Source organism: Chiloscyllium punctatum, chromosome 6 (genome assembly GCF_047496795.1).
Source record: "Chiloscyllium punctatum isolate Juve2018m chromosome 6, sChiPun1.3, whole genome shotgun sequence".
NCBI lineage: Eukaryota > Metazoa > Chordata > Chondrichthyes > Orectolobiformes > Hemiscylliidae > Chiloscyllium > Chiloscyllium punctatum.
Genome location: NC_092744.1, coordinates 13187376 through 13475733, shown reverse-complemented (window position 1 = coordinate 13475733; position 288358 = coordinate 13187376). Strand labels below are relative to the sequence as shown.

General features: G+C 43.6%; 2 protein-coding genes across 3 annotated transcripts in view; one reads left to right on the top strand and one right to left on the bottom strand.

Annotated features, from left to right (window-relative positions):
- The first annotated feature begins 63533 nt into the window (after window positions 1-63533).
- LOC140478725 (WW domain-containing transcription regulator protein 1-like) lies at window positions 63534-235532 on the top strand. 2 transcript variants are annotated; one of them, XM_072572029.1, is made up of 7 exons: window positions 63534-64029; window positions 193728-193852; window positions 213183-213296; window positions 225945-226141; window positions 230615-230760; window positions 230926-231023; window positions 232020-235532. In XM_072572029.1, the coding sequence occupies exons 1-7, from the start codon at window positions 63620-63622 to the stop codon at window positions 232223-232225; spliced, it is 1296 nt and encodes a 431-aa protein (XP_072428130.1). In that variant the 5' UTR covers window positions 63534-63619; the 3' UTR covers window positions 232226-235532. The 2 variants fall into 2 exon arrangements, with proteins under 2 accessions (XP_072428130.1, XP_072428131.1); XM_072572030.1 differs by lacking the exon at window positions 213183-213296 and having other exon boundaries at window positions 63536-64029.
- A 34347-nt stretch (window positions 235533-269879) lies between these two features.
- Window positions 269880-288358, bottom strand: part of tm4sf4 (transmembrane 4 L six family member 4) — a 21558-nt gene continuing 3079 nt past the window's right edge. The window contains exons 3-5 of the mRNA XM_072572028.1: window positions 283847-283986; window positions 276486-276670; window positions 269880-272585 (exon numbers count right to left, since the gene is read on the bottom strand). Coding sequence (XP_072428129.1) covers window positions 272581-272585; window positions 276486-276670; window positions 283847-283986 — 330 coding nt within the window. The 3' untranslated portion in view covers window positions 269880-272580. The remainder of the gene's footprint in view (window positions 272586-276485; window positions 276671-283846; window positions 283987-288358) is intronic.

Genomic DNA, 288358 nt, shown 5'->3' with positions numbered 1-288358 from the left:
CTGGTACAATTGCAACATTTAAGAGGCATTTGGATGGGTATATGAATAGGAAGGGTTTGGAGGGATATGGGCTGGGTGCAGGCAGGTGGGACTAGATTGGGTCGGGATATCTGGTCAGCATGGACGGGTTGGACCGAAGGGTCTGTTTCCATGCTGTACATCTCGATGACTCTATGACTTTGTCTATTTATCACATCCATGCTTCTCATGATTTTATAAACCTCTATAAGGTCACCCCTCAACCTCCGACACTCCAGGGAAAACGGCCCCAGCCTGTTCAGCCTCTCCCTATAGCTCAAATGCTCCAACATCCTTGTCAATCTTTTCTGAACCCTTTCAAGTTTCACAACATCTTTCCAATAGGAAGGAGACCAGAATTGCACGCAATATTCCAACAGTGACTTAACCAACCCACACCTCAGGCCTAGCCAGCTTCTGGACAAGTCAGCTCATGACTATTGTTAACGTGAGGTTTATTACAAATACTGATTGCAATAGAAAGATTAATAAAAGTCAAAGAAAGGTCTCAAGATTAACACTTTGAGTTGAAAGCATATCTTGTACCTCAATGAGTATTTATCCTCCGTCATGGAGGCAGCTTTGGCTTCGGGCTGCAACTGCTGTTGGCTCCTGAAAGCAGACACAGGATTTTGATTTGGCTGCAAGTCAGTTGTGTGAAACCTATAGCCCAGCTTGTCTTTGAGTTGGAAACATTAGACGCACTGATGCTGCTGCTGTCACCAACAATCTCCCACAGACAACAGCAATTGCACTTGTTGGCAGAAATCTCATTGCCCAAGACCTCAATCACATTCCTTTCTCGAGACATTGCAGCAAGCTAAAGGCGATGAAGACCAAAATCGAGTCACTGTTAATTCTGAAGTCAAAACTAAGGCTGGATTGGAATAAATAAAATAGGAAAGACCGCATTAACTCAGCAAACAGGACTTAGCTATATCACCCACTTAGAAGTATGGGATTGCCAACTCTTATGTTACTGGGGAGATCATGGCCTAGTGGTATTATCACTGGACTGTTAATGCAGAGACAAGCGTGTGTTGCTGGAAAAGTACAGCAGGTCAGGCAGCATCCGAGGAGCAGGAAAAGTAATGTTTCTGACATTTGGAATTCCTGATGAAGGCCTTTTGCCCGAAACGTCAACTCTCCTGCTCCTCGGATGTTGCCTGACCTCCTGTGCTTTTCCAGCACCACACTCTCGACTCTGATCTCCAGCATCTGCAGCCCTCACTTTCTCCTTGTTAATACAGAGGCCCAGGTAATGTTCTGGGGACCTGGGTTCAAATCCAGTCATGATAGATGGTGGAATTTTAACTGAATAAAAAAAAATCTGGAATTAAGAGTCTAATGATGACCCCATTGATTGTCAGGCAAAAACCCTTCTGGTTCACTAATATCCTTTAGGGAAGGAAACTGCTGTCCTTACCTGGTCTGGCCTACATATGACTGCAGACCCACTGCAACATGGTTGACTCTTAACTGCCTGCTAGATAAATAGGGATGGGAAATAAATGCTGGCCTAGCCAGTGACACTCATCCCATGCCTGAACTAAAAATAAAATAACCTATGGTGCCAGTTTTGATGTAGATGATCAGTAGCACCCTACATCCACTACCATACTGCCCCTCCCCTTGAACTATAACATAAATACTATAACATAACTCCACATTTCACTTCAGCTCTGATGAAGAGACATTTAGACTCAAAATGTTAGCTTGTTCTCTCTTCATGGATGCTGTCTGACCTGCTGTGATCTCCAGCATTCAGCACAGATTCCAGCATCTGCAGTAATTTGTTCCCATGAATTAATCCTCCCTTACAGACTCCCACCTTCACTCCTCACACAGCCAGCCTTGTCTCAGCCTCTCCCATTAGCTCTTACAGTTATTACTCAGAGCTGCTAAAAAAGCAATGATTAGAGTTGTTCTAAAAAAAAAATGGACACCAGGTACGCACATCTGCAAGACTGGGGTGAAAAAGAATTGAGGTAAGACGGGATTGCAAGTAAAATGGGACATCCTTGAAATAGTCTGCTCTCCTTCCTGCCTGCTGCCGCTGTGTTCCATGAACCCCATATTTGGGTTTATTGGTAAGTGCTGCAGCACCATCAAACACACAGCAAAACAAATTCCAAACATCTGTTCTTCGTAATAAATCCTTTCCCACCCAAGTACTTCGTAGAGAAGCTTATTTTGCTCTGGGAATTTTTCCAAAAGAGTGAGAGAACGATAATCACTGTAGTCTATGGGTGAAATGTAACTGATCCAAAATATTATTTATTGCTTCACTTAGACCTGTACAACTAAGTAAGTTAATCATTTGGGGGTTTTTTGTGGTAGTAAAGCCAGAATGTTTTGTAAAATGGTGAGAAAGAGCACTGTTTCAAACATGGTAAAAACAACGAGGTAAAAGCAATGACTGCAGATGCTGGAAACCAGATTCTGGATTAGTGGTGCTGGAAGAGCACAGCAGTTCAGGCAGCATCCGAGGAGCAGCGAAATCGACGTTTCGGGCAAAAGCCCTTCATTAGAACAACTTTATTCCTGATGAAGGGCTTTTGCCCGAAACATCAATTTTGAAGCTCCTTGGATGCTGTCTGAACTGCTGTCCTGTTTCAAACATTCCCATTTAAGTTGTGTGTTATGTGCATTTTATTTGTTCTCGTTCTGTTGAAAGTAATACGTTGTTTGTTAATCCAGCCCATGCAGGCAGTTACCTCCCTCAAAAGGACACTGTTGTCAAGGAAATCCAACTTTTTTTTATCCATGGGAGTCACTGTTCTGGCCAGCATTTATTACCCATCTCTTAACAATTACGGATGGCAATAAATACTGGCCTAACCAGGGATGCCCTCATCCTGTGAATGAATTTTAAAGAAAGACGTTCCTGATGAAGGGCTTATGCCCGAAACGTTGATTCTCCTGCTCCTCGGATGCTGCCTGACCTGCTGTGCTTTTCCAGCCCCACACTCTTGACTCTGATCTCCAGCATCTGCAGCCCACACTTTCTCCCAGTTATTGAATTGAATTTATTGTCATGTGTGCCGAGGCACAGTGAAAAGCTTTGTCTTGCGAGCAATACAGGCAGATCACAGAGTTAAGTAGCATAGATAGCAAATAATAGGTAAACAGCAGCAAAACAGAAACACAGGTACAGGCAAATGTTAAGAATTTGTGAGTCCATTCAGTATTCGAACAACTGTAGGGTAGAAACTGTTGCAAAAGTGGCTTGTGTGTGTGTGTTCAGGCTTCTGTACCTTCTCCCCAATAGTAGAGGTTGTAGAAAAACGTTGCCAGGGTGGCTTGGATTTTTGAGAATGTTGGCGGCTTTTCCTTGACAGCAGTAGATGGGAGGTTGGCCTTCATGATTGTCCAGGCCGAGTTCACCACTCTCTGTAACTGTCTCCAATCTTGAATTGGTACAGTTGCCATACCAGGTAGTGATACATCCAGACAGAATGCTCTCGATGGCGCACCTATAAAAGTTGGCAAGGGTATTCGTCATCATGTCAAATTTCCTCAGCTGCTTGAGGAAGAAGAGATGTTGGGCCTTTGTAAACAGTGCGTCCACATGAAGAGTCCAAGAAAGCTTGTTGTGGATGACCACTCCCAGGAGCTTAACACTCTCCACTCGTTCCACTTCTGTGCTGTTAATGTGTAGGGGGGGCATGAGTAACATCCTGCCGTAAGTCAATAATAAGTTCCTTGGTTTTGCCGGCATTGAGAGCTAGGTTGTTCTCAGTGCACCATTTTTCCATGTCTTTCACCTTCTGCCTGTGGTCTGTTTTGTTGCCATCTGAGATTCGACCGATTATGGTGGTGTTGTTTGCGAACTTGTAAATGATATTAGTCTGGTATTTGGCGACGCAGTCAAGAGTCAAACACACTGCTGTGGGTCAGGAGTCACGTGTAGGCCAGACCAGGTGTGGATGGCAGTTTCCTTCCCTGAAGGAGATTCATGAACCAGGTGGGTTTTCCCTGCCAGTTGACAATGCATTCACGGCCAGCAGTAGATTCTGAATTCTAGATTTTGTTTTAATATTGAATTCAAATTCCACCATCGGCCTTGGCAGATTCTAACCCAGGTCCCCATTTCCTCTATTTCTGGATTATTAGTCCAGTGATAATACCACTAGGCCACCACCTTCCTGTGTAACTGTGCAGCTGTGCCAATACAGCCTTCTGTAAAATACAGCAACAAGAATTTGACAAGCCAACAAAATTGTAGTGTGCGGAAGAGTTGTCATCTCGGCACTCCCAGTCAGATCTCGACTTGGTATGAAAGGCACATCCCAGGGCTAAGGAAATTCTATTGGTGGTACCTCCGCCACATCCTCTGAATTGAATAGAAGGACCCATGAACAAATGCTATTGTCCTTTTTCAGGCACAACTCCTGCAAAATCAACTGTAATGGGCTAGATACTGTGCCCGTGGATGGCTGAAAGCCATCTCTTTCATCAGGACCTGCTTTCTCAATTCTCAAACGACCAATGTTCCAGGAATGACAAAGAATACTCTATGGAGACAGCCTGAATGTTTCCCTTTAATGTAGCAGCATTGACTGGGATGAGCTGGCTACCAACCGTTCAATGCAGTATAACGTGTTGAACTTTGTGTTTCAAGTTACAGCATCATAACGAAGCAGAAGGGCAGTAAAGAAAAGGAAAGAAAAGTACACAAATCCTGCATTCCGGATCCCACCATTTCATGGGACTTGCTACCCCATGTGCTGAAAGACTCTTGGGTTGAGAATCAATCTATTCAATCACACAAAGATCTAATGCTAAAATTTGTGACCCTAAGTAGACATCGAGGGACAGTTGATATTGATGATGACAACTCATCAATATTGGACAAGAGGACTGGACAGGAAAGACATCCAGAATGACAGGGAACCCAGAACCAGGGCTCACAGACCAAGGATATGGGGTAAAACATTTTTGGACTGAGATGAGAAGATATTTCTTCACCCAGAGAGTGGTGAGCCTGTGGAATTTGGTACCACAGAAGGCAGGCAATGCTAAAACATTGCATAATCTCAAGAAGGAATTGGCTGATGGTAAATGGATCAAAGGACATAGTGGGAAAGCAGGAACAGGCTATTCAGTTGTATGGCAACAGTTGTAGGCTTGAAGAGCCAAATGCTTTATTCCTGTTCCTATTTTCTATGTTTCTATGTGTTTAGCTAAAGTGAAAATGGGTGTCAAAAGACATGTTGCACCTCCGTGGATAGTACTCTTGACTCTGAGTCAGAAAGTTTTTGGTTTGAGCCTCGTTCCAAAGACTTGAACCTAAATCTAAGCTGAACTTAAGACCATAAGAGGTAGAAGCTGAATCAAATTAGGCCATTTGGCCCATCAAGCCTGTTCTACCATTCAATCATAACTAATATGTTTCTGAACCCCCATTCTCCTGCCTTCCCCCGATAACTTTGATTCCTTTACTAATCAAGAATCTGTTTATCTCTGTCTTAAAGACACTCAACGACTTGGCCTCCACAGTCTTCTGTGGTAATGAGTTGCATAAATTAACCACTGACTCAGTTCTGAAGGGCCATCCCTTCGCTCGGAGGCTGTGCCCTCAGGTTCTAGTCTCTCTTTTTCATGGAAACATCTCCTCCACGTCCACTCTGTCTGGGCCTCGCAGTATTCTGTCAAAGTTTTAATGATTAGATTAGATTACCTACAAAGGAGATAGAAATGAAATATGAGGGTAAGCTAGCTGGTAATATAAAAGAAGGTTGCAGGAGTTATTTCTTAGTTATGAGCAAGATAATAAAGAGGCAAGAATGGCCATTGGACCACTGGAAAATGTGGCTGGAGAAGTAGAAATGAGGAACCAAACAGGTGTGGAAACAGGCCCTCCAGCCCACACCGGCCCTCCAAAGAGTAACACTGCCTTCCCCTCCTTCTGCTGTGTGACAGCTGCAAACTTAGCACCAATGCCCTCAATTCCATTGTCCAGATCGTTAATGTACAACATGAACAGTTGTGGTCCTCTGCGGAACTCTACAAGTCACTGGCTGCCACCCTAAAAAAGACCCCTTTGTCCTGACTTTCTGCATTCTGCCAGTCAGCCAATCCTGTATCATGCCTGGACCCTGCCCTTAATACCATGGGCTCTTATTAAGTAGCCCGGTTTTGCCCAAAATGTCGATTTTCCTGCTACTAGGATGCTACCTGTCCTGCTGTGCATTTCCAGCACCACTCTAATCCAGACTCGGGTTTCCAGCATCTGCAGTCCTCGTTTTTGCCTCTTTTTAAGTAGCCCCCTGTGCGGCACCTTGTCAATGGCTTCTGGAAATCCAATTGATCACACCCACTGTCTCTCCTTCATCTAAATGGCTTATTACCTCTTCAAAGAATTTTATCTGATTTGTCAATCCTGACCTCCCATTGAAAAAGCCGTGCTGAAACAGCCCTATTTTACCATATAGTTGTAAATACTCCGAAGTCTCATCCGTAATGATGGACTCTTAAATCTTGCCAATGACCAAGGTCAGGCAAACGGGCCTATAGTTTCCTGTCTTCTGTCTTCCTCCCTTCGTAAAAAGGTGTTATGTTTGCCATTTTCCAGTCCTCTGGACCCTCCCAGTGATCCCTAATGGATCACCAACAATCAACTCAGCTATCTCCTTCAGAACCCTGGGTGTACTCCATCTGGTCTGTGCAATTTATCCACATTCAGACCTTTCAGCTTCCCCAGCATCTTCTCCTTAGTGATGGCCACTGCACTTGCATATAATCCCTAAAGTTCTGCTGTGCTGCTGGTGTCTTCCACTGTGAAGACTGATCCAAAGTACCTGTTCAGTTGCCTCTGTCAAAGTTTGGTTCCTTATTTCTACTTCTCCAGCCACATTTTCCAGTGGTCCAATGGCCACTCTTGCCTCTTTATTATCTTGCTCATAACTAAGAAATAACTCCTGCAACCTTCTTTTATATTACCAGCTAGCTTGCCCTCATACTTCATTTCTATCTCCTTTTTTTTAGTTATCCTCTGCTGGGTTTTAAAGGCTTCCCAATCCTCTGGCTTCCCACTAAACTTCCCCACATAGAGTCATAGAGTCATAGAGATGCACAGCACAGAAACAGACCCCTTGATCCAACACATTCGTGCCGACCAGATGTCCGAACTTAATCTAGTCCCATTTGCCAGCACTTGGCCCATACCCCTCTAAACCCTTCCAGCTCAGTAACTGTCCCCATGACTTGTCCGGACTTGTCCTACCTGCCTATCTCCTTTTCCACCTATCCACTCCACCCTCTCCTCCCTGACCTATCACCTTCATCCCCTCCCCCACTCACCAATTGTACTCTATGCTACTTTCTCCCCACCCCCACCCTCCTCTAGCTTATCTCTCCACGCTTCAGGCTCACTGCCTTTATTCCTGATGAAGGGCTTTTGCCCGAAACGTCGATTTCGAAGCTACTTGGATGCTGCCTGAACTGCTGTGCTCTTCCAGCACAACTAATCCAGAATCTGGTTTCCAGCATCTGCAGTCATTGTTTTTACCTTCCTATTCATATACCCATCCAGATGCATTTTAAATGTTGCAATTGTACCAGTCTCCACAACTTCCTCTGGCAGCTCATTCCATACATGCACCACCCTCTGTGTGAAGAAGTTGCCCCTTAGGTCCCTTTCAAATCTTTTCCCTCTCACCCTAAACGGTGGCACAGGGGTTAGCACTGCTGTCTCACAGTGCCAGAGACCTGGATTCAATTCCTGCCTTGGGCAACTGTCTGTGTAGAATTTGCACATTCTCCCCGTGTATGCGTGGGTTTCCTCCGGGTGCTCCGGTTTCCTCCCACAGTCCAAAGATGTGCAGGTTAGGTGAATTGGCTGTGCTAAAATTGCCCGTAGTGTTAGGTGAAGGGGTAAATGTAGGCGGGTGGGTTGCTCTTCGGAGGGTCGGTGTGGACTTGTTGGGCTGAAGGGCCTGTTTCCACACTGTAAGTAATCTAATCTAGTGTAATCTAATCTATGCTCTCTAGTTCTGGACTCCCCCACCCCAAGGAAAATATTTTGTCTATTTATCCTATGCATGCCACTCATGATTTTATAAACCTCATCCCTCAGCCCCCGATGCTCCAGGGCAAACAGCGTCAGCCTATTCAGCCTCTCCCTTTAGTTCAAATCCACCAACCCTGACAACGTCCTTGTAAATCTTTTCAGAACCTTTTCAAGTTTCACAACATCCTTCCGACAGGAGGAAGACCAGAATTATACGCAATATTCCAAAAGTGGCCAAACCAATGTCCTGTACAGCTACAACATGACCTCCCAACTCCTGTACTCAATACCCTGACCAATAAAGGAAAGCATACCAAACGCCTTCTTCACTATCCTATCTACCTGCGACTCCACTTTTAAGGAGCTGTGAACCTGCACTCCATGGTCTCTTTGTTTAGCAACATTCCCTAGGACTTTACCATTAAGTGTATAAGTCCTGCTCTATTTTGCTTTTCCAAAATTCAGCACCTTGCATTTATCTAAATTAAACTCCATCTGCCACTCCTCAGTCCATTGGCCCATCTGATCAAAGTCCTGTAGTAACTTTCTTCGCTGTTTACTACACCTCAATTTTCATGTCATCTGCAAACTTACTTACGTTTTCTTTTGCTTTATGCTGTCCCTGACTTCCCTTGTCAGCCATAGTTACCTTATCCTCCCCTCAGTGTGTTTCTTCTTCCTTGGGATGTATTTCTGCTGTGCCTCCCAAATTACCCTCAGGAACTCCTGCCATTGCTGCTTCATCATCTTCCCTGTCAGGCTTGCCTTCCAATCAACTCTGGCCAGCTCCTCCCTCAAGTTTTTGTAGTGATCTTTACCCAACTGTAAAACTGCTGTATCTGCTTCCAGCTTCTCCCACTCAAACTGCAGGGTGAGTTCTGTCATATTATTGTCATTGCCTCCTAGAGGTTCCTTCACCTTAAGCTCCCTAATCAAGTCCGTCTCATCACACATCACCAAATCCAGAATTGCCTGTTTCTTTATGGGCTCCACTACAGTCTGCTCCAAAAAGCCACCTTGTAGACATTCCACAAATAAATTCCGTTTCTTGGAATCCACTACTGACCCGAATTTCCCAGTCCACCTGCATATTGAAGTCCTACTGTGATTATTGTAATAGTGCCTCACTTACATACCTTTTCCATCCCCTGATTTATTTTCTTCCCCACATCCTGAGTACTCTTAGAAGGTCTGTACATAATTCCCATTAGGGTCTTTTTTCTTTTGTGGTTCCTTAACTCTACCCACACAGATTCTGCACCTTCTGACTCTATATCACTTCTTGCTATCGATTTCATTTCATTTCTGACTAACAAGGCAAATCTGGCCCCATGTCCATCTGCCTGTCCTTTCGATACGTTGCATATCTTGGTTTTTTAGATCCAAGCCCTGATCCCCTTGCAGCCACATCTCTGTGATACACACATCGTACCCACCAATTTCTGCGCTACAAACTCATTTACCTTGTTTCGTAAACTGCGTGCATTTCAGTACAAGACCCTCTGTCCTGTGTTGACTGCCTCCCCTTTCTCACAATTGTCCCATTACTTGCTGTTCCTGAAGTTAGATTCATGGCCTTTGCATACTCTCTGTCCTATTACTTGTCCTGGAAACATTAATAACCTCTCCTGAGCCTCCCCCCGCAAACTTTTACATGTCACCACCCTATTTAGCCTTTCCTGGACTAGGATCCTGGACCCAGATCAGTTAAAGTAGAGCCCGCCCTGACGGTAATGTCCTCTCCTGTCCCAGTACTGATGCCAGTGCCCAACGAAATGGAAACCTTCTTTCACACACCACTCCTTTAGCCACATGTGTTTACTTCCCTAATCTTGTTATATCTTTGCCAACTTGCACATTGCTCAAAGGTACAACCTTTGAGATTTGTTCTTAAATTTTGCTCCTAATTCCTGACAGTAGAACACAGAACATACAACATGACAGTGCAGTACAGGCCCTTCAGTCCTTGATGTTGCGCCGCCCCGTGGAACTGATTGAAGGCTATCTATCGTATACTACTCCATTTTCATCCATACGTTTATCCAATGGCCATTTAAATGCCCTTAATGTTAGCAAGTGTACTACTGTTGCAGGCAGTGCATTCCACGCCCCTACTGCTCTCTGAGTAAAGAAACTATCTCTGACATCTCTCCTATATCTATCACCCCTCAATTTAAAGCTATGTCCCCTCATGCTAGCCATCACCATCCGAGGAAAAAGGGTCTCACTATAAACCCTATCTAACCCTCTGATTTACTTTTATGTCTCAATTAAGTCACCTCTCAACTTTCTTCTCTCTAACAAAAACAAATTCAAGTCCCTCAGCCTTTCCTAATAAGTCCTTCCCTCCATACCAGGCAACATCCTAGTAAATCTCTTCTGAACCCTTTCCAAAGCTTCCACATCCTTCCTGTAATGCGCTGAGCAGAGCTGTACAGAATACACCAAATGCGGCCACACCAGAGTTTCGTACATGATCCTGTAGCATGACCCGTTACTTTGAAATTCAATCCCTCTACCAATAAAAGCTAACACAGCGTATGCTTTCTTAACAACCCTATCAACCTGGGTGGAAAGTTTGAGGGATCTATGTACATGGACACTGAGATCTCTATGCTCTTTGACACTACCATGAATCTTACCATTAGCCCAGTACTCTTTATTCCTGTTACTCCTTCCAAATTAATCACCTCACACATGTCTGCATTAACCTCCATTTGCCATCTCTCAGCCCAGCTCTGCAGCTTATCTATGTCCCTCTGTAGCCTACAACATCCTTCAGCACTATCCACAACTCTATCGACCTTTGTGTCATCCACAAATTTACTAACTCATCCTTCTCTGCCCTCACCCAGGTCATTTATAAAAATGACAAACAACAGTGGCACCAAAACAGATCCCTGCCATACAACACTAGTAACTAAACTCCAGGATGAACATTTCTCATCAACTACCATCCTCTGTCTTCTTTCAGCTCGCCAATTTCTGATCCTAATTGCTAAATCACCCTCAATCCCATGTGTCTGTATTTTGTGCAATAGCCTACAGTGGGGAACCTTATCAAATGCCTTACTGAAACTCATATACACCACATCAACGGCTTTACCCTTATCCACCTGTTTGGTCAGCATCTCAAAGAACGGAGTACGTTTTGTGAGGCACGACTTACCCTTCACAAAACCACGTTGACTGCCCCTAATCAACGTATTCTTCTCAAAATGATTATAAATTCTATCCCTTATAACCTTTTCCAACACTTTATCCACAACCAAAGTAAGGCTCACAGGTCTATAATTACCAGGGCTGTCTCTACTCCTCTTCTTGAACAAGGGGGTCTACATTTGCTATCCTCCAGTCTTCTGGCCCTATTCTTGCAGACAATTATGACATAAAGATCAAAGCCAAAGGCTCTGCAATCTCCTCCCTGGCTTCCAGGTAATCCTAGGATAAATCCCATCCAGCCCAGGGGCCTTAGCTCTTTTCACACTCTCCATAATTTCTAACACCTGCTTTTTGTGAACCTCAATCCTGTCTAGACTAGAAGCCTGTTTCTCAGTATTCTCCTTGACAACATTGTCTTTTTCCAGTGTGAATACTGAGGAAAAATATTTATTTAGCGCTTCCCCATCTCCTCGGACTCCACGCACAACATCCCACTACTATCCTTGATTGGCCCTAATCTTTCTCTAATCATTCTTTTATTCCTAATATACCTATAGAAAGCTTTAGTGTTTTCCTTGATCCTATCTGCCAACAACTTCTCATGTCACCTCCTGGCTCTTCTTAGCTATCTCTTTACATCTTTCCTGGCTAACTTGCAACTCTCAAGTGCCTTAACAGAGCCTTCATGTCTCATCCTAACATAAGCTCTTCTTCTTCCTTTTGACAAGAGATTCAACTTTTTTAGTAAACCATGGCTCCCGCGCTTGACTACTTCCTCCCTACCTAACAGGTACATATTTATCAAGGAACCAAAGTAGCTGTTCCTTGAATGAGCTCAATATCTTAATTGTGCCCACCCTCTGCAGTTTCCTTCCCCATCCTATGCCTCCTAAATCTTGCCTAATTGCATCATAATTGCCTTTCCACCAGCAATAACTCTTGCCCTGTAGTATATACCTCTCCCTTTCCATAGCTAAAGTAAACATAACTGAACTATGACCACTATCACCAAATTGCTCACCTACCTCCAAATCTAACACCTGGCGTGGTTCATTACCCAGTACCAAATCTAAAGTGGCCTCACCCCATGTTGGCCTGTCTACAAATTGTACAGGACAAAAAGTGACCCATCTAAAGTCCTCGAGCTATAGCATTTCCAGTCAATATTTGGAAAGTTAACGTTCCCCCATAACAACTACCCTGTCACTCTCGGTCCTATCCAGAATCATCTTTGCTATCCTTTCCTCTACATCTCTGGGACTATTTGGAGGCCTATAGAAAACTCCCATCAGGGTGACCTCTCCTTTCCTGTTTCTAACCTCAGCCCATACTACCTCAGTAGACGAGTCCTCAAACGTACTTTCTGCCACCGTAATACTGTCCTTGACCAATATCCCCTTCTTTTACCATCTTCACTGTTCTTGCTGAAACATCTAAATCCTGGAACCTGTAACAACCATTCCTGTCCCTGCTCTATCCATGTCTGCCACAACATCGAAGTCCCAGGTACCAACCCATGCTACAAGTTTACCCACCTTATTCCGGATGCTACTGGCGTTGAAGTAGACACACTTCAAATCACCTTCCTGCTTGCCGGTGAACTCTTGTGACCTTGAAACCTCATTTCTGACCTCACGACACTCAACCTCCTGAACACTGGAATGACAATTTGGGTTCCATCCCCCTCCTGAATTTGTTTACACTCATTCTCCAAGCTTGCCTGCTTTTGCCTGTATTGTTGACGCCAAAATGGGCCACAGCAATTACATTCAAGCCACCTCGAGATGTCCCTCGCCTTGGCACCAGGTAGGCAACACCATGTGGGACTCTCAATACTGCTCACAAAGGATGTGCTCTCTCCCTCTCATTCTAAAATCCCCTACCCTTGTCACTTTCCTTCTGTTCCCTCCACTTGAATGGCTTCCGGGATCACAGCTGTGGTCAGTTTGACCATTCTCCCTGCAGACTCTTTCCTCCTTGAAACGGCGAGCATGTACCTGTTGGGACAAAGCCCAGAGCTGAGGGTCCTCCAATGCTATGTTTAGGATCCATCTGCCCGCCTCACTGTAGTCGACCCTCCAGTCCCTGACCAGTGACCAAATGTGACATATTTAAACTGTCAGGTGTGACTACCTGAAGCACAGCATCAAGATAACTGTCCCCTCCTGGATACCGACACTCCGTTTAGTACTAAATGAGCACTGTTTCTAGTTGAGATGTTAAGTTAACATCCTGGTTCAGATGGTAGAGTCCACAGCTCTGTTCTGTACCTGAGCAGGAAGGTTCTTGCTCGACTTCAGTAAAGCGTTCAACAAGATTCCCCATGGGAGACTGATTAGCATGGTTAGAGCTCATGGAATAAAGGGAGAACTAGTCATTTGGATACAGAACTGGCTCAAAGGTAGAAGACAGGAGGCTTGTTTTTCAGACTGGAGGCCTCTGACCAGTGGAGGGCCACAGGATCGGTGCTGAGTCCACTATTTCTCATCATTTATATAAATGATTTGGATGTGAACATAAGAGGTATAGTTAGTAAGTTTGCAGATGACACCAAAATTGGTCAGCGAAGAAGGTTATCTTGGATTACAACAGGATCTTGATCAGATGGGCCAATGGGCTGAGAAGTGGCAGGTGGAGTTTAATTTAGATAAATGTGCAGTGCTGCATTTTGGGAAAGCAAATCTTAGTAGAACTTATACACTTAATGGTAAGGTCCTGGGAAGTGTTGCTGAACAAAGAGACCTTGGAGTGCAGATTCATAGCTCCTTGAAAGTAGAGTCACAGGTAGATAGGATAGTGAAGGAGGTATCTGGTATGCTTTCCTTTATTAGTCAGAGTACTGAGTACAGGAGTTGGGAGGTCATGTTGCTGCTGTACAGAACTTTTGTTAGGCCTCTGTTGGAATATTGTGTGCAATTCTGGTCTCCTTCCTATCAGAAGAATGTTGTGAAACTTGAAAGGGTTCAGAAAAGATTTACAAGAATGTTGCCAGGATTGGAGGATTTGAGCTATAGGGACAGGCTCTATAGGCTGGGGCTGTTTTCCCTGGAGTGTCGGAGGCTGAGGGGTGACCTTATAGAGGTTTATAAAATCATGAGGGGCATGGAGAGGGTAAATAGACAAGATCTTTTCCTTGGGGTGGGGGAATTGAAAAATGTGGTGCTGGAAAAACACAGCAGGCCAGGCAGCATCCGAGGAGCAGGAGAATTGACGTTTCGGGCATAAGCCCTTCTTCAGGAATGGGGTGGGGGAGTCCATAACTAGAGGGCATAGGTTTAGGGTGAGAGAGGAAAGATATAAAAGAGACCTAAGGGGCAACCTTTTCACACAGAGGGCGGTACGTGTGCGGAATGAGCTGCCAAAGGAAGTGGTGGAGGCTGGTACAGTTGCAACATTTACAAGGCATCTGGATGAGTATATGAATAGAATGGGTTTGGAGGGCTATGGGCCGGGTGCTGGCAGGTGGGACTAAATTGAGTTGGGATATCTGGTCGGCCTGGACAAGTTGGACTGAAGCATCTGCTTCCACGCTGTACATCTCTATGGCTCTATGACCTGGACAATAATTATTCTTGATGAGAGTGTGTTGCTGGAAAAGCACAGCAGGTCAGGCAGCATCTGAGGAGCAAGAAAATCAACACTTCAGGCCAGAGCCCTTCATCAGGATCCAGTTGATTTTCCTGCTCCTCGGATGCTGCCTGACCTGCTGTGCTTTTCCAGCACCACACTCTTAACCCTGATCTCCAGCATCTCCAGACCTCACTGTCTCCTAATAATTATTCTTGAAGAGTCACATCATTTTTTTTCAAATCATTGTCACATTGCTGCTTATGGAATCTTTCTGTGCACAAATTGGCCACCTAACTTCCTTACATTAAATCAATGATTAATCTTCAGGAGTATTTCATTGCGTATAGAGTACTTTGAGATGTCCTGATAATGGAAAAGTTCTATATAAATGTATAGAATGTCATTTTTGTGCTATTTTAGGGGATGGTTTATTTAATTAAAAATTTACTTTTTGATTTTTCACTTGAAGTAACTTAGTTTTTGTAGGAATGCTTAGGATGCATTTTACCTATTGCCTTTGACCTGAGAGGTTTGTATTTATGTGGGACACTTGGAGGGTTTACCAGGGGGTTACTTGGGATGAGGGCCTTCAATAAGTGAAAGGGGTTTGAGAAAGTAAACCTGTTCTTGGAACAGAAAAGGTTAAGAAATAATTCATTTCCAAAATGATAGAGGGTTTAAGGGAGTAGATAGAGGAAAGCAGTTCCTATGGGTGAGTGTGTTTATAACCAGAGCTGATAGATTTCAAATCATTGGTAAAAGATCCAATTTTCACTCATAAAGTTGTTATGTTCTGAAATGGTTTCTGTGTCAAAAAGTGGTGGGAGCTGATTCCATACATATTTTTAATGGAAATTGGAAAGTAGATAATGAAATCATCTAGGACAAAATAACTCGCTTTGATTGGATCCTTATCCAACACTTTAAAGTGATATCACAGGTAGACAAGGTGGTGAAGAAGGTGTTTGACACGCTTGCCTTCTCATTGGTCAGAGCATTGGACATAGGAGTTGGGACATTATGTTGTTGCTGTCCAACGCACTGATGAGGCTACTTTTGGTGCACTGCATACAATTCTGGTCACCATCCTACAGGAAGGATGTTATTAAACTGGAATGGGTGCAGAAAATATCTACAGGGATGTACCTGAGACTGGAGGGTTTAAGTTATAAGGAAAGGTTGGATAGGCTGGGACTTTTTGCCTGGAGTGTTGGAGGTTGAGTGGTGACCTTATCGAGGTTTATAAAATCATGAGGGGCATGGTTAGGGTATATCGCCAAGATCTTTTCCCCAGGGTAGGGGACATAGGTTTAGGGTGAGAGGAAGAGATTAAAAGGCAGATGAGGAACAACTTTTTCGCACAGAGGGTGGTATATGTATGAAATGAACTTCCCGAAGAAGTTGTTATGGGCCAGGCTAGACCCCCTCAAAACATTCCAGGAATTTAGCTTAGATGCTCGCATTTTCTTATTTTAAAGACAGATGTGAAGTGTATACAGTTTTCCAGATGTGATGCAGATGGTCAGACTACTCAGCTTTAAGCAATTCAGAATTTACTTAAACATTACAGTTGAAACACCAACAAAAGAAAACAAAATTTAGAATAACTTCATTATTTGGAAACCTAACCGACTTGATAATAGCAACTTAACTAACAAGCTCTTCCAATTCCCATAACATTCCTTTTTCCAAGAATGGTGACGCCGAGCAAGAGGGGGCATAGCTTTAAATTGAGGGGTGATAGATATAGGACAGATGTCAGAGGTAGTTTCTTTACCCAGACAAAAGTAAGAGTTTGTAATGCTTTGCCTGCAAAGGTAGTAGATTTTCCAACTTTAAGTACATTTCCAGACTTTTTGGCACTCTGCCTTTATGACCTCTCAGTAAAAAAACACAAGGACAAAATAACCTTGTAAGAGTGACAGCATTATCACAAAGTGTAGAGGTGAGTACAATAACAACATTTTGGACAGATACACAAATAAGAATGATTTAGTGGGATATGGGCCAAATGGAGGCAAATGGGACTAGTTCAGTTTGAGAAACCCTGGTGGCACGGACTGAATGGTCTACTTCTGTGCTGAATGATTCTGTGATTCATTTGTTCACATCTGTCATAGAGAAAATGTTCAAAGCTATTATTAAAGACATAATGAAAGGACATTTGGTAAGTTCAATGTAATCAGGCAGAGCCAACATGGTTTTGTCAAAGAGAAATCATGTTTAACTATTTTACCAATCATGTTTAACCATAACAACTGATCCTGTTCATTAATGTCCTTTAGGGAAGGAACACAAGCAGTGGAATTCTGGCTAAATGGAGTGTCATGGACAAGGCCAAACCACTCAAAACATTCTTGAGCAGGCAACCCAGATCATAACTTTGCAATTTGGTTTGGTAAGTGTATTGTGAGAATTACCCAAAGTAAGTTAGCTAGGTTGATGACCAGGTTTTAAAACAGACAGAAATTTATTCATAAATTTACACAATGAAACACAAAGAGTAGAATAAAGAACCCCTACAGAACTCAGTCTATCCAAACTAGACTTAATTATGCTGTTCCAAATATACACAACAGTCCCAATAAGCAAACCCCTTTAAAAAACAGTTAAAAATGGAACAGATGCTTTCAAGTTGAAGTTAGAAGGGCAGAAAAGAGAGAGAGAGAGAGAGCTTGTTTCCACACAGCTAAACTCCTAACTGGTTCTGGACTGAACTGATCAGCTAGAGAGGTGAGCACTCCCCTTTCATGATACAGGTCACTTCTAAAACATGACCATTTTAGCCTGAAGTCTGAAATACCCTTTAATCTCTATAGCAAACCAGTATAATCGGAACCAAGAGAGCTTTATGACCCCTCTGAAAAAAATTAAGGATACAGTATCCTTGAGAAAAGGAACAGCTTTCAGAAAAAAGGGCCAGCTTTGTGACAGGCGATTATGGTCAGTTGTGCTCAATTGACAATTGGCATCTTGTGGTAACAAAAACATTGAAAAGGCGAGCCATTCAATGCTATTAACTGTGTGTACCATTCACCAACATGAATCTTTTACATAACCTTAAGAGAATTCTGAAATTACATCTCCTTCAGGTGGAAGTTTAAAATTTCTCAGGTATGGAATAGACCTAACCTTCTGAGGTGTGGTAGGAGAAAGGAGGGAGAAGGGACGTCTGAGTTTCAGAATCAAGGTGATACAGATATTGCATTGGATTTTGTGTAGGTAAAAGTGAGGACTGCAGATGCTGGAAATCAGAGTCTAGATTAGAGTGGTGCTGGAAAAGCATAGATGGTCAGGCAGCATCCGAGGAGCAGGAGAATCGATGTTTCAGGCAAAAGCCCTTCATCAGAAATGCAGCGCTGGTGATGATGAAGGGCTTTTGCCCAAAACACCAATTTTCCTGCTCCTCAGATGCTGCCTGACCTGCTGTGCTTTTCCAGTACCACTCTAATCTAGACATTGGATTTTGTGTGCATATTTATCAGCAGATGACAGTCAGTGCTTCATGTTCAGAGTCAAAATCAACTTCCATTTCTCAGGAATACTTGAAAATGCAGAACAGGAAAAAATCATGTCGTCCAACTGGACAATCCAAAACAACTTGTTATAGAGTCATAAAAGTCCACAGCATAGAAAGAGGCCCTTCAGCCCAAGATGTCCATGCCATCCAGTCACCACTGTTAAACAAGTCCCATTTGTCTGTGTTGGGTCTGTTTTTGCCCGAAACGTCGATTTCAAAGCTACTTGGATGCTGCCTGAACTGTTGTGCTCTTCCAGCACCACTAATCCAGAATCCCTTCATATCTATCCCATCCATACACCTCTCCAAATGTTTCTTAAATGATGAAATTGCACTCGCTTCCACCACTACCTCTGGTAGTCTGTTCCAGCCACTCACCACCCTCTGTGGGAAAAAAATTACCCCTCTGGACCCTTCTGTATCTCTTCCCTCTCCCCTTAAACCTATGCGCTCTAGTTTTCCACCACTTACATTGAGTATTTGTTCATACACGTGTACACTCTCAAAGAAAGATGCTCATTCTTATAGGACAAATGTATACAAGTTTTGACAAGATTTCCCTGGCACCATGCACCCATCCTTAAACATGTCATTAGTTCGGAGCCAGCCATTTTAAAATCCCTTTGTCTGTTTGATATCTAAATGTTATTATTGTTGTGAGAAGCCAACTAAAGGAGACCCACCCACAAGTGAATGTAGTTTAAAAAACCAGCGGCGTTTCCCTAATTTATGAACCACCTCAGCAATTTAAAGCTTTCAGTTACTAATGTGGGCTGCCTCCTCTAGACACTGTTTAATTGCTGTATCTGACTCCCTGTACTTTCCTCAGTTAAGCTCTCAGTACTCAGTGCCAGTTCACTGCTGTCTCAGAGCACTTTCCAACTTACAGGTGGTTTCATGATGGCAAAGAAGTTGGATAGTAAATATAACCATGCCCTGCTTGCATCAACAAAGTGTATCCTTTTAGTTAGAAAGTGGGCTTAAATTACTGTTATGAATGAGTTGGCTCAAGTCAGATTTGCTTTCCAATTCCTGTAAAACCTGTCATTGTACAATTAACTAGAAAATGAATGTAGTGATGATAACCCCTTTGCCTTGTAAAGCTCTATCAAAGAGGCTGGAGAAGCTGTGACTGAAAGAAATAAACTTAAGAATGTTTTCAGAACAATGGTTTGGGCCACTCCTGCTGTGCATGTATTGACTCGTCTTTTCTAAGAGGTTGTTTGATGACTTGCCCTAACGCAGGGAGCTTGCCTTCAGGCACTGTTGCCAATTTCATCGCAATAGAAAGGTGAGAACTACAGAGTGAAGTTCTCAGAAATCCACACATGAGAAACTGTGATTAAGTTGTTCAGCATTTTGGGTAAATCGTAAATGGAAATTAAAGACAAATATTCATTTTAAAAAAGAGAAAAAAATAAAATCCATATTAATAGTTTCAATTGTTTGAGTTGCTTGCACCAGAAAAGATTTAATTGATTTTAAAGCATGTTTGGTGCAATTAAACCATTTAAACCCTACCCAAAACACTGTCAAAATTCCTCCAGCAATGTATTAAAATTGGAGCATTGTGCTTAAAATGAGTGAACTTGTTTTGCTTGAAGGTTGATATCAATGTCCTTGTGATGCAAAAACCTCAACAGCCGTAAACAAAATTGAGTGGCTCCATTTATTGGGGGTGGATGTTCAAGTCGATAAGCTTTAAGGCCTTTCTGCTTGCTCCATCTCCTTTATGAATTGCTTACCTGTAGCATTGTCCAATTTTGATGTAAAGTCAATCTGGTCCATTCGGGTGGGTTGATGGTTCAGTCCTGTTGTCACTAGATTAGCAATTCAGAGACGCAGATCATGTACTGCAAATCCCAGGTTTGAAACTTGCCATGGCAGATGTTGGAGAGTGAATTCAACAATTAAAAAAAAATCTGAAGCTAACAGCTGGAAAATCCCATTCCTTTTAATCCCCTCCTGAGATGAGGGCCATCACTGATTAGGCCAGCACTTATTCCACATTCCAGAGGGCAGTTGGGAGTCAATTACATTGCTGAGGATATGGAGTTGCATATAGGCCACACCAGGTAAGGATGAGAGACAAAATAACTGCAGATGCTGGAATCTGAAGTCATTGAGCAGGAAGCTGGAAGAACACAGCGCTGAAGAAGGGTTATATCTGAAATGTTGACTTCTCCAACTCCTGATGCTGCCTGGCTTGCTGTGTTCTTCCAGCCTCTTGCTAGAGTATGTAAGGATAGAAACAAAAAAGTTGTAGATGTTGGAATCCAAAGTAAACAGGCAGGAGGCTGGAAGAACACAGCAAGCTCCTGATGTTGCCTGGCTTGCTGTGTTCTTCCAGCCTCCTGCCAGACCAGGTAAGGATGGCTATTTCCTTCCCTAAAAGACATTAGGGAACTAGATGTGTTTTCCTTGATTGTTGTCAATGGACTTTAAAGAAAGTGAGGACTGCAATAGCCGGAGAGTTTGAGTCAAAAAGTATGATGCTGGAAAAAGGCACAGCAGGTCAGGCAACATCTGAGGAGCAAGACAGCCGATGTTTCGGGCATAAGCCCTTTGTCAGGAATGTAATTCTTGGACATCGTGAGTCTCTTAATTCACATTTTTATTGAATTCATCGTCCAAGGTAGGAATCAAACCTAGATGCCCAGAACCTTGCCTGAGTCTATGGATCAATAGTCCAGTGATAATACCACAAGGGCATCGCCTTGGTGCTTGCTACACTCCATGTGCTGAGGGTTGACCCACAATGCCAATAGGAAAGGAATTCCAGAATTTGGACCCAGCAACATTGAAGCAATGGCAATATTGATTAGATTAGATTCCCTACAGTGTGGAAACAGGCGCTTCAGCCCAACAAGTCCACACCGACCCTCTGAAGAGTAACCCACCCAGACCCATTTCCCTCTGACTAATACACCTAACACTATGGTCAATTTAGCATGGCCAATTCACCTAAACTGCACATCTTTGGATTGTGGGAAGAAACCAGAACACCGGGAGGAAACCCACGCAGACACGGGAAGAATGTGCAAACTCCACACAGACAGTCACCAGAGGCCAGAATTGAACCTGAGATCCTGGTGCTGTAAGGCAGCAGTGCTAACCACTGAACCAACGTGCCGCCCCAAATGCTTCCAAGTCAGAATGGTGAGTGGCTTAGAAGGTAGCCTGCAGATGATGGTGTTTCCATGTATCTGCTGCCTTTGTCTTTCCAGATGTAAGTTATTGTGGGTTTGAAAGGTGCTGGCTGAGGATGTTTGGTAAATTTCTACAGTGCCCCTTGTAAATGGTACATACGGGCTGCTACTGAGATTCAGTGGTGGAGGGACTGTTCGTATGCGGATGATTGTTTAGATTAGGTTCGATTAGGTTTGATTTTATTGTCGCATGTACTCAAGGACAGGAGTATGGTGAACATACTCTTGCTGCCCTCTGGCATCACCATTCACCATTGGGCCCACCTCTTGGAATCAGTTAAAGTATCAGAGTATCCCTCCACTGTGGAACAGGCCATTCAGCCCAACAAATCCACATTGACCCTCCAAAGAGTAACCTACCCAGACCAATTCCCCTGAATGATGCACCTAACCTACATATCCCTGAATGCTATGAGCAATTTTTCACAGCTAATTCACCTAAACTGCACATCTTTGGACGGAAACCCACACAGACATGGGGCAAATGTCTAAACTCCACACACCCGAGCGTAGAATGAAACCTGGGTCCATGGCACTGTGAGGCAACAGTGCTGTCCCAAGAGTGTAACCCTTTGAACCCGCGCTAACATCAGAGCTGCCAGCACTGCCTCAAGGCCTGTGCTGGGCCCACCAACAGTGTCCATGACTGTCACCAACCTCATCTCACCTGGGCATCTCCCCACGACAGTCTCCAGCTCATAATCCCCCAATCTCAGACAGCCCGTATCTACCTTCTCCCCAAAATCCCCAAACAGAATTACTTGGGCAGTTTCTGCCTGTTGCCACACCAAGGAACTTCTTCCTTCTTACCACAACTTGATTCATTTCTCCCCTTGTCCTATCCCTCCCACTTACATCCTTGATTCTTTTGACACCACATCAGACTCAGAATTCCAAGTTTCCAGACTCCAGCTGCCTCCTCTTTACCACGGACATACAATCCCTTTACACATCCATCCCCCATCAGGATGGTCTTGGGGCTTTCCACTTCTTCCTGGTAATAAGGCCTGAACTGTCTCCATCAACCACTACCCTCCACTGCCTGACTAAGCTCATCCTCACCCCAAACAGCCTCTCTTTTAACTCCTCTGACCTTCCTCAGGTCAAAGATGTGGCTATGGGTATCCTCATGGGCCTCAGTTATACCCGTCCCTTTGTGGGGTATGTGGAACATTCCTTGTTCCATGCTACTCTGGCCACCACCCACAATCCTTTCTTTGGTATATCAATGACATCAGAAAGTGCTGTTTCCTTCTCTCATTCTGAACTGGGAAGATGTTATCAATTTCACTTCCAATTCCCATCCTGCTCTGACCTTCATCTGGTTCATCTCTGACTCCACCCTACCCTTCCTCGATATCTCTGGTTCCATTTCTGGGGATAGGCTGGCAACCAAAATCCTCTACAAACTGACCAACTCCCACAGCTACCTTGACTCTACATCCTCACACCCTGCTTCCTGGAAAGACTCTATCCCAGTCTCCGAGTTCCTCCGTCTTTGTCACATCTGTTCTAGCAATACCACCTTGTGCAGGCGTCCTCAGAAACATCCACCTTTTTCTTCAACTAAGGATTCCGCACCACCATCATTAACAGGGCCCTCACTGAATCTGACCCATCTCCTGCATGTTTTCCCTCACCCCTTCCCATCCCTCCTACAACAATGATTGGATCCCCTGGTCCTCATTTACCACTCCACCTAAAGGATCATGAGCCACTATTTCTGCCACCTCTAGTGGGATGCCACCACCAGACATATATTCCCTTCCTGTCCCTTGTCGCATTCCTCAGGAACTTATCCCTCTAGTTCGCCCTGGTTCACACCTTCACTCCCAAACCTCCCCTCCACAACCCCATGGCATCTTCCCCTGCAACTGCAGATGGTGTGACACTTACTCATTTACTTCCTTCCACCTCCCTATCCAAGGCCCCAGACACACCTTCCAGATGAAGCAGCACTTTACCCCCACTTTGGGTGGCATGGTGACTCAGTGGTTACCACTGCTGCCTCATTGCACCAGGGACCCCAGTTCGATTTCAGCCTTGGGCGATTGTCTGTGTGAGATTTGCACATTTTCTCCGTGTCTGTGTGGGTTTCCTCCCACAGTTCAAAGATTGCCCTTGTGTTCAGGGATGTGTAGGTCAGGTGCATTTGTCAAGGGGAAATGTAGAGTAATAGGGGAATGGGTCTGGGTGGGTTACTCTTCAGAGGGTCAGTGTGGACTTGCTGGGCTGAAGGACCTGTTTCCACACGTAGGGAGTCTAATTCACTCAATCTAGTCCACTGCATTTGCTGCACACAATGTGGTCTCCTCTACATTGGGGAGACAAAACCCAGACTGGGTGACTGTTTTAAGGAACATCTATGTTCTGTCCGCAAAAAAGCTTCCAGTTGCCTGCCTCTTCAACATCCCACCCAGTTCCCTGGCCAACATCTCTGTCTCGGGCTTGCTGCAGTGCTCCAGCAAGTCTCAGCACAAGCTCAGAGAACAACATCTCATTTTCCATGTTGAAACCCTGCAGCCTCAGAGACTCAACATCAAGTTCAATAACTTTAGAGCCTGATTTCATCCTTCCATGTCTTTTTGTCCATCTTACACCTGAGATCCTGTTATGGCATGCATTGCTTTTAACACAGTTTCCCATTCTCACCTACTCCTAGGTCCATTACCACAATACATGGGTTGCCTGCAGTACAGCTAACCCAGTTTCTCCTACTCTTAGTTCTTATTATCAATAATTCCACTTTTCTTCTGTCCTGGCCTGCTATCCTTAATCTCTTGTTTACCTAGCCCTTTCATATCTCCCTCTACCTGGGCTGCATATCCACCTACCCAGGTGAAGGTGAGGACTGCAGATGCTGGAGATTAGAGTCGAGAGTATGGTGCTGGAAAAGTACAGCAGGTCAGGCAGCAATTGAGGAGCAGGAAAATCAACGTTTCGGGCAAAGGATTTTCCTGCTCCTCGGATGCGGCCTGACTTGCTGTGCTTTTCCAGCACCACACTCTCGACTCTCCACCTCCCTCTCATTTCTTCCCTTCCCACAATTCCAAACCCCCCAATGTTGGCTTCAGCATAAATACCACTTTTTCTTGGCTGCTCTCAGAAGAGTCACTGGACTCAAAGCATTAACTCTGATTTCTTTCCACAGATGCTGCCAGACCTGCTGAGTTGCTCCAGCAGTTTCTGTTTTAGCCTCTGATCTCCAGCATCTGCAGTGTTGTTTTATTTTATCGTCATGGTAGCAATGGTGTCAGACATCCGCAAAGAAAAACCTGGACGTAAAATCGGATGCTAGGTGAGACAATCCAGACATTTATAATGCAAAAATCATGATTAGGTTTCATCTGGAGAAGACATTTTAAGTAACCATGGGCTTTTCAAAGTTTTCTCCTTCTTCCCTGAATGCATTAGACTGTTCGTTGTTGCCAGGTGCTGCCTAGAAACGTTTTTCTTACCTCTTTTGTGGGCTGATAGATTGCATGGATTATGACAACAATTAAAGTTTAACTTTGGTGCTGAGGCAGCTTCAAGAAATAATTATTTAGGATAAAATTGAAAGTCACATAGAAAAGGTTGGTCTGATTAGGAAGAGTCATCATGGATTTCTAAAGGGGAAATTGTGTTGAACTAAGTTGCTGGAGTTAAAAATCACACAACACCAAGTTATAGTCCAACAGGTTTAATTGGAAGCACTAGCTTTCGGAGCACTGCTCCTTCATCAGGTGATAGTGGAGGGCTCGATCGTAACACAGAATTTATAGCAAAGATTTGCAGTGTGATGTAACTGAAATTATACATTGAAAAATTGATTGTCTGTTAAGCCTTTCATCTGTTAGAATACAGTGATACTCTAACAGATGAAAGGCTTAACAGACAATCAATTTTACAATGTATAATTTCGGTTTCATCACACTGCAAATTTTTGCTATAAATTCTGTGTTGCGATCGAGCCCTCCACTATCACCTGATGAAGGAGCAGTGCTCCGAAAGCTAGTGCTTCCAATTAAACCTGTTGGACTATAACCTGGTGTTGTGTGATTTTTAACTTTGTACACCCAGTCCAACACTGGCATCTCCAAATCATAAGCTGCTGGAGATTTTGAGGAAAGGCTTGATGAGGGTTAATATGATGTATATGGATTTCAAGAAGGTGTTTGATACTGTGGATCACAGCAGAGAAATGTTCTATATCACGTAATAAAAGAGACAGTAGCAACATGGATACAAAATTGGCTGAGTGACAGGAAATAGTAATGGTCAATGGATATTTTTTGGACTGGATGGAGTTTGTCGTGGAGTTTATCAGTGGTTGGCATTGGACTCTTGCTTTTCCCAATGGACGTTAATGATCTGGATCTTGGTGTGCAGGGCACAATTTCAAAATTTGCAGATGATACAAAACTGGGAAGACTTGTAAACTATGAGGAGGGCAGTGTGGATCTCCAAAAGGACATGAGATCATAAATGGTATAGTTAGTAAGTTTGCCGATGACACCAAAATTGGAGGTGTAGTGGACAGCGAAGAAGGTTACCTCAGATTACAATGGGATTTTGATCAGATGGGTCAATGGGCTGAGGAATGGGAGATGGAGTCCAATTTGGATAAATGTGAGGTGCTGTATTTTGGGAAAGCAAATCTTAGCAGGACTTATACACAGGGCGGCTTGGTGGCTCAGTGGTTAGCCCTGCTGCCCCACAGTGCCAAGGACCTGGGTTTGATTCCCACCTCAGGCAACTGTCTGTGTGGAGTTTGCACATTCTTCCTGTGTCTGTGTGGGTTTCCTTCGGGTGCTCCGGTTTCCTTCCACAGTCCAAACATGTGCAGGTCAGGTGAATTGGCCATGCTAAATTGCCCTTAAGGTTAGGTGGATTAGCCAGGGGTAAATGTTGGGGCCTGGGTGGGTTGCTCTTCGGAGGGTCGGTGTGGACTTGTTGGGCTGAAGGGCCTGTTTCCACACTGTAGGGAATCTAATCTTAATAGTAAGGTCCTGGGGAATGTTGCTGAACAAAGAGACCTTGGAGTGCAGGCTCATAAATCCTTAAAAGTGGAGTCGCAGGTAGCTTGGATAGTGAAGAAGGCGTTTAGCATGCTTTCTTTTATTGGTCAGAGCATTGAGTACAGGAATTGGGAGGTCATGTTGCGGCTATACAGGACATTGGTTAGGCCATTGTTGGAATATTGCGAGCAGTTCTGCTCTCCTTCCTATCAGAAAAATGTTGTGAAATTTGAAAGGGTTCAGAAAATATTTACAAGGATGTTGCCAAGGTTGGAGGATTTGAGCTATCGGGAGAGTTTGACTAGGCTAGGACTGTTTTTCTCCTGAAGCATCGGAGGCTGAGGGGTGACCTTATAGAGGTTTATAAAATCATGAGGGGCATGGATTGGGTAAATAGACAAAGTCTTTTTCCTGGGGTCGGGGAGTCCAGAACTAAAGGGCATAGGTTTCGGGTGAGAGGGGAAAGACTTAAAAGAGACCCAAGGGGCAACGTTTTCACGCAGAGGGTGGTATGCGTATGGACTGAGCTGCCAGAGGAAATAGTGGAGGCAGGTACAATTGCAACATTTAAAAAGCATATGGATGGTTATATGAATAGGAAGGGTTTAGAGGGATATGGACCAGGTCCTGGCAGGTGGGACTATATTGGGTTGAGAAATCTGGTCGGCATTGACAGGTTGGACCGAAGGGTCTGTTTCCGTGTTGTACATCTCTATGACTCGATGACTCGATGACATTGATGCATCGGTGGAGTGGACTGATAAGTAGCAGTTGCACTGTAATGCAAGGAAGTGTGAGATAATAGGTAGGGATTAGGTGGAAGGAACATTGAACAATTTAAAATGAGGGGTACAATTCTAAAGGGGGTGCAGGAGTCGAAGGATGTTGATATACATGCGAGCAGATCATTAAAGGTGGTATGAGAGGTGAAAAGAGCAGCTAATAAGGCATACTGTGTCCTTGGCTTTATTCATTGGGGCATAGCATGCAAGAGCAAGGAGGTGACATCAGACTTGTATAGGACGCCTATTAGGCCTCAGGTGAAGTATTGTGTACTGTTGAGGGCACCACATTATCAGAAAAATGAGAATATATTGGAGAGAGAGCAGAAGCGATTTACAAGATTGGTTCCAAGAATGAGAAACTTCAGTTCTGAGGATAGATTGAAGTAGTTAAGGATTGATTGAAGAAGTTGAGACTGTTCTCCTTGGAGAGAAGAAGGCTGAGAGGAGATTTAATAAAATTTTTCATGACAAACTAGATAGGGAGAAGCTGTTTCTTCTTGTAAAAGGAACAAAAATGAGAGATCACAGATGAAGAAAGGGTGGTATGAAAAAGAGACAGAATTATATATAATACACTGCCTGGAAACATGGTAGAGGAAGACTCAATTGAGACATTCAAGAGGACATTGGATGATTACTTGGATAGAAGTTGTGTGCAAGGGTACGGGAAAAAGCAAGAGATTGGCATTCGGTAATTATGTATGTTTGAAGTGCATGATGGGCTGACTGGCCTCTTCCTGTGCTGTAATAATTCTGTGATTCTATGACTGTGAGATGTGGACATTGCTGACTCAGTAAGCATTTGTTGCCTATCCCTGACTGCACTGAAGTAGATAGGGACGAGCCATTTTCTTTACCAGTTGCAGTTCCATGTGATGTTGGAGATACTCATGGATCGGTTAGGGAGGGCTTTCCAGGATTTTGACCCAATGACAATGAAGGCTTGGTACTTCAGTTTCATGTCAGGATAGTGTATGGTTTGTAGAGGGACTTGCAGGTGGTGCTATATCTGCTGCCATTGTCCTTGTCACACATTTGGAAGGTGGTGTTGAAGGGGACTTTGTGAGCTCCTGCATTACATCTTGTTGAAATGTAACGCATGCTGCTGCCTCCTTGCATTGGTCACGAAAGCAGTGAATGTGGAAGGTGTTGAGTGTGATGCCTGTCAGGTGGGCTGCTTTGTTCTGGATGGTCTTAAGCTTCTTGAGTTGGAGCTGCACTCATCCAGGCAAGTGGGGGATATTCCACCACACTCCTGACTTGTAGATAGTGGGAACAATGTTTGGGATGACTAATGGAGGCAAGTATTCCAATTTCACTAAATGCCTTCTTCACCACTTTTACATGTGACATTGCTTTCAAGAAACTATGTACCTGCACTCCGAATCCCTCTGTTCAACAACACTCCACAGGACCCTATTATTAACTGGATAAGTCCTGCCCTGGTTTCCCTTAGCAAACTGTAGCACCTCACATTTATCTAACTTAACCTCTGCCACTTCTCAGCCCATTGGCCCATCTGATTTCTTTTTACTTTTAGATAATCTTCTTTACTCTCTGCTGTCCCACCAATTTTGGAGTCACCTACAAACTTACTAACCATACCTTCTATATTCTCATCTAAATTGTTGATATAAATGACATACAACAGTGGACCCAGAACCGATCCTTGCAGCACACCACTGGTCAGGGACTCCACCAAAAAATACATTTTTTATTTATTCACAGGATGTAGGTAGCACTGTCTGGGCCAGCAATGAAAGGTACCGAAGAGCTGCCTTCTTAAACCACTGTATCCCATTTGGTGTTGATACTCCCACAATGCCATCAAGGAGTGAGCTCCAAGTTTTTGAACCAGTGACGCCGAGGGAACAGCGATATGTTACCATGCAAGGATGGTGACTGACTTGGAGGGGAACTCACAGGTGGTGGTGTTCCCCTGTATTGCTGCCCTGTCGTTCTAGATGCTGGTGGTTTTGGAAGGTGCTGTCTTTGGTGCCTTAGTGAATTTATGCAGTGCATCTTGTAGATGGTACACAGTGCTGCTACTGAGCATCGATGGTGGAGGGAGTGGATACTTTTGGATGTAGTGCAATCCAAGTGGGCTTCTTTGTCCTGGATGGTGTCAAGCTTCATGAGTGTTGTTGGGGCTGCAATCATAGAACATAGAACATAGAACATTACAGTGCATATAGGCCCTTCGGCCCTCAATGTGCCAACCTGTGAAACCAATCTGAAGCTCATCTAACCTACACTATTCCATTCTTGTCCACAAGCCTATCCAATGACCATTTAAATGTCCTTACAGTTGGCAAGTCTACTACGTTGCAGGCAGTGCGTTCCATGCCCCTACTACTCTCTGAGTAAAGAAACTGCCTCTGACATCTGTCCTATATCTCTCACTAGCAACATTGAGTGATAGTAGAGGATGGTTCAATGTCATTAAGGCAAATGGGGAGTATTCCATTACACCCCTGACATATGCCTTATCGATGGTGGTCAGATTTTGGGGTTGGCAGTGAGGGTCACTGCAGAGCAAGTAGTAGCTGAAATCTTAGCTGATTTAATTTTCCCTAAATGAGACTGGGACTACTTTTAACAACATGACCCATTACCCTTCTACAACGACCTAACTCATCTCATCAAAGCTGGGACTTTTGTTCAGACTATAATGGGCTGTAATTTCATTACCGTAAAACAGGTCAATAAATTTAATGGATTAGTGGTGCTGGAAGAGCACAGCAGTTCAGGCAGCATCCAACGAGCAGCGAAATCGATGTTTCGGGCAAAAGCCCTTCATCAGGGCTTTCCTGATGAAGGGCTTTTGCCCGAAACATCGATTTCGCTGCTCGTTGGATCCTGCCTGAACTGCTGTGCTCTTCCAGCACCACTAATCCAGAATTTGCTTTCCAGCATCTGCAGTCATTGTTTTTACCTCAATAAATTTAATGTACTCATTGTCACAGAGTAGGGGATTATGGAGAAAATGGATGTGCTTTGATTCTCTGTTGACCAGAAGTACTTCTAGATTCTGAATTGCAAATACACAGACTCAGAGAAACTGTATTGCTTAATGTTCTTAGTTTCAACTCCAAGCCAGATTTGTCCTGTTCAGTCAAAAATCATGATTTGGTACAGCAGCCAAATTGTTATTACAGCAACATCAAAGGAAAGTGATAAGGTATTCTGAGTGACAAATCCCTGAATGAGCTCCATATCTGAACCACCTCTGTGGAAATAATGCATTGTTCCATCTTCCCACATCACATTTCCCCCTGCTTTTGCACCATCTGCAGTGAAAACAAAATTCCAATGTCCCTGAAAAGGTGCGCTCACGTCAGGATGTGAGATTAATCCAAGCCTGTTGCTTCTAATGCAGGCAACAAGCCAATTTCATGTTGCCTGCCTATTAACATATTGCAGCATACAGCAGGTACTAACCACAATGTCTGTATCCGCAGGGAACCAATATCGTGAGAAGCAAGGACCAGTTAGAGCTAGCCTGAACTACAGAAAGGTATCATAAACTTCTTAAAAGGGAACTCCTTTGAGCTTCGGAGTTATTGGGTAAAAGGTAAAAACAAGGACTGCAGATGCTAGAAACCAGATTCTAGATTAGAGTGGTGCTGGAAAAGCACATAAGGTCAGGCAGCATCCGAGGAGCAGGAAAATCGACGTTTCAGCCCTTCATCAGGAATCTTTGGAGTTATTGGGAAATCCACCCTCACATGAAAATATTTGTAGTCATTACATCAGATAGGAGAGAATGTGTCCTGAGATTTTTTAAAAATACTGTACTGAAGGCCTTGGTTGAGAAATGGACATTTGAGGAAAGATGTGCTCAATTAATAGGGGTTCAGGAGGACCTCCAGACACATTCTCAAAAGGAACTATTACTGTATAATCATGGATATTATTGTAGGGATTATCCTGGAGCAACTAAGTGATGATCTCAGCAAGCTGCACCTCACAGGGCTTAAATAGCACAGTGTGGGCGGAATTAAAACTGAAAAAAGAAAAGCAAATATAGAGTACACTATCCAGCATTATTCTGAAATAATCTTTAAACGACTTAGTAGTAAAATTATAGCCGTGCATATCTCTGCATACTAAGTATTACAGTGCGTTGCCCTAACCTGGAATAAATATTGTTGTAAAGAAGCCAAAACCTGAAGACATTTCCTTCTCCTTGATCAGTTTGTTTTGGATGTTTCATGTCATGGATGTGGACATAAAAACACACCACAAGAGTGGTCAAGCCCCTGTGACATGGGTGTATTGCCAAAAATAATTCAGTGACTTCACACAAGTTGTTCAAGGTCAATGAATATACACTTAAATGCCATATCCTACCAACTGTACCATTGACCTCACTTCCCTTCAATCGCTGACCCACAATTTCTACCAATCAGGACTCAGAACCACAAAGTGTTGCAGCACAAACTGAGGCCATTTGGGCCATCGTGCCTGCACCAGTTTGTTAAATGAGTATCACTACCCATTGCCAATCTCCTGCTTTTTCCCTATACCCTTATAAATTACTTGTAAATAATTATCCAATGCCATCTTGAATGCTTCAGTGGAATCTGCCTCCACCACATTTCCAGACAGTGCATTCCATCCCCTAAATGTAACACTCACACTTCACATTTCCAGCTTCACCTCACTGTCATACACTTGGCACTACCACAAGCCTCACGTTCCACATTCACCATTGGCAACCATTTCACTGATCCAAGTTACTCCACACTCAGTGGCACACATTCCCCTCTGTCTTGTCAGAAAAAATAATGCAAATCCAAAGGCGCCAGGTGCCAAACAGCGGCAAGCATCTGACGAACAAGTGCTGCTAGGCTCCCTTTGAATAGATCCAGGTAGTGGAAACTTCACTTCAGCACATCAATTGCCTGTCTGGTGTGCAATATAGTTCTAGCTGCATGCATGCTGAACACGCATGGTACGTGGGCAGTGCACTAGAACCATTAACCTGAGTGAAAGGTCTGCTTCTGTGTTGTAACAATCCTATGATTCTGTTCTGCTCTATTGTGTAGTGCATACTATCTACAAGATGCGCTGCAGAAATTCGCCAAAGACCCTCAGAAAACACCTACCAAATCTATGACCATTTCCATCTAGAAGGACAAGGGCAGCACAAAGATGGGAACACCATCAACTTCCCCTCCAAGCCACTTACCATTCTGATTTGGAAATATATCGCCATTCCTTCACTGTCACTGGGTTAAAATTGTGGAATTCCCTCCCTAAGGACATTGTGGGCCAACCCACAGCAGGTAGACTGCAGCAGTTCAAGAACGCCGCTCACCCCGACCTTCTCAAGGACAACTAGGGATGGGCAATAAATGCTGTCCCAGCCAGCAAAACCCACATCCCACAAAATGGATAAATAAAATTGTCAACATATAACTCTTGTTGGTCAATAGTTTTGTCATGATGACTCAGATGTTGTAATGGACTGAAGGCTTTCATGCAGAATATAGGGCACTGATGTGTATGGTATGTTATGTATATTCACCTACCAGTTGGACCTTAGAGTCATAGAGATGTACAGCATGACCAACCCATCCATGCCGACCAGATATCCCAACCCAATCTAGTCCCACCTGGCAGCAACCAGTCCATATCCCTCCAAACCCTTCCTATTCATATACCCATCCAAATGCTTCTTAAACATTGCAATTGTACCAGCCTCCACCACATCCTCTGGCAGCTCATTCCATACACATACCACCCTCTGCGTGAAAATGTTGCCCCTGAGGTCCCTTTTATATCTTTACCCTCTCACCCTAAACCTATGCCTCTAGTTCTGGACTCCCCGACCCCAGGTAAAAGACTTTGTCTATTTATCCTATCCATGCCCCTCATAATTTTGTAAACCTCTATAAGGTCACCCCTCAGCCTCCGACACTCCAGGAAAACAGCCCCAGCCTGTTCAGCCTCTCCCTGTAGCTCAGATCCTCCAACCCTGGCAACATCCTTGTAAATTTTTTCTGAATCTTTTCAAGTTTCACAACATCTTTCCGCTAGGAAGGAGACCAGAATTGCATGCAATATTCCAACAGTGGCCTAACCAATGTCCATTACAGCCGCAACATGACCTCCCAACCCCTGTACTCAATATTCTGACCAATAAAGAAAAGCATGCCAAACACCTTCTTCACTATCCTATCTACCTGCGACTCCACTTTGAAGGATCTATGAACCTGCACTCCAAGGTCTCTTTGTTCAGCAATACTCCCTAGGACCTTACCATTAAATGTATAAGTCCTGCTAAGATTTGTTTTCCCAAAATGCAGCACCTCTCATTTATCTGAATTAAACTCCATCTGCCACTTCTCAGTCCATTGGCCCATCTGGTCCAGATCCTGTTGTAATGTGAGGTACCCCTCTTCGCTGTCCATTACACCTCCAATTTTGGCGTCATCTGCAAACTTACTATGTGTGCCTCTTATGCTCGCATCCAAATCATTTATGTAAATGACAAAAAGTAGAGGGCCCAGCACCGATCCTTGTGGCACTCCACTGGTCACAGGCCTCCAGTCTGAAAAACAACCCTCCACCACTACCCTCTGTCTTCTACCTTTGAGCCAGTTCTGTATCCAAATGGCTAGTTCGCCCTGTATTCCATGAGATCCAACCTTGCTAATCAGTCTCCCATAGGGAACCTTGTCGAACGCCTTACTGAAGTCCATATAGATCACATCTACTGCTCTGCCCTCATCAATCTTCTTTGTTACTTCTTCAAAAAACTCAATCACGTTTGTGAGACATGATTTCCCACGCACAAAGCCATGTTGACTATCCTGAATCAGTCCTTGCCTTTCCAAATATATTTACATCCTGTTTCTCAGGATTCCCTCCAACAACTTGAGAGGGTTGAATCCCTTTCATGAGGAAGACCACCGGCCTTGCCAAGTCACGTACTCTCCTCCTCCTGCTGGTCTCTGGCGAGAGAGAATGAAGTGTGGTTAGCCCTGAATGAACAGAATATCAGTGCTGACCTTTACCCAAGAGCAAACAGCAAACTGCAAGATTTTGTAAACATCTCCAACTGCAGCTTAGAAGGAGCTTGAGGCACACAGAGCCCAAAACTGATTGTCCCAGTCACCATCAGAGCCATCGGAAATACCAAGCTTGCCCTGATCTGTACTTAATGCTTTGGCTGCAACCGCTTGTAGATTTCAGTGTGGTCATCCCTAACCTAATGCATGGACCTCTCACACAGGATTCCTCACTGAGATTTCAGGGGCTCTGTGCACACTCTGGGTGAATATCATCTCCTGCCGAGACTCCTTCTCCTCCCTCTTTAGACTCTCCTGTTCTCCAACAGCTCTGATCTTCTCCCAACCACCCTCTATTCTAAGGAGGATACTTGCTGCTGAACCCCATGTCGAGGACCAACTGGTCTACGTGTAAACTTTGAAGCTCGGACCAAATCCTTCAACACCTGCCACTTGCAGACTTTAGCAATTTCGAATAAGTCTCATTCGAATGGCGTGTGCAATGACAGCAGGAAGCAGCTAACCTGAAGGTGAATGATGAATGTTGCAAAAATGCTGATGTCAGAGGATGTTGCATTGAAGTGTTGGAGGGTGTGCATTGAAGGGTGGGCTTGAAGGATGAACATACGTAAAGGGGTGTGTGTGTGTGTGTGTTACTAGGAGAATTGCTAGCTTAGTTGCTGAGCTTCAAAGCAATAGCTCTGTTACATGCTTAAAGGCACCACAATCTGTCTAGTCTATTTCTTCATTCGAATGCTGATTGCATGTGTGCTAATGCCTTTTCTCTGTTATAGTGGCCAATACTGAGTGTATCAGCGTGTATGAGCCATTCCATAATTTTGGGTCTCCTGGTCAATTTGTGTTTAATAAATAAAGCAGGACTACAAATTTCACACCATGCTTGATTGATGTCATTTTCATCATTTCAATCCAAATAATATATCAGTAATACATAGAATCATACAATAACAAAAAGGCCCTTTGGCCCACCAAGTCTGCACCCACTAAACATTGCTTTGAATGTTATGATGTTTCATGTGTTCAGCCAAGTACTTTTGAAGGTTGTAAAGTTTCCCACATCAACTACCTTCCAGATTCCCAGTGCCCTCTGAGTGAAAAACATTTTCCTCAAATCCTGTCTTGCCTTTCACCTCTAAATTATGTCCCCTTCATAGAATTATAGAACCATACATGTTATGGACTGGGCCAGACCACTCATAACATTCTTAAGTAGGCAACCCAGACCATAACTTTGCAATTGGTTTTGGAAAGTGTACAATGAACATTACCCGGATTAAGTCAGCTAGGTTGACTACTAGATTTTAAAACAGACAGAAATGTATTCACAAAATTACGCAATGAAACACAAAGAACAGAACAAAGAACTCCTACAGAACTCAGGCTATCCAAACTAGACTTAATTATGCTGTTCTGAATATACACAACAGTCCCAATAAGCAAACTCCCTTTAAAAACCAGCATAAATGGAACACATGCTTAAAGGTTGAAGTTGAAGGGCAGAAAGAGAGAGAATTTCCACACAGCTCCCTGTTGAACTCCTCACCAGTTTCCGACTGAACTAAACTGCTCAGCTCAGCCAGAAAGCTGACCACTCCCCATTATTTATACAGGTCCCTTCTAAAACATGACCACTTTGGCCTGAAGTCTCATCTGTTTACAAATAAACAAAAGGCCTCTCAAAATCCTTTTCATCTCTGTGCAGAACCAGACTGATTGGAGCCCGGCCTGGTTTATTACCCCTCTGAAACAATCAATGACAGAGTCTCCTTGAGCCAAGGAACAACTTCTATAAAAAAAAGGGACTAGCGTTGTGACATACAGTACAGAAGAGGCCGTTTGGTCCATTGACTCTGTCCTGCCTAAAGTACATCACTACCTACATCGTAACCAAAATGTTAATGTTGATTTCTCTGCACAGATGCTGCCAGACCTGCTGAGCTTTTATAGCAACTTCTGCTTTTGTTTCTGATATACAGCATCCTCAGTTCTTTTGGTTTTTCTAAATATTTTCACCTGGGTAAGCAAACTTAACCTAAATCGTTATTATACATTGACATGACTCAATTAGAAAGAGTGCATCAATGGGCAATCTTTGATTCAATAGCTGGACCCATGTCTTTTCTTGCACTTGAACTCTTTTCAGAATCTTTGTCTTTTTCACTCACAAAGAGATGGTGAGGGATAGAGTCATAGAGATGTCCAGCATGGAACCAGACCCTTCATTCCAACTCGTCCATGCTGACCAGATATCCTAACCTAATCTAGTCCCATTTGCCAACATTTGGCCCATATCCCTCTAAACCTTTCCTTTTCATACATTCATCCAGGTGCCTTTTAAATGTTGTAATTATACCAGCCTCCACCACTTCCATACACACACCTCCTCTGTGTGAAAAGGTTGCTCCTTAGGTCCATTTTATATCTTTTCCCCTCTCACCCTAAACCTCTGCCCTCTAGTTCTGGACTCCCCCACTCCAGGGAAAAAAACCTTGTCTATTTATCCGATCCATGTCCCTCATGATTTTATAAACATCTATAATGTCACCCCTCAGCCTCCGATGCTCCAGGGAAAACAGCCCAAGCCTGTTCAGCCTCTCCCTGTAGCTCAAATCCTCCAACCCTGGCAACATCCTTGTAAATCTTTTCTGAAGCCTTTCAGGTTTCACACCATCCTTCTGATAGGAAGGAGACCAGAATTGCACATAATACTCCAAAAGTGGCCTAACCAATGTCCTGTACAATTGCAACTTGACCTTCAAATTCTTACACTCAATTCTCTGACCAATAATGGAAAGCATACCAAACGTCTTCTTCACTATTGTACCTACCTGCGACTCTACTTTCAAGGCATTATGAACCGGCGCTCCAAGGTCTCTTTGTTCAGCAACACTCCCTAGGACCTTACCATTAATTGTATAAGTCTTGCTCTGATTTGTTTTTCCAAAATGCAGCATCTCACATTTAAATAAATTAAACCCCATTGCTGTTCTCTGAGATAACCTTCTTCACTGTCCACTACACCTCCAATTTTGGTGTCATCACCAGACTTACTAATATACCTCCTATATTCACAATCCAAATCATTTATATAAATGACAAAAACAGTGGACCCAGCACCGATCCTTGTGGCACACCACTGGTCACAGGCCTTCAGTCTGAAAAGCAACCCTCTACTACCACCCTCTGTCTTCTACCTATGAGCCAGTTCTATATCCGAATGGCTAGTTCTCCCTGTATTCAACGTGACCCAACTTTGCTAACCAGTCAACCATGTGGAACCTTGTTGAACGCCTTAATGAAGTCCATACAGATCACGTTCACCGCTCTGCCTTTATCATTTCTTTTCATTACTTGCTCAAAACACTCAATCATACTTCTTGGTTGTGTGTTTTTGGGTGTCTCTGAATGTACTATACTCATAGGACTTTGACAAACTGCAGTTGGATCAATCCAAAGTGTGTTGTTCAGCAGTTTCTTCTGATCTCAAATAGTCTTGGTTTCACTCTGACTCATAAAATACCCATCTGCACCACTCCAAAAAGTAAGATAGTCCACTTAATATCACTTGGTCTCCAAGTTGCAAAGCTTCTCCTGGTAACTTTAGCTATGTAGCTGTCTAACTTCAATTTTCCAGTATAGAGGTCAAAAGGGGAAAAATGCAAACCCTTACAGCCTCCACTCTTAGAAGAGATGAAACCTAATGTTTACTTACCTTTCAGACAAAGTAAACATGACATGTGCATAATAAAAACATTACGTCCATTTATCTTTACTCTTTATTTTGGCAAGACATAGAGCATTTCTAGTCATCTTTCCTCTAACATTTTTTAAATTGTCTCAATATAATTACATTTTTGATGGTGTATTAAGTGATCTTTTCCAGCAATATTAACAACTCTGATAAAATATTGAATTAATAAGCTCCATTAAAATAAAAAGCTTTTCAAATTTTAAATTTCTATGCAGAAGCAGAGGGATTAGGATAGATTGATATTTGTGTTTTGTTGCAATCATGATGAACACAGACTTCGATAGAGCCACTAATTATCCCAAAGTCACTGTTTCCACTGTGTTCTGATACTGGTTTGATTTCCTTCCTTATTCCTGATTCATCATCTTGTAATGGAACAGCACTTACTGCCAAGTCACAAACATCAATTGCTCTTTTAAAAGATTTTGTGAAATCAGGGGTGCTTGTCACTGGTTCATGGATTAGGATTCTCCGTGGTTTCTCTGCCAAGTTCTAACTGAGGAATTGGACATTAATCTGTTTTAGTTAATGCATTTACATTTCTATAATCTATGCAAATCTAGTCAACCTATCTGGTTTAGATTTGGAGATGCTGGTGTTAGACTGGGTGTACAAAATTAAGAATCATACAACACCACGTTATAGTCCAACAGGTTTAACTAGAAGCACTAGCTTTTAGAGTGCTGCTCCTTCATCAGGTGGTTGTGGAGAACACAATTATAAGACACAGAATTTATAGCAAAAGTTTACAGTGTAATGTAACTGAAATTATACATTGAAAAATACCTTGATTGTTTGTTAAGTCTCTCATCTGTTAGAATGACCATGATAGTTTCACTTCTTTCATATGTAAATCGCAAATTATTTTTAACAGTTACATTCTCAGGTTAACTGTAACAATTGGTGTCAGGCCAGATAAGATGTTGAAGGTGTTAGCCCCCTGTGTTCCGTTGTCTGTGCCATAATGTTTAGACTGATTCTAATCTAAAAAATGAGTTAACAGAGTCTTACGTGGATTCATGCAGTTTTTTAGCAAAGTCCCAGTAGGAGAACACTTCAGTGGTCCAGGACATTCAACCTCGGACCTTCGGGTGACCATCCTCCAAGACGGACTTCGGGACAGGCAGCAGCGAAAAGTGGCCGAGCAGAGGCTGATAGCTAAGTTCGGTACCCACAGGGAGGGCCTCAACCAGGACCTTGGGTTCATGTCACATTACAGGTGACCACCATTGCACTACACACACACAGATACTCCTACACACACACACTCACACGCACACACATAGACACTCACACACACTCCTACAGACACACACCCTCCCAAATTCCCACATGCATCCTCTCACAGACTTAGACTCCTATACACTCGTACACGCACATATACACTCTCTCTCACAGACACTCACAACCCCCCACCCCAGACACACACACACACACACATACACACACACCCCTACAGACACAAACACCTCCTCCACACTCACACATGCACCCTCTCACAGACTTAGACCCCTTTACACACACACACACACACACACTTTCTCTCTCTCTCTCACACACACACACAGTCACAACCCCCCACCCCAGACAAACACACACACACAAACCCAGATACACATTTCGTTTGTGGTATGAATTTGTACTTGTAGAGTTACATTGTGCTTTGCTCAAAAACTCCATGAATTCATGTAAGACTCTATTAACTCATTTTTTAGATTAGAATCAGTCTAAACATTATGGCACAGACAATGGAACACAGGGGGCTAACACCTTCAACATCTTATCTGGCCTGACACCAATTGTTACAATTAACCTGAGAATGTAACTTTTGAAAAGAGTTTTGTGATTTATATATGAAAGAAGTGAAACTATCATGGTTATTCCAACAGACGAGAGACTTAACAAATAATCAAGGTATTTTTCAATGTATAATTTCAGTTGCATCACACTGTAAACTTTTGCTATAAATTCTGTGTTGTTGTGGTTCTGTTCGCCGAGCTGGGAATTTGTCTTGCAAACGTTTCGTCCCCTGTCTAGGTGACATCCTCAGTGCTTGGGAGCCTCCTGTGAATATTGGAAGCCTCCCAATAAATTCTGTGTCTTAAAATTGGGTACCCCACAGCCACCTGATGAAGGAGCAGTGCTCTGAAAGCTAGTGCTTCCAATTAAACCTGTTGGACTATAACCTGGTGTTGTGTGATTTTTAACTTTATCTGGTTTAGGAACTGACATCTCCAGTGAACTCCAGCTGCTTTGTCTAGGTTCAATCATGTGATTTTCCAGCATGATTTAACTGAAACTCTGAGTCCACCTGAGCTTCTTTTTACTAATGAAGTCTTTGCCAGGTTAAATACCTGATTATTGCTGTTTGAGTTTTCCATATTATTTTCTGTCCTGCCATTAGAATTTCATGTGCCACTTGCAATATTGATTTACAGTATTTGGGATTAACCAATAAAGATGTTCTTTATCGGTACTGATTCCCTAACACATCATGTCTGATTAACATAATACATTTTGGTATATCTTTATATATTTCCGATACTTCCTAAGTAACCTTATTATAGCTTATTGTTGTCCTTCCTCTAAGCATAAGAATACATTATCCAATTGTCCCAGTATTTCCATTTGGTCAGATTGTAGAATATTTGCTTTGAGGACTATCTACTCAACCCCTATATCACTCTGTTGGCCTCCAGTACTAGTACCACCTCACATTGAGAATTTGAGTTCTCGTCGGCTGTCCAGCTTAGTTTTCAGTGAATGTTTTCTGGGTGGGTGTTCCGATGGCCCAGCGCGGTGTTTTCGTCCAAGAGTGGTGGTTTTCTTCAGTGGAGGCTTTTGGGCCAGTTTTTCTGACCATTCCAGATGAAGGACTTAAGCCCAAACGTCAACACTCCTGTTCCTCGGATGCTGTGCTTTTCCAGCACCACCCTTTTCGACAGTTTTTCCGATGACCTGGAGTGTCAATTTTGTCCTGGCGTTGCATTCTCATTCCGGCTGTGTGCTTCATCTCTTGCTTGGCTTCCTCCAAGACCAGGACCCGTTAAATGGACTGTGATGAACTTTTGTCTTAAGTTTACTTCTTATTGTTACTAATGAGTTTACCTGCAAATTTTGTCATTAATATAGGTGCAATTTTAGGGCAACTTATAACACTTTTCACTGTATTTTTCTTGTAAAAGTGCACATGAAAATAAATTCTAAATTCACCCCACAGATGCTGCCAGATCTGCGGAGTTTCTTCATCAGTTTTTGTGGTTGTTGCTTATTATGGTCTCAAAAAAAGTCATAAGTTTAGAACCCTGGTCTAATTGTATTTCCATTGTTAATCCACAATGAGTTAATCCACCACTGCTTTATATATCAAGATTAGAGTGGTGCTGAAAGGCTTTTGCTCGAAACATCGATTTTCCTGCTCCTTGGATGCTGCCTGACCTGCTGTGCTTTTCCAGCACCACTCTAATCTTGACTCTAATCTTCAGCATCTGCAGTACCCACTTTCACCTACAGCTTTATGTGTAGCTATCCTTAAGGGATTAACTTCTGGAAATTGGGTTGTCATATCAACAAATAAGGATATACTGGAGAACTACTTTCATTTTTGGTAATGGTTCCAAACAGTCTACTAACATACTACTGAATGGATCTTCAGCAGTTGGTGTGGGTATTAAAGGTGTCTGTCTAATTACATTTTGAAGTTTTCCTAAAATGTATGAAGTTTACAGAACAGCACTATATCCATATGGGGCCTTGGCCAGGTGAAATACCTGTTTGCCAATGTTTGAGTTGTCCATATTCTTCGCCATTGAATTGCAAATGCAACTCCCCCTTTTTCTTCAAAAGATGCACTAAACCCACAACTACACTAAAGAACACAGAAGCTACTGTGAACACAAAGAAAGGCATAGATTTCCCACCAGAGTTACTCACTACCAACTTTTCAAGGGCATCTAGGGATGGTAATAAATGCTGGCCAAGCCAGTGATGCCCACATCTGTGTATCTATGTATCCAGGAGTGTATATGTTTAGTGCTGGAGATATGGCGGGGGATGGCAGCAGAGGGGGTTGGTGAGGGGGGCGATCAGGCACTGTTCTATTATCTTTTGTAATTGAATGTCCCTGATTAAGGCTTTCGGACATGGGTGGACTTTTGCCGGTGGAATTTAGATTCAATTAATAAACCTGGAATATAAAAGCTGGTCTCAGTAGTGGTGACTGTGAAACTGCCATCAATTGTTATAAATAGTCACCTGGCTCATTTATGTCCCACATTAAAACCAATCTGCTATGTGTACCCAGTCTAGCCAAGATGTGACTCCAGGTCCGCAGAAATGTAGTTTACCTTTGACTACCCTCCTCTGAAATGGCCAGGCAAGTCATTCAGTTGAAGGGCAATTCGAGAAGGACAACAAATGCTAGCCCAGCGATGCCAACATTCTTGAAAGAATAATGAAAGAGGAAGATTAATGATGGTTGTTAAACGATTGTGAGGGAGTTGGCTAGCAAGGGTCTGCTCGCCTCTGACTGGCATGCCATGAGGTTAGGCAAAAGTGAGGACTGCAGATGCTGGAAATCAGAGTCCAGGTTAGAGCGGTGCTGGAAAAGCACAGCAGGTCAAGCAGCAAACGAGGAGCAGGAAAATCGACGTTCAACCCCTTCCCATTTATCCCTCCACCCTGGAGGCTCCCTGCCTTCATTGCCCAAAACGTCGATTTTCCTTCTTCTCGGATACTGCCTGACCTGCTGTGCTTTTCCAGCACCACTCGAATCTAGACCATGCCATGAGGTTAGACAGCACACTCCCAATGTAACACTTCAGTCCATGCATGAACAGACATCATCAATTTGGCCACAGGGGTAGAGTAATTGAAACTGAGAAAACAATGGACTGTGAGCCATTATTGGTAACCAACTGCAGGAGGGACAATTTACTGAGATGATGCAACTTTAGATTCAAGCAGCTGAACGTTAGTTGAACTTCGGTTTACAAATCAAGTAAATTGTGCTGAAGCCTTGATTAAATCTCAAATAACTCCACAGAGGCTGGAATCTCATCACCCAGTCACTCTTTATTTATACCTGCATAATACCTGACACTGGTCCGGCTCCCTCAGAGCTAACTCTCAGAGTGAAAAGAATCTCTTGACACTTCTGTTCATCTTTTTGTATTTTATTAACCAGTACAAATTACAAACAGTTAACATTAACAGCTGTATACAAGAAACAGCAATTTATAGGGGAATGGGGTGGCAAAGCCAAACCCCCAAACCCCATCGTACAACCAGTTCACAGGGAAACGAAGATGAAGCTTGAATCCCACCTTACATCGATCAAGAAGGAAACAGTAAACACAATCAACTACAGACAGTCTGATGAATTGAAAAACAAAACAGTGCGTATAACACAGACACTCCTGACAACCCAGCAACCGCCCCCATCCCTCCCACCTTCTGGCCACTCAAAGGCAGCCCACCCCTATGCTCTTCGGCTCGTGGTCTGCCCCTGTGTACCATCTGGCTCTCGCTCACCCCGATGTGCCATCCGGCCTGTAGACTGCCCTGACACACCTTCCGGTTACCGCTAAAACAGACTGTTTCCTTCCAAGGGATGACAGCACACAGGGCAGTCCACAGCCTTCTGGCTCTTAGCCTTCCCCTACACACCTTCTGGCTCTTGGCTACTCTGATACACCTTCCGACCACCTCTAGGACAGCCCACCCCCTTCCCTGGGATGACAGCGCACAAGACAGTCCACAAGCCTTCCGGATTTCGGCCTGCCCCTACGCACTGTCTGGCTCTCGGCTGCTCTGACACACCTTCCAACCACCTCTAGGACAGCCTGTCCCGATTACCTCTTCTCGGGATGACAGTGCTCAGAACAGCCTACCCATCTTCCAGCTCTCGGGCGATTGGCATCGGGGTAGCCTACCCACCTTCTAGCACTCGAGGCAGCCTACCCACCTTCCAGTTCACAGGACGGCCTACCTACCCTCAGGGTGACAGCTTTCATGACAACCTATGAGCCTCCCAGCTTACAGTAAGGCCTGCAAGACCAGGGACACACAAGACAGTGCAGGTGATAAACCCAACAAGCAACAAGACAGAGTCAATGATCAACAAACGGAATTCCTTCTGGTACAGTCCATTACCAAAAACAATTCTCTTCAAAATGTAGAGTCCATTCCCAGGATCAGAGTCCAGTCCAGTATGCAGAGTCCATTGCCACAACCGAAGACAGAATCCACTCCCAAAGGCAGCAAATGCACACCACAAAGCACACACAGAGATATTCAGTCTCCATAGAGGCCTGGCCCTCCACAGTGGACCAGGCCTACTCATAGGAACACAGTTCATTGCAAAGGTGCAGTTAACTCACAGGGGTTTGGTCGACTCCCGAAGGCAGAATCCACTTCCGAAGGCAGCAACTGCACACCTCCCAGCACACATACAGATGTTCAGACTTTACAGAGGCCTAGTCTATCCACAGAGGACCAGGCCTACCCATGCAGGAACAGTTCATCAGGCAAGTTGTATTATTTCACAGAGGCTCAGTCTAAACATCAAAAACAGTGAAAACACATGCAAAAAAGAAAGAAAACTAGAGTGCACAGGCTAAGCCCTGCCACAAAATCAGCGTAGTAACGTCAAAGTCAAGGAGAAAGGACAAACGCACAGGCTGTAACCAGCCAGTGAAACAACAGTTCCTGAATGAGAACTAAAACACACCTGAAACACATTGACCGTGGAGATCAGCCAGTTTAGAAGACGGGGGGGGGGGGGGGGGTGGGCAAATGTGGTGCCACTGTTTAAGAAAGGTGGTAAGGACAAGCCAGAGAACTATAGACCAGTGAGCCTGACGTCAGTGGTTGGCAAGTTGTAGGAGGGAATCCTGAGGGACAGGATATACATGTATTTGGAAAGGCAAGGACTAATTAGGGATAGTCAACATGGCTTTGTGTGTGGGAAATTGTGTCGCACTAACTTAATTAACGTTTTTGAAGAAGTAATGAAGAGGATTGATGAGGGCAGAGCGGTAGATGTGATCTATATGGACTTCAGTACAGCGTTTGACAAGGTTCCCCATGGGAGACTGATTAGCAAGGTTAGATCTCACAGAATATAGGGAGAATTAGCCATTTGGATACAGAACTGGCTCAAAGGTAGAAGACAGAGGGTAGTGGTTGAGGATTGTTTTTCAGACTGGAGGCCAGTGACCAGTGGAGTGCCACAAGGATCGGTGCTGGGCCCTCTACTTTTTGTCATTTACATAAATGATTTGGATGCGAGCATAAGAGGTATAGTTAGTAAGTTTGCAGATGACACCAAAATTGGAAGTGTAGTGGATCCTCAGATTACAACAGGATCTGGACCAAATGGGCCAATGGGCTGAGGAATGGCAGATGGAGTTTAATTCAGATAAATGCGAGGTGCTGCATTTTGGGAAAGCAAATCTTAGCAGGACTTATACACTTAATGTAAGGTCCTAGGGAGTGTTGCTGAACAAAGAGACATTGGAGTGCAGGTTCATAGCTCCTTGAAAGTGAGTCATAGGTAGATAGGATAGTGAAGAAGGCATTTGGTATGCTTTCCTTTATTGGTCAGAATATTGAGTACAGGAGTTGGGAGGTCATGTTGCAGCTGTACAGGACATTGGTTAGGCCACTGTTGGAATATTGCATGCAATTCTGGTCTCCTTCCTATCGGAAAGATGTTGTGAAACTTGAAAGGGTTCAGAAAAAATTTACAAGGATGTTGCCAGGGTTGGAGGATCTGAGCTACAGGGAGAGGCTGACCAGGCTGGGGCTGTTTTCCCTGGAGCGTCAGAGGCTGAGGGGTGACCTTATAGAGGTTTACAAAATTATGAGGGGCATGGAGAGGATAAATAGACAAAGTCTTTTCCCTGGGGTCAGGGAGTCCAGAACCTGAGGGCATAGGTTTAGGGTCAAAGGGGAAAGATATAAAAGGGACCTAAGGGGCAACATTTTCATGCAGAGCATAGTACATCTATGGAATGAGCTGGCGGAGGAAGTGGTGGAAGCTGGTACAATTGCAACATTTAAGAGGCATATGGATGGGTATATGAATGGATTGGAGGGATATGAGCCAGGTACTGACAGGTGGGACTAGATTGGGTTGGGATATCTGGTTGGCATGGATGAGTTGGACCGAAGGGTCTGTTTCCATGCTGTACATCTCTATGACTCTATGACTCTAAAATAGACCCAGACGGAGAAATAAAACACTCCAGTCCCCACAGTGCCCACCTCTCCCTGAACAGCTCGAGGGTGTTGATGGACACAGTGTGCTCCTTCTTCAGGGACACCCAGGCTCGAATGTAACAACAGAAGAAGAGCAGGCAATCGCCCTGACGACCCTGACACCCCTGTTTGTATCTGTCAGCCAAGGCTCCATGACTGGACCAGATTAACAGCCCCAATCAGGGAAGTCATATTCCATGAGGTCTACCTGGTTGACCTCATTACAATCCACTGCAAAATGTACTTGTTTACAGAAATTAACCAAGATGCAACCTACAAATCATAGTGTAACACTGTGTTGATAACACTGCATAGTGAGTATAGAGGTCAGTGTGCAAACTATATCATAGAACCCCTTGCAGTGTGGCAACAGGCCCTTTGGTCCAACAAGTCCACACCAAACCTCCAAAAGTAACCCATCCAGACCCATTTCCCTACTCTACATTTACCTCTGACTGATGCACCTAACCTACACAACCCTTAACACTATGGGCAATTTAGTAAGGCCAATTCACCTAACCTGCACATCTTTGGATTGTGGGAGGAAACCGGAACATGCGGAGAGAACCCACACAGGGACAATGTACAAACTTCACACAGACAGTCATCTAAAGCTGGAATCAAACCCAGGTCTATGGCGCTGTGAGGCAGCAGTGCTAACCACTGGGCCACCGTGCCACCCTCTCTCAGAGGGAGAGAGTCAGACCAGGTGGAAAGTGTGATGTCTGAAGTGATCATGAGCAGGATTTTGGATTGCTACAGAGTGTGAAGCTGCAGGCGATTCAGCTCAATGTGACCAACTTCAAACCGTATCCCCCCCCACCCTCTTTTGACCAACTCCGAGTTGTACATGGAGACCCATTGCAAGCAGTGGCTTTTTGTGCTGTATGGAATTGGTTCTTTTCAATCTAAAACTTTTGTGTCTTATGTAGCCTGATTTTTCTGACAAAGGGAGCTTAGACAACATAATATTACTTGTACCAAAATCTTTTATTGTTGCTGTGTGAATTTAATAAACTAGGAGTTTTGGAAAGGACTGTTCTAAATGCTGTTTAACTCTTGGAAAATCCTGAACAACATATCAACGACTTGAGATAACTGCAAATTAAAATGAATACATGCTTAAAACACAGAATGTTGATCCAAAGGCTTCATCAGTTAAAAATAAAATAATGAAATCAGGACTGAAATTACTGTTAATTATAACTCAGTGGCAACATATTGACTTCTGACGCAGAGGTTTCTGAGGTGTAGTCCCACTCCAGGTACTTGAGGAACATAACCAAAGCTGGCACCTTGCGGTGCTGAAGGAGTGCAGCATTGTTGGAAGTTCTGTTACACAATTAAACGTTAAAGTGAAGGCCTGCTCTGCTCTTTTGGCTGGACATAAAAGATCCAATCACACTATTTCAAACAGCAGGGATGCATCACTTATGTCTAGTCCAATTGTTTACCTCAGCCAACATCATTTGGTTATTCCTACTTATGGGATCTGCACAAACTGGAGTCTGTGCTTCCTACAATACTACAGGAAACACCAATAAAATGTATTTAATTAAGATACTTTGGAACGACATAAGGTCATAAGATCATAAGATATAGGAGCAGAATTAGACTATTTATCCAGTGAGTCTGTTCTGTCAGTTGATCATGGCTGATATGTTTCTCAACCCATTCTCCTGCCTTCTCCCTGTAGCACTCATCCCCTTTTTAATCAAAAACCTATGTATCTCTGTCTTAAATAAATTCAATGTTTTGGCCTCCACAGCTCTCTGCAGCAATGAGTTTCACAGAGTCACTAACCTTGGGTTGAAGAAATTCCTCATCTCAATTCTAAAGGGTTGTCCCTTCAACCTGAGTCTGTGCCCTTAGTTCCCAGTCTCTCCTACTAGTAGAAACGTCTTCTCTATGTCCACTCTATCCAGGCCGCTCAGTATCCTGTAAGTTTCAATCAAATTGCTCCACATCATTCTAAACTCCATTGAGTAAAGACCCAGAGACTTCAATCTTCTTTTTAGGACACCACATCCTTCTTTAGAAGTGGGCCACAAAACTGCTCACAATATTCCAAATGCAGTCTGACCAGAGTCTCAGCAGTACGTCTCTCTGCTTTTATACTCTAGCCCTCTTGAAATTAATGCCATCATTGCATTTGCTTTCCTGACCACCAGTTGAACCTGGATGTTAACCTTAAGAGAATCCTGACCTAGGACTCCTAAGTGCCTTTGAACTTCAGATTTCTGAATCCTTTCCTTGTTCAGAAAATAGTCTACGCTTCTAATCTTCCTACCAAAGTGCATAATCTCACACTTTGTCATATTGTATTCCATCTGCCTTTTCTTTGCTTACTCTCTCAACCTGGCGAAAGTGAGGACTGCAGATGCTGGAGATTAGAGTTGAGAGTGTAGTGCTGGAAAAGCACAGCAGGTCAGGCAGCATCTGAGGAGCAGGAGAATCGATAGTTCAGGCAAAAGCCCTTCATCAGGAATGAAGGGCTTTTGCCTGAAACATCGACTCTCCTGCTCCTCAGATGCTACCTGACATGCTGTGCTTTTCCAGCACGACACTCTCGACTCTACTCTCTCAGCTTGTCCAAATCCTTCTTCAGTCTCCCTGCTTCCTCAACCCTACCTCTCCCTCCACCTATCTTTGTATCAACTGCAAACTTAGCAATGAAGCCCTCAGTTCTTTCATCGAGATCATTAATGTATAACATGAATAGTTATAGTCCCAAAACTGATCCTTGCGGAACTCCACTAGTCATGAAAGCTAATTGCAAGTCTTTATTGCTAAGGTACGATTCAAAAGAGATTCAGAAATTCTCTTGATTTTCCAAAAAACTAATTTGCCTCTGCCTGCAAGGACAAAATGATGGACACTCATGTCGGATAGGGAGTTATGTGAATCTCTTTGCAGTTCCTTGGGATCAATTATATCATAGGGTTCATCATTTCCAAACAGATTAAGTGGCTTCTGACTATATTATACATGTCTCATTCCAAAATTAGCCTATTCCATCCTTTCACCCACCTCTTCATGCCATCATCTCCCACCTCTGCCATTCCTACTTCAAACCATTTCAGGGCCCCTCAAAGATCAGCAAGGCGGCCTTTGTGTGGAGCCACAGAAAATGGGGAGATACTAAATGAATATGTTGCATCAGTATTTACTGTGGAAAAGGACATGGAAGATATAGACTGTAGGGAAATGGATGGTGACATCTTGCAAAATGTCCAGATTACAGAGGAGGAAGTGCTGGATGTCTTGAAATGGTTAAAAGTGGATAAATCCCCAGGACCTGATCAGGTGTACCCGAGAACTCTGTGGGAAGCTAGGGGAGTGATTGCTGGGCCTCTGGCTGAGATACTTGTATCATCAATAGTCACAGGTGAGGTGCTGGAATACTGGAGGTTGGCAAACGTGGTGCCACTGTTTAAGAAGGGCGGTAAAGACAAGCCAGGGAACTATAGACTAGTGAGCCTGACCTTGGTGGTGAGCAAGTTGTTGGAGGGAATCCTGAGGGACAGGATGTACATGTATTTGGAAAGGCAAGGACTGATTTGGGATAGTCAACATGGCTTTGTACGTGGGAAATCATGTCTCACAAACTTGATTGAATTTTTTGAAGAAGTAACAAAGAAGATTGATGAAGGCAGAGCAGTAGATGTGATCTATATGGACTTCAGTAAGGCATTTGACAAGGTTCTCCATGATTAGCAAGGTTGAATCTCATGGAATACAGGGAGAACTAGCCATCTGGATACAGAACTGGCTCAAAGGTAGAAGACAGAGGGTGGTGGTGGAGGGTTGTTTTTCAGACTGGAGACCTGTGACCAGTGGAGTGCCACAAGGATCGGTGCTGGGCCCTCTACTTTTTGTTATTTACATAAATGATTTGGATGCGAGCATAAGAGGTACAGTTAGTAAGTTTGCAGATGACACCAAAATTGGAGGTGTAGTGGACAGCGAAGAGGGTTACCTCAGATTACAACAGGATCTGGACCAGATGGGCCAATGGGCTGAGGAATGGCAGATGGAGTTTAATTCAGATAAATGCGAGATGCTGCATTTTGGGAAAGCAAATCTTAGCAGGACTTATACACTTAATGGTAAGGTCCTCGGGAATATTGCTGAACAAAGAGACATTGGAGTGCAGGTTCATAGCTCCTTGAAAGTGGAGTCACAGGTAGACAGGATAGTGAAGAAGGCATTTGGTATGCTTTCCTTTATTGGTCAGAGTATTGAGTACAGGAGTTGGGAGGTCATGTTGCAGCTGTACAGGACATTGGTTAGGCCACTGTTGGAATATTGCGTGCAATTCTGGTCTCCTTCCTATTGGAAAGATGTTGTGAAACTTGAAAGCGTTCAGAAAAGATTTACAAGAATGTTGCCAGGGTTGGAGGATTTGAGCTATAGGGAGAGGCTGAACAGGCTGGGGCTGTTTTCCCTAGAGTGTCGGAGGCTGAGGGGCGACCTTATAGAGGTTTATAGAGGGGCGTGGATAGGATAAATGGACAAAGTCTTTTCCCTGGGGTTGGGAGTCCAGAACTAGAGGGCATAGGTTTAGGGTGAGAGGGGAAAGATAGAAAAGAGACCTAAGGGGCAACTTTTTCACGCAGAGGGTGGTATGTGTATGGAATGAGCTGCCAGAGGATGTGGTGGAGGCTGGTACAATTGCAACATTTAAGAGGCATTTGGATGGGTATATGAATAGGAAGGGTTTGGAGGGATATAGGCCAGGTACTGGCAGGTGGGACTAGATTGGGTTGGGATATCTGGTTGGCATGGACGGGTTGGACCGAAGGGTCTGTTTCCATGCTGTACATCTCTATGACTCTATGACTCTATCTTTCCCATGCATCCTTTTCCTCGCCCATTCCTTAATGCCCTCCCACGCCATCTTCAACTTTGACAGCAAGGCCATCCCACCCCTCATTGGAAATAATCTCTCTAGTCACAAGGGGGGGAGCTTTGCTTCTGTCTGTCTTGAGCCTCGCTACTTTTGTTCTCCGCTAATCTGCCCTTCCTGGCACTGCCACCAGGCAGCTGCATGTGTATCACATGGCCAGCTTCAGTCTCAATAACCCATGTGCTTCCATATGCATGAGGCATTGCACACCAAGTAAGTCTACTGACATCTGTGCCCTTAAGGTGATCAATCAAAACAGCTTGGAAAGATGCATCAAAATAATTTTGCTAATTACTTGCCCATTCTGCAAATGTGTTAATGTTATGCTATATGGAGCAGGAGAAACCCTGATGAAATTGAACAAGGTTCCCCTCCATCCCAATTCCACATCAGTTTCCAGCAGCCTTGTCATTATAGGTGCCAGCAGCTATCATGGGTGGCACTGTGGCTGTCTCACAGCACCAGGGACTTTGATTCAATTCCATCCTTGGGAGATTATGTGGAGCTTTTACATATATCTTCATGGGTTTCCTCCTACAGTCCAAAGATGTGCAGGTTAGGTAGATTGGCTATGCTAAAGTGCCCCATAGTGTTCAGGGATGTGCAAGTTTGGTGGATTAGCCATGGGAAATGCAGGGATAGGGTAGGTAGTGGGATGCTCTTCAGACAGTTGGTGTGGGCTCGATGCGCCAAATGACCTGTTTACATACTTCAAGGCTTCTATGATATGTACAATAAGAAACTCTCACAATTTGAGATCTAAGTTACCAATCTCACCTTGATATGCCACAGCAGTTTTACAGAGTGAAAAGTAGAAATATCACACGTGACATTGATTTTCTTTTCGTGTTTATCATTTTGTGACTACATGGATTCTACAGTGGGTCACTTGACCTCAATGGTCCACAGCACATATCCCACATCTTTTTCATCTATTGATACACCTTATCAACATAACTCAGTTAAATTTTTAAGATTGCAATTTTACTGTGTTTAACTCATTAGTATGCTTGATACAGAATCTCTTGATAGTTCTACATAAGGCAAAAAAAGGCCAATTGCAAAATTACACCATTCCTAGAATTGACAGACTTCATCATCATTGCCACAAAAAGCAGAAGAGCAATTTAAGTCAAATAAGAATCAAAGTAAGTTGTTTTGTATAAGAATCTTTAAGAGTGTTGGATTGTTATGGAATGAGTTTAGAGCAATGAGGTAGAGGGGGAATTACTGTTTCCAGGTGTAGAAAACATTATATTCAATATGTGCAAAACTAACATTTGCCCCTGGAGTCTCGTTTAATTCACTTGGAAGGAGACTGTTATTTTTAATTCAGCAATTTCATTTGCTGTTGGCAGAATTTATCAGAAATTAGGTCTAATTGCTCCTGCAAATGTACCCAATGTCTGATTTTTCTGTCTGGATTTTTAAAAAAAATTATCTTTATATTTCTTACTATCTAACAACTTATTAATAAACATTCTTTAATAATTAATTCAGGACCATGAGCTCATGAAAATAAACTCTCACTACTTGTTGAATAAATAGAATATTTTTAATTTGAGTCAATTATTTACATCAGCTGTACGACATTACTCAGTATGCTGGAATTCTGTTTAGTTTTATCTCTATTTACTGCTGTACTTTAGACAAAACTGAATTCCAAAGATTTTTCTTTAATATGCAAATCTACCCCAGAGCATCTTTGGCTGATTCAGGTGTTGTTCTTGCATTTAAACTTGGTTTAACAACAGAAAATAACTGCGAGTTCAGACCATACAACGGGTTTGGAAGCACTGTGCTGTGTCACATTTGCCTTCGTGGCTTTTGGATATACTTTGCCTGAGAATGCATACATCACTTGAATGAATAAGAAAAATTAATAAATGCCAAAGTTTATGAGCAAAGGTGCACATCTTTAAATTTGTAAAGCGAAGTCACCAATCAGACATTTTATATGGAGAATAAGCAATTGCTGGAGTTGGCTGATGAAAGTGTCACATGTTTAACAAGATTTGGAAAATATAAACCATTGCAAGCAAAGCCAAAATGGATTATATAGTCAGCAAAAACTTAAGACCAACCTTGAACATTCTCTCAAACATTGATTATTTTATTAAGTGATGATGTTGGCCATGCATGATTTAAAAACAATACAATTTGTACCACAGAGAGAGGATCAAATAACAATAACATACAGTGTTACACCGATAAAACCCTTCTGTGTAAATTGTGCAATGTAGTACTTATTTTTCAAACTCTTGTATAGATTGCATAAATTGCACCTTCTTACCAACATTCCTCACCCCCAAAGATGCTGACTCGTTATGAGTTTTGGGTGCTTCCTCTAAGTGGGCATCATTCATATACAAGTCTATAGAAAGGGATGTGGGCATCACTGGTGGGCCATAATTTGTTGTCCATCCGTAGTTCACAAAATCAGAGAACTGTTATGGTCCAGAAGGAGGCCATTCAGCCCTGCATGCCAGTACCTCTTTATTACTTAGTGCCAATTTCCAGCTCTTTGTATAACATTCCTATCCAACTAATTTTCAGTGCCTTCTTGAATGCCTCAGTTGAGTCTGCCTCTACCACATTTCCACACAATGCGTTCTGCACCCTTACTACTCACTGATTGAAAGGTTTTTTTTCCTCGTTTGCACATCACTTTAAATCTATGCCCTCTTGTTCTTTTTCCTATACAAGTGGCCTTAGAGGTGCTCTTGAGAAGCTGGTTATGAGATATCTCCTGGACCACTGCAGTCTATTTGGTGTAAAGAGATTCACAACACCTTTCGGAATGGAATTCCAGGATTCTGAGCCAGTAGCACTGAGGGACTAGTGATATATTTCCAAGTCAGGATGGCGAGTAGCTTGGAGTGAAATTTGTAGATGGTGACATTGCCATCTCTTATTATCTTTATCTTGCTAAAAAGCAGTGGCTGCATGTTTGCTATCTAGGGAACCTTGGTGCATTTCTGCAGTGCACCTTGTAGATAGAAAGCACTGCTGCTACTGAGTGTCAGTGGTGAAGAGAATGAATGTTTATACATCTTGTGCCAATCCAGAGGGATGCTTTGTCCTTGATGGTGTCAGGCTTCATGATTGTGTTGTTGGAGCTGCAATCATCCCAGCAAATGGGTAGTGCTTCAGCACATTCCTGACCTTTGACTAGCAGATGGTGAACAGGCTTTTGAAAAATAGGAAATGAGTTATTTGCTACAGGAATCCTAGCCTCGGACCTGCACTTGCAGCCCCAGTATCTATGTAACTAGTCCAGTTCAGTTTCTGGATTAGGGCTGATGAAGGGCTTTTGCCTGAAACATCAATTTTCCTGCTCCTCAGATGCTGCTTGAACTGCTGTGCTTTTCCAGCACCACTCTAATCTAGAATTTGTTTTTACCCAGTTCAGTTTCTGGTCAATGGTAATCCCCAACATGTTGTCCATAGCGGATTCAGCGATAGTAATGTGATTAAATGTCAAGGGGTGATGGTTAGGTTCTCTCTTGTTGCAGATGGTCTTTGCCTGGCACTTTTGTGGCGAAGTCTAGAGTGTGGCACTGGAAAGGCACAGCTGGCCAGGTAGCATCCGAGGAGCAGGAGAATCGATGTTTTGAGCATAAGCCCCTTACCAGGAACGGGAACTTATGTGGTAAATGTTACTTGACACATCTTTTAGCCCAAGCATAGATATTGTCTAGATCTTGCTGCATTTTGACAGAGGCTGCTCCAGTATCTGAGGAGATGCAGATGGTGCTGAACTATGAGCAGTCAACAGTGAACATCCTCACTTCTGGTCTTATGCTATCCTGAAACGGTTTCTGACTTTTAGGTTCTTCAGTTAGGAGATCAAGCCTCTCAGCATTGAAAAACAAAACTCTTAACCAAGCATATCAGATTGCTTGAGGGTGCAGGGTGTAATTATCAGCACACTAAACACCACAGCCACAAGTACACAACTGCACCATACATTTCTGCCATAGAAAGCAAGATAATTGCAGACAACATAAGTCTTTACTTAACATTGTCTGTTAAAGACAGAAAGAAATATGCTTGCATTTGTACCACACTTTTCATGATTGCCCCAAAGCACTTAACAGCCAATGAAGGTTTTGGAGTTAATATTGCAATATAGGTAACATCGAGTTTATTAATGAATGGAAATCTAACCAGGATGTGGTACAAAGAATGACTTTTTGAAATTTTAGACAACAATCTATAGGTTGGAAAATTTTATCTCAAGATATCCTGTTACAACCTTTTTGACAATCAAGCCATAACAACATACAATACTGTAGCACAACTTGCACAACAAAATATTCCTAGGCATTTGACAAGCAGGGGTTAGGCCTAAGCATGAATAAAAAGGGAGTTAGTGATGTGTCAACATTTAAGGAGTTGTTTGAAATTGGAAAAAGATGTGGGGAGTTTGGAGATTTAATCCCAGAGTGTGGATGTAGAGTGATTAGAAGTTCCATCAGGGATATGGATGGAGAGGAATTAACGTGTGATGGACTATAATCAAAGGAATATAAACATGACTGTGGACTTAGGTGGAGCGAGGTCTTGGACAAAGAGCTACAAAGTCCTGTGTAGAATAGGATGCAGGTAGCAGGATAATGGATGATTTGGAATTTATTTCTTGAAGGGCACGGCTAGCGAAATATTGGAAAAGTTAAGTCTGAAGGGGGTCAATATGTAGGTGAGGGTTGCATTGGCATTAAGTAAGAAGGGAGATTAGCAATATTTTAAAACTGGAAATGATGGAGGGAAAATGGCTTGGATGCTCCTCTCAGGATTGAAAAAGAAAGAGAGCAATCGCATTGCCTGGCTGGTGAACATGATGTCAGGAAGGGTCAACTGTGAATATCAATAATTAATAGTAACAGAATGATTTTGGTAATGCCAATGTTGAAACACTAAAAATGCTGTAGAGGGACAGCAATGAAGGTTTACCAGACTACTTCCTGGGAAAAAGTGAGGACTGCAGAAATTGGAGATCAGAGTCGAAGAGTGTGATGCAGGAAAAGCACAGCCGGTCAGGCAGTATCCAAGGAGCAGGAGAGTTGATGTTCGATGAAGAGCTTATACTCGAAATGTAGACTCTCCTGCTCCTCAGATGCTGCCCGACCAGCTGTACTTTTCCAGCACCACATTCTTCCAGACTGATTCCTGGGATGGCAGGACTGACATAGAACAGAGAAATGTACAGTCGAACATGACACCAAATTAAACTAATCCCTTCTGCCTGCCCTTGGTCCATATCCCTCCATTCCTTGAACATTCAGGTACATATTGAAAAGTCTCTTAAATGCCCCTATCATAATTGCGTCCACCACCAACCATGGCTGTGCATTCTAGACTCCTACCACTCTCTGTGTAAAAAACCTTGCCCTTCACATCTCCTTTGAACTTTCTCTCTCTCACCTTAAATGCATGACCCCAAGTTTTAGAAATTTCAACATTGGGAAAAAGATTCTAACCGTCAATCCTATCTATGCATCTCATAATTTCATAGACTTCTATTAACGGACATAGGAAGAGAGATTTTTAGCAGCATTCATGACTCGTCAGATACTGAAACAGTCTATATTCAAGTGCAGTGAGACCTGGACAATATCCAGGCTTGGGTTGGTAAGTTGCAAGTAACATTCACGCCACACAAGTGTCAGGCAATGACAATCTCTAACAAGAGAGAATGTAATTATTTTCCTTGACATTCAATGGCGTTATCGTCACTCAGTTGCCCACTATCAACATCCTGAGGGCTACCATTGACCAGAAATAGAACTGGATTAGTCATATAAGTACAATAGCTACAAAAGCAATTCAGAGGCTAGGCATCCTGCAACATGCAACTGATCTGACTCCCCAAAGCCTGTTCTCCATCCAAATGTACAAGGAGGGTGATAAAATATTCCACATTTGTCAGGGTAAGTGCAGCTCCAACAGCACTCACAAAGCTTGACACCATCCAAGTCAAAACAGACCATTTGTTTGGTACCCCATCCACAAACATTCACTTCCTCCACCATCAATGCTCAGTTGCAGTGGTGTATACAGTGTACAAGCAGCACTGCTGAAATATTTTTTACTTTTTTTAACACTTGTAGGACATGGATATCACTGCATAGTTGGTATTTATTACTGTCCCTAGTTGCTCTTGAGAAGGTGGTGGTGAACTGGGACTTCTTAGACAGCACTTTACAAACTCAGGATCACTATCACCTAGAAGGATTCATGGGCATGGCGGCCTGGTAGTTAGCATTGCTGCTTCATAGCACCAGGGACTTGGATTCAATTCCAGCTTCGGGCGATTGTCCGTGTGGAGTTTGCACATTCTCCCTCTGTCTGTGTGGGTTTCCTCCGAGTGCTCTCGTTTCCTCCCACAGTCCAAAGCTGTGCACGTTACATGAATTGGCCATGCTAAATTGCCTACAGTGTTCAGGGATGTGTAGGTTGGGTGCATTAGTCAGGGGTGAATGGGCTGAGTAGGATACTCTTTGGAGGTTTGGTGTGGTCTTGTTGGGCTGAAGGGCCTGCTCCTGCACTGTAGGGGTTCTATGATTCTAAGCACCTCCTCCAAGCCTGTGTTTTTGCATCTCGAATTGGAAATATATCATCATTCTTTCAGTGTCACTGAGTCAATGTCATAGCATTCCCTCCTTAATGGTATTGTGGGTCTGCCCATAGCACATGGACTACAGTGATTCAAGAAAGCAGTTCACCACCACCTTCAGAAGGGCAACTAGAAACGGACAAACATTCAGAACCCTTTACTGAATACAGATAACAGATAAGGAGTTAAATATTTAAAATTGAAATTAGAAGAAGTTCTTTTCACTCAATAGTTGTGGCTCTTTGGACTCCAATCCAATGGGCTGGAGATGCTGCAAACTTGAGTTTATTTGAGAAGAAATTCGATAGATCTTTGGGCACTAAGGGAATCGAAAGCTGTGGGGTAGGTCAGGGATATGAATTGAAGATAGAATACCATTGTGACTGGTGGATCAAGTATGAGGAGTCAGTATAGCCCACTCCTTCTCGTTTGAATTTTGCTTTGATGAATCTTGGCAATGATTAGATAATTATGATAGTACAGACAATGAAATTACTTTCATACGTGAGCCTGATCATAAACAAGGAAAGTCCCTTGAGCTATTGTATCTGCTGTTGAAAACTCAATAATTGGCTGGTTATGTTATCTGAACCATCTCTTGACTTTTGTTTCCACTATTGTAGCTGTAAGCCTATTCAATCTGTTGATCAGTCTTTGTGTGGATCAAAATTTATTTGCACAGGGCTACATTTGCCTATTATGAGTTTGACTTTCTGTCTCTTTTAAAGACAGTCTTTTTTATTTTTGTTCTTACAAAATTGTAGACTGAAATTTGTACAAACTGTTTTAAAATCAGTGTTTTGAAGGATTGCAACATGTTGTGAAAAGCAAGCAACCTGATGCTTTATGGTAAGCAATGAGTAAATAGCTGTTTGAACAAACAATAAAGAAAGTGACTGCAGCTGAATTGGAGCCAAGGATTTTTATGCACAGCTAAATGGAAACGGGAGGTTTATTGGTCTATGGACTAGTGACTGGTTATCAATGACAAAAGCCTTTTTACCTGCCAACAACTGTGTGACTGGCACTCAGGCAGGTAAACAGCTTGGGACTCAAACAAGACAGAGGGAAGTGTTTTGATCTGCACCACCACAGAAACTGTCTCTCTGTTCTCTGCAGCCAAAACCCAAGTTACACCTGAAGAAAGCTCATTTATCTTTCCTTCAGCAGTTGTTCAGACTTTTAACTGATAAGGCTGAGACACTTGTAAACGAATAAAAGCATCAGGAGAATGATGACTGGAAAGCAACATTCTGACCTGTACAAGCATCAGAAGGACCATCATAGTAATCCAGGATTAGGAATCACAGAATTCCCTCTCTCTGCCCATAACCTACTTTTTTCCTTTACTATGTATCTATGTATGTGTGTAAATGGGAGTTCATAAGGACACCAGAGTTTTAATTTGTAGGGTTATATGCTGAAGATTTAAAACTATTTACCTATATCAAGAGTTTAATTATTTGGAATAAATAGTCATTCTTGTTAAGTAAGTATAGAAAGCTGGTCTTTACTTTCATAGAATCCATACAGTGTGGAAGCAGACTATTTGGCCCATACCAACACCCCAAACAGCATCACACCCAGATCCACCCCCTACTGTATCCCTGCATTTCCCATGGCTAATCCGCCCAGCCTGCACATACCTGGACACTACAGGCTATTTAGCATGGCCAATCCACCTAACCTGCACATCTTTGGACTGTGGGTGTAAACCAAAGCAAACCTACACAGACACAGGGAGAATGTGCACACTCCACACAGACAGTCACCTGAGGGTGGAATTGAACCTGGGTCCCTGGTACTATGAGGCATCAATGCTAACCACTGAGCCAATGTGCTGCCCTTTCTCTCAACCTGGGTCTGGAAATCAAGTGAATTGGGGAATTGTGTGTACTTCAGTTAAAAATCTTTAACTTTTGGGATGACTTCTGGAATGGCAAAGCTGGATTTCCAGACTCCAGAGAGACATGTCACTTCACTGACCCTTTGGACTCAGTAGATCACCATTTCAACAGTACTTTTTTTTTGTTTAATCTCAACGTTTGGTGTCAGCCTTGATGTAGTGAATGCCCTCCCTACTTGGAGTCAGCAAGTTGTTGGTTCAAGTATCAGTCCAAATGTTTGAGTGTAAAATCTAATCCCTCACCATATTGAGGGATATTGCATTGTTAAATGTGCCATCATGCAGTTGAGAAATAAAATGAAGGCACCCTTAGCTAGATGTAAATAGTCTCCTGGCACAATTTCAATGAAGCCCAGCAAATTTATGCTCAGTCTCCTGGCCGGTATTGATCTCTCAACCAGCATGACATAAAATTGCTGTTTGTAGGAGTTCGCTGTGATCCAATTAGCTTCCACATTGCCTGCTTAAGTACTTCCATGGCCGTTAAGCACTTTGGCATGTCCTAGCATTGTGAAAATCTCTACATAGTCATAAACCCCACAAGCTCTTTCTTTGCAAATAAGAAGAGAATACTGGGGAAGCTCAGCAGGTCTGGCAGCATCTGTGGGGAGAGAAACAGAGTGAACATTTTGAGTCCACTCTGACTCTGCTTTGGAGCTTTCTGCTCGGGTTGCCGTATGTCCCAGTGCTTGATCCACAAGGAATTAGTATTTTTCTTGGCTAGAAAGTGCCGCAGCGAAATAATTAGATGCAACGGTGTCACTCTTCAATTTCGTCATTTCACGCATTTCTGCACATGTCCTTCACATTCACAATTCCTCATCAATGGCATTAAAACTGTAACAGCACAGACTGTTCCAGACACAGTACACCCACTGTGAAAATGGCCTCTTAATTCAGATTATCTCTGCTTGTGTTATATCCGCCTGGGGGCTCCGAACAGGAATGCCACCTTTCGCCAAGTTTGAAAGTGAACAAGGCACATAGCAGAGGTGAGGGTGGGACAAAGATTGTGGTTTCAGTTTTGAAGTTTTTTTTCACTGCTGAGCTTCGTTAAACTGGTTAATCTCAAACACTAAATAAATCAATGCATTTTGCCTGATGTGAGTGACGGAATGGGAGAATAACATTGTGCTTGATTCTAGCAGATACACACTGTTTGATTTCAATTTTATCAGTTTCTCACTCACTGACAGTTCAGGGACAGGCTAGAGAAAGGAGAATGGGCTTGAGAAACAATATCAGCTATGATCGCATGGCAGAGCAGACATGATGGGCCAAATGGCTTAGCTCTCCCTCCTATATCTTATGATCTGGGTACAGAATCATTGGCACGAACCTTGATTCTGAATCCCAACCCTGGTACTAAGAGAGTTAGAGTCATAGAGTTGTACCGCACGGAAACAGACCCTTCGTTCCAACTCGTCTATGCTGACCAGATATCCTAAATTAATCTAGTCCTGTTTACCAGCACTTGGCCCATATCCCTCTAACTGCTTCCCATTCATATACCCATCCAGATGCCTTTTGAATTGTACCAGCCTCCGCCACTTCCTTTGGCAGCTCATTGCACACATGCAATGCCCTCTGTGAAGAAGTTGCCCCTTAGATCCCTTTTAAATTGTTCCCCTCTCACCATCAAACCTATGCTGTCTTTTGTCAAGATTTTAGAGGTGCTGGAGAAGCACAGCAGGTCAGGCAGCATCCGAGGAACGGGAAAAGCCATTCATCAGGAATGAGGCTGGGAGCCTTGGGGATGGAGAGATAAATGAGAGGGGGCGGGGCTGGGGAGAAGGTAGCTAAGAGTGCAATAGGTGGATGGAGGTGGGGGTAAAGGTGATAGGTCGGAGAGGGTGGTGGAGGGAGGGAAGGGACAGGCCTTCAGGACAGTGTTGAGCTGGAAGGTTGGAACTGGGATAAAGTGGGGGGAGGGAAAATGAGGAAACTGTTGAAGTCCACATTGATGACCTGGGGCTAGAGGGTTCCGAGGCAGAAGATGAGGCGTTCTTCCTTCAGGTGTCGGTGGTGAGGGAGTGGCAATGGAGGAGGGCCAGGACCTGCATGTCCTTGGCAGAGTGCTGTCTTTTGGTCTCCCCCACACCATGGAAAAGACCTTGGTAGACAACAGGAGTCTGGATGAACATACTAGACAGGCAGAAGGCTAGAAGTGCACAGTGAACCAGGCAGAGTAAGGAGGTGCAGAAGTCGACGTTTCGAGTGTAACTTCTCCATCTCCTGATGTTGCATGGCTTGCTGTGTTCTTCCAGCCTCCTGCTGGTCTATCTTGGATTCGAGCAGTTTGTTTGACTCTAACCTGGAAAAGACCTTGGCTATTCGCCCCATCCATGCCCCTCATGATTTTATAAACCTCTATCAGGTCACCCCTCAACCTCTGACGCTCCAGGGAAAGTAGTCCCAGCCTGTTCAGCCTCTCCCTATCCTCCAACCTGGGCAACATCCTTGTAAATCTTTTCTGAGCCCTTTTAAGTTTCACAACATCTTTCCTGCAGCAGCTGCAGTTAACAGTGGGTAGGAACTGGCATTGAGGGCGATTCTGGGGGTGGGGGGTGTGTGCCAGTGCTTTCAGATGCTTTGACAAAGTGACATCTTGACGGAGGCATCAGAACAAGATAACGGAAGGGAGAGAAGGCAGGAGAGGAATGGAAAGGGTCAGTCCCATCGGGGAAGACAGGGGGAGAAAGAGAGGAAAATTAAACTGGAGGCAACGAGTCAATAACTAAGGAGAGTGGAAAGCCAGACAGATAGAGTGACAAAAGAAAATAGAGTGGGGGAGGTAGGCGGGGATTAAAATTCCTCTATTCCATATATGGTAATAAAAGAAAGGCAAAGTCATTTCGTGTTCGATCGCTGTTCTTAAGGTCACACAACTCAAAAACAAAAGGAGAAGGGGGGGGGTGCGGGTATTGTGGTAACACACAGAGACACAGACCTCTGAGGGATATCTCCCTTTCCTTGGGGTGTCCCTTATCTGCCCCCCCCCCTCACATTCCTGCAGTGCTCTCGGAGCTGGACCCCCTTCAGTAGGGGCTGACATTCCGCCCCTTCCCACCACTTCACAAAACTTTTTTTTATCTTATAAAAAAAATCTTTTTTTCTCTCAGAAGAATAATGGATCATTGCGGTTTTTTTTTGCCAGCTTTGTTTCCTCACGTCAGCAAAAAAAAACCCAGCAAAGAGACACAATCAGAAACTTTCTCTGTACGGGCTGTGTCTAAAAGTAAACCCTCCCCTTGTGCTCTCTCCACACTCCTCCTCCTCCCCCCTCCCCAAATTACACATCCCCACCCCCTCAGCACAAAAAAACCCCAGCAATAATGAGGAGGGGGGGGGGGGGTGAGACTGTAAAAAGTTCCTTTGGTTGAATTTTTGTTTACATCTATTTCAGTGTGTGTTTTTGGGAGGAGAATGGGAGGGGGGGGTTGAGAGGTAGGGAGGAAGCCAGGAAATTGACAAAGACTTGTTTTCCATAGTAAGGTTTCGCTGTTCTGATTTGCTCAGGTCGAAAAGCAACGAGACTGAGAGCTCATGAATAATTAAAACCGCGAGCCTTGGAGCCTGTAGGGACGGCGCTGACCGAACGAACACTCCTTGGAAACTTGAGTTTCCTCAACTTTTTTCTCTCTCTCTGACTCGCCTGGAGTTTCCAGACGGCCGATCATGAAAGTCTTGATTATTTTCCACTCGCACTTTTGAAGACTGGACTGGGGGGGTGGGAGGGGGAACTTTTTCTTTGGGGGGGGGGGAAAAAAGTTTTAGAGAAAGTTTTCCAAACTTTGTATTTATTATTTTTTTTAAAAGAAAAGACACTTTATATCTATCTATATCATTCTGCAATGGATCAAAATCCTATTCCGCCACCGGGACAGACCATTGTCCGGGTTCTGGGAGATTCCGAGACCGATTTGGAGGCGTTATTTAACGCCGTGATGAACCCCAAACCAGGCGCTGTCCCGCACCAGGTGCCCATGAGGATGAGGAAACTGCCCGAGTCTTTCTTCAAGCAACCGGACTCCGGATCGCACTCGCGTCAGTCCAGCACCGACTCCAGCAGCAACTTGCCCCAGTTCCAGGTGCAGCACATCCGATCGCACTCATCCCCGGCCTCTCTGCCCGTCAGTGCTAACCCGAACTCGCAGCCGTACGCCCACCTCCGGCAGCAGTCCTTCGACAACATAGACGATGTGCCGCTGCCCCCTGGTTGGGAAATGGCCAAAACGCCGTCAGGCCAGAGATATTTCTTAAAGTGAGTACACCTTGTACATTTCCAGCTCCCATTTCAACCCACCCTGAACTTTGCCCTACTTTCCAGACGCGCTGAGCGATCAAAGCAGCAGCAAAGTCTCCCTTGTGCTTGCCCTGAATAACCTCAGAGGGATGGCATTAATTCTGCGGGAGGGTCACTCGTTAACTCTGCTTTCTCTCCACAGATGCTGCCAGACCTGCTGAGCTTTTCCGACAGTTTTTGTTTTTGTTGAGGGGGAGGCGGGACTAGATTTGGATTCGACACGATGGGCCAAATGGCCTCACGCTACACTGTAAATCTTGGTAATTTGATCGTTATAAATCTCTATGAATGAAGTGGAGGTGCCGGTGTTGGACTGGGGGGCACAAAGTAAAAAAAAATCACACATTTTCACTCAATGAATGAAAATATCCCGTCACTGACATCCCCCCAGCCCCCACCTCCAGTTAATTTTTTTATTATTTGTAATGACAATTATTTTTGACAAGGGTAGGCTTGAAAATAAAGTGAAAGTTTGTAACTTTTTCTTTTGGTTTGGTCAACAAGAACAGGCTTGTTTTGTTAAATGTAACCAATCTCCTTTGTTACGTACATAGTTTGGGCCATTTGCAAAGAAAAACTAAGTGACCTACAGGAAGAGCTATCCAACTGAAGATTTTGCAAAATCCTTGCTCTCTCAATAGTATTGAAGGAATGAGATTGACTAAAAGGGCTGTGATTGGCACAGTCCACAGAAGACTGAGCACAGTGACCGCGATTGGAGTGGTAAAATGGGCAGAAAACACTTGTACAGATTGTTGCTGTCCAGATGCCCAGTTTGTTCAAATGACATTCTGGGCTTGCCAAGGTGAAAAATGTTTGCTATTTCATAATGTGACTTGGAAATGGCACTTTGAGCGACCAGTGTTTTAAAGAGAAGCAAAAGCAGAATTCATGAAGAGTCACTGGAGTCAACATTGACGCTGTATTCACTCCACAGACATGGCCAGACCTGCTGGATTTCTCCAGCAGTCTCTGTTTTGGTTTCAGATCTCCAGCACCCACAGTTGTTTTGTTTTCTTTGATTGGGTCTCCTTTTAGGACGTAATTAAAAATCACACAACGCCAGGTTTATTTGGAAACACTAGCTGTTGGACTATAACCCGGAGTTGTGTGATTTTTAAATTTGTCCATCCCTGTCGAACACCGGCACCTCCACATCTCAGAACATAAGACATAGGAGTATAGGCAGGCCATTCAGCCCATCAACTTCACTCCACCATTCAACAAGACCATGGTTGTTTTTATAATTGTCAAGTTCACTTTCCTCCCTTCCTCCCGATAACCCTTGATTATCTTACTGGTTAAAAATTGCAGCCTTGAATATACTTAATGGCCCAATCTTGACATCCCTCTGTGGTTAAAAAAAATCCCCCAGATTCACTATCCTCTGAGAGAAGAAGTTCCTCGGGGCGGCACGGTGGCTCAGTGTTTAGCACTGCTACCTCACAGCGCCAGGGATCCCAGGTTCGATTCCAGCCTTGGGCGACAGTGTGCATGGAGTTTGTATATTCTCCCGGTGTCTGCATGGGCTTCCTCCAAGTGCTCCGGTTTCCTCCCACAGTCCAAAGATGGGCAGGTTAGGTGAATTGTCCATAGTTGTTAGGTGCATTAGTCAGAGGGCGGGTGGCTTACTCTTTGGAGGATTGGTGTGGACTTGTTGGGTGGAAGGGCCTGTTTCCACACTGTAGGGAATTTTAATCTAATCGCTGCCTTACATGTGTGACCTCTTATTCTGAGATGATGCCCTCTGGTCCTAGACTCTCCCAGAAAGGAGAAGCAACCTTCCTGCACTTAGCCTAAGAATCCTGTTTGTTTCAACGCAGTTGCATTTCATTCTTCTAAGTTCCAATGAGACCAGCCCCAACCTTCTCAACTTCTCCTTATACCCCATCCAAACCCAGGATCAGCTAAGTGCATGTATGGAATGAGCTGTCAGAGGGAGTGGTGGAGGCTGGTACAATTCAACATTTAAAAGACATTTGGATGGGTATATGAATAGGAAGGATTTGGAGGGATATGGGCCGCGTGCTGGCAGGTGGGACTAGATTGGATTGAGATATCTGGTCGGCATGAACGGGTTGGACTGAAGGGTCTGTTTCTGTACTGTAAATCCCTATGACTCTAAGTGAATCTTCTCTGGACTGCAGTATATCCAATGCTGATATATCTTTCCCTAGGTAAGGGGCCTGTAATTGTTCACACTATTTCAGTTATGATCTGACTAGTGCCTTGTATAGTTTTAGAATCATAGAATCATAGAATTCCTACAGTGTAGAAACAGGCCCTTCAGCCCAACAAGTCCACACCGACCCTTTGAAGAGTAACCCACCCAGACCCATTCCCCAATCCTATTATCTTATATTTACTCCTGACTTATGCACCTCACCTACACATTCCTGAAGACTATAGGCAATTTAGCATGGCCAATCCACCTAACCTGCACATCTTTGGATTGTGGGAGGAAACCGGAGCACCTGGAGGAAACCCACGCAGACACTGGGAGAATGTGCAAACTCCACACAGACAGTTAACTAGGGTGCAAAAGTGAAGTCAGAGAGAGTCTGCTTTATATACAGTGCACTGGACATTGTCTAAACTCCAATCTCTGAACATCCCTTCACACTAATTCCTGTGCCAACTTTAGCTCTCTGAATGTGACTCTGTACTTTGCGCTAGTTTGCTCTCTGGACTTGCTAACTATACACTAGCAACCTGATCCAACTCACTTTTTACGAGTTCCAACCAGCTGTTAGGGAGATTCATGTCCAGTCAGTTTCTGCAAAACTTGTTTTTATCTGCAGATTTTAAACTTGGCACTAGCTGGGAGAAGGATAATGTCTTAAGCCCCATGAATGCACGTCACACGACTTCCTCCCCATTCTGTTTGAGGATCCCTGTGTAGTTGCTGTCAGGATGTTTTTGCTGTATATTTGGGAGAGGGATATTGTCGAGCCCTTGTTGTTGACCTTGTTTATATGCTGATCCATCCTCCTTTTTGCATGCTGTTGACAGTCTTTTATTGGGTGCAAGATTTTTTTATTTTGTTCTGTTTGCTATTATTCATCAGGATTGGCAGAGAATGTGTACTTTTTGCCAAATTAATTGAGAAACATTTTAGAGGCAAGCAAGCCTTCAGCCAATGCAATCTCCACCCATCCCTCAGAAGCCTTACCAAGGGATAACCTATGTCCATTATCTGTAACACCATTTATCTTTTGTGCCATTACACCACATAAGTTACATAATATTACTGTCAAGGTTAAAATTTATAGCCTCCCACTCAGTGACTGCTGATACTGTCACTGCTGGTAGTTGGTACTTCTTTTAGCATTAACACAATATTTGCCATTTGACTGGATAGTCAATATTCTGAAGACTTAACTACACAGTATAGACAACAGCTAAATGTTTCTAGTTATTTGTTCACCAGCTTTACCAAAGAGAAATTGAGTATACTGTATCTCTACTGACCTCAAAGTGCTTTAAAAGTTCAGTGGACAACGAGGAGATAATGACCAGATCCTCTGTCCATGGGTATTGGTTGAAGAAATCATATTGACCATAATAGCCATCCTACTCTTATTGAGGCACAAAGTCATACAGCATGGAAACAGACCCTTTGGTCCAATCAGGTAAAAGTGAAGACTGCAGATGCTGGAAATCAGAGTCGAGATTAGAGTGGTGCTGGAAAAGCACAGCAGGTCAGGCAGCATCTGAGGAGCAGGAAAATTGACGTTTTGGGCAAAAGCCCTTCATCAGGAACGAAGGACTTTTGCCTGAAATGTCAATTTTTCTGCTCCTCGGATGTTGCCTGACCTGTAATGCAGATCCCTTCGGTCCAACCAGTCCATGCCAAACATAAACTCAAACTAAACTAGTCCCACCTGCCTGCTCCAGGCCCATATCCCTCCAAACATTTCCTATTCATGTATTTATTCAAATGTCTTTTAAACATTGTAATTGTACCCACATCCATCATTTCCTCAGGAGGTTCATTCCACAGGAGAACCACCCTCTGTGTAAAATATTTGCCCCTCTTTTTAAATCCCTCTCCTCTCACCTTAAAAATGCGCCCCCTTGTCTTGAAATCCCCCGTCCTAGGGAAAAGACAGCTACCATTAACCCTATCTATACCCCTCATGATTTTATAAACTTCGATAAAGTTGTCTCTCAACCTCATTTTAGGACTGTCTAGTTGTAACATCACAGACAGTGTGTAGCACACCCTCAATATTGCACTGGAGCATTAGCCCAGTGGCTAATTCTGCCCTCATGGCTCTAAACTGGGGTCTGAATCCCCGCTTTCTAAACAAATGTGAGTGCGATATTTGACAGGATTATGGATGTAAATCTTACTGTGTGGCTGAAGCATGTTTTGAAACATTAACAACTTATGTTTCTGTGGTATGCAGGTGAACTTAAAAAAAGAAGCTTGACCTGACATCTTAGGAAATAAATGCATTGATTTGTGTGGCCTTGTGTGATGCATTCAATAAATTTCTGAATTTTAAGTCAAGGTTGAAGAAAGAAACATGCTGGTGAATTTTTCCATCTTGCACCCGTCAGGACAGATGCAAGGATATCAAATTTCAAAGGGGTTAACAATGCCAGAAGCTGCGTGAATTGATGTCCTCTGTAGGCAAATGGGACTTTGTTTTGAATTCGTCAAAAATTATATGAAAATGCATTTTCCATGACAACACGATGACCAATCGGGATTTGACTTGCCAACCAATTAGTGTCCTATCCGCTCACAATATAAATTGCTACTCCCTTTGAAATTTGGCATTCTTGCACCTGTCCTAATGGAGTGCAAGATTAAAAACTTCAACAGCATGGTTTCTTTTTTCATGAATTCAAACTTCTTTACTACCTGCAATTGTTCTTGAATTTTGTGCAAAGTCTTTAGAATTAAGGCTGAGGGGTGACCTTACAGAGCTTTATAAAATCATGAGGGGATAAATAGACAAGGTCTTTTCCCTGGGGTGGGGGAGTCCAGAACTTGAGGGCATAGGTTTAGGGTGAGAGAGGAATAATTTAAATGAGACCTTTGGGGCAACTTTTTCACGCAGAGGGTGGTGCGTATATGGAATGAGCTGCCAGAGGAAGTGGTGGAGGCTGGTACAATTACAACATTTAAAAGACATCTGGATGGGTATATGAATAGGAAGGGTTTAGAGGGATATGGGCCAAGTGCTTGCAAATGGGACTAGATTAGGTTAGGATATCTGGTTGGCATGGATGAGTTGGACCGAAGGATATGTTTCATGCTGTACATCTCTATGATTTTATGACTCTAATTGTTTAATCTCATCTGAATTATAAGTATCATATGTTGGCCCCAATGTCATTGACTGTAGCTAGGGAGCAGGCTGGTGTGGGAGAGACAGATGAGCATTGATGGAACAGGCATGGGAACAGATTGCAATATTAGCTGCTGATCGACATTCGGTTGCCTTGCCTGAGAACAACTATGAGTGAAACGCAGACCAGAAGAGGGTTAAATATGGCTGTGATGTCCTTGATGTTGTAGGAACTTAGTGACCTCTCACAAATCGCTGGGGCTTTTATGCACCATTAGCAGCCTGTGCCATGGATTCACAGTTTAGAATTGAGGATGAGGGGGTGACCTTTATAGAGGTTTATAAAATCATGAGGGGATAAATAGTCAAAGTCTTTTCCCTGGGGTGGGTGAGTCCAGAAATAAGTGGAATAGGTTTAGGGTGAGATGGGAATAATTTAAAAGGGACTTAAGGGGTGCAGCAAATTCTGGCTTTTATCATGCCATGTGTTGCCTGGGACACTAGACTTGGGCTGGGAGGAGAGAGGAAAGATGCAACAGCGAGTTTGGAAAAAGACAACCCTTAAAAGGTAATCGGAGAATGACTTCAGATTTTTAAAAACCTCAGGGTTATTTTCTTGGCAGAATTTGCACATTTTTGTTTGTTTGTGGCTGAATCACAGCAGTTGATATTCAAGCACTGGACTACCAAGTTAAGACATGGACGTCCTGTCAAAGGTATGCACATCTGCTGTACAACTAAAGATGGGCAAACAAGCAAACAGTTGTTTTGAATTGTTGGAAGTGTAATGACTACAGTAAGTTTGGTTCTGGATGAAACCTCAAGGTGTAGGAAGTAAATTCTAAAATTCACTTAAGAGTGACTGTTGAATCAGGGATGTAGTTCATTTGCAGTTTTTGTTTCCAGTGCTCAAATAACAAAAGTTGTGAAGGGCCTTCAAAACAAAGCCTAAAGCTTAAAACTTAGAAAATTGCTGATGATACACAAAGCTAAGTGGGAATGTAAGCTGTGAGGAAACTGCAAAGAGATGGAGACAGTTAAGAGAGTCCTGATGATGGATCCTGCCCATAACTTTGACTCACCTGATGCTCTCTGACCTGCTGTGTGTTTTCCAGCTCCACACTTTATCGACTCTGACTTTCCAGCATCTGCAGTCCTCACTATTTCCAAGACAGTAAGCAACCAGGTGACACATGGCGTGTAATGCAGCAAAATGTTATCAACTTTAAAAGTTAGAAGAGAGAAGCAGCATTTTATAGAAAAGAATGTTGATATTCAGAGTCTAGGTGCATTCACTGAGAAACACAAGACAGTTGGCATGAAAGCCATCAGGAGCGCCTATGACGTATTGACCTCCAATACAAGGGAATAACCCGAATTTAAGAATAAGAAAGCCTGGCTACAGTCATGCAGGGCTTTAGTGATACCATACCTGGAATATAATGTGCAGTTCTTGGTCTCCATATTGAGACAAAGATACACTTATGTTGGATGGGGGAGTGGTACAATTAGCTAAGTGGCTAGATGGTTCATGTGCAAGTCAGATTGCAAACAACCAATTTCAATTCTGGTTGAGGTAGCCTTGAGTTAAGTCTCCTCATGGTAAATAAAAGCATAGCACCGTTACATGGTTATGTCACTAATCACCATGGACCTGCCTCTAGGGGGAGAATAAATATACTTGCATCGGAGGCAAAAGTTCACCACATTTGCTTCCTGGGGTGACAAGGTTGCCCAGTGATGAGAGACTGAGTAAATTGGGACCCTATTCTCTGCTTTTAGAAGAATGGGAGGAGATCTCATGAAACGTACCATATTCTGAAGGGGCTTAAGCTGACACGTGTGGGCAGGATCTCAGGATAAGGGTTGAATCATTGAGGTCTGAGATGAGGAGTAATTTCTTTGCCCAAAGGATTCTAAATCTTTGGAATTTTCTATCCCGGGGGCGGTTGGTGCTCTATGATTGAATACATTTGAGACTGAGATCGACAGAGATTTGGTCTCTCAGGGTGGGAGTTAGGAATTGAAACCGAAGATAGCTATAAGTGCATTGAATGGTGGATCAGGCAAAATGGGCTGTATGACATACTCCTGCTGCAACCTTTTATATTCTTGTGTGAATGTTTATCAGTTGCCTCTATGACTACTTCACAACTCATTCAATGCTCACATTGAGTTCATCTTTTCCCGCATGTAACAGATGCAAAATGTTTTATGCATTGATGGTTGTCATATAGTGCTGTTGTAAAAAGACAGCAGGCCCATTCATAATTTTGGTCCTCGTACGTCTCGCAGTTTTCTTGTTTTCAATTAATTCCACAACCCTAAAAAGGTGAAAGCAGCAACTTGCCTTGCTGACTCAACAGCCAAGACTTGTAACTAATCAAAATAATAACAACACACATTCTTATTGACTGCAAAGCAGCTTACCTCGAAATGTTAGGTGAACATGGGAACAAGAACAGAATATTTGGCCCTTTGAGCTTGTTACAATTTGAGATAGTTGCAAACGCAGCATGCCTGATGGTACTTGTATTATTGCTTTTGGAGATAACTGGACCCTTCTTTCGACTTCTAATGACTTTATGCCCAGGAGCAGTTCCTCTCCCCATCATTATAATACTAACGTCAGTACTCATGACAAAACAGATCAGTGCATGCACAACAGACGTGTTTCTGTCTTGGCCTTTCCTGCCTGCATCAACGAGGTTTTGGAGTTAATTTGGAAAGTTCGGAACGATAGCAGTTTCTATTCACTGGTGACATCAATTTAAGGGATACAGTTCAGTGATTCTTAACTTATTGCATAGCTCTTGCAACCCAGGCCACCAGAAATTAGGGATGCTAGGCTGCTCAAAATACATTTCCTTTTTGTATACACTTGTAGGGTGCCAGTCAGTTGCAATCTAGAGAGTAATTCAGCAAAGAATTCTTATGATATCTTGTACCATGACAACAGATTCCTCATATTGAATTAAAAAGCAAAATATAGCGGAGGATGGAAATCAGAAACAGGCACAAAGAATGCTGCAGAAACTCAGAACCTCTGAAAAAGAATCTTATGGAATCTGAAACTTTAACTCTTGTTTCTCTCTTCACAGATGCTGCCAGCCATGCTGAGTTCCTCCAGAATTTTCTCTGTTTGCCTCATATTAAGTTACTGCTTGAATTACTTGGCCAGCTATGTGTTTTCTTTCACAATATATAGTTCATGGACTATTTAAAAAAAAACAATTTCCAAAATAATTATTTTATCTTAGTACAGAAGAGGGACAAGGTTAACCAAAAACAATAATGAGATAATGGTGATTGTTTTCATGAAGGAATTATATTTAGATCTTTTGGGTAAAGGGATGAAAGGGAATGGGAAGAAAGTAGGAACAGGGGACTGAGTTGAATGAACTGCCATGATCATGTTGAATGGTGGAGCATTCTTGAAGGGCTGAATGGCCTATTCGTGCTCCTATTTCCTGTTACTAAGTGCATGAAAGCTTATTCTCATTAAAGTAATTGGACAGTATTTAAGAGGAGGAAGGGCACTTCCTTTTGGGGGGGTGATCAGGAGGGGGTAGAGGTCCCATCTGCCGAAAGCTGCCAACCTTTATTGGACTCTGCAATGGCAATGGAGAGTTGGTGCCGTTACTTCACTCACCCAGAAACAGGAGGGTGATCGAAGGAAGTGTATGGCGAGGGATGTCACATTGGGAGGTATGGCAAGGCTTGCTCTCAGCAGCCCTCCCCATTCCCTACCCCGTTTCTCAGGCAGGTACTAAATGAGCTTACCAGCCAGGCTTCCAGCAAGGGGACAGGCTCACACACTGCTGAGTGAATGCCAATGGCAATGGACTGACGTCCTTGCATGAGCATTCATTTCCAATTTCAGTGCCTCAGTTGCAGCAGGATGGCACAGTGGTTAGCACTGCTGTCTCACAGCGCTAGCGACCTGGGTTCAATTCCCACCTCAGGCGACTGACTGTGTGGAGTTTGCACATTCTCCCCATGTCTGCGTGGTTTTCCTCTGGGTGCTCTGGTTTCCTCCCACAGTCCAAAAATGTGCAGGTTAAGTGAATTGGCCATGCTAAATTGCCTGTAGGGTTAGGTGAAGGGATAAATGTAGGGGAATGGGTCTGTGTGGGTTGCGCTTTGGCGGGTCAGTGTGGACTTGTTGGGCTGAAGGGCCTAGTTTCCACACTGTAAGTAATCTAAGTAATCAAATAGTCCTTTCCATTCATAGACTTGACTGGGGCAGTGGTTTGAAGGTAGCAGGGTTTCCACCTTCCTGCCTGATTAAATGTACACTTCCTCCCCACTATCACCAAAAGCAGTGTTCAGTTTCACCAAGGGGCGTTAACAAATCTCGAATTCAACGCTCTTCCAACCTGTTGTCAATGTCCTGATGAAACTCACCTGAGTCAGAAAAGCAAGGTCCCCACAAGACTTAGTCTCTCAGCAACAAATGCTGATATCTTGATTATTTTTGATGTGATGACTCAATTTAGCAAGACATAGAGACTTGGCACCCATACTACAATTACATAGTGAATCAGCAGAGATTCTCTAATAGTCTGAGTCACCATAATCACCCATATGACTTCACAAAGCAATGGTCTTAAACACTTGTGAAACAGATTCAGGCCTGGCACTTGCTTCCTGTGTATAAAACCAGAAGGCTTTATCAATTTAAACTGAAAAATGTGTTGCTGGAAAAGCACAGCAGGTCAGGCAGCATCCAAGGAGCAGGATGCTGCCTGACCTGCTGTGCTTTTCCAGCAACACACTCTTGACTCTGATCCCCAGCATCTGCGGTCCTCACTTTCTCCTACTTTATCAATTTAAAGGCAACTTTGTTTAATGTTGGTCTCTGAAACTGCCCCCTCATTTCTTGCTCTCTTTAGCAACAACTCTGTGTGTAGCTTGCAGATTTCTCTGCCACTAAAATTTGATACTTCTACTGCTCTTTCATATTTCCCACCAAACAATACAAAACATAAGAATTAACATCCCCAATCCTAGTTCTTCATAATTCTGTAGTTTCTTTATCTTGTCTCTTATTCTTCCTTTCTGTGAGATTTATCACCCTGTACCATGACCTTCATTTCCCCTAAGCTTCCAATTTTCCTCCCTGATCCCCATTATCATTGTAAATCATTTGTTTTCCTGTTTCCACCCCCCCCTCAAAACCATCTCCTCCCTTCAAATCATCTACCCTTGACTTCTCTGTCCCTTCAAACTGCTACTCCATCTTCAAGCTTACATTCTTGAATGTCACGTTGGATCTAAAACATAAGAACAAGGAACAAGAGCAGGCCACTCAGCCCTTCAACCCTGCTACCCCATTCAATAACATCATGTTTGATCTGATTTCAACCTCAATTCTACATTCCTGCACATTTCAATAAAGTTTGATCATCAAAAATCTATCTACCTCTGCCATGAAAAATATTTAAAGAGTCTGCATCCACTGCCTTTTGAGGAAGGAAATTCCAAAGATATGCAACTGACTGCAAGAAAACAATGTTTCCTCATCTTTGTCTTAAATGGACACCACACAAGAATAAATATTCTTTCCACATCCACTTGGTCAAGATCTCTCAGGATTTTATATATTTCAGTTAAGTCACCTCTGAATCTTCTAACTTCCAGAGGTTATAGACTGAGCTTGTCCAGCCTTTCCTCATAAGGCAATCCACTTTAATTCCAGGTGCTAGTCTTGTAAACCTTCTCCAGACTGATTCCAATGCATTAACGTTTTTCTGTAAGTACAGTGACCAATGCTGTACACAGTACCCCAGATGTGCTCTCACCAATGCCCTGTGTAACTGAACCATCTTCTCCCAACTCTTGCATTCAATTCCCCTCATAATAAAACATGACATTTTATTCCTGACGCCTTGCTGTACCTGGATACTAACCTTCTGTGATTAATGCACCAATTTCACATTTGCCCACATTGTACCCCATTTGTCAGACCTTTGCCCACTTACCTAAGCTATCTGTATTCCTTTGCCTGCTCCTTATGTCCTCTTCACAGTTCGCTTTCCTACCTATCTTTGTGACATCAACAGATTTACCGACCACATCTTGATCCCTTCATCAAAATCATTTCTATAAATTGTAAATGGTGGAGGCGCTGGTGGCCCTGTGCACACCACTCGTGACATCCTGCCAGCCTGAAAAAGACCCATTTATTCCTATGCTCTACTTCAGTTAACCGGCCAATCTTCTATCCATGCCAATCTGTTAAAAAATGCACACATTTCCTGCAATGATTTTCAAGTTTGCATACCCTGGAAAGGCTCGTTCTCTCTTTCTCTTCCTTGACTTGTCTGCAACCTTTATTATGATGTAGGGGTGGCACAGTTGCTCAGTGGTTAGCACTGCTGCCTCACAGCGCCAGGGACCCGGGTTTGATTCCAGCCTTGGGCGACTGTTTGTGTGGAGTTTGCATGTTCTCCTCTTGTCTGTGTGGGTTTCCTCCAGGTACTCCGGTTTCCTCCCACAATCCAAAGATGTGAAGGTCAGGTGAATTGGCCACGCTGAATTGCCCATAGCGTTAGGTGCATTAGTCAGGGGTAAATATAGGGTTGGGGAATGTGTCTGGGTGGGTTACTGGGAGGGTCAGTGTGGACTTGTTGGGCCGAAGGGCCAGTTTCCAGACTGTAGGTAATCTATTCTTGACTATATCTTCCTTGTACAATCTTTGCTGCATTGTTCAGCTCTAACTTTATGAAACAAATTTCACCAAATAAATCTAGGTTCCCTTCCTACAAACCTTTGGGGGACCCCAAAAACTTTACTAATGGTCTCCTCCTTTTCCACTGCCGTATTTTGCCTTGTGGCAGGGTCACCATGAGAAATATGATGGAACTTTACTGTTTTCCGAAGGTAGGTTGGCAGGCAGGGGCATTGTCAGTAGCACGATGCTATCTCGAGTATCCATGTGCTCTTGGGTATTTTGTCTAGAGTAGAGGATGTGTCAGATGGCTCACCTATTCATATACCAGTTCAGGCCCTTAAGTGTACAATAAATGGCCACTTGAGTGCCTCTGCCCACTGATGCTGCGACTTTTCCAGGGCCACGCTAGGTCTGCAGCCTGCTCAGAGACAGCTACCAACCTGGTGGAGGGGCTGTGGGAGTCAGGGGAAGATCCAAAGTGTGTCCTTTCCCCAGTAGATCCAACCCCCCACCCCCGTACCCAGCACTTGTTAACCTGTCACCTCACACCCTCTCGAGGCCTCTTCGCCTTGGCCCAGCAACACTCTGGACTCACCTCACAATTGAGTTCCTTGAATGTTTTTCTTGGAGACTGTCGCAGTCCCAGTCATGGCCATCACTGGCGCCGTTGAGACAAGATTTCTTATCCAGCAGCTCTGAGGTGCAACGTCCCCTTTGAACCTCAAGCCAGCAAAAGGTTTGACAGCTGTGAAAACTACGATGGTTCTTGCTGAGCGAGCTGGCCAAGGAGCATGAGAGTCTGAACCCTTCCCCCACCATCCATTATGATGGGGAGGGAGGACACGTGTAAAGACCTCAAACTTAGCATAAGATTCTCCCCACCGAGTCAACATGCAACATATACTGATTGTACTCACTTCATTTGCTCTGCTGTCAGAATGTCTGATTCCAGACATGCATAGGAACATAGCTAATCAACCTCTTGAACCTGCTTCACCATCCAATCAGGTCAAACCAAACTGCATCTTGACTCCATTTACTTGACTTGAATGAAAATACCTTCATTATACAATTTCTGAACAAAACTCTCAGTTTTGAAATTTGATTGGCCACAATTGTCTCTACATAAATATTGGGAAAGGCACAGTCAATGGCTTCATGCTCTCTGCAACATGTCCATCCAATCACTTTGCCCACCATCGAAAGTTGCCGAAAACTGTTTGTGACTTTGGTGCCTTACTTAATCCCAGCATCTGAATCTAAATCAAAAAGGCAGCCAATTTCCACTAGTATGACATTGCCTTCCTCTGTGATCTTGGGCACGTATTTAACAAGAACCTTGTTTATAGGATTGAGCCAAAATAAGGGATGGGTACTAGATTTATTACAGGCATGCTGTGTGGGTTCACTGTTTGACTTTGACAGATATGAGGGTCATCTTTTGGTTATTGGTGTTCATTCTAATCCCCACCCATCTCAGGTATGCTTGTATAGCAGTCTGTCACTGGGTAATCTGTCAATATCTGTCTCGTCACCCTGTTTTAAAAAGGAATTGTGAAGATTAGTCCAAAATTATCAGGGCTATTTTTATCGCATGGCCCTGCATTCTGAATAACTTTATATTTATAGAAAGACTTCCAATCTGCTTGCCAATCAGGTGTGACCCTGTAGACATTAATTCGTTGGAAAGTGTTTATGGAAAAGGATCAGACAGTATAAGATAGAAAATGTGCTGTCCAAATTTGATCTGTTTTCAGATGCTTTGATAGCATTTATACACCATTGAACTATTAAGACTGTAATTCATCGACCAATTTCAGTTTTAAGAAGTGTCCACATTCTTCAAATACTAATTTCCAGCAGAATCTTGTCAGAATTGTGTGTAGCTAGTCTCATTGTGTGTAGCTAGTCTCATTTAGCCCATCCCAACCCTCTGTAGGGCATCCCACCTCGACCTAGCCCCCCCACATCCCATGGCTAATCCACCAGGCCTGCACTCTTTTGGGCAATTTAGCATAGCCAATCCACCTAACCCTCACATCTTTAGACTGTGGGAGAAAACCCACTCAGAAACAGAGAGAGAAAGTGCAAATTCCACACAGTCACCCAAGGATGGAATTGAACCCAGGTCCCTAGTGCTATGAGGTAGCAGTGCTAATCACTGAGCCACCATGCCGTCCAGATTTTCTAGCCTTCTCTGCAGGTTTTTATAGTACAAGATGAGCTGGAGGGGACAATAGATGTAAAGATTATAAATATAGGGTCAGTTGGGTAACAGTTACGTGAACAATGGTTATGCAAATGTATTTTATTTATTTCTTGAATTTGATTTATTGGTCCTTCTTGGAGGAGTTGGAAGTAGTTGGGTAAATTATCTTGTAAGGAATTATTGATAACACATTACAATTATTGCATTCCCTTAAAAGATTTCAAGTTAAAATTTCACATCTCTTAATGACCAAGGTTCACGTTGATCACTTACATGAGGCAGTGAGTATCTCCAGCTGCTATATGTTTTGACCATGTAAGGGCATTAACAGTGGAGTGTTTGTGGTTTTGCCAACCGAGGTAATTCATCCACATGATGGCTAGGCCTCACAATGAAAGACAAAGTGCTACAAACAGCTAATTAGTCACTGGCGACAGTGAGAAAATGTGATTCCAAAGAAATGACTCCTAAAGTTGTTGATTTGCACTCCAACCCGTGTGTCACTTGGATGCTGCTAAATCTACGTGCGTACTGCAATTGTATGATTGTATAGGACCTGAAGATGCAACTGAATTACAACCCCCTCAAAGATTACCTAAGAAATGTTAGAGAAATGTTTAAAAAATGATGCACACTCAAATTAGATAATTCAATTTCCACTCTTCCTGGTTTCCATGGTTTTTCTCATTACGTAATTTTTAAGGCAGGATTGTAGATTTGCCAAGTTTAAGTGCATTTAAGTCGTCATTGGGCAGGCATATAGACGTATATGAAATAGGGTAGGTGGGATGGGCTTCAGATTAGTATGACAGGGCGGCGCAGCATCGAGGGCCGAAAGGTCTGTACTGTGCTGTAATGTTCTATGTTCTATGTTAGAGGGCTGCCTTGCATCTGACAAGGTTATTGTTTGAATAATCAATATTCAGCAAGAACATTGCCTGGTATGAGACATAGCCACACACACACAAACCAGGAAGGTGTCTAAGATTTGACGCCTGGCTATAATGAATGGGCTAATATCAGTCAGATAGTCATAATGTTAACTTGGTTTTTGGTGTTTGGACCAATGAAGTGAATGTGATTACTGTCAGATGACCATTACCAGGAGCATAACGAGATGTATTTGGACACAATTGCAATGGGCATAGTTGTGCAATAGTATTTACATTTAAGGCTTACCTGTTCAGAAAGTTCATCCTGGTGAAAGGGCCAGTGGTTTTTCAACTGAAGTATGGGTTGACGCTAAGTGATGGAGTTAACACAGGCTTTTTTAAATCTCTATTTGTGAGTGTATCCTTTGAAAGCCTCCTCTTTTCTGGCTTTAAGGCTCTGTCGTAAAAATTAACTGCAGCTCTTCTCAAGAAGTTGCCACGGTTTGAGACTTTGAGCTACACGAAAGGCTGAATAGGTTGGGGCTGTTTTCCCTGGAGCTTTGGAGGTTGAGGGTGACCTTATTGAGGTTTATAAAATCATGCGGGGCATGGATAGGGTAAATAGACAAGGTCTTTTCCCTGGAGTGAGGGAGTCCAGAACTCGAGGGCATTGGTTTAGGGTGATAGGGGAAAGATATAAAAGGGACCTAAGGGGCAACTTTTTCATGCAGAGGGTGATACGTGTATGGAATGAACTGTCAGAGGAAGTGGTGGAGGCTGGTACAATTACAACATTTTAAAAGGCATTTGGATGGGTACATGAATAGGAAGGACCAAGTACTGGCAAATGGGACGAGATTGGGTTGGTATATCTGGTTGGCATAGATAAGTTGGACCGAAGGGTCTGTTTCCATGCTGTACATCTCTGTGACTCTAAGAAGAAGAAGACTGCTGAAGAAGAGTCCAGTTGGGCTTGAAAGATTAACTTTGTTTCTTTCTCCACAGATGCTGCCAAACCTGCTGAGTTTCTCAGGCACTTTCTGTTTTTTGTTCCAATTTAGCTTTGGCATTTTTGAGATCCGTAAAGTTTATCTTAAAATACATTGGTAGTAAATTGCCAACTCATGAATGCTGGGTAACATGTGACATATGCATGTCATACTGGTGCAGCTGAGGAGTCCTTTCTGATTTATGGAGGTACATTTGAGTGACAATCAGATTAACCGTGTATCCACATTGAGCTGTACCTCATTTGGGAATGTTGTTCGGCAAGCCTGTCCTGGAATCTCCACAAGAATTAAAGATTTATCTCGTCACATCGTTTCTACTGTTGTTTGAGCATGTTTGTTTTATAATTATATATATGGTTGTGTGAAAAGGGGAGAGGAAATAATTTGAGAGATAAATGGTGGAGGATAGAAGATTGTGTGGTGGCAGCCCGAGGATTGTGTAGTGGGAAATGGTAGTGTACTGGGAATGGCGTAATCCACGGTCCCAGGTTAATGCTTTGGGGACATGACTTCCAATGGAAGCTTGAGCAATTTAATAAGTCAGGAATTGAAAGGCTAGTCACGGACCTGAAGCTACTCCTGGATTTTAGAAAACACCCGTGTGGTTTGTTAATGCCCACAAAAAGTCTGACAAATCCAACTTGGCCAATTACATCGCCAACAATCTACTCTTGATCATTGGTAAAATGATGGAAGGGGTCATTGACAGCACTGTCATTTGGCACACACAGTGGAATACCCTGCTTTCTGATGCTGTCAGGGCACTCAGCTTCTGACTTCAGTACATCCTTATTTCAAATATGGATAAAAGAACTGACTTCCAGAGGTGTGGTGAGAGTGGCTGTTCTTGACATCAAGGCAAAATTTGACTGATTATGGCATCAAAGACCCAGAGCAAAAGTACGGTCAATGGGAATCGGAAAGGTCTCTGCTGATTAGTCATACTTGGCACAAAGGAAGATGTTTGTGGTTGTCGGAGGTCAGTCATCTTAGTTCAAAGACGTTCCTCAGGATAATGTCCCAGGCTCAGTCATCTGTTTCATCAGCTGCTTCATTAATCCCATCCCTTCATTATAAGGTCAGAAGGGGGTATGTTCGCCAGTGATTGTGCAATGTACAGCATCTTTTGTGATTTCTCAGATGCTGAAGCAGTCCATATCATGTGTTGCAAAACCTAGACAACATTCACCTTGGACAGATCTGTGTGTAGTGACATTTGTGGCCACACAAATTCCAGCCAACAACCAAGAGAAAATCAATACCCCTTGATATTCAATGGCATTACCATTGTTGAATCCCTCATTATCAACATCCTGGGTGTTACGAGTGACAGAAATTAAACCTTCCATATAAATATGGAGCAAGAGTGGGATGCAGGTTAGGAATTCTCCAGTGAGTAACTAACCGCCCCACTCCCCAGAGCTTGTTCACCATCCCCAAGGCACAAGCCAGAGTGTGATAGAATAATCAGCACTTGCTGGATGGATGCAGCTGCAAGAACACTCAAAAAACTTGACACCATCCAAGAAAAAGTATTCCAGTTGTAAGTTTCTCGCTGAGCTGGAAGGCTTGTTTTCAGATGTTTTGTCACCATGCTAGGTAACATCATCAGTGAGCCTCCGGTGAAGTGCTGGTGTTCCGTCCCTCTTGCTATGTATCTGTCTTGATCTGTTAAGGTGGATGATATAATTTCCGGTTCTTTTTCTCAGAGGTTGGTAAATAGGCTCCAACTTTGTGTTTATTGATGAAATTCCGGTTTTGTTAATAAATGCATCGATTTGGACCCCATTTACCATCCTCTGAGAAAAAGAACCAGAAATGATATCACTCACCGTAACAGACCAAGACACATAAATAGTAAGTGTGGCAGAACACCAGCACTTCACTGGAGGCTCACTGATGATGTTACCCAGCATGGTGATGAAACGTCTGAAAACAAACCTTCCAGCTCAGCGAGCAAACTTACAGCCTGAACATCAACCTGAGCTACAAATCTTCTCAAAAAAAGCAAAAACTAGTCCACTTGATTAATACCTTATCCAATAGTCATAGAGTCATAGAGATGTACAGCATGGAAACAGACCCTTAAGTCCAATCCGTCCATGCCGACCAGATATCCCAACCCAATCTAGTCCCACCTGCCAGCACCCGGCCCATATCCCTCCAAACCCTTCCTATTCATAATAGTGTTGACATTCACTCTGTTTACGATCATTAATGTATACCATCAACAAGATGCACTACAGCAACTCACCAAGGCCTCTTCGACAGCACCTTCCAAACTTTCAAGCTCTAACTCCTAGAAGGACAAGGGTAACAGCTGCATGGGAACACCAACCCCTTCAAGTTTACCATCAAGCAGTACACTATCCTGATTTGAAAGGTATCATGATTCCTGCCAACTGTGTCAAAATCCTGGAACTCTCTTTTTCAGTCACTTGATGGGTTTCTCCACACCCCGTGTACTACAGTCTGTTCTGGTATAACATGATAGCTCTGTTCCTGTGCGACCCCACATTATAAGAAAATTGCATAATAGCAGCACCGTTTAAATCAATGGGACACCCCGGAATTGTGTTATAGCCAATACAAGTGAGGAAAGTTCATGTTCTACAAATAATGGTCTCAATTCTTCAATCGTTTTATTGCCAATTTGTGTTGAAGAAACACGCATTATAGCAGAACAGACTACACAATGATTGAGGGAGCCTCACCGACATTTTCTCAAGGGCTGTTAGGGATGGGTGATAAGTGCTAGCTCATGGATAAATATAAGAGAAATTTCTCTTTCAGGTTTGACATACATATAGCTCCAGACCCAAAGCACTAAAATTTGGCTCTTCTGAACTCAGTTAGGGGTGGCACGGTGACTTAGTGGTTAGCACTGCTGCCTCACAGGGCCAGGGACCCGGGTTCAGTTCCAGCCTCGGGCAACTGTCTGTGTGGAGTTTGCACATTCTCCCCGTGTCTGCGTGGGTTTCCTCCGGGTGCTCCGGATTCCTCCCACATTTCAAAGATGTGCAGGTCAGGTGAATTGGCCATGCTAAATTGCCCATAGTGTTAGGTGCAGGGGTAAATGTAGGGAAATGGGTCTGGGTGGGTTGCTGTTCGGAGGGTCAGTGCGGACATGTTGAGCCGAAGGGCCTGTTTCCACACTGTAGGAATCTAATCTCATCTAATAGGAATTGGAGATGAGCACAAATGCTGGACTTGCCAATGACATCCATGTCCCAAGATAGAATAGAGACTTGGAGACTCTTGATTATGGTATTGGCCAAAGTGATTTGGAGAATATTTCAATCCTGAGCATTGACAAAACTTACATTAATTAGCGCAGATGAGTTCATATATTAAAAAATGAGTTGAAAGATAAGCATCTTAGAACCACCAGTTTGAAGACGTTGGTTGGTTAGATGTACTGAGGCTGGTATGTGGAAAACCCGCGTATTCACAGATAACATCAGTTCGAATGAGAGTTAAAAATAAGTGTGAGTCCAGCAAACAGTAATGGCCTATTTGCAATGAATGAGTAACTGTTCTGATTATAAAAATCATTGCATTACTGAAAGCGAACCCTCGCACTGTGTGTCCCTATGACTGGAAACAGGATGTGTTTGTAAGTCGCAGCACTGTGGTGGGACAGGCTGATGTTAGTGTGTATTTTGGAGGCTGAAGTTTCAGCAAACTCAATCACATCACATCATTTAGGTTTCCAGCACATCTAGACCAGTCTGATCAAGCAGTTAAGGAACAGGTTTTCCTCGCTAGATATTTGCCAGTAAACGTGCCTCCATCTCACAGCCTTCAGCTACGGAACCCTTTTATCAGCTCTGTGGTTGCAGTAGCCTGTTAGGCAAGGTGTTAGCACTACACTGGCACTTTTCCTAACCAGGATCTGCTCTGATAACACCGCTGTTTGAAAACTGCACTCTCAATTGCAGTTACACTAGCTTGGCTGGAAGAAGCTTGGAAATATTGCAGCCAACACAGAGACTTGTCTGATCTTACATTTTTTTTTCTTCTTCAACGTTTCCTTTCAAGAGAAAATGAAATTCACTTGACCTGCCTAATGCCAGTGGTGACATGACAACACCACCAGACTGGTCATGGTGTAGTCATAGAATCCCTCTGGTGTGGAAGGAGGTCACTCAGCTCATCAAGTCTGCAGCAACCTTCTGAAGAACATTCCACCCAGACCCAGCTCCCTACCTCTTTCCCCCCCACCCCCCCACCCACCGTTTTCTAACCCCACATTTCCATTGGATCCGAGCATGAGAGGAACAGTTAGTAAGTTTGCAGATGACACCAAAATCGAAGGTGTAGTGGACAGCGAAGAGGGTTACCTCAGATTACAACAGGATCTTGACCAGATGGGCCAATGTGCTGCGAATTGGCAGATGGAGTTTAATTCAGATAAATGCGAGGTGCTGCATTTTGGGAAAGCAGATCTTAGCAGGACTTATACACTTAATGGTAAGGTCCTGGGGAGCGTTGCTGAACAAAGAGACCTTGGCGTGCAGGTTCATAGCTCCTTGAAAGTGGAATCGCAGGTAGATAGGATAGTGAAGAGGGCGTTTGGTATGCTTTTCTTTATTGGTCAGAGTATTGAGTACAGGAGTTTGGGGGTCATGTTGTGGCTGTACAGGACATTGGTTAAGCCACTGTTGGAATATTGCATGCAATTCTGGTCTCCTTCCTATCGGAAAGATGTTGTGAAACTTGAAAGGGTTCAGAAAAGATTTGCAATGATGTTGCCAGGGTTGGAGGATTTGAGCTATAGGGAGAGGCTGAACAGGCTGGAGCTGTTTTCCCTAGAGCATTGGAGGCTGAGGGGTGACCTTATAGAGGTTTACAAAATTATGCGGGACATAGAGAGGGTAAATAGGCAAAGTCTTTTCCCTGGGTTCGGGGAGTCCAGAATTAGAGGGCATAGTTTTAGGGTGAGAGGGGAAAGATATAAAAGAGACCTAAGGGGCAACATTTTCATACAGAAGGTGGGTATGTATATGGAATGAGCAGCCAGAGGAAGTGGTGGAGGCTGGTATAATTGCAACATTTAAGAGGCATTTGGATGGGTATTTGAATAGGAAGGGTTTGGAGGGATATGGGCTGGGTGCTGGCAGGTGGGACTAGATTGGGTTGGGATAGCTGGTCAGCATGGATGGGTTGGATCGAAGGGTCTGTTTCTATGCAGTACATCTCTATGACTCTATGACTCTAATCCATCTAGTCTGGACACTATGAACAATTTAGCATGGCCAATCTACCTAATCTGCGCATCTTTGGACAGTGGGAGGGATCCGGAGCACCCAGAGGAAACGCACATAGACACTTGGAGAACATGCAAGCTCCACACAGACCAAAACTGGATCTGAAGCCAGATCCCTGGTGCTGTGAGGCAGCAGTGCTAACCACTGAGCCACCGTGCTACCTTCTCAGCATAAGTAAGGCCAGTACTAATTTTTACACATAGTTTGTCATCCCAGCACTAGTCAACATTCACATGGCAGGGTATCCTAGAGCGACTTGCAGACTTTCTGGAAGGAACTAGTGACTGTTGGGTTGAAGGGAGGACTCACCTCTGGACAGGAGGTGGAACAAACTTCGGGAGTTGCAGTATGTGGGAATAGGGAGTTCAATGAGCATTCGGAATATGGGAAAGGAATTTACAGGGGATTTCAGATTACGGAAAAGTGATTCAGTGGGACTTGCAGATTATGGGAGAGGGGAATTCAGTGACAGTTCAGAATGTGGGAAAGGAGTTAACAGGGAGTTTGATTACAGAAGAGAGATCCAATGGGACTTGCAGAATGTGGGAAAGGAGTTTCGGGTAAGTTCCAGAATGTGGGGTGCAGAGGTTTAGTGGGACTTCCAGAGAGTGGTGGGGGTGGGAGAAAGGAATTTGGGGAATTCCAGAATTTAGGGAAAAGAGGTTAGTGGGAATTCTAGGAGAGGAGAGTTCCGGAATATAGGGCAAGGGGTTCTTGGAGGAATTTGAAATTTGGATGCAAGCTGACCTTTAACGCAGATGGTGGAACAGGGAGATGGAGAGAACATGCAGTCCTTTAACAAACCCATCGAACTTTCAAAGTCAAGGACTACAGAATTTTGCTTGCCAAAAGTTTCATTTGTAACATAATCTGTTTTTAAGATTTGCTGCATGACAGCCAACTCTCCCACATTGCAGTGTTTACAAACGGCATGGAGTCATTCTGCTGATGGCAGTTCATTACAGGCCCTGGAAAAGAACAATTATCACGGCTGGCAATTGGCTACATAGAAGAGTTAGAGAGGATTCACTGGCAGGAGCTGTGAGTCAAGTCCATTTGCCTAAAAGAAAGTTTATTCTTGTCTCTGCAGTGCTTACACCACTTCAAACTTTACATGAAACACAACTCTAATCATTTAGTCACATGCTGGATTTGATTGATACCAGGCCGACTCATTGTTCTGCTTTTCTTCTACTCCTGGTAAAGCTTGTATTTATTACTGTTGTTACCCCTGAATTGTGTATGTCCGTCGTCCCATGCTCACAAGTCATTTTCTCATCTCTAATACGAGTGTGTCACTGGATTAGAGGAACAGATTTAATGGTCCAGTCATTAGATTGGACGATATGGTGGCTCAGTGGTTAGCACTGCTGCCTCACAGTGCCAGGGACCTGGGTTCGATTCCAGCCTCGGGCGACTGTCTGTGTGGAGTTTGTATGTTCTCCCCATGTCTGTGTGGGTTTCCTCCGGGTGCTCTGGTTTCCTCCCACGGTCCAAAGATGTGCAGGTCAGGTGAATTGGCCACGCTAGACTGCCAACAGTGTTCAGGGATGTGTCGGTTAGATGCATTAGTCAGAGGCAAATGTAGGGGAATAAGTTTGGGTGGGATACTCTTTGGAGGGTTGGTGTGGACTTGTTGGGTTGAAGGGCCTGTTTCCACACTGTAGGGATTCTATGATACTGAACTGAGATAGCATGAGTATGAGTGACTGTTGATAGTCTTGTTGCAATAACATTCAAATGCAAATCCTTTCTCCGTAAACCACATTGTTATCAAGTGTAATAAATGCAGAGAATGCTGGAGAAATACAGCAGGTCTGGCAGCAGGGAAACTGGGTAAATATTTTGAGTCCAGAATAAGTTCTTCAGAACTGAAAGGTGTTGGAAGATACTTTTTTGTATACTTTTGACAGCGGCAGATGAGGAGCAAGGAGTGGGGGGGGGGGGCGCGGGCGTGGGGGTAGATGGTGGGGACGCTCAGTGCAAATGACGTAGAGGTTGTTAATGGTGGTGGAAGAGAAAAATAGAAGTAAAATAGGTGTAAATTAAGGTGTGAAAGGGAAACAATGCTGTTTACTAAGAGTAAAGTTATCTCCAGTGGTTTAATGGGAAATTTCTCAGATAAGAACATAAGAAATAGGAGCAGGATGAGGCTCCTCCAGCCTGCTCCATTCAATAAGATCACAGCTGATCTTTTCATGGACTTATCCACCCACTCACCATAATTCGTAATTCCTTTATTGTTCAAAAAAATCTATCTTTGCCTTAACAAAACATTCAACGAGGTAGCCTCAACTGCTTCACTGGGTGGGTAATTGCTACAGATTCACAACCCTTTGGGTGAAGAAGTTCCTCCTCAACTCAGTGCTCAATCTGCTCCCCTTTATTTTGAGGCTATGCCCCCTAGTTCTAATCATCTGCCAGTGGAAACGACCTCCCTGCTTCTATCTTATCTATTCCCTTCATAATTTTATATGTTTTTTTCCTGAGGTCCCCCTCAGCCTTCTAAATTCCAATGTGTATAATCCCCGTCAACCCAATCTCTCTTGATAAGCCAACCCTCCCAACTCTGGAATCAACCTAGTGAACCTCCCCTGCACCTGCTCCAGTGCCTCACCTCTGAGTCAGGCAGACTTGTGGTTTTAAGATCTACTCAATGAAATAAGACCGGGGTTTATGGGTTGCTGATCCCAGTGCAATATTGAAGAGGTGCTGTGCTGTAAGAGGAGTGTTAAAGTTTATCCTCTCTCTGAGGATGTATTTAGAAGATCCCAGGGCAGTACTTTGATGAAGAGTATTCTCCCCATTGTCCTTCATGTCCCTCAGCCAGCATCATTACATTACAATAGATTGCAGCCGTGTTCACCTTACTTTCTGTCGGATGTTGATGGACTGTATTGAGTCGTTCATTGCAATACTTATTGGCTGTAAAGCACATTAGATTATTCTTTAGTTTATGGAAGTTACTGTAATAATGCAATTTTCTTTTCGAAAAATCAATCACAAAGCATTTTGGCTTGCGTTTAATAACCTTTGCGTTTCTGTCTTCTGATTTATTGCCTGCTGTTGCCAGTATTTCAAGAACTGTAAAGGTTACAGAATGAGTGAATGTTGGAGGAGGCTAATGGGGAGCAAAAGCACTGGTGCTGGGTTGGTCAGGCCAAGTGACCACCTTTGGTGTTGTATATATTTTATAATTCTATGACAGTCAATTCCTTTAAAAGCAAATTCCAGCAAGGAATGTTGCAGGGTCAAAATGATAAGCACACCAGTCTGCGGAATCGTTGGGAGCTTCATCCATCCCACTTTCTGAATACAGTAGTGTTGAGTTGTTGGATTGTAACAGTACAGAAAGGTCACAGCTATTTTAGTTCGAATCATGTGCAATCAGTTTCTGATGGTGTGTGTGTCAGGCTTGTGCGAGTCTTGTCCCCGAAGTGATGTATTACTGCAGTGTTTTGGGCTGTTGACTGGTCGTCAGATGGGGCCCAATGGCAGAGGACTAAAAGCACAGTCCCCTACATTGAACGTCCAGAACCAGAAACAGATCATTTGGTGGTTTTGAGCTCTGCGCAAGCCTTCTCCCACTCTAAGTCATCCAATTCCCCCCGAATAACTTTCTCTCACATACATTTCTCTCATATGTATTTATCTAAATTCCCTTTGCACTATTTACCTCAATTATGCCATGTGGTCACAACAACTCAGAGTCATGGAGATGTAGAGCATAGAATCAGCCCTTTGGTCCAACTTGTCCATGCTGGCCAGATATCCTAAATTAATCTAGTCCCATTTGCCAGCATATGGCCCTTATCCCTCTAAACCCTTCCTGTTTATATACCCATTTAGATGCCTTTTACATGTTGTAATTGTACCAGCCTCCACCAGCTCCTCTGGTAGCTTATTCCCACCATGACAAAGTTGCCCCTTAGTGCCTGTTAAATCTTTGCCCTCTCACCCTGAACCTATGCCCTCTAGTTTTGGATTCCCCTACCCCAGTGAAAAGACCTTGACTATTGACTCTATACATGCCACTTATGATTTTATAAACCTCTATCAAGTCACCCCTCAGCCTCTGATCTTTACGGAGAATTGCCCAACCTATTCAGTCTCTCCCTATAGCTCAAACCCTCCAACCCCAGCAACATCCTTGTAAGTCTTTTCTGAACCCTTTCATGTTTAGCAACATCCTTCCTGTAGCAGGGAGACCAGAATTGAATGCAGTATTCCAAAAATGGCCCAACCAATATCCTGTACAGCCACAACATGACCTCCCAACTCCTATTCTCAATACAATATGATTGCTTTTACTGAATTCATTCATGGGGAACAGGCTAGGCCAGCATTTATTGCCCATCCCCAATTACCCAGAGGATAGTTAAAAATCAATCACATTAATGTGGGTCTGGATTCACATGTTGGCCAGACCAGGTAAGGATGGCAATTTCCTTTCCTAAAGGACATTAGTCAACCAGATGGTTTTTTTCCAACAATCAGCAATGATTTCATAATTGTCATTGAAATCTTAGCTCCAGATTTTTATTGAATTCAAATTCCACCATCTGCCAGGAATAAATAACTTGGATTTATTGCAGATTAATATTTATAGTCGGTATACTTGGTTTCTCACAACTGGGAACATTTGCCCTGCTCGAACCTAACTAATCTACTGTCTTGTTTTTAATGATGTCTGTTAGAGCATCCCTTGACCTGCTCCTTGCTGGAGAAAGAGAGCCCTTGCCTATTCAAACTTTCCTGAAGGCCATTATCTCTTAGTTCTGGAATCATCTTTTTAGATTCTTTTTGTAAAATGTGCTAATAATTAGCTGTGCATGATACTCTTTTCACTTGTCAAGGATCCCAGTGAGGGGTTGATGTTCAAAGTTCAGAGTGTAGAGGTGAGGCGAGGTTTACATTGAATACATTACATAGAACAGTACAGCACAGTGCAGGCTGTTTGGCCTTTGATGTTGTGCTAACCTTTTATTCTACTCTAAGATCAAACTAACTTACATACCCTTCATTTTACTATCATCCGTGTGCCTGCCCAACCACATGACTTGTGACTACAGCCTCTGATTCATTCATTACCTCACTGAATAATGGCTTTGTTTCAGACTTTACAATAAAGGGATGAGGAGGAATGTCTTCTCTCAGAGAGTTGAGAGCCTTAGGAACCCCTTGCCACTGAGAGCTGTGGGGACAGAGTCCTTACGTACATTTAAGTCAAAGATAGATTCTTGCTCAGTCAGGGAACCAAGGGTTGTAGGGAGAGGACTGGAAAGTGGACGTGAGGAATGTTGGATTAGCCATAATCGTATTGAATGGCACAGCAGACACAGGGGCCTAATGGGCTGAGGGGCCGAATGGCCTACTGCTGTTCCAATTTCTTATGGTTATCTAGATATATTCCTTATGCAGTATCATGGTGTCTTCTCACCTTAATTCAAATGCATTTTTTAAAAATTTCCAAATTTCAGATTTGAATGGAAATCAATGGAGTGAGAACAGTTCTCGTTATCGTATATTTTAGAGTAAAGGATGACAATCAGGTTTTAGGGTCCCACAGAAAGGTTTTACCCTGAGTAGTTAATGGAAGCAGATTTCCTTCCCTACAGGACATTTGTGATGGGTTTTTATAGAAATCAAAGATAGTTGTTAAGATCGCCATTAGTGAGACTAACACCAGAACTCTGTGGCAAGCAAGGGAAGTGATTGCTGGGCCCCTTGCTGAGATATTTGTATCATCAATAGTCACAGGTGAGGTGCCGGAAGACTGGAGATTGGCTAATGTGGTGCCGCTATTTAAGAAAGGTGGTAAGGAAAAGCCAGGGAACAGTAGACTGGTGAGCCTGGCATCGGTGGTGGGCAAGTTGTTGGAGGGAATCCTGAGGAACAGGATTTACATGTATTTGGAAAGGCAAGGACTGATTAGGGATAGTCAACATGGCTTTGTGTGTGGGAAATTGTGTCTCACTAACTTAATTAAGGTTTTTGAAGAAGTAATGGAGAGGATTGATGGGGCAGAGCGGTGGACGTGATCTATATGGACTTCAGTAAGGCATTCGACAAGGTTTTTCATGGTAGACTGGTTAACAAAGTTAGATCACACAGAACACAGGAGAACTAGCCATTTGGATACAAAGCTGGCTCAAAGGTAGAAGACAGAGGGTGGTGGTGGAGGATTGTTTTTCAGACTGGAAGCCTGTGACCAGTCGAGTGCCACAAGGATTGGTGCTGTGTCCACTGCTTTTCGTCATTTATATAAATGATTTGGCTATGAATAAATGAGTTACTAAGTTTGCTGATGACACCAAAATTGGACGTATAATGGACAGCGAAGAAGGTTACCTGCGAGTACAATGGGATCTTGATCAGATGGGCCAATGGGCTGAGAAGTGGCAGATGGAGTTTAATTTAGATAAATGTGAGGTGCTGTATTTTAGAAAGGCAAATCAGGGCAGGACTTATACACTTAATGATAAAGTCCTAGGGGGTGTTGCTGAACAACGAGACCTTGGAGTGCAGGTTCATGGTTCCTTGAAAGTGGAGTTGCAGGTAGATAGGATAGTGAAGAAGGATTTGGTATGCTTTCCTTTTATTGGTCAATGCATTGGGTATAGGAGTTAGGAAGTCATGTTGATGCTATAAAGGTCATACGTTAGGCTACTTTTGGAATATGGTGTGTGGCTCTGGCCTCCCTGCTAGAGGAAGGATGTTGTGAAACTTGAAAGGGTTCAGAAAAGATTTACAAGGATCTTGCCAGGATTGGAGGGTTTGAGCTATAGGGAGAGACCAAATAGACAGGGGGTTATTTTCCCTGGAGCATCGGAGACTGAGGAATGACCTCATGGAAGTTTATAAAATCATGAGTGGCATGGATAGGGTAAATAGACAAAGTCCTTTCCCAGGGTGGGGTGGTCCAGAACTAGAGGGCGTAGGTTTAGAGTGAGAGGGTAAAGATTTAAAAGGGACCTAAGGGACAATTATTTCATGCAGAAGGATGAAATGAACTGCCAGAGGAAGTGGTGGAAGCTGGTACAATTCCAGCACTTGAGAAGCATCGGGATGGGTACATGATTAGGAAGGGTTGAGAGAGATATGGGCCAAATGCTGGCAAATGGGACTAGATTTATTTAGGATATCTGGTCAACATGGATGAGTTGGACCAAAGGGTTTCTCTCCATGCTGTACTTCTCTTTGACTCTGGCTATGTAATTCCAGATTTGTTGAATTTAGACTCCAGATGTAGTTGTATTTGAACCTATGGCTCCAGAGTAATACTCCGACATGCTGGCTTCCTAGTTGTGGGGATTGGAAAGAGGAAGGCCAGATGAATCTCATTGAGTATGAGATCCCTGATTGGGGCTGTTAACCAGAGAGCCCTGGCTGATAGATATAAACAGGAGATTAGGGAGTCTCTTGACTCTAGGCACTGGCCCTGAGCTGGCTGGTCAGCGTCCATGTACTGTGCTTGTGTCTTGGTGAAGGGATACTGGTCTCTGTGCAGTTAATGCACTAGTCCAGTGAAATTACCGCAACACTACACCTTTCCCTTTGCATTGTACATAAATGATGTCAGTAAATGTTTGGTGTTCTTGAAAAGTTGAGTTTGTGACTTCCATTTGTCTTCATGCTTTTCCCAATGCAGAGACAGGAAAACAAATGTTCTCTCATTTTGCTTTTCCTGCCAAGCAGCTTCACAGTTTTGAAATCAGTTTCAATTCCCTTAATGGCCTCACCTATTTGTAATCTCCTTCACCCCTCTGAGATACTCACATATGTTAGATTTTGGTGTCTTGTCTCCTCCGAATTTAAACACTCTGCTGTGTGGCTCTGTCTTCAATTGCCTGGGCTCTGAGCTCTAGAGTTCCTCTTTTTCACCAATCTGCCTCTCGGCCTCACTTTCCTCCTTTGAGACACTTTCACCTCTTTGGCAAAGTGTTTTAATCTCCTTATGTGGCTTGGTGTCACAGTTCACTGCTCCTGAGGAGGGACTTTTTGTTGAGTAAAAGACAGTATACAAATATAAGTTGTTGTGGTTGCCTCATGCTTACCTATGAAGTGATGCTGGGAGACTCATGTAACAAGCAATTTTAATGCCTATTTCACTGGCTGGAAAAGCATGGGATTAGATGAAATGATGATTGTACAACTGTTATGGACCAGATGAAACCTTCTCAAACATATCCAGCATAGACCCTAACTTTTACCTGGTTTAAAGGTAAATATAATGTGGCATTCTACATGTGATTTGATTGGTCAAATTACTTGGCTTTAAGCAAAGCACACTTTATTCTTACACCACAGCTAATATACAAACAAGATAAAGAATTGGCATAATTTTAACTCTATCAAAATACTTAGCAAGATAATATATATTTTAACTATTAATCGTCAACTCCTCTAATATATCAACATCCCATAAACACACCCTTGGCAAAGGCAAATTCAGAAAAGCAGTTTTCCCTCACTTGTGATCTTCTCCAGTCCAGGAGAAAGTAAAAACCAAATGGAAAAACTGAAATCATGAATCCAGCAGAGAGAGAAAGAGAGTTATATCTAGCAGCTTCAACTCCCAAAACCCCTAATTTCAACAACTGAAAGTAAAAAAAAACCCTGGGTCTATGTGAGCCTGATGACACCCTGATGCTTCTTTTAATTTAAAAACAAAGTTATTTACCCAGCTTTCCATGGAGCAGACACCTTGGCACCAGATTTATGACACCCCTCTGAGAGAATCAGGGCAAATCAAATCTCTTTTAAAAGGCTCAGATTGTCACAACATCCCACTTTGATATTGCTTTCTATTGACTCCAATGGAATAAAATCAGAAGGGATATGAAATTAGTGTCATACCTGATCAATTTCTAAGAATGTTGGATCCTCTGAAGTCTCAGCTGATAGTGGGGGCAGGGGAGGGACGAGGGAAGGGTGTAGTTGCAGTTATGGAAAACTGAATGGAATAAACACTTAAGACACACACTTGCGTAAAGATTAAACAGCAGACTTTTTAAAAAAAGTCAAATTATTTGTGTACGTGTTTTGCCTGATGTCAATTTGACTAACTTGAATTCCAACTAGATAACAACCACCAATAGTGTTGCCATCTTCTGTTGGAAATGGCCCTGGAGATTTCATGACAACAGCCCATCTTCTCAGCTGTCAACATTTTAAGATCTCATAAACAAAAGTGTGCAAAGGAAAGCAATAAAAGGCAAATCTTTTTTTTCTTTTGTTCCCAAGGTGATTTTATATGTCAGGGGATTATTCTTTAATTTCGACAGTCTCCAGGACAGTTCAGAAGGTCGGCAAGCCCAGGGACACAAGTGATGCCACATGGTTGAGGAAATGCAGAACTTTAGAGAACGAGGTGTATAAAGAAACTGTGTGCTTGACAGCGAGAGAGTGAGAAAGAGAGGCAGGGGCATTGGAAATGGGACTTGCAGAGACAGGCCTCAGTGTAAGCTGGCACTCGTCCAGTTCATTTTAAAATATTTTACAGACAGTAATAAATTAAACCTCTTTTGTCAGAGTCCCAGATACCCACTGTTACACAAACCCAGCGGTTTCTGCCTTTGTACTCTGGTGCCTCCCAAATATTTCTCTGACTTTTTGCTGACATTGTTTCATTGTATATACCTGTCTGTAGTCTGTGGCTCCATAATGAGTACTGTAATATGGCACACCTCACTGTACGGCAGGGACTCTTTTGTCTTCATTTATTGGGAATTTCCACATAATATTGCAGACAGAAATGAGACAAATCAGAATTAATGGTTAAGATCCTCAATTTAGATCTTTGGGCTCTGTGTGATCTCCAGGCTTGATTTTGCTTGCCTGAGGGTGTCAGAGGAGTTTTTTTCAGTTGTTGATTTTCCTTTGCGTTTGAAAACAGCTTTGCACAGTGTGGGCAGTTAGTGTAAGGAGTGTTTAATTGTGATGACCCAGCCATCATAGTATGGGATAGGCTAGTCTTTGAAAGGACAGCCAGACTTTACTGGTTTCATATGTTTGTATATACAGTACAAGAAACTTCTGTTTGTTGGATGTATGAGGTCAATTGAACCAACCTAATGATGCAGTTGAAGTTTATAGCGCTTTAAATTCATATACAGTAAACCTGTAAGAAAGTCTACACTGTTAGAAGTCCAATTCACTGTCTTTAAAATAAAAGTCTCAACCAACTATAATGTTGCACAGAGAGAATGAAAAAAAAGATAACTAAATGAAAAGTGTCATTTTCAGGAGAATTAAGGGGATTAGAGAATCAGCATAATGTGAACCCAAGCTAGACCCTCATTTTAAAATCATGAATTCTTTCATTATTTCAGGCAGTGTTTTGGTTTTATATGCTCGAGCAGATAAGTGACAATTTGGGAGATGGGGAAATAGGATTTGTTGCAACTTCTGTGTTGTGAAGCATTTGGGAGATGGAAAACATGGAGTGTTACAGTGTGATATAGGCAACTCCTAGCACAAAAGTAAATGTAAAAGTTTGCAATAACAAGTATCCAAAGACAAGTTTTTTTGCATATTATTGGTACAGCTAAATATTTATCTATGCATTTTACTATTTGTATGGTTCCTACAGTCAGTTCTGCTATAACACGGTAGTTCCATTTGCATGCAATCCCATGTTATAAAGAAATCGTGTAATAGCAGCACTAATGGGGTGGGAATTGCATTATAACCAATACATTCTGTAATTGTTTGCACTTTAGAAACACTGTCCCCAGTTCAACAATTGCATTACAGCGAATTTGCCTTAATGAAACGCACGTTATAGCAGAACAACCTGTACTTTACTCTTACTACCCAAACCTTTTTTTCAATGATACGTTTGTGTCAATATTACCAATAACTTTGTAGATATTTGAAGGGGAACTACAATTTTAACAGCTGCCTGTATGTAAACATTTAACTAGCTATCTTGTCGCTGGAGTCCCATTTCTCCCATTCATTCTCTGCTGGTCACAATTCTGACCTGGTAGCCACGTCACCTAACCATTCTCAGTTGTCGCTTCCAAATTTCTAACTTACCAAATTTCTGCCGGAAAAGCAGGGTCAAAGTCCTGAACTGTCCTGCCTACCAGCTGGACCTACCCAAGTGGACTCCAAAAGTCAAAGAAGGCAACTCACCATCACCTTCTTGGTGGCATTTGGGGATTGCGAGTGAAGTCCACATAGTTTGAATGAATAAGATAAAAACACCTCTTTAAATTTTAGTCCTTCATTTGGCTACCAACTTTGGCCTTGCTGTGACATTGAATGTATCTCTGTCTGAAGTCTCCAGATCTTATCTCAAGGATAAGGGGTAAACCTTTTTGTTTGGATTGAGATGACGAAAATGTTCTTCACCCAGAGGATGGTGAGCCTGTGGAATTCACTTCAGCAGAAAGTAGTTGAGGCCAAAACATTGTGCATTTCCAAGAGGAGGTAGATGTAGTTGTTGTGGCTATAGGGGTCAAGGGATGTGGGGGAAGGGGATGGGAGGGAATAGAACAGAATCCCTACAATCTGGAAACAGGCCCTTAGGCCCAACCAATCCACATTGACCCTCTGAAAAGTAACCCACCCAGACCCTTTCCCCTACCCTATGTTTATCCCTGACTAATGCACGTAACACTATGGGCAATTTAGCATGGCCAGTTCATCTAAAATGCACATCTTTGGATTGTGGGAGGAAACCAGAGCACCCGGAGGAATCCCATGCAGACACAGGGAGAACGTGCAAACTCCACACAGACGGTTGGAATCGAACCCAGGTCCCTGGCGCTGTGAGGCAGCAGTGTTAATCACTGAGCCACTGTGCCATCCCCCCCCGCCCCGGGGAGGAAGAGAGTATTGGTCAGCTGTGATCAAAGCAAATGGCAGAACAGGCATGAGGGGTCAAATTGCCTCCTTCTGCTATCTTCTATGTTTAACATCTGGTCCTTTTTTTTTCATTCCTGGAGTCCAATATTCTCCAGCTGTTCCCAAACTCTTTGATGCCATAATCCTTCACATCTCTGCCTCAGTAGGTTCCATTGTCTCCCATTCTGCTTCTGCCCCATGAGCACCTACTGCTTTGTTTTCACATCCGTCTGATCCCCACTTCAGCAAAGGCTCCTCATTTGACCTTCAACATTAATAACTCCTTTCAATGTTGATCCCTCCTTCTATTTGCTGTACAATTTCAAATCCCCCTTTCAAACTAATGGGGCTGGAATCATGTTATAACCAATACAGGCTTTAGAAGTTAATGCTTTACAAACAGTGTCCCTAATATGTCAATTGCTTAACAGCAAATTTGCATTAACGAAACGCGTGTTACAGCAGAACGACCAGTAGGGAATAAGTGTAACAGCGGAGGAGAGGGAGGAGTAAACATCGATCAATTTGAAGAGGAGACCCTATCTCCCAACTTGCTGGGAGCTTTGGAGGTCTCAGTGTCCTGAGGTTAATATAAGTCTATTAAGGTTAATGTATGAAACATGAGCAGGAATAAGGTATTCGGTGCCTTGGACCTCCACTAAGATTGTGACTGATGTGGATACTCCACATTCCCATCTACCCGATAACCTTTCACCCCCTTGCTCCTTCCCTCTGTGTTAACAATGTTCAAAACCTCTGCTTGAGGAAGAGAGTTCCAAAGATTCACTGTCCTCTGTGAGAAAAAAACTTCTCCTCATCTGTGTCTTAACTGGGCAACTCCTTATTGTGAAACAGTGATCCCTTCGTTCGAGGTTCTCCCACAAGAGGAGACATCACATGCACCCTGTTAAGCCCCTCAATCCTTTTCCTTTTGGCTTTCCTGACTCTCAGTAATCTAAATCTTGTCTATTTACAAGCAACTTTTAGGTTTTCAATACATCCTTGAGCAGGTTGCCACCCAGTTGACCTTGTGATGTTCATTTACCTCGCAGCGTTCTCAAAATGAGCAGGTTAAACATTCCACTGAATGAGGCTGTAATATTCCATCCAGTTAGACCACAAGAATTATGGAGCAGAATTAGGCCATTCAGCCCATCGAGTCTACTCTGGCATACAACGAGACCATGGATAATCCTTAACTCCACTTCCCTGCCATTCCCTCATAAACCTTGATTCCCTTCCAGATTGCCAGTCTTCCTGGTTACTCTTCAGAGGGTTGGTGTGGGCTTGTTGGGGTAAATCGCCTGTTTCCACACTTTAGGGATTCTATGATGGAAACAAATCTGCTTCAGCCATGAATATACTTAAACCTAGCCTTGACATTTCTGTGACATAAAGAATTCCACAGATTTAACTACCCTCCAACCCCAGAAGAAATTCCTCCTCATCGCTGTCTTAAATGTGTGGCCCCTTATTCTGAGATTGTGCCCTCTGGTCCTAGACTCTCCCACACGGTGGAAACAACCTTTCCACATTTCCTCTGTCAGTGACTTGTTTCAATGTCGTTGTGTCTCATTTTTTCCAAACTCCAATGAGTACAGGCCCAACCAACTGAACCTCTCCACATAAGACAGATCCTCAATACCTGAGATCGGCCGAGTGAACCTTCTCTGGACCGCCTCTAATGTCAGTATATCTTTCCTTAGAATAAGGAACCAAAACTCTCTGACGTGTGCCTTGTACAGCAAGAGAAAGGCTGACCTATTTCCATTTTCCATTGCTATAGAAGTAAATAGCCCTGTTCTCTTACTCCCCCCATAGCCCTGTAATTCTATACTCCCACCCTCAAGAGGGCATATGTTTACGGAGAGAGGGGAATGATATAAAGGAGACATGGGGGCAACTTTTTCACATAGAGGATAGTGCGTGAATGGAATGTGCTGCCAGAGGAAGTGGTGGAGGCTGGTACAATGACAACATTTAAAAGGCATCTGGATGGGTATATGAATAGGAAGGGTTTAGAGGGATATGGGCCAAGTGTTGGCAAATGGGACTAGATTAGGTTAGGATATCTGGTTAGAGTGGACTGAAGGGTCTGTTTCCGTGCTGTACATCTCTATGATTCTAACATTCTAAGTAATTATCTACTTCTATGACCTTGTAGCTCAATATTGTATGCTGTGAGCAGCTCTGTACGAGAAAGGCTGGTATTTATTTCTGTAAGTTTAAGTTCAAATCTGTGTAAACCTTGATTCTGCATGAAACAGACTGACGAAAAAGTGAAAGCTAGTTAATTCATTAAGTTTTTTGACTGACCCAGAGTTTGGACTGAACAAGTCCTTACAAGGTTCCTTCACCAAGTTACAGCAAGGTGAAGCTGTGCTTTTTTAATAATCAAAGACTTACTAATCTTAGAGTTTGGAGCTGTACTTTAGCAGTTTCAAAGTACACTGTGTACTGCCCTGCCATTATAGATCTGTATGTTATCCAGCTTACCATGGACAACATCACAGGAAGTTCTAAAAAGAACAATCAATTTTCTGACTTACAAAGGTCCAATTTGTTCTCAGTACCTTTGGGGATTATTAAGGAAGAGGTCAGTGAAATCCATGGAAGAGTCATGACTGACCACATGAGAATGGGCTACATGAACACCACATTCACATTCTGCTGACAATAATTTCTTCACCGTTAAACCTACCTCTGAGTATGTTTGAATGAATCAAGTATCCAATTCATCAGAGCATTGACCAGCCCAGATATTACCTTGAGGCGCATTCAATCTGATCATTTTTGTCAATCTGGTGAGTGATAGTGCAGGGAGATTATCAACGTTGATGGTTGTACTTGGCAAGGAATCTTGGGAGAGTGGGGTCCAAATGGAGAACACATGGTTTTGGACAATTTCCTCCCTAATTGTACCTGGTCCTCTTGATTTCAATGAAGCGTAATGGTAGATGGGGACCTGAGATTTTTCAAGCTGCAAATGAGGTCCGCTGTGCACCAGATTTGGATGGAGCCTGAACAGCAACTTGGGGAACCAGAAACATGTGGACATTCAATGCCATGGAATTAAAACATCAATAATATGGACTCTTGCAACTTCATCATAGTAGTGGCCTGGTGGCATTATCGCTAGATTATTAATCCAGACACACAGATAATGTTCTGAGGATTAGTGGTGCTGGAAGAGCACAGCAGTTCAGGCAGCATCCAAGTAGCTTCGAAATCGACGTTTCGGGCAAAAGCCCTTCATCAGGAATAAAGGCAGTGAGCCTGAAGCGTGGAGAGATAAGCTAGAGGAGGGTGGAGGTGGGGAGAAAGTAGCATAGAGTACAATGGGTGAGTGGGGGAGGGGATGAAGGTGATAGGTCAAGGAGGAGCTGGTGGAGTGAATAGGTGGAAAAGGAGATAGGCAGGTAGGACAAGTCCGGACAAGTTATGGGGACAGTTACTGAGCTGGAAATTTAGAACTAGGGTGAGGTGGGGGAAGGGGAAATGAGGAAACTGTTGAAGTCCACATTGATGCCCTGGGGTTCTGAGGCGGAAGATGAGACGTTCTTCCTCCAGGCGTCTGGTGGTGAGGGAGCGGCGGTGCAGGAGGCCCAGGACCTCCATGTCCTCGGCAGAGTGGGAGGGGGAGTTGAAATGTTGGGCCACGGGACGGTGTGGTTGATTGGTGCGGGTGTCCCGGAGATGTTCCCTAAAGCGCTCTGCTAGGAGGCGCCCAGTCTCCCCAATGTAGAGGAGACCGCATCGGGAGCAACAGATACAATAAATGATATTAGTGGATGTGCAGGTAAAACTTTGATGGATGTGGAAGGCTCCTTTAGGGCCTTCACCTCTATCCAAGGCCCTAAAGGAGCCTTCCACATCCATCAAAGTTTTACCTGCACATCCACTAATATCATTTATTGTATCCGTTGCTCCCGATGTAGTCTCCTCTACATTAGGGGGACTGGGCACCTCCTAGCAGAGCGCTTTAGGGAACATCTCCGGGACACCCGCACCAATCATCCACACCGCCCCGTGGTCCAACATTTCAACTCCCCCTCCCACTCTGCCGAGGACATGGAGGTCCTGGGCCTCCTTCACCGCCGCTCCCTCACCACCAGACGCCTGGAGGAAGAACGCCTCATCTTCCGCCTCAGAACACTTCAACCCCAGGGCATCAATGTGGACTTCACCAGCTTCCTCATTTCCCCTTCCCCCACCTCATCCTAGTTTCAAACTTCCAGCTCAGTAACTGTCTCCTTGACTTGTCCGGACTTGTCCGACCTGCCTATCTTCTTTTCCACCTATCCACTCCACCCTCTCGTCCTTGACCTATCACCTTCATCTCCTCCCCCACTCACCCATTGTACTCTATGCTACTCTCTCCCCACCCCCACCCTCCTCTAGCTTATCTCTCCACGCTTCAGGCTCACTGCCTTTATTCCTGATGAAGGGCTTTTGCCCGAAACGTCGATTTCGCTGCTCCTTGGATGCTGCCTGAACTGCTGTGCTCTTCCAGCACCACTAATCCATACCCTTATAATCCTTTCCTATCCATGTATTTATCCAAATGCCTTTTAATTGTTGTCAATGTACCCACCTCAACCACTTCCGCTGGCAGCTCATTCCATAAAAAAGTTGCCCCTCAGGTTCCCATTTTTTCCCCCCTCTAATCTTAAACTGATGCTCTCTAGTCCATGATTCCTCAACCCTGGGAAACAGATTGAGTGCATTCACCCTATCCACGCCTTTCATGATCTTATACGTTTCTATAAGTTCACCCCGCATCCCAACTTCAGTCTCCAGCACTCTAAAGAAAAAAGTCCTAGCTTGTCCAACCTCTCCCTGTAGCTCAGACCATTGAGTCCTAGCAACATTCTTGTAAATTTCTTCTGCATTCTTTCCAGTTTACTAACATCCTTCCTATAATAAGGTGACCAAAACTGAACACAATACCCCAAGTGCGGCCTTGTCAATGTCCTGTATAACTGTAACATACTCACTGGCCTGACTGATGAAAGCTAGTGTGCCAACTGCCCTGTCTACCTGTGACTCCACTTTCAGAGAACCATACACCTGAACTCCAAGGTCCCTCTGTTCCACTACACTCCTTAAGGCCCGACCATTCACAATGAAAGGCCTACCCTGATTTGACTTTCCAAAATGCAAGACCTCACACTTACTTATGTTAAGCTCCTTTTACCATTTCTTGGCCCACTTCCCCAGCTGATCAAGGTCCTGTTGCACTTTCTGATAACCTTCCTCACTGTCCACGATACTGCCTATTTTAGTGTCATCGGCAAACTCACTAGTCCTGCCTTGTATATTCTTATCCAAATCATTGATATAAAGAACAAATAGTAATAGGCCCAACACCGAACCCTGAGGCACTCCATTAGTCACAGGCCTCCAGTCTGACAAGCATCTTTCTACTGTTACCCCCTGCTTCCTACCATCAAGCCAATTGTATATCCAATTTGCCAGCTCCCACTGAATTCCATGCAATCTAACCTTCCAGAACAGCTACTCGTAGACTGTTGGCCCATTGTGTCTGTGCTTGTCATCAAACACCTAGTTACTCTAATCCCATTTTCTGGCATTTGGCCAATAGCCTTGGATGCTACGGCGTTTCAAATGTTCATTTAAATACTTCTTAAATGTTGTGATGGTTCCCACCCTTTTTGGAGAGTTCTACACACCTACAGCCCTCTGGGTGGGAAGCGATTTCCTCAAATTCCAGATCTCCTGCCACCTCTTACCTTAAAGCTGTGCCTCCAGTTTATTGACATCCCCACTCAGGGGAAAAGTTTCTTCTTACCTACCTTCTTCATGCCCCACAAATCAGGCCCCCTTCAGTCTTCTCCTGTCTAATGAAGAAAACTCCATCCCATCTCATCTATCATTTTGGCTATTTGCTCCAGCCCAGGCAACATTCTGCTGAATCTCCTCTGCATCCTCTCCAGTGCTGTCACATCCTTTCGACAGTGTGGCATTGAAGAATTGCATATAGTACTTCAGCTGTGGTCTACCCAAGATCTTGTATAGCTCCATCATAACGTCCTTGCTCTTGTATTAAGTAAAACTGTAATAAAAGCAAGTATTCCATATGCTTTTGCAACCACCTTATCCATTTGTGCTCTTGCCTTCAGTGATCTATGGACTTGAACAGGAAAATACCTTTGGACCTCTGTGTTCCTGAGGGACCGAACAATTCATCATTCACTTCCTTGCCTTGTTAGTCCTACCAAAATGCATCACCTCACACTTATCACCAATAAGTAATAGTGATTGTGAAATTATGAAGGATTGTTGTAAAGCCTCATTTGGTTTACAAATGCCTTTTAGGGAAGGAAATCTACACACAAAGCCAGATCTACAGTGGGTGGGATCTACAGTGGGTGAGATTTACAGTGTGATTGACTCTTAACCATTTGCTGAAATGGCCTAGTGACTGATTTAGTTCAAGGACACTGAGCGAGGGGAAACAAATATTGGCCTTGCTAGTGAAGTACATATTCCATGAAAGAAGGGAATTGGGCTTTGTTTAAGGTAGAGCTTGAGAAATGTGATCAGTTGATCCCTGAACAAATGAAGCCTTTAAGGTGACAAAGGAGTAGTATTTCTGCAGGTGTGGTTGGGACAGAGGTGGGTGATGTTATGAAATTGCTTGCGAGTAGTCCTGATGATAGAATTGGGTGTGGGACTTGTAGCTCAGTACAGGGTTGAGAAGGACACTGAGGGTGTGTAGCGTTGAGTAGTAATCACTGACTGACTGCTAATTGCTGTTTACAAGTTTAAGAGAAATGCATGCTATCATGGATGCAATCTTTTAAAATGTTCCTAACTGAGGTGCTTCTGTAAAGACCTGAAAGGCCTTCTTACTTTGGAGAACATTTTATGAAACATTGCCTATCTCAAATATTCCAGCTTATTTCTCCTCAGTGCTGTCTGGAGACCAGGGATACCCCACAGGATTCTTTCTACAGAGTCTTTAGAGCAAGAACGTTGCAAACCCATCCAGGGGCACTTACTTAAGATCTCTATTCTCATTGACATTCACGCCTGACTTCCCAGCAACATGTTCTTTTCTTTCTCGAAGAGACGTGGACAGTTGGAGCATTCTGTGTTTGTGGAGTGTTCCACCTCAGGGTGTGGGCAAGTCTCGCCCAGTCAAAGTCAATTTTCATTAGCTGTGTGCGCACCTGGATTTCAGGTTCTGTCAACTTACTGTAGCCTCCCTGTCGGGTGTGAGTAACCACCCGTCAACTGTACAAGCAATTCCATTTTAGCTACTGCCTCAACGAATTTGTCAGACGAGGTGCCTTAATTATCTTCAGTTGTTCCTTTCTTGGGATACTGCACGACGATTCCACTGGCAGGTGATCAAGGCTCACACAACCTCTGAAAGAGGCTGGAATTCAGGCGTAGGCTGGCAATGTTATGTGACAGCTGGAACACAATGAAAAGGGCATTTTACAACTGTGCACGATGTGGATAGAGAGAGATAATAAAAGGTTACATTATTTGACAGACTCGTCACTGAGTTAGCGTGTCAAGGTGTGTGAAAGATTTGCATTTGTCTCGCACCTTTCATGACTGCAGATCTCTCCAGACACTTTGCAATGAATGGAATACCTTTGAAGTGCAGCCTCTGACACGCAGTGCATGGCAGCCATTTCATGCACAGCAAGCTACCACAAACAGTCATGTGCTAATGATCAGTGTCAAGGTTGTGACAGTAGACTGGATCATACAGTATGCTAAACAGACTCTTTGGCCCAACTCGTCCACGCTGACCATGTTTCCTAAACGAAACTAGTCCTATTTACCTGTGTTTGACCCATATCCCTCTGAAGCTTTCCTATTCATGTACCTGTCAAAAAGACATTTAAACCTGTCTTTTAAATGTTGTAACTGCATTTGCCTCGACCATTTCCTTTGGCAGTGCATTCCATATACACATCATCCTCTGTGTGAAAAGATTGCCCCTCGTGTCCTTTGAAAATCTTTCCCCTCTGATCTTAACCCCAAGCCCTTTACTTTTGAACTTGCCTACCCTCGGGAAATGACCATTGCTATTCATCTTATCTATACCTTTCATGATCTTACAAACCTCTATAAGGTCACTCCTCAACCTCTGACCCTCCCGGATCCCAGCCTGTCCCAGCCTGTCCAGCCTCTCCTTATAATTCAAACCCCTCAGTCCTGGTTGCATCTTGGTAAGTTTTTTCTGTACCCTTTCCAATAGCAGGGTGACCAGAATTGTACACAATACTCCAAAAGTGGCTTCACCAACATGCTGTATAGCCAAAACATGACCATTCCAATTCCTGTACTCCGTGCTCTGACTGATGAAGGCAAGCAATGCCGCATACTTTCTTCACCACCCTGTCTACCTGTGACTCCACTTTCAAAGAACCATGTACCTGAATTCCGATCTCTCTGTTTGACAACACTCCCCAGGCCCCTACCATTAACTGTACAAGTCCTGACCTGGTTTACCTTGCCAAAATGCAATGCTTCACATTTATCTAAATTAAACTCCGTCTGCCACTTCTCAGCCCATTGACCCAGCTGATCAAGATCCTGTTGCACTCTTAGATAACCTTCTTCACTCTCCACTACACCATCAATTTTGGTGTCATCCGCAAACCTACTAACCATCTTCCCATATTCTCATTCAAATCATTTATATATGTGACAAATAACAGTGGACCCACCACCAATCCTTGAGGAATGCTGCTGGTCACAAGTCTCTAGTTTCCTAACATCGGTCGCCTAACATCGAGCCAATTTTGTATCCAACTGGCAAATTCTCCCTGTGATCTCACGTGGTCTAACTTTACTAGCCAGTCTACCATGTGGAACTTTATTGAAGACCTTGCTGAGGTCCATGTAGACAAGTCTACCACTCTGCCCTCATCTCTCCCCTTGGTTACATCCTCAAAAAACTCAAGAGAAACCCAGTTGTGGACCAGGCTGTCTTAGCTAGGCAGGTTGAAAGGATGAGATAAATGAAGAAATAATGTTTGGTGATACCAAGTTTAGGAATTGAAAATGCAAAGAAGAACGCAATACTGGGGAAGGCTATTGTCATACCTTATACATACATTATTCCTTCTTCCACTTCCTTCCCAATCCGTAAATTGTATTTCCCTGCCATACCAAGAAATGTTCTCAATTTTGTCTTCTTGCTCTCTGTCCCATAGAGGTACAATTTGCTTTATAACTAGCTTGGAAGTCATTTCTTTTGTTTTTCTGTTTTCTCATCTGTCCTCAGTTTAAACCCTTGTGTTTAGTTCAGCTGGCTGTTGAGATTTCTTTTGGCGGTGGCTGGAGGGGCAGTTGGGAGTTGGGGGAAAGGAATTATGGGGCTGAGGGTGGAGACAAATCTGTCAAGTTTTGGAGTCAGCAGGAAGTCAGAGTTACAAAAATAGCAGCCATTTGAGATTTTAAATCTCAGAGAAGTGAGGGAAGTGTGTCTACATTTGGAGGCAGAAGGCTCCTGTTAGCTTTAATCATGACTTTTTTTTATCTTGTCTGTTGCCATGCTCCTTAAGAAATGGGAGTCCTGTATAATGCTTCAGTGGGATGTTTATCTTGTAGAAAACGCCATTCAAATTCACATCTGGAACCCATTGGATTTTTTTTGGTAGATCATTGATGTAATGTTTGGCTTATGTGCTTGATGACCTAGAGGTTTGAACTAGATTGGCTCCGACCAGAAAAATAGTTATTTTTTTATAGATGTGTTTTTAAGATGTTTTGATTTGTTTTACTTACCAGCTGTTAAGGAGAATGCTCTTTGTTCAGCTGCAAAAGTACTCACTGTGCAGTAAACAGACCCCTCAGACTTACCATTAAATTGTAGATTTGCTTCTCCATAACCTATGATTTGCATTTTTGCTTTGTGAACCAGTTGGTGAAAGAGTCTCCATCCTGTCCCCTCTAGCTAAGCTTTTGCATCCTAGGAAAGATTCCAAAGAAATACTTTTATTGCCTTTGTGAAATGAATCTTTCCAAAGCTTGCTTTAAGAAAATCATTGGCTGCAGTAATCTTCTGACTTCTCTCCATATGCATTTATATATAAGTTTCACAAAAAAAGTGTACAAATCAAAAAGTACTTCTATTTTTTTTGCAATATTGTCTATTATAAATTGGGAAATATATAAACTAATTAGTGCACAGCCTGCTCCTCACAAACAGCAATGGTGGTAATGACAAGACATTGAGCAAATGTCATTTGTCTTAGTTACGTATCCTTCAGTCTCCTTCATCGCCTCAGTGACAATTATTGTTCAGCTCTACAGCTGTGAAACATAAGAATAGGATTAGACCCTTCAGCCCACTGAGCCTGCCCCACCATTCAATATGATTATGGCTGACTAAACATTTCAACGGTTTTTACCTCCCCCACTCAACACCCTCCATAACCCTGTACACCGCTGGTAATTAGAAATCTATTAATCTCTACCTTAAACACACTCAAAGACTGAGTTTCCACAGTCCTCTGTCGCAAAGAATTCCAAAGATTCACAATCCTCTTCGTTTAAAAAAGAAAATTCTCCTTATCTCAGACCTAATTGGAGTCCCCCTCAATTTTAAATTAGCAACTTTGTTCTAGATTCCCCGTTAGGGGGAGCATCGTAGCTGTATCCTGTCCTGTCAATTCCTTTCATGGTTTTGTAAGTTTCAATAAGTTCACTTCTCATTTTTTAATTGAGGCCCAGTTTGTCCAATCTCTCTTCACAGGGCAGTCTGATACACCTTCGTTGCACTCCTTTGATGGCAATAACATTCTTCCTGAGACAAGGAGATAAACTGCACACAGTACAATAGAATAAAGACCTCATTACTCCAGTACTCAAATTCTTTTTCAGTGAAGACTAACATTCCATTAGCCTTCCCAATAGCCTACATGTTAGAGTTCAGTGACTTATTGACAATGACATCTAGGTCCTTTAGTAAATCTGCATTTTCCAACCTCTTACTGTTTAAGAAATACTCTGCACATTTGGTGCACCTTGATTATGTTCCTAGGTTAAATCTACTGAATAAGTATGAGTTGTTCTTGCTGTAGATGCAGAACAGCTTGGATTCAAAATGTTTCTTCATTGGTAATATGCTACTGGATACCTAGATTGCAATACGTAAGAATTCCATCTTTTTATTTGATGTAAGCTTTTCACAACTGGAGTTTGTATTAATTTTGAATCCTTAACCCAGTGGAATAAGTCCGCAACCTCTCATTTCTGCCTGAATGAACTATGGATAAATGCCTTTAACCAAGTTTCAGCTGTGAGGCTGAGATGGGATTGCGCAGCAGATTCTTGTTCTAAACATGCCAATCGACTCTGGTTCAGTAACCTTACATGTGGTCGCTCCTGTCTTAACCCGATGTAGCAGATTCAAAGACCAACCTTCTATTCTTGATTCCTCTAACAACTTCCTGGATTAGCTTGTTGATTTCCGATGTAGCCTGCGTTCTAACGTGCTGACTGTAAGGAGAATTAATCATCTCTCCTTTTTTTTTGACGCAGTATTTTCTCCTCAGAGCCTGATGTCTCAGTGAACGTCTGGCCTGAAAGACATAATGGATTAACTTCATTTCAACCCTTTAGCGGTTCCTCCAGCTCGAGTCCCCTCAGTTTGCCTAACAATGTTAATGCTTGCTTGGATACAGTAACATAGGCGCTGCCCCTTGGGCTGCTTTGCCCAATGGATCATTCTTGACTTGTGAGACAAATTAGTCAGTTTGTCTGCAGGGTTGGTTAACCGTTGCCCTTGGGAATGGATCAGAGATTGGCCTGATTTTCCCTGTTCCCAATGTCTAGCCAATGGCAGTTGTGCTGGGTTTGGTGATCAGGTTTGGGAACCCCTAGGGGTGAGGTAAAACCTTGACTGAAGTGAGTGATCTCTGCAGAGATCTGGGACCTTCCTGGTTTGTAAGGCTTAATCAGTGAGGTTTATTTAGCCAATAAGTCATCATGACTGCCTTTGTAAACATGCTGGACATCTATTTAAACTTTTAGATAGGCATCTATACATCTGCACATTGGTTATACTATTACACTGAAAAAACTTACTGAGATAAGATAAAAACCCTAAGCATCGATTTCTTTCCATCATCCCTGTGATCAGTTAAATAACCTTTGACCTTGATTTGCTATACTTCATCTAAAATTACATCGGCTGTCTTAATTATGACTTGTTTTGAATGATCAAGTCAGATTTGGGCTGACCCAAAATTTTAAAAAGTCCCAACCAAGAGGACAGTGGACTTAAACCACTGAGCCATCCAGAGAGTTTTGACCTGACTCCAAAATGCAGGAGAGTAGTTTGGAAGTCCATTTGAAAGGAAAGAGAGATCCGTACAGCTCTTTGTGCAAAGTGGTTTTCAGCCAATGATGCATCTTGAAGTGTTGCAGTTGTCGCAAAGGTGGCAGTCAACTTGCACATAGCAAGATCCCACAAACAACGTTGTGACAATCAGGTTATTTGTTTTAATGATTTGGTTGAGGGACAAATATTTGTCAGGAGTTTAAAGATATTGACCCTGAATAATATTATAATAATTGGACACAATGACATGGAATCTGTTTCATCTATTTGAGAGGATGGAAAATATCTCCACAATTAGCAGAGAGGCAGAGAGCACAAATCAACTTTCAACATGATAAGTAGAGCGATTGGAAAGAGGGGAGTGGGTTTTTTGAAAAAAAAGTAAGGGTTTGGGAGGGTAAAACTATTTTATGGTTGGCAATTATTTTAAAACACTGGCATCTAGCTCACCATGTGGAGTATTTCTCAGGTATGTCCTAAACACAATGAAAGGACAAATCTATCCAGTGAATTATTGCTCCTTTAATATCATTGAATGGTGGAGCAGACTCAATTGGCTGAATGGCCACATAGGAAGATGGTTGTGGTTTATGGGGGTCAGTCATCTCATCTCAAGGACTTTTCTGCAGGAGTTCCTCAGGACTTAAACCCAACAATCTTCAGCTGCTCCGTCAGTGATCTTTATTTCATTGAAAGGTCAGAAGCACCGATGTTTCCTCATGATTGCATAATGTTTAACACTGCTCGTAATTCATCAAGTAGTGAAGCAATCCATGTCCAAATGCAAAAGTGCTAGATAATATCATGATTTGGACTGACAAGTGGCAACTAACGTGCCAGGCAATGATCATCTCCAATAGGATCATTTAACCATTGCCTCTTGATAATCAATGACATTACTATCACTGAATCTCCCACTGAAAACATCCTGGGTGTTACCATTGAAGAGAAACTGAACTGGATCAGCCATATATGTACTGTGGCTATAAAAACAGGTCAGAAGCTAGGAATATTGTGGCAAGTAACTCACCTCCTGACTCCCCAAGGCCAGTCCACAAGCACAAGTTAGGAGTATGATATAACACTCCCCACTTGCCTGAATGAATGTAACCTAAAAACACGCAAGAAGTTTGACTGTACCCAGGACAAAGCAGCCCATTTGATTGGCACCATATCCATAAACGTCCACTCCCTCCTCCACCAACGCTCAGTAGCAGCAGTGTTTACTATCTGCAAGATGTTATGAAAAAAACTCACCAAAGATCCTTAAGCAGCACCTTCCCAATCCATGACCAATTCCATCAAGAAGATGAAGGGTAGCTGATACATGGTAAAAACCCCCAGTGAGTGCCACTCCAATATACTCACCATTCTGACATGGAAATATATCACTGCTCCTTCACTGTCACTGGCTCAAAACCCTGGAATTCACTCCCTGAGGGTATTGTGGGTCTACCAAAAACATGTGGATTGCAGCGGTTTAAGAAGGTAGCACACCACCTTCTCAAGGACAACTTGGGACGAGCAATAAGTGCTGGCTCAGCCAGCAATGCTGACATCCTGTTTGGAGGGTTCAGGAAAATTGCAGAAGTAGTCGCTCTAAGAACAGATGGAAGACAAATGGGAGTGCAGTATGATTAAAATAATCTAGTTTTCTGTCTTCCTGTTTTCAATCTTGTGATGGAAGTACATTATGGATATAAATTTGAGAGAGATTTTCCTCAAGAGCAAGTGTACAATGTACTATTATTTAGGAAGTTGAGAACAATAAGGTGTAATTTGGGGCATTAAAGGATTCCTAACTTTTTAAAAATGAATTTGACAAACATAATAACATAGGAAATAGGAGCAGAGTAGACCATTTGAGCCATTGAGCCTGATCCACTATGCATGGTTGAATTTCAGCTTCAAGTCCGCTTTCCTGCATGTTTCCCAAATCTCTTGATACCTTAAGGCATGAAAATTCTGTCAATTTCATCTTAAATACATTTAATCCTAAAACATGTGTCTACGTGTCAAGTCAATTCAGAAGCTTGTACGTTTCACTGAGATTCTTCTAGACTGCAGACAATAGAGACCCTACTTCCTCAGCCTCTTATTACAGGACCCAGGGTCCAATCTAGTCAACGTTCATTGCACTTACTCCAATACAGATGTATCAAACCTTTCCCTAATTATCATTTTAGTTTAGTTACAAGCACGCACACTGTTAAGCATTTTTAAAGCTTGAAGAGTTTGTATTTATATAACATTTTGCATAAACCATTGTATTTTAGGGTTAGTGAAATATTGTATTTGATAGTTAGTTATTGTGGTAAAGAAGGGAAAGTGTTAATTTGCATACCTTAAAAAGCAGGTGTAATTAGGACCAAATTTATTTTATTGATGTTGTTTGAGAATTAAACAGTCTCAGGCATTAGAGAGAAGCCACATAATCACAGAATTCTTACAATGTACAAGGAGGCCATTCAGTCCACGGTGCCTGCACTGGTTCTATCACCCTAACACCAATCTTCTGCCTTCTACCATTATTCACGCACACTGTTTCTAAATAAATAATCATCCAGTGGTCTCTTGATTATCTTAATTCTCCTACTCTTCTTTACATAATTTCATGGGACCTTTGACACCAATCTTATTAGGGTCTCCCTGATACTCGAGACAATATCAATAAAACAAATGATTTGGCCCCTGTTATGCTACTGTTTGAGGGATGTTACTGGATACTTTTCCTACTTTATCACAGTGACTAAATATGGAACACAATACTTAATTGGATCTAAGGTACTATGGTTTGTACAAGAAAAATGATAGGGCTTCAGTTTAACATCTCTGAAAGATGGAACCTCTGACAGTGCAGTGCTTTCTCAGAACCCCTGGCCTAGGTGATGTGCTCACATCTGTGAAGGGTAATGTAAATCCAAAATCTTCTAACTCGAGTGTGAGCATGCCATCCATTGAGCTATGGCAGAGCGCAGAAGCAACATTATTGTGAGAGTCACAACTGAGGGTGATGATGCCGATCGGAACACTTGGCTTTTCCAATTCCCGTTTGGTAATTGTAAACAAATAAAAACGTTCATCAAATGCTGTTTCTAAGACAGCAATGGTCCTTTTGATGACATTGTGGGTTTATAATGTATAAGCACTCTTGTTATATCTTGGACTGTGTTTTTTTCATAATCCAGAAATATTATAAAGTTTGCACAGAGAGAAAATGACCATTTTTGGACTTGCCAAGCCCTGCACTGCAGAGGGGCTGAATGAACAAACACAACAGACATTTCACTGTTGCTGAGACTCCTTGAGTCACTAATGACGATATGTTTTACCAGGGCACAACGCCAGATCTCAGTATCTCCTCCCACTGCAGTTTATGTGGATGTTTACACAGAAAGGGGAACGAGTAATAATAAATTTGTTTCCTTTTTTTTAGAAGCTGGTGTGATTTGCTTCTTAGACTCGTCAGTAAGTCATGTATTTTTCCGTGGCAATTGCATTTCTGAAAGTGATTTCAGCATATCTCATCGGGTTAAATGTTCACGGTTTACTGAAAGGGCTTTTAGAAAATTTGTTCCTCAGGTAGTGTGTGGTTGCCTCCCTTCCTCTCGTCCACAGCTATGTCTGCAACATGACGTCCTGAATAAAAAGTTCATGCTGGGCCCTAAATTCTAGAATACCTTCTCTAAACCTCCCTGCCTCATGTTTCCTACCTCCAGACTCTCATTCAGACCCACCTCTGAGACCAAACCCTCCCTCAATGCCACTTTCATTGGTATCAATTTTTGACTGCATTCCTGTGTAGTGCCTTGAAGCATGAAAAGTGCTTAAATAAATGCAAATTGTTCTAATCGTTCTGATTTCAGCCCAATTTTGGTGGGGAGAGATATCACAGTTAAACATGATATGGCGGGCCAAAGGCTCTGATTCTATATTGTATGTCTCTGTGATCTTGTCCTCACCCATATCAAAGTGCATTTTATAGGGAGTGGAATCCTAGCTGAACTTTATTAGTCATCTTAGACCAAAAGTACGATGCCTATCTGGCCAGTGCAGTGCCCTAGGACGTTATCTTATTCTAAAGGTTGCTATGTAAATGTAAGATGTTGTTGTTGACTGTTTCATCAACAGCTGGGATCAAATTTTAAATTCAAGTTGTTAAACTCCCTTAAACCTGATAAAATCACAGTTTTGTTTTGTTGGGCTCCCTTTAAGAAGATAGGGACTGTGTGCTATCTTGTTAATTGATAGTAAACACCTGTCAGTCATTCTTAACATTTAAAAAAAGTCTTTTCTAGTAACAAGAGGGTGGAGAGTGTTTGAAACAGGACACGAAGAGTGGGAAAGCAAAATAGATCACATGTGGCTATTGACACTAAAACGAAGGAGGAAGAAAGATGGGAGTTTTTTAAAAAAATGAATGAATGCATCTGAAAGACGAATTTGTTGATTAATTGAAGCATCATGAACGAGGATTGCCAGGGCGTGGTCTGGTGCAGCAGCAATAAAGTTGTGCTTGTTACAATAAACACAACAGTCGAGCTGACAAAGAGATTTGTTTTATGTGTAATGAAGTGGGAGATATATTGCGCCCTATCCTACTTACCCTGTGCACAGAAAGCCTCTCCCTACAGCAGCCCCAGCTACAGTGATCCTGCTTGTGATTTCCTGACAGGGCTGCAGAGCTATTTTTGGACCGACTGCGAGACTTGGAGAAGGGAGCGGAGCTTATTATTTTCCGCCTTCCCGTCATTGCTGACTGAACTCTGTGTGGCAATGGGGTGACTGCAGTCTTGGGAGGGGAATCAACTTTACTGACTGGAGCTCACTGGTGGGCTTAACAATGGATGGGGAGTCTCGGGAATGACCTAATTGCGGCTGCCTCAAAACTCTTTGTAAATTTTGTCTCTAAGAATTATGTGCAAGGTACTTCACTTATGTGATAATCCCTAATAAGTGTCTTTTCATACAATAGATGCCATCCCATAGAATCTCCATAGTGTGGAAATAGGCCATTCGGTCCATTGAGTCGACACCACCCCTCCTTACAGCATCTCTTGCCAGGACCCACCCTTTCCCTGTAACTCTACATTTCCCATGGCTAATCCACCTGGCCTGCACATCTTTCTACTGTGGGAGGAAAACCAGACCAGCCAGAGGAAATCCAGGCAAACAATGGGAGAAAATGCAAACTCCACACAGACAGGCACCTGAGGGTGGGATTGGGCCCAGGTCCCTGCTGCAGTGAGCCAACAGTGCTGACCATTGAGCCAGCATGCTGCCCTTGTTGCTTTCTCAACAGTCAGATGTACAGCTGCCTTGACCCAGAAACTTTGGAAGGTTTTTAGTCCTACAGCTACGTCTGTACCATGAGGTCCCTGGATAAAGAGCACATTGTTTCTGACAGTAACATGGTTCTTAATCTCTGCAACACCCTCTTTCAGCCATTTTGCCTCTTTCCTTCCTACCTCAACACCCTAATTCAAACGTGCATCTGTGTTCAAGCCTTGTCAGAGTGTCTTGTTCTTTGGTTTGCCGTCGATTTGCTCTTCTGTGAAGTAATTGCAGCACCTAACTCTTTAAGGGTGACTATATAAATGCAAATTGTTTTGGGTGTCTTTCTACATACTCTATCCAGCCTGTTCAGACATGTTACTACACGCCTGTGGAGCAGGTGGGGCTTGAACCCAGGTCTCCTGGCTCAGAGTTAGGAACACGACCACTGTACCACATTGTGATTCCATCCTCTCATGGTGTGGACAGGTGTGATAGTTAAACTTGATACTGTCTTCATCCCAAATCAACATGCATTCTAGTATGTGGACTGCTTAAATTAAAAACCAATCCAGAATGGGAATTCAAGCTAACCTTTATTATTTGCCTTAGACTGTCATGCTCCCAACAAATCTTATTGTAGCTCTGATCAATTCAGAGATGAGATGAGATCAAATAACTCAATTCAGACAGACAATTCCTCCTGGTGCTTGGAATCGCTCATGCCTCACAATCTAACAAACCCTGAGCCAGGGAATTATTTATCATATAGAAACATAAAAGAAAGGAGCAACAGTAGGCCATTCAGCCCCTTGAACCTGTTCTACCATTCAGTGTGATCATGAGTGATCATCCATCCAAACACTTTCTTCCAGTACTTTTTAGCACTCAGTGGTTAGCAGTACTGCCTTACAGTACCAGGGATCCAGGTTTGATTCCACCTTCACCTGTATGGAGTTTGCACATTCTCCCTGTGTCTGCGTGGGTTTTCTCCAACAGTCCAAAGATGTGCAAGTTAGGAGGATTGGCCATTGGGAAATGTAGGATTAGCGGGATAGGGTAGGAGCATGGGGCTGGGTGGGATGCTCTTTGGAGGGTTGGTGGAAACTCGATTGGCTGAATGGCTTCCACACTGTAGGGACTCCATGAACTATATCTAACTCCTTCTTGAAACCATTCAACGTATTGGCCTCAATCAGTTTCTGTGGCAGAAAATTCCACAGGACACCACGCTCTGGGTGAAGAAAGTTCTCCTCATCTCAATCCTAAATGTCCTATCCTGTATCAATGTGCAACGTAGGGTATATATTTGGAATTAGTCATTCACTTTCAGCTATGTCAGCTGGCAATCAGATTATGTCTCTTGACTCTTGAGTCAGTTCTGAATTTTTGGGATCAAATCCAACTCCAGGCATTGAAGTGCAATAGTTGAGATTGATGGTGGTGCACTGCTGGATGCACTGACTTCTGAATGAGATGTCAAAGTGAGACTCTGTCTGGTCTCCGAGCTGGACACAAAAGATCCCACTGCACATCTCAAAGGAGAATAATGGACTTCTATGTGTTGTCCTGATCAACTTGGTGGGAGGTTAGTGGCACTCGTAGAGCTTTTGGTGGCACTGCCGAGAGATTGGTGCCAGTAAACAATTCAGTCACAATGTTCCGTGGAGAGTTGGATGACATTGCGGTGAGATTGATGCCTGCAGAGAATTTGGTTTTTTTGCTGTGGGATGAGTGCTGCTAAACAGCTTGGGAACTTTTTGGTGATAGACTGGTGGTACTCATATTCGGTAATGCTGTGGTGAAATTGATGACAATGGAGAGTTTGGTAGCACTGTGGTGGGGCCCTGTTGGAGCCAGTGGCAATGGCAAGTGTGGGAACGTTTAGAAAAAAACATTCTCTTGAGCATAACGGTACCAATCTGCTGAATAAGCTGGAGACAGTTCTCCGACTTATGCATTCCAGGTTTGTAGGCTATAGGTCATGTTTGTCAGCAGGAGGATATGTTTTGTATGATTGGTTTGGTACCGTGACTGTACAGGGAAATATCAGCACACGCAGCCAACAGTGCAAAGCATTAATTTTATATCCATCTTGATGATTACCAAGCTATAATTGCAGGGTGGGTGGGTGGGTGTATATGTGTGTGTGTGTGTGTGTGTGTTTTTCTCTCTGTGTGTGTGTGTGTGTGTTGGGTGTCTATATGTGTGTGTATCTTGTGTGTTTTTCTGTGTGTGTGTGTTGGGTGTCTATGTGTGTGTATCTTGTGTGTTTTTCTGTGTGTGTGTGTGTTGGTGTCTATGTGTGTGTATGTTGTGTGTGTGTGTGTGCACCAAGGGTGGGGTTTGGAAATGGAGGGGCTATATTTTGCACTTTTCAAAAATAGTTGCAGTCTCTTATATATCAGGTCAAAGATATAAACAACACCATTCAGTCTTTATTAGAACCAATTTCCCCAGTTTGGTGGTTCTGTCTATGTATGAAGCTCTTGTACTGTTTCGGTTTCTTGAGAAACAGGGACATGGGGAGGCAGGGCGCATCTGTTGAAGGGCAGTGATGAATGTGCCCCTGGTGAAGACAGCCAGACGAGAGCTCAGACTAATGCATCCTCTTATTTTGTACATTTCACTTCCCTCCACCGCCACCATTCCAGCTCCATCTCCCTTCCCCCGCTGCCCTCCCCCCACCATCCTCTCCCTCAAATCCTTTCCTTTTGGAAGAGCCAGTGACAAGACCTGACTCATTTCCTGCTTCCAGTGCGACTTGGAAAGGACTGAAAACCTGTTTGTTTCAGTCATCTCACTCGGGCTCTTGAGTTGCAGTGCATTTTGTGTGAATATATCCATACATGGGGTTATTATCGGACAACAGATTCTTTGTAGCAGGCACGTTCTGTATTCAGAAGGCTGGCGTGACTTGTACATATAAATTGTATGGAAGCAATTAAAGTGAAGGAAATGTCATGTGGGTTGCATTTAAACCTACCGACTTATTGCATACTTATTACTTTTTTTTGTTCCTCTTGAACAGAAAGCCCTGATTTAAGTTTCTTCTTTTGGCTAAATTGGGACAGATTTTTAAATAGCAGTCCCATGTTTTTCTCTCTCTCTCTCTCTCTCTCTCTCTCTCTCTGACACACACACACACACACACACACACACATATTCCTCCTCCCAACACCCCCCTTCACAGTGGCAGGATTATGAACAAACTTTCACTTGAATGGTAAACATTAGCCGTGGCAGATTTGAACCCAGATGTAGTTCAATTCTGCAGAGATGAAGAAGTGCCCTTGTCTACAAGATGCTCTCCAGTTCAGTCTGCCTTGAAAGAACAGGGTGGGTGCCAAAGGAGGGAAAGCTGTTTCAGTTGACAGTGTAAACAGCGGGTGCCAGGCTGCCTCGACAAACTGCTTTTGTCATGCAGATTTCAACAGTGTTGTCTGACAGCTATGAGGGCATATTATCTTTGGTTCTTCACAACAAAAAATCAGGAGCGAATGCATTTCCTTGCTCTGTGATTTATATCTAAATTTGCTGTAACGTGTGTTTTTTTTTTAAATGTGCAGAAATTTGACAGTATTAGGAGAAGTGGGGGTTGGGGTGGCAGGAGAAAGAGCAGCGAATCATGACCACAGCTGTCATAATAGTGTTTTGGATAACTATAGAATTGGTGTAGATGTAGCATAGAGCCATTTGCCGAATCCGTCAGGAAGGATGCGAGCCTGAGAGGGGTGACTATTCCTGGCAGCGGGGGCCTGCAGGTCAAGGCCTCCCTGTACATGGATGATATCGCCATTTTCTGCTCGGATCCGCTGTCCGTGCGCAGACTCATGTGCATATGTGACCAGTTCGAACGGGCCTCGGGGGCCAAGGTAAACCGAGGCAAGAGCGAGGCCATGCTCTTCAGGAACTGGGCCGACCAATCCTCGATTCCCTTCACTGTCAGGAACGACCACCTGAAGGTGCTGGGTATTTGGTTCGGGGGGGAGCTGGGGCATGCGCCAAGTCTTGGGAGGAGCGTATCAGCAAAATGAGGCAGAAGCTGGGCAGATGGAAGCTCTCCATCGCAGGAAAAAACCTGGTCATCAGGTGTGAGGCACTGTCATTGCTGTTATACGTGGCGCAGGTCTGGCCTATTCCCAGAACCTGTGCCGCTGCAGTCACCTGGGCCATCTTCCAATTTATATGGAGATCAAAGATGGACCAGGTCCGAAGGGATTCGATGTATAAAGACCTAGGCAACGGGGGAGAAAACACACCCAATTCCACCCTCACCCTGGTGGCCACCTTTGTGTGTGGCTGCATCAAGCTGTGCGTGGATCCCCGGTACGCAAACACCAAGTGTCACTACGTACTGAGGTTCTACCTGATCCCGGTGTTGCGAAGGATGGGCCTGGCCTCGCTGCCGTGGAACGCTCCGAGTAGTTGGACCGTTCCGTATCACCTGTCCTTCGTGGAGAAGTTTGTGAAGAAAAACACCTTTGACCACAAGTCCATCAGGAAGTGGTCAGCACGTAGTGTCCTTGAGACCCTTCGGGAAAAGGAGAGGGCGGATCCTATCGAGCGGTTCCCTGAGCAGACAGTCAAAGCCATTTGGCAGAATACCTCATCACCAGAACTTTCCAACAAGCACCAAGACATGGCTTGGCTGGTGGTGAGAAGGGCTCTGCCTGTGAGATCCTTTATGCACGCCCGGACTCTCTGCTGCACTGCACGCTGCCCTTGAAGTGGCTGCAGGGGGACGAGACTGTTACACACCTCCTTCTGGAATGTGCCTACGCAGAAAAAGTCTGGAGGGGAATGCAGTGGTGTTTGTCGAGGTTCGTCCCGAGCAGACGTGAGATTCCGTGCTCTACGGTCTGTTCCCCAGGATGCACACCGAGACGAACATCAACTGTGCCTGGAGGATCATCAACTCGGTGAAGGGCGCTCTCTGGGCGGTCCGAAACCTGTTGATCTTCCAGCTGAAGGAGTTGACCCCGACTGAGTGTTGCAGACTGGCACATTCCAAGGTCCAGGACTACGTGTTGAGGGACGTGCTGAAACTTGGGGCAGCTGCCACCAAGGCGCGGTGGGGAAAGACCACCGTGTAACGTCTGCCTGCCTAAGCACAGGGGGCCGACGCAGTAATGAGGCTCCGCTGACCCCCCAGCTAAATATGTGGATCGTAATCGTACAGACATGGAGATATGAGTGATTACTCTGTCTCTGTATGCAAAGAAATGGAATGTTTATATATGTATGGCATGACCAATTGTACAGATCATCAAAATAATTTATGAATAAAGTACATTTTTGAAATTAAGAAAAAAGAATTGCTGTAGATGTCAGATGGATGGGAAAGATCCCGTGGCAAAAGTTTGAAGAACAGCAAGCAAGTTCGTCTTTTCTCCAGGGTAGGGCTGTCCAAACTAGAGGACATAGGCTTAAGGCGAGTGGGGTAAAGATCTAAAAGCAGCCTAAGGGGCAACCTTTTCATGCGGAGGGTGATACGTGTATGGAATGAGCTGCCAGAGGAAGTGGTGGAGACTGGTACAATTTCAACATTTAAAAGGCATTTGGATGGGTATATGAATAGGAAGGTTTTAGAGGGATATGGGCCAAATACTGGCAAATGGGACTAAATTAATTTAGAGATGGCTCAGTGGTTAGCAGTACTGCATACAGCACTAAGTACCTGGGTTCATTTCCACCCTCAAGTGACTATCTATGTGGAGTTTGCACATTCTCCCCATGTCTACGTGGGTTTCCTCTGGTTGCTCTGGTTTTCTCCCACGGTCCAAGGATTTGCAGGTTGGGTGGACTGGTCAAGCTACATTGCCTGTAATGTCCAGGGATGTGTAGGTCAGGTGTGTTAACCATGGGAAATTCTGGGTTACAGGGATAGGGTAGGGGGCTGGGGATGGGTCTGGGAGAAATGCTTTTCATAGGGTCGATGTGGACTCATTGGTCCTGGGCCTCCTCCATCACCAAACCCTAACCACCTGACGGCCAGAAGAAGAACGCCTCATCTTCTGCCTTGGGACCCTGCAACTACATGGGATTAATGTGGATTTCCTCATTTCCCCTCCCCAGCTGTTTCTGTGCTATACTTCTTTATGGCTCTAATTTCCTTCTCCTGATTTATATTTATATTTATACTCGTACCAACACCACAAACCGGTTATCTGATTACTAACTCAAGTTCATTTGCTATGTCAAAATTGGCAGCAGCATTTCCTGCATTGCAACAGTAGTTCATTTCACAAGTAATTTGTTGGCTTTAGAGCACTTTGGAGTGTTCCTTCTCTTTTTCTTTCATTCTTTCTTTTCTTCACTCTGTCTTTCACTCTCACTCTTTGAGAACATGGGAGCAGAAAATGTCTAGTCACTCCTTGAACTGCTCCAACATTCTAGATCATCACTGATCATCTCCCTCAAAGGTATGTTTCCACACAATCGCAATGTCCCTCAATGTCATTAGTAACTGCAAATCTATCAATCTCTGACTTGAACTTATTTAATGACTTGAGTTCCAACAATCCTCTAAGGTAGAGAATTCCAAAGATTGAACGAAGAGGTTCCTTCTGCACTCAGTCCTAAATGGCTTGCATTTTATTCTAAGACCCTGTCCTCTGGTTCTAGACCCCAAAGACAAGGGGAAACATTTTTTCTTCATCTACTCTATCACTTCAAGAATTTTATGTGTTTCTGTGAGGTCGCCTCACATCTTTTGAAATGCCAGACAATGTGGACTCAGTCACACAGATTTTTTGTGTCTTCTTTTGAGAAGATAAACACAAAAGTTCTTATTGAACTGCTCTGCCCTTTCTATATTTCCATTATAAATTCTCCTGCCATTGCCTGCAATATTTTGGCAAGTGTTTTCCTTTTTACATATCTGTAAACACTTTAACAATCATTTTTTATGTTTCTTTTTATTTTACATTCATGAGCATGTTCTATTCTCTTTCTTTATCAATTTACTGGCTGTCCTTTGTGGAATTCTACCATTTTCCCCAATCTTTAGGTTTACAACTTCTTTTGGCAACTTTATAAACCACTTTCTTTGATCTAATACTGTCTTTAACTTTCCTCCTTGATTTTCTGGTTGGTTACTTTTTGCCTTATAAGTAATGGTTTTGCTTTGATAACCAAGCATTAATTCTTTAAGTATCTGCTCATTGTCTATCTACCATCAAACCTTTTGATGTATAACTAATTTACTGTAGCCAGTTTCCTCCTCACATCTTCATAACAGTTCTTATTTATATTTAAGTTCCCAGTCTCTGATTGAGCTACATCTTTTTCAAACTTAATGGAAAATACTATTAAACTATGATCAGTATTCCCTCAAGCTTCATTTACAACAGTACTATTAAATAGCATTTCCTGATTACATAATATTAAATCTAAAAGAACCTATGCCCTCATTAGTTCATAGTTTTCTGGAGCAATCACAAACACATTGTTCAAAGTCGCCCATGATTACGGAAAACCCATTGTTACGTGTACCTCTAATTTATTGGTTTATATTGTGTGCAACATTATCATTACCATTTGGTGGCCTATAAAGCACTCCAACTGATGTTTACATAGATTACATAAAACAGCCTCTACATCCTGTTCTTGTGATTGGAGATCTTCTGTCACTAACACTTCTTGCTATTTACCTTCGTTTTATCTTAAGGAGGGTCACTTGACCCAAAACGTTAACTCTGATTTCTCTGCATTGATGCTGCCAGACCTGCTGAGCTTTTCTAGCAATTCCTGTTTTTGTTTCTGATTTCCAGCATCAACAGTTCTTTCAGTTTTTCAGTCTGTCTGTCTGTCTACCTCTCTCTGTCTCTCTTTGTCTATCTGCCTTTCTTCTTTTTCTTTCTTGCATTCTTTCCCTCACCCTTTCTCTTTTTTTTTCAGTTTTATTTTCTTTAGGAACATGGGAGCTACAGTAGGCCATTCAGCCCCTCAAGCCTGCTCCAGTTTTCAATTCAGATCATGGCTGCTCAGTAACTCAATTCTGATGGCCTGTATTGGCCCCATATGGTCAGAACCCTGACCAAAGAATGGCTGGCTGATCTCAGCAGTGCGGGTTCCAATTGTCCCCTGCCCCCTTCACCAATCCTCACACCAACCCCCATCCTCCCACCTCTGAATCCGTAGGCATTTAGATTTTAGGCTAACTGGCTGGTAGTCAGTTTTGGGGCCAGCAGAGGTGTTAACCAGCCTAGCTATGCTAGATGGGTTGCCACGGAGATCAGTTGAAGAAAGCAAAACTGTGCTGCACTTGCCATGCAATACTCAGTCAATGCTGGGAGCCTGCCTGAGCTGTGGCAGGTGATTTAGGACCCACTTTGCTGTTTGAAGGGAACTCCACTGACCGAACCAGGCTCTCCGAGAGGAGCAACCTTTGTGTGTTGGAGAAGAGCAATCTTTGTGCTGCTGAAGCTTACCCATAGGAAAACGCAACTTACTGTAAAAGAACACTACCACCACTGCCCACACCCCCACAAAGTTTTTGTTTGCCTAAGAATGGAAACAGAAAGGTCACATCAAACCTGAAGCCAAGAGTCACAGAGTGAATAGCAAAACATTACCGAGCGGTAGATCAATACCCATTATACATCTGAGAGGACTAATGACGGTTTCTGTAATACAGGTCTTTAAACCTATAATTTGTCAGAGGATTTTTTTTTGTTGTTGTTGCAAAGGCATAACAGGAAGACATAGAATGGAGAGTTCCCATGCACCTTCCCAGTCATCATCCAACATAGCTTTCTGTAGAGGCCCGCAAATCATTTCAAGGCAGGCAGGATAGGCTTGCTTTTTGTTTGTAAACCATCTTTAATAATTTTGAGCTCTCTCGAAGGGCTAAGCATGGGGTGTCTTGACCCCAGTTAAACCTTGAGGCAGAATTTTCCCAGACCCATGAAGGTTGGAGTTGGGGGTTGGGGAAGCTTTGGGACAATAGAAGGGGAAAGCTTCCCAATATGGTCCTGCCTCTGGGAAGGTTTCCTGTGGAACCTGTCCATGGCTGTGGGTATTAAGACCGTAATTGAGGACATTTTTGCCCCCCAGATGTGTTATGCTACTAGCACACTCACAATTTTTAAAAGACATTTGGATAAGTACATGAATAGGAAGGGTTTTGAAGGTTTATTGGCCAGGAACAGGCAGGTGGGACTGGTTTACTTTGGGATTATGTTCGGCACAGACTGGTTGAACTGAAAGGTCTGGTCCTGTGCTGTATGACTCTATGATATGAAACAGCCAAGTATATCAGTCTGGATGGTGATGCAAAATGTATTGGCTATCTCCGTCTCAGGCCCTGGACAGGAAAGGTTGCCACTGTAATGGCAGCTGTGCCTCCTCTGAATATTCTATTTAAGGTTATGGCTGGAGGCTGTATCCTCCATTGTAAGGTGCTGTCTTGATTCTCTACCTGTGTCAGTAACATCCTCATCTTGAGGTGGGCTGTTGACCTCTGATTGGGCTGGCAACGTCTAAATCCAGCCCATTGTCCTTTACAGACCAGGAAGCTCAGAGGGAGTCAGCTAAGAAGGTGTCTCTGGAAAGACTGTTGAGTCTGGAGTGGCCGGGCCAGCATTTATTGCTCATCTTGAATTGCCCTTGAACTATTGCCCCAGTACTGGATTTAAGAAGTTCCAGCGACAGCACAGAAATGGCAATACATTTCCAAGTCAGGATAGTGAGTGGTTTGGAGGGGAACTTGTAAGTGTTGGTGCTCCTACACATCTGCTGCCTTTGTTCTTCTAATGGTCATGAGTTTGCAAGATACTGTCTGAGCAGTTTTTGTGAATTATTGCAACGCAGCTTGTTGATGGAAAAGCGCAGCAGGTCAGGCAGCATCAAAGGAACAGGAGAATCGACGTTTCGGACGTAAGCCCTTCTTCAGGAGTGTCTCTGATTTCCAGCATCTGCAGTCCTCACTTTCTCCTAGCAGCTTGTTGATGCTGCTACTGAGCTTCAGTGGTGCAGGGAGCGAATGTTAAAACTGATTACGTTCTGTTGCACTAATAGAAATGAAATTGCCACCTTGTGCTTAAAGCAGATCTTGAAGGACAGAAATACCCTACAGCTATAGAAAAAAACGGGCCAAAGCTGCAAGTTAAATTTATTCTGAAATATAAATTTATAGCAAGAAATAAAGAAAGGCATTGCATTCTGATGCAAAGCAAATTGGCAGTTAACAGCGATGACTGTTGAGCAAGATGGCAGTTAATAGGATTCCTGATGAAGGGCTTATGCCCGAAACATTGATTCTCCTGCTCCTCTCTAATGTTGTCTGACCTGCTGTGCTTTTCCAGCGCCACACTCTCGACTCCGATCTCCAGCATCTGAAGTCCTCGCTTTCTCCTAGTTAACAGCAAAAACAATTTAATTTATACCAACACTTGGAACTACTTTCTGAATTCGAAATGTCTATGATGACACGAGCTGTTGCTACATTTCTGGCTACATGGGAGAAGGAGATGGGGATGGGTCTGAGTTAAAGTTGCAAAACAGAGGCTGCCCTATGTGATCTTTGCACAGGTCGATTCCGGTATCTCGACACCTTTGGAATTGTAGAATCTGTGAGTTTCCTTCCTAGAATCCATATCATTGGGATTCTAACTCAAAGTTGTAACATTAAGTTAAATAGTCGGCACAAAGAACATTATTGCAGAGAGAATGAATGGCCATGAATATATCTCTCCAGACAATTTATTCTAGCTGGGGCTTCCTGCCTCAGGCGAATGACTGTGTGGATACTGGATGGGTGGTACTGGAAGAGCACAGCAGTTCAGGCAGCATCCAACGAGCAGCGAAATCGACGTTTCGGGCAAAAGCCCTTCATCAGGAATAAAGGCAGTGAGCCTGAAGCATGGAGAGATAAGCTAGAGGAGGGTGGGGGTGGGGAGAGAGTAGCATAGAGTACAATGGGTGAGTGGGGGAGGAGATGAAGGTAATAGGTCAAGGACGAGAGGGTGGAGTGGATAGGTGGAAAAGGAGATAGGCAGGTCGGACAAGTCCGGACAAGTCAAGGAGACAGTGCTGAGCTGGAAGTTTGAAACTAGGATGAGGTGGGGGAAGGGGAGATGAGGAAGGTGTTGAAGTCCACATTGATGCCCTGGGGTTGAAGTGTTCCGAGGCGGAAGATGAGGCGTTCTTCCTCCAGGCGTCTGGTGGTGAGGGAGCGGCGGTGAAGGAGGCCCAGGACCTCCGTGTCCTCGGCAAAGTGGGAGGGGGAGTTGAAATGTTGGGCCACGGGGCGGTTTGGTTGTTGGTGCGGGTGTCTCGGAGATGTTCCCTAAAGCGCTCTGCTAGGAGGCACCCAGTCTCCCCAATGTAGAGGAGACCACATCGGGAGCAACGGATACAATAAATGATATTAGTGGATGTGCAGGTGAAACTTTGATGGATGTGGAAGGCTCCTTTAGGGCCTTGGATAGAGGTGAGGGAGGAGGTGTGGGCACAGGTTTTACAGTGCCTGCGGTGGCAGGGGAAAGTGCCAGAATGGGAGGGTGGGTAGTACGGGGGTGTGGACCTGACCAGGTAGTCACGGAGGGAACAGTCTTTGCGGAAGGCGGAAAGGGGTGGGGAGGGAAATATATCCCTGGTGGTGGGGTCTTTTTGCAGGTGGCTGAAATGTCAGCGGATGATTTGGTTGATGCGAAGGTTTGTAGGGTGGAAGGTGAGCACCAGGGGCATTCTGTCCTTGTTACGGTTGGAGGGGTGGGGTTTGAGGGCGGAGGTGCAGGATGTGGACGAGATGCATTGGAGGGCATCTTTAACCACGTGGGAAGGGAAATTGCGGTCTCTAAAGAAGGAGGCCATCTGGTGTGTTCTATGGTGGAACTGGTCCTCCTGGGAGCAGATACGGCGCAGGCGGAGAAATTGGGAATACGGGATGGCATTTTTGCAAGAGATAGGGTGGGAAGAGGTGTAATCCAGGTAGCTGTGGGAGTCGGTGGGTTTGTAAAAAATGTCAGTGTCAAGTTGGTCGTCACTAATGGAGATGGAGAGGTCCAGGAAGGGGAGCGAGGTGTCAGAGATGGTCCAGGTAAATTTAAGGTCAGGGTGGAATGTGTTGGTGAAGTTGATGAATTGCTCAACCTCCTCGCGGGAGCACGAGGTGGCACCAATGCAGTCATCAATGTAGCGGAGGAAGAGGTGGGGAGTGGTGCCAGTATAATTACGGAAGGTCAGCTGTTCTGACTGTGTGGAGTTTGTACATTCTCCCCGTGTCTGCGTGGGTTTCCTCTGGGTGCTCCGGTTTCCTCCCACAGTCCAAAAATGTGCAGGTTAGGTGAATTGACCACGCTAAATTGCCCGTAGTGTTAGGTGCGGGGGTATATGTAGGGGAATGGGTCTGGGTGGGTGCGCTTCGGCAGGTCGGTGTGGAACTGTTGGACTGAAGGGCCTGTTTCCACACTGTAAGTAATCTAATCTAATCTAACAGGAGAGTGGCTATGACAAAAACCCAAACACTTGCTCAACAAGTTGGGAGATATTAATTATTTCTATCACCAAAGTGGATTAAGAAGTCTCCAAGTATCTCTGCCAACTCTGAGTCGTGTACTTGTTCTAACATGAAACAAAACCTGCTTTCAACATGCCGTCACCTATAATAGACACTGAAATTACAATGAGTGCTTTTGGTACCTCATCTAGTTTAATCACTCCCATCCAATACCTCAACATGGAATTAATTCCCAGAAAGTGTAGCTCCCTCTTTAAATTGCTGTGATTGGAGTTAGCTACGTATGTGAGAGCAGTTTACAGTGCGTAGGTGTTCTAATTTGAAATAGGGTTCATTTCAGTTTCTGTCTCAGATCCCATTTCCATTTGGGAAAAAGGTCTTCTTGGTTGGTTTTGTGAAGTTTTCCCGATCTTACAAGGTGTAGTTACTTTTTACTCATTCATGGGGTGGAGGTGTCGTTAGCTAGCATTTAGTGTCCATCCCCAACTGCCCAGAAGGCAGCTAAGAGCCAACTACATTACTGTAGGTCTGGAGTCACGTGAAGGAGAAAATGAGGACTGCAGATGCTGGAGATCAGGGCTGAAAATGTGTTGTTGGAAAAGCGCAGCAGGTCAGGCAGCATCCAAGGAGCAGGAGAGTTGACATTTCGGGCATGAGCCCTTCTTCAGGAATGAAGAAGGAGTCACATGAAGGCCAGACCAGGTAACGAGGGCAGTTTCCTCCCCGAAAGGACATTAGTGAACCAGGTAGGTTTTTCTTGACAATGGATCTATGGTCATCATTAGACTCCTAATTCCAGATTTCTCAAATTTTACCTTCTGCCATGCCGGGATTCAAACCTGGGTCCCCAGATCATTACCTGGGTCTCTAGATTAATAGTCCAGTGATAATATGAGTGGCACAGTGGCTCAAAGGTTAGCACTGCTGCCTCACAGCACCAGGATCCCAGGTTTGATTCCAGCCTCAGGCAACTGTCTGTGTGGAGTTTGCACATTCCCCTTGTGTCTGCGTGAGTTTCCCAAAGATGTGCAGGTCAGGTGAATTGGCCATGCTAAATTGCCCATAGTGTTAAGTGCGTTAGTCAGAGGGAAATGGGTCTGGGTGGGTTACTCTTCGGAGGGTCAGTGTGGGCTTGTTGGGCTGAAGGGCCTGTTTCCGCACTGTAGGGAATCTAATCTAATACCACTAGTCTGTTGCTTCCCCATAATAACTGTTTATACATAACATACTCTGACTTCATAAACTCAGTCAACACAGCTTTTTTAATCTACATGAGTAACATTTAGAAATTACAATGAAACACTTTTATGGGGCAGTCCCTTGTCTGCTATTTTACCGCTGAAATTGACCCATTTTAACAAGAAACATTCGTACATAGTGGTCGCCAATAACACCAATATTAAATTCTACATTTAACCACCAATTAATTTGCTTTGTTTTTGTTTGGATTCGTTTTTAACCCCATGAAAAATCCAGACTCCTCACTTTTAGATGCCTCCACTTTTAACATTTGGGTCTTCACAAGCAGCTGCCCTTTGCACAGTGGCTGTAAGTGTTGGGTATTGTTAAATCACCTCACTCCCTGTTCAGGCTACCTGCTTGGGCAATGTGTGTCGGAAATGGATTTAACCTTGTACGGTCCTGTTTGCACAACTTGCTTTTTGATGCATTTTTGTGAATCTCGACCTACTTCCTTGTTTTCAATATCGCCCCTGCTATCGCGGCATGGGTGTGTTGATTTCAGGATTCAAGATGGCGCCAACACAGTGTAACTCTTTGTGAGCTCTCTACATCAGATTTTATTCTCACATTTCTTACAATCATTCTGCACTTTTTAAAGCTCAATTCTCCGCCATTTTGGAAAATGTAACAAAATAATAGCTTTTTAACTAATAAACTGCAACTGTTCCAAAACAGTAACATCTCATAAACATACCCTTGGTAAAGGAAAAAAATCAGTAAAATAGATAGTCTCACATACAGTGTTTCTTCAGTCAAGGAGAAAAGAGCACCAAGAGAAAATTCTGGCAGAGAGAGAGAGAGAGAGAACTCCAGCTTTTTGCCATGGCTAAGAAAGATGTAGCAGCTTCCATATCCAACTTCAAAATGCCAACTACTGAAAACTAAATTAAAAGCCCTGGTTCTGTGGGCTCCTGACTCCTCCCATTCCTGATGAAGAGCTTATGCCCAAAACGTCAATTCTCCTGTTCCTCAGAAGCTGCCTGACCAGCTGTGCTTTTCCAACACCATACTTTTTGACTCTGATCTCCAGCATCTGCAGTCTGCATTTTCTTCCACCCATTCATGCTGCTTCTATTGTTCTAACTTAGGTAAAAAGCCCAGGGCCTCACAAGCTGCTTACTTTATTTGCCTGGAAGAGACAACTCTGTCTCAAAACTTCTCTTCACAAATAAAAGACAAAATACACCTCATAAAACCATAATAGCATCACACTCAGGCTCCCCGATACCACACTCAGTGTGGAATTCAGATCTTTTGTCCATATCTGACCTTAAGGCAGTTTCTGAGTGGCCCATTTTTTCTCTTAAAGGGCATTAGAGAACCAGCTGAGTTTTTACAACAATCAATAATGGTTTTGTAGGTATTATTAGACTTGGAATTCCAAATTTTATTTGTTATTGAATTCAAGCTCTCGCCAACTCAGATGCTGGGATCCTAACCCAGGACCCCCGGAATATTACCTGGTTCTTTGGATTATTCGGCGAAAGTGAGGACTGCAGATGCTGGAGATCAGAGTTTAGATCAGAGTGGTGTTGGAAAAGTACAGCAGGTCAAGCAGCATCCGAGGAGCAAGAACATTGATGTTTTGGGCAAAAGCCCTTCATCAGGAATGAGGGATTACTAGTTTGGATTACTAGTCCAGCGACAATACCACGAGGCCATCCATCGCCTACACTATTTGGAGAATTTGTGCACGCTTTCCAATGTTTCAACTTCACCTCTTCATGTTCTGGATGAAGTCTTTCGAAATGTTCAGTCTCTTCCGAAATGAACTTTCCCAATTTTGATCAGTCACAGACCAGGGCCTGAGAATCGGTGAAGCTGTTTAACTACTGCAGGGATGCTTTTCAGGACATCCCCAAAATGTTTCCATTGACCCCCTGGGAGTCACCTGATGTGACTGAGTTCTGTTCCAGACTTCACATAGTCCTACATAGCTGGATGTGTGTCAGTATGACCCTTTTCGATGTTAAGTGGAGATCAGTACTAAGGGTGCTCTTGTTGATCTGGTATGTAGGGTGGGGATTATGTTTGTCCATGTGACATCAGTCACTGCACTTGAAAGAAATAGATTGTATGTCAAGTGATTAGGGCTGTGATACAGTACAATATCAGTACAAAGCTTTCTTTTAAAACACCCTCTGCCCTGTGCTGATAATATGCTTTAATCCCAACATCTGATTATAGATGGCTTTGTATTGTGGGCTTCTTAACCCACTGGAGAATGTATTCTAACAATCCAAACATATTTCACCAGGATTCTTCCAGACGTTTGAATCAGAGAAACTTGCTCTCATCTCCATGAGTTGAACCTGACTCGGGATCAAGGGAGCGAAAGAACAGTGTTCTAACCCTGTCTAGCTTACTGTATTTCATTTATTTCAATTTTGTTGAATTCCTTTCGTTCTGCCCCACCACGTTGCTACTTTGTCAAGTGTAATACAAGAAACATATGTGAGACAGATTATTACTGTTTGGATCTAGTCCCAGACAAGTTACAGAACTCAGTTTAAAACTAAAAATTGAGTGAAATGTATTTTTTTAATTCTTGACCATACAATCTGAAACAGCCTTCTTATTAGTATCTGATTTTGAACGATGCTGAATTTTAAAAGAAACATAGGCATGGCAGCGAGATACAGTATCATTCTGTTGAATGTTTGTCATCTGTGTTTGCACAGCTGGAAGGGGAACTTGCTGTATGCAGAGTTCACACAACTGTATCCTTTCAGAGAACAGGGGAGATGGGAGTGGAGCGGGGCAGGGGGGTGATTGGTGCTGCTGATGTAGCCTTGCTAGAGGTGAAAAGTCAACAGCTGTTACGGATATGGAAAGGGACTCTGTAGTTTCACTGAGGAATCAGGCAAGTCTAATTTGGCATTTCAATGACACAGATGGCATTAGCAGACATTCCAATACATTGGACCTCTCAGCATTGACTGTACTTTGGTTGTTAGATAAAACACAAAACTCCAGATGCTGGAATTCTGAACCAAGAACAGAAATTGCTGGAGAAACTCAGCAAGTCTGGCAGCACCTGTGGAGAGACACGCAAAGTTAAAGTTTCGAGTCCAGTGACCTTTTTTCATAACTATTCTGAAGAAGAGTCATTGAAATGTTAACTCTTCACTCTCCACAGGTGCTGTCAGATCTGCTGAGTTTCTTCTGCATTCTGTGTTTGTTCCAGATTTCCAGCACCCACAGTATTTTGCCTTTACTGAGATGAGTCAGATGCACGCTTGCAAACTTTTGGTAGACCATTCACTGTAGGGGAACCTTAGGCTTTTGAGCTTTCTGCTCTTTGGAGTTCTTAATGGTAAATGATTGCTTTGTTGCACGACTGGCGACTTTACTCACTATCATGTTTCCCCATTTTGGGATAAATCCGCATAAGGAAGCGTTCCACAGTCAGTCAGCTGGTGATAATTGTTCAAGTTCGCAATATCTGGATAATCAAAATGTACACGCACAACAATACTCTTGCATTGTTAGACTTGTGCCATCTTACAGCGGAGATGTTAAACTGAGGCTCAGCTGACACTAAAGACAGAAGCAAATCTGTGAACCCTTCCTGGTATACAATAATATGACAGATGTTTGAGAGCTGATCTCTTTGGCCCACTTGACCAGAACTTGTGTATATTTTGCAAAGATAAATCCAAAAAGAGGAGGAATAATAACAATCAGTCAAATGTGCGTACATTGCAGTGATGCCAAGTACAAAAGGATTTATGGGTTTGGCTACTACGTGAATCCACATCACATCACTGGTGTAAGAAGCTCAGGATTTGACCCTCAGATTCAACTGATGTCTTGTACAACATCAACAACTTGGTTGGATGGCGTAGAGTTTCATGTAGAAATTGAGAAACAAAGAATTGCTTCTGATTGATTTGCACAAACACAATTAGTGCCAATGAACACTTCTGAGTGGATACTGTTTATCACATTTACTGTACTTCACCTACTTTAACCACAGTGTTGTGGGGAAAGCAGAAAACAACAGACTTGTGCAGCGCTACAACATGATCAATTGCTTTGAATTCCTGCCTGATGTGTTTACAGTGTGTACTTGTGCCTCTGGAGCCAGCATTCTATCTTGTCCAGGGCAACTGCAGCCAGGGAACAAAGGCATGTCTGATGTCTTTACACTGACACACAGATCTCTCCAGTTTGCACTTAACCGAATTCTGATGAAGCTCTTGTCTCACTTCTGTGTGGCACCATCAAGAGCATGCATTTGTGTAGAATTGAGAAGCTTGTGTAAACCTATTGGAGAACCACACTTTGCATTGCAAAAGAAGTCCCATTTTCGATGCATTTAACAACAGCATGCACTTATCTAATGCCCCTAACATCGAAAGATGAATAATCAGACGTAGTTGTAGCTACCTGAAGAATAATTGGGATATGTGACCAAATCACTTGTCACAGAGGAATATCTTAAAGAAAGACAGGGAAGTGAGATAGAGTCACAGAGTTATAGAGATGTACGGCATGGAAACAGACCCTTCAGTTTGACTCATGCATGCTGACCGGATATCCCAAATTAATTGAGCCCCATTTGCCAGCATTTGGCCCATACCCCTCCAAACCCTTCCTATTCATGTACCGGTGAAAAGAAAGTTCAAGAGTTCAGAAGTCACCATGAGTCAAAGGCATGACCATCAATGGTGGGGTGAAGGAAATGGAGGGGAGAGGAATGCACAAGTGTATTTAAATTCCAAAACTGGGAAAGACCACCAGGCAATAAAGAGCACTCATTGCCATGACATACAGAACTGTACAGTCTCTGATCAAATCAGTCAGTCAGATGGCCGCTGATGTCAACTGAAATTGGCTATGGAGCAGGTTTGTGTGTTACTACAAGGAGCACTGACTCTACTGTGTTATGTTTAACATACAGCGATGTCTCTCAGGACTGTGAGGGCATGTTCTACCAGAGAAACAATGGAGCACTAAGGTCTGCCTTACCTCCCTGCAGCTGCACTGTGTATATAGAGCATTCAAACAGTGATGGCTCTATTTGCCAGTGCAGCATGCCACCAGGTGCAAATTCACTCTTGGACTGGCAGGAAACGAGGTTGATTTTTAATAACAAAATCTTTTCAGAAACTCTGTTCCAAATTCAAAATTCCACCCATATGTTGGTATAGGTTTGATTACTCAGTAAATGGAACCAGAGGTAGCAGCTAAGGAAGGGGATTGGATGCCTGAAAATTCTGGCTCAAGGTTATTCTATGTTTGAAAAAGCTGAAAATTTACTCACTATAATTTTTCCCCATTTTGGGATAAATCCGCGTAAGGAAGCGTTCCACAGTTAGTCAACTGGTGACATTTGTTCTAGTTCGCAATATCTAGATAATCAAAATGTAAACACATAAACAAATAAGGAATCCGCATTGTCAATTTACTGAAAATCATAAGGATTAAAAAATGGGGTTCACGGTCTTGGGATTTGAGGGATTAGCCACTTAAAACTGAGGTAAGAAACATCTTCACTCGGGGTTGTGAATCTATGAAATTGTCTGCTCCGGAAGACTGAGGATGGTCAATCATTGAGAGTATTTGAGCTAATGGTTGAGAGATGTTTTCGCATTAATTGGAACGAAGGTATATACAAACAGACAGGGAAGGTGGAGTTCATGTAGAAGATCATGGGTGACATAGTGGTTAGCATTGCCAGCTTGCAGCACCAGGGATCCAACTTCGATTTCTATGTGGAGTTTGCACATTATTTTTGTGTTTAGTGGGTATGCTGTGGTTTCCTCCTACAGTCGAAAGAGCAGATTAGGGTGGATTGGCCATGGGAAATGCAGGGTAACAAGGGTAGGATGGATTTGGGTGGGATGCTCTTAGTAGGGTCAGTGTGGACTCGATGGGCTGAATGGCTTGCTTCTACACTGTAGAGGTTCTATGATCAGTGTTGCTGTTATAGATCTGCCATGAGAGGCTGCATAGTCTCCCCTCCTGTGATGGTCATGCGACTAACAAGGAAGTTTTTTTTATTCTTCAATGATGTTATGTGTGTCACTTTTAATTTGTTACCCATTCCTAATTGTCATTGAACATTTAAGAGTTAATCCCGTTGCTGGGGTTCAAGAAACACCAGTAAGACAGAACAGGTAAAGATGGCAGATTTCCTTCTCTAGCGTCACAGAGACACAGAGGTATGCAGCTTGGAAACAGACCCTTCGCTCCAACTTGTCCATGTCAACCAGATATCCTGAACTAATCTAGTCCCATTTGCCAGCACTTGGATCATATCCTTCGAAACCCATCCAGATGCATTTTAAATGTTGTAATTGTACCAGCCTGCACCACTTCCTCTGGCAGCTCATTCTATACATGCACTGCCCTCTGTAAAAAAGTTGCCCCTTAGGTCTCTTTTAAATCTTTCCCCTCTCATCCTAAACCTGTGCCCTCGAGTTCTGGACTCCCCCACCCCAGGGAAAAAATCTTGTCTGTTTACCCTATCGGTGCCCCTCATGATTTTACAAACTACTGTAAGGTCACCCCTCAGCCTCCGACGCTCCAGGGAAAACAGCCCCAGCCTATTCAGCCTCTCCCTGTAGCTCAAACCCTCCAACCCTGCAACAACCTTGTAAATTGTTTCTGAACCTTTTCAAGTTTCACAATATCCTTCATATAAGCGGGAGGCCAGAATTGCATGCAATATTCCAAAGGCAAAGGACAATCAATAATGATTTCATGGCTATCACCACTAAGATTAGTTTACGATTCCAGATTTTTATTAATTGAATTCCAATTCCGCCAACTATCACAGTCAGGTTTGAACCAATGTCCACAGGGCTTCCAAGCAACTAATCTAGTGACATTACCAATAGCTCACCATCTCCTCTGTTCTGTTAATAATCTGGAGGGACTGTGTCTGTCTCCTGGAGTCTGGCCACCACAAACAAATCTCACTGAGCTGGCTGATTTTGCTTGAACACACTCTCTAGTTGGTCAGGTAATAACCCCATAGCATTCTCTGAATCTGTTGCTCCCCTGAACAGTTGGAGAGGGACCCGTACAACCTGGTGGATAAAAAGGCTTTCTGACTTTCAGCCATCATTTTGTCTAGAATTTGAGTTATGCAATGGGCTAAAGTCTGCAACCAGCCAGCTTTCTTGGATCAACAGTTTTAAACTAGCATTCAATCAGTGAAATATTTATGCAAGGAGTAAAATAAACACATTAACTAATAAATACTTCCAACTGTCTTCACAAAGTACAAACTTGGAATGGAATAGAATTATATGGAACCTTGAGCACAGGATAAGACCATTTGGTCCAACTAGTTTATAATGGCGTTTATATTTCTTCAACCGCATCAACATAATCTTCTATTCCTCTCTCTCTCATGTCTTTATCTACCTTCTGTAAATGTTTCAATGCTGTTCAGTTCAATTGCTCATTGCTGCAGCACTTGCCCATTCTAACCACTCTCAGGTAAAAGGTGCCAATTGCATTTTCAGCACTTGACCTAACCATTCCCCTCCCATTACAATATTTTTCTGGGTTCTGTTCAGCCCAACAGCCATGTCCCTCTTTTGAACCTTGCTCAGCTGTCTTCCTTCACCATCTCTCTCAGTCCCTTTCAATTCCTTACATACATAGGACGTGGGCGTCACTGGCTGGGCCAGCATTTATTGTCCCGATCCTAGTTGCCCTTGAGAAGGCAGTGATGAACTGCTTCTTTGAACTGCTGCAGACCACGTGCTGTCGGGCTCCTGCCCGAAACGTCGTTTTTCCTGCTTCTCGGACACTGCCTGACCTGCTGTGCTTTTCCAGCACCACTCTAATCTTGACTCTGATCTCTAGCATCTGCAGGCTTCACTATCGCTATGTACTTTTGGTAGACAGAGAAGGAGTTCCAAGATTATGACCCAGTAGTACTAAAGGAATGGCGATATATTTCCAAGTCTGCTGATCTGTGAGTTTGTAATTCATCCCAGAAATCCATGCTGATGTTGGCCACGATGGCCTGTCTGATTTACCTTCATATTCTGAACCATTTGGCGTTCCCTTTTGGGATATATCCCTGAGACATGTCATACTGGGATAGCTTATACTTCACATTGCTTCCAAAAGTGCTAATGTACCTCCAAACACCTGATCTGAGACTCCCTGGAGAACGGACTCTCTGGGCCTAATTTAATAGACAAGATTGACTTTTACTAGAAATTTATATCAGCTCGGCTATGGAAAATTTACTGTAAATTGTTCTGACTGTTTAAAATTTGGCTTTCTTGTATTTGCCCTGATGAGTTCAAGACAGAAATATTCAGCAAAATTGATCTACTTTCAGGAAGATTCAGTGTCTGTGCTGCAAATGGACCACATCTTCACTGGCCTGACTGGAATCCTTCTATCTGCCCTATTGACTGAAGGGAGGAATCTTATCCTTGGATTTATTCAGAAAGGGGTAATAGTTAACCAGCATGGGACAACATGATCCCAGTAATAAACCCCAAGTGGTGGAAGCGGGCCAGCTCTGTCTGCTGTGATCATTGATTAGCCAAGCCTCAAAGTTAAAAATTTTGCTTTCAAGCATCTGGATATAAATAATAAAATTATAGGAGCCAAGACTAAGTTTCCAAATTGGAGCTGGTTAGAATTGTTACAAGGTGCAATATGCCAAGTGGAACAAATAACATTTTAGATATGCAAAATATTTGATTGGCACAGAATAATAGCAACTTTTAGACTCCCCCCATGGAGGTTGCTATTGAAATAACTCTACAGAAGCTGCTATCCTGTCACCCTTTATTTACCTATGATGCCTTTAAATGATATCTTGACACTAAAAGCAACTTAGAGACTAGTATCAGTAGGATCTCTGTAGACCCTGTGTAGACAAGGAACGATACTAATGAAAATGTTCTAAGAAGGAACACTGGTCCAGCTTCCTCAGAGCCAGCTCTCAGAGTGAACAGAGCCTCCTAACTCTCCTGTTTATGTCTGTCAGCCAGGGCTCCCTGATTGGACCAGATTAACAGTGCCAATCAAGGAACTCCTATTCGCTGAGCTCTGCCTGGCTGACCCCGTTACAATCACTGTGGCCGTGACTGGGGAAGCTTGGCTCTCCTGACCTTTGTCAGCTGAACGAGGTCATGAACTGTGGCCTGGAGGTTGGAGAAGTTTCCTCCTTTCCATTTTATCAGTGTACCAGTGTCTCCAAGAGAAAAAGAGCTGTCTAGAGTTTTGGATGCATAACATGGCAGCGCATTGCTAGATTGGCGAGGGTATGAATAGGAGTGGGATGGGGTGATGGTTAAAGGAGTGGAAGTGAGGGGAGGGAGGATACGGGTGGTGCATAAATCTGATGTGTATTTGCTTTCTTTCTTATTCTGGTCTTTCCATCCGGGTCTCAAAAGCATTAGCCTCAGTCTCTCAGCCCCTTTTTTTTGTGCTATTCCCGTTCCTTGATTTTATAACTTTTCTTGTTCTACTTTGACCACAGTGTCACTCATCCTGCTTTGGTGGGTTTACAAATCTATTCCTGAGGAAAGGGGAACAGGTTATTTCTTTGGAGCTTTTCCTAACTTGCTGGCAGATGTCTCTCTCTCTCTCTCTCACACACACACTCTCTCTCTCTCTCTCTCTCTCTCTCTCACACACTCTCTCTCTCTCTCACTCTCTCTCTCTCAAACATGCTTTCCACCATTCACTGGTGGTGTAGCCTTTGAGTAGGAAAGGCAGACCTGTTAATACAGTTTGTGGTGACTGTCGATTTCAAGATGGCAGATTTCCTGGGTGGCAGTCTCTACACCTCCATTGTTCATGCACAATTGGAGTAGCTCAGTTGGCTGGTTTGCAATGCGGAGTGATACACACAGCACTGGCTGAGGTTACCCTGAAAGGTTCCCATTCCCTATCTCTCCCTTCACCTGAGGCATGGTGACCCTTAGGTTAAGGCACGACGAATCATCTGTCTCCAATAAGAAAGGGCCCCTATGGTCTGGTAGGACTAAGGTGACCATATCATCACTCTCCCACCCACATTAGCGAGGCCCATCTCCTTCCAGTGGCACTGTCCAGTGTCTCCGATGCTTTAATTAACCTCCCATTCTTTGTAACCCTCAAATGAATAAGCCCCACTTCAATAGGGCTTCTATTGATAACATCCACTGGTATTGTCGGGGATCGGGATTTCGAATTCAGGGCGGTATTGCGACCTATTTAGTATAATCCAGCCCAGTGTCTCCCCACTATTTCCGCACACGTGTGTATCTTGGGTCAGACTTCACTATTTAAGCCTCCTGCCTTTGATAAATAACTGCTGTTTGTTCAGGACTCCGAGTTGAAAACTGCCCAGACAATGGAGGACGTTTCAGGTTTACAGTCGAGAGATTAGTACATTTGAAACCAAAGTTGGGTTTCCTGATGAGAGAGCTGATTGACTTGGGAAAGGAAATAAACTCTCTTCCAATCAATCAGGACAATTTTCGCCAGTCAGGGTGACATACATAACCCTGCACCGCAAAACCCTCATCCAACTCGGCGAGCCAAGCAAAAATAACGTTGAATAAAACCAGACATCAATTTGTGCTTTTTTTAAAACTCGTTTTATTTTTGCTAGCCCAACAACACAAAGTCTGCATGCCAAACCAAACGTACAAACAAACCTAAAGTGATATTGAGGCTTTTGTGTGATCGGTTTGTTCAGGAGGCCAGTACTGTTTGGACTGGCTGCAAAACCGTTTGGTGTCTGCTTTAAGAAAGATTCCTAGTGTTTGGGCTTCTTATTTTATTAAAGTAAAATCAGTGAGGTACAGGGAGAGACACACAACAAGCTCCTCCTTTGTGAAAGAGTTAAAGCGAGCGGAGACGTTTGGCCAGGCGGCTCACTCTTGTCTGTTATTCATGGCAGAGGACCATTTTATTTCCAGCCGTACGCAAACAGCAAGTGTCTGACAGGATTTCCTGAGTATTCCTACATTCTAGACAGTAAAAGCAAGCTGTGGATATTTTTGCAGAACTTGCCTGAACAATCTTGCTTAGTCGTGCAGAGGTCTAGAACAATGAACCATCTCAAGTACCAATAAGACCCCAACACCCACCTCCCTCTGCCACCCGAACCCATTCAAAAAACCCCAGCTGTGTCAAGATTGCAGTCAGATGCAAAATTCCGACACTGTGGATACCTGCCCATTTTATTGCACGGAAAATATTCGACCTCGTACTGACCGTTAAGCACATATCCCAGTTTTCAGTAATAGAGGTCAGCTCCAACTAAAGGTCAGAAGAGTGAACACATGGACCACACATTGCTACGTTTGAATGCTGAGTCAATAGAATAAAATATCACTCTGCTAGATGGAACTTAAGAGGCACAGTTTATAGCCATGTAAATACTGTGAGCAGGTCAGAGGCTGGGAATTCTGTGGTGAGTAATTCACCTCCTGACTCTTCAAAGCCTGACCATCATCCACAATTCAGGAGTGTGATGGAATATTTTCCACTTGCTTGGATGAATGCAACTCCAAACAACATTCAAGCAGCTTTACACCATCCAGGACAAAGCATCCCGCTTGATTGATATCACATCCACCCCCTTCAACATACACTTGCTTCACTGCTGTTGCACAGTGTCGCCCACCTACAAGATGCAATGCAGTAACTCACCAGGGTTCCTCAGAGAGGATTGTCCAAACCCACAATCCTTACCACCAGCAAGGACAAGGGCAGTGGATACATAGGAACACCAAGTCTCCCCCCAAATCATATACTGTCCTGTCTTGGAAATATATCATTATTCCCCCAGTACCGCTGGATCAAAATCCTCGAATGTCCTCCCCAACAATACTGTGGGTGTCCAGTGGTCTCACTACCTAATGCAGTGGTCTCACTACCATCTTCTTAAGAGCACTTAGAAATGGGCATTAAATGCTGGCCTAGCCAGTGACACTCTCATCATGAATAAAGAAATTTGCAACAATCCTGCTTCCTCAAAACTCTCTACATTTGGATGTAGGTTAGCTTACTGAGCTGGAAGGTTTGTTTCAGATGTTTTGTCACCATGACTCGGTAACATCATCAGTGAGAGTCTCTGGTGAAGAGCTGAGGGTATGTTCTGCCCCTCTACTCATAGGTCTTGGTTTCTTAAGATGGGTGATGTCACTTGCAGTTCTGTTTTTCAAGGGAAGGGAGATGGGGTCTAAGTCGATGTGTTTATTGATGGACTTCCAGTTAGAAAGCCAGGCCTCTAGGAATTCTCGTGTGTGTCTTTGTTTTGCTTGTACTCGGTTGTGTGTGTTGTCCCAGCCAAAGTGGTGTCCTTCTTTGTCAGTGTGTATGGAGACTAGTGATAGTGGGTCATGTCTTTTGATGGAAGTAAAGTGGTGGCCATTGCAAACTGCTGGTCTTTGCAGACTTGTTTCTCATATATAACTCAGTTTGCTCTCACTAAACCAGATTAAGTCCTCCTTTGATTTCTGTGAGAGCAGACAGGAATCTACCTAAATGCAGTTTTGTTCTTGCTGGCATAACTTTTTCAATTTAGGTTTTCCCAAACAATGGTTATCCAGATCTTCATTCTTTTTTCACAGATTTCTGATTTTGTTGCTGCTGAATTTAAAGTGGTCATAGTTATCCACAAATTACACATCCAGAAGCTTTAAGGAACAAGTTTCAAATTTAGAGTTATTTCTATAGGGGCCACCGAATAGTGTTGGTAGTGTAAGGTCAGGTAGTGTATTGATCAGGAGATGGGAAGAATGTGTAGTTATCATGGGTGATCGATCTACACGTAGACTGGGTAAAACAATTGAACTTCAAAGGAGTGAAGTAACAAAGAGGATTGATGAGAGCAGAGTGATGGACTTGATCTATATGGACTTCAGTAAGGCATTCGACAAGGTTCCCCATGGGAGACTGGTTAGCAAGGTTAGATCTCATGGAATACAGGGAGAACTAGCCATTTGGATGCAGAACTGGCTCGAAGGTAGAAGACAGAGGGTGGTGGTGGAGGGTTGTTTTTCAGACTGGAGGCCTGTGACCAGTGGAGTGCTACAAGGATCGGTGTTGGGTCCACTACTTTTCGTCATTTATATAAATGGTTTGGATGCGAGCATAAGAGGTACAGTTAGTAAGTTTGCAGATGACACCAAAATTGGAGATGTAATGGACAGCGAAGAAGTTTACCTCAGATTACAACAGGATCTGGACCAGATGGGCCATTGGACTGAGAAGTGGCAGATGGAGTTTAATTCAGATAAATGAGAGGTGCTGCATTTTGGGAAAGCAAATCTGAACAGGACTTATACACTTAATGGAAAGGTCCAAGGGAGTGTTGCTGAACAAAGAGACCTTGGAATGCAGGTTCATAGCTCCTTGAAAGTGGAGTCACAGGTAGATAGGATAGTGAAGAAACTGTTTGGTATGCTTCTTTTTTATTGGTCAGAGTACTGAGTACAGGAGTTGGGAGGTCATGTTGCGGCTGTACCGGACATTGGTTAGGCCACTTTTGGAATATTGTATGCAATTCTGGTCTCCTTCCTATTGGAAGGATGTTGTGAAATTTGAAAGGGTTCAGAAAAGATTTACAAGGATGTTGCCAGGGTTGGAGGGTTTGAGCTATAGGCAGAGGCTGAACAGGCTGGGGCTGCTTTCCCTGGAGCATCAGAGGCTGAGGAGTGATCTTATAGAGGTTTATAAAATCATGAAGGGCATGGATAGGATAAACAGATAAAGTATTTTCCCTGGGGTGGTGGAGTCCAGAACTAGAGGGCATAGGTTTAGGGTGAGAGGGGAAAGATATAAAAAGGACCTAAGGGCCAGTGCTTTCATGCAGAGGATGGTGCGTGTATGGAATGAGCTGCCAGAGGAAGTGGTGGAGGCTGGTACAATTATAACATTTAAAAGGCATCTGGGTGAGTATTTGAATATGAAGGATTTAGAGGGATATGGGCCAGGTGTTGGCAAATGGGACTAGATTGGCTTGGTATATCTGGTCGGCATGGACGAGTTGAACTGAAGGGTCTGTTTCTGAGCCGTACATCTCTGTGACTTTGAGTGGAGGAACGTGTTAGGTATGGTTTTCTACAGCTGTATGTTCAGCTAACTAGAGGACATGCTATTTTAGATCCGTTAATATGTAATAAAAATGGGTTAATTAACAATTGTTCTTGGAAAAGAACATTTAGGGTCACAATGAATGCAATTGTTCATTATGCTTGAAAGTGAGATAGTTAAATCTGAAGTAAGGGTGTTATGTTTGAGTAAAGGAAATTATGAAGCCAGAGACGCAAGTTGGCTAAGGTGGAGAGAGAACATATATTAAAAGATATGGCCATCCATAGGCAATGGATTGTATTTGAAGAAATATGAAGACATCACTTACAGCAACTAAGCTAAAAGTAATCCAAAAAAGGTCAGTAACTAAGGCTAACGATTTGATGATTGTATAAGGTTAAAAGAAAAGACCTATGAAGTTGCCAGAAAATGTAATAAATCTGAAGATTGGTAGGTTTTTAGAAGACAATTCGAGGTCCAAGATGCTGAGACAGAAAGAGAAAAAATGCTATCTTGCAAAAAACATAAAACAAAACTGTAAGAGACTTTTTTTAAGTATTAAAAGGGAATGATAGGATAAAATGCAACTGTACATCTATTACAGGCAGAGTGAGGAGTATTTATAATGGAGAATAGAGAAATAGCAGGTAAGTTGAATGATTGCTTTGTGTCTATTTTCACCAAGGAGGATTCAAGAAATATCCTAGAATTAGAGATCCAAGTGGCATGGAGAATGTGGACAGTAAGAAGATTGTACTAGAGAAATTAATGGGTCTAAAAGTTGGTAAATCCCCTGTCATGATATTCTGTATCCCAGAGTGTTGAAGGAAGTCTATTCCTGATGAAAGGCTTTTGCCCGAATTGTCGATTTTCCTGCTCCTTGGATGCTGCCTGACATGCTGTGCTTTTCCAGCACCACTGTGATCTCAACACAGAGTGTTGAAGGAGATGACTACAGACATAGTCAATGCAATGGTAATTCTGTTTGAAATTTCTACAGATTCTGGAAGGATTCCTGCAGACTGGAAGGTAGGAAACGCTACCTTACCATTTAAAAAAGTGAGCATGAGACACGGTGGCACAGTGGTTAGCACTGCTGCTTCACAGCGCCAGAGACCCGGGTTCAATTCCCGCCTCAGGCGACTGACTGTGTGGAGTTTGCACGTTCTCCCCATGTCTGCGTGGGTTTCCTCCGGGTGCTCCGGTTTCCTCCCACAGTCCAAAGATGTGCAGATCAGGTGAATTGGCCATGCTAAATTGCCCGTAGTGTTAGGTAAGGGGTAGATGTAGATGTAGATGTAGATGTAGGGGTAGGGGTGGGTTACGCTTCGGCGGGGTGGTGTGGACTTGTTGGGCCGAAGGGCCTGTTTCCACACTGTAAGTAATCTAATCTAAAACAAGAAAGTACAGGCTTGTTGGCCTTACATCATTAGCAGAGACAATGCTATAGTCGCTTAAGGAATGTAATAAATATAGACTTGACTCTGACTGGGTAGAGTCAGCATGGATTTGTTAATAGGAAGTCATATTTGTTGAACTTGGAGCTTTTGAAGATGTTAGCTACAAATTGATGAGGGAGAGATGATGTACGTATTATACTTAGGTTTTCAGAAGACTCTTGAGAAAGTACCCCAGAGGTAGCTGGATAGAAATCTTAAAGTATATGGGATAGATGGTGATAAACTGGCATAGATTAACAGATATAAAATAGAGAGTAAGGATAAACGGGTTATTTTCACATTGTCAGGTTATGACTAGTAGGATATGACAAGGATTAATATTTGGACTCCAGCTGTTCACAATATATAAAACAATGACTCGGAGATGGGGTCCAAATGGAATATTTCCAAATTTGTTGGTGATACAAAGCTAAGTGAGAATGTATACTGTGAGGAAGATGTAAAATGGCATCAGGAGGACTTAGACAGCCTTAATGAATGGGTAAGAATATGGCAGATGGGATATAATGTGGAAAAATGGGAAAAGATTGTAAAGTGTAGCTACACAAAGGTGTGCTTGCCAATGATCCTTTGAAGGCTAACATGCATGTGCAGCAAGCTGTTAGGAAGGCTAATGGAATGTTAGTCTTTATTGCAAGGGGATTTGAGTACAGGAGCAATGTCTTAGTTACATTGGGGATTTGTTAGAATGCTCCTGAGGTACTGTGTGCAGTTTTGGTCTCCTTATCTCAGGAAAGAGTTCATTGCCACAGAAGGATTGGAGCAAAGGTTCACAAATGCCTATTCTCAAGATGGCAGGACTGTCCCCTGAAGATGTAATGGGCAGGCTGCGCCTGTGTTCTCTCAAGTTTCAAAGAATAAGAGATAATCTGATTAAAACCCACAAAATAATTACAGTGTGGAATAGACAGGGCAAATGCAGGTAAAGTATTTCTCTTAATTAGGGAGTCCAGAATTAAGGGCACAATTTAAAAGTGAGGGAGATGCTCCTTAGGCCTAACCAGTGACCCCTGCATCCCACGAACAAATTAAAAATAAAGGCATTGAAGTGTATGATCAGCTATGATTGTATTGAAACACAGGGCAGGGACAGTGGGCTGAATGGTCGACTCCTGTTCCTAGCAATGGGGCAAAGGGACAGAAGAACTTACAATTATATTCATAGTTCATTCACCCACTTCAGCATGTCCCTAAACAGTACAGGCAATGAAGCATTTTTGAAGAGTTATGTAACTGTTGTAATGTAGGGAATGCAGCACTGAGATAAATGGCTGGATATCCTATATTAGGGTCGAGGGATGATTACCCGCAAGGATCTCTAAAGTCCCTGTGTGGCAGTGGGTTCTGCAAATGGAAGTCAATGTGTCGTCATGGCGATCAGCGTGTCCTGCACAGCATGGAGCGAATGTTGGCTGGAATCCCGGTAGGAGTTCCTGTACTGTATGAGTGACATGGGGATTTTTTACATCCACCTGAGAGAGCAGAGAGAGCTAGATTTCTGGATTAATAGTCTTATCTGGCAGGGTAGTCTTCTTATATTCCTTCATGGGATGTTGGCATCACTGTCCATGCCAGCATTTATTTCCCATCACCTATATGCCCAGAGGGCAGTTAAGAGTCAACCACCTTGCTGTGGGTCTGGAGTCAGATGTAGGCCAGACCGGGTAAGGATTGCAGTTTCCTTCCCTAAAGGACATTACTGAACCAAATGAGGTTTTCTCTGCAACAATGGTTTCATGATCATCACAGAAACAGGTCTTTTGACCCAATTCGCTCATGTTGACCAGGTCTCCTAAACGGAACAAGTCCCATTTGCCTGCATTTGGCCCATATCCCTCTAAACCTTTCCTATCCATGTACCTGTCCAAATGTCTTTTAAATGTTGTAATTGTACCACTTTCTCTGGCAGCTCATTACATACACCACTCTCTGCATGAAACAGTTGCCCCTATGGTCCCTTTTAAATCTTTTCCCTCTCAGCTTAAGCCTTGGCCCTCTAGTTTTGGACTCCCTTACACTGGGGAAATGGCTTTGACTGTTCACCTTTATCTATGTCCCGACATGATGCATCAGACTCTTATTGCCTGATTTTTGGATTTGACCATCTGCTGTGGCAGGATTCGAACTGAGCTACCCAGAACATTACCTGGGTCTCTGGATTGATAGTTGAGCAATAATACCACTAAGCTCCCCCCACCCCACCAAAGCCCCTCCCCCCCACTGCTCTCACCCACTGCCTCGCTATATGTGCTGCCAACTACCATGCACGGGAATGCCAGTCTTGATTTTATGCTTCAATCCTTGGTTTCAGGCACAAAGACTTGATGAAGGTTCCCCTGAATCACAACCTGTCATTGGGAGATTCTGTAGGATTTGAAGATATTCTTTTAGTGAAAAAGTTGGATTTGTAGTTTATTGCTGAAAATGTGGTTGCTGGAAAAGCGCAGCAGGTCAGGCAGCGTCCAAGGAGCAGGAGAATCGACGTTTCGGGCATGAGCCCTTCTTCAGGAATGCCTCATTCTCCTGCTCCTTGGATGCTGCCTGACCTGCTGCGCTTTTCCAGCAACACATTTTCAGCTCTGATCTCCAGCATCTGCAGTCCTCACTCTCTCCTTTGTAGTTTATTGGTTTACCTGCTAGAGGACATGTCTTGCATATGTTCTAAATATGTTCAGGTAAAATATTCTATGTCCTTCACTTACTGTTTTTCAAATTCTACTTCAGTAAGAGCAACTTCCTTACCGTTGTTTACGCACAAACCATTGTTGGGTTTGTTCACCCTTTTATCGTGATTTATTTTTCACCTTTATCATTAGGAGGTCCTGAAGTCTAAACTTAATCACAAAATCCTTCCAAATTCTACTTTCCTTGTGAAAGTTCCTGCTTCTTTTTGGACTTAACTTGATCTTCAGTTGACACATCAATCACTTGACTGTCTCGGGCACAATCTTCATCAAAAATGACACATATCTGCAGATCTTGTCATCTCTGTTTGTAACATTTTGAACAGTATTGATCAGCCAATATTAACTTCAAGTAGCAGAGACAGCTGAAGCAGCTATATCTAAACTTAATTTCAGCTTCTGTCTTCTTTCGCCTGCATATTCTGCAGCACTGGACTCGCAATCATCTTCTGGACACCGATGTCTCTGTGTCGTTTCAAATAGTTTCAAATGGAAGTTTCCTGTTTCCTTCACAGCTGGAAGGTTTAGTTTCCTCTTGTGTTTCCCTTTTCAGTTTTCCTTTCCATTTGAATCTCAAGCTTTGAAAGAACAGATTCCATGATGAGCATTAAAAATCTCGCCATTAGTTATCAGGAGAATATTCATCATCGGGACCATGCAGCACTGGCTGTAGCATTTGAATGTGTACAAGTTGGATCGAAGTGCCCAATGCAGTGTGTAATCCTGGCAAAAACAACTGATTTGAAAGAATGTAAAGAGAAAATATTTAGTTGACAGGAATGAAAACAGTGTATCGCCAGAGAATGACCTTCCTTCTCTTCCTGTTCATTAACATCTACTGCTCAAAAGTTGATGCCAACATGTTAACTTTTGAACAAAATGCTTCTTTTGTATTATGGTAACTTACTCCGTGGGCTTTTTAAGTGGGGCAGTAATCAGCTGATGGTAGACACAAACCCTTTTGAGCTGCACCTCCAGTTGTCCACTGCTGCCTTTTTATGAATATTGACTCTTGACCCTGCTGTCGTACATTGTGCCCTCTGACCTTTGGAGGCAAGCCCTGCTTACAGTCAGACCAGGCAGACTCAGTGGAAAATGTTTTGTTGTCTTGATTCCTCTTTAGCCTGTGCCCCACGCCATAAACGCACATCTAAAGAACAATACCACCTTCATTCATAAGAGGCTGAGTCTGTACCCACACACGCAAATGCGACTTTGTGTGTGTCTCTCTGTAATTACATTTTCCTCCCTCTCTTCCTTGCCACACCATTGTGGTGGTTCTTTCGTGTGGGCTGAACATAATAAGTTTGGTAACAAAGCCAGCAATGTTTTCAGATTGCTGTTTTCCTTGTTTACAAGTCTGAGGTACCTTGCTGTGCTGCAAGAGAAAATGATGCCTGTCAGTTAATGTTCAAATGTTCATAAATCTTCAAAAATGTGATGCTACAGATCATTACAAAGGAGCATAAGCTTTAATTTCTCTAGCCCTGAGTTAGAAACTTATTGGTTTGATTCCCGCTCCAGAGATATAAGCACATCAATCTGATCTGACTCCCCAGTACAGACGGAGTGTTTCCGTAAGAATTGTATTTAAGAATCTGTACCTTGCTACCTTGGTACCTAAGGTGGCACCATAAGAAGGCAACTTGTAAATTTTTCACCGCTGAAGCTAATTCTAATTCTAAACCCATTCCCTTCCAAAGGATCCCCTGATGTTACTCCAGAGAAAAGTAGGTGTTCTCCCCTACCCCACTTCTCTCAAAGGGTCATAAATCTGTCAAATTTATTCCCCAAAGTTTGGTGGATGTTGGGACAATGAATAAATTAAAGGAATGGATGGACAGATTTTTAATTAGTAGCAAGTTAATGGGTTGTGTGGAGCAGGCAGGAAAGTGGAATTGAAGCTGAGATCAGACACGATCTCATTGAATGGCGGAGCAGGCTTGAGGGACTGAATGGCCTCCTTCTGCTCCATATTCTACCCTGGTGCTGTCCTGGCTGATATGTATTGCTCCAAGTCACTTCACCTGATGATGGAGCAGTGCTACGAAAGCTTGTGGTTTCAAATAAACCTGTTGGACTATAACCTGGTGTCGTGTGACTTCTGACTTTGTCCACTCCAGTCCAACACTGGCATCTCGACTTTATTGCTCAGGCGTCTTTATCTTTAAAATTGTGCTGTATGGCAACACAATGCACTTTTCATTGTTCTCCTGCACTGTTGTGTTTGAGCACTCATGACAATAAAATCTAATTCTAATTCTAATTCAATGATCTGGTTGTTAATGTTCTTGCTGTTCGTGGGATCATGCTATTCACAAGTTGACTGCCACATTTCCCGATATTTTAACACTTCTCAGGGTGTCACTTGGCTGTTAACCATTTTAAAATGCCCTGAGGATGAAAGAGAAGCTATCTAAATGCAGCTTTCAGCTTGTAACCTGTGTCAAGGATTACTTTGAGCCTGAGCTCAGGATTAACCAGTTCCTTTCTGTAGAATCAACATATTGGGGAGGCTGCTTTGATGTTCATAAACGCAGTGGTTGCAAACCAACTTTAAGGTCTCTGTTTCATTAATGAAGCTTTGAAACTGATAATTGTCAGCTGTGGAATGTTCTGGAAGCTGGAGGGTATGTTTAATTAATGGAGACATTAAAGATGAGTATGAAAGCACAAAAAACTGCTTTGAACTGCAGTGTAGGTAAGGAAAGGGTGTGGAAAGAATATAGTTCCTTTTAATTTATGAAACAAAACCCTTGGGATATAGTTCTGTTGATGATCTCATGTAACCTGCCAATTTCAAAGGCTCGCATACCTTGCGTTAAAAAGCATCCTTGGAAATGACCTGTCTGATGAATTTGCGAACACTCAGCTGTTGAACATACTATAGAACATAGAACGGTACAGGCCCTTTGGCCCTTGATGTTGTGCTGACCTTTTACCCTAGTCTAAGTTCAAATTAACCTACACCCTGCATTTTATTATCATCTATGTGCCTGTCCAAGATGTCTTATTGTATCTTTTAACAGGCTGCTCTGATGCTAATTGTAGTCGAGTAACTGAGCCACTTATTTTAAAGTTCATTCACATCATGGTATGTTAATGGAGAGAGGAATTTCAAAAGAGTACATCTGCTGTTGAATGAGCTTATCCCACTAACTCGTGCTGATCATTCTCTTCCCCCAACCCCATGCTGCCACATGTATGTGGGGTTCGTGGTTTCATGATAACCAGTGCCATCTCTCCTGACTAGGTCGTCTCAGTCTCACACTTGCCAATGTGTCTGAACAGATTTATCGGGAAGAGTGAGACCTGCAATTGTCACCGACCACACCAGCCTCTCAACAATGAGAATGACGTGATGAAGGGCTTTTGCCTGAAACATCGATTTTCCTGTTCCTCGGATGCTGCCTGAGCCGTTGTGCTTTTCCAGCATCACACTCTCGACTCTAATCTCCAGCATCTGCAGTCCTCACTTTAGCCCTCTTAACAATGAGCGCTCAGGTTTCTGGAGGGAACAGGGCGGGGTCATGAAATTGATCTTGGGTGAAAGTGCAAGATGTGTGTTGATCTGCAGCCTGATTCTTGCCTTGCACAACCACCCCCCTCACCCCCCATTTTCCAGTGTATGGATTTCATTGAGAAGGACATTTGACTGGGATTTGGTCAACGCGCTGGCTGCGGATTTGATTTCATTCCCTTTGAGTTAAGATGAGAGTAAAGAATCCAGATTTAAACAAAAATGCAATTAACTGGGAGGCAAGAGGCAGTGGAAGCAAATTTCCACAATGGTGGAGATTGGGAAGGAGAAATTTACGTTTGCTTGTTAAGCTCAGGATAATTTTGAGTGATTCTGTTTGTTGGAAGATTTGTACGTTTGCACTTCCCATTGAGGGTCAATGATGGGTAATGTGCGGCAGCACAGTGAAGGAAGAGCTCCACCTATGTGATAGCCTGGGTCTCTCGCCCAGCAAGTGTGCCCAACGTGGCATTTTGCCTTTGCCTTTTGAGTTGATGTTTCTGATTGAGCAGTGCTGCTGGGCGGGTTTGTGGGTCCGTCAGTGGATGTGCCACGTAGCGTTTATTGTACTCAGATCCACTTTGTTTAATGTCAGAGGACTTTTGCTGACAGCCTGCTCCAGGGATTGCTGCTGTCCCAGGCCCTGCTTGGTACGAGTGGGCTGTAATCCAGGCTGACAGTCAGTCTCTGTTTCCCTGTGCTCTTTTCTCTCTCCCCCACACCCCTCTGTCCTCCTCCCTGTGTGCCTCAGAACGTTTTAAAGAGATGACCTCTCTGGGACCTTCTGTTATCAGCTGGAGACTATAATGGGGAGCAGAGAATTGCCTACCCCTTGGAAAGAAATTCCTCATCAGCAAGTACTTGCTTTGCCGCTCGTCCACTCCACAGGCTTGTTTTCAGAAATAAAGTTAACACAGTTCTGTCAAAGATGAAACTGTCCTGATGATAATGGATTACATGACAGTGTTGTGTTATTGAGCTTGGAAAACATTACAGCCAAGGGTCAATGACCCAGGAGGTACAGAATTGGAGAGAGACAAAGACCTCAATGGCATTGAGCAAGGGAAGAGTTGGGGGCGGTTTCACATTTTAATTAAAAGTCCTGCAGAGATATTCACTTGGTATGAAACTAAATAGCCAGCTACAGATATTAAGGGGTGTGGACAGGATAGATAGGAAGAAACTGTCCCCTTTATTAGACCGATCAATAATCAGGGGAGCAAATTTAGCGTAAGGGGCAGGAGCCTTAGATAGTAGGCCGATCAATAATCAGGGGAGCAAATTTATCGTAAGGGGCAGGAGCCTTAGATAGTAGGCCGATCAATAATCAGGGGAGCAAATTTATCGTAAGGGGCAGGAGCCTTAGATAGTAGGCCGATCAATAATCAGGGGAGCAAATTTATCGTAAGGGGCAGGAGCCTTAGGTAGCAGAGGCAGAAAATGTGGAGCTGAGGAATATCTGATCAGCCGTGATCACATTGAATGGTGGATCGGAGTGATGGACTGAATGGCCTACTTCTGCTCCTATGCCTTTTGATTTAACCCTCACAACATTTAGATGAGCATCAAAGCACAACAGCATACACAGCTACAGGCCAGTACTGAAGAATGGGACTAGAGTAGACAAGGCCCCTAAGATTGGTGCAGACATGATGGACCAGAGGCCCTCTGTGTGCTGCAAACTGTATGACTTTGACCACCATATTCAGACAAGCCCATTTTATGTCCATGAAATTCAGGATAAAAATATGGAAATAAAACGTGGGAGTTTCTCAAACAAGCAGCTATGATATTTTAACTTCGTTTAGCACCTTTGGTTTTACTGGAATTAAGAGTCAAATGATGACCATAAATCCATTATCGATTGTTAGAAAAACACATCTGGTTCAATAGTGTCCTTCAGGAAACTGCCATCCTTAACTGATCTGGCCTATATGTGATTCCAGACCCACAGCAATGTGGTTGACCATTAACAATTAGGGATGGGCAATAAATGCTCCCCAAGTCAACAATGCCATCATCCCATCAATAAATAAAAAAAACTTGCCAAGCAGCAGGTTCAGTCTCTCCCTTGTTCCTGCAGCTTGACTTCAAATCATAAAATTGTATAGCACAGATGGTGACCAGTTAGCCCCTCTTGTCTGTATTGAAAGAGCTATTCAACTAGTCCTAGTTTCTTTGCCCTTTCTCCTTAGGCGTACAAATTTCACGTTTGCAACCATCCACCCAGTTCCCTTTTTGCAAGTTGTTAAAGCTCAGCATGTCTGGCAGTGTGTGTGTGTGTGGAGAGAAATCAGAGTTAACGTTTCAGATTGAATGACCCTTCCTCAGTTTTGATTAACGTTGATTTCTCTCCACAGATGCTGCCAGACCTGCTGAGTTTTTCCAGAACTCTCTAGTTTTGTTTCTGGTTTGCAGCATCTGCAGTTCTTTCGATTTTTCCCTTTTGCAAGCTAATGCTGAATTTGCTCCTCCCACTTTTTCAGAGAGTGTGTTCCATGCTGTTAACGTTTGTTCATGTCTTCCTTCTGTTCTTGTTTTCAAGCACCGCTCTAATTGTGCAACCTCATCCAAGCCTTCTAACCCTTTTCTATTGTCCTGTCAAAGTCAAACTTCACGTTTGCCCTTCAGAGGTGCCTATTGGGCCTGCAGAGTCAGGGTATAATCCTAATACCTTCCCTCAATCCCTCCATAGTCCTATTACGTTACTTGTACTTTCACATGAGATGGATAATGGGTGTGACTTTCTCACAATTCTGATCGCTCAAGATCTCTGCGGAATAGAAAGTGCATTTATCCAGCACCTTTCACAAATCCCAGGGTGTCCCAAAGCACCTTTATTTCAAAATATTTTATGTAATGTAGTTGCTGTTGTAATGCAAGAAACAATTGCTCTTTTAGTGAAATAACTTACACTGCCCAACAGACTGTTCATTTCATTTGAAAAGTTAGAGATTGCGAATTGGATGTGTTTTGGCCTTAGTCACTCTAATCCAACAAAGGAGATTCTGTCTCCCTTTATATGGAATTTATGTACACTGTAGTGGTTCAGTCTGTGTTCATTATTTGGGAAAATTATATGCAGAAATTATTATATGAATGCGCCATTAATATGAATGACTGTATTGTACTGTCTGAATGCTAACTTTCTCATATTCCACAATATGATTCTGTTGCAAAGTTACATATATGCCGAACAAATTTTGTAAATATGTGTTTTTAAAATTTTTCTCACCAAATCTCTTCTCAGTCCTGGGATGATTAAGGTTAGTGGATGAATTGCTGGTGCATTTCTGTTGGTGATCAGGAGTAGCTTAGCCTCCATGTGTCGGAGTGCCTTTTAGAAAAAAGAAAACTTACACTTTTATAGTGCCCTTTACAATCTTGTGACATTCTCAAGCACTTTACAGCCAATGAAGAGCTTTTTAATTCTAGTCAGGGTGGCATGGTGGTTAGCACAACTGCCTCACAGCCAGGGACCCGGGTTTGATTCCATCCCTGGGTGACTGTGTGGAGTTTGCACATTCTCGCCATGTCTGGGTGCTCTGGTTTCCTCCCATAGTCCAAAGATGTCGGGTTAGGTGGATTGGCCATGTTAAAATTGCTAGGAAAAAGTGAGGACTGCAGATGTTGGAGATCAGAGTCAAAAGGTGTGGTGCTGGAAAAGCACAGCCAGTCAGGCAGCATCCGAGGAGCAGCAGAGTCGACGCTGAGCATAAGCTCTTCATCAGGAATGGGTTAAAATTGCCTATAGTGTGTGGGCTAGGTGGAATTGATGGGTTGAATGGCCTGCTTCCATACTGTAGATGAGGAGAAATGTCTTCAGCAGAGTAAGCTTGTGGAAATAAAGTGATTGAATCTCAAACATTGAATGTTTTTAAGAAGTAGTTAAATATAGTTCTAAAGAGAGAAAATGGAACAGGGTATTGTGTTGGATGATCAGCCAAGATCAGATTTCATGGCAGGCTGAATGGCCTGCTTCTGCCCCTATTTTTAATGTTTCTGTGTGAAGTCTGAAATGTAGCAGTCAATTCAGACTCCAGGATATTGTTCATCAGAAAATGACATGCAGTGCAGCACTTCCTCAATATTGCACTGTGTGTCTGGGACAATGGTGGTGGAGTGATTGTGTCCTTAGGAAAAGAATGCAAACGTCCAGGCTGATGTCCTGGGGGGGGGGGGGAGGCGATCGGTACAAACCAACTGGTGGAATTTAAATTACCAAAAACCTGTCATCGACAGCTAACGGTGACAAAGAAACTACTATCACTTGTTGTAAAAACCTATCTGGTTCACTGATGTCTTATTAGAGAACAACATTTTCCAGCCTTCCATGGTCTGCCCTAAATGTGACTCCAGAACCAAAGCAATGTGGCTAATTCTGAACGGCCCTGTTCAGAGACAGGCAGGAAATGCTGGTCTGGCCAGCGATGCCCACATTTCATGATAGAATAAAAAGGTGCCGAGTATCACAAGATCATAAGGTGAAGTAGGCTATTTGGCTGCTCACTGATAGAAATAACTCAAAAATATATTATTTCCCCCCTCTTTTGTCCCATTTGGAATATTTTCTTACTCTCTTCCTAATGAAGAGCAACTGCAGCCTGGCCCTAAATTTACCTGTTAGCAGTTGGAACTCATGCCCTGCTCCAATTTTATCTGTAGTGTTACCTCTAGGTATACTTTGTAGAAACCCTATAGTGCAGGAAGAGGCCATTTGGCCCATCAAGTCTGCATAATCACAAAGGCCAACCTCCCATCTATAGAATCCATCTCCCAGGCCCGCTGTCAAGGAAAGGCCGCCAGCATTCTCAAAGATCCATCCCACCCTGACAATGTTTTTCTACAACCTCTACCATCAGAGAGAAGGTACAGAAGCCTGAACACACTCACCAGCTGGTTTTGCAACAGTTTCTACCCTACTGTTATTAGAATACTGAATGGACTCTCAAACTCTTAACATTTGCCTGTACCTGTGTTTTTGTTTTTGCTGCTGTTTACCTATTATTTACTATCTATCCTACTTAACTCTGTCTTGCGAGCAATACAGGCGATCACAAAGCTTTTCACTGTGCCTCAGTACATGTGACAATAAATTCCAATTCAACTGACTCTTTGAAGAGTATTCCATCATGACCCCTACCCCATACCCGCAACTCCACCTACATGTCTCTGGACGCTACAGGGCAGTTTGCCATTTAGCCAATCCATTTAACCTGTACATCTTTGGGCAGTGGCAAAGAACTGGAGTACCTGGAGGAAACCCACATAGATACAGAGAGAATGTGCATACTCCACACAGACAGTCAGAAGTCACACAATGCCAGGTTATAGTCCCAACAGGTTTATTTGAAATCATGAGCTTGCAGAGTGTTGCCATTTCATCACAAAGGACGGCGCTCCAAAAGCTTTTAATTTCAAATAAGCCTGTTGGACTATAACATGGTGTCCTATGAGTTCTGACCTTGTCCACCCCAGTCCAATACCGACACCTCCACATCATGGCTACCATTCACACAGACAGTCTCCCAAGGCTGAAATCGAACCCAGGTCCCTGGCACTCTGAGGCAGCAGTGCCAACCACTGAGCACCACACATGGCATCTTGTATTAATTGTTCAGAAGCTGAAGTAGTCAGATATTATGGGGTGGAACTAATTTATTTGAAATAATCATTTGGTAGGACAAAACTTAAAAAAAGATATATTTTGTTAAAGATTTTGTCTCGCACTCATTAGGCTATTTACAGGAATACCAATATGAAGGTGGACAACATTTTATATTAGATAAGAATTCTGTAAGAATTTGTTTGGTGGAGAAATGGACATGGAGGGTACACCAGATGGATGATGACTGATAGTTAATTGCCCCACCTTTAATTTTTTTTATATGGGAAGAAAGCTTCACATTACACATGCACTGAGGGCTTCAGCTTGTTTCATACTGGCTTGAAAAGATGCAAAAGAAGAATCTTCCAAGGCCTATTATTGAGCTCAGTCTGCAGTACATTGGCTGACATTGGCAGCGATTGATTTTTATTGAGAGATAAGTGACTGGCTATAGTTAGCTTCAAAAATCCAGCAGCTGTGCCCAGGGCTTGGTGCAAGGCTTCCCACCAGTTGTTTAAAGGATGGGAAAATGGAGCCACCCATAGTACTTTGCAACAGCTGTCAATGCCAGAGAGAGCTGGGTCTGAATTATTGATGTGACAAAGTATTTTAGGAGGCCACTAATAATAGACTTGTAAAACTGCCATGAATGTGGCAAATCTTTCACATTTGCTAATAAGGTAGAAGATTGCACTCAGATTTTGTACCACTCTGGAACTGGGGCTGGTCTTTTGTTTAAACAGTATTCAGCTTTTTATAAAAATAAAATATATTTACTCGTCCCTCGAGGAAATAAAGCCACATTTTATGGAACTACTCTTCAACATGTATACATTCAGATTTTATGAAAGCGTGTTCTTTATCAATGTTTACTTAGATGTACAATCAAAAACACAGAATTTAAGCTGCAGAATTTCAGCCCCATCTCTCCATTTTTTTTCAATGGAAGGAACAAGTAAAAGATGTGTCAAGAGGAGCTGTAACTGGCAGGATCCTGAAGATGTTCATTACAAAGTAAAAGAAATGAGGCATTTTCTTTGTCTTGTTTTTTACGCTCGTATTTTCTGTATTTTGTTTGCAGGTGGCTTTTATATCTTTACTATATCTTATAGTAACAGTCCTATTACTGTTCCCTTTGCCCTTGTACCATGAAACCTTTTTGTCTCTTAATCTTTCCTGCCTATCGTAGATTTTCCTCTTTTTCTCTTCTTCTCCATCCCTGCTCAGTCACTCACAATCTGCTGCCTTTCCAACTTGTCGCAATTCTGATGAGGTCACAGACATAGAAACATTGAAAATAGGAACAGGAGTAGGCCATTCTGCCCTTTGAACCTGCTCCACCATTCAATATGATCATGGCTGAACATCCAGCTCTGCATCCTGTTCTCGCTTTCTCCACATACCCTTTGATCTCTTTAGTCCTAGGGACTAGATCTATCTCCTTGAAACATTCACAAAGACCCGAAACGTTCACTCCGTTTCTCTCTCCATAGACGCTGCTGGACTTGCTGAGTACCTTCAGCTTTTTCTGTCTCTATGTCAGCAATTCTGAATTAGATAAATATTTGACAAAAGAATATTTGCAGGGTGATGGGGAAAGAGAGGGAGATTGGGACCAATTATATCCAATTTTCAAAAAGCTAGTTAGGCATAATTGAACTCCTTCCATTCTTTCTTGGATTTAGAAAGGGTGTAGAGACAATTCACTGGAAAGGTACCAGAACTGAAAGATTTTCATAATGTAGAGAGTAGAGAAACCAGGGCTATCTTCCTTAGAGCAGTGAAGGTTACAGGGAGATATGTTAGAGATGTTCCAGTCTTGTTGGGGTTTTGCTAAAAGTAAATAGAGAAAATCTATTTCCATTGTTGGAAGGGTTGGTAACCAGAGGTCACAAGATTTAACATGATTGACAAAGGAACCACAGAAAACAAAGGGGGAAAATAACACTGAAAATGATTACAATATGGAGTTTGTGAGTAAGAGTGGCATAAACAGATGGGAAAAGTACATAAGCTTGTGTAGAAAGGGCAGGAGACATAAGAGCTAACCAGATAGCTTTCCCAAAGAAGCAGCATGGCAAAGCAGGAGAAATGAGTCAATAAAGTGTGGCACTGGAAAAAGCACAGCAGGTCAGGCAGCATCTGAGGAGCAGGAGAGTTGACATTTCAGGATAAATGGCCTGCTGTATGATTTTCGGATTCCAAAATAAAATTTAAAGTGGCTTCTCAACTTGCACAAGGCAGTTAAAGCAGAAAGTGCTAGTGAAACTCAATAGGTCTGGCAAAGTGGACTTCAACAGTTTCCTCATTTCCCCTTCTCCCACCTCACCCCAGTTCCAAACTTCCAGCTCAGCACTGTCCCCATGACTTGTCCTGGATTCGTGGTGCTGGAAGAGCACAGCAGTTCAGGCAGCATCCAAGGAGCTTCGAAATTGATGTTTCGGGCAAAAGCCCTTCATCAGGAATAAAGGCAGAGAGCCTGTAGCATGGAGCAATAAGTTATCTCTCCACGCTTCAGGCTCTCTGCCTTTATTCCTGATGAAGGGCTTTTGCCCGAAACGTCGATTTCGCTGCTCCTTGGATGCTGCCTGAACTGCTGTGCTCTTCCAGCACCACTAATCCAGAATCTGGTTTCCAGCATCTGCAGTCATTGTTTTTACCTAGGTGTGGCAGCATCTGTGTGGAGACAGAAGCAGAGTTAACTTACCTTCAGTTCTGACTTCCCTATTTTTATTTCCGATCACTAGGATCTGCAACAGTTTGCTTTTTTTTGGACATAAATGGGTCTTTGGGATTACATTAAGTGTGTGTTATCAGATCTTCAAATCGGATGCTGTTTTGAGACAGCACTCCATCACTGTATCCCAAGTGTGCAGTCATCGGCTGTGCTTCAAAAATAAATTGGAAGGTTGTTTTGGAAATAAAAATGCTCACTAGCTTGCATCGCTCCTTTGAAAACAAGGTAGTGTCTGTGTTTATCTTTGAGATACAGCCAAGAAACGTTAAAGGGAACCTTGCAGAGTTTTGATCTTTCTATTGACTGCCAAATTAAAGAAAGGAGGGGAGGGGTAGGGGCTGCTGGGAACAAGCCTTAATAATAAATCTTGAGGAGCCAGTCTGACTAAACAATGTCTCCCACACATCATCCTCTCATTAGCTGTTTAAAACCCACTAGGATCCAAGCTCCCGGCTCCTGCGAGAGGCACCAGCAGTAATGAACCTTTCTCATCTTTTCTTTCCCCATTCAATCACTCTCAAGCGAAGCCGGAGACCAAGTTGGCATGTTAATTGTTTTGTGTGCTTACAAATTATCACTTGCAAAGGCTTAAAGGTGGTATTGAATTGAATTGAATTGAATTTATTGTCACGTGTACCGAGGCACAGTGAAAAGCTTTGTCTTGCGAGCAATACAGGCAGATCAGAGTTTAGTAGCATAGATAGTAAATAATAGGTAAACAGCAGCAAAAACAAAAACACAGGTACAGGCGAATGTTAAGAGTTTGTGAGTCCATTCAGTATTCTAACAACTGTAGGGTAGAAACTGTTATGAAACCGGCTGGTGCATGTGTTCAGGCTTCTGTACCTTCTCCCCGATGGTAGAGGTTGTAGAAAAACATTACCAGGGTGGGATGGATCTTTGAGAATGCTGGCGGCTTTTTCTTGACAGTGGGCCTGGTAGATGGATTCTATAGATGGGAGATTGGCCTTTGTGAATGTCCGGGCCAAGTTCACTACTCTCTGTGAATGTCTCTGATTTTGAATGGTACAGTTGCCATACCAGATAGTGATACATCCAGACAGAATGCGCTCAACGGCGCACCTATAAAAGTTGGCAAGGGTCTTCGCCGTCCTGTCCAAATTTTCTCAGCTGCCTGAGGAAGAAGAGACGTTGTTGGGCCTTTGTAACCAGTACATCCACATGAAGAATCCAAGAAAGCTTCTTGTGGGTGACCACTCCCAGGAGCTTGACACTCTCTACTCGTTCCACCTCTGTGCTGTTAATGTGTAAGAGGGCATGAGTAATGTCCTGCTGAAAGTCAATAAGGAGTTCTTTGGTTTTGCTGGCATTGAGAGCTAGGTTGTTCTCACTGCACCATATTTCCAGGTCTTCCACCTCTCATCTGTTTCGTTGCCATCTGAGATTTGACCAACTATGATGGTGTCATCAGTGAACTTGTCAATGGCATTAGCCTGGTATTTGATATCGCAGTCATGAGAGTACAGCGAGTACAATAGGAGGCTGAGTACGCACCCCTGGGGGGCTCCAGTGTTGAGTGTTGATGGGAATGAAATATTGTCTCCAATCTTCACTGATTGTTGCCTGTGGGTCAGGAAACTGAGGATGCAGTTGCAGAGACTGGGGCTTAGTCCGAGATCACTGAGTGTAGTAATCAGTCTCAAGGGGATAATAGTGTTGAAGACTGAACTGTAGTCAATGAGTATGATGCTTACGTAGCTGCTCTTGCTGTCAATGTGTTCTAAGGAGGAATGATGGGCAAGTGATATGGCTTTTGACGTGGATCTGTTGGTCAAATTGGAGTGGGTCAAGAATAGTGGTGAGGCTGGAGTTGATTAATGCCATGACCAGCCTTTCAAAGCACTTCATAACCACCGAAGTTAGGTCCATTGGGCGGTAGTCATTGAGACATGCTGCATGAGCCTTCGTGAAACAGGCAAGGACAGTGGCCTGCTGCAGGGAGACGTTGAAGATGACTGAGAAGACCTCTGCCAGTTGATCTGCACATGCTCTGAGTACACGGCCTGGTACTCTATCTGGTCCCATCGCTTTCCTTGGATTCACATGGAGGAAAACTGATCTGATCTCTGATGCAGTGACTGTTGGGATAAGTTCGTCAGGGCTTGTTAGAATAGGTATTACCTCTCCGCCGAAATTCTGCTCAAAGCGAGCATAGAAGGTATTGAGATGATCTGGGAGGGATGTGTCATCGTCTGCTATCTTGGTCTGTCTCTTTCTAGAACTGGACCTGTATCCGTGAGGGGGGTCTCCTGCTTGAGCTTTTGCCTGTAAGCCGGGAGAAGAAACACGGCATTGTGGTCGGAGTTCCCGAAATGAGGGCGGGGGGATGGAGCGGTAGGCATCCATCACAGTGGTGTAGCAGTGGTCTAAAATGTTTGGGTCCCTGCAGGGGCAGGGAATGTTCTGGTGGTACTTGGGTAACACCTTCCTTAGATTGGTTTGATTGAAGTCACCAGTCACAATAAACAGGGCCTCGGGGTGTTCTGTCTCCAGGGTGTTAGTGGTGGAGTACAGCACATCCAGAGCTCCCTCAACCTTTGCTTAGAGCGATATGTATAGTTAGTATACCAGCGGTAAATTCCCATGGTCGATGGAAGGGGTGGCATTTGATGGTGAGGAATTCGAGGTTTGGGAAGCAGTGGCTGCCCAGGGTTGTAATAACTGTGCACCACAGTTGTTGATTAAAATGCAAACCCCTCCACCCTTTGTCTTACCTGAGGACGCTGTACGGTCCACACAATGGATAAAAAAACCCATCAGCCTGAAGTGCGCAGTCGGGAATGGATGGGTTGAGCCAGGTTTCTGTGAAGCAGAGTCCCCCAGTTCATGCTGGAAGCTGAGCCGTGATCTGAGTTATAGAACATAGAACATAGAAAAATACAGTGTAGTACAGGCCCTTTGGCCCTCGATGTTGCGCCGATCCAAGCCCACCTAACCTACACTAGCCCACTATCCTCCATATGCCTAACCAATGCCCGTTTAAATGCCCATAAAGAGGGAGAGTCCACCACTGCTACTGGCAGGGCATTCCATGAACTCACGACTTGCTGAGTAAAGAATCTACCCCTAACATCTGTCCTATACCTACCACCCCTTAATTTAAAGCTACGCCCCCTCGTATTAGTTGACTCCATACGTGGAAAAAGGTTCTCATGGTCAACCCTATCTAAACCCCTAATCATCTTGTACACTTCTATCAAGTCACCCCTAAACCTTCTTTTCTCCAATGAAAACAGCCCCAAGTGCCTCAGCCTTTCCTCATATGATCTTCCTGTCATACCAGGCAACATCCTGGTAAACCTCTTCTGCACCCGTTCCAGTGCCTCCATATCCTTCCTATAGTATGGTGACCAAAACTGCACACAATACTCCAGATGTGGCCGCACCAGAGTCTTATACAACTGCAACATGACCTCAGGACTCCGGAACTCAGTTCCTCTACCAATAAAAGCCAGTACGCCATATGCCTTCTTCACTGCACTATTTACCTGGGTGGCAACTTTCAGAGATCTGTGTACATGGACAACAAGATCCCTCTGCTCATCCACACTACCAAGTATCCGACCATTAGCCCAGTACCCCATCTTTTTGTTACTCATACCAAAGTGAATCACCTCACACTTACCCACATTGAACTCCATTTGCCACCTTTCTGCCCAGCTCTGCAGCTTATCTATATCCTGCTGTAATCTGCCACATCCTTCCTCACTGTCAACAACTCCACCGACTTTCATATCATCCGCAAACTTGCTCACCCAACCTTCTAGCCCCTCCTCCAGGTCATTTATAAAAATGATAAACAGCAATGGTCCCAAAACAGATCCTTGTGGAACACCGCTAGTAACGGCACTCTAAGATGAACCTTTACCATCAACTACTACCCTCTGTCTTCTTTCAGCCAACCAATTCCTAATCCAAACCTCCAACTCACCCTCAATGCCATACCTCCGTATTTTTTGCAGTAGCCTACCATGGGGAACCTTATCAAACGCCTTACTAAAATCCATATACACCACATCTACCGCTTTATCCTCGTCTACCTCCTTAGTCACCTTCTCAAAGAATTCAATAAGGTTTGTGAGGCACGATCTGCCCTTCACAAAACCATGCTGACTATCCTTGATCACATTATTCCTATCCAGATGTTCATAAATCCTATCCCTTACAATTCTCTCTAAGACTTTGCCCACAACAGAAGTGAGGCTCACCGGCCTGTAGTTACTAGGGTTATCCCTACTCCCCTTCTTGAACAAGGGAACCACATTTGCTATCCTCCAGTCTTCTGGCACTATTCCTGTAGACAACGAGGACATAAAAATCAAGGCCAATGGCTCTGCAATCTCCTCCCTTGCTACCCAGAGAATCCTAGGATAAATGCCATCAGGCCCAGGGGACTTAACTATTTTCACCCTTTTCAGAATTTCCAACACCTCTTCCCTACATACCTCAAAGCCTCCATTCTAATTAATTGTGACTCAGTATTCACATCAGCAGCAATGTCCTGTTCCTGAGTTAATACTGACGAAAAGTATTCGTTCAGTGTCTCCCCAATCTCTTCAGCCTCCACATGCAACTTCCCACTACTATCCTTGACTGGACCTATTCCTACCCTAATCATTCTTTTATTCCTGACATACCTATAGAAAGCCTTTGGGTTTTCCCTAATCCTACCAACTAAGGACCTTTCATGTCCCCCCCTTGCTGCTTTTAGCTCTCTCTTCAGATCCTTCCTGGCTACCTTATAACTCTCAATCGCCCCAATTGAACCTTCAAGCCTCATCTTTACATAGGCCGCCCTCTTCCCTTTAACAAGGGATTCCAATTCCTTATTAAACCACGGCTCCCTCACACGACCCTTTCCTCCCTGCCTGACAGGTACATACTTATCAAGGACACTCAATAGTTGCTCCTTGAACAAGCTCCACATATCAATTACGCCCTTGCCTTGAAGCCTGCTTTTCCAAGCCACGCATCCTAAGTCGTGCCTCACTGCATCATAATTTCCCTGCCCCCAGCTATAACTCTTGCCCTGCAATGCACACTTATCCCTCTCCATCACTGGAGTAAAAGTCACCGAATTGTGGTCACTGTCCCCAAAGTGCTCCCCTACCTCCAATTCTAACACCTGGCCTGGTTCGTTACCCAGAACCAAATCCAGTATGGCCTCACCTCTTGTTGGCCTGTCTACATATTGTGTCAGGAAACCCTCCTGCACACATTGGACAAACACAGACCCATCTAACGAACTCGAGCTATAGCTTTCCCAATCAATATCAGGAAAGTTAAAGCCCCCATTATAACCACCCTATTACTTTCACTCTTCTCCTGAATCATCCTCGCAATCCTTTCTTCTACGTCTCTAGGACTATTAGGAGGCCTGTAGAAAACTCCTAACAGGGTGACCTCACCTTTCCTATTCCTAACCTCAGCCCAAACTACCTCAGATGGCGAGTCTTCATCCATCATCCTTTCCACCGCTGTGATACTATCTTTGACAAGCAATGCCACACCTCCCCCTCTTTTACCCCCACCTCTGACCCTACTAAAACATTTAAACCCTGGAAGCTGTAACAGCCAATCCTGTCCCTGTTCTACCCATGTCTCCGTAATAGCCACAACATCAAAATCCCAGGTACCAACCCACGCTGCAAGTTCACCTACCTTATTTTGTATACTTCTTGCATTGAGGTATACACACTTCAAGCCACTTTCCTGTTTACAGGCACCCTCCTTTGAGATTGATGCCATGTTCCTAACCTCCCTACACTCCAGGTCCTGCACCCTAAAGCTACAGTCTAGGTTCCCATGCCCCTGCAGAGTTAGTTTAAAGAGTTCATCTATCTTGTTCTCCAGAGATTATACATTTCCTCGGATTAAGCTAGGAAAGGGGGGTTCTTAAAACCGTGTAGTTTCAGTCTTACTAGCAGGCTGGCATGCTTACCCTGCTTCCTTTCTTACATTTGAGTGGTCAGGTGGTCTGGTGGAGTGGATTTTGACTGCTTCCAGTTAAGTGATCCTTCCAGGTAGGCTGTTATTGTACTACGAGAGATGGATCATATTAAGAACATAACACAAGAACGTGGAGCTCAAGATGGCAATTCAGCCCCTGAAGCTTGCTTGGTATTGAATATGATCTCACCTTGGCCTCAACTCCACTTTGCTGCCCCCTCTCTATAACCCTTCAACCTGAATAGAATGGAATATCCTTTACTGTCACGTGTACTTCAGGAATACACTGAAAGGTTTTACAATGTCACCTCTAATAGTGCCATCTTAGGTACAAGGTACAAATCTTAGGTACAAATGAGGGATAAAAAGAAAAGTAGTTCCATTACTTTACAGTGTTTAAAGAATAAGCTAGAATATGACATAGTCAAAGGATTGACATTACAGTCTCTGCCACTTCACTTCTGTGAGCCTTGTAGTTCTACATTGAGGGAACAATGTCAATGCCAGTTTCTTATACATGTTCTACAACTGTTAGCCAGATGACTTGTGGGTGGTTTAACCTGAGGGTCGTCACACCTAGGGCGATGGGAGAGGTTGAGAAGGTAGGATTTTCATGGTAACGTATTACCAGCCAGCCAACTGAGCTAACTGACCTCCTTTCACTTCAAGTTGGAAGGTCTGTGTCAAAGGCCTGCTCCAAGTTCAAATATCAAGACTGACACTGCAGTTTGGTGCTGAGGGAGCACATGTCATCTGAGGTTCGATCTTTTTAATGAGACATTGACAAGGCCCCATGTTGTTTCCTCAGGAGGAAGTAAAAGATGCTGTGGCACTAATTTGAGAAAAATCAAAGAGTCTATGCCTCAATCAACATGAGAAGGACAAATGTCTAGTTATTATCTCAGTGCTGGTTGTGGGAGCTTGCTTTGCTTGCGTCATAGAGTCTTACAGCATGGGAGCAGGCCTTTCGGCCCAACCCATTCATGGTGACCAGGTTTCTTAAACTGAACCTAGTCCCATTGTCCCTGTGTTTGGCCTATATGCCTCCAAACCATTCCTATCCATGCATCTGTCCAAACATCTTTAAAATATTATAATTGTACCAGCCTCCACCACTTCCTCTGGCAGCTCATTCCATACACGCACCACCCCTTGTGTGAAAAAGTTGCCCCTCAGGTCCCTTTTAAATCTTTCCCCTCTCACCTAAAACCTATGCCGTCTAGTTCTGGACTCCCTCACCCCTCTCCCACCTTGTCTGTTCACTGTATCTATGCCCCTCATGATTTTTTAAACCTCCATAAGGTCACCCCTCAGTCTCCTATGTTCCAGGGAAATAAATCCCAGCCGCTCCAGCCTCTCCTTATAAACTCAAACCTTCCAGTCTTGGTAGCATCCTTGTCAATCTTTTCTGCACTCTTTCCAGCTTAATAACATCTTTCCTATAGCAGGGTGACCAGAATTATACGTGATACACCAAGTATGGCCTTACCAATGTATTGGAGGTCAATGATTAGATTCCCTACAGTATGGAAACAGGCCCTACTGACCCTCTGAAGAGTAACCCACCCAGATCCATTCTCCTACATTTACGCCTGACTAATGCACCAACTATAGGCAATTTGACTGGCCAATCCACCTAACCTGCACAACTTTGGATTGTGGGAGGAAACCGGAGCACCCAGAGTTAACCCACGCAGACACGGGGAGAATGTACAAACTCCACACAAACAGTCACCCAAGGCTGGAATCAAACCCGGGTCCCTGGCACTGTGAGGCAGCAGTGTTAACCACTGAGCCACCATGCCACCTATGATTCAATTATGAGCCTGGTAGTCCCTTCCTACTGTGCATTGAGAGCGGTGACATAGTAGCTTTATTCATATTCTTTCTTTCCTTATTCTTTAATGGGATTTGGAGATCACTGGCAAGGCCAGCATTCGTTATCTAAGTTTAATTTCCCTTAAACTGGACAGTTTGTAAGACCATTTCCGAAACCACGTGTAAGATGCACCAGGTAAGGTTGACAGATTTCCTTTCCCTAGATGACTGAAGTGAATCAGATCAACTTTTTGCATCAATCAATGACAGATTAATGGGGGATTGCCACTATTGAGACAAGTTTTATATTCCAGATTACATTAATTAAATTTAACTTCGACCAGCTGCCATGATGGGATTTGCACTCACATGCCCAGAGCAGAGACTGACAACATGATGTCTGTTCACCATTATTCTTACATTCGCTGCCCCTACCTCCCCACCACAGCAAGATTGTGTTTGTGTCTTGTTTACAGTGCACTTAGTAGAGAGGACCTGTTCTCTGCCTTTCACAATTTTATTCACATCCAGTTCACACTCCTTTTCTTCTTTCTCCACTATTAACAACCCTTTTGTCTTTTGCACGGGCCCTCTACACCGTCTACTGTTTCCCTCGTCCTCAAAAAGTAGATGTAAAAACAGTTATGTTCCAGTAGCTTTTATTTCTGGAGAGGTCATCAGCCATGATCATATTGAATGGTGGAGCAGGCTTGAAGGGGTAAAGTGGACTACTCTTGCCCCCATTTTTATTTCTCTTTTACAATCAAGACTCAAATTTTAACTCTGTTTCTGTCTTAACAGATGTTGCCAGACCTGCTGAATTTCTCCAGCATATTCTGTGTTTGCTTCCCCAGAGTGTTCACCGAGGACTCATACAGGGGGCAGTACCACTCCGGCAGTGTTGCTCCTCCTGCTTCAGTAGGATGCTGTTACCTGTGTAAATGTGAAAGGCTATTGTTAAAGACACTACAATAGGATACTTGGATAAGTTTAAGGTAATTAGGTAGAGCCAATATGTTCTTGCCAAAGGGAAATCATGTTTAACTAATTTATTGAAGTTCTTTGGTAAGTAACTTGTGCTGTGGGTAAAGGGACATCAGTAGATGTATTGTATTCCGATGTCTACCGGGTATTTGATAAGATGCCTTTTCGAAGGTTATTGTACAAAATAAAAGCTCATAATGCAGGGGTTACATATTGGCATGGACAAAAGATTGGCTTGCAACAAGAAGCAGAAATATGCCATTTGCCTTTCTGAAGGCTTGCTGGACTATCATGCTAACTGTCTGTGTTGCTCCTATGAATACACCCAGACCCTGGGCACCAACATTCATCTGCCAAACCTCCTACATTCTTACAGCAAATACATTTGAAGATCACTGTACTGCCTGCAGATTGCTTTTGCTGGCTTCAGATTATGAAAGGTGTTACAGAAATTCATATCTTCCTTTCTATTTCTCCCCTGAAGTGCCTGCTGAGGTCTGGCGTCATGGCAACTGCCAGATCTCTACTACTGTGTCCAACCAGCCATTTTTGTTTCTGCAACATTTGGCAAGCTATTCAGCTCTGGTATTCTATGTTTGGCATTTGCAGACACCAGACCTTCCAGGAATGGATCACTTGATGAGGATCAGAAGTAAGAAGCTTGACAGATTTCCTTCCCCCTCTCCTCCCAATCTCTTCTGAGCCCAGGGGCACCGAGGCTAACTCTTGTGCTAACCGAGGGGCCCTAGCAGTTTGCCGGACAGCAAATGGCGCATTTGAGTTGCATGTGCTTGTTCTTCATGGCACACTGCCCAGCCTGGTTGCTGATTCAGGTCATCAATCTGACTGTGTGAATGGAATAGTTGCACCTGGCATCCTCCACCTGTAGTCTTTCTTTAAAATCTGCTTCTAATTGTCTCCACAGGCATGTCTGGAATTTACACCTGGGGACTGCCCCATGAGAACAGTGTGTGCAAGCACGCAATACCATCCTGGTTTATTTATGAATTCCTGCTTTAACGTGGCCACAATACAGAATGATTTGAGTCCCTCGGGCATGGAAGAGGGCCATTCAGCTCATGTGCTAACTCTCTACAGTAATGCAGTTAGTTCCATAACACTACTCTATCCTCCTATCCCTCTGTCTACCCCCTCTGTCTACTCTCTCTGTCTACTTTCTCTATCTATCCCTGCTACTCTATCCCTCATCAGGTCCACACACACACACACACACACACACACACACAACCCATCCGCCCCCACCAACCCACCCTCCTCTCCTAGCACCTTCCGCTGCCACTGGAGGAAGTACAAAACCAGTGCCGTCTAGTTCTGGACTCCCACACCCCTCTCCCACCTTGTCTATTCACCGTATCTATGCTCCTTATGATTTTATGAACCTCTATAAGGTCACCCTTTAGTCTTCTATGCTCCAGGGAAATAAATCCCAGCCGCTCACCTCTGTCCAAGGCCCCAAAGGATCTTTCCACATCCGACCGAAATGTACCTGCACTTCCACGCACGTTATCTACTGTATCCGTTGTGGTCTTCTCTACACTGGGGAGACAGGACGCCTTCTTGCGGATCGTTTCAGAGAACATCTCTGGGACACCTGCACCAACCAACCCCACCGCCCCATGGCTGAAGTCCTTAACCTTTCCTCCCACTCTACCAAGGACGTGCAGGTCCAGGGCCTCCTCCATCACCAAACCCTAACCACCCAACGCCTGGAGGAAGAACACTTTGTCTTCTGCCTTTGAACCCGGCAACCACACAGGATCAATGTGGATTTCACCAGTTTCCTCATTTCCCCTCCCCCAACCGTATCCCAGTCTCAAGCCTCCAACTCAGCACCGCCCCCTTGACCAGTTCGACCTGTCCACCTTCCTGCCTTCCCACACATCTGCTCCACCCTCCTCTCCAACCTATCACTTCCACCTGCACCTTCATCTACCAATCACATTCCCAGCCCCCTTCCTCTCCCAGCCCCCAACCCCTTTCCCATTTATCTCTCAGTCACCTTGGCTCACAAGCCTAATTTCTGATGAAGGGCATATGCCTGAATCATCGATTCTCCTGCTTCTCAGATGCTGCCTGACCGGCTGTGCTTTTCCAGCACCACACTCTTGACTCTATCCTCATAACTCCACTCTGTCCTCATGACCCTCCAAATTTATTTTCCTCATGTGCCTATCCAATTTTCCTCTCAAATCTTTGATTATGGGCTTATGGGGATAAAGCAGGAACAGGACACTGATTGAGGATGATCAGCCATGATCATAATGAATGGTGGTGCTAGCTCGATGGACGGAATGGCCTACTCCTGCACCTATTGTCTGTTGTCACTTTTCCCACCACATAGGCTCCATGTTATTATTGCTCAGTGTGTAAAAAGAGTTCTTTCTGATGTCCCCATCTGTGTTCATTTGCCCAAAACCTTTCTGCATCTGTTCATCTTTATAGCAACAGTAGATGGAAAGAATTTGTTTTTGTCTGTCTTGTCACACCATGTATCCTTGGCTAATAGTTATCTCCTTGTTCCTCTATACTTGGCAAGTCCTTTCATTTTCCAATAACCTCCTTCAATTAACAAGCATCCAGAATTAATACTGTCTACCTTTCTCTTTTCCCTTGAAATCTTACTGCCGTAATCTCTCTTCCGAGTCCAATTTCTCATAAAACATACACTGCCCAGACTCTCTGCCTTTTCCTAATTATATTTAGTAAATTTCTCTCTTTGCTCACTCCCTTTCACACATTTAATCACTTGTTACTTTTTGTCCAGCTGATCCTTTCCAATCTCCTCCAAACACATCCTTCAAAACCATTTCGCAATTTGGACAATGGTACGCATGAAGATTGTTTGGTAATTTTCAGATATGCATAGCTTTGGTTTTGATGCCGTGCATTTTTATTTATAAGTCCCCGCCTGTAGTTTCTCGTCTATCGACTGGTTCTTTTCAGGCGCTTGTCATCTGCCAATCTGACAAAAGTTATCATATTGCAAGCCCCAATCTTAGCACCAGTTCTGTGTCTTGAAGTCTTTCTTTAATCATTGCCTCTGCTTAGACATCAAAGAGGCCTGGTGATAAAACAACACCTTTACCAGTTTCCTTTTCCAACTGCATATGGTTCAGACCTCCCTGTTGATTATTGTCACTGTTGCTATTTGCCTCTCCAGTCTTCTCCAATATCATACAACACCATCAAGAGCTTAATCCTACCAACCCAATGAAATGCTTTATCAACATCTACAAAACGTGTATATTTAATTCTTGTATGGCATGGTGGCTCAGTGGTTAGCACCGCTGCCTCACAGTGCCAGGGCCCTGGATTCGATTCCAGCCTTGGGTGGCTGTTTGTGTGGAGTTTGCACATTCTCCCCGTGTCTGTGTGGGTTTCCTTTGAGTGCTCCAGTTTCCTCCCACTGTCCAAAGATGTGTAGGTTAGGTGGATTGGCCATGCTAAATTGCCCATAGTATCCAGGGATGTGCAGGCTAGGTGGATTAGTCATGGGAAAAGCAGGGTTGTGGGGGCATGCACTTCGGAGGGTCAGTGTGAACTTAATGGGCTGATCTCCATGCTCTAGGGATCCCGTGATGCCATCCAAACTCTACAGTGTGTTCATTCCTTAGTCATATTGTGCAGATTGCTTCTCTCATCATTCTTCCTCAATTCTCCTATGTAGGTCTGTATCTTCCCATCCACCTTCACTGAGAATGGCAACAAACCTTGAACAAGCAGATTAGTTGTATGAAAGTCAGGACATTTCATGTCTCTGCATTCTTCATTATGCTGGTCTGTAAGAAGTTCCCTGACCATCTTCCTGATAAGTAAATATCTTTGCATAGCTTAGTAAACATTGATGTTTTGTTCTTTCCCATCTTCTTTATATCGACTTTGCAGATAGCATGGCAACTTCAATGTCTTGTCCAGTTTTTATCTATTATCTTACTGCTCTTATCTCACTTTCCAGCATGAAATCAATGTCAACATTAACCTCTTCTTACTAAATCATTTTGGATTTTTGTGTTCTGTGTATTGTTTATTGATATGTTTCTTCCATATTTTTCTCATCTCATTTGGTTTTGTTTTAACATAACATGTTCCTTACTCTTTATAACTGTTGCTTTTGGTCCTTCATGCTTTATTCTTTCCCTCTGCATACATAAGGTCTCTCTTTCTTCATCAGCCCAATTCTTCAGGGAAATCACACTGCTGTTTTAACTAATGTTCTCATACCTTTTCTATTTCCCTCCTTGATTTATTATTCAATAGTGTGTATTTCAGGTTGTTTTCTTCTGTTTTGATATTGTTTCATTTTCGCAATTTTTTCATGTTTTGAAACATTGCAGTCATAGCCCATGGCTTTTCAATCCAAATACCTCTTTTAAAAAAAAAACCCTAAGTTATTTACTCCACCTTCGTTGACAGATACTTCAATCTGTTTCTATTAGCCATTTGACTGGGACAACACACACATCCTAGGACAGCGAAACAAAGACACACACGAGAATTCTTAGAGGCTTGGCATTTTAACCAGAACTCCATCAATAAACACATTAATTTAGGTCCTATCTACCTTCCCTTGAAAAACCTTAAACACCTTAAGCCAAGACCTATAAATACAGAGGCATGACATACCACCAGCGGTTCACTGGGCACTCTCACTGATGATGTTACCTAGAATGGTGAATGTCTGAAAAGAAACCTTCAAGCTCAGCGAGCTGACTTACATACTTATCATCAACCTGAGCTGCAAATCTTCTCAAAAATCGCTAATTGGGCATTTATTTTGGTGGTATCTTTAGTCCCCTTTTACTAATGCCTCAAACAATATACTTTCAACCCCACAAGATTCCACCAATTCCTGTTCGTTCCACCTTGGATCATCTTCTGTCAGAGTGTTCTATCCATTTTCACAAGATTACAGTCTCTGAGTTTGCATCAGCTGCTAGTGGAGCTTTTGAGCTCTTAACATTGGCAAGGTCAGCCTTTGTTGCTTATACTTAACTGGGCAGGTAATCAACCACTTTGCTATGGTTCTGGAGTCACATATAGGCCAGACCAGGGAAAAACAACAAATTTCCTATAATAAATGACAATAATAAACCAGAAGGTTGCCATTACGAGGTGCAGCTTTGTATTCCAGATTTATTAATTGAAGTTAGATTGCACCAACTGCCATTAGTGAGATTTGAACCCATGCCTGTCGTTCATTCACCTGGGCCTCTGGCATACAGGAAGAAAGTGAGGACTGCGGATGCCGGAGAGTCACAGGGTGGCGCTGGAAAAGCACTGCAGGTCAGGCAGCATCCGAGGAGCAGGAGAGTTGACGTTTTGGGCATAAGCCCTTCATCAGGAATGTCAGGATTACTAGTCCTGCTGTGACAGATGGAAGTTGATAAATATGTTTCCGGAAAACCAAATTTAGCTGGGCTGATTACAGGAGATAAGACGTTCATAAACCTAGATCTAAGATGGGAAGTGCGCAGATAAATTTCAAAACTTGCAGTGACTCACACGAGAAACTGCAACAGTGTACCTGATTACGTGCTGGGCACAGCAATCTGAAAGTGAAACGAAGTATGAATTCGACACTTGGATAAGAGTACTTGAAAGGGTTCAGAGATTTACAAGGATGTTGCCAAGGTTGGAGGGTTTGAGCTACAGAGAGAGGCTGAAGGGGCTAGGGGCTACTCCCCTGGAGCATTGGAGGCCGAGGGGTGATTTTATAGAGGCTTACTTAGTATTATTTTCAAGGAGATCCGAAGCATTGTTTCCAGGGGCCTGGCCACTATTTGTTCCTTAGCCAACATCATTTGGGGTGGCAATAGTCTAGTGCTATTATTGTTAGACTATTAACCAAGAGACCCAATGAGTTCTGGACATCAGGGTTCAAAAGATGTTGTGACACTTGAAAAGCGTCAGAAAAGATTTACAAAGATGTTGCTGGGGTTGGAGTTACAGGGAGAGGCTGAATAGGTTGGGGTTATTTTCTCTGGAGTGTCAGAAGCTGAGGAATGACCTTACAGAGGTTTATAAAATCACATGGATACTGTGAGTAGTCAAGGTCGTTTCCCCAGGGTAGGAGAGTCCAAAGCTGGAGGATATAGTTTTAAGGGTATAGTTGTGGCACGCTTGTCTTCATTGGTTAATGCACTGAGTGTAGGAGTGTAGGAGCTAGCATATCATGTGCCACTGTACAGGACATTGGTTAGGCCACTTTTGGAATACTGTGTTCAATTCTCTGTTATAGTAACGATGTTGTTAAACTTGACAGGATTCAGAAAGGATTTACAAGGATGTTGCCAGGGTTGGAGGGCGTGTGTTATAGGGAGAGGTTGAATAGGCTGAATGTTTTTTCCCCGGGTCTCGGAGAGTGACCGTACAGAGGATTATAAAATCATGAGGGGCATGGATAGGGTGAATAGTCAAGGTCTGTTTCCCAGGATAGGGGATCCCAAAATTGGAGGGCATAGGTTTAAGATGAGAAGGGAAAGATTTAAAAGGAACCTGTGGGACAACTTCTTCATGCAGAGAGTGATGTATGTATGGAATCAGCTGCCAGAGGAAATGGTGGAGGCTGGTATAATTACAACATTTAAATATTAAAAATCAACACCAGGTTATAGTCCAGCAGGTTTACTAGCTTTCAGATCGCTGCTCCTTCATCAGATAACTAGTGGGACAGGATCATAAGACACATAATTTATAGTGAAAGATCACAGCCAAAATATTATTATTTCGACATAAAATGATATGTTGAACAAACCTAGATTGCTGTTAAGTCTTTCATCTTTTGGAATAGGTTGCAAGTTTTAGTTCATTGACACTATGATCTTTTGCTATAAATTCTGTGTCTTACGATTCTGCCCACTAGTTCCTTGATGAAGGAGCAGCGTTCTGAAAGCTTGTACTTCCCAATAAACCTGTTGGACTATAACCTGGTGTTGTGTGATTTTTAACTTTGTCCACACCAGTCCAACACCGGCACCTCCATGTCAACATTTAAAAGGTAACTGGATGGATACATGATTAGGAAGGGTATGGAGGGATATGGGACAAATACTGGTAAATGGGACTATGAGCCAAATGCTGGCAAATGGGACTAGATTAGGTTGGGATATCTGGTCAGCATGGACGAGTTGGACTGAAGGGTCTGTTTCTGTGCTGTACATCTCTATGACTGTAAAGCGGAATAATAGAGAAAGGTGATGTGAAGTAGCTAGTGAAGGATTGGTCAGTTTTACTGAGTCAGACAAAGGTCTGGATTGCACAACATATCACGTTACTTGCATGACAGCTTATTCTACTGTGTACATTACATGGCGTTTTCTGCTGTTACAGTGTTAGTGTTGAAAAGCATAGCCAGTACTGTCTGCACAATGTCTTATTTCTTCCTTTCCCCTATGTCAGGCTGCCTCCAAATGTGTTCTGTATGGCTACTACAGTCAATAACAGAAGGTGCGTCTCTTTAACAAGACATGACAAACTGTCATGTTTACCATTCTAAAAAATAGAGGGGGGGTGGGGTGGGGGTGAGGTAAAGGTGTGTGAGGCGTCTCAATCAAAATGGGAGTAGAGTTCCAAAGTCTATTTTGTTATGTCCCTGAAGATGTTGGCGTATGACCTCTCCCCTCAAACTGCCCCGTCTCATTGCGATAGATTTGTGTAACGTCCACCAGCTCCTGCAATCCTCTGAGATTCCTACTGCTCCGACTTAAATTTTTTTCCTTTGTTTTGCTATTGACAGCTTCAGTCACCGGAGCCCGGAGTCTTATAAAATATCTCTGCTTCTTCACATCACTGCCCTGCTTTAAGACTTTCCTTTAAAAGAATCTACCTCTTTAACTGGACTTTCAATACCCCACCTTTTATCCTTTTCCTTGACACAGGCATTTTTTTGCTCTGATTTCATTTGGCACACTTTTCAATGCTGAAGGTGCTATGTAAATGCAAGATTTGGTGGAAGAAAAGATCACATAAAATATCTATGACTAAATACTTGTGGCCAGCAAAGTATCCTCAATCATGTCATTAAAGTACGGCTTGCACTGTGTCATGATGTCACAAAATTTGTGCCACTTTGCAATGTGCCAATTGTACAATGCATTATTACTTCCTGTAGAACCATGTTAATAAGACACACCTGAACTGAACCAAATATATAAATGTTTGAAAATCTTAGTAAACAATTAAAAAGTCAAGACAATTCAGACTGATATGTATGGGAGAACAAATGTTCACAAAGAGCTGGGGCTGAGTTTCTTAGCTCTAACGATTTGTAGTACCATTAGATCATTAAATACTCTTCTGTCTGGTTGTAATTCCAGTTGAGTGAAAATAATGAAGCTGTTCCTTGTTTGCCTCTTTGTCTAATATCAGAATTAAAAATGGTGAGTAATTCTGGAGAAAGAGAAAGATATTTTGACGCCATGGACAAAATGCCATTACTAGGTTTTGTCCTGCCCAAGTTTATCAGTGTAAACATTTGGAAGATAAACACGAAATGAGAAACCAAATTGCTCCTTACAATCACAGGGAGACAAGGCTAACCTACATTTCCTGTGGGGTTTTAGTGGAGAGGGTCCTTTGGTTAGCTGTAAGTGATGGAAGCACTGAGCTTCCAGTGCACTGACAGGTGTTTCATATAATGTGACCCATCATCAGCTGTAGAGGCGTTGACAGTGATGGGAATTGGCCACTTGTCTGATACCCCCACCTCCCCCTGCAATCCGACTCCATAGCGAGCAGAGGGACAGTGAGCACAGAAAGTATAGCCGTCCCTCCAACCCCCTGACAGCTGCAAGCAATTTGCTGTAAACGTTCAGCTCCATTTCTCTCTGTGACTGCGGTGTCCTTTTTCTCCGGCTTTTTATAGGCTTCCTTTGAAATCTGTTACCATGTTTCTGTGCTCACAATCCGTCCGTGCCTAGCTGAAACCTCTGTGCCTTTGCCACATGAACCAGCTGTCTACACAGTCCTGCTTCATCTTACCACCCATTCAGTCAGCTGCACTGGGTGTGTGAGATCAACAGCGTATTCTCATTGTCTATCAAGTTACACAGGGATAGGAATGGACTTTCAGACCCTTCAGCTTGTTCCACCATTCAGTTAGATGTACATCAATTCCATCTACCACCAGTGAATAATGGTATTATGGTATGCCGGATAGATAAACAGTTTAAGCAATCAAAGGAAAGGCTTAACCACTTCTCTTACTGTTAAACATCCTCAAGTCTTTATATTAAGTCTTTACAGGTTGCAAAATAACTGTTCCCAATGCCAATTTTCTCTAATCAAAGTTCAGCAGGCAAAATGTCATAACAGGGTGTTTACATAGAGTCGATGTCTCCCACACCTACAGGAAAGGGTGTAAATGTCCACCGTCAATTGATGTTTGTACATGTGTGACATTTTAATGTGTACAAATGGGAATTTGTATTCATAGAGTCTGATGGCTCACAGTGTAGATTACATTTCTTGAAGATTCTGGTTGATGGAAGAGAGATCCAGTGACTCACATTATTGCAAAAGCTAATGACTACTTGCTATTAATCTCCTCAACCATACAGTCGTACAGTCACGCAGAAGCAGACCCTTCAGTCCAACCAGTCCATAATGATCATCATCCCAAACTAAACTAGGCCCATCTGCCTGCTCCAAGCCCCTATCCTTCCAAACCTTTCTTATTCACGTACTTATCCAAATGTCTTTTAAATGTGGTAACTTTACCCACATCCACCACTTCTTTTGGAAGTTCATTCGACATGCGAACTACCCTCCCGAAACCTTAACTTCACAGATACCATCTGAGTTGCTGAGGATTTCCAGCATTTTCTCTTTTCATTCCAGAAAGGTTTATTGATTTGTTAGTCATGATTTGGAGGTGCATGTGTTGGATTGGGTGTGCAAATTTAAAGATCACACAACACCAGTTTATAGACCAAGTTTATTTGGGAGCACTAGCTTTCGGAGCACTGCTCCTTCTGGTGGTTGTGGAGCAGCGTTCTGAAAGCTAGTGCTTCCAGATAAACTTGTTGGACTATAACCTGGTGTTGTGTGATTTTTAACTTTGATCTGTTAGTGGCAGCTCATCCTCTTGTATAACCCAGGTTTGAGTGTGTATTTGATTTTTCAACGCCAGGACTAAGATGAGGGAGCATCTCCTGCACATGCTCAGTGATAATCTCAGTGTCAATTGACCACACTAAAGCAAACAAGTTATCTTGACACAGTAACAATAAAGTTCAAAATCATCATTTTGAAGCCTGTGCAGTCCTCGACCAATTGCAAGTTGTAATATTTAGTCCACATATCAGTTAGCAATTCCCTCTTAAAACATATAATAAATGAGGAAAATATAATCTGGAATTTTCAGTGAATGGGATTCTGAACTTCTGATGTGTGGAGAATTGATCGTAATACTGATTTAAGGACACTTTGCTACATATTATACTAACATGTTACTATAGGTCCAGAGACCCAAGTAATATCCTGGGGATCCAGGTTCGAATCCGGCCGTGGCAGACGGTGGATTTTGAATTCAATTTTAAAAATCTGGAATTAATGATAACCATGAATCCATTGTCAGGAAAAAACAACTGGTTCACTAATGTCCTTTAGGGAAGGAAACTGCCTGGTCTAGCCTACATGTGACTTCAGACCCACAGCAATGTCGTTAACTCTTATGTGCCCTCTGGGCAATTAGGGATGAGTGATAAATGCTGGCTGGCCTAGCTAGCGATGAATGAATTTAAAAAAAATATGTGTAACTGTTCCCCAGATGCCTTCCATTCAGTGGCAGGAGGAACAGTGGGTCTGAAATCTAGTAGAAGCCAAAGCTAATTCCAGGCCATGTCTCATCCTAACCCCTCACTGCAAATGGAAGCCCCTGCACAGATGGTGGCCTGTGTACCAAACTGACCTTCCCTGAGGGGACAGTCTTGGCAAGTACAGTGTTACAATTTTGGCACCTATGCGACACCTGTTGAGGGGAGCGTGTCTGGGCTTGTGGATTCTGGCACTGGGCGGGGGGGGTGTGAGTCAACAGGCTTGTACTGCAGGCTCTGTTGCTATGGTGATTGAGCCTTTCCTACTCTTGCTATTTTTAAGCAGATGACACCTTTTCTTTTGGCGGCAGGCTGACATAACTAAACGTTGTTTTTGACATCTCGCAGGACACGGTTGAAGTATTGATAATGAAACACTGCGGGCAAATATCAAGGGCTTTTCCCACACTGAAGGCTGCTGGAAATTTATGCTTAACCATTGGAGTCACATTGTCAAAATAAGTTCAGATTTGTACCCTCACCAGGTGTTCAGAACTTTGCTCGCATACTATGAGCAGTCCTGTTGAAATATTTCTTTAACTTCACTCGTATACTTTGTGGAATTCAATACTTTTCTAATTCAGTGCTACTGGTTTCCATTCTTTGTGATCTGGGTCAGTATGACCAGATGTTATGGTTTGTATTAATCCATCTTGCTTTTATGAGGGGGACAGTAATAACCACTTGCTTTCATATAATGCCTTCAATGTAGAAATACATTCCCTTTTCTGGGATATTGGCATCACTGGCATTGCCAATATATGTTGCCTATTCTTTATTGGCTATGGAATCGTATGGTTTCCTGGGCTATTTCAGAGGCAGCTACATTGATGTGGGTCTGGAGTCATGTGTGGGCCAGACTGTGTAAGAATGGCAGATGAAAGGACATTAGTGAAGCAGGTGGAGTTTTACAACAGTTGTTGACAGTTTTACTGTCACTATTATGGGACGGCGCCTCATATTTCAGATTTATTACAATGACTTTAAATCCCAGCAGATTCAATTGTGAGATTTGGGTCCCTCAGATGGGCCTCTTGAGTTACCAGTTCAGTGACATTGCCACCGCACCGCTGTTTCAGAGGGTGAGGAAAGGGTGTGAACCACAGAAGGAGAAGTTATGGGGGCGGTGTTGCTTTGATTAAAAGAGAGGGGTTTTAGAGGTTTAGGATGGTTTTGAGAGGTGGAGAGAAATTGGGAAGAATGGATGGAACCAGAGGGAGTAGGATTGCTGCAGGATCTCACACTGGTGCTAAAGAGGATTTCATAAAATGTTGTGGCTTAAAAAAAAAGACATTTGGTTAAACTGTTATGTGCTGGTTTCCATCAGCCATATGCACCTCATCCCATTCTGCCTCATCTCACTCTAGCCATGGTGGCTTAGTGATTAGCACCACTGCTTCACAGTGCCAGCGACCCCAGTTCAATTCCACCCTCAGGTGACCATAAGACATAGGAATGGAAGTAAGCCATTCGGCCCATTGAGTCCACTCTGCCATTCAATCATGGCTAATGGGCATTTCAGTGCCTCTTACCTGCACTCTCCCTGTATCTCTTAATTCCTTGCAAGATTATGAATTTATCAATCTCTGCCTTGAAGACATTTAACGTCCCGTCCTCCACTCCGCTCCATGACAATGAGTTCCACAGGCCCACCACTCTCTGGCTGAAGAAATGTCTCCTCATTTCCATTTTAAATTGACCCCCTCTAAATCTAAGGCTGTGCCCATGGGTCCTAGCATCACTGCCTGATGGAAACAAACTCCCAGTGTTCACCCTTTCCATGCCATGCATCATCTTGTAAGTTTCTATTAGATCTCCCCTCAACCTTCTAAACTCTGATGAATACAATCCCATAATCCTCAGCTGTTCATTGTATATTAGGCCTACCATTCCCGGGTTCATCCGTGTAGATCTTCGCTGGACACGCTCCAGTGCCAGTATGTCCTTCCTGAGGTGTTGGACCCAAAACTGGACACAGGATTCTAAATAGGGCCTAACCAGAGCTTTATAAAGTCTCAATAGCACATCACTGCTTTTACGTTCCAACCCTCTTGAGATTTGACATTACATTTGCTTTCTTAACCACAGACTCAACCAGCAAGTCAACCTTTAGAGAACCCTGTACTAGCACTCCCAGATTCCTTTGTACTTTGGCTTTATGAATTTTCTCACCTTTTAGAAAATAAAATATGACAACCTGTGTGGAGTTTGCACATTCTCCCTGTGTCTGCCTGGTTCCCTCTGGGTGCTCTAGTTTCCTCCCACAGCCCAAAGATGTGCAGGACAGGTGGATTGGCCATGCTAAATTGCCCGTAGTGTTCAAGGTATGTCGACTAGATGGATTAACCATGGGAAATGCAGGATTACGGGGATGGGGTGGGTCTAGATGGGATGCTGTTTGGAGGGTCAGTGTAAACCCGATGGGCTGAATGGCCTGCTTCCACACTGTAGGGATTCTCTGATTGTATGAAGTATTCCTTTCTCCTTCATGTACTCGGGTAAAGTAAGGAAGGGCAGATGCATAAAGGAGCTTGGCACTCAGCGGTCTGCGCACAATTAAACTTTCAACAGACTTGAGGTTGAAACGTGGGGAAGCAGCAGAGAGTATGATCTGTAGGGAAGCTTTACTCTGTGGTTCTAATGCAGGTAGTGATGGACTGTGTGTCACACACATCAGCTGTTTCTGTTTGTTTTGTGATAGATGCTGTGGAGATACACGCTGCTTGTCTAAATCCCTGAGAATTTGTACATTGTTCATGGGCTGCTGTGTGAACAGGGGTACTGCTGGTGTTCAGCCAACTATAACTATACCGTTTACTTGGTTAATCAAGGTCTTTTCCCTGGTGTGGGGGCATAGGTTTAGGATGAGAGGGGAAAGATTTAAAAGGGACCTAAGGGGCAACTTTTTCACACAGACTGTGGTACATGTGTGGAATGAGCTGCCAGAGGAAGTGATGGAGGCTGGTACAATGACAACATTTAAAAGGCATCTGGATGGGTATATGAATAGGAAGGTTTAGAGAGACATGGGCCAAGTGCGGGCAAATGAGACTAGATTAGCTTAGGAAATCTGATCAGTATTGACGAGTTGGACTGAAGGGTCTGTTTCCGTGCTGTACATCTCTATGACTGTATGACTATAAATGACAAGCTTCCTGCAACTGAGGGCAGTTTTACTATTTGGGACCAAGATGGAAGAATTGACAGGCCCCCACTGTGGCTGGAAAGGGTTAATCCAGTTAGCAGGTGGCATGTACAACATGCTCTTTGTGGATCAGGAAACCGCATTCGACTGGCTGTTTGGACATTCAAACATTTTGTCCGAGGTTTGACATTGTGCTGCTCTGTACAGTTGGAGCTGCTTTGTTTCCAGGGTCATTGCCTGTATGATTTACAGTGTTATGAGTCAGCCAGTGTGGGTAGCAGTCAATGCCCAGTCACTTTGCTTCCCACTCGCTATTACTGGGAAGCCTTTGATGTGTGTGTGTGTGTTTATGGGGAGTTGTGGTCAGTCCGTGCACTGAAGATATTTGTCTGTGGGGGTAGGAGGGACTTGGGGAAGAGAGAAGGTCAGAAAAAGTTGAAGAATATATTAAGAGCCGCCCAATTACAGCAAAATTCAAGAAAAGATGCATCGATGGACATACATACACAGACTTGCAGACACATAAAAAAACACACACACAGCGCCCGAAACCTGAGTTCAATTCCCGCCTCAGACAACTGTCTGTGTGGAGTTTGCACATTCTCCCTGTGTCTGCATGGGTTTCCTCCCACAGTCCAAAAATGTGCAGCTTAGGTGAATTGGCCATGCTAAATTGCCTGTCATGTTAGGTGAAGGGGTCTGGGTGGGTTGCTCTTTGGAGAGTCGGTGTGGACTTGTTGGGCTGAATGGCCTGTTTCCACACTGTAAGTAATCTAATCTAATCTAAAAAAAGTGCACTCACACACACATACATTTGTGGACTCCCACCCACACATTCTCACGTACACACCCAGACTACTTCTTTTTGTACAGTATAATTCTATATCAATGGAGCAGTTGCAATGTGATTGATCGTCCGTAATCAATCAAACCAAGTTGCAGAGGATGGTACTGGGGTGAGACAAATCACAGATCAGGTTTATTGAGCTTCACCACTTGTCTTTCATGGGATGTGAGGCCAAACAGAATTTGCATATTTTAAAAGTGCACTTTCCTTCCACCTGTACAAAGTCTGACTGACCAAAAACCTGAAGGAAAGGGAGAGACTCTGACCCAAGTAATATTAACTGTTTAAATAAAGCAAAGAACTGTGGATGCTGGAGATCTGAAACAAAAACAGAAATTGCTGGTGAAACTCAGCAGGTCTGGCAGCTTCTGTGGGGTGAAAGCAGAGTTAATGTTTCATATCTGGTGACTCTTCAGGAGTCCCCAGAGATTTCTATTTCTTTGTTAACTGTTTAAGTATTGGAAGACCTGTTATCTTTATTCTTGCTTTTCAAAAAAGAAATATTCCTACTTAGATCCTTTTCACAGTTGTCTGTTTGAAGATTTCCTTTCCTTCTCCCTACAGCTGGCTCTGCTTTCATAAATGTTTGACACAGATCATTTGAGGAGTGAGAGCAATCCTTTTCAATAGCCAAAAAAAATTGGAAACATTGAGGAAATTATTCAGTATCTGGGAAGAAGACAAAAGAGTCATCATTTCAAATTTCAATTCCTAGTCAGAACTTACTTGTTTTAGGTTTCCTAAATATACAGTGCGTTAATTTTATGCTTTTTTTTGCAATGTAAATTGTTCACTTAAAACCTTTCTCACTCCATTTTTTCACATTGTTTCTGCTGATAATGAACATTTTACATCCAAACTCTTTCTCCAGATAAACAGTTATGTACCTCCATTTCAAATGAGTTTGTCACTGTAAGGCATAAGTTCAGATTCATCCTGCATCCTAAGACAAAATTCGGAGGAATCAATATGCCAACTTCAGAGATTTTCATTTAAATTTTATAAAAAGTCATTAAATAATAAAAAAATAGCATTCATCCATCACCAGATTCTCACTCTATCTACTGTGGTTTTCAACATTTAACAATCTTATCCTTGTTTTGAATCTCTCCATGCCCTTTTATATATGTGCACTCTATTCCATTCTAAAATGCCCATATGATGAAGGGTTGAACTGGAAACTAATCTTACACACACTGAAGTTTTATTTACAGAAACTCACAATAAAAGCATGTATCTGTAAACTCAGCAATCACAGTTAAATCTATATGTGAATTCTCCCCAGTTAATAATGTCCATCATCTGAATATAATTAAATACCCAATTATGATACAGTTAACACAACCCTGTCAAGATGATTGTACTCCTTAAATTCCCCTGTTCACCTCTGATTTTTACCACTGCACCATTGGGCCTTCACTGCCTAGGCCCTAAACTCTGTAATTCCCTTTCTCTTTTCGGGTGTTTCTTAAAAACAACTCTTCTTGAACAAATGTTCTTGTTCATGTGTCTTGTTCATCCAAACTCTGTGCGATAATGTTCCTGTGGAGTGTCCTGTATTTTACTGCTTTGAAGGCACTATATAAATACAAGTTGTTATTGACATTTAATGTCACATTTTGCTTATTGCTGTAAGGTCAGGACCAAAAACTAACACTTCCTGTACAACCTTCACACTGAATGGCCAGATGTGATTTGCTGCTATCCATTGCTCTCTCCCTTGGAAGTGGAGTGTATGCTGAGCACAGTCTGGCAATCCCACCCAGGACTGTGCTGTTGCCATGGCAAGTTGCTGAGTTTCGGAAGGCCTCGGCTGGTGTATCACAGCAGTATTGAGACTGCCACCTCAGCTCAAGATGCCTTCATCCTCACCAGCCCCCGGGCTAAATTCAGTCTCCTGTTGTAGGGCAAAAGGGCAGTGTTCAGACAGAATTTGCTGCCCGTTGCCAAGATTTTTCATGGAGGGCGACTGCGTAACCATGGCTACGCAGCCGACAACCCATAGCAACAATTTCTCCAGAGGTTGTTCTGTGGCCGTCCCTCCTAAGTTGAGCAATGTTTCCCATTTTTCATCAAGATAAGCCTCCGTGAAGCTGATCCAGCATCGCTGAACTTTGTTAGTCAGCCTGCCAAGCCTCAGTTTATCGGAGATTTATTTTTAGAATGTGCAATGTGTCCACACCTTAAATTGCCAAACACGGTAAGCAATTATGTTGTGCTCTATGCAAACATAAAGCACACACATTACACCTGAGACCAGTTGTACAGGCTATGGTGAGAGCACCTCATTTGTTGTTTACAGTGTAACTCTTTCAGTTAACCTTGTGTGGTGATATATTACTGAAGCAGTGTGACTGGTACCTGTCATACAGTCTTGCTTTCTCTGGGCCTATTGTGCTGAGTTTGGAGTGATTGATGTGGGAGTACAATACAATTCACTAATTACCCGCCTGTCCTGCCTTCAGTGAAGAGACTTATTAAACTGGAAAGGCGGCCAAAAAAGGATGCTAGCGAGACTGGAGGGTTTGAACTACGGGGAGAGGCTGGATAGGCTGGGACATTTTCTCTTGTCTGTAGGAGACTGAGGGGTGACCTTGTAGAGGTTTATTAAATCATGACGGGCGTAGATAAAGTGAATAGCAAAGAACTTTTCCCAAGGGATAGAGGAGCTCAGTACTAGAGGGCATAGGTGAGAGGGTTCAAAGGGACCTGAGGGGCAACTTATTCACACAGAGAGTGGCGTGTGCATGGAACGAGCTGCCAGAGGTGGTGATGAAGGCTGGTACAAATACAAAATGAAAAACAACGTTGGAACAGGTACATGGACGGGAAAGGTTTAGAGGGATATGAACCAATTGCAGGCAAATGGGACTAGCTAAGATTAGGAAACCTGGTTGGCATGGATGAGTTGGGCCGAAGGGTCTGTTTCCATGCTGTACGACTCTACGACTCTAAATGTTGTGGTTGGTCAGAACCTGCCTCCAGCTTCTAGCTTCAAATGAAAAAGAAAGAAGGAAAGAAAGAGTGAGAAACAAGATTAAGAGGGACCTCAAAAGAGGATTTTAAAAAGTGAGGAAGACCGAGAGCAAGAGTATGAGAGAGAATGGGAGCATGAAATGGAATATTGTCCTTCATTGCTAGATGAATGAAATTTAAAAATAAGGAGGTTATGCTGCAGCTGTATTGGGTGCTGATGAGGCCACATCTGGAGTACTGAGTACAGTTTTGGTCTCCTTACTTGAGAAAGGGTGGACTGGCACTAGAGGGAGTGCAGAGGAGGTTCACTAGGTTGACTCCGGAATTGAGAAAGTTGCCGTATGAGGAGTGGCTGAGTAGACTGGGACTGTACTCATTGGAATTTAGAAGAATTATGAGGGATCTCATAGAAACATCTGAAATGACGAAGGGAATAGATAAGATAGAAGCAGGGAGGTTGCCTGCACTAGCGGGTGAAATTAGAACGAGAGGACGTACCCTCAAAATAAAGGGGAGCAGAATTAGGACTGAGTTCAGGAGGAGCTTCTTCACCCAAAGGGTTGTGATTCTGTGGAATTCCCTGCCCAGGGAAGCAGTTGAGGCTACCTCGTTGAATATTTTTAAGGCAAAGATTAGTCGATGTTTGAACTATAAAGGAATTAAAGGTTAGAGTGAGAGACCAGGTAGGTGGAGCTGAGTCCACAAAAAAGTCAGCCATGATCATATTGAACGGTGGAGCAGGCTCGATAGGTCAGATGGTCTACTGTTGCTCTTATTGCTCACATTCTTCTGTTCTAAAGGACTTAAAAAAGCTAAAGAAAGAGAGTATGAAAGACAGGTGGAATGAAAGTAAGAGGGAGGGAGAGAACAAGAGACAACACACAAGGTGTGCACTGCAATAACCTACAAATGGCAATGTGATCTTGGCTGATGGATTAATCTTGGCTAGGCCAAAATTGAACTCTCGGCTTTCGTTTGAAAGAGAACCCTGGGATTTATTTTACAGCCAGGAATACAGCTGAGGTCATTTTAACACCTCATCCAGTGAACTGAAGGAAATAGAGAGTACAAAATAATTCCACTGAAAAGGAAAGGAAAGCATCTTCACAGAGGACAGTGCAGGAAGACTGAAAATTGTGTTCTTGTCTATCTGCACATTGCTGTATATACAGTTAGAAGGGAGGTGGCAGATAATTAGTTATGAAACACTTCCTATGTACCTTCCTAAATTCTTCACAGCTGTGTTTCTTGCTTTATCTTCTGTCCATTTGTGTTGCTAAACTTGGGGTCTGGTGTCACTGTTTCTGACAGTGAAGGTATAGGAGGCTAAAGGCCTTTCTAATTGTGTCACTTTAATGTGAAACAGTAGCAAATCACTGCTGCAACAAATCCTGTCTCATCTTTCAACAGTGTAAGCTGTTTGGAAAAGTTTACAGTAGCTCCGAAAATTGTGGTCAAATGTTGATGAGCTTCTTTATACTTATGGCTGCTGGACGGTCTGAGCTGCTGTCGATTGGAAACTTTTCCAATGAGGAAGTTACCGTGCAGGGAATTTATTTATAAATATTTACGCTTCCATTCTTTAAGCGTGCAACAGTTCCTGTCGTTTCATGCGAGCTCAATTCGCGCAGTACCGGATTGAGCCTGACTTTAGGAAGATAAAAATAGGAGCAGGAACAGGCCATTCAGCCCATCAATCCTGATCTGCCATTCAGTATGAGCTGGTCTTGGGCTTCAGTGTCACTTTCCCAACCACCTCCTACATCTCTTGATTCCTTGAGTGACCAAAGATAAGGAGAAAGTAGGGTCTGCAGACGCTGGCGATAGAGTTGAGTGTGTGGTGCTGGAAAAGCACAGCAGGTCAGGCATCCTCCTGCTGAGGAGCAGGAGAATCGACGTTTTGGGCATGAGCCCTTCATCAGGCAATCTTGCCCTTAAGGATATCCAATTGGTGTCGTGAATTTCATTTCAATCTTCATATTTTTCCCTGTAAAGCATTCGGTTTTGTACCTAAACTGCAATCCTTTCCCTTTGTACACTTCGGTGTTCTCGGCCTTTATCCTGAAGGCACTCACTCTTGTACAGGCCGCATCTTGCAAGCACTTATGACCTAGTACATTGCCACCGCTGTTCATTTGTATATAAACCTTGATGACAAATAATAGAGGAAAGACCTGGGGTGGCACAGTGGCTCAGTGGTTAGCACTGCTGCCTCACAGCTCTAGGGACCAGGGTTCGATTCCTGTTTTGGGTGACTGGCTGTGTGGAGTTTGCACGTTCTCCCTGTGTCTGTGTGGGTTTCCTCCCATAATCCAAGAATGCTACCCCCTACATGAAGACATGTTGTTGGACCAGAGTCCTTGTCACTCAGCCCACACCAACTCCTCCCCTTAAAAAGAGCATCTCACCCAGATCCACCCTATCCCCATAACCCTGCATGTCCCATGGCTAATCCACACATCCCTGTATGCTGGGGATAATTTAGCTTGGCCAATTCACCTACCTTGCAAATCTTTGGACTGTGGGAGGAAACCCATACTAACACAGGGAGAATGTGCAAACTCTACACAGACAGTCACAAGAGGCTGGAATTGAACCTGGGCAGCAGTCCTAACCACTGAGCCAACATGCAAATTTATCAGACACCTTTGAGAGAAAATGCAAACTAAAAAGTGCACATCTTGTGAATTCAGACTTGACAACGTTGTGCTTTTAAAATATTTAATGTCATGATGAAGTTATAGAAAACACAACGTAAACTCTTAATCCTGCTAATCATAACCTGAGCCTGAGGTGGTTTATAGAGTAAGGGATTATAGTTGGAGTAAGTACCAAGGTCCCACTCCATGCCTGTATGGCACTATAGTAAAAAAAACTTCCTGTGGCGTGGGATCACTTTGTTTTAAGTTGGGATCTGTTGTTAAGGATACCTCTAAGGAGTCACATGTCAAGTTTAGTAACTTTATTAACATGTAATCAGCATCGGATATACAACCAGTTTTGCCATTTAAGTTTCGTAAAGGAAAGGGATGTTTTGTTAGTCTTCATTTGGAGTCAGCTCTCCATGCCTCTGTTGACCATGGTTGAAGAAATCCATCTTTGAGGTGGACAAAACTTTAGACCTTGGCTGGAGGCTAAGGTGAGGGGGCACGGGTTATATTGGCATCTTGTATTCTTGATTGGGGAGGTCAAAGTTTGGAAATACTAGAGGTTGCTCAAAACAATGCAATTGAAATAAAGAACATTCAAGAATGGTGTCAAGCCTGAAGGGTTACACTGTGCATAACAGGAAAGACTAAACAAACTGGAGCACATTTCTGTGAAAAATAAAAAGCTGAGGGAATGATCTGATGAAAGTCTTTAAAATGATGGAAGAATCTGATAGGGCAGAGGTAGAGAAAACATTTCTGTTTGAGGTACATTCTTCAACAAGTGATCATAAGTACAACATGATATCAATAAATAGGAAATTCCGGACATGGCGAAAATGTGGAACTTGCTACCACCTGATGCAGTCAATGTGAACGGTAAAAATGTTTTTAAGGAGGAGTTAGCGAAGGAAAGAGGAATAGAAGGAATCATTAATAGGGTTGAGTAAAGATGTCTGAGAGGAGGTTCTTGTGGAATGTAAGACCAGAACGGACCAGTTGAATGGAATGAATATTTCTATGCTTTGGATTTTTTGGATTGAATAGAAACATAGAAAATAAAACAGGAGTAGTCCATTCAGCCCTTCAAGCCTGTTCCACTCTTCATTAGAATCCTGACTGATCATCCAGCTCAGTACCTTGTTCCTGCATTCTCCACTTACCCATTCGATCCCTTTAGTCCTGAGAACTATATCTAATTTCTTCTTGAAACATTCAAATCAGCCACTTTCTGAGGCAGAGAAATGTTGTGCAAAGATGAGGCATTCTTCCTCCAGGCTGTGTGGTTGAAGAGTCCCAAGGTGGAAGATGAGGCATTCTTCCTCCAGGCGTTGGGTGGCTTGGATTTGGAGCCCAGAACTTGCATGTCCTTAGGGGAGTGGAAGGGGTGTTGTTGCTGGGACGCAAGGTGGGACCCAAGGCCATGTGAAAGGGTGGCAGTACACTGGGTGGCATTCTACCTGCATTGACCAGTAAAGTGGTTAACCCCCAGTCAAAGACATCCGTCTGGAGTTACTAGTCCAATCAGAGTCAGGTCTGAAGCTGCAAGGTGAGGAAGAGGGCACCTTCTGGTTGCATTTGAAGATGAGATGGGTTTGGTTTGAAATGAAATGATTTGAGGCTGCACCTTATAGTGAAGGCACAGTGGACGGGCTCCCTAATGAAGGGCTTATGCTTGAAATATCGAATCTCTTGCTCCTCGGATGCAGCCTGACCTGCTGTGCTTTTCCAGTGCCACACGTTTAGATCTGATCTCCAGCATCTGCAGTCCTCACTTTGTCCCAGCTAATGATATTGGGGGGGTTGGGTGGGTGGGAGAGTCCTCCATGGCCAATAGGAGAAAGTGAGGACTGCAGATGCTGGAGCTCAGAGTCATAAAGCGTGGCGCTGGAAAAGCACAGCTGACATTTCAGGCATAGGCCCTTCATCAGGAATGTACTGAGGGAAAGGGGACTGAGAGATAAATAGTAGGGTGGGGCTGGGGGAAGGTAGCTGGGAATGCGATAGGTAGATGGAGGTGAGGGTTGATAGTGACAAGTTGGAGCGGAGAGTGGCGTGGATAGGTGGGAAGGAAGATGGACAGGTAGGACAGTTCAAGGGGGCCGTGTTGAGTTGGAGGTTGAGACTGGGATGAGGTGGGGGGAGGGGAGATGAAGAAACTGGTGAAATCGACATTGATGCTGTGTGGTTGGAGAGTCCCAAGGTGGAAGATGAGGCATTCTTCCTCCAGGCGTCGGGTGGCTTGGATTTGGAGCCCAGAACTTGCATGTCCTTAGGTGAGTGGAAGGGGTGTTGTAGGGGTTGGCCAGTAGAACAGGCATTCCTGAAACCTGCCTGGGTTTCCGTGGAGAACTCTCCAGACAGGGGTGTCCAGTGATACAATTCATCTTTGAGGTAAAAACAATGACTGCAGATGCTGGAAAGCAAATACTGGATTAGTGTTGCTGGAAGAGCACAGCAGTTCAGGCAGCATCCAACGAGCAGCGAAATCGACGTTTCGGGCAAAAGCCCTTCATCAGGAGGGCTTTTGCCCGAAACGTCGATTTCGCTGCTCGTTGGATGCTGCCTGAACTGCTGTGCTCTTCCAGCACCCACTAATCCAATTCATCTTTGAGGTGTGCCTTAAGTGGGAACCTAGCAGAATGGAGCCTCAATGTGCCATTGAATTCCACAGCTGGTCAAACTCCTGATGACCGGAAGCAGAATCCCTTCCAACATTGTACCAGCCCTTAGACCCCAATTGAGGGTCCATAGGAACTTTCAAGCTACCTGGTGCTGGTAAAATTCAACTCCATGTCACTCTACATAGTTAAAAATCACAAAACACCAGGTTATAGTCCAACAGGTTTATTTGGAAGCACTTGCTTTCAGGGCGCTGTTCCTTCATCAAGTAGGTGTGATAAAGGAGCATTGCTCCAAAAGCTAGTGCTTCCAAATAAACCTGTTGGACTATAACCTGGTGTTGGGTGATTTTTAACTTTGTCCACCCCAGCCCAACACCGGCTCCGCCACATCATAACTCTACATAGATTATGCCCTCAGCCTTAAATGTGTGCAAGGTGAGAAAGCAAACAGTAAAACGTGTTTTCCTAGTAATCCATCTTCAATGAGCTATTGTATGTTTCCAGTGTACTTGGAAAGATCTCTAAGCAATTTTGAGCTGAATAGTTAGAAGGAAATTGGGTGTAACTTTGGGCAACTTGTACCTCTGTTTATTGAATACAAGTGTATGCGGCCTTATCTCAGAGATGAACAAGTGGGCATGTTGAGACATGTTCTGCAGATTGCACAATGCAACACATGGCTGTAAAAACGACATGAAACTTTTGTTGGGTGGGAGCTGTGCATCCTGAGTGTTTGACACAAAACTCAGTGCAGTCACAAAAGATTGTTTTCTTTACATGAAAGCATTTGGAATGGGTCAGAGGGGGAAAAATAACGCCCTAAAAGCTGTGGTTTCTCAGTTGTCACAGCCGCATACATCGTAAAACTTCAACTGTGCCATGATGTGTAAGAAAACAATAATACACAGCAAGAATATAAGCAGAAGTAGGATGTTGGGTCTCTTGAGATTGCTCCACCTCTCATGGCTGACCTGTTGGTGTTTTGTAATTCCACATCCCCATCTGCCCCTGATAAACTGTGATGTGGTGTTGAACTGGGGTGGACAAAATTAAAAATCACACCACACCAGGTTATAGTCCAATAGGTTTATTTGGAAGCACAAGCTTTCAGAAAGCTGCTTCTTCATCACAGCAACCTGATGAAGGAGCAACACTCCGAAAGCTAGTGCTTCCAAATAAACCTGTTAGACTATAACCTGGTGCTGTCTGACTTTTTATCTCTGATAAACTGTGGGTTCCCTTTCCTGACAAGAGTTGATCCACCTCTGTCTTCGACATATTAATGACTCTGCCTCCACCATTTTCTGAGGCGGAGTTCCAAATTTGCACATATTCTCTGAGAGACAGCATTTCTCCTCCCTCTTGTCATTATAGGGTGACCCCAAAATTTTTACTCAGTACTATTTCTGGACTCACCCACTAGATGAAGCATCCTCCCCACGTCTACCTTCTTTGATCAATTGGGTGACGCTCATTAGCACTGCTCCCTTCAGAATGTCAAGGACCCAGGTTCAATTCTAGCCTCGGGTAATACTGCCTGAGTGGAGTTTGCATATTCAGTGTGTGGGTTTCCTCCCACAGTGCAAGGATGTGCAGGTTAGGTGGATTGGTCATGCTAAAGTTTCTAGGAATGTGTTGATTAGCCATGGGAAATGGAAGGTGATGGGGTGAGTCTGGGTGAGTCTGGGTGGGATGCTCCCATACTAGAGGGATTCTAAGAAACCTCTCGCTTTTCTCGACTGGAGTGACAGCAAAGAGCAGTCTGTCCAACCTAGGATAGCCCACTCATCCCTGGCATCAATCTATTAAACTTCCTCTGACCTGCCTCCAGCGCAATTGTATACTTCCCTTAATAAGTTGACCAAAATTGCGGTGTCCAAGATGTAGACTCACCAGTGCTCTGTAAAACTGAACATCATTATTTTTACATAATAAAGCATAGCTTTCGCCATCTTAATGACTTGCTGTATCCTCATGCTATTTTTTGTGTGACCTTTAGTCATAAGAATACCTAGATCCCTCACTATCTCAGAATCCTGCAGTCACTCTCTGTTTGAATAATACTCCTTTGATTAGTTCTTCTTGCCAAAGTGAACAGCTTCACATTTTTCTACTCCATCTTCCAGATTTCTGTCCACTCACTCAACCCATATATCTCAGTCTACATCTTCCTTATGTCTTCTTTGCAACAGACTTTCCTCCCTGGCTTTGTATCATCCACAAATGTTGCTACCATGCCTTTGCTCTCCTCATCTAAGTTATTGCTATGAATTATAAAAAGCTGAGACCCCAGCACAGATTCCCTGGGACTTCATTCATTATATCCTGTCCATCAGAAGACAATCCATTAATGCATGACCTTTGTTTTGTGCCCGGTGGCCAATCTTTTATTTGAAATAATGTGTTACCCCTTCTCTTACTTTTGTGCTATAACCTTTTGTGGTGCTACCTTGTGAAGTGCAACTTTAATAGATTCATAGTTTGTACAAGCATTACATGGGAACACCACCCCCTCTAAGCCATTCACCGCTCTGACTTGTAAATATCTCACCATTTCTTCGCCGGCACTGGGTCAAAATCCTGGAATTCCCTCCCCTAGGGCCTTATGGGTCTACTTACAGCACACGAACTACTGTGGTTCAAGAAGGCAGCTCAACACTACCTTCTCAAGGGCAACTAGGTAGGGGGGATAAATACTGGCCCAGCTAGCAACCCCCACATCCTACATTGATGATTAGCCCAATGCTATGGCAGGATGTTGTATTATTCTCCCACCTTTACTTCTTGTGGCTTAGTGGTTTGTATTCCTGTCTGAGAGATGATAGGTTGTAGGTTCAAATCTCGCTCTGGAACATGAGCCCAAAATCAATGCTGACTCTGTAGTGTTGTGTAAGCACGGGCGCTGTTTGTTTAGATGAGATTTTATGTCAAGGCCTTGGCTCGTGGTTGTCAAGGTTTCTTCAGGAGGTGTTTGGGTTCAAAGGGAGGGAAAGGAAGCGGGGAGTCTCTTGGTAGGTTGATGTGATTTACAACTCGAGATGTTTCTGTTTACCATCCAAATTTGGGGTCTAGTGTGTCGCTGGGAAATGAGGTGTGAGAAAATAATTCCTGAAATTCCAGTGTGATGCCAACGATGAATATTCTTCTGATATCTCGGTTGAGTGAGATGGTGATAATCGCACGTGAAGTATCTTTTGTGGATTCATACTGCATGTCTTAATAATGTGTTGAGTCTAATTCTTCTTCCTATCAATTTTCCACAGCCATGTAGACAGGATAACAACATGGCATGATCCACGGAAGACCATGAGTCAGATGAACCTGAACACAGCTGGTACATCTAACCAGATGCAGCAAAGGCCCATGCCAGTCACCCATCCAAATCCTGGTGAGTTCCTATTTCATGAGTGCAATGAATAACTACTAGATTTCAGATGCTGATCTGGGAAAGTTCAGCATTAATAATCAGAGGACACACCTGTAAGCTGTCATCTTCCACTTTCCGTCTACCTCCAGTATATTGATCTACTGATTTTATCTGCAATGAGCATGCCTCGCAAATTGAGTGCACTGTGGAACTGACTCTATGATCTATTCTCCTCTATCTGCTGACATACACTTTGCTTCCGCTCCTGGATCCCTGCCCTTGGGTGAACAGGATGTGTCGCTCTGTCTACGCACCCTCTGCCCTTGTTTTGCTACGATCTGCCTGTACTGCACGCAAAACAGAACTTTGCACTGTACTGAGGTACATTTGATTATCATAAATCAAATCAAATCGAACACGACCCACATCTCAGGATGCAATGCATGTCCCTTAACTCTGAAATGTGAAATGCTCTCAGCTGTGAGTCAGTAGGTTGTATTTATTTGAACTGCTTATCAATCTCTTTGAAATCTACTGTTGCTAATGCAGAGATCCCTACTGACTGGCTGTATTTCAGTCACTTGTGATTGTTGCCTTTTGTTTGTTCTATAAAGTTAATTTTTTCCCTCCTTTTCTTTCAACGAAGTCCTTGATTCCTACTTATTCAACTTAGCTGACAGTTCTGCAGTTGTGTTGGATTAGGGTTGTTGTTCCCTTATGGAGGAGTGTCTAGATGTTAGTGAAATGGGACTTTCACTCTGTAATACCATCTGAAATTTAGCAATGCTCCTTTTGCCAGGTGCTGTTTGCTTTCTTGTGCTTTACTTCATGTTTAGATTTTTCCTGAAAAAACAATTGGGTGTCAAATGTATTTGCTTGATAATGATCATGTTGTTTGAGTTCTTCTCTGTTTACCAGCCTGACCCTTTACCAGATAACAATGCCATTGAGTGTTTCCTTTGTACCAGTGATTTAGCAAGGAGTTTCTGTACCAACATTGAAATTTGAGAACCCTGTTGTGCACCAGCAACACTTGTAACCATTAATCCACTCAAATAATAGAGTTGTGTTGCTGGGGGTTAACAGCTAAGAAGGCAATCAATAAGATTGTCAATGCTCCAGAGCTCACTGAATTCTCTGGGGGGAGTTTTGAACAAGGTCATTCTGGATTCTGCTGTGAGGTACCTGGAAGATCATTGCGTAGGATACAGGGCACAGAGTCAGGACATTCAGTTCAACCATTTCAATGCCAGTGTTCATGCTCTATTTACACCATTTCTCATCTCTAACTTGCCTAAAACAGCCATGATAATTCTCTAATACCCTCTCCATTGAGCACTTGTGGGCTTATGCCTGAAATGACGATTCTCCTGCTCCTTGGATGCAGCCTGTGCTTTTCCAGCACCACACTCTCGACTCTGATCACCAGCATCTGCAGTCCTCACTGCCTCCTGCTTTCTCTTAAATATTTATTGTTCACGTCAAACATTCTCTACAGTTGTGAACTCCACACCCTAACCACGCGTCTGAATTCCCAACAGGTCTCCTTGCTGATTAGCTTATACTGCTAGCCGCGAGTTATGCCCATGTCCTAAAGAAGAAAGATTCTCTCTGTGTCAAATTCACCTTTCACCTTTTAAAGACCTCTCTTAGAATTAAGTTTTATTAGAATTATGTTTTACTGTCACGTACACTTAAGTGCTGAAGTACAGTGAAAAATGTATAAAGTCACCATTTTCCAGCTCCACCTTAGGTACAAATATCCAAATTTAAAAAAAACAGAAATACAAAAAAACCCAGAGCTACGAAACAAGGGGGAAGCATCCAGATACCAAAGTCTTACGTGCAAGAAGTAGTCTTACCCCGTGAGGTAGCCTTACCCCTATGAGATAACTGGGCCTCCCTTCCTGAAGCCTCAAGTCTCAGTGCTGCTGCTGCTGCTGCCACAGGCCCTCAGAACTCCCTCTCACAGGCCCTTGGAACTCCCTCTCACAGACCCTCAGAACTCCCTCCCACAGGCCCTCGGAACTCCCTCCCACAGGCCCTCGGAACTCCCTCCCATAGGCCGTTGCAACTCTCTCCCTCAGACCCTCGGAACTCATTCCCACAGGCCTTCGGAACTCCCTCTCTCAGACCCTCAGAACTCCCTCCCACAGACCCTCGGAACTCATTCCACAGGCCCACAGAACTCATTCCCACAGGCCCTTGGAACTCCCTCCCACAGGCCCTCAGAACTCCCTCCCATAGGCCCTTGCAACTCTCTCCTTCAGACCCTCAGAACTCCCTCCCACAGGCCCTCGGAACTCCCTCCCACAGGCCCTCGGAACACATTCCCACAGGCCCTCGGAACTCACTCCCACAGGCCCTCGGAACTCATTCCCACAGGCCCTCGGAACTCACTCCCACAGGCCCTCGGAACTCCCTCCCACAGGCCCTCAGAACTCCCTCCCACAGGCCCTCGGAACTCCCTCCCACAGGCCCTCGGAACACATTCCCACAGGCCCTCGGAACTCACTCCCACAGGCCCTCGGAACTCATTCCCACAGGCCCTCGGAACTCCCTCCCACAGGCCCTCGGAACTCCCTCCCACAGGCCCTCGGAACTCCCTCCCACAGGCCATTGCAATCTCTCCCTCAGACCCTCGGAACTCATTCCCACAGGCCTTCGGAACTCCCTCCCTCAGACCCTCAGAACTCCCTCTCACAGGCCCTCGGAACTCATTCCCATAGGCCCTCAGAACTTCCTCCCACTGGCCCTCGCAACTCCCTCTCACAGGCCCTCGGAACTCTCTCCCTCAGACCCTCAGAATATCCTCCCCTAACCCTCGGAACTCCCTCCCACAGGTCCTTGCAACTTTCTCCCTCAGACCCTCAGAACGCTTTCCCACAGGCCCTCGGAACTCATTCCCACAGACCCTCAGAACTCCCTCCCATAGGCCCTCGGAACTCCCTCCAACAGGCCCTCGGAACTCCCTCCAACAGGCCCTCGGAACACATTCCCACAGGCCCTTGGAACTCACTCCCACAGGCCCTCGGAACTTCCTCCCACAGGCCCTTGCAACTCCCTCCCTCAGACCCTCAGAACTCCCTCCCTCAGACCCTCAGAACTCCCTCTCACAGACCCTCGCAACTCCCTCCCTTGCTGCTCACCTTATCTCTGCCCCTCATGATTTTATAAATGTCAATAAGGCCACCCCTCAACTTCCTACACTGCAGTGAAAAAATCGTCCCAGACTTGCCAATCTACCTTTATACCTCAGGCCCTCCATTCCTGGTAAAATCTTTTCTGAACCCTCTCCAGTTAAATAATATCCTTTGTATAACTGAGCGACCGGACTGCAACAGTATTCCAGAAGAGGCCTCACCAACGATCTGTACAACTTCAACATGACGTCCCAACTCCTATACTCAATAGTCTGAGCAATGAAGGCAAGTGTGTTAAACACCTTCTTAACCACCCTGTCTACCTATGATGCAAACTTCAAAGAAGTATGAACCTGAAACCTTCAGTCTCTCTGTTCGACAACATTACCCAGGGCCTTACCATCAATTGTATAACTCCTGCCCTTATTTGTTATAGCAAACTACAAAACTTCACATTTATCCAAATTAAACTCCATCTGCCATTCCTCAGTCTATCTTTTACAACTCATTCCCACCGGCCCGCGGTTCTCTTTAATTAACTGAAACCTTACCAAGTGCCTGTTGATCTTTTTTTTTCCCCGGTCAAGAATTTCAATGGTTGGATGGATTAAAATAAAATCTAATTATATTGCAGCATGTGTTTGAATGCCTGAAGCCCACTATCCTTGTTTTTAACATTATTATGTGACTCGTGTAAATTTTGCAAGAGTCCACTTCAGTTTTGGTGGCTCGCTTGTTGGGAATTCTATTTGGAGGGAAGTGGGTTCAGATTTTCCTGTACGAAACATAGAAACATATAAAATAGGAGCAGGAGTAGGCCATCCAGCCCTTTGAGCCTGCTCCATAATTTAATATGATCATGGCTGACCATCCAAATCAGTCCCCATTCCACTTTTTTCTCATACATTTTAATCCCTTTAGCCCTAAGAACCATATTGGCAAAATTCTTCTTGCAGATACCCTGCCTAGCCCTGTTAAGAGGTTTATACATTTCTCAGATGCATCCTCATTCTTCTAAACTCCAGTGAATATAGACCTCACTGACCCAGTCCCTTTAAAGCCTGGCCAGCCCACTTGCGATGGATTGGTGAAATGTGGAAACAACAAAGATGGGGTTATCAATACTATCTGGTTGTCATCTAACATGCATTGGAGATGGGTCCCTGCAACTTGTGAAGTGCTTGCAACCAAAAATGTCTCTCTCTGATCCAACTCCAATGAAGTTTGTTTGGAACTGGCATGGTAGCTCAGTGGTCAGTACTGCAGCCTCGCAGCGCCAGGGACCTGGGTTCGATTCCAGCCTCTGGTGACTGTCTGTGTGGAGTTTGCACATTGTCTGTATGGTCCAAAGATGTGCAAGTTAGGTAGATTGACCATGCTAAATTGACCATAGTGTCCAGGAATGTGCAGGCTAAGTGGATTAACCATGGGCAATGCAGACATAGGGGTCTGGGTAGGATGCCCTTTGCAGGGTCAGTGCAGACTCGATGGGCCAAGTGGCCTGCTTTAGGGACTGTATGAAAGATTTGTACCAGAGGTAGCTCAAAGGTAACACTCTCGCCTCTGTGGTAGAAGTTTTCAAGTTAAAGTTCCAGTTCCTAATGAAGCCTGAGAGTAGCACTGAGGGATCCAGTTCTGACAGAAGAGCCATACTTCAGCTGGGGGCTCAGTAAGGTCAGTTGGTTGGTTTGCGGTGCCAACAGCATGGGTCCAGTTTCTGTACCAGCAGCAGTTACCCTGAAGGTCCTGCCTTCTTAACCTCAACTCTTGGTGCGGTGCCTCTCAGTTTAAACTCACCACCAGTTGTTGCTCTCTAATGAGGACGATGGTGACTTAGCTTTGACTCCAAGTGAAACACTGAAGCCCTCTGAGGTGGGACTGAAAAGATCCTATGGGTCCATTTTGAGGAAGAGCCGGAGAATCATCGGTGGCCAACATTTAACCCTCAAATAATCCAGTTGTAACAGATGTTGAGATCTTGCTGTGTGTTAATTGGTTGCCTTGTTTCCTTTACTTCAACAGCGAGTAGGTTTTAAGAATACTTTTTGTTGGATTGTACAGGATGCCCTGGGGTCATTAAAGATGCAAGTTGTTCCTTTTGAGGGACCGGGAACAAATTAATTGTCTCTGCTGAAGCTGTCAGCTGTGTGTTCCAGTAAGTGCTCTGCTCGCCTTGTGTTTGTCTGCCCAGAGAGGCAGAAACCAGATTAAATATTGACAAATTAAATATTGAGCAGCTATTCCCTCCCCTTGGGTTCAAAGCCTCACATTGCTGAACACTCAGCTGTCTGTGCAACCAGTTTCCTAAGTTATTTGTTGCATAAAGTTGTCTAGCAGTAAATCATTTCCAAATGTGAGTTCAATTCTGGGGCTCCTGTGATGAAATGGAAAATGTGTTCGCCCGTTTGTTTTTCATGCACTTCTCTTGTCTTCTTCTTTCTGCCAAAGTGGCCGAGCGTTCCCCACAGATATGTGGGAAGAAACATTTTACGAGCTCTCCAAGACTTATCAGGGACTCTGGGATTGGACTGTCTGAAAGGCTTGTGGAAGCAATGATTTTCAAATGACTTTATATATAGTACATAGAACAGTACAGCATGGTACAGGCCCTTCGGCCCTCGATGTTGTGCCGACCTTTTATCCTACTCGAAGATTAGACCAACCTGCATACCCTTCATTGTACTATCTTCCATGTGCCTATCCAAGAGTCACTCAAATGTCCCTAATGTATCTGACTCTACTACAACTGCTGACACTGCATTCCATGCACCCACCACTCTGTGTAAAGAACCTACCTCTGACATCTCCCGAAACCTTCCTCCAATCACCTTAAAATTACGCCGCCTCATGATAGCCATTAGAGGTGTATGAGACAATGAGAGGCATAGAGTAGATAGCCAGAGACATTTTCCCAGGACAATTGTAGGGCTACAGGGAAAGGGCAGGAAAAAGGGACCAATTGGTTGATAGCTCTTTCAAAGAGTGGGTATATGGACGATGGGCTGAACAAGTTTCCTTGCAAGACTTGGTGAACAGATGAAGGAGTCATTCTAAACAAAGGCGGAGGAATAGGAGGAGGGAGACCAAGCTTTTGTTTCTGGTACTTCTAATCTTGTCTCCCAACAATGTTCTCCCAAGGCAAATTGGTTTGAAATGCTGTGACTATTAGTTGGCAAACATGTGCAGTTGCTATTTTCACACAGCAAGGTCCCATAAACTGCAACATTTAAGTACATTAATCTGCTTTTTGTGATGTTGGTTGAGGGAATAATGTTGGACAAGGCACCATGAAAGGGTCCTGCTCTTGTTTAAGCAGTGACTTGACATTTTTGCTAGTACAATCCCTTGGTGTTTCAATGCAATGCTATCCTGGATCAGAAAAATGCCAACCAAGCCACTGAGCATTCCCAGATACCCTATTGTAATATCAGATTCAGCAAAGCCATCTGAAGATGCAGGAGTCACTGGCAAGGTTGACATTCAGTGCCCATCTTCAGTTGCGATTGAGAGGTTGCCACTTTGTTGAGCGGCTTCAGTCTACCTGGTGGAAGCTTGTGCACAGTTTGGTGACACTGAATGGTTTGGTCAGTCATTTCAGAGGGCAGTTCAGAGGCGACACCATTACTGTGGCTGTGAAGTCAAAATATAAATCCCAACAGCTAAAGATAACAGATTTCCTTCCTGAAAGAAGATTATTTTGTAATAATTCTGTAGTTCCAGGATCATTATTAACCAGACTAATATTATATTACAGATTAATTAACTGAATTCAAATTTTCCAATCTGGTGTGATGGGTATTCACGTCTCCAGACAGTTATGATGTAGAGGTGCTGGTATTGAATTGGGGTGAACAAAGTTAAAAATCACACAACACCAGGATATAAGAACATAAGAACTAGGAGCAGGAGTAGGCCATCTGGCCCCTCGAGGCTGCTCCGTCATTCAATAAGATCATGGCTGACCTTTTCATGGACTCAGCTCCACTTACCTGTGTTCTCACCATGTTCCTTAATTCCTTTATTGTTCAAAAAAATCTATCTTTGCTTGAAAAACGTTTACTGAAGTAGCGTCAACTACTTCACTGGGCAGGGAATTCCATAGACTTTACAACCCTCTGGGTGAAGAAATTCCTTCACAATTCAGTCCTAAATCTGCTCCCTCTAATGCCCTCGTCCTAGTTTCACCTACCATGGAAATATCCTATCGACTTCTATCTTATCTATTCCCTTCATAATTTTACGTGTTTCTATGAGCTCCCTCCTCGATCTTCTGAATTCCAATGAATATAATCCCAGTCTACTCAGTCTCCCCTCATAAACCAACCCCATCAGCTCCGGAATCAACCTAGTGAACTTCCTCTGCACCCCCTGTAGTGTCAGTTCATCCTCTCTCAAATAAGGAGACCAAAGCTGCACACAATACTCCAGGTATGGACTCACCAGCACCCAGTCCAGCTGCAACATACTGTCCCTGCTTTTAAGCTCAATCCCTTTAGCAATGAAGGACAAAATTCCATTTGCTTTCCTAATTACTTCTTGTACCTGCAGACCAACCCTCTGTGATTCATGCACAAGGGGCACCCAGGTCCCTCTGCACAGCAGCATGCTGCAACTTGTTACCTTTCAAGTAATAGTCCTTTTTTACTGTTACTCCCACCAAAATGGATGACTTCACATTCCCACGGATTTATTTGGAAGTACAAGCTTTCAGAGCGTTGGTTGACTCTAGCTACCTGCTGAAGGAGCAGCACTCCGAAAGCTTGTATTTTCAAATAAACCTGTTTGACTCTAAGGTGGTGTTGTGTGATTTTTAATTTTGTTCAGACAGTTAGTTCAAGATCAATAGCTCAGTAACATTGTAGCTATGCTACCATCTCCTTCCACTGATATTGTTCCCTAGATTAATTCATTAATTTGCTTACGGGATAAGGACATCACCTTAGGCCTGGCTTTATTATTTCTCAATGGGTCTAGCATCAATGTAGTTGCACTGACTGTCAGACCTCGTAAGGATGGCAAAATGACTCCACAGAGGCTGGTATCCCGCCACTAAGCCACCCTTTATTTACACGTGCATAGTACATGATCCTGATTGGACCAGGTTTTTTTTAAAGATTAGATTAGATTACTTACAGTGTGGAAACAGGCCCTTCGGCCCAACAAGTCCACACCGCCCTGCCGAAGCGCAACCCACCCATACCCCTACATTTACCCCTTACCTAACACTACGGGCAATTTAGCGTGGCCAATTCACCTGACCTGCACATCTTTGGACTGTGGGAGGAAACTGGAGCACCTGGAGGAAACCCACACAGACACGGGGAGAATGTGCAAACTCGCCTGAGGCGGGAATTGAACCCGGGTCTCTGGTGCTGTGAAGCAGCAGTGCTAACCACTGTGCCACCGTGTCACCCAAAGTTAATAGCCCCAATCAGGGAACTCCTGTTCTATGAGGTTCATTGAGCAGACCTTGTTCTAATCACTACAGATGGTAGATTTTCTTCCCCGTAGGGTGTCAATGAACCAGATGGGTCTTTATAACAATCACCATCAGGCTGTGTTGGTTTAGTTACAGATTTCTATCAAATTCAAATGTCAACATCTGCCATGCCAGAGGGGGCAAAAAAAACATTAACATTTCAAAATCATAGCATGGTATGTTCATCCAAGAATACAATTTGGATTGAGGACTCTTGTGATGCAGTGGTAGTGTTCCTACCTCTGAACCAGAGGGTCAGAGTTCAAGACCCACCTATTACAGAGTGTTTCTGAACAGGTTGATTAAGAAGATATCTACCAGATGAGTTGAACCAATATGTGTCGTTTTCCATGAATACCAAACAAAGAACTGCAGATGCTGAAGAAGAGTCAATGGGTTCAAAGCATTAACTCTGCTTTCTCTCCACAGATTCTTTTGAGTTTCTCCTGCAATTTTCAGTTCTTACGACAGTTACCGAACTTACCACTTTATGTCACTGGGGTAGTGGGAGTTGAATCCCAGAACATTAGCTTAAGGCTCAGGACTACTGGCCCAGTGACATTACCACAATGTCACCACCTTCCAAGGGTCACAAAACTAGGAGTGCTTTTAGAGCAAGTGCTGTAGGTTTTGTTCTGGGGAGATCAGAGTGTATGGGACAGATTGAAAAATACTACCAGAAGCTAGCACAGGTATAATGGGCCAAACCACCTCCTGCTCTGCTATATCTTTTTACGACTCACTGGAAAAAGTATCACTCACAAAACGTACTTTCAGCAGTCTTGATCTTGTTCAAGTTACTCTTTGGAGTTAGGTTCCACAGAGAGAAGCTCTGTCCACATGAGCAGCAATTGGCCATCTGAAGCCATGTTTGTTTACAGCGCCATTACTTGGGCTGGGTTCAAGGATCCTGTCTTACTGAAACCAATATTGTGATCCCAGCAACAAACAATTGTACTTTAACAAACAACACAATTCTGCCAAAGGGAAAGGAGGGGTCAGATTTCAAAGATGAATATAATCTGACTCCAGTCTTCTAGAATTAGAGCTAAGCAAATACAAGCCACAGAGGACTGGGACTGAGTTCAGAAAATCCATATCCGTGCAATATGGATTTTGAGGTTGACAGAGATTGTGCATCTGGCCACTGGTTCTGGAACCATCTCATATTGATAGCTGACACTAGATGTGGGGAAGGGTTCTGTTGCCCTGCCCTGCAACTTACATCCTTCATCTTATTGAGCCTTAACAATCACCTCCTAAAGTGCACTCTATCCTGGGGGCGGTATAGAATTGAAAAAGCCTGGGGAAAGTAAACAGATACACAAGCATTAATGTAATTTGTGGTTAGGGAGGAAACAGGATTTGCAGTTTGTCCAGTTGCATGGTAATGTGTGTGTGTTGTGTGTGTGTGTGTATACACATACAAATATTTGTGCACATCTGAATTGTTGATGTGTGCGTGTCTGCACACTCGTGTTGCTTATTTGTTGGGAATTTTGCCTCTGGGTATATGAAATTGAGTTCAGATCCTTCCAGGGTCGAGTGTGTGGTGCTGGAGAAGCACAGCAGGTCAGGCAGCATCTGAGGAGCAGGACAATTGACGCTTCAGGCATAAGATGATGGAATGATGAAGGGCTTATGCCTGAAATATCGATTGTCCTGCTCCTCGGATGCTGCCTGACCTGCTGTGCTTTTCCAGCATCACATTCTTGACTCTGATCACCAGCATCTGCAGTACTCACTTTCTCCAGCTTCTTCCAGAGCCTGGAGTTGTTACCAGAGGCTAATTAAAATGGAAGGCAGGCCTTTTACATCCTGTGGGAACCTGTCAAGGTGCATGGGACACGAATGGTCAATCTAGCTTCAGGGTCTTGTGTTTATTTTATTTTAGCTTCTTTCTCCCATTTGGAAATGCCAGGAATTCTGATTATTTTCCAAAAGAAATTCACCGCAGCAACTGCTTTGTTCAGTTATTTACTCCCTAGCAGAGGGAATTATGTTGGAAAGTTACTCACTCAATGTTGTATAAGATATTGGTTCCAAAGAGATTAATGTTAATGTTACTTTGGTTCCATCAATTCTCCTGTTGTCACATAGTCTGTGAGTAGAGGCAATGAGTTTTATTATGGGGGGCAGATGTAACTGGACCAGCTCCATAAGATCCTATTTGATTTGATTTATTATTGTCACATGTACTGAGGAACAGTGAAAAGTTTTGTTTTGTGTGCAATACAGGCAGATCATAGGGTGATTTAACAGCATGGCTACAATTGCAAAGAAGTTAAAAATCACACAACAACAGGTTATAACATCAGGTGAAAGGAGCAGTGCTCCAAAAGCTAGTGTTTCAAATAAACCTGTTGGATTATAACCTGGTGTTGCGTGATTTTTAACTTTGTCCACCCCAGTTCCTCCAAATCATGACGTTGCAAAGAAGGTGCTCAAAAAGCAAGATCAACATTAGATTTGAAATTTGAGAGGTCCATTCAGAAGTCTAATAACAGCAAGAAAGAAGCTATTCTTGAACCTTTTGATAAGTGTGTTTAAATGTTTGAATCTTCTGCCTGTTGGAAGAGCGTATAACCAGGGGTCTTTGATGATGTTGGCTGCCTTTCTGAAGCAATGAGAAGTGTCGGTGGAGTTAATGGATGAGAGGTTGGCTTGTGTGATGGACTGGGCCATGCCCACAGCCCTCTAGTTTCTTACAGTCCTAGGCAGAGCAGTTGCCATGTCCCAAGAGGTCTGTTTCCATGCTGTACATCTCTATGACTCTAAGTCATGATGCATCCAGATTCAATGCTTTCTATGGTGCAACTGTAAAAGTTGGTGAGGGTCCTTATCACATAGAAAGCATTCTATCTGGATTCTATCTATTCATTCTAACGATTGATTATGCTTGACCAAATATAGTTGTATTTATTGCTTCTGTTCCAATAAACCTTCCTGTTTTCTCACAACAATGCCTCTTCTGTAGTTACCCCACAGTGGTTTATCCTCTATCACTAATTGCTAGATGGGTCACAGACAAAGCAAAGACCAAAGAATAAATACAACAAAAATGGTGTAACTCTAAAACAAAAACAGCAATTGCTGGAGAAACTCTGCAGGTCTAGCAGCATCTATAGAGAGAAAGCAGAATAAACTTAATGAAATGAAACGTTAACTCTTCCTTCTCTCCATAGATGCTGCCAGACCTGCTGAGTTTCTCAAGCCGTTTCTGTTAAAGACAAGGAGGATTAATTGGGAACAGCAAATTACCAGAATCCAGCCTCAGCAGGGACCAGATTCTGGTTGGGGTGACAAATACCACAAAATGCCATCCAGGATGATACCACACTTACCAGGAGGGGGTTGTGCTTCCACTCCATTTATCTGCAAATGTTTAAAGTTCTTATTAGCTGTTCTGTGTCCCTGTGCAGTATCCTGCAAGCTCTTAAATTGTTGTCTGAACATGATTTGCTTTGACTTATTGACCCTAAGTACAGAAAAAGCTTTGTTTTACGAGCAATGTAGGCAGATCATAGCAAACAAAGACATACAGAATACAGAACAAGGCATACAACATTCTGGCTGCACAGGAGGTTCACAAAGAAAGATCAACAATTATTTGAAGTTATTCATCAGTCTAATTACAACAGGGAAGAAGCTGTTCTTGAACCTGTTGGTGCGTGTGTTCAAGCTTCTGTATCTTCTGGACAGTCTATGGGTGAACTGAGGCTCTGTCAGTCGCACTTTCACTTATGATCTGACGATTCAAGTCCACTCCACATAGCAATGGTTTCTCCAAAGGGGACCAGCTATTCCCCAGCTGGGTGTTAGCATGTGATATTAAACCACATCTTGATTTGCAGGACTAATTGTAAATAGAACTTATGGAGTTACTGTTTTCTTTTTGAAATATCGACCTGTTTGGGATGACTTATAACACGCATCCAGAAATCATCGAATCCTGAAGTGGGACTTGAACCTGGACCTTAGAGAGGGGGCAGTGTCACTAGGTTGTGAGACCCTGGTGTACTGCTGAGCACATATCCAGACTGATGTTTCAGTGTTGCACTGCCTTTCTCTTGAGAATTCACTTGGAAGCCCAAACCCCTGTCTCCAGTGGATGTGAAAAGTAGCCCACAAAATGCATATGACAGAGGGTGGGGAAGTTTCCTTGTTTTCTTGATCAATATCTATCCCTCAAGCAGCGTCACTAAATCAAATTATTTAATCTAGTGTAACCTTGAATGTCTATGCTGGCCATTCTATTATTGGGACATTCCCTTGCAAATGACAATAAAGAACCCATTATTTGTTCTTCCAGTCAAAATTGTAGTTCATGAAATTAATTTGAGGACACAGATCTTTGGAATGGTTTGTCTTTGTATCTGGCCAAGGTACCTACTTAGAGAGGCAATCATACATTTCAACAATGCCCCGATTATACAGAGCGTCTGGTTATATTTGCCTTCAGAATTACAACCATGAGAAAAGAAAGTCACACCTTTAACTTTTTACAACTCCCACTTGCAAAGTATCTGCGCGAAGCATCTTTGTAACACTCTGGTATGCAGTGAGATATAATTATGCCTTTAAGTGGCAGACGTAACAATGATGCGAGCAATTAAAGGATATTCCCTGTAACCAGGAAGGCAAAAGCTGCCTTGCAATTAGAGTTACCAACTGCACGAAGATACCTCTAATTAACCTGAGCAGACACACACCTGGAGCAGGTGGAACTTGAACCTAGGCCTCAAACCTCAGGTGGGGACCCAACCACTGTTTCACAGGAGGCCTTTTACTTAACAGAGTGGAAACACCACCAGCAACTGTGATAGGATTTGAACCTGCACACCCAGAGTATTGCGTTTGGGTAACCAGAGGAGTGGCATTGCCATTACAACATCATCTCTCACCTAAAGACACTCCCGCAGACCAACTGCACGTATTCCAGCTTTCAACACTCACCTGGTTGAGCAGCCTTTTTTCCCCACCGTACATTTATAACCAAGAGACAAAAGCATTCAAGAAAGAAAGGAAAATTGTGTCATAGAGATGTGCAACACAGAGACAGATCTTTCAGTCCAACTCGTCCATTTGGACCAGGTATCCCGAAATAATCTAGTCCCATTTGCCAGCACTTGGCCCATAATCCCTCTAAACCCTTCCTATTCATATACCCATCCAGATGTCTTTTAAATGTTGCAATTGTACCAGCCTCCACCACTTCCTCTGGCAGCTCATTCCATGCACACACCACGCTCAGTGTGAAAAAGTTGCCCCATAGGTCTATTTTAAATCCCTCCCCTCTCATCTTAAAACTAAGCCCTCTGGCTTTCGGACTCTCCTACCCTGGGAAAAACACCTTGTCTATTTACCATATCCATGCCCCAGTGCTCCTATATTTTACCTGCTTGGTTGTTCACAACAGTGTACAGATTACGTTTCCGTTCCTGGAGAGTCCAGGACATTGTCTGTAAGCAGCTGAGAGGAAACCTAACCAACTCTGCACTATAACGTGGGAGCTGGGACATCCGGCTGAAGTTCAAGGAATGGGACCTCGTCCATTTACTTGCCCTGTCCAGATACAACTTGACAGAACACCAGAATAGAAACATAGAAAATAGAAGCAGGAGTAGGCCATTTTGTCCTTTGAGTCTGCTATGCCTTTCAATATGATCCAGGCTGAGCATCCAATCTGTATCCTGTTCCTGCTTTCTCCCCATACCCTTTGATCCCTTTAGCCTAAAGAACTACATAAATTTCCTTCTTGAAAATATTCAATGTTTTGGCCTCAAGTGCTCTCTGAGGCAGAGACTTCCACAGGCTCCCCACTCTCTAGGTGAAGAAAATTCTCTTCACCTCAGTTCAGAATGGTCTACCCCAAATCCTTAAACTGTGACCTCTGTTTCTGGGCTCCCCTTTCAGGCGGAATGGAAGGAGGCCACATAGCAGGTGACATGGTGGCTCGGTGGTTAGCACTGCTGCCTCACAGCACCAGGGACCTGAGTTCGATCCCAACCTTGGGTGACTGCCTGTGTGGAGTTTGCACATTGTCCCCGTGTCTGTGTGGGTTTCCTCCGGGTGCTCCAGTTTCTTCCCACAGCCTAAAAATGTGCAGGTTAGCTGGATTGACCATGCTAAATTGCCTGTCGTGTGCAGGCTAAGTAGATTAGCTATGCAAAATGCAGAGTTACAGGGGTAGGGAGATTGGGTCTGGGTGGGACACTATTTAGAAGGTCAGTATGGAATCGATGGGCCAAATGGCCTGCTTCCACACTGTGGGGATTCTAAGCCTGCTCCACCATTCAACTGGACTGTGCCTGATTTGTGACTCCATATGGTGTAGGTCTTTGTTCCACATCCTGCATTTTGTTCACCTATAGCAACAACAACTGGCATTGGTGTAGCAGCTTCATCACAGTGAAATGACCCAAGATTTTTTGTAGGAACATTGTGAGAGAAAGGTTGGCACCGAACCACACTCTGAGATTAAATGTGGACGACCAACAGTTTGTGGCTTTAAGGTGTGTCTTGAAGGAGGATGGAAAGTGCTAGAAATGTGTAAAGCTTTAGGGAGGGGCAGTCTGGGGTGGGGCTGGGCAGCTGCTGTCACAGGAACAGTTAAAATGGAGAATTCACAAGAGGCCAGAATTGGATGAGCAGAGATATCTTGGAGGGGACTGGGCAGAGTGTCTGTAGACATTTGGAGCAGCAAGGGAGTTGAACAGTTGAGGGAAAGGTTTGGTGGGTGTATATCCTGTCGGTATCTGATTGATGTAATTAATTGTGGGAGTAGGGAAAAGAGTGGTTTCTGCCTTTGTGTTGAAGACATTGTGAGCTGGGACCCTGTATTCCATGAGATTTGGATCCCAAAGTACTGCTATTGGCACCTGTGGCCTCTATCACCCTTGAACAACTGGTCTTGGAGAAATGCCAAGAAATGCCATTCTATTAATGTACTGTTGAATCCAAAGCCCACCCAACCCCACAGAGAGAGGAAAAGGTATAATTTTGGGCTCATGTTTCGTGTGCTCAATGAAATATTTTCCTTCCGTTCTGTTGCATATGAAGGTAGGGAGCCATGGTCATACAGTCATACAGTTTGGAAACAGCCCCTTTGATCCAACCAGTCCGTATCCCTCCAAACCTTTCCTGTACATGTACTTATCCAAATGTCTTTTAAACATTGTAACTGTACCCACATCCACCACTTCCTCAGCAAGTTCATTCTACACACGGACCATCCTCTGTGTAAAAAAAGTTGCCTCTAATGTCTTTTTAAAATCTCTCTCCTCTCACCTCAAAAATGTGTCCCCCTCAACTTGAAATTCCCCAGCTTAGGGTAAAGACGACTGCCATCAACTCCATGTATACCCCATTTTTATTATAATCTTCTATCAGGTCTCCTTTCATCCTCCTACGCTCCAGTGAAAAAGGCCCCAGCCTTTCCAGCCTTTCTTTATAACTTATTAATAGAGGGATTGGGTTCCGGAACCAGGAGGTTATGCTGCAGCTGTACAAAGCTCTGGTACGGCTGCACTTGGAGTATTGTGTACAGTTCTGGTCACCGCATTCTAAGAAGGATGTGGAAGCTTTGGAAAGGGTGCAGAGGAGATTTACTAGGATGTTGCCTGGTGTGGAAGGAATGTCTTACGAGGAAAGGCTTGAGGCTGTTCTCGTTAGAGAGAAGAAGGTTGAGAGGTGACTTAATAGAGACATACAAGATAATCAGAGGGTTAGATAAGGTGGACAGGGAGAGCCTTTTTCCAAGTATGGGGACAGCAAACACGAGGGTACACAACTTTAAATTGAGGGGAAATAGGTATAAGACAGATGTCAGAGGTAGTTTCTTTACTCAGAGAGTAGTAAGGGTATGGAATGCTTTGCCTGCAACGGTAGTAGATTTGCCAAGTTTAAGTGCATTTAAGTCATCATTGGACAGGCAAATGGAATAGTGTAGGTGGGATGAGCTTCAGATTAGTATGATAGGGCGGTGCAACATCGAGGGCCGAAGGGCCTGTACTGCACTGTAATGTTCTATGTTCAAACCATCCAGACTAGTTCCATCGATCTCTGTCAATTTCTTCTTGGGCTGGGGAGCGATGGGATCAATCATGGCTCACTGAGGTGGAGGGCGATGAGCTTATAGGATAGTTTGATTAGATTAAATGATTTAGTGTGGAAACAGGCCCTTTGGCCCAACAAGTCCCTCCGAACAGCAACCCACTCCCCCTACATTTACCCCTTCGCCTAACACTACAGGCAATTTAGCATGGCCAATTCACCTAACCTGCACATTTTTGGACTGTGGGAAAAAACCAGAGCACCTGGAGGAAACCCATGCAGACACATGGAGAATGTGCAAACTCCACACAAGCAGTTGCCTGAGGTGGGAATTGAACCTGGGACTCTGACCCTGTGAGGCAGCAGTGCTAACCGCTGTGCTGTCCAGTTCATGAGGCTCCAGTGGGTCAGCTGGCAAAAAGCTACCGTCAGACACTTTCTTTGCTTGCTGCTCAGTTGGAGGGTGGGAGGGATGATGCTTTGGGACAGACAGAGTTGCTGTGCTCCCTGCTGGGGTCAGGGTGAGTATTCCTGTTCCCCTTACTGTAAGTCAATGTGAAAGCTTCCAATCCTGATCCTTGCTCCTGCCCCAATTCCCCTGGTGCACTTGACATTACACGTACCTGGAGCAGCCTTGCGTTAAAATTGCAAACAACCAGATCTGAACGGTGCCCAGGGAATCTGTCTGTTAAATATTAATAAGGCCCTCAGCTGCCTGGGACAGACAGCCATGTTGGTGATCACAAATAGACTGACTCAAAAGGGTGACAGATAAAAATCTGATGGCAAGGACCTGACCACCATTATAACCATCTACAAGAACAACTCCAGGAATGAGAACCTTCATTTCCGAGGGTAGGCTGAAGAAATTGAGGGTAGAACGAAGAAATTGGAGAGAAGAATGCTGAGAGGAGATTTCATAGGAGTTTTCAAAATCACGAGCGGGATGGACAGAGCAGATAGGGAGATAGGAAAAGTAAAGAAAAACGAGAGGATATAGATTTAAAGTGATGTGCAAATAAAGGAAGGGTGAGATGCGAGAAACCTTTTCATGCAGTGACTAATTAGAATGCACTGTCTGGAAACGTGGGAGGGACAGTACAAGGGAGGCAGTCAGAAGAGCATTGGATGATTATTTGGATAGCAATGGTGCACAAGTATATGGGGAATACATAGGAGAATAGCACTAGGGAATACAACCACTACAGGAACGATGGGCTGAATGGCCTCCTACTGCATCATGGTAATTCTGTGAGCCATTCCTACTATGTAGGAAATGTTAAAATCAGGCCTAAAGTGCACACACTAAGAAATACATGCTTTAAGGTGTTGAAGCCTTTTCAGATGAGGTGACAATACATGTTCCCATTCAAAATGAGACCTAACCACCAATTCATGGGAGAGTGATGAGAATTTATTTTCTTTTAAAAACCCTTTTGTGATAAATCCCCTTTCTCATTTAGCAAACACACGAGTTCAAACACAAATCCTTTGGCTCTGTTGTGTTGTCTGAACATTTAGGAAAAGGCATTTAGGTGGAAGTCCTGCTCATTGTGAATGATCAGAGGCACGGAAAGGGCTACATGGTACAATTTCCCAATCGGCCTGACAACTTGGAAGACGCAGAAAATCTTGTTCGACCAGTCCTGAAATAGAATAGCAGTCAGAAGGAAGCGAGGCATCCGATGTGAACGATTTGGCAACTCGCAGGTTCCAGTGTGTATTCTCAGTTAGGTACTGAGTAACCCAGGTTCATGCCTTTGTCAAAAGTACACCTATTCTGAAACATCAATAAATGAAAATGAATCATTGAGAAGTGAGGTCAATGAAATGTCTCTGTTCACTCACGTTCCCAAACAGCTGCACCAACATTGATTATGTCAGAGCGAAACATTTCTTGGCTCCACACAGGAGTGAATGATCAGACAGAAATTGACGCTGAGGAAATTTGCAGACAGCACTTTTAGTTCAAAGATGCAGGTTATAAGGAGCACCCTTGGGCCTACTAATTGAATGGCATGATGGCCCAGTGGTTAGCACTGCTGCCTCACAATGCCAGGTACCTGGGTTTGATTCCTGTCTGTGTGGCGTTTGCATGTTCTCCCTGTGACTGCGTGTGGGTTTCCACGGGGTGCTCTGGTTTCCTTGCACAGTCCAAAGATGTGCAGGTCAGGTGGAATGGCTGTGCTAAATTGCTCATACTGTGCCCTGGGATGTGCAGGCTGGGTGAGTTAGCCATGGAAAAAAAAACAGGGATATAGTGGGTGGGGTGCTATTTGGAGTGTTGGTGATACTCAATGGGCCAAATGGCCTTTTTCCACTCTCTACTTGAAAGGCACACTCAGTGCATGGTGCCCATTTCAGGTTCAAAAATGGACCTAAAATTAGCTCCTACTTCCTAATAATTTCAGCCTTGGTCTTTGAGAGACCATTCCTTTGGCTTTTGCAAAGGGGTTTTGAGTTAGCTATTCCGAATGTTGTGGTGCTGAGGCTTTCTACTGATCGTGGTGGTGGTAGAGGGGGCTTGGGGGTGGGGGGATGGAATTTGATTCTTGATGTTGGTCGGAATTGCTGGGTTACTGTATCCACCATCAGTCGCTGTTTTGCAAAGGAAAAAGTTTCAAAACAAGAAGGAGTCTCATGGGTGATTCTCGTGGTGTTTCCGTTTAAACAGAGCCAATGCCTGAAGGGTGGGAACAAGCAGTGACACCTGAGGGAGAAATTTACTTCACCAACCACAAAACCAAGACAACCTCCTGGCTCGACCCAAGATTGGATCAACGCAGCAGTAAGAACCAATAAATCTACTAGCTGACACCTCCCCCCACCTCCCCCACTCCCCATTTCCATCACCCCATGGCACATTCCTGTACGTGTGTACAGCTTTGCTAGGCTTGAACTGTTCCCACTTCTAGTTAGGTGAGAGATGACTGACTGTTTCAACTCTTTAGCTGGTTGAGCCAGTTTCTGTAACACCCTGTAAGCGGGTTCGGGATTAATGGCACAGTCCAGACATGATTCGGAGCTCACTTTGCATTAGCACCCCTGACAATGCCTCTTAGAGTTGGAGGGCACATTAATATGTGCCCTACCCTCCCCAAGTTGGATATGCTGAAATTTGAGCTGAATTCCAGCCAGTTGAGTGGCCTGGGCTTGTAACTACAAGTTAAAAACAATGACTGCAGATGCTGGAAACCAGATTCTGGATTAGTGGTGCTGGAAGAGCACAGCAGTTCAGGCAGCATCCAAGTAGCTTCGAAATCGACGTTTCGGGCAAAAGCCCTTCCTGATGGTGGGCTTGTATCTACTCACAGCTGAACTGAGAAGTGGCCAGTTGCCCTTGACTCTTCAAGTTTTTGAAGCAATAATCTCTTTCCATCCCATCTGTTGGATCTGAACTAGACAGTTCCCTGCCTAGTGCATGCCCACACATTGCAGTTCCCTTTCGCAACTATTACAATTTCCTTGTTGTTCAGTTTCAAATATCGAGTCAACCAGTTCCTCCTTGTATGAGCCAAAGTATTGCAATATCTACCAAAGTAAAATATTTATTGTTTTGCGCTAGCTTTCAGGCGAGAAGTTTGCAATCAGGCAGAAGGATGTGACTAATGTTACAATGAAAGTCTTGGAACTACTCTTTAAAGGATCTTCTGCAGAATGGTCATCAAATTTCTTGATGCTATAAAAGCAGATCTCTGTCTATCTCATGAGGTGCCTCATCGCTTCTGTACTTTTGAGTTTTGTGCTTTCAAATGAAAGGTCAGAGACCGGCCTTGCAGTAGATTTTCTGTATGCTAACTATGTTGAAGGAAGATGTATGTTAGAAATGCTACGTAGCTTTTAGTTCATTATCAGTTTTCTAAATCTCATCTTTCTATCCTTCCATGGCCTCGCCGCTCACCTACCCCCCCACCCCCCAACATCTCCATAATCTCTTCCCAAACTACAACCATTCGAGAATTCTGTGCTCCTCAACTTATCACCCAACCAATGGTAGCCAGGTCTTCAGCCACCTCGGCTCCAGACTCTCGGATACCTCCCACCAACCTCTCTTGCTCTCCATCCACCTTTAAGAATCTTAACCTAGCTCTTTAACCAAGGTCATATGACTTAATATCTCTTTTTTGATTCTGTGCCAGTTCTTGTCTGATTTAGGACTATAGAACTTTAATTTGTTTTAAATGTGTTGAGGTGTTGCACATACAAAGAGAAATATAATGGGCAAATGAATTCATGTAGGCTGCGTGACACAATCATTGTCAAAATTACCTTGGTTCGTTACTTTATGCTTCTTTTATAACAGTGCTCTGTTTTTATGGTGTTCTCTGGTACAGGGATTTATCCACTAATCCATTGATCTAAGCCAATGCACTTGATGTTTATCAATACAGTAAATAATCCTGAGGTCCATTGAATTAATTCTGCACACTTTGTTCTCCTACCTTGCTGAAAGGCAATAGAAAGTCAAAGCTTTCCTTCCTGCAATAATCAGGAGACAAGGAACCAGAAATGGAACAGCAATTAAGATAACAAGAGAAGAATGTACTGATTGGTTAGACTATAATTGGCATGGAAAACAGCAGGAGCAGTATTCTTCTCAAACTTCATTCTTAAACCAAGGAGGTATACTCTGATTAGTCAGTGTGTTGTTGCAGGAATACAACAAATATTGGCAATATCCAGCTCCCCTTTCTAAATGAGAAACACACAGTGTGTGTGCAAATTTCATTTTTTGACATAAAACATGGTCCTGAGTGTCATTACGTGAAACGTTTAGCATATGCAAATACGCCACAGTCCGACCCCCCTTGGTTTCTGGTGCAATTCTTAGTATAGCCTGGATTGAGTAGTGAATGTTGTCCAGTAGCAGAATCATATCTATTATTTGGCATGGTACTCTGTGGTTTGCAAGCATGGATTGGTTGAACATGATGGGCAGTGTACCTACTGCGCATAGTCAATAGGACCTGCTGTTTAATATGATCTTCCAGTCACTGGGACACCTACGTATATGGCATCACACTGGCACTGAAACTCATATCCCATTATTCGTTTGTGGGGCAGACAAAGTGTCTTTCTGGTTTGTCAGCAGCTAGCTTTCGGTGGAGGAAGCCATTTGTCGGTTTACTGCAAAGAAGCAGGTGCAACACAGGGTACCTTTTCACCCGTTAGAGTATCTTGAGACACTTCCCTGGGTAACCTGAGGTGGACTGGGCACTGTTCAGGGCCAGAGATAGCGGCATGGGTGCTGTTCTCCACTAACAGGATGATGCCTTCAAGCCATAAAGATGAACAATGTGATATGAGTTGCTGAGCTAGTATGTTGCCAGGCATGTAGCCCACTCACTGGTGGACAGTATCAAGCACGTGTCATTGACCATCCTCAGCAGGCAATGTGCCAATCATGATCAACCAGCTTGTGCTTGCAAACCTCAGAACATCATACCCAAATCAGATGTGATTCGGCTATTGTTAACATTTGCTAAAAGCGCTGCACTGTGCTGAGAATTAGTCCTGAAACCAATTGATCAGTTTGGCCTGCAGTGGGGTGTATTTACATGTGGAAGTAGCTACAAACCTGAATGTTTAATGCTGTGTTTTTGGGAACCTCTTGCAACATTTTCATTTGGAAAAGGGGTCATGGAGACTGCAGTGGTTTAAAAAGACAATTCATCACCATTTTCTCCAGGGCAGCTGAGGGTGGCTTAGGCAGTGACACCCACACACCCCATGAATGAATATAAGAAAAATGACTCCATCACAATGGGGAAGCCTTGATTTTTGTCCCACTGTCCTTTTTCAGAAACAAGAGTGCTATCAACTGAGCTATATATGGCATCTTGCTACCCAGCATTCCCTGCCCAAGTTTAGGATGCCAACTATATCGTGTGATAATACCTAGAATCCAAGTTGAGTCAGGTAACATTATGAGACCTCAGGATGTGAATACCAGGGTACAGAAGCATTCCTTAAACTCAGTTACACACTGGTCTCTTTTCATAAAGCCAGCTTTCTCAAAACTAGACATGCTGAATCAAGTTGATCACAATCTGAGCATAACTTCACGTGGAATTAAATATCTGGCATCAAAATGACCACAGATTGAATTTCCAGCCCAGCAGCTTTTCCTCAGGTTTTGAATCTGATTGGGGAATGTGTGAGGGTAACTGCGTGTTAGCAGCAGGTTTCACAAGGTTAATGGATAGATGATCCAGCTCACCAAGGAGAAGCCAATTTCGTAAGAGGCTGGTCCCCTTTGTTGAAGAAAATATCCTTTGTAACAAGAAAGCTGGGCAAAGTGAAAGCATGACAGGAGAAGCAAACAAATCATTTGTTGAAAGCCCAATTAGTGTGTTTCCAAACTCAGGGCCAAGCTGGATGCACGTTGACATGAGGCATTTCACCACTGCTAACGCTTCACAGGTTAATAGATCGAAGGGGAGTGCGCAGTTAAATCCAAGAGTGCTCTGATCTTCTCACGAGTTGCATTTCTTTCCCCTTCTCCCTCTTGACTAACTGAAACAAGAAGCTCATTGTTGGCACAGCTAACAGACTAACTCCTGGATGTCGTGACTGAATCAGAAAAGTGCTGGAAGCCGGTGCCAAGCATGTGTTTTCGATCAGGCAGCAAGTGCGGGCACCTGATGTTGATTCCCCCCACCCCACCCCACCGCAGAGACAGCAATCCCTGAGACGCATTTCACTCAAATGGGAGGGAGACACCAGAAACATCACCTTCGCAATAATCAACATGAAGTGGGTCAGAGGTGCACACAGGGAGATTGGAACATTTGGCTTCTTGACTGAAGCCAAGTTTTACTGTATGATGCCTGTTCATTAGAAACAAAGATTTTCTAAAGTGTAGGAACAGTCTATTCAGCCCATGCACAAAACCAACAAAGAGCATCCTACTCAGACCCACACCCTATCAGAGCACTTTTGGATTTAACTGGACACGCCCCTTTGATCTACTAATCTGTGAAGCATTAGCAGTGATGAAATGCCTAATGTCAACGTGCAACCAGCTTGGCCCTGGGTTTGGAAGCACGTCCCATGGCTAACCCACCTAGTCTGTAGATCCCTGGACAATTTGGCATGGCCAATCCTCCTAACTTGCACATCCTTGGACTGTAGGAGGGAACTGGAGCACCCGGAGGAAAACTGCACAGACACAGGGAGAATGTACAAATGCCACCCAGGCAGTCGTCCAAGGCTGGAATCGAACCCAGGTCTCTGGCATTGTGAGGCAGCAGTGCTAACCCCTGAGCCAACATGCCATTTGCTTCATGGAGGAGAACATGAGGGACTGCAGATGCTGGAGATCAGAGTCGAAGAGTGTGGTGCTGGAAAAGCACAGCCGGTCAGGTAGCATCCGAGGAGCAGGAGAGTCGATGTTTTGGGCATGAGACCCTTTCCTGATGAAGAGTTTATGCTTGCAATGTCGATTCTCCTGCTCCTCAGATGCTGCTTGACTGGCTGTGCTTTTCCAGCACCACGGTCTTCAACGATTGCCATTCTCTTCATCCCTCTTGCTCTCTCATTACAGCCACATTGATCGATGGAGCTAGATTTAGGAATCAAAGGGTATGGAGAGAAAGCAGGAACAGTGCATTGAGTTGGATGATCCGTCGTGATCATATTGAACGGTAGCTCATCAAAGGGCTGAATGGTGTATTCGTGTTCCTGAGATTTTATGTCTGCGATTTTATGAGGGATACTTGATGCAAAGATTCTGCTCCTTTGTATGTTAAATCCACATGGTTTCTTCAGGTTCTGCGTAGAATTTTGTTGACAGAAAATAAGCAATGAATTGTTCATTAAAATTGGTTTGTGGACATCTTTCTTCATGGAATTCTTCCAGTGGTAGTCTTTCACCATTTTTCCTCTCTTCAATCATGTCATGATCTCAGTCTTAACTTCAACTACTTGGACTTGCCTGTGAAAAATCTACCAATGCCAGTTATGATTCTTTCAATTGGGACACACTTCCATCCCCATCTCAGACACCTTGCTGGGGGATGAGTTCTGGGTTTCTGTGACTGCTTTATTTTGGGGGAAGAAAACTGTTCTTGACCTAAACGGCCCAACTTCACTCTCATTTCTTAAAAAAAACATTCATTTGTGAAATGTGGGCATCACTGGCTGGCCAGCATTTATTTCCCGCCCCTAGTTGCCCTTGAGAAGGTGGGGGAGGGCTGCCTTTGTCAAGCTGCTGCAGTCCACCTGCTGAGAGTTGACCTACAATGCCATTAGGGAGACTATTTCAGGATTTTGACCCAGTGACAGTGAAGGAACGGCGATATATTTCCAAGTCGGGATGGTGAGTGGCTGGGAGGGCATCTTGAAGGTGGTGGTGTTCCCGTGTATGTGCTACCAATTAATGAGCAAAATTAGGGCGCATGGTATCGGGGGCAAAGTACTAACTTGGATTGAAAGTTGGTTTGCTGACAGGGAACAAAGAGAAGTGATAAACGGCTCCATTTTGGAATGGCAGGCAGTGACCAGTGGGGTACCGCAGGGATCAGTGCTGGGATCGCAGACTTTTACAATATATTTTAATGATATAGAAGATGGTATTAGTAATAACATTAGCAAATTTGCTGATGATACTAAGCTGGGTGGCAGGGTGAAATGTGAGGAGGATGTTAGGAGATTACAGGGTGACCTGGACAGGTTAGGTGAGTGGTCAGATGCATGGCAGATGCAGTTTAATGTGGATAAATGTATGGTTATCCACTTTGGTGGCAAGAACAGGAAGGCAGATTACTACCTAAATGGAATCAATTTGGGTAAATGGGCAGTACAAAGAGATCTGGGTGTTCTTGTACACCAGTCAATGAAGGTAAGCATGCAGGTACAGCAGGTAGTGAAGAAGTCTAATAGCATGCTGGCCTTCATAACAAGCGGGATTGAGTATAGAAGCAAAGAGGTTCTTCTGCAGCTGTACAGAGCCCTGGTGAGACCACACCTGGAGTATTGTGTGCAGTTCTGGTCTCCAAATTTGAGGAAAGACATTCTGGCTATTGAGGGAGAGCAGCGTAGGTTCACAAGGTCAATTCCTGGAATGGTGGGACTACCTTACGCTGAAAGACTGGAACGACTGGGTTTGTATACCCTTGAGTGTAGAAGACTGAGAGGGGATCTGATTGAGACATATAAGATTGTTAAAGGATTGGACACTCTGGAGGCAAGAAACATGTTTCCACTGATGGGTGAGTGCCGAACCAGAGGACACAGCTTAAAAATGTGGGGTAGACCATTTAGGACAGAGATGAGGAGAAACATCTTCACCCAGAGAGTGGTGGCTGTGTGGAATGCTGTGCCCCAGAAGGCAGTGGAGACCCAGTCTCTGGATTCATTTAAGAAAGAGTTGAATAGAGCTCTCAAGGATAGTGGAATCAAGGGTTATGGAGATAAGGCAGGAACAGGATACTGATTAAGGATGATCAGCCACAATCATATTAAATGGTGGTGCAGACTCGAAGGGCAGAATGGCCTACTCCTGCACCTATTGTCTATTGTCTATTGTCTACCCTTGTCTGAAATGACAAAGACAGCTCCCTCAGTGATGAGAGCCTCCGTTGTATTATGCTGCAGGTCGGTAATGCTTCTTGTTTCACATTGCATTTCCCATTACTTCATTATGCAACACAGTTATTTAAGAAAGAAAGAGGCATTAGACTTTAAATATATCTCATTCCACTGTGGCTCCGTCAGGCCCTGTGAAGTTTGAGCTGTAAGGCTGTGATTTGCCAAAATAAATATGGGGCAATTGAACGTAATAAAAATTAGACCTGAATGAAACAGTTGTCATTACCCCTTTGTTGTGAGACACAGGAAAAACTGATAGGTCATTCGGCTCATACAGCCTGATCTGTCATTCAGTTGGAATCCAGCTTTGTCTACAACTGTTAACTAAATCTTATCAACTTCCATTTTGGAAGTTTCAAGTAAGACCCCTCGCTCATCACAACAGATGAGTTCACCATTGGTTCTGGCCTGTGTGTGTGAAGCAGCACCTTCTGATCACACCTCCTGAGAGTCCAGCTTTAACTCTAAGGTTGTGCCTCTTTGTTCTATATTTCCCATTGGCAGAAATGGGATCTCTCTACCTACTCTGATGTGGAAGAGCTGGTGTTGGACTGGGGTGGACAATGTTAAAAATCACATGACACCAGGTTATATTCCAACAGGTTTACGTGGAAATACAGGCTTTCAGAGCACTGCTGCTTCGTCAGGTCGCTCAGTGTTGTGTAATTTTTAACTTTGTCTACCTATCCTGTCAACTCTCTCGACTGTCTGAAACACTGCAGCATTTCAGCTGACAGATACTGTTTTAAACAGTATGGGTAAGCAACAAAGCTGGGGGTGAGCAAATAGCAGTCTCAGAAATTCTGCACAAACGTTTGTCCAAAGTCTCTAGCTGTGACTTGATAATTTTGATGTGCCTGAGGAGGTTGATGGAATAAGATAGCATGGGCCAGTCAGCCAGAGTTTGCCAATCTTGTCCCTTTTCCACCTTGCACCCCTGTCACGTGAAAGCAATTCGATTCCCTTCTCTGTGCTCATTGAAAGCCCCAAGCAGGGGTAATGTCTGAGCAGAGTGTGGGTGTGACTTCATGCAATGGCTTGCTCTGTGATTTCGGCACTACGTTTGTAATATCCAGATAATCAAATCCATGCTCTACCTCCCCCTTAACCAGCCTTGCCCCCATCCAGCTGAAGTCATATCTGCTTGTGGTGAAAAAGAAATCAACTTTAAAACAGTTAAATAGTCCCAGACCACCCCTTTCATCGAGGTATAGCACTATTTGTAAGGTTAACGTAGTGTTCATTGTACACCAAGGCTCATCCAACCCCACCGAGAGCATTTAAAACTCATCGGATTACAGAAGGTGGCCATTTGGCCTATTGTGACTGTGCTGGCTCTTTGGAAGAACTGCTTTAACAATTAATCCTTTATTCCTGGAGACCCCAGGACATTCCCAGAGGACTGTAATGAGAGAGCAGCTCTATGGTCCTCTTTATGATTGAAGTTGGAAGTCACACAACACCTGGTTATAGTCTCAACAGATTTATTTGAAATCACAAGCTTTTGGAACATTACTGTTTTGTCAGGTGACCTCATTTTCTGCATGGGGACCCTGCAACACTCTGGACTCAATATCAAGTTCAATCATTTTAGGGCCTGGACTCTTCCCTGTCCTAGCCCCTATCCCACACACCAGGCCTTGTTATTACACGGTCTGCCATTACACACTACCCATTGTTAGCCACTAACAGTCTCCATTAACAGCTATTCACCCTCCCAGCCAGATCGTTATCAATTCCTTTGTCTGTCCAACTGTTCTGGTTTTGGGTTCTGTCCCCACCTATCATTTACTCCTTATTCCCTCCCCACAACCCTAACTTCTGCAGATAAGCCAACATTTTCCTAGCTGCCATCAGTTCTGAGGAAGGGTCACTGGACCCGAAATGTTAACTCTGATATCTCTTCACAGATGTTGCCAGACCTACTGAACTTTTCCGGCAACTTCTATTTTAGTTCGAATAATGCTGTTCTTGTGAATGTTGATCTTGCCTAGTGCACGTCCTGTGTTGTGTGACCTGTATGCCCTACTCTGTCTATGTTTTTCCTCACCGTATGTCCTTGCTTACTATGATCTGCCTGTACTGCTCACAAACAAAGCTTTTCACTGTGCTTAGGTCCATGTGACAATAAATCAAATCAAATCAATCAATCAATGATTTCCAGATTCTCACCACTCTCTGGATGCAAAAGCTTTTCCTCACATCTCCTTGAAACATAGAACATAGAAAAGTACAGCACAGAACAGGTTCTTCGGCCCACGATGTTGTGTCGAGGATTAATCTTAATGTAAAATAAAATAATCTAACCTATGCACCCCTCAATTCACTGCTGTCCATGTGCACATCCAGCAGTCGCTTAAATGTCCCTAAACATTCTATCCTTTAGCTTAAATCTGTCCCCCCAATCATTGATCTCCCACAAAGGGACAAGTTTATTCTTCTCTGACTACAATTATATACATCTCAATCATGTCCCATCTCAATCTCTTCTGTTTGAAGGAAAGCAATCCCAGTCTATCCCATCTCTCGTTATAACTGAGACTTCCCAACCTCATCCTCAAGGCGACACATGTACTACATTGAAGGTGTCTCTGGCATGAAGCTGGAACCCTTCAGATAGTATGACAAGAGGATCACAAACTGAGCCACATTTGCCAGAGTAGATGGGAAGGAACCTTTCTCCTTGGTGGGGGGGATCAATGGCGGAGTGGGGGGTGGGGGGGGTGGGGGGCCATAAATTTAAGGTAAAGGGCATCTGGATTCAAGGAAATGTTTTTCCAAGATGGTGGTGGGAATCGGGGAGTGTCTGCCTGTAAGGAAGGTAGAGGCAGAAACTGCTTGATTACATGGAAGAAGTATTTAAGGATGCACTCATGATGCAAAGGCATATCAGGCCAAGAAGATGAGATTAGAATAGTCAGTGGTTGTTTTTGACCAGTGCCAATTCAATGGGCTGATGGGCCTTTTTCCAGCCCTGGAGATCTCCACAACTCTGTGAAGTGTTGAATGGGAGGCTGTACAGTCACAAAAAAAGTCCTGTTGCACTTTGTTAAAGAATTCACACAGAGGGTGTATGGAATGAGCTGCCAGAGGCAGTGATGGAGGCTGGTACAGTTACAGCATTTAAAAGGCATCTGGATGGGTATATGAATAGGAATGGTTTAGAGTGATATGGGCCAAGTGCTGGTAAATGGGACTAGATTAGGTTAGGATATCTGGTCGGCACGGACGAGTTGGACTGAAGGGTCTGATTTCGTGCTGTACATCTCTATGACTAGAAGCAGCATCATTTGAGTTAAAAGAAAAAGCTAAATGTGGCATTTTGCATCAAGAAGCAAACTAGGAGGTGAATCTCTCAGGCACCAATGCCAACCTTTGAAGTTGGCTCCCTCCCTGACTCCCTAACGCCTGTGAAAGGACCCTGCTGTTTAAACCGTCCCTGCCTACTCAGGTTAAAGTTCCCTGACACTAAAGGGACAGAAGAACTGTGGCTGTGGTGGGGAAGGAGCGCTGCGGTGGGTTATTTTGGATATTTTGTAGCCGGGTTTCCCTTATAGGGAGAAGTAAGTCCTGTGACAGCAATCCCACTGATACTCTCGCCCACCTTCCCTCTCCAAGGATAGTCTTTGCGTAGCGAGGTCATCGTGAACTTGAAAGAGCTTGGGATTCTTGGGAGGGGGGAGACCGAAGGCAGAGTGAGCAATTGCCTAATTGTAGAAGCATGACCCTTAACTTCCTGTGGTTGTTAATAGATTACCTATACTTGTCCAGGCATGTTCGATTGTTGCTGCAAACCACAGCAAGTTAGGACAGACCATCCTGCAATTGTGGATTAAGTCTGGTTATTTGTGAAGACTCAAGTAGAAGATAATGTTCATCATCATAAACGGAAAATATGTGGATAAAATCATGTTCAGCAGCACCCCTGCAAAGGCTGTAACATTTCAGATTATCATACACTAACTTAGTTACAAAGCATCAGGCTGTATCTTTGTTAAATGAGAGGTTTACAATCTGTGATCTATCCACTGTAATCTCTCGGCATTGCCAAGTCCTCTAAAGTTCAACATCACAACTCAGCAAGCTGAGACTTTTCTATAGCCCCACATGGATTTTTGTATTTGCCGATAAGTTATAACTTTCTGAAGTAGGAATTTAGGAAAGAAATCACAGATGATGCTGGAAATACTGAGTCCACCTGTGAGTGGGGAGGGAGAGAGAAAGAGAAAGAGAGAAAGAGAGAAAAGGTTATGTATCAGGTCAATGGCATTTAAGCAGAAAACGTTAGGGATATACCAGCTTTTAAGCAACAACAGAGGCAGAGGAAAAGGAATAGGAGGAACAAGCAAGTGGAAAAGTCTTTGATACGGTGATCGAAGACAAATCGGGTGAATGTTGGCCTTTTCTGGTTTAGGAATTCCTGTATTCCAAAGGTTCTTGCAAACTGACCTGGGTCAACAGTGTGACTTTCTGATTTGGTTTGCTGGGAAGTCTAGACTATTGGTATGTATCGTTGATTTAAACACTGCACAAGTGGACTCTTGGCAGTTCTTCTCATATCATTGTTTTATACCTTGTCACACAAATGAAAGGTCATTAGCTTCAAATATGTTTCATTCTTACTTCTGAATAGTTGGCCACTTACATCACCTGTTGAGGTGATGTTGGCCCACATGGGTGCTTTGTTTACTTGTCTAACAAGGGTCACTGCATTTCAAAATAACTTAGCGCATGTTTACAATGATGGAGTCGGAATGGACCTGTTCTAACTATCAGGAAAAATTGAACCGGCTGAACCTGTTTTTTTTATGAAAGGATATGATGAACTAATGGATTATAATAAGTGTTTGACAGAAAACATACTGAGAACTAGTTATCACTTGGCCTGGTTGAAGTAATAGTGTAGATACCCAGAGAAGGCAGTCATATAGTGATCATGTTACTGGGTTAGTAATAGAATGCCGGATTGATTCTCTGAGGCATGACTTCAAACAGCAGGTTATGGAATGCAGTTAATAAATCAGGATTATTTTATAAAGGAGTTAGAGAGTATCTTCCCAGGCTCAGTGTGGGATGAGCTATAGCGAGAGGAGTGGTAGAATCGGGGGGAGATGTTCAGCAAGGCCTATCTCAACGTCAAGACTGTCTCACCCCCACCTAGTTCACTTTTCTCGGATGGTGTAATGAGACTCTTGCTCAGCAGGGTCAGGTTCCCAGCTGACGTTCATCGTTGCTCATTGGAGCACCTCATTTACAGATTAACTCACCATGGACTGTGCTCTTATCAAACTTACCATCCAAACCACTCAGTCAGTTAGGGGTGGACAAAAAAAATGTGCTGGCCTAGTCAGTGACACCTACATCTCATAAAAGATGAAAGGAAGATAAATCTTTAGGGGAATCTAGGTAAAGAAATGCAAGGACAAAGGGTTAGCAAGAAATAATCATGGCGTTGGATTGTGAGGCATGAAAGGGAGCCTTGGGTGGATCATGAACATTGGAACAGCCATGTTTGACTGAATGGTGTGTATGTGTACTGTAATTTCTATGCCATTCTATGAACCGTTTCTGAAGATGCATAGCTAGCTGCTATTCCAAAGCCAGCTCCCATTTATAGCAGGGAATCTCCTGAGACATTGATGTACTCACTGTGTGGAAAGATGTGGTGGGGCCTATCGTTTTAAAGAGGCCTACGTTCAGTATGACTTCATTTCCTGGGTGTCACATGGTTCGCACATACATGTGATTAGTCCACAATGCGAGATTACAGGCAAAAATCACACGGCAGTTCGGATGGTCAGTTCACATGCTGCTGGACTCACGTGCTTCCATTCTTTCTCCTCAGTGATGAATCAGCAGCAGATGACGCCAAACACCACTGTACCCCCTCCTGTTGTGCCCTCGCAGAATCCGCGGATGGCCATGATGAACCTATCCAGTGCTATGACGGTGCAGCAGAAGCATCAGCAGAAGATGCGTCTCCAGCAGATCCAGATGGAAAAAGAGAGGATTAAACATCTGCAACAGGAGCTCATGAGACAGGTAACTTTTTCTGCCCCAGCTTCTTTCCCCTGGGATCTAATCTTTGATGTCTTTGCATGTAAGCCAGCTTCCTGCAATGGCTTGGTAGCTAAGTGCATCAAATGGAATAAGCCCATAAGATGAAGGTGCAGATGTATACCATTCACCCCATCGAATCTGCTCTGCAGTGAGATCCGTGGCTGATCTGATAATCCACAACTCCACCTTCCTGTCTCTGACTGGCTCAGTGATTAAAAATCTGTCTATCTCACTCTTGAATATACTGAATGATCCAACCTCTACCGCCCTCTGTAGTAAAGAATTCCACAGATTCACTATCTTCCAACAGAAAAAAATTCTCATCATCACTGTCTTAAATAGGGAGTCTGAGATTATGCCCTCTTGTCCTAGACTCACTCACAAGAGGACATAATCCCTGCATATTTCAGCAGATCTGGCAGCATCTGTAAGGAGAGAAAAGAGCTGACGTTTTGGGTAAAGAGTCAGTTAGACTCGAAATGTCAGCTCTTTTCTCTCTTTATAAATGCTGCCAGATCTGCTGAGATTTTCCAGCATTTTCTCTTTTGATTTCAGATTCCAGCATCTGCAGTAATTTGCTTTTATCTCTGCATACCTAACTTGTCCAGCCCTCTAAGAATCTTGTATTTTTAGATATTGTTACCGCTTATGGTTCTAAACTCCAATGGGTACAGATCCACCTTACTCAACCTGTCCTTATAAAACAGTCCCTCCATACCTAGTATCAGACTAGTGAACCTTTTCTGGACTGTCTTCAATGCCAATATATCTTTCTGTAGATAAGGAGCCCAAACTGTTCACAGGCTTCCAGCTGTGGGGTCTGAATAGTGCCTTGTATCATTTCAGCAAACCCCCCTGACTTTTGTACTCTATTTATTGTTGAAGTAAAGATCAACAGGCCATTTGCCTTTCCTATTCTCTGCTGAACATATATGCTAGCTTTTTGAGACTTTTGCACAAGGACTCCCAAATCCCTCTGTGCTAGAGATTCTGCGGTCTTTCTGCACTTAACTAATATTCAGCTCACGTATTCTTCCTATCAAGGTGCATGACCTCACAGTTTCCCACATAATGTTCCATCCATCACGATTTTGCCCATTTGCTTAATCTGTCTTTATTCTTCTAGGGGATATTGATGTCATTATTTGCCTTCGCATCTAGATAATCCACAAACTTGGTTATAGTATATATTCACCTTCCTTATCCAGTTTGTAAATATATATTGTAAATAATTGTGGCCACAGCACTGATCCCCGTGAACTCCATTAATTACAGCTAGCCATTTCAAAATCATATCCCTTATCCCAATTCTTTGTCTTCTGTTAATTAGCTAATCGTTTATCCAATGTGTTGTTACTACTTTGTTATTTATTAATATGCTACCTCCAACATTATGGGATCTTATCTTAGTAAACAGCCTAAAATGAGTTCCCTTATCATTTTGAAAAATCCAAACATTTTAGATCTTCTACTTCCCCTTTATCGAAGCCTTATTATTTCATCATCCTCATTCTCTAAGGGCCCTAAATCGACTTTGGCTTCTGTCTGGTTCTCTGCCAGATGGACAGCCCAGATTTGATAGCCTGACTTTGTTCAGCTAGCTGATCCTAGTCAGGGAGGAATTTGGCTACACCACAATCGATCTTAGCATCATCAGGTTGGATGGTGGGAGATGGGACAATAATGAACTAACCTGGATTCCTGTTCCTGATTGGCATTAAGTGCCAGGGGTTAAAGTATGCCCAAAAGTAGCAATTCTCTGGGCTTTCAAAGAGCTTTCTATGCATTGGGTTAGATCTTTGGCTCTCAACTGTTGCATCTCACCAGCCATTCTGCCAAAACAAAACCATGAGTAAAGCAAATCACCAATTATTGCAAGCACAGTATTTTTGTGCTTGTGCGCATTTTATCATGATGTGACCATTAATGGAAATTTTTAAGGACATTATACATTTCACTGATTTTGCTGAGAGTATGTTTTATTGTCATAGCATTATCCCTGGAAGGTCACTGCCAGGAAAGGTAGTGGTTGCTTGGGGAAACACATCTGAGTATGGAGGTCATGAGGTGTGAAGGGGTCAGAAGCGAGGGCTGGTGCTAGCTCTCTTTGTGGACCTAATGAACTCGGCTTCCAGATGGTTCCCCATGGGAGACTGATTAGCAAGGTTAGATTTCAAGGAGAACAGGGAGAACTAGCCATTTGGATACAGAACTGGCTCAAAGGTGGTGGTGGAGGGTTGTTTTTCAGACTGGAGGCCTGTGACCAGTGGAGTGCCAGAAGGATCGGTGCTGGGAACTCTACTTTTTGTCAGTTACATAAATGATTTGGATGCGAGCTTAAGAGGTACAGTTAGTAAGTTTGCAGATAACACCAAAATTGGAGGTATAGTGGACAGCAAAGAGGGTTACCTCAGATTACAACAGGATCTGGACCAGATGGGCCAATGGGCTGAGAAGTGGCAGATGAAGTTTAATTCAGATAAATGTGAGGTGCTGCATTTTGGGAAAGCAAATCTTAGCAGGACTTATACACTTAATGATAAGGTCCTAGGGAGTGTTGCTAAACAAAGAGACCTTGGGGTGCAGGTTCATTACTCCTTGAAAATGGAGTCGCAGGTAGATAGGATAGTGAAGAAGGTGTTTGGTATGCTTTCCTTTATTGGTCAGAGTATTGAGTACAGGGGTTGGGAGGTCATGTTGCGGCTGTAATGGACATTGGTTAGGCCACTGTTGGAATATTGCGTGCAATTCTGGTCTCCTTCCTATCGGAAAGATGTTGTGAAACTTGAAAGGGTTTAGAAAATATTTACAAGGATGTTGCCAGGATTGGAGGATTTGAGCTACAGGGAGAGGCTGAACAGGCTGGGGCTGTTTTCCCTGGAGCGTTGGAGGCAGAAGGGTGACCTTATAGAGGTTTATAAAATCATGAGGAGCATGGATAGGATAAATAGACAAACCTTTTTCCCTGAGGTTGGGGAGTCCAGAACTTGAGGGCATAGGTTTTGGGTGAGAGGGGAAAGATATAAAAGAGACCCAAGGGACAACTTTTTCACGCAGAGGGTGGTACGTGTACGGAATGAGCTGCCAGAGGAAGTGGTGGAGGTTGGTAAAATTGCAACATTTAAAAGGCATTTGGATGGGTATATGAATACGAAGGGTTTGGAGAGATATGGGCCAGGTGCTGGCAGGTGGGACTAGATTGGGTTGGAATATCTGTCGGCATGGACGGGTTGGACCGAAGGGTCTGTTTCCATGCTGTACATCTCTATGACTCTCTGCCATCACTGCTGTGCATGGAACCTCAGATGTCCATACAGCACAATCATAGCATCTGTATGACGTGGAAGCAGGCCATTCAGCCCAATATATCCACACAGAGCCTTAGAAGAGGATTCCACCCAGACCCACCCCCCGACTCTATCCCTGTAAGTCTGCCTTGCCCATGGCTAACCCACCTAGCCTGCACATTTCTGACCACTATGGGCAATTTAGCATGGCCAATTCACCTAACCTGCACATCCCGAGGCAGTATGGGCAATTTGGCATGGCTAATCCACCCTAACCTGTATATCTTTGGACTATGAGAGCCGGAGGAAGCCCAAGCAGGCACGGTGAGAACGTGCAAATTTTACGCAGTGACCTGAGGGTGGAATCAAGCTAAGGACCCTGGTGCTGTGAGACAGGAGTGCTAACCACTGAGCTACCGTGCCATTCTAGAAGCAAAGCATAGAGCGAGCATAGGATTTAAGAGTCTTAGTTGGTGGCAGGACAGGAAAGGCCTTGGGCCATTCCCAGAGCTTAACTTGTGAGGTGATGGGAAGGGAGTGAATATCTCCCCAATGTTAACATGTCTGTTGATCTGCCCCCTTTGCATCTTCCACTCTCACATTGAAGGAGGGAAAGATTTCACCCAAAGTGAGCAACTACTTTGTTATTTAGTCAAATGCCTACAACCATTAAGAGCTTGCTTAATTGAAATCAGTGAGATCTGTACTTGGTGATGGGTAGTGGTGGAGGCTGGTATAATTGCAACATTTAAAAGGCACCTGGATGGGTATATGAATAGGAAGGGTTTGGAGGGATATCGGCTGGGTGCTGGCAGGTGGGACTATGATTGGGTTGGGATAACTGGTCGGCATGGACGGGTTGGAGCGAAGAGTTTGTTTCCGTGCTGTACATGTCTATGACTCTATTAACTCTATGCCTGGTGAAGGGATAGGGAACATCATACAAGATTAGAAACTCTGTGATTAAAAATGTTTGGTGGCACTGTAAAGTTTTGGGATGTTTATGTATGAAAGTGTGATTGTCTGTTTCAAGGTAATTCGTCTTTGGTCTTTTTGAGCTGTCTGATTGAGACATCTTCAAGTGTCAAGCATGGCTTGTTCCTGTGTAAAGGAGCATTTTATTTTCTCCAGGGAAAGCACTTGGTTTCAGCCTTTGTATTTCTTTCAGGAGAAGGCACTGTACAATCAGATTCCCAATCAGATTCCCATTGAATCGGATAACATCTCCACAGCCCAGAATGCAGTCTCTACACCGACTATGACACAGGAGATGCACGCCATCACAAACAATGGCTCTGACCCCTTCCTCAGCAGGCAAGTTTTCTTTAATTCACATGACAGGAATGCTAGAGTTAGCTGAGACTTAGCTTGCTTTTATACCAGAGACTTTGATCTAGTACCATGTTAATAACAGACATCCTTTTCTCCTTTGCCTCCCCATTACCGTCATGGCCATTCCTTGCTGGTTTTCACACACAGTGGACCGTATCACTCACGGCAGGCAAGTGCAGACAGCGGCTTGGGATTAGGAAGGACACCTGAAGACTTTCTGGGTCATGTCGAGGAAATGGATACAGGTGAATTCAGGCTCATTGTCTTTCTTTCTTATTTAATACTGAACTTTATGAATGTATGTACGATTGACACCACTGAGTCTTAATCATGTAATTGGTGTAAGGTTTGGTGTAAAGTGCACACTTAGAAATCCCCATCAAGTTTCAATCTAACATTGCTTGGAGTGTTAGACTCAAACATTCTGGGAATTTCTAAATGTGTACTTTACACCACTTAAACAATTAAGATTCAGCGGTGTAAATGTAAGCCAAAAGAGAAATCACTCTAACATAGGCTGAATATCTCTTTTTGCGATGTTTAGATTGTATTTGGCATGGCAGATATGTATAAATCCAAAACTTGCACCAGGAATTCTTATCATTTTAATGACTTACCTCATTAAAATTCCATACAATGGGAAATAATGTGTCCCATTGGAGATCTACACAATGGAAGTGAATGCTTAAGTAAGTTAGACTTTGCTCATTCTTGACTATGGAAGTGATTGGGGACTAGCTTGATTATTGGATGTACTGATCTACAGAACTTTCAGTTTGGGGAAATCACTTATCAGCTGGATCATTGGACAAGCTAGAGGTTTGAAAGAAGCAAATCTTTTTCGCCAGCCTCACGATTTCTCAACATGCCTTACAATCAATCCCTGGAATTCCCTGCCCAATGAAGCAGTTGAGGCTGCCCCATTGAAAGTTTGTAAGGAAAAGATAGATAGCTTTGTGAAGAGTACAGGAATTAAGGGTTATGGTGACCGGGCGGCTAAGTGGAACTGAGTCCATGAAAAGATCAGCCATGATCTTATTGAATGGCGGAGCAGGCTCGAGGGGGCTAAATAGCCTACTCCTGCTCCTGTTTCTTATGTTCTAATGTCACGTAGGCCCAGGTCTTTAGTTGATGTTTGCTATTTCTTAAGGTGGACCTGTTTGGGTTTTCATGGTTATGCCACTGTTTGAAGTGTTAGATTTTGAAGGAGCTCCATCTAAGCCCCTATGCTTTGTCCGCAGGAGACATGGGGCAGACCGCTATGACTGCAAATCAGCCCAGTCGCTTCCCTGACTTCCTGGACTCCCTGCCTGGAACCAACGTGGACCTCGGGACCCTGGAAGGCGAGGACCTGATGCCAAGCCTGCAGGAGCCCTTCGGATCAGACATCTTGCCTGACGTGGAGTCTAGCCTCAACCCTAAAGAGACTTTCCTCACTTGGTTGTAAGCACTCAAGGAAGAAGGAAGGAAAGAAAGAAAACAAAAATAAAAAATCGAGACAAAAGTTACTTTTTCTGCTTGAATCAGAGGCAGATTGCCTCAAGTAGCGCTTTTTTGTTTGCCTGATGACTCTTATGCTCCCCCGACACCCCAAAGTGGTATATACTTGTCATTTAAGTAATGAAAAGGTGGCTAGCAATACTTTATATGAACTATATTCTTGAACTATTTCAATTTCTTTGACCTTCCATGTAATCATGGGGTTAGCCTCTAGTAGAAGATCAAAGATTTCACTGCTTATCCTATTTTGCATGGCAAATTGGATGATTTCTTTGTCCAATATTATTAATATTATATTCTTAGCAGCCAAAAGGAGGATGATAATGAACCAAAGAGACTGGCCATTCGTGTTTATTTGTGTGTGTAATAGCACATGACTGGAGTCTGTTTGGTTCAAATGATAAAAAAACACATTGGGGAAGGTGGGGCTGAAGGGGTTGTTAATCAAATAGTTGTGGTGACATTTTATCAGAAAAATGGAGTGATACCAAACACTTACCAGCTATTTAACACAAACAGAGCTTTAAAATGTGTTTGTACTGTTCTATATCAAAAAGAAAAATGTACAAAGAACCTCCAGGTTTGGAGTTTTGTCACCGTGACAATGATTAGTTGCCATTTGCACATAGGGGCACCATTGTACTCTTAGTGGTTCGAGCTGCAGTTCTGTATTACTCGATTACATGCTATTAATTCATTTTCATGGCCTAGGTGCCCACATTGGCAGTGATGGTGGATGCAGGTTTGCCACATTCCCACGGCATTCCTTTCTCTGCTAAATTTAACAGAATTGCTAAACCATTTAAAGCAAACAGTTTTTAGTGACTCTGTCCAAATAGTGGAGAGGGGAACATGTTATGAGTCCCTGAATATCATCACAGCTGTTAGCTTCTAAACTCATATCTTTCAAAGGCTTCGAGATTATAACGTAGATAAATATAACTGTATACCCTTATAGTTTGATATGTTACAATGTTATGTTCTGTAAAAATAGATTTTGCAAACAAAAAAAACTACCACATTTTTATTGAGTGGCTACTTAGTTCTTCTTTTCTAAAAAAAACTTTTTTTTTAATTATTATCATATTGAAACTTGGATTTTAGATTTTTATCATGTCAAGTACTCAAATTGTTATACTTTAAAAAGAAAGGGACAACCTCCTTTCTTTTCTGTTGGTAATCAGGTGAGAATTTGGGAGCGATGAAAGTGGAAAGGTTGTAATGAATTGGACTGGATGGAGTTCAGGGTGGAATGAGTTGCCTTGTGCAAGGTAGGAGTGGAAAGGGAATGATGCAATGCTGAAGGTCCATAGAAGAATGCCCTTATTGCAACATAACGCTGGATGTGCAGGATAAAGGAAGCTGCACCGTCCCATTTGAGTCCCAAAAGATGACTCTTTTCCCACAGGTGCACCATAAGCAATTTATAGAGACAGTTGGGAGAGGCATGCTGATCCGAAGGTAATCGAAATTTCAGCAAACGTTAACCAATGATTTAAATGTCAAAAAAGGTGAGGTTAGACCCCATAGTGCAGCCTGCACTCCATAAGTGTGCCAAGTGACAGTGCTGGATGGATGGAGCGATTTGAAATATCTGTTACCATTTTGTTGGCTGCTCTTTGTCTGGATTCAGAAGAGGGTTCCAGCATTCAGATTCAGTGCCAGCTTTGGGTCTGGAGTTTAACAGGCACCATTGTAACCGCTCGCCTCTGTCCCCCCAACCCCACCCGGCCCCCTCCCCACCAACCCCATCCATCCCTTCATTCAGACAAGCAAAACATATTGATGAGCGGTTTCAGAAAGGCTCTCAAAATGGGAAAAGTGAAACAGATGCTGGCATGAAATCAGACAGAGAGAGCCGACGAGCTTGATTTTCCCCCAGTAGCCTCTATACTTTATTCCTGTGTGCCTGTCTCCCCAGAACAGCCAGCACTCTATGAATAAACGAGATAGTTAAGCAAATAATGTTCACTGATGTGAAAAGGGGCATCAGGTGACTGAATGCTTGTCCCTGCTGAAGTATCATTGCTTGCACTTGCCAATTGCTGAGGATTCTCTTGTCTTGATTTTGTGTGTTTTTGGATGGTGGGGAGGGTGCTGTGTATGAGGAGCCCTTTATTGTAGTAAAGGCTTTGAGCCATAGAGCAAGGAGAAGGAGCAGTGGCTATTCATAAGAGTAACACTGATGGTGAGAAGTGGATTCTGAACAGTCATTCCACTCTACCTGAAGGAGGACAGATAGTGGTGCATGGCCTGAAAGGGTGTAAAAATAATGCGGAATAAGCTAATTCTCCTCATTTTCTTTAGTATAATTTTAATTTATCAACATCAGAGTTGGGGAGCCCTCTCCTTGTAGAATTGGCACTGGTCTGATTTTGTTTATTTGAAGAGCTCGGAATCTTAATGCGAGTTGAATGAAATGCACTTTTAGACCTTATTAACTGAGCAGTTTCCATTTTGGCCAGAATTCATGCGAAACCCACTGACTATTTTCTGGCATCTTCACCAAGCTCTTTGCTCATGCTAAAGTGATATCATCGTACATTCAGACATGGGCTGTGAAGAGGATCTTTGTCACAGTTTCTCGGAATCTGAGCCACTGAGGGAGTGGTGTCACTTGAGATAGCCCTTACCTTCAAAATCTGCCTTGACCTCCTATCTGGCAGTGATTGGCCAGAAGGAGTTGGCATTTATCTAAAGGGTTTTTCTGCGGTGACCATGACTTCACACCTAGTCTAGCGAATGGAGTGCGTTATTTATCACCGACGTTAGTGTACAGACAAAATCATTCTGTCGTCTATATGGGGAATGAGGAACTACATGGAGGGGTAGATTTGGAAAATAGGAATGCACAAGGGAACAGATAAGAAAGCTGGAAAAATAACAGCATTTTAAATATTGGAGGACCTGCAGAGGAAGTACAGCTTGAATACCACTCAGGCAAGATTTCTTGCATTTAGGTGTTCGAGTCTGTGTTAACCTCTTCAGCTTTATGGAATTATTACTTAAAACGTGTTATTTCTAGTACAGTATGAACCTTTTCATAGATAGCTCAATCTATTCATACAGTGTGAAAGTGTATCATGTATATGTCCTTATGTTTTGAATTTGGGTTATTTTGTACTGAAATGTATTGAGCATTGCATTATAGCAGGGTATGCATACAGATTGTATGCAAACAGTTCAGTTTCGGTTTAAATCCTTGAAGTCTTGTACAACAAGCTTTTAAAAAAATAAATATAATTGGATTTTAACTTTTATGATTGTCTTGTTTTTATTTTATCTGCGCTGGGTGAAAATCTTTCTTTCATGGCCAGGATTTTGTCCCATTGACACTTCCTCTAACTCTACTCATGTCTCAGCCTCTGAGCCAGCATTTTCTGTCTGTGCTGAGTCATAGAGTCATACAACAGGAAACAGATCTTTTGGTCCCACCAATCCATGCTAACCATAAACACAAACTAAACTACTCCCACCTGCCTGCTCCCGCCCCATATCCCCTCCAAATATTTCTTATTCATGCACTTCTCCAAATGTCTTTTAAATGTTGTAACTATACCCACATCCACTTCTTCCTCAGGAAGTTCATTCCACATACAAACCACCCTCTGTGTAAAAAAAATTGCCCCTTGTGTATTTTTTAAAATCTCTCTCGTCTTACCTTAAAAGTGATGGAGGCTGGTACAATTAAGACACTTAAAAAGCATCTGGATTGGTATATGAATAGGAACAGACAAAGAGGGATATGGGCCAATTGCTGGCAAATGGGGCTAGATTAATTTGGGATATATGGATGAGTGGGACCAAAGGGTCTGTTTCCATGCTGTATATCTCTATGAGTCTATTAACTCTATTTCCCTTATTATTCTGTGAACTTCTATAAGGTCACCCCTCAACCTCCTATGCTCCAGTGAAAAATGTCCCAGCCTCTCCAGCCTTTCTTTATAACTCAAACCTTCCATACCTGGCAATATCCTGGTAAACCTCTTCTGAGCCCTCACCAGTTTAATATCCTTGTTATAACTGGGCGACCAGAACTGGACGCAGTATTCCAGAAGAGGCGTCACCAATGTCCTGTACAACCTCAACATGACTTCCAACTCCTAAAATTGTGAGGTAGAGTCTAACTGTAGAGATTTGAGCACAAAATTAATTACAAAGTGAATGCTGCATTGTCAGATGTGCCTCCTTTAAGATAAAATGTCAATTTGACGCCCATTCCCCTTTCTGCTGAATGGAAAGTATTCAATGACACTATTTTTAAGAATGACAAGGGAGTCCTGATCAATATTTTTCCCTGGCTAGTGGGGTCCAAAACTAGAGGGCATAGGTCTAAGGTGAGAGAGGAATAATTTAAAAGGGACCTAAGGGTCAATGTTTTCATGCAGAGGGCAGTATGTGTATGGAATGAGCTGCCAGAAGAAGTGGTGGAGGCTGGTACAATCACAACATTTAAAAGGTATCTGGATGGGTATATGATTAAGAAGGGTTTGGAGGGATATGGGCCAGGTGCTGGCAAATGGGACTAGATTAGGTTAGGATATCTGGTCAGCATGGACACGTTGGACCGAAGGGTCTGTTTCCATGCTCTACATCTCTATGACCCTATGATTAATATTAGTTAATCCACTAGCACCTACATCAGGTTATCTGATGTCTGCTGTAGGAGTGTATTGAGTGGAAATTGGCTCTTGTGTTTCTTATATTTCAGCTATATTATAAAACAGTCTCCTTGTTTGTGAAGAATCATGGGATACTCTGAGGCCATGAAAGGTGCTACAAAAATACACGTCTTTTATTTCCTTTGAACATCAGCTTCTTGGATGTGTCTACACTCTCTCAGGTCCAGCTCCAATGACAGAGACTGTAGTCATCACCATGACATCGTCATCTTCTTTCAACGCAATCTACTGTGTGGCTTCCTCCTCGTCAAAAGGTATGTTAGAGAGGAAAAAATATCTCTCTGAGCAAACCTTGTTTGAAACATTTGTAAGTGGTGGTGCTGCAATTGCATCTAGTGTCCATTTCCAGTTGGTACAAAGTACTGGAGCCTAAAGAGGTATGGGAGAGACTTGGGGTATGCTTGAGGATATTTGGGGAGGAGGGTATTGGAGCAGATAGAGGACCAAGAACTGCAAGTCACACAAAGATCCTACTTTCCTCATTTGTGCCCTTGGCTTGATTGAGAGGTTGGAAAAGCTAAACAAGGAAGCTTTAGGACAGAGGGCAGAGAGCCTTGCAGGGTGTGGTGCAATCATGAAGTGGGGGGAGATCAGGAGGTTAAGGTGGAGAGTTAGATTGTAGGTGGACTGAGGTTAAAAAGCAGTTGAAGGGATCTCAGATCTGGTGGGAGATCACAGAGCTGAAGATCCCTCTCTGACAAGGATTTGGATTGTGCATTTGAAGAGATTGAGGTGCTGAGGAATGCTTTTTAAGAAAGATGGGGGAGAATTTGCTGACTGCATGGAAGAAGGTTTTGGGATCCCAGTGGAAAAGTTTTCCTACTCCTCCGGGCCAACAAGGATGCTAGAAAGTAGTTTCCAATCAACCTGTTCAGAGATGTTATTATACACCTCTAGAGCAGCTGGGACTTGAACCCAAGCCTCGTGACCCAGAGATATGGAAACTACAACTGCAAACAGTGCTGGATCCACACACAATCCTGACCGCCTGCAGCTGTGTTGGGGTTTTCTGAGCCCTGAGAAATCCAGTCATAGAATCCCTACAGGACTGAAAGAGGCCATTTGGCCCATTGAGTCAGTACTGACCCTTCAAAGAAGGGTGCCACTCTATCCCTGTGTTTACCATGGCTAATCTACCAAACCTGCACATCTCTGGACATTAATAGGCAATTTTAGCATGGCCAATCCATCTAACGTACACATCTTTGGACTATGGGAAGAAACCAGAGCACCCGAAGGAAACCCACACAGACACGGGGAGAATGTGCACACTACACACAGACATTTAGAGACATATTAGATAATCAGAGGGTTAGATAGGGTGGAAAGGGAGAGCCTTTTTCCAAGTATGGTGACAGCGTGCACAAGGGGGCATAGCTTTAAACTGAGGGGTGATAGATATAGGACAGATGTCAGAGGTAATTTCTTTACTCAGAGAGTAGTAAGGGTATGGAATGCTTTGCCTGCAATGGTAGTAGATTCACCAACTTTAAGTGCATTTAAGTCGTCATTGGACAAGCATATGGACGTACATGGAATAGTGTAGGTTAGATGGGCTTCAGATTGGTATGACAGGTCAGCGCAATATCGAGGGCCGAAGGGCCTGTACTGCGTTGTAATGTTCTATGTTCTATGAGGAGAATCTGCAAACGCTGCACAGACTAAACTCTGGCCCAAGATAGGAATCGAACTCAGGTCTCTGGTGCTGAGAGGCAGTAGTGCTTAGCTATGGAACCAAAAAGGAGTATTTTCTTTATACCCAGAAGTGCTACCACATGCAACTGAGTGAGCTTCCCACCATCAAAAATTAATGAGACTTTTTTTTGTGTTTTGTTCATAAACTAATAAACACCAGCAGTAGGAACCACGCATAGCCAATTTAATATTCACATGCAAAGCCTATTAAGAGCAATGTTAACCATCAAAAGTGAGGGACTGGTATGGTGAGGGGGAAAGGGTTAAATGAAGTTGGAGGGAGAAATAAAGCATTGTATCACCCACGGTAGTCACCCCTCTCTAAAAGCATAGCAATGATGGACACAGTGTGCTCCATCTAGGAGAAAGTGAGGACTGCAGATGCTGGAGATCTGATCCAAAAGGTGAGGTGCTGGAAAAGCACAGCAGCTCAGGCAGTATCCAAGAAGCAGGAGCGTCAACGTTTTGAGCATAATCTCTTCATCCTCATTCCTGATGAAGAGCTTATACTCGAAACGTTGACTCTCCTGCTCCTCGGATGCTGCCTGACCGGCGGTGCTTTTCCAGTAACACACTTTCCCCATCACACTTGGGGGCGGCATGTTGGCTCAGTGGTTAGCACTGCTGTCCAACAGCGCCAGGGAGCTAGGTTTGATTTCAGCTTCGGGCGACTGTCTGCATGGAATTTGCACGTTCTCCCCGTGTCTGTGTGGGTTTCCTCCAGATGCTCTGGTTTCCTCCCACAATCCAAAGATGTGCAGCTTAGGTGAACTGATCATGCTAAATTACCCATAGTGTTAGGTGCATTAGTTAGGAGAGGGAATGGGTCTGGGTAGGTTACTCTTCGGAGGGTCAGTGTGGACTTGTTGGCCTGAAGGACATGTTTCCATACTGTGGGGAATCTATTCTAATCTCTTAGGACACCCAGGCACGATCGTAACCGCGGAAGAGATGACCCCCCTCCATATCCTGCTGCCCGGGCCTGTGTAACGAGAGCTGGGCCAGGCCCAGGAGCAGACCCACAAGGGGGGGGTCTCCTCTGATCAGCCGCACCCCTCTCTACCGGGAGCCCAAAGACCAAGAGCGTCCGGGTGAAGTGCAACCAAAAATGCAGCAAAAGACTTTTCAAATAACTACAAATGGGGTGCAATCGCCCATGACCAATATATACATGGTCCACAGAATCCACATCACCACAAAATAAACATTTGGGCTGGGAGTCTGTGAACCACTGCAATCTGTGGTTGGAAGGGATTGCTGTTCAAAGAATCTTTTAAAATCTGAGGCAACTGACCTCATTAGCATAGTCAAATACCTAAGTTAAAAAGTGTGGTGCTGGAAAAGCACAGCTGATCAGGCAGCATTCAAGGAGCAGGAGAGTCAATGTTTCAAGCATAACTCTTCATCAGGAATGAGAGGGTGGCCCCAGGGTGCTGAGAGATAAATGGGAGGGGAATGGGACTGGGAGGAAGGCAGATGGGAATGCGATAGGTAGATGAAAATGGGGGGTGATGGTGATTGGTTGGAGTGGAGGGTGGAGTGGATAGGTGGGAAGGAAGATGGACAGATAGGACAGTTCAAGAGGGCGGTGCCGAGTTGGAGGGTTGGAACTGGGATAAGGTGGGGGGAAGGGAGATGAGGAAACTTTCTCCCCTTAATTAAATAGCTGCTGGGCCCCCCCCTCCCCCAACCCCGAGTGCACGTTGAGTTGGAATGGGAAGTGGGTAGGTTGTGGTTTAGTTTCAGAATATTCCCTCCCCCGTCCACTGCTGACCTGTCCCTTACCAGTCCCATTATAGAGGTTTGAACAATCCTCCCCAAGCCCATATGGTGCTGGAGTCAGAGGAAACAATTGATAGGTCCATTGGGGAAGTGGAAGAGGAGTTAGACCACAGTCTTCAGCTTTCATTGGCCAATCCTTCTGATGCCAACCTGTAAATCACCAGGGATTTTTAAAAGAGATTCAGTTCAATTCCCCCATTTTACTGTGTTCCAACTGACGATCTCTGGATGGTGAAACTAATGGGGTAACCAACCATGTGACATTAGTGTTCTAGCCAGGTGCCTACACTCACCCCTTCTTCCTGTGAGGGGATCTGGCTTTCATCTGAGTTACTGTAAGGGAACACTGTGTGCAGCCATAATGGCTGACTATCAAGCATCTTCTTGTTAATCCTCCCAGTGACAGGTTTGGGTTTCCTCACTCTGCTTCCATGACCCCTTTTAAGGGAAATGCTACATGGAATTACCTCATCAGATCCTGAACAGAAACAGAACCCAGCTGGTTCATTCAGTGTTTGCACTTGTCCATTTATCTCATACTATTAGCAAGAACTTCTACATCATGCATTTATCGAGTTGTCCTTTACTCACATTATTGCTGCTCACCTCAAGTGCCACATCTAGTGTTGAGAGCCACATGTCTGTGTCAAGACATTTGTGCTGAATTATTTATTGGATTTGCAGAGCAGGCCATTCGGTCCAATGAGTCCACAACACTCCACCCAGACTCACACCCTGTCAAATGATCCACTGTAGCCAACCCACCTATCCCTGGATACTACAGGCAATTTCCCACAGCCAATCCACACTTCTTTGGACTGTGGGAGGAAATCCACACTGACAATGGGGAGAATATGGGTTTCAGGAATTCCTGATGAAGGGCTTATGCCTGAAACGTCAGCTTTCCTGCTCCGCAGATGCTGCCTGACCTACTGTGCTTATCTCGTGCCACACTTTATCAACTCTGACTTCTCCAGCATCGGCAGTCCTCACTTTCTCCACAGGGAGAATATGCAAACTCCACACAGTCACCTGAGGCTGGGATTGAACCTGGATCCCTGCTGTTGTGAGGCAGCAGTGCTAACCACTGGGCCACCATGTCACCCTGGGTAGCTACCTTATATTTATGTCCTGAGTCTTGCTCACAAGCGAATACATCTAATTAAACCTCTCCATAATTTAAAAGATCTCTATTAAGTAATCCCTCAGCCGTTCCACAGGGAATAAGACATCACAGTCTGTGCAGTTTTTCCTCATGATGAGACTCTCTCAGTTCTAGTATCATCTTTGCAGATCTTTCTTGCAACTTCCCACATCCTTTTTGTAATATGAAAGTTCAAACTGTGTACAAGGTTTATAAAATCATGAAGGGCATGGATAGGGTGAATAGCCAAGGTCTTTTCCCCAGGGTAAAGGAGTCCAAAACTAGAGGGCATAAGTTTATGTTGACAGGGCAAGATTTAAAAGGAACCCGAAGGGTAATCTTTTTCACACAAAGGGTGGTGTGTGTATGGAATGAGCTGCCAGAGGAAGTGGTGGAGGCTGGTACAATTACAGCATTTAAAAGGCATCTGGATGGGTATATGAATAGGAAGGGTTTAGAGGGGTATGGGCCAAATGCTGGCAAATGGGACCAGGTTAGTTTAGGATATCTGGTTGGCATGGAAGTGTCGGACTGAAGGGTCTGTTTCTATGCTATATAATTCAATGACTCTATATCAGGATTAAGCTGTGATACATTAAGAAAGGCAGAGAATGTGGTGGTGTTCAAACAGCTACAGCCAATTTAAGATAATCATAACATGGCCCATTTTCATTTGCAAGACATTCGGTACATTCATATGCAGGGAACCATTCTCCGTAAAAGGAAAAGAATTTGTCCAACCCTTGGACTGTTGTTTTGAATTACTCAGGGGTTTGGTGGGACTCAAAGCTCTGTGTTGCTTTCTCCATTGCAATGCCATGGTTGACTTCCAATGAATTACCGTGATCACAGTTTGAAGATGCAGGGTAAGCCATTGAGGACCGAGATGAGGAGAAATGTCTTCACCCAGAACCTGTGGAATTCTCTGTCACAAGAGAGTGGTTGAGGCCAGGGCATTGTATGTTTTCAAGAAGGAGTTAGATATAGTTCTTAGGGCTAAATGAATCAAAGGGTGTGGGAAGAAAGCAGGAACAAGGTATTTGGTTGGATGATCACATTGAATGATGGAGCAGGCTCAAATGGTCTACTCCTCCATTTATTTTCCTGTCATTCTTCTCCTGTCAGCTGGGGAACACATCCTCAGTGGGATGATCACTGAGCTCCTACACCTGTGTACGTCCGATATGTCGATGACACATTGATCATATTTGCATCTAACAATTTCCTGAGACACCTTCAATAGACTCCAGTTTGCACTCAAATTTACAAACTCAAATCTGCTTCCTTTGTTTGATATGTTCGTTGAGAAATCTGCCCCACGAGTTCTGTGCTGCTATCTATCATAAACCTACATTGACCAGCCAACATAGATATTGGGCTTTTGCCCGAAACATCGATTTCGAAGCTCCTTGGATGCTGCCTGAACTGGTGTGCTCTTCCAGCACCACTAATCCAGGACGTAGATATTCCTGCATTCCACCAGTTACAACAGTAACCTCATGAGTAGAGCCCTAGCCATTGACCTACTTGTTGCTTACTACAAAAGCTATTTTGAAATGATCATTGTACGTCAGAAACTCATGAAAAGTGCCTATGACAACCCTCTTTGGCACTGAATGCAGCCCAGTGTTTCTCAAATTGCCTGGGAGGGGGAAGATGTCTCAAAACTCTGAATACCAAATGAATCTAGCTGTTTCACATGGCTACTTTGCACAGACTGCTGCTGTCAAGTCATAAAGACATTTTGCCTGCGGCAAGAATGGAAAATGTGGTATGTGAGTTTCAGTATCTGTGTAATGCCTGGCATGTAGGTTCTACATCACAATGACTAGTAGAGTCTGTCAATCAATAAGTCCCCTTGAATATTTGTAGTAGATAGCATGTAAAATGTGCTCAATGAGCCAGTGCTTGCCAGTCTCAGAGGTTTATGTCCAACATGAGGAGCAAGTCAAAGATGTATTTTACTGATTAGATCTATGCAGTGATGACATTCCTTCCTGTGTGGTAACAGTTTTTATTCACAATGCTTTAAAATGTCTTGCCCATTCTTTGAGGTTTGGCTTCCATCACTTTCCACACTTTGTTTGCTTTTTCTCTGAGTCCAAAGTAGCGCTTAACTATTCAAACACATTGAGCAAACATCAATTACCAGGTGTGCATAATCACCAATTAAACACAATGCCAATATTTAGGAATAGACAGGGAGGAAGTTGCAGATGTGTGCAGACAGGGAGATGACAGAAAACCTGAAATACTCCATTTTGTCTATTGGACCAACAGATCCACATCAGATGTCATATCACATGCCCTCTCACCTCCCTAGAACATCTTGACACCAAGAACAGCTGCGTAAGAATCTTTCTTATTGACAACAGTTCAGCCTTCAATACGATTATCCCCTTGAGACTGATTCTAAACTTAGTGATCTAGGACTTAGCCCCCCACTCTCTGCAACTGGATCCTCAGTTTCCTGACCCACAATCAGTGAAAATTGGGGGCAATATTTCATTGTCACTAACACTCAACACTGGAGACCCAAGGGTGCATGCTCAGCCCCCTACTGTACTCACTGTATACCCATGACTGCATTGCCAAATACCAGACTAATGTCATTTACAAGTTCGCTGATGACACCACCATAGTCGGTCGAATCTCAGATGGTGACGAAACAGACTACAGACGGGAGGTGGAAGATCTGGAAAAATGGTGCACTGAGAACAACCTAGTTCTCAATGCCGGCAAAACCAAGGAACTCATTATTGACTTTCAGCGGGATGTTACTCATGCCCCCATACATTTTAACAGTATAGAGGTGGAATGAGTGGAGAGTGTCGAGCTCCTGGGAGTGGTCATCCATTACAAGCTTTCTTGGACCCTTCATGTGGATGTACTGGTTACTCTTCTTCCTCAGGCAGCTGAGGAAATTTAGCATGACAGCGAATACCCTTGCCAACCTTTATAGGTACACCATCGAGAGCATTCTCTCTGGATGTATCCCTACCTGGTATGGCAACTGTACCATTCAAGATCTGAGATGTTACAGGGAGTGGTGAACTCAGCCTAGACAATCACAAAAGCCAACTTCCCATCTATAGAATCCATCTACCAGGCCCGCTGTTAAGGAAAGGCCGCCAGCATTCTCAAAGATCCATTCTACCCCGGCAATGTTTCTCTACAACCTCTATCATCGGGGAGAAGGTACAGAAGCCTGAACACATGCACCAGCCAGTCTTGAAACAGCTTCTACCCTACTGTTGTTAGAATTCTGAATGGACTCACAAACTTGCATTCGCCTGTATCTCTGTTTCTGTTTTTGCCACTGTTTACCTATTATTTACTATCTATGCTGATTAACTTTGTGATCTACCTGTATTGCTCGCGAGACAAAGCTTTCACTGTGCTTCAGCACACATGACAATAAATTCAATTCAATTCAAATACTGGTGGTCTCGTCCGGAATGTCATAGAATCATAGAATCATAAAGCACAGAACAAATCCTACTGTCCATCAAGTCTGCACCAACTCTAAATCTACACTAGTCCCACTTTCCTGCCCGAGGCCCATAGTCTTGAATGCTATGATATTTCACGTGCTTATTCACATAGTTTCTCAAGGTTGTGAGGTTTTCAGTCTTGGCTACCTTCTCAGGCAGTATGTTCCAGACTCTGAACACTCTCTGGGGGAAAAACTTTATCTGCAAATCCTCAAAACTTTCACCTTAAAACTACACGCACTCCTTATTGACCATTCACCTAAGGAGAGCAGCAGCTTTCTATCCATCCTGGCAATGCCCTTCATCAGCTAATACACCTATATCAGGTCCCTCCTCAACCTTCTCTGCTCCAAAGAAAACAATCTGAGCTGATCCAGCCTCTCTTCATTGCTGAAATACTCCATCACAGGCAGCGCCCTGGTGAATCTCCTCTCCATCCCCTCCAGTGCAATCACATCCACCCTACTGTGTGGTGACCAGAATTGCACACAGTTCTCCAAATGTGGCCTAACCAAAGTTTTGTGCATCTCCAACATAAACTCCCATATCTTATAATTTTTGTCGAATGAGATTAAAGTTGAACAGTTTGGGATTCTACTCTTTGGAATTTGGAAGAATGTGAGGTGATCTTGTTGAAACGTACAGGGGCTTGACAGGGTAAACACTGAGAGGGGGTTTCCCCTCGTGGGAGAGTCTAGAATCAGAGGGAATAGTCTCAGAGTGAAGGGGCACCAACTTAAGACTGAGATGAGGAGGAATTTCTTCCCTCAGAAGGTTATGAATCTTTGGAACTCGTTTCCACAGAGAGCTGTGAGGGCAGAGTCTTTGTATAAACTGAGGGTTGAGAGTGAGTCTTGATCAGTCGGGAATCAAGGGTTATGGGAAAAAGGCAGGATAGTGGGTGTGAGAAATGTTGGATCAGCCATGACTCTCTTAAATAGTGGAGCAGGCTTGATGGACTGAACGGCCTACCGTTGTTTCTTCTATAACATGTGTTTCTTCAATGTGAATTGGTTTTAACACAATTGAAGAATTTAGGCCATTATTTGTAAAATGCGAACTTTCCTCGATGGCTATAATGTGATTGCAGCCCTATTGGTTTAAATAGCACAGCCAATGCGTGATTTTCGTATAAAGGAACCAACTGCATTTCTGTTCCTACTTTTTATGGTCTTCATTATAATCTATACTATGACTTGACCCATATCCCTCTAAACCCTTCCTGTTCATATACCCATCCAGATGCCTTTTAAATGTTGTAATTGTACCAGCCTCCGTCACTTCCTCTGGCAGTTCATTCCATACACTCACCACTCTCTGGCATGAAAAGGTTGCCCCTCGGATCCCTTTTATATCTATCCCCTCTCACCCTAAACCTATGCCCCTCTAGTTCTGGACTCCCCCACCCCAGGAAAAAGACCTTGCACTGTAACAGTTCTGGGATTCTATAGAAAGCACACCTCTGTGACCACTGTCTTTCTCCAAGGCCTGAGAAATCATTGCGTTTAATTCAGGCATCTTGGAAGGCTGATTTAAATATTTTCAGAAGTCACATGAAACCAGGTTATAGTCCAACTGGAAAGCTTGTGATTTCAAATAAACCTGTTGGACTATGACTTATTCGTGTGACTTCTGACTTTGTCCACCCCAGTCCAACACCGGCACTTCTACTTCATAACTTGAATATTATTCTGGAATCTTTCCCAAGGCAAGTCATGGACAGGCAAAGAAGCTGACCTTTTGGGATCGTGCTTTGCAATTTGTATTTATTCGCTTTTAAGTTTCTGGCCCTCTCCTGCAGTTTAGGTGTTAAAACCAATCCCGAAAGAGTCATTTACCATCCATTAACTGATATAAAGGAAAGCAGACTGTCGCCTTGGGAACACTGCAGCCAAGTGCACAATCCACCTTCCAAATGGGTTTTTTCTATTTTGTTGAGGGATTCCGAGAATCTGCAGATTACTCACAGCCACAAATCGTTAAGGCTTCACCTTAAGAGATGCCAAGACAAAGATACACTTCAATGAAAGTGGCTGGGTCACTTCCTGATGTTATACCCCGATAAACAGAAACAAAAACTGAATGCTGCCATTGGTCATTGTAATCTTTCTAATATTAAGTTTTGGTCTCATATGTTCATTCACAAAACAGATTATACCTGAAAAGATGAATAGTTAAGGCATTCTTGTCAGCCTTCTGAGTTAAATTGAGATTAGAATGTGATTGCACAAGTGCATCATGACTCGGTATGGCTGAGTTCTAACCCGGAGATTGTGAAATCATGGTGCTGGTGAACAGGGACAGCTAATGTCCTGGGAGCACATCAAAAGCTAGAAAGGGTTGAAGGTCAAAGCTATTGACCTGAAAAGGGTTAGCGGTCAAGGCTGTTGATCTAGAGAGTTGTGAACAAATCATTTGCCCATTAAATTGTTAAATATTTAGGCATACTTGGAATCTGGGTTAGAAGTGGATTTGGAAAATGGCAACCTAGATCGACCAGTCTAAGAAGCTAATGGGTCTTTGTATTCCTCGCTCTGTTCAATCACCCCATGAACCTTGTATGGTACGATCTGGCTGTATTGCACGCAAAACATAACTTTTCACTGTACTTAAGTATATGTGACAAGAATAAATCAAATCAAATCAAATCAAATCGGTTCAAATCGAATCAAATCAAGTCAAATCAAATCAAATCAAATCAAATCAGATCAAATCAAGATTCTCATTTGCACCAGAAGTTGAGCCCTTAACAAGAAGGGACTGTAAAATTGAACACTTTTTTTCTTTATTACTTCATTTTCCTGCCTTTATATTCTATGTTTTTGTTTATTTTTCTGTGTGTTAAGATGGTGCCAGAGAATGGTGACACTATACAACACTATTCATTGTACTGGGCAACAAAATACATGTGACAAGTACACAACTCAATTCAAATCAAATTGATCATTTCTAATAACCGATGGTCAACCCAGCAGATCCTTGTCAGTGGTTGAGAATCAAACCCAGTTCCATGGTCCAAAGTACTACTGGATGGGGCGACTTATGAAGCTACAGATCCTTTTTCATTATTTTTGTTGCCAGAATCTGATCATGATACTGTTTAAATGCAGCATGTGCACCTCCCTATAAAATACTTGGCTGCATTCCATCTGTTGGGGTGTTGCCAATTCACTTCAGGTTGCTTTACTGGCAGCCAAGGTCACTTATTAACATCAACCTCTGACATTCTGTTCCAATCACTGTCTTTTCGCTTAAGTGATGCAGGAATTATTGTTAAAAGTTCAAGAAATTCCCAAACATGCTGTAACTTTCTCTCGCCTCCCTCTCTTCCCTTTGTATTGACTAGTAGCAGCTGGCCTTGTGGTGGTATGGTTTCCATGGGCACCGAAGTGCTTTTCCGCACTTGACCTGGACAATGAACGTCAGCAGGGTTCCTGTATCAGGAGACGGGGGAAGGGGACTGGTGGCATAGCTGAAGCCAATTTCCCATTGTCCATTTGGAGGAACTTCCCAGCAGAACACTAGAGGGCAAAGTGGAGCCAGAAAGTTGGATAATTATTATCTTTCCTGGCACGGTTCTCTCCTGTTGCAGGAGACACCAAGACCTTGTCTACCAGCTCCTTACTGAAACAAAGACAGTCTATCACAACTGGGATCATCCTGGTCCTACACAAGGTATTTTAAACATTAGAAGTGCCTTTATTTTAATAACTTCCCATTTGGCTAGCAGCTTGCCATGCTCCTCAAAACCTTGGGAAGTCCAATGCTTTGAGAAGCATGTGACTTTAAGCTTGGTAAAGTAGCCATAGTCCTACTAGACTACAGGGCTGCTGTCTCATTGGAGAGAGACATGACTGGTGGGGGTTTTTAACCTGAGGGTCACCACACCTCAGGTGAGGGGAGAGGTTGAGATGATGGGACCGTCATAGTGATCTCAGGTAGTGCAGGAATCAACCCCCTGCTGTTGGTCATCTACTCTGCATTGCAGACCAGCCATCGAGCTAATAAGCCCCCTTCTTAGCTAGAACACCAAAAGAAAACAGCTTTAAATGGTATGTCCTATTTGCAGTAATATGAAATGAAAAGATGTCAGCATCCCTTCCACACAAACATGAAAACTAGGAGCAGACAGCCATTTGATCTCTCAAGTCTGCTCTGTCATTCAATATTGATGATGGTCATGGCCTCAAAATCATTCTCCTGCTTCGCTTCACACCCTTGGACTCTCTTGCTAATCAATAGACAATATAGACAATAGACAATAGGTGCAGGAGTAGGCCATTCTGCCCTTCAAGCCAGCACCACCATTCATTATGATCATGGCTGATCACCCTGAATCAGTATCCTGTTCCTGCCTTATCCCCATAACCCTTGATTCCACTTAAGAGGTTAAGAGCTCTATCCAACTCTTTCTTGAAAGTATCCAGAGACTTGGCCTACACAACCTTCTGGGCAGAGCATTCCATACTCTGTCTTCTGTAATAAAAGCTAAATACAGTGGATGCTGGGAATCTGAAACAAACACGCAGCTCTGGAGAGAGGCTGAATAGGCTGGGGCTGTTTTCCCTGAAGCGTCAGAGGCTGAGGGGTGACCTTATAGAGATTTATAATACCAGGAGGAGCATGGATAGGGTGAATAGCCAAGGTCTTTTCCCCAAGATAGGAGAATCCAAAACTAGAGGGCAGAGTTTAAGGTGAGAGGGGAAAGAAATAAAAGGGACCTAAGGGGCAACTTTTTCACACAGAGGGTGGTGCGTGTATGGAATGAGCTGCCAGAGGAAGTGGTGGAGGCTGATACAATTGCAACATTTAAAAAGCTGGGTATATAAATAGGAAGGGAAATGTTAGCAAATAGGACTAGGTTAATTTAGGATATCTGGTTAGCATGGACGAGTTGAACCAAAGGGTCTGTTTTTTTTAGATTAGATTAGATTAGATTACTTACAGTGTGGAAACAGACCCTTCGGCCCAACAAGTCCACACCGCCCCGCCGAAGTGTAACCCACCCATACCCCTACATCTACATCTACCCCTTACCTAACACTACGGGCAATTTAGCATGGCCAATTCACCTGATCTGCACATCTTTGGACTGTGGGAGGAAACCGGAGCACCCGGAGGAAACCCACGCAGACACCGGGAGAACGTACAAACTCCACACAGTCAGTCGCCTGTTTCTGTGCTGCACAATTCTACGGCTCCATGAAAGAGAATGCTGGAGAAACTCAGTAGGTCTAGCAGCATGTGTAAAGAGAGAAACAGAGTTAATGCTTTGAGTCTGGTGACCCTTCTTCGGTTTTGAAGTCCCCCACCCAGAGTGCACTCTGCACCCTTACTGCTCTCAGTAGCTCCTCCCAGTGGTGATCAACTCAGAGGGCAGCTCCCTCTGGACTGTAAAGGTTGGGTTCACCTCCTTTTATAGGATCCTTTCTAAGTCACTTTGTTTCACCTAATGCAACCTTTCAATTCTTTAATTAGTCATGGTTAATTCACCCTTCCCCTTAGATGTTTGTGTCTCAGAGAAATGTTGTAGACCAGATAGTACCACATTTCTTTAAGTACTCGAATTACTTCTGGATTAGTGGTGCTGGAAGAGCACAACAGTTCAGGCAGCTCCTCGGGTTCTGCCTGAACTGCTGTGCTCTTCCAGCACCACTAATCCAGAATCTGGTTTCCAGCATCTGCAGTCATTGTTTTTAACCTACTAGAATTGCTTGCCTACTGTTGAATCTTTTGATGCCTACTCCCAATCCCCACAGCCCACTTGCCCTTTATACATTTCTGTTATGGACCAGGCCAGACCCCCTCAAAACATTTCAAAAAGGTAGCCCAGACCCTAACTTTTCTAGTTGTTTTAAGTAGGTGTCAAGTGGATACCCTAGGAGTGATAAAGTTCGTCAAACCACTCAGTTTTAAACGACACGGAATTTATTTACAGATTGCTGAATGAAACACGAACAAAAGAGAACCGAATTTAGAATAGCTTAAACTATCTGGAAACCTGTTCGACTCTATCGCAACTTAATTATTCTGTTCCAAATGCCTGCAAACATCCCCATAAACACCCCCTTTGCCAAGAAATGTAAAATCAAACGTAGGTTTTTACAGGAGACATGTCAGAGAGAGAGTTAGCCAGAAAACCTCTGTTAAATCCAGGGACCCTTTCTCCCCCAGCAGCCTTTTTGACCAGCAGCTGTGCTGCGAGGACTGGCCACTCCCCTTTCATTGTACAAGTGTTTTAAAAAAGAAACTTAAATGCCTTTTACCTGAGGCAGTATCTGTCAGTCATAATCAAAGGGCTTATCTCAGCCAAATCAGAGCCTCTGCTGTTTACAACCCCTTATGAAAACAACCAAGAACAGCGTAGCCTTGTTAGAGGAGCAGCATCATCACAATTCACAGCTTCTCTTGTAGTTTGTTTGCTGTCCAGAACATCCCAGGTGTACCACGTTGCTACGGAGATGTGCTAAGCAAGGAAGTACTCTTCTGTTTCTCATAAAAGGGTTCTGTTGATGTTGGAGGTCATACAGGTAGTTCTGGTATAAAGTGCGTTCCAGCAGTGCAATTTGAATAAAATGCCACTGAAGAATTAGGGAACGGTAATTATGAGAACCCCGACCTCTGTTTGCAATAGCCCGATTCCAGGGGGCATTGTTTTGCACGCTTTGTTCTGCACATCCGCCAGTGTTAGTTGCCGTTAGAGCATGTGAGAGGTATAGTTCTGTACATTGAGCGTCTTCAACTCAGAAGTGAAACCAATGAATGTTCATTGCTCTCTCTCTGAGACAAGAGTATTCTTGTATAATTCCTGTACAAACCCTGCATAATCCCTGCAGGACTGTATTACTCTAATACGTGCCATATGCCTTCCTAACTTGTCACTGAAGGGGGAAGTAGAAGCTGGAGATAAAGAAGATGAAGTCCAGGATGCAGCACCATGAGAGCTTTCCAATTGTGGCGTCCCGGTGGCTCAGTGGTTAGCACTGCTGCCTCACAGCACCTGGGTCCCAGGTTCGATTCCAGCCTCAGGTGACTGTCTGTTTGGAGTTTGCACATTCTCCCTGTGTCTGCGTGGGTTTCCATTTCCTCCCACAGTCCAAAGATGTGCAGGTCAGGTGAATTGGCCATGCCAAATTGCCCATAATGTTAAGTGCATTAGTCAGAGAGAAATGGGTCTGGGTGGGTTACTCTTCAGAGGATCAGTGTGGACTTGTTGGGGCGAAGGGCCTGTTTCCACACTGTAGGGAATCTATTCTTCTATCCTGAGAGGCAGTTGCTGCTCTGAGAGCAGAGCAATGACAACACAAATGCAGCAGGGTAAGGGTTTGTTCAATACGCTATCATCTGGTACCCGATGATCAGCTTCTTCAAGACAGAAGAAAAAGGGCAAAGCAGCGAAGACTGGATGTCTTTTATAAACGAAGCCCCAAGAAACAGTCAGAAGACAATCAACCACAGCCATCCAATTCTGCAACTACAACTGTACCTGTAGCTGGTGAAGATGATGACCCTCTGTCCCTGCGTTAACAACATTTTTTCAATGTAATGTGTTAAATTTACTTTTGTTCTGTTAATAAGTAGAATTTCAACCTTCATGCAGGCTGTGCTGTATTTTGCGTTAAACTTTCGGGTGATTTTTGAGCAATTGTAGTGATATTTTCTGCTGGTCTGCCCCAACCCGATTTTTCCCATCGGCCCCACTATTTCTATTAAGCGAGGTATCGCTGGAACGCAACCAGGCATTATGGGAAAGCTATCTGTACAGGGCGTTGGTGAGGCCTCTTCTGGGGTACTGTACATCTATCTAATTCTGGTCTCCCTGTTATAGGAAGGATGCTATTAGACTGGAGAAGATTCAAAAAAGATTTACCAGGATGTTGCTGGGAATCGAGTTATAATGAGAGGCCGGAAAAGTTGGCACCTTTTTCATTGGAACTTAGGAGTTTGAGAAGTGACCTTATCGAGGTTTATAAAATCATGAGGGGTATAGATAAGGTGAGTGGCAGATGTCTTTTCCTTAGGGGTGGGGGATTTCAAGACCAGGGGCATATTTTGAAGGTGAGAGGAGAAAGATTTAAAAAAGACACGAGGGGCAGTGGAGGCTGGTGCAATTACAACATTTAAGAGGCATTTGGATGGGTATATGAATAGGAAGGGTTTGGAGGGATATGGGTCAGGTGTTGGCAGGTGGGACTAGATTGGGTTGGGATATCTAATCGGCATGGACGGGTTGGACCGAAGGGTCTGTTTCCATGCTGTACCTCTCTATGACTAAGTAGTGGATGCAGGTACAGTTACAATGTTTAAAAGACTTTTGGATAAATGCATGAATAATAAATGTTTGGAGGGATATGGGCCCAGCGCAGGCAGGTGGGACTAGTTTAGTTTTGGATTACAGTCAGCATGGACTGGTTGGATCGAAGGGTCTGCTTTTGAGCTGTATGACTCTATGCTAATAATTGAGCCATGGCTGGAGCTTAACTACATTGCTATCTCAATGTGATACTTGTAGCACTATCTCTTTGAATTCCTTCAGAATGCTTCCACAAAGGTGATTATCCTCCTAGTTCCTCCTAAATATGAACACACTGTCCTCAAACCTTTGTTCTTGAACCGGTCTCTTGGTTGTAGCCTTAGCATCAGAGTCAAAGGCAGACAATGCAGGAGAAACTCAGCAGGTCTGACAGCATCTGTGGAGAGAGAAATTGAGTTAACATTTCAAGTACAGTATGACTTGTCTTCAGAACAGTTCGGAAGAAGACTCAAGTTACACTCTGACTCTGTTTCTCTCTCCACAGATGCTGCCAGACCTGCGGAGTTTCTCCAGCATTTTGTTTCAGATCTCCAGCATCCAATTTTGCCCAACTTTGGGATGGTCAGATTACACTCTATGATACATGTTTTTAATGACATTAAGTTGTGTCGCAGGTGATCCAATGCAATCAATGTAAATGTATAAACTGTCCCTAAGTATTGACATCATCTGTGAAGATGGTCAGTCAGTTAAAAATAATAATTTGAGTCATGACCAGCTGAACTCAGATTCCTTTTAACCATCGCCAGCACCCAGGGGTCACAAGTGTTGTTTAAAGTTTTTTGTACTAATGTAATAAGTTTAAAAAAAAGGCTTTTAACAGCTACCACATGTGTTTTCTGAGAGTCGGCGAGGGTTGTAGTGTGGGAATGTGCGTGTTGTTGCTATTTTTAACTGACTGCTGCTAGTCAAATGCAAACCAGATGTTCAATGCTTGACTCTCGCCCATGCGTGTCACGAAGTCTCCTCCCCTTTTGCTCATGGCTCCAGCAACCTCCCCACTCTCACTTGAAGAGAGATAAAGAAGCAGGAGTAAATGTTTCCCAGATTTTGGATGGAAGTGGTGAAGGGAATGAGGACGTGGTGTCTGGGGAGGTGGGTGGCATAATTTTAAGGTGATTGGAGGAAGGTTTAGGGGAGATGTCAGAGGTAGATTCTTGACACAGAGAGTGGTGGGTGCATGGAATGCACTGACAACAGTGGTAGCAGAGTCAGATACATTTAAGCAACTCTGGGATAGGCACATGGATGATAGTAAAATGAAGGGTAGAGAGGTTAGTCTGATCTTAGAGTAGGATAAAAGGTCGGCACAATACTGAAGGCTGAAGGGCCTGTGCTGTGCTGTACTGTTCTATGTTCTACGCTCACAACAGAGAAGCTAGCTGTACACGAGTGAGAAAATATGAGAAGAATATGTTGATAGAATGAATTCACCTTCACCTTAAAAATCTATTCATGGAATGTGGGCATTCCTGGCTAGGCAGCATTTATGGCCCAGAGGGCAGTTTAGAGTCAACCCCGTTGCTGTGGGTTCAGAATCGCTTGTAGGCCAGACCAGGTAAGGATGGCAGTTTCCTTCCCTAAATGACATTAATGAATCAGATGGGTTTTCCTGATAACCAAAAATGGATTCATTGTCATCATTAAACTCTTTAATTCCAGATTTTAAAAAATTGAATTCAAATTCTACCACCATGATGGGTTTCGAACCCGGTGCCCCAGGATATTACCTGGGTCTCTGGATTAGTCCAGCAATAATAACAACACTGCGCTATCACCTACCTTAATTGGTTGCACTGTGGAAAGTGTAAAGTCACAGGGATTGACAGTGGAAGGTCAGAACTCAATCATTTCTGACTGTTAATGGTATACAACATTAAGCTTATATAGACAAAGTCTTCAATAACATTGCCGAGGTGACAAATACCACAGATGGTGCAAAGGGGCAATAAACTGGGTACCCATATTTGTGCTTCCATTTCACCATAGCGCTGGGTTTCTGTCTGCACAATATTAGCTGGATTCTATTAATTTGGAAGATGATTCATTGCTTGAGTTGGTCTTCAAATAATCTCCAAATCTTCTCTATATTTACCTATTTATTACCCTTAGAATGACTGGATGCATCATTCTACAAAGCCTGTCCTTGCTGACAGCAAATAACGTGTTTAGAAATCTCCTCTTGGGATAATTTATTCCGTCATCTGTGAACTAGAATGGCAAGTGTTGCTGAAATAGTTGCAAATCAATGAAGATGTGACTCACTATCAAATCCATAATTAAATGTTTGCCTTTCATTTCTTGTTGAAGACATTGTTTTACATTGAAGTAGAGTGTTGCTGTTCATTTCTCTAATTTGATTTGTTATTCTGTCCTCTTGACTTACCTTTGTTCTATATTACTTGTCACTGTTAAGGCAAGGGTTAGAGTTAGGGTTAAGGATAGGGTTAGTGTTAGGGTTGGGGATTGGTTATACAGATAAAAACAGGGGTGTCAGAGGTTCTGTTCACTCTGAGAGCTGGCCCTGAAGGAACTTGATTAGTGTCAGGACTCTCGTGTGTGTTAATGAAGAGTGACTTGGTGCCAGGATACTGGTCTTGATGGAGTTATTTCAATACCACCCCTATAGGGTCCCCTCCAAGCCACTCACTGCCTTAACTTTTGACCCATTCCGTTAATGTCACTATGTGAAAATCCTTGAATTTCCTCATTAATGGTGTTGCGAGTCTACTTATAACACATGCACCGCAGTGGGTCTACGTACAACACATGCACTGCAGCGGTTCAAAGAGGGCAACCACCACTAAATTCTCAAGGGGCAATGCAAGGGACAGGCAATAAATGCTGGTCCACACCAACATCCCATGAGTGAAAAAAAACCCAAAATATAAATTCTGGCATGATATGGCTTAAACTTTAGACAGTAAGAAGGTACATCTGGCTCCTTGATTTTGATTTGCAGATCCATGCTCTCAAAAACCTTTTGCTGTTGGTTTTCCCAATGTGTTGAGGTCCAGGACTAAAGGTTACAAGTCTCTGCAAGTGTTATTTTGGAGTCCTTTATAAGCAGATATTTATGCTTACCACTGAGCTGTCATTATCTTCTCTTCTGCTGTCACAGTCTATTGAAGCTGAGTGATGAGCTTTTTCCCTCTTGCTGGGTATTTGTGTCTGAATGGGGAATATTACAGCCCCTATTATCTACGTACATTACAACCATATAATATCGTACCTGGGCTAGTACTGAACAATTTAATTAAACTGCAGCATTGCTTCTGTCAGCATGACATGCTGCAAGTGGCCCAAGTAAAATGGAGTCTGAGATCTTCATGCCCTCAAGTCATATGCTTATGATATTGTGATGATATCAAGCCTCTCTCTCTAAAACACATCGCGTATATTACACAAAACTGATGACCTGCCTTCTTGAACTGCTGCAGTCCATGTGGTGTAGAGACACCAACAGTACTGTTAAGTGTGAGGATGCTGCTCCTTTAACAAGGTTATTCTATCCTTGGTTTTCTTTTTGAGAAGGGTCGTAAAGACAGAGGTGTTGAAATGTCTGAACTGGCTACTTAATAAAGAGTGACTTGGTGCCAGGATACTAGACTCGATGGAGTTATTTCAATACCACCCCTTATAGGGTCCCCTCCAAGCCACTCACTGCCTTAACTTATTGACCCATTCCGTTAATGTCACTATGTGAAAATCCTTGAATTTCCTCATAAATGGTGTTGCGAGTCTACTTATAACACATGGCTAACAGATGTTGCTTAAGTCAAGAATCAGAAAAGGCTTTCAGTTTTTTTAAAACACCTGGACAAAGAAAAGGGAGTGGTCAGTTCTCCCAGTTCAAGGTTTTTTTCTAGTTTTGGGTTAGTTTTAGCTGGGGACCCAAAGAAACAGCTCCATGCTGATTCTCTCTCTCTCTCTCTGACATCTCTCCTGTAAGAACCTGTGTTTGAATTGACCTTTTTGCCAACGGGTGTGTAACGGGATGTTGCAGGAAATCAGAACAGCTCTTTATTGAGTTGCATTTTCATGCCAGTTGGGTTTTCAAATAGATATGTTATTCTAAATTCCATTTTCTTTTGTTCGAGTGTAAATACCTTTTGTTTAGTTTAAAACCGAATGGTTTGACCAGCTGCATCATTCCTGGAATATTCACCTGCTTAAAACAACTGGAAAAGTTAGGGTCTGGGCTACCTCCTTCAAATGTTTTGAGGGGGTCTGGCCTGGTCCATCACACAGGGAGTCATAGGATTTTGACTCAGCAAAAGATTGTGATCAGTTCCAAGTCAAGATGGTGTGTGGCTTAGAGGAGAACTTGTTCCCAAGTGACTGCTGCTCTTGTTCATCCATCTGGTGGAGATCATGGGTGTGAAAGGTTCCACTGAAGGTGAATTCATTCTATCAACATATTCTTCTCATATTTCTCGTGTAGCTTCTCTGTTGTGAGCATAGAACATAGAACAGTACAGCACAGCACAGGCCCTTCGGCCTTCAATGTTGTGCCAACCTTTTATCCTACTCTAACATCAGACTAACCTACACATCCTTCATTTTACTATTATCCATGTGCCTATCCTAGAGTTGCTTAAATGTATCTGACTCTGCTACCACTGTTGTCAGTGCATTCCATGCACCCACCACTCTCTGTGTCAAGAATCTACCTTTGACATCTCCCCTAAACCTTCCTCCAATCACCTTAAAATTATGCCCCCTTGTGATAGCCATTTCTGCCCTTGGGAAAAGGTCTCTGGCTATCCACTCTATGCCTCTCATCATCTTGTACACCTCTATCAAGTCACCTCTCATCCTCCTTCGCTCCAATGAGAAAAGCCTTAGCTCCCTCAACCTTTCTTCATAAGACATGCCCTCTAGTCCAGGTAGCATCCTGGTAAATCTCCTCCGCACCCTCTCTAAAGCTTCTATATCCTTCCTATAATGAGTGCGAGCAGAATTAAACACAGTATTGAGGAGAAAGTGAGGACTGCAGATGCTGGAGATCAGAGCTGAAAGTGTGTTGCTGGAAAAGCGCAGCAGGTCAGGCAGCATCCAAGGAGCAGGAGAATCGACGATTCGGGCATGAGCCCTTTTTCAGGCTCATGCTCGAAACGTCGATTCTCGTGTTCCTTGGATGCTCCTTGACCTGCTGCGCTTTTCCAGCAACACATTTTCAGCACTAAACACAGTATTGACTCAGCTACAGCCTCAAATAGTGAGTTCCACATTCTCATCACTCCTCTCTATGGATCTGTTCATCACTATACAAAAGTTATGAGCATTAATTCTGAGAAAGGGTCAGTTAACCAGAAACGTTAACGCTGATTTCTCTCCACAGGTGCTGCCAGACCTTCTGAGCCATTCCAGCAACTTCTATTTTAGCCTTACTTCTGGGCTCCCTAAGTGGAAACATCTTCCATATGCCTAATTAATCAAAATCTTTCATACAACACTCCCTCTTCTCCTTTCTGGAGATCTGGGCCAGAGGTTGGAGTCATAGAGATGTACAGCATGGAAACAGACCCTTCGGTCCAACCCATCGATGCCAACCAGATATCCCAACCCAATCTAGTCCCACCTGCCAGCACCGGGCCCATATCCCTCCAAACCCTTCCTATTCATATACCCATCCAGATGCCTTTTAAATGTTGAAATTGTACCAGCCTCCACCACATCCTCTGGCAGCTCATTCCATACACGTACCACCCTCTGCATGAAAAAGTTGCCCATTGGGTGTCTTTTATATCTTTCCCCTCTCACCCTAAAGCTATGCCCTCTAGTTCTGGACTCCCCGACCCCAGGGAAAAGACTTTGTCTATTTATCTCATCTATGCCCCTCATAATTTTGTAAACCTCTATAAGGTCACCCCTCAGCCTCCAACGCTCCAGAGAAAACAGCCCCAGCCTGTTCGGCCTCTCCCTGTAGCTCAGATGGACCAACCCTGGCAACATCCTTGTAAATCTTTTTTGAACCCTTTCAAGTTTCACAACATCTTTCCGATAGGAAGGAGACCAGAATTGCACACAATATTCCAACAGTGGCCTAACCAATGTCCTGTATAGCCGCAACATGACCTCCCAACTCCTGCACTCAATACTCTGACCAATAAAGGAAAGCATACCAAACGTCCTCTTCGCTATCCTATCTACCTGCGACTCCACTTTCAAGGAGCTATGAACCTGCACTCCAAGGTCTCTTTGTCCAGCATGTTTTCATATCATAATGGTGCAACTTTTATTCCCCTTTCCCAATGCCACACTACTTTGCAATATGGGGACAGGGCACCAGGACAGTGCACAGTTTTCTGTATAATGTCCAACTTACTATTTTCAATTGTAGTAAGGAGGCGATGGCCTACTGGTATTATTGCTGGAATATCAATCCAGATACCCAAGGAATGTTCTGGGGACCTGGGTTCAAATCCTGCCATGGCAGATATTGGAATTTGAATTCCATAAAAGTCTGGAATTAAGAGTAATGATGATCACGTTGGGGGAAAACCCCACCTGGTGCATTAATGCCCCTTAGGGAAGGAAACCGCCATCTTTACCTGGTCTGGCCTACATGTGATTCCAGACCCACAGCAATGTGATTGACTCTTAACTGTCCTCTGGGCAATTAGTGATAGTGGATGGCATGATGGCTCAATGGTTAGCAGTGCTGCCTCACAATACCAGGGTCCCAGGTTTGATCCCAGCCTCAGGTGACCGTCTGTGTGGAGTTTGCACATTTTCCCCGTGTCTGCGTGGGTTTCCTCCCATAGTCACAAAGATGTGCAGGTCAGGTGAATTGGCCGTGCTCAATTGCCCATAGTGTTAGGTTCATTAGTTAGAGGGAGATGGTCTGGGTGAGTTACTCTTCGGAGGGTTGGTGTGGACTTGTTGGGCTGAAGGACCTGTTTCCAAACTGCAGGGAGTCAGTGCTGGCCTCGCCAAAGAAGCCCTAAAACCATGAATGAGAAATAAACAATTGCCCCATCTGCCAATTTAATTGCGCCTTGCCCTCCTGTCCCTCCACAGGATACTCACTCTGTTGGTGTGTAGTGTCAGGGAGTCTTGTGTCGAGCTGACGATCATTTTTCATGTCTTGGTTTGGACAACAATCGCTGTTGGCCTGTTCGCCCATAGGGGGAGCACTACACCTCGCAGCTAATCCAGCTTCTCAAAACAAGCGACTTTCAGCATCTTTCATTAAGTTAATTTCCATGAGATATTGGGAAAGTTTACAAACCAATAAAACTTACTGCTCTCCCATTCTTGGAGGCAGCTTTCAGAACAATATTGGGGAAATGAAAGCAAAATATTCCAGATGCCAGAAATCTGAATCAAACACAGAAAGTGCCAGAGAAACTTAGCAGGTCTGGCAGCCTCCAGTTCTGGAATTGGTACCGAAGAGAGGTCATATTGGACTCGAAACATTAAGTTTGTCTCTTTCCCCACGGATGCTGCCAGATCTATTGGGTTTTTCTGCAGTATTCGCCGTTTTGGTTAATATTGTGGGAGTCCGAGAGGGTGTGGCCTGTCTTCTTTCTAAAGCAAGTCAATGCTTTAAGCGTATCCCAGCTGAGTAAAACACTAATTGGGCAAAAGGGATGGATAATGGAAAATCAATAAAGGGTACTCTTGCGGCGTAGTGGTAGTGTTCCTCCCCCGGACGAAGGGGTTCAAATCTCACCTGCTCCAGAGATTGTGTAACCACATCTATAAACAAAATAGGTAAAACAAGGAGCAAGTCTGTTCGATTCCACCAGGTGGCAGCATTTTACGCCATGACAAATAAAATGGCCAAAAGAGAAAATGCTGGAAAATCACAGCAGGTCTGGCAGCATCTGTAAGGAGAGAAAAGAGCTGACGTTTCGAGTCTAACTGCCCTTTGTCAAAGCTCAAAAAATGACCACATTTGCAGTGAGTTGCAGAGGGAGGTGTGTGTGACACTTTGTGATTTAAACAGACTGAAATGATGAAGACGAACCTTCATTTTTAGGACCCTGACTCAATATGCAGTCTTTTAACAATTTGATACCTGGCTGACAAAGTCTTGTGTTTCTGTTTGAGTAATTCAAATGAATGTGAAGGGTCCACATGGGACCATGTGAAATGGACTCCTCCTCCCTTCATCATTCACCCAGTTTCTGGGAATTTACAATATAGAAAGCAATGGCTGTTCTCGGAGAGTTAACAACAATGCTACTTCAAAGTAACTGATTACTGCAGCTAAGCTAGGTTACGCAGGACTGTAGAGATAAAATTAAAACAGCCATGATCTCAAGGTAGAGTCAACAAGTGTGGTGCTGGAAAAGCACAGCAGGTCAGGCAGCATCCGAGGACCAAGAGAATCAACATTTCCAGCATAGTCCCTTCATCAGGAAGCGTCACTTCCTCCTCCACAATCTCAAGGTAGGTCAGGTTCGATGGGCTGAATGGTCTACACCCGTTCCTTATTCACATGTTTGTAACCACTTCCACCCTCACTTGGTCCCCTCCTTCCTCAAAACCCAGCCTCACTGCTGAGCGAGGAGCAGGAGAATCGACATTTCGTGCATAGTCCCTTCATCAGGAATGAGGCTTGTGGGCCGAGGGTTGACAGTGCGGCACTGGAAAAGCACAACCGGTCAGGCAGCATCCAAGGAGGAGGAGAGTCGACGTTTTGGTCATAAACCCTTGGATTCTCCTGCTCCTCGGATGCTGCCTGACCAGCTGTGCTTTTCCAGCAACACACTCTCAACCTTTGGCCCAAAAGCCTCATTCCTGATGAAGAGCTTAAGCTCAAAACATCAATTCTCCCGCTCCTTGGATGCAGTCCTCACTTTCTCCTCCTTGTGGGCCAAGGGGTTTGAGAGATAAATGGGAAGGAGAGGGTGGGGCTGGGTGTAGGTAGCTGGGAAGGTCGCCCAGTGTTTGCCTCTCACAGTCTGAGTAGTTTCAGGCAGTAGCTACTGCTCTTTCAGAGTATCGCTGAACCAGAGCTGATCCTCGGATCACCACCCACCTCCTCGGTGCTCCCTGCTTCTCTGGTCGCAGGTTGTTTCCCTGCTGCCCTGTGCTGCTTTCCAGTACCACTGCAGCTCAGTAATGCCTGCAACGAGCTGGGAAATGGAGCTACATATACCTGAGCACCTTGGACACTCCTGTTTGGGAATCCCCTGGACCAGCGGGAGGTAGCAATCAGAAAAACGTTACACCCAAAACATCAACTTCTCTCCCTCCCGATACTGCCTGCTATGCTGAGTTCTTCCAGCCTCGTGACTGTCTACTTTGGGTTCCAGCAGCTGCAGGGTTTTTTTTGTCTCTGGGAGTTTACAAGATGTCAGAGGCATGTTCTTTCCTTAGTGGGTGCTAAGTAGTTTGGAATCTGTTGCCAGAGAGGGTGGTCGAGGCAGGTACAATAGCAAATGACAGGGAATAGAGGGATACGGATCACATACAGGCAAAGGGCTTTTAATTTAGAAAGGCATCATGTGTTGGCACAGTCTTGGTGGGCCGAAGGGCCTGTTCCTGTCTTGTACTGTCATTTTTTCCCATTATGCAACTAAGAGAAACAAGTGCACCCTGGAGACACCTGCTCTTAAAGACATATGTTCCTCACTTTGGGAAGCATTGTTCCAACAGCATCACTTATAATAGGGAAGGTAATAGTATAATGTCAATGGGCTTGCTAGAGAAACATGTTGGAATTTCCTTATGGCAGATGATGAAATTTGAATTCAGCAAAAGCAAATCTGGGATTAAACATTAGTCTAACGGCAACCATTGAAAATTGTCATTAAAACCCATCTGGTTCACTCTCATCTATTAGGGAAGGAATCGGCCATCCTTACCTGGTCTGGCCTACATATGACTCCAGGCCCACATCAATGTTGTCGACTCCTAACTGCCCCTTGAAATTACACAGTAATGCCACTCAGTTCAAGGGAAATTAGGGATGGGTCCTAAATGCTGGTCTAACCATCATTACCTATGCCCTACAAATTAATACAAAGGAATTTTCTTTCATATTGTTTCTAAAACTGTGCAGGCACCTTCTTTTGACTTTCCAATGTGAAACTATGATATCCTGCTCAAAGGCTGTTCCAGTATTTCCATTCACCAGTACCGTTATATTAACTGGCCGAAAGTTCCTCTTTTAACATTTCATTCTCTTTTGAAATCAGAACAGGATGTCCACCATTAGATGTGATTCTGCTGTTGGACATCATTTATTAAACAGCCCCGACTGTGCCGAGAGTGACAATGGACACTAATTGACAATCATTCGGGCTTGCAGACTGACGTATTTGTCTGTGCTCAAAGCTACATCTACCAATACTTAGGAACTCAGTCTTGGAAAGGCATGAGGAATTTATAGAGTTAGATAGTCATACAGCATGAAACAGACCCTTCAGTCCAACTCATCCAAGCTGACCAAGTTTCCCAAACTAACCTAATCCCATTTGCCTGCCTTTGGCCCATATCCCTCTAAACCTTTCCTACTCATGTACCTGTCCAAATGTCTTTTAAAGGTTATAACTGTACCTGCATCGACCACTTCCTCTGGCAGTTCATTCCACATATGAACCACCCTCTGTATGAAACAATTGCCCCCTGGATCCCTTTTATGTCTTTCTCCTCTCATCTTAGAATTTTGTCCTCTAGTTTTGAACTCCCCTACCCTGTGGAAAAGACCTTTCAATTCAACTTAACCATGCTCTTCATCATTTTATAGACCTCGATAAGATCACCCCTCAATATTTTATGTGCCGTAAAAAACGGTCCCAGCCTATCCAGCCTCTCCTTATGATTCAAGTCCTCCAGTCCTGGCAACATTCTTGTGCATCTTTTCTGCACCCTTTCCAATTTAATAATATCTTTCCGAGAGCAGAGCAACTAGAACTCTACATGGTACACAAAAGTGGGGCCTCACTAATGTCCTGTACAACCCCAACATGACGTCCCAACTCCTATACTCAATGGTCTGAGCAATGAAGGCAAGTGTGTTAAACACCTTCTTAACCACCCTGCCTACCTGTGACACAACTTTCAATGGACTAAGTGCATGAACCCCTAGGTTTCTCTACCATTAACTGTGTACCACTAACCCCCTTCCATTAATGTTAAGATGGACCAATGGGCTGAGGAGTGACAGATAGAGTTTAATTTAGGTAAATGCGAGATGCTGCATTTTGGGAAAGCAAATCTTAGCAGGACTTATACTTAAGGTCCGAGGGAGTGTTGCTGAACAAAGAAACCTTGGAGAGCAGGTTCATGGCTCCTTGAAAGTAGAATCGTAGGTAGTCGCAGGTAGATAGGATAGTGAAGAAGGTGTTTAGTATGCTTTCCTTTATTGGTCAGAGCATTGAGTACAGGAGTTGGGAGGTCATGTTGTGGCTGTACAGGACATTCCACTGTTGGAATATTGCGTGCAATTCTGGTCTCCTTTCTATCGGAAAGATGTTGGGAAACTCAAAAGGGTTCAGAAAAGGATGTTGCCAGGGTTGGATGATTTGAGCTATAGGGAGAGGTTGAACAAGCTGGGGCTGGAGCGTTGGAGGTTGAGGGGAGATGTTATAGAGGTTTATAAAATCATGAAGGGCATGGATAGGGTAAATAGACAAAGTCTTTTCCCTGGGGTGGGGGAGTCCAGAACTAGAGGGCATAGGTTTAGAGTGAGAGGAGGAAGATATAAAAAAGATCTAAGGGGCAATGTTTTCACACAGAGGGTGGTACGTGTATGGAATGAGCTGCCAGAGGAAGTGTTGGAGGTTAGTGCAATTGTAACATTTAAAAGGAAACTTGATGGGTATCTGAATAGGAAGGGTTTGGAGGGATATGGGCTGGGTGCTGGCAGGTGGGACTAGATTGGAGTGGGATATCTGGTCGGCATGGACAGGTTGGACTGAAGGGTCTGTTTCCGTGGTGTACCAAAATGCAACCCCTCGCATTTATCTGAATTAAGTTCCATCTACCACCCCTTGGCTCATTCACCCAACTGGAAAAAAGTTAGGACTGCAGATGTTGGAGACCAGAGTTGAGAATGTGGTGCTGGAAAAGCACAGCAGGCCAGGCAGCATCCAAGCAGCAGGAGAATCAACATTTCAGGCATAAACCTTTCCTGATGAAGGGCTTATGTCCGAAACATTGATTCTTCTGCTCCTCGGATGCACCCTCTTCCTGTGTTGTATAAATTGGTATCTCTCTCATCCAGCCTTTTTGTTGCTTCCCAGTCCTGATGAATGCAATGAAAAGCTTTGATATCTCATGTCCTTTTAGTATCCTTTAACTTCTTTTTAAATCAATGTGATAGCATTTGTAGTATTATTAACGCTCATGTTACACAGAAATAGGCTCATCTAAAACTCTGCTGCTTGTACTGACTTGCAGCAAATCCACTTAGCTAATTATCTCTCTGATCTGGCAATGTCTCAACTTTAAAATTCTTATCCTTGTGATGTCCCTGCCCATCACTACCTCTGTGACCTCCTGCAGCCCCGAAACCCTGCGACATCTCCGCACCTCTGGCTTCTTGCACATCCCTGATTTTCTTTGCTCTGCCCTTGATGGCTACCTGTGTTCTAAGTTCTGGGATTTCTTCTTCACCTCTCTCATACAAAGAAGGAAAAAGGGAAGGCCACTCGGCCCTTCAAGCCTGCTGACCCAGTCAATGGGATTGTGGCTGATCTGATTTTAACCTCAACTCTACATTCCTGCACATCCCTGATTAATCTTTCAGTCCCTGGCGTACATGCTCATACAGTCACAGAGATGTACAGCATGGAAACAGACCCTTCAGTCCAACTTGTCCACGCCGACCAGGTATCCTAACCTAATCTAGTCCCGTTTGCCAGCACTTGGCCCATATCCCTCTAAATCCCTCCTAATCATATACCCATCCAGATGGCTTTTAAATGCTGTAATTGTACCAGCCTCCACCACATCCTCTGGCAACTCATTCCATACACGCACCACCCTTTGCGTGAAAACGTTACCCCTTAGGTCCCTTTTATATCTTTTCCCTCTCACCCCAAACCTATGCCCTCTAATTCTGGAGTCCCCCACCCCAGGGAAAAGATCTTGTCTATTTATCCTAACCATGCCCCTCATGGTCAGGAGCCACACAGCACCAGGTTATAGTCCAACAGATGTAATTGAAATTACAAGCTATCCGAGCACTGCTTCTTATCTTGTTGGACTATAACCTGGTACCGTACGACTCTGACTTTGTCCTGTTGAAGGGCTTATGCCCGAAACATCGACTCTCCTGTTCCTGGGATGCTGCCTGACTCACTGTGCTTTTCCAGCACCACATTCTTTGGTTCTGACCTTGTCCACCCCAGTCCAACACTGGCACCTCCACATCATCCCTTGTGCAGTGATTGCAATAAGGTCAGCCAGCTGGACATCATTGAATATGAGTTCCCTAGTTGGGGCTGTTAACCTGGACCAATCAGGGAGTCCTGGCTGACAGATATAAAGAGGAGTGTTAGAAGTTCTGACACTCTGAGAGTTGGCTCTGATGAGGCAGTCCTAAAGTAAAGGACTGTTCAGGTGTAAATACGGGTGACTCCGTGGAGTTATTTTACCTTGGTCATCAAAAGTCTATTGACCTCTGCTTTAAAAATATTTCAAGATTCTGTATGCATTGCCTTTTGAGGAAGGGAATTCCAGACTCACATCCCTCTGACAGAGAAAAAAAATGTTTCATCATCTCTGTCTTAATTGGGCAACTTCTTATTTTTAAACTATGACTCCTAGTTCTGAATTCTCCCACAAGAGGAAGTATTTCAACATCCAACCAGTCAAGACCTCTCGGAATCTTACGTTTCAATTAAGTCACCTCTGACTTTTCTAAGCTCCAGAGGATACAGACAGAGCCTATTTTGTCTTTCCACATAAGGCAATCTGCTCATTCTGTGTATCAGTCTAATAAACCTCCTCTGAACTGCTTCCAACTTTTAACATCCTTCTGTAAGCACAGTGATCAGTACCGTACACAATATTGTATAATTGAAGCATAATCTCCCTACTCTTGCATTCAATTCTTCTTGCAATTAAATGTAATATTCTATATAGGAACATGAGTAGGTCATTTAGCCCCTCAAGCCTGTCCCATCATTCAATGAGATCATGGCTGATCTGTGGCCTAACTCCATATACTTGCCTTTGGCCCATATCCCTTGACAACTTTGTTTAACAAATGATCTAGCATCAATTGCCATTTATGGAAAAAGTTCCAAACTCAACCAGTGTTTGGGTGTAGAAGTGCTTCCTAACATCTCTCCTGAACGGTCTGATCCAAATTCTCAGACAATGCACCCTCCGTCTAGAATCCCCAACCAATCAAAACTGTTTATCTTTATCTGTCATGTTTTTTTTCCTGTTAATGCATTAAGGAGTCGATCAGATGATCCCTTAACCTTCTGAAGTCTCAAGAAGATAGGCGTAATGTGTGTAATCTTGCCTCGTGAAGTTACCCCTGGGGTCCAGGTCTCGTTTTGTAAGTCTACATTGTACTCCAGCCAAGGCCAATCTATCCTTCCCAAGGTGTGGTGCCCAGATCTGTTCACAATTCTCCAAGTGGTATCTCACCAGGGTTTGATATAACAGCAGCAAAACCTCTGAAACCTTGTGTTCCAGTCCTCCTAATATAAAAGCCAACATTCCATTAACCCTCTTGATTAATTTCTACACCTGTTTGTGGAATTCTAAAGATCTCTTCACATGAACCCCTTCGGACACCTACTGTATCGAACTTCAAACCATCTAGAAAGTAACTTGATGCATCCTTTCAGACACATATTCCCCTCCATTTTCAGCAGCGGATAACGTCGCGTTACAGGTAACCCCTCTTCCCCCCCCCCTCCGTTTTTCAAAAGTTTGTTTTATGCCAGTTCACTTTTACGCCAGTTAATTGAAACAAATCCAAAGATGATTTTCACTTTTATGAAAAAAGGTGAATTTTTTCCCATATTAATTAATGCTCCTTCGCTTAATGCCATTTCAGCTTACGAAAGGTGACATATGAACGCTCTACTACATTTAATGGTAAGTGTTGCTGAACAAAGAGACCTTGAAGTCAGGTTCATAGCTCCTTGAAAGTGGAGTCACAGGCAGATAGGATCGTGAAGAAGGCATTTGGTATGCTTTCCTTTATTGGTCAGAGTATTGAGTACAGGAGTGGGAGGTCATGTTACGGCTGTACAGGACATTGGTTAGGCCACTGTTGGAATATTGCGTGCAATTCTGGTCTCCTTCCTATTGGAAAGGAAACTCAAAAGGGTTCGGAAAAGATTTACAAGGATGTTGCCAGGGTTGGAGGATCTGAGCTACAGGGAGAGGCTGAACAGGCTGGGGCTGTTTTCCCTGGAGTGTCAGAAGCTGAGGGAGGACCTCATAGCTGTTTATAAAATCATGAGGGGCATGGATAGGATAAATAGACAAGGTATTTTCCCTGGGATGGGGGAGTCCAGAACTAGAGGGCATAGGTTTAGGTTGAGAGGGGAAAGATATAAAAGGGACCTAAGGGGCAACTTTTTCACACAGAGGGTTGTGCGTGACGGAATGAGCTGCCAGAGGAAGTGGTGGAGGCTGGTACAATTACTGCACAACATTCAAAAGGCATCTGGATGGGTATATGAATAGGAAGGGTTTAGAGGGATATGGACCAAGTGTTGGCAAATGGGACTAGATTAGGTTAGAATATGTGGTTGGCATGACGAGTTGGACTTAAGGGTCTGTTTCCATGCTGTACATCTCTATGACTTTATGACTCTATTTTTGAATAGTGGGGAATTGCTGCATTAGGTTTCCTGATTACTTGCTGCACATGCATGCTATCCTTCTATAATTCATATACTAGGGCATCCTGATCTCCCTGAATCTCAGAGCTCTGCATCCTCTCACTATTTAGATAACATGCTGCTTTTTAATTTTTAAATATCTCTATTCCTTTAAGATGTTGCTTAATACCCTATCTACTTGGCCAAGCTTTCTTTCACTGTCTCCTAATATCTCTTTAAGTGTCACATTTTGTTTAATAATGTATCCATGAAGCACTTCAACGTGATTTTACAATGTTAAAAGGGCTGTGTAAATGCAGGTTGTTGTTGCTAGTGCTGTTCAGATCTAAAGGGCAACTATAAGACCTGTAATTCATTCTTTATTCTGTAGTGTAGAACTGTGCCTGATGACTGAAGAGGTAACTTGAAAAGGCAGAAGTGGGTACTGCAGATGCTGGAGATTAGAATCAAGAATAGAGTGGTGCTGGCAAAGCACAACAGGTCAGGCAGTGTCCCTGGAGCAGGAGAGTCGATGTTTTGGGCAAAAGCCCTTCATTAAGAATTCCTAATGGAGGACTTTTGCCCGAAACATCGATTTTTCCTGCTCCTTGGATGCTGTCTGACCTGTTGTGCTTTTCCAGCACCACTCTATTCTTGAGGTAACTTGAGAACTCTAGTCAGCTTTTTCCATAAGTAAAGTGAGCAGTTATAACACAGAAGCAGAGATTTCAGTAATTGTTCAAGATTTCAATATATTACAAAACTTGATTTGTACACCGTTACAGCAAACTCTTATTTTTCATAAGACACCGTACCTCAAAACAAGAGTTTATAGAAAGATATTAAGCTTACTGTGCACCTAAAGTTGGATTAATGATAGCCAAAGGTTTTATCTGGGATGAAACATTTATCCGTCTATGTTTTTGGGTGAAAACCGGAGATGTCTTTCTGTTTTCCTGAAGGTGATGACTAGATGATGTAGAATGGGACATGGCTCATGTGGAGAAGTGTGGGCCTATTTGTGGATGGCTCTCTCTTTGCAGTAAAACCCCATCCTATTCCTCTTCTTTAATTAGGAGGGGAGAAAGAAATTTTCAAGAATGTTGATTTCCCCACTCCACTCAGTTATGAGGAAGGAATTTGCCAGTCACTAGATTTACTTGTATAACAGTGCAGTTTGTGCTGGGCACTGCTATAAATTACAAAAGCAGCAAAAATGACAACTCACCCCTAACGTTGTTACACATGGTAACAAGAAGACCCCATTCCCGCAGTCACCCATTCGCCCTCAGATGGCGAGATCTATAAGGGTCAAGCATTTGGCTTTTTCCTCTCAAATTTCCCCAGTTTTGTTACTGGTGTATTTAGTGTTACATTGAACTGAGGCAACAAATGGACTGCCATCTCCTCCTGCCTTGGGAAATGTCTATCCCCTCCCAGTGAACATGCATCAAGACTGCTCTCTCTCATTCAGGGGCAGGTTTTATCCAGCTTTGAGTCTGGTGTCTGAAGCATTACTACATCCTGTTGTCTCCACCGATGCTGCCTGAGCTGCTATGTGTTGCCAGCAGTTTCTGGTTTTGGTCTTTGTACAGTTTTTATGTCCTAAAGCTTATCTCCTAACACAGCAACTACCACACCTCATTATCTCCGTCAACCGAAAAGGACTGGGCAAGTAGTGTACTGGTGATGTCAGTGGACTAGTAATCCAGTAACCCTTGGTTATTAACTCTTGGCACATGAGTTCATATTCCCACTATGGCAGATGGTGAAATTTGAATTTAATTAAAAGTCTGGAATAAATGCTAGCTAATGCCATCCATGTAAACATTGTTGTAAAGACCCATCTGGATCAATAATTACCTTAAGGGAAGAAAATCTGCCACCCTTACCTGGTCCAGCTTATACCCCACTGCAGATGGTAGAATTTGAATGCAATTAAAATCTGGAATTAAGATTCTAGAGATTACCAGGAATCCATTGTTGATTGTCAGGAAAAAACATCTGGTTCACTAATGCCCTTTCAGGAGGGAAGCTGCTAACTTTACCTAGTCTGGTCTCCATGTGTCTCTAGACCCATTGCAATTTGGTTGACTCTTAACTGCCCTCTGGATAAATAGGGATGGGCAATAACTGCTTACCTAGCTAGTGACATCCACATCCAATGAATGAACTTTAAAAAATTTAATCACGGATACCTCTCATTTTTGGTACTGGAGGCTGGAATGTCCTTGTGACCATGTAACACCATAATTTCAGTTCAAAGTCACACAGGACACAATCATAGAGCCCCCTACAGCAAGGAAGCAGGCCATTTGGCTCATCAAATCCACCCCAATCCTCCGAGCAGCATATCACCCAGTCCCACCCCATCCCTGTAATTAATCCCATGATTAATCCACCTAGCTTACATATGTCTGGACACTATGGGCAATTTAAGCATAGCGAATCCATTCCTAACCTGTACATATGTGGACTGTGGGAGGAAATCCATACAAACACGGGGAGAATGTGCAAACTCCACACAGATGCCCGAGGGTGGAATTGAACCTGGGTCCCTGGTGCTGTGTAGCAGCAGCACTGACCACTGAGCCACCATGCTATCCAAAGTGACCTACAGCCCATTATGGACATACTTGATACTCTGTAAGGCGACCCTTGCTCAGTTGTTCTGACTTGCAGGAATCTGTCAGTTCTAAACCACACAAGAAACAAGTGGATTGTGCATCATCTTCACTATCATATTCAAGTTAACCCCAAAAGTTCAAGCGGGAGTTGACATCTGTGCCATTTGTAAGTAAATAATTGTATTGATTGGGGAGAGTTTGCTGATGGTGGCGTGTTTTGCTTGTGTTAAACAGGTAATATGGATCAGGTCAGCTGCTCACTTTTGAAGCTGCCTGAGCTTCTGTCCATTAGTGGATAAAATGTAAACTTCCTGTAAGGGGTAGGTAGTCCATAAAACCTGTTCTACACTATAGGTGAGTTGAAGACTAAACCACAGAACTTTATTATGAAGTGAGCAAACTTGTGGAAGAAATAAATGTTGTGTGCATATTTATAACCTGCATTTTATGTGCATTTTTGCAAGCGGGGTCTCTCGATTTAAAGTGATATCAATGTTTCTTCCCAAAAACAAGTGTTAGCATTACACTGTAGAAAATTCCTTTCCTTTAAAACTACTTAAAAACAGCTTAAAGCTTCTCTTAAAATTAGTGGTTGAGGGACATCGCACCGATTCAATGTAGGCTTGTTTCTCCATTCTGACCTCAGCAGTTAATTTCAGGGACCAGACTGAGTTCCATGTGGGTTTTGATTTGGAAGGATTGTATGTCCTTGTGGTGAAGAGAGTCAAAGGAAAACCTCCTGTGTCCGCTGAACCCTGATTATTGGTCATCTTGCGCCGGTATCGGGCAGTACGCTTCTCGTCGTGTTAGTCTGAAGGCAGAGAAACAGAAGAAAGAATAAAGGCAAATTTTCAAAACGAAGCAATTTTTTTTTGTTGATATCTGCGGTGGTTTCGATATCCAAGGTCTTTGGGGTCCGTCTCCAGTGGAGTGGGGCTTTGAGACTGTGCGCGCCCTCTATGTTCGGAGACTCGACTCTCCCAACTTTGCAATGTTGAATTCTGGGGCATAACAAAGAGCCATAAGAGGGAATCTTCCTGTCAGATTCTGGCAGACAATATTCAACATCCAAGCAGATATCTGTTAGACTCCTTGCCCAGTCTCCGGTGCTCAGGTCAGAGTATAGTAGAGGGAAGGGAAATGGAGGGGTTTACAAGATTCACGGGAGCGGTTCCAGGAATGAGAAACTTCAGTTCACGAGGATAGATTGAAGAGGTTGAGCAGACAGGTTGAACACTATTCTCCCAGGAGAGGAGAAAGCTGAGAAGAAATTTGAGAAGAAGTTTTCGAAGTCATGAGCGGGTTGGTGAGAACAGATATGGGGAAGCTGTCCCTGCTTTTAAAAGGAACAAGAATAAACAGGTAAAGATGTAAAGTGATCTGCAAAAGAAGCAAGGGAGATATGAGAAAATAATGTTTTCATGTAGCGAGTCATTAAGTGTATGGAATGCACTGCCTGGAAACGAGGTGGGGGGGTGGGGGGCAGGTTCAACTGAGGCACTCAGGAGAGCTTTGGATGTTATCTGCAAGGGTATGGAGACAAAACAAGAGATTGGCAAGAAATAATAGTGCTCACTTGAAGAGCCAGTGCAAACACAATAGGCCGAATACTGCACCATAATGCTTCTGTGATTCTGTGGTTGAGATGATTATACCCGCTCAATGCCCTAGAATGAGTCGAGTTTCTATCCACTAGTCTCATGTGCTAAATGGAAACACAGAGGCCACATTTCAATTTAAATCATAAACTCTCTGCAAGTGTGAAGAGGGCACATGTAGGGCAACTGGATTCACCTATGGAAAAAGGCAACTGAGGGCAAGAGTGGACTCAAGAGAGCAAGTTTCCACCCACACCTAATCCAGATCCACCCGAAACTGGGGAGGGAGTTGAGGAAATTGTATCCCCTTTTTTGAATGCCGTGGGGAGAGGAATTATGATCAAATTAAATTGGTTACCATAATTTATTAAGTTAAAAATCACACAACACCAGGTTATAGTTCAACAGGTTTATTTGGATGCACTAGCTTTCGGAGCGCTGCTCCCTCGTCAGGTAACTAGTGGGGCAGGATCATAAGACACAGAATTTATAGCAAAAGATCAAAGTGTCATGCAACTGAACTGATATGTTAAACCAACCTAGATTGCTGTTAAGCCTTTCAACTTTTAGAATGGGTTGCAGGTTTTGATTCATTAATATATGTCTCAGAACTTTTTTCAAGTTGTGAATTGAAACTGGTAACCCATTCTAAAAGGTGAAAGACTCAACAGCAATCTAGGTTTGTTCAATACAGGTATATCTTATCAGTTGCATGACACCATGATCTTGTACTATAAATCCTGTGTCCTATGATACTGCCCCACTAGTTACCTGACGAGAGAGCAGTGTTCCGAAAGCTAGTGCTTCCAAATAAACCTGTTGGCCTATAACCTGATGTTGTGTGATTTTTAACTTTGCCATCCCAGTCCAACACTGGCACCTCCTCATCACAATCTATTAACACATTACTACTTAGATTACTTTTTTGAGAAGCCAATGTTTGGTATGGCTCCCTGATAGGATTAATGGAATCATGTAACATAGTGGGAGGCCATTCAGCCCCTCATGCCTGTGCCTTCGCTTCCACAGGACTACCCAAACTATTTCCACTCATCGGATATTTCCCAGCAGCCCCGTAAATATTTTGCTGAAGTTTCCAGCATGCATCGCAGTCCCTTTTGAAAGTTACTTTTGAACCAGCCTTTGATCTTTAGGCAGTGAATTCCACCACAGGAAATGACATCACCAACCTAAACACTTAAGTAGAAAATGGGCCATGCCACCTTGCTTCATCCGGTGACCCACTGATGATGCTACCTAGTACGGTGACGAAACGTCTGAAATCAAACCTTCCAGCTCAGCAAGCAAACCTACATCCAGAACCTCAACCTGAGCTACAAATCTTCTCAAAACTCGCTAGTGAATTCCACTCACTGGATCAAACAATTATCCTCTTTTCCCTCTGTTTCTTTCACCAAGCACCTATCCATCTATTCACAGCATCCTTAACGACTATTTGCCAATAAAGAATATTCTTTTCCCTCAGCTTCAGATAAATGAAAATCTTTCCTTTCTGTTGTTATTTCACCAAGGATCCTGCCAGTTTCCGACCAAAGTTTTTGACAGAAGTTTGACACAAAGGTCAAGAAGTTCCCTTGAAGCGCCAGTTACAGAGTGGCTAAAGCAGAAGTCTGGAAACAGGATGGATGCCGTGTTGATTCACCCAAGTATGGCACATTTTGTTGAAAGGCCTCTACAGGATTGAATGAAAAGTGATTTGAGATAATTTTTAAAAAGAGGCTGTTCTCCTTTAGAGTTGTTTTAACAACTTGGCTGATTGAAAATAAATCAAACCTATCTCACTCTACAGTTCTCTTTGTCTTTGAAGAAAAGGAACAATTCAATGGTGGTTCATGGATCCATGAACCATGGACAAATGAGCCCAGTCTATACTGAGCCACCCAGTCTACACAGAACATTGTAATTCGGTTAGCTCAGTTGGTTGGATTGCAATGCAGGGTGGTGCCAATGGTGTGAGTTTAATTCCAGTACCTGCTGAGATTACCATAAAGGGCTGTCCTTCTCAAACTCTCCCCTCACCTGAGGTGCAGTGACCCTCAGGTTAAACCACCACCAGTTGTTTCTCTCTCTCAGTAATGCACGATCTACTATCTGGTAGGACGACGGTGACTTTGCCAAATTGCATCAAATATGAAGACGAACCTCTGGGAACATTTTGCTCCCTGCTATCACATACAATGTGCTATGCAGCACGTGTCTGCCTTTTGTTTCAACCTCACTTGTGCTGATCCAGAAATCATGACAGATTTTACAATGTTGCATGATATCAGTAATAAACAGGTTAACTTCCTCTGCCTGTTGCTTTTAAGGATGGCAGTAACTCTTCATTTCAAACAGTATAAGCTCTCTCCATTTAATATTGCTCATTGGAATTTATGAGTGAATGTTGACTATTGTGCAGAAAATAAACTCTACTTTTGTAGCCGTGACATGGAGGTGCTGGTTTTGAACTGGGGCAGAGGAAGTTAAAAATCACACAAACACCGGGCTATAGTCCAACAAGTTTATTTGGAAGCACTAGCTTTCGGAGCGCTGCTCCTTCATCAGGTAACTAATGGGGTAGGAGCATAAGACACAGAGTTTAGAGCAATCTAGGTTTGTTCAATATACCAGTTGCATGACACTGTGATCTTCTGCTGTAAATTCTGTGTCTTATGATCCTGCCCCACTAGCTACCTGATGAAGGAGCAGCGCTCCAAAAGCTAGTACTTCCAAACCTGTTGGACTATAACCTGGTGTTGTGTGATTTTTAACTCTATTTTTGCAATTTATTTTGTGACTCAAACTGGTGCTGGACTGTGGTGACAAAACACTTTTTATGGTGTCTTTCTAGACATATGTGACAATAAATAACTCATAGAGTGTGAACACAGCCCAGTTATTTCCAACACAACCAGATCAGATCTTCCCTACACGGAAGGCAAATAAGGATTTAAGTATCTTTTACCTCCTAAGTACATATGTATTCAGTAGCATGACAAGTCCTAGATATTTGCCATAGTTGCTTAATCCTATTTTACTGCAATCTATAAAGTACACAGATTAGTTGGAAAGAAATGGATGTGATAAGATAAAGTAACCATGTGGACTACCTGAACTGCAGCAGCTGCACTCCCCACAGAGAAACCCGATCAGTCCATTGACAACTTGGATGGCGCAAAGAATGAGCTGAACCCCACTTAGCACCAACAGGAGCGCGAACAAGGTAACATGCCACTCGACAATATTGGGTGGTTCACTGCAGATGTCCCACATCGTGTGATTTCCCAGGTAATCGCTGCCAAAGAATAGAGACGATGCAAAAATAATGAAAGCCAAGGCAATTAGGTTTGTTGCATTGCGTGTTTCTGCGATAGGTTCAACATTCATTAAAGATTACTACTGAAATGTCTTCCCTTCCAGATAACGAGCTGCCTTCACTGTCTCCACACTACCACACTCCATCCCAAACATGCATACACACACACACACACACATTCAGAAAGACACACTCAACACAGATAGACACACATGCATACAGGCATACACACAAATGCATGCACATACAGTCACGTAAACATACAATCTCAGTGTTTTTGTAAATTATCTTAAATCTGGGGAAAAAACAAAAATGCAGGAAACCCTCAGCATGTCTGGCATCATCAATGGAGCGTCAAACCAGAAATGTTTCAGGTCAATGGCCTTCAATAACTGTTCTGACCATTGAGTTGTAGCAATAACACGGGATCTCTTTCATCAAAAGCTGCCAGAGCTGCTGAGGACTTCCGGCATTTCCTACTTTGATGTCCAGTAAATTTGCCTTTGTCTTTATCTTAAATCTATGTCCTCTGGTTACCAACTCTTCCACCAAGGGAGAAGACTTTCATGACCTACACTGCCCAAATCCTTCATAAATGCGTACACTTGTCTTTAATCTCTCCTCAACCATCTCTGCTCCAGGATGAACGCTCCCAGTTTCCCCAGTCTGTCCACATCGCTGAAACCCCTCATCTCTGATGGAGTTCCAGCAAATGTCCTCTGCAATGTCTCCATGGTTCGTAACATCCTTTTCAGATTGTGGAGCTCAGAATTGAGCTTAATATTCCAATGGAGGCCAGTCACTGATTTGCCATGGCTTAGGTCCACATTTACTGCATTCTCTCCCGCCTGGGATTTCCACAGACTTTTAGCAGAAAAGCAGCAGGAGCTGGGGAGAAATACTTACAAACATTAGGCTGATTGCAACTTTTGAAAAACAATACTGAGCCCTTTCTGGATATAGTTGTAGGAAGTGTTTTTTTAAATTAGACTACAAAGTTGAATGTTTGAAGCAATTTGTAGGCGGAAAGAGATATTTGAATCGGAAGACAGACGGGTGGTATCTCATCTCATTCAATTGGTTCATAATGCAAGAGGCCAAAAAGGAGTTTGTCGGCAAAGTTTTTCCAGGATATGGAAGAAGGGCTATTCTTTCTGGATTGTCAGAGATTATAACATCACCTGACTGTCTCCACTTAGACGATACTTGTGTATTTGTTCACAAATGTTAACATGTGACTGTTATGCGCAGATGGGAAGCAGCCAATAACCTTTACAGCACATCTTATCAGACTTGTGTAATGAGCCAACATGATTGTTTATTACTTTTAATCTTTACAATGGGAAGGTGGGACTCTACAAAGAGGATGGTCTTCACTTGATCCAGAGGGGTACTAATATCGTGGATGAGAAATTTGCTAGTGCTTTTCAGGAGGGTTTAAAGTAGCTTAGCAAGGGGATGGGAACCTGTGGTATAGTTCCAGTACACAAGAGGATGGAAGTAAGGAGGACATGGACAGGATTTCATGGTCACAGCAAGCTGGTTTGAAGTGTGGCAAAAGTGAGGACTGCAGATGATCTAAACCAGAGTTTAGATCAGAGTGGTGCTGGAAAAGCACAGCAGGTCAGGCAGCATCTAAGGAGCAGGAAAATTGACGTTTCGGGCAAAAGCCCTTCATCAGGAATAGAGGCAGGAAGCCTCCAGGGTGGAGAGATAAATGAGGGTGGGTGGGGCTGCAGAGGTGAATGGGGGTGGGGATGGAGGTGATAGGTCAGAGGGGAGGATGGAGCAGATAGTGGGAAGGGAGATGGGCAGGTAGGACAGGTCATGGGGACAGTGCTGAGTTGGAAGGTTGGAACTGGGGTAAGGTGGGGATGGGGAAATGAGAAAACTGGTGAAATCCACTTTTGGGCAGAGGAGATGATCTGGGGTTTTTTTGGACAGAGGATGTCTACTTCAATGCCAGGAGTATCTGGAATAAGGTAGGTGAGCTTGCAACATGGATAGGTACTTGGGACTTTGATGTTTTGGCCATTTCTGAGACATGGATAGAGCAATGTCAGGATTAGATGTTGCTGGTTCCAGGGTTTAGATCTTTCTTTAAGTTCAGGGAAGGTGGTAAAAAAGGGGGAGGTATGGCTTTGTTCGTCAAAGATAGTATACGGTGGCTGAAAGAACTTTTGACGAGGACTCGTCTACTAAGGTGGTATGGGCTGAGGTTAGGAACAGGAGAGGAGAGGTCACACTGCTGGGAATTTTTATAGGCCTCCACAGAGTTCCAGGGAAGTGGAGGAGAGGATCAGCAAAATGATTCTGGGTAGGAGTGAAAGGAATAGGGTGGTCATTATGGGAGATTATAACTTCCCCAACATTAACTGGAAACGCTATAAGTCTGATATGTCGGATGGATCAGTTTTTGTCCATTGTGTACAGGAAGGTTTCCTGACGCAGTATGCTGAAGGGCTGACAAGAGGGGAGGCCACACTGGATCTGGTGCTTGGTAATGAACCAGGCCAGGTGTTTGGTTTAGTTGTAGGTGAGCACTTTGGAGAGAGTGACCATAACTCAGTTACGTTTAGTTTAGCGACGGAAAGGGATAGGTTCATGTCACAGGGCAAGAGTTGTAGATGAGGCAAGGGCAATTATAATACAATTAGGCAAGACTTAGGAGGCATAGAATGGGGTAGCAAAATGCAGGGGCCAAGGACAATCAAAATTTGAAGCTGGTTTAAGTCAGAGATATTGCGTGTTTTTGGTAGGGGTATGTCCCTGTCAGGCAGGGAGGAAGTGATAAGGTAAGGGAACTGTGGTTTATTAAAGAAATTTTATCTCTTGTTAAGCGGAAGAGGGAGGCTTATGTGACATTGAGGTGACGGAGAGTTACAGATTAGCTAGGAAGGATTTAAAAAGAGAGTTAAGAAGAGCAACGGGAGTATATGAGCAGTCTTTAGCAGGTAGAATAAAGAAAAACCCTGAAGTTTTCTCTAGATATGTGAGGAATAAAAGGATGACTAGGATAGGAATAGGGCCTGTCAAAGACAGACGTGGGTAGTTGTGTGTGGACCCTGTGGGGATCAGAGAGGTGCTAAATGAATATTTCACATCTGTTTTCACTCAGGAAAAGGAGAATATTGCAGAGGAGAAGACTGAGATACGGGATATTAGACTAGAAAAGGTCGAGGTTAGTAAGGAGGAGGTGTTATCAATTCTAGAAGGTATGAAAGTAGCTAAGTCCCCTGATCCTGATGGGATTTTCCAAGAATTTCCTGGGAAGATAGGGAGGAGATGGCCGAGCTTTTGTACTTGATCTTTGAGTCGTCATTATCTACAGGTTTAGTACCAGAGGACTGAAGGATTGCTAAAGTCGGTGGAGTGGCGGACAGTGTGGATGAATATTGCAGGTTACAGGGAGACTTGGATAAACTGCAGAATTGGGCTGAGAGGTGGCAAATGGAGTTCAGTGCAGATAAATGTGAGATGATTCATTTTAGGAAGAATAACAGGAAGGCAGAATACTAGGTCAATGGAAATATTCTTGGTAGTGTGGATGTGCAGAGGGATCTTGGTGTCCATGTACATAGATCCCTGAAAGTTGTCACCCAAGTTGATAGTGCTGTTAAGAAGGCATATTGTGTGTTAGGTTTTATTGGTAGAGGGATTGAGATCTGGAGCTGGGATGTCATGCTGCAGCTTTACAAGATGTTAGTGTGGCCCTACTTGTGTGCAGTTCTGGTCGCTCCATTACAAGATGGATGGATGTGGAAGCATTGGAAAAGTGCAGAGGAGATTTACCAGGATGTTGCCTGGTCTAGAGTGAAGGTCTTATGAGGAAAGGCTGAGAGACTTGGGCCTGTTGTCATTGGAGAGAAGAAGGCCAAGAGGGGATTTGATAGCGACACACAAGATGATCAGAGGATTAGATAGGGTGGACAGTGAGAGCCTTTTTCCTCGAATGATGACATCACCTTGTACGAGGGAGCATAGCTGCAAATTAAGGAGTGACAAATTTAAGACAGATGTCAGAGGCAGGTTCTTTACTCAGTTGTAAGGGCGTGGAATGCCCTACCTGCCAATGTAGTTAACTCAGCCACGTTAGGGGCATTTAAATAATCCTTGGATAAGCATATGGATGATGATGGGGTAGTGTAGGGAATGGGCTTAGACTAGTTCACAGGTCGGCGCAACATCAAGGGTCGAAGGGCCTGTACTGCGCTGTATTGTTCTATGTTCTATGTTAATGTATGACCTACTGTGTTAAAATGAAGACCAATATTGTAGCAAAGTAAAGAAGTGAGGATGCTGGAGACCAGAAATAAAAACCAAATGCTGCTGGAGGAACTCAGCAAGTCTGGCAGCATCTGTGGAGAGAGAAGCAGAGTTAAAGTTTTGGGTCCAATGACACTTCTTCAAAACTGATTGTAGCTGGGAAAACCTTGGATAATGGAGGTGGGGTGGGGAGGAGTAAATGATAGGTGGAGATGAAGTCCAGAGAGAGAGAGCAACAGTTGGGCAGACAGAATGGGTAAGGTCAGGCTGGGGGATCAATAGCTGCTAATTGGGACCATTACTAGCTGACAATGGGATGATAGTGGTAGCAGCCCATGTGATGTCAAGACCTGTTAGAGAGAACAGGCTCCCTTTCAGGAAGATATGGACAACACTTAGAGGAGAAAACCTAATGGAACAATGTTGACCTTTGGATATGCTCAGGGAGATCCTTAAGAGGGGAAATTTTTTATGCAATTTAAATGGGATTTCAAAAAATGGGCTTTATCATGAGTATTAAAGTAAAATGATCGCTCTTAGCGAAATTTATTCTCCAATTGTAAAGTTCTTCTTCTAGGGAGGGCCAGACCTCACTGCTCACACACACACCCGCACACACACACACACACACACACACACACACACACACATACGTGCACACACACACACACACATACGTGCACTCACTCACACACACACAGTCTCACACACACACACACACATACGCACACACACACACACACACACACACAGTCACACACACTCACTCACCCACACTGTCACATTCTCACAAATGCACTCACACACACTCACTCACTCACATTCACTCTCTATCACACACTTTCACACACATGCTCACTCACACACACACTCTCACATGCACTCACTCACACACACACACACACACACACTCACCCACACTCTCACATTCTCACAAACGCACACACGCACTCACTCACACACACTCACTCACACACATTTACTCTCTCTCACACACATGCTCACTCACACACACACTCCCACATGCACTCTCACACACACACACACACACACACACACACACAAGGATCATGTCAGGGAGGTTTGGGCAGGATCAAGTTGGCTTTCCCTCCTCTGAATGCAGTTTGAAGGTGACCACAAAACAGCGGAGTGCTGTGGAAGCTGAGACTTCACTTCTCTGTATGGTCTCCGTGCCACTCCCTGCCCCCTCATCTCTCCCCACTCCAATACCCCCATCCCCACTGCTGGCCCTTCTACCATAGATACTCAGCCAGTATCTACCATAGGCAGACTCCAGGTACCATGTGGCAATATAAAACATTAACTTCTAACAATTTAAAAATTATGCACACTAAATGGATTAAAAACTCTTTGGTGAAATCAACTCAAGTCCTTTAAATTCATAAAACCAAGTGTATGTCTATTCACTAACCATGCAAAACAACAACCCATCTTTTATAAGCTGCCTAGACTACATAATTGAAATGTAAACTCAGCCCCCTGCTAGATAAGTGATTTTTGAAGCTTTTGAAACTGAACCAAGCATTCCAGCTGTAAAAACAGCTCTTGGGAAATGTCATCACTGAGAATCTATTTCGACTGTAAGAATGGATGGTTATTTCCTTCAAAGCTATACCAGATGGCCTGTCAATCAACACATTTCAGCAACGGGTGTCTTCATTTTACTCCTTAGGTGCATTAAATTGAAAAGGACCGAGGTTTTAAATAACTTCAGGTCATGACATCATAAAAAAGTCTTATTTATTCTTTATGAGCATTTATACCTTCTCCATTAATTTGTGATTACTACCGTGTGGATTAAAGACTTAGAACTGCCCAAAAAGGGTATTTGTTTGAATTCAGCACAAATTCCAAACAGTCTTGCTGAGTTTGGTTTGCCTGTCTGTGTGATTCACAACCCATTGCCTTACTGGCAAAAATAGAATCTGTCAGAATTAGGAGCTTAACTTTGCATCCTGTTCCCACCCACCATTTTTAAATGCCTCCTGAGTCAGCCCAACTGCACGAAAAATTCAACCTTCAGATTGGCGCAGGGTACGTGAAACTGCATCCTCCATGACTTTCTCAACAAAATCCTATTGCTTCATTATTTGTTCAGAACATAGTCAGCATCTGTGTCTACAAAGTGGTGCAATTTTCACTGAAGCAGTTTAAATTTTTTTTATTCATTCGCAGGATATGAGCATTGCTGGCAGACTGCCAGTTCCTAATTGCCCTTAACAAGGTGGTCTGTCTGGTTTCATTGCTTTGCTGAGAATTCATAACAATTGATACAACTGCATAGGCAGCTAAGAGTCAACCACATTACCAAGACCCTGGAGTCAAATGGAGGCCAGACCAGATAAAGATGGCAAATTTCCTTCTCTGAAGGACATTAGTGAACCAAATGGATTTTTCTGACAATCAACAATGGTTTCATAATTATTAGGAGATTTGTAATTTTAGAATTCTTTTCTTATTGTATTCAAATTTCACCATCTGCTGTGGGAGGATTCAAACCCAGGTCCCCAGGACACTATAGAGTCATAGAAATGTACAGCACGGAATCAGACCCTTCGGTCCAACCCGTCCATGCCAACCAGACACCCCAACAAGTCGAGTGAAAATGCCACTAGCCCATCACCTTCCCAGAAATACATGCTTATGAGCTTAAACATGGATGAGTGTAATAAAAGAGCGATTAACATGGGTTCACAAATGAAGTTCAGAAACCGTCATATGATCTAAGCAATAGTTGACATGAATGCATTATTGGATAAGAGTGCTTGCTGGAGGGGCATTCATGAGTGCTTTAGAAGAGCTCGAATTTCAATAAGTTAGTTCTCCAAAGGCAATTCTGAGAAAGTCTGAATGAATGATTTTTCTTACCCGTTAGTAAAGACGTAGGTGTAATTGCTGTTGTCTATTGTGGTACATTTTGGACCCTGGTTGAGGCCCACTGCAGAAACGATGAAACAGTAGGCAGCTCCTGCCACACCAATTGCGGCAAAGATTACAGAGGAAAAATTCTAAGCCAAGAGAAAACAACAACTTTATTAAAATATGACATTAACAAAGTCTAAGACTGTAGAAAGCGAAGTTGCATCAGTTCAAAAGGTCATCTCTCTCTCTGATCCCTCATTTCACTCTAACTCAATATTTCTTTCATGTACAAATTTATTGGCTATCCAGAGGGCAGTTAAGAGTCAACCACATTGCTTTGGGTCCGGAGTCACATGTGAGCAGACCAGGTAAGGATGGCAAATTCTCGAGGGCTTTAGTGAATCAAATGGGTTTTAATGACCATTGCCAATGGACATGTGGTTGCCATTTGGCCAATCCTTTATTCTAGCTCTTTTTTAGATTCATAGAATCCCTACAGTGTGGAAACAGGCCATTCAGCCCAACAAATCCACACTGACCCTCTGAAAAGTATCGCATGCAGACCCCTACCCTATTACTCTACATTTCCCCTGACTAATGCACCTAACCTACACCCCCCTGAACATTAAGGTCAAAAATTCAGCATGGCCAATTTACCTAGTCTGCACATCTTTGGACTGTGGGAGAAAACCAGAGCACCCGAAGGAAACTCGCAAGCTCCATTCAGACAGTCGCTTGAGACTGGAATCAAACCCAGGCCCCTGGCGCTGTGAGGTAGCAGTGCTAACCATCCTGCCCTGATTTTTAAAATTGAATTGACATTTCATCATTTACCATGCTGAGATTTGAACTCTGAGTATTGGCCTGGAGGTTCTGAATACTTAGCCCAGTCACATTATGGCTATAAAACCACTTGCCCTCCATCAAAGAACAAACTACTTAGTTCCTTCAAATATCTTTGAAATGAGGCTGACTATTCATTTTACACATTTTCAAACAAACAAATATGGCACAAATGTTGGCATTAACCTAAGGACTCATTTGGGGCACAGTTGTTGTTGACAATCATTGACTTACAATTGCTCTTTGTTTCTATGCGTTCATGGGATGAGGGCACCACTGGCCAGGCCAACATTTAACGCCCATCCCTAATTGACAGGGGAACATTGCCTTGGGTCTGGGGTAGCATGGAGGCCAGACCAGGTATGGATTGCACTTTCATTAAAATAGAATCCCTACAGTGTGGATACAGGCCCTTCAGCCCAACGATTCCACAGTGACCCTCTGAAGGATAACCCACCCAGACCCATACCCTACATTTACCTCTGACTAATGCACCTAACCTGCACATCCCTGAACACTATGGGCAATTTGGCATGGCCAATTCATCTAACCTGCACATCTTTGGAATGTGGGAGGAAACCAGAGCACCCAGAGGAAACCCATGGAGAGAATGTGCAAATTCCACACAGACAGTCACCCGGGGCTGGAATCAAACCCAGGTCCCCGGCGCTGTGAGCCACCAAATGGCGCTAACCACTGAGCCACCATGCCGCCCTTGCTTAAAGAAGGTTAGTGAACTAGAATGGGTTTTTCCTGACAATTGACCATGTTTCATGGTCGTTGTTAGACTCTTAATTCCAGATTTTTAAAAAATTGAATTCAAATTCCAACATCTGCTGTGGCAACATTTGAACCCAGGCCCCTGGAACATTGCCTACAGTCTCTTCTACAGTGTCTCACTAGAGAGAAGGTTAAGAGGTGACTTAATAGAGGCATACAAGATGATCAGAGGATTAGATAAGGTAGACAGCGAGAGCCTTTTTCCTCAGATTGGGAAGGCTAGCACGAGGGGACATAGCTTTAAATTGAGGGATGATAGATATAGAACAGATGTCAGTGGTAGTTTCTTTATTCAGAGAGTAGTAAGGGCATGGCAAGCTCTGCCTGCAATAATAGTAGACTTGCCAACATTAAGGGCTTTTAAATGGTCATTGGATAAACATATGGATGACAATGGAACAATGTAGGCTAGATGCGTTTCAGATTGCTGTCACAGGTCGGTGCAACATTGAGGGCTGAAGGGCCTGTACTGTGCTGTAATGTCCTGTGTTCTACGTTCTATGAGTCTCTCGATTAGCAGTCCGATGATAATACCACTAGGCCAATGCCTCCCCCTTTACATTAGCTCTGGGAAATATTAGCCTGTTTGTCAATGCTGTAAAACCAAAATTGCCATTTTCACTCATGGCCCAGTGTCTTTGTCTGCCAGTGAGATGTATCAGATCCTTGGAGCTTGATTGTAATTGGCACCTAATGGACAAGACAGGATCTGGCAGGTGGAGGGGGAAAGGTAGGGAAAAGTACAATCTCAAATCCCAAACCCCTCGACGAGAGGCCTTCAGTCTCCGTGACTTCAGTGTGGGGTCTTGGCTGATGATACCCTGGCAGTGGGTCTGAGGTAGGAGTTGCTGAGTGCCTCTAGTCAGATTCCTTCCTTTTGGCACGCTAGCAGGTCAAGAGTGGGCGTCCAGTCTCTTGCATGTTGCAAGTAAGCTTTCAGCCTAACCCCATTCTCGTTAACAACTCCGCTCACACTCAGCCACTCCCCAGTGTTATGGACTAAGCCAGGCCACTCAAAACATTCTTAAGCAGGAAGCTCAGACCATAATTTTGTAATTTGTTTTGGTAAGTGTACAGTCAAGATTACTCGGATTAAGTCAGTGAGATTGACTACTAGATTTTATAACAGACAAACATTTATTCACAAAATTACACAATGAAACACAAAGAACAGAATAAAGAACCCTTACAGAACTCAGGCTATCCAAACTAGATTTAATTATGCTGTTCCGAGTATACACAACAGTCCCAAAAAGCAAACCCTCTTCAAAAACCAGTGTAAATGGAACACATGCTTACAGGTTGAAGTTGAAGAGCAGAAAAGTTATAGAGAGTTTTCACACAGCTCCCTGTTGAACTTCCAACCAGTTCAAGACTGAACTAAAACTGCTCAGCCCAGCTAGAGAGCTGACCACTCCCCTTTCATTATACAGGTCCCTTCGAAAACATGACCACTTTGGCCTGAAGGCTCATCTGTTTACATATAAACAAAAGGCCTCTCAAAATCCTTTTCACCTCTGTACTGAACCAGACTGATTGGAGCCCGGCCTGGTTTATTACACCTCTGAAAAAAATCAAGGACAGAGGCTCCTTGAGCCAAGGAACAGCTTTTAGAAAAAAAAGGGACTAGCTTTGTGACACCAACACCAGCCCAAAACCTTGCAGTCCCCTTCCTGTGGTGAAGAGGTGTCCAGCTGGGGGGCTCTTGTCAGCTCACAATACGTTCTCCCACAGACCAAGCAGTCAATCACATACTAAAAGTATGGAGCTGGAAAAGCATGGCTGGTCAGGCAGAATCCGAGGAGCAGGAGAATCGATGTTTCAAACATAAGCACTTCATCAGGAATAATATTTGAAACATCGACTCTCCTGCTCCTCGGATGCTGCCTGACCGGCTGTGCTTTTCCAGCACCACACTTTTTGTACCAGATCCCCAGCATCTGCAGTCCTCACTGTCTCCCAGTCAATCAAGTACATCCCAGCCCAAGGGTATTTGGTTAAGACTCTGCACGATTTGCCAAGTTGTCCATGTCTCCTGCTTCACTAGGCTTTCTTGTATCCTCTCTCCCTGTCCCCATTCAAAGCTCAACGCTGCAATTTTCTGCTATTGAATCTGAATGGATGGAAACTTAAAAGGATGAGCCTACACTTGAGATTTTGATATGTGCTCTGGGTACTAAATTAAATCTAAAACTGGGTTATTCTAGTTGGAAGGATAGTAAAGCAATAAAATCAAATTGCATTTTAGCCTGTGAAGAAACCCACTCGACCTTGTTTAAATGGTTTGCTGCAGGAAATGGTTGAAGCAGAGACCTTTGAATTATTTAAGGCAAAATAGACGCTGGTACTCAAATCAGAGAAGACACAGGCTCCTGAGTAAAGAGAGAAGGGGGAAAGAGAGAGAAAGGTGCTAGCTAATTTCAGACTTCCATAGCAGGGTGAGTGCGGATGCATAGATCCAAATGTCTTCCCTCTGTAGAAAAATATCTATGGTTTTAAATACAAGAAAATGAAACTGTTCCCTTTGTATCCAAGAATAGAGAAGATTAATGAGTGATCTAAAAGATGATAATTAAAGGACTTGATAAGTTCAAAAGTGAAAAACTGCTAATCCATTTGGCAAAGGAATACAACAAAATGAAATGACAGAACCCAACCTTAAGCTGGACCCATGGAGTCTGCCAGTACAGACACAATGGGCTGAAAGGCCTCTCCTATAGCAGAGGCTCCCCACAGTGTGGAAACAGGACCTTCGGTCCAACAGGTCCACACCGACCCTCCAAAGAGCTTCCCACCCGTGGCACGGGCGGCACGGTGGCACAGTGGTTAGCACTGCTGCCTCACAGCGCCAGAGACCCGGGTTCAATTCCCGCCTCAGGCGACTGACTGTGTGGA

Excerpts from the sequence above, each read along its gene's own strand:
- LOC140478725 (XM_072572029.1), top strand. The coding sequence starts at position 63,620 with ATGGATCAAAATCCTATTCCGCCACCGGGACAGACCATTGTCCGGGTT. Across the intron at positions 64,030-193,727 it reads GGCCAGAGATATTTCTTAAA|CCATGTAGACAGGATAACAA; the intron begins GTGAGTACACCT and ends AATTTTCCACAG. Across the intron at positions 193,853-213,182 it reads AGTCACCCATCCAAATCCTG|AGCCAATGCCTGAAGGGTGG; the intron begins GTGAGTTCCTAT and ends CCGTTTAAACAG.